The sequence below is a fragment of the Anastrepha obliqua genome, chromosome 3, assembly GCF_027943255.1.
Source record: "Anastrepha obliqua isolate idAnaObli1 chromosome 3, idAnaObli1_1.0, whole genome shotgun sequence".
Lineage (NCBI taxonomy): Eukaryota > Metazoa > Arthropoda > Insecta > Diptera > Tephritidae > Anastrepha > Anastrepha obliqua.
In genome coordinates, this window is record NC_072894.1 from 69,174,273 (window position 1) to 69,418,065 (window position 243,793).

At 36.5% G+C, this 243,793-nt stretch overlaps 1 protein-coding gene across 1 annotated transcript; it reads left to right on the forward strand.

The window, feature by feature from the left end:
• Positions 1 to 120,588: 120,588 nt before the first annotated feature.
• LOC129241596 (uncharacterized) lies at positions 120,589 to 243,213 on the forward strand. Its single transcript, XM_054878020.1, has 5 exons — positions 120,589 to 120,671; positions 172,329 to 172,431; positions 208,841 to 208,866; positions 239,783 to 240,105; positions 242,446 to 243,213. Exons 1-5 carry the CDS (start codon positions 120,629 to 120,631, stop codon positions 242,794 to 242,796), a joined length of 846 nt encoding a protein of 281 aa, XP_054733995.1. The 5' UTR covers positions 120,589 to 120,628; the 3' UTR covers positions 242,797 to 243,213.
• The last annotated feature ends 580 nt before the right edge of the window (positions 243,214 to 243,793 follow it).

Sequence of the window (243,793 nt, forward strand, 5' to 3'; positions counted from 1 at the left end):
TTCACATCTCTCGTGACTGTTGTTTCATTGAAATTTGATTGCCTTTTTCTTTCACATCCATCAACGCTGCTTTCGGTATAAAAATTAATTAATAAAAAGATGCGTACATTTCTGTTAAATATTTGGGTGAGATCATCCTTCCGCCATATAACTTTACGGAATTAAAAATGCTATAAAAAAGAAACTACTCAATATTTTTCCAAACTGTTTTAATTTTTTTTTTTGAAGTACAATCCTTCCGGTTAATGATGGAACACAACTTCATTCATATGGCTGCCTCGGCTAGCCATGCACCATCCCATACGATCGGTCCAATTTTTCAACACATTTTCGATTGTATGCGGCTGTATTTCAGCTATGACATCGCGTATGTTGGTCTTAAGTGCATCAATTGTTGCTGGTTTGTTGGCATAACACTGGTCTTTGACGGCGCACGGTTTTTGGTCGGTCACGCGTTGATTTGTCAATAAGCAACCCAGTTTCTCTTACTTTTTTCGCAAAGTAACGCACATACGCTTCATTCGGTGCTTTTCTTCTTCCCATTGCCGTACGTAATTTTCGTACACATTCTGCAACATTACCATGATTTTCAAAGTAATGTCGCAATATTTGGCGGGCCCTGTATTTGTGGCGTGCATTTTGATGTTGTTCGACAAATGGGTGGCCTACAGTTTTACGCCACCTCCGAACAGCAAATGGTTTTTATGAGGAGCTTTTTCATAACAGAAATACATTCGAAGGTTGGCCTTTGCCTGCCTAGGGCGACCGCTATTAGAAAACACTTTTTCTCTCATTTGCTGTTTCAAGCGCGTAAGCTCGTACCACTACACTTCCGAATGGTAGTCACATCTTTGGTATAATGAACTCTATTTCAAGTTAGAATAAATATGCTATAAATACTCAAATTTATAGAACCTTATGAGAACGGAATTTCTTCTCAAATTCTTTAGCTTTTGATTTATTTTCATCAAAGTCTTATTTCATAATATTCTGAAGTGAATTTTACAATTATTTAAACTGCACACATTCAATCTGTTAAGTTACTTCCATTTCTTAATTATGAAAGAATAATATTTAATAATAAATTAACTATTCTTACGTAGGACTTAAGTAAATTAATAAATACTTCAACAAATTTCTTTTGTTCTTCTATAAAATTATTTATCATCTGTGGCAATCCGTGGGCTGCTGGTTATGTAAATATTGCACAATAATTTCATAAAAAAAGTCTTTATTTCCCGTTCAATATTTTCATTAATGAATGCCAATCTAATCAAGACTTCCATGCACTTGTCTATGGCCCACTCTTTCCATTTAAAATCTGCGCCACTTGTACCATTCCACTTATCTCACTACGTTTGTGATTAACATCGCCTACCACACGTTAAACAAATCGCACAATGACGGATATGGTGGACCAGTTAGAGTGAATTACAGCAACCGATACCTCTTTGAATGGCTTAAACCAGCCTCCAACATGCGCACACTACGGCTAACTAGTCAACATTCGCGCGGCCAATTAAAATAAAACTAACGTTGAGGTACTCATTCAATTAGCAATAAATTTTCCAATAGCAAAAATTACTTGGCTATTTTAAATTTATGACACTATTTATGGATTTTATCGCCAAATCAAATTGTTACTACTACAATTATAGTAAATGCCGCAGCAAATACCAGTGTACGAATGTATGTATGTTAATAATATTCTACGCGTACGTATGCGATTTTATGTTTGAATATTTTCGTATTTACATACATACTTACACAGGCGAAATGTGGTTTAGCGTACACTTAGTCATAATTGGTAGAGCTTAGTTGAAAAGTTCTCTAAGAGCCTGCGAAAGTAGATGGAAAATGTAATTATTGAAGGCGAAAAAATGAGCCAAAGTACAAAAACCAGAATACAATAACAGAAAGTAGAACAGCCATATACATACACGCTCACACACTAGGGCATATACGCAAAGGGATGCTGGTCCAACGTCGAAACGACCTACAAAGGACGTGCGATAAATTATGAGGCAGTGTCGAGTGGCGGCCACCCGGTCGTCGGGCACCTTTGGCCTGTAATGTGCCACAATCGCACATGACTTTTGTGGCAGGCAAAACTTGCAAATCGTGTTTGTTCCAGCTATTGCATACATACATACTTACAAACATATATTTATGCATATATGCCTACACACCGCTATTAAACACTCCATAAACAGAAAACGAAAAGGAATGGCGGAATGCAGCATCAGCAGGACAAGGAGGAGCAGAAACAACAAAAAACAAAAGGAATCCATGCCAAGCAATCACTGAAAATATCATCAAAAGTGAGATAATCGGCGGACTAAGCATAACCACAAGGCGCTGAGTCCAAAAGAACCGAAAACAAAACAACAAAAAATCAGCGCAAACAAGTCAGTAGGCACAGCAATAGGCTGACGCAAAGCTGGCATTCATGCCACATATAATCGTAGGTGCATACATATTTTGCTGCTGCTTCAGCTGAAGCAATAAAAATTCAAAAGACAATCAGCCAACAAAATGAGCAATTTTCTGTAAACAAAAAAAATATTGTTTCGTTGTTGCTGTTTTTATTACAGCAACGGATGAGCAGCAATTGGTTGCGCTGCGCGCGCACAATTTGATGCGGTACAATAGCGGCAAAAGCAATTGCAACATACAATACATAACGTCGAATTGCCACCATCATCGTTGTTGCATTGATGTGCAAGGATTTGCTTATTCTCCGAAGTGCCCGTCCGCTGCTATAGACAAGTAATGCCAATTCGTATACTCACGTATGTATGTAAGTACGAGTGTATATATGTCAGCACATGTAAGGAGCTTTGTCTGCATTTCTGACACATTCTGACACAATCAACGCTGAGCTTTTATTGCCAACACCGCGCAGCAAAGGCCAACAGATCATAATGCACAGGCTGGCGCATACATATGTATGTATAAACATTTGCACATATGCTACTAGCTGCATATGGATAAGGTATAACTGCTAGTAGGTAGTACTCGGACTGTGTGATACGAGCATGAAAATGAAATTGAAAACCAACGCCAACTTAACCACTTATGATGAAGACGTGATCACGATCACTGCAGGATAAAAAACCAAAAACCTCTTGAAATAATGCCTTCAATCGATTTGGGTTAAGCGTAAATCGATCGTTCTTAGAGAAAACAAGATAGAAGTATGAAAAAGATCAAAAGAATAAAAAATTAGTTGATCAGTACTGAGAATTGCATTCTTTTTGAAGCAACTTTTGTACTTAGGCTGGGATCATTGTTCCACACGCGGCATAACTCCATATTGTATATACTTAATTATTAAAGAAGGTAAATTTTGTTTCCTTTTTTTAGCCCTGTACATATGCCTGTAGAGGAACCATAGGCACGAAGTGGAGACTGAGCCCAAGCACTAGATCTGTGTTAGATCTGTACAGTGGTCGTTAGATTACTGTCCTGTACAGAGTAGGCCGCCGTGAGTAGGATGACGAACTAAAGAACTAAGAAGGACGACGAACACTAAAAACTAAAGTGCAGGCATATGCGCTATCTTAAACATCCTGCTTCTAAGAAATCAGATAATAAATGAAATAAACTCTGTTTAACACACAGCTCACTTTCAATGCACATCACGAGAGAGCCACTGACGTGAAAGACGGCGAAATGTTTGTGTATCAAAATTTTATTTCAATAATGTGCGTAGTCAACAAAAATATTTAAACTTTATTGTGTAAACTCAGTTACGATCGTACCACATCGATCAAGAAGTTGCCGGAATATATATTACAATATTCAGAAAATTTAAAATACCACTCAAAAGTGATATTATATCCTTTAAAGTACGTCCCATCAGCTGCAATAACCTTTCTGGAACTTTATTTTCGGTGTGGCCACTAGAACCGTCTTCGATTTTTCCACTACCTTCTTTCGGTTGTTAAAGCGCATTCCCCGTAGTGTTTTTTTCACTCGATTAAGAAGAAAAAAATTACAGGGACCCATTTGAGGACATTGCAGAAAAAACTACCTCTGCTCGAACCGCAATCAGATTGAGGCGTTCGGGGCATAATCTAGACTTAAGCTACGGACACTCTAGCATTCTTAAAAACATTGAGTAAATCTCCATGGTATTGTATTATTGTATTAAGCTAGGACCGAGCTTAACTTTTTCCACTCATATTTCCTCAAGGGATGAGTGAGCAGGGTGCAACATTTGGAGGCAGGGCTCGAAGTTGGACGGAAGAGTTGGTGGGGAAGTATTCTGCGAGAAGTATTCAAGCTTAAATTTAGACTTCCGAACCACTGTAGTGTGCTTCTAGCGGAGGTAGCCACAATTAAGAAAGTAGCGGACGGTTGCTCACTTCGGTAATTACTATAAAGGATTTAAATATTTACCCCGGCAGACAAGTGGCAATTAGGGCCTTCGGTTCATGGATTTTGCGTTCGAAATTAGTCGGGAAATGTCTGGTGTTTCTCTCAATTGCATTCGAATACTTCGATCAGGCTCATTTGGGTTTCCGGTCACAGCGGCATAGAGGGAAACTGCTGGACTGATGCTCTGACTAGACAAGGAACCCTGGAGATGGTTTAATCGCAAAATGAGAAGATTGGGACTCCTTTGAGCACCTGCGGTCTGCTTCTGGAAAAATGGACCTCACGTCAACTCAGCGACCGTTGGACTATTGCGCAATCGGACAAAGTCGCGAGACCCTTCGGTCCGCAAATAGATCGGAGGCGCTCGATGGAACTTCTAAGGCTAACAAAGATGCAGCTCTCAAATTTGGTGGGTGTCCTTACTGGATATTATTCGTCAGATGTCCATGTAGTGAGATTTGTAATTGTCTCAAGTCCGTTCTGCAGAAGCTTTCTGGAAGACGAGGTGGAATCATCTCAGCACCTTCTTCTCAGCAGCACTGCTCTCGTCGGGCAAAGACTTAGACATCTGGGCTATTACTTTTTCTCTACACCTGTGGATATTACGAGTTGAAATATCACACATCTGGTGAAGTTCATCAGTTGCTTGAAGCGGGTAATTACGAATGTAAATTAGACACCGTCGGTGGTGCATGGCCGTCATCCTCTAACCTCAAGTCCCCTTCGTCCCTTCCCTCCCCTTTCCACTGTATGGTATCACAACGGACGAATTTTGAATATTTGAGAACAATTGGCAAAATATGTTATATTCGTGCGAAAAAATAACTCTCGAAAAAAACTAGTTTTACTTCTGATCAAAAAAACATAATTTGATATACGATTGTATTATCTGGGCGATTAATATGATTAATATGATGATCCATTACCTCGATTTTTCAAATCGGATTAATATACAGCGTAAAAAAATATGCGCATATGTACATATGTATATATTTTAATTTGTTTCACTATTTTTTTTTTTTGTGATTTTAAAAGTAGTCTGTAATCATTAATCCAACACTTTTACTATTATTTCAAGAAGAAAGACACTTCAATCAAATATTCAAATTTCGAAGGTCTATAATCGATTTTCCACCAAAAGCTAAAAATGAGCACTTGAGAGTGGTAACCAGAGCCTTGGTTTGCCAGCGTTGTTCATAAAATTCAAATGAACGCAATCAGCTGTCATCAAGCATCGTATACTTCAAATGCATGACTTCATTCGAATATAATAACACCATTTAATAAAGGAAAATTGAAAAGGCCAGTAGAGCGTACTCAGCCTCTAAATGTCAAATAAACCGCCGACAACAAGCAGCCAAATCGCGGCAATGCAGATTGAAGAAACGTGGGCGTGTACAAGCAAAATACTTCCATAAACTTGTCTATAAAGTAGTGGTTAGCTTTCATCAGTCACACGCCTGTGTTGAGAAGTGCAACAACAGGTACGAAAATAAGAATAATAACGTCACTGCTGCTGCAATCACCATTGCAGAAAACGTCGACAACAGCGCTACAAAAATGCCAATTTTAATTAAGACTTTAACAAAAAAATTAAAAATAACCTGTACAACTTTTTTTTGTTGCTTATGACCAAAATAATCGGCAACATTAGTAGCAACAAGACAAGGCAGCCGGCCAATCAGCCGCACCAAAAGTTATTTGCGCGAAGGGTGGAGGGAGGTGAATGCAAAATAGTTACCACCAAACAGTAGATATCAGCAACAATAACAATAAGTGGTATGTGATTTTTATGCCGACAAACAGCAACTATATATGATTGTGTGACGTGCAACATGACTGAATTTGCCTGCATTGGAACTGCTCAGGCAACTAGCTCACTCACGGTCTGGCGCACCGCTTGTCTGCCTAGCTGAACCGTCAGTTGGCTCTTTTAGTCGGCCATACATATATCAACAGGTTATATTAAAATGACGTTAATGAAGCTTGTTAACAAGATTTTGGCCAATGATTGCTGCGGTCGCACAACAGCAGCAACGGCAGCAGCTGCAAAAATATGAGCCAACAAATGTATGCTAAAATTTGTGATTCTTTGAACATTTCGTATGAATGAAAAACATAAAGGGTAGCTCAAAACTACGCACTTTATTCATTTTTTACCTTAATGGAGTTGCCAAATTTTCCAGATTTGGAATTCGCCAATCATAACGTTGTCAGTGGCTCTTAACTAATCCTGAGGACAAAATGTAGTTTTACTACGATAGTCGATTTATTTTCCTTTTACAGCCGATGGCTATCCAAGTAGAATGAACTCATAAGCACAAAAGCATTAAAGTTTAAAGTTGCGCAATCTCAGATTCTTCACCCGGTTTTATTGCGTTCCATCTCAGGTATTATTTTGAAAGGGACGCCGGTAAATTTTTTAAATTTGTTGGAGTTACTAGTATAAATAGGATGAAAATATATATACCAAATCAAATTAATCTCCATACAAAATGTGCCCTGTAATTTTTTTAAATATTTTTAATCCATAATGACTGTGTCAATTCAACAACTAGGCATTCATCATTTTCAAAATGCCAAGTTTTCTTCTTTGAAAACGATTCGCTTGAGAGCCACTGGGAAAGTGGGCAGAGCAACGTGCAGAACTTTAAGCCTGAATACCTTCGTGCGATTCAGATAGCAAATTTGCAGGAGAGCTTTTAACAAAAAATGTTATACTAAAAATTAATGTATTTGGACACCCTGTATACATTATTTTTTAAATGCGCGCATATAATGCAAATTTTTTCTTTTTACTGTGAAAATTACCGAGCCCAAATGAGCTGCTATCAAATTTTGAATATTGAGAATTTATGCCCCCCAATCAGGTCATACGCAATGCCAGCTCATTAGGTCAATTAGTGATCACTCTACAAAACGATAGCAATCAAGCCAAATTACACGCAACGCACCAAAACCATCTAAGCCATAAAAAATATTACAAAATTATGAATATTATTCAAATACATATATATGTATGTAGGCATGTATGTATGTACATAAATATGCTTACAAAGTTGCTATGTGAAAGTGAACGCTTTCGTGCTATTAAAGTTGGAAAAAATACCCAATAACATTCCTGTTTTGAATCATTAAGACAGCGAATTTGATCGCACCAGCGACCGACCACAAGAATAACTGGTTCAAGACAATTACAGCGCAAAAAAACGCGATAACAACAAAAACAATGCTCAAATCATTTATCATAATCATTGTGATTGATTCGTCTTAAAAAATTATTGTATAAATCAGGAATTGTGGGGAAATAAACACATAAAACTTCAGCAACCGAATAGAATGGGGTCGGACTGGAATGAGAAATGTGTGTACTCGTATAAATTATGAGGAATGAATATTGGCTGTAAATAAAAACCGATTTGTTCTGCTCATAAAACACTGAAGTGCTATGTGATGGAGTGATGGATCGATGGAGTGAGTACCGGCATTAAGTTGAAGTAAGTAACCACAAAATATGGAGAGAAAAAATAAATTGAGAAAATCGAATTTTTACGCTTTGATTCAACCACATTCATTGCAATGATTCGCACAATTATTAGCCGCTATTTGTGATATAATACTCGAAATACTAGTAAACGGAAAGGTGTGCAGGGAAACGATTGAGATCGGGTGGAGGCAGGCGAGTGCCGCAATTCGCGGCTATTAACGCCATTGACCGCAGAACGAGACCAAAGCACTCGAACGTAAAATCTGTGGCAAATAATAAAGGGGCAGAGAAAAGTTGGTGTACGTGCTGCGAAAAGTGACGGAACGTGAAGCAGTGTAAGCAGAAGTGAAACAGAAATCTAAAAATTTATATTTATTTATTTATTTAAAAAATTAATAAAGTAATATAAATATATATTATAAAAATAATCATAATAGGTCTATGAATAAGTACGGTTTTTTTTCGAAATTTGAATTTCGGATCATTCCCATGGCTTTTAAACGTTTGGAAATGGTTGATTGATCAACTCCCAAAGTTTTTGCAACCTCTTCTTGCGTTTGAGCCGGATCTTGATCGAGCAATTCCTCCAATTCGGTATCCATGAACTTTGGCGGCGCGGCCAAAATCACCACTTTTAAAGCGTGCAAACCACTTCTGGCACGTTCGCTCAGCTAGAGCATGCTCACCATAAACTTCCACCAAGATACGATGACTTTCGGCTGCTTTTTTCTTCATATTAAAAAATTCCCCGCAAAAACACATTATTTGGCACGAAATTCGACATTTTCAAGTGTGGTAAAAATATTGTTGTTTACGCTTCAAATAAAAAACTTATACTGACGTTTGTGCCTTACGACAGTAGCTCTCCAATGAATGTTTGGAAATGTGGATCGATGGAATAATAATCAAGTTACGCCATCTGTTGTAAAACCGCAAGGAACTTATTCATAGTCCATTAAATAATTAATTATAAAAATTACAATAAATTATAAATAATTATATTACATCCGGAAATACACAGTCGATAGTGTATACAATCGCTGGTAAATACATTAACGGGGGACTAACAAAAGTTCGGTAAATTAAATTGAAAAACGGATGCATTTAATTTTTTTTTTTTATCTTCATTACTTTTTGTCTTCTTCACATAATCACCATTAATTTCAATACATTTTTTATCAGTAAAATCACTCTTCAAAACAGGCTCAAACGCTCGTTTTTGCAGCTTCTTATGTTCAGGATTAACCACATTTAGGTATTATATCTACCAAAGACTCTTTCTCCCATTTTTTTTTTTTTTAATTTTTGGAAATAGCCAGATTTGGAGAGTATGGCGATGCACGATTTGTTTCAGTAACATTTTTTTCATGTCACTTGTCGTTTCAGCAGTCTGAGCTGGCGTATTATCGTGAGATAAGAAGTAATGGCACAGTTCCTCATTTTTCATATTTTCCAGTAAATTTTCGCTCAAAGGCCACATTTTTCTTGTCCGTCAACGATTTTCGTCGTCCTTTGCGAGGCTTATTCTCCACAAAAAAATTTCCCGCCTGGAATCTTTGGTATCACTTGGAACTCATTGAAAATGTCTCCAGGCTTTAGTTGACTTCGAAAGCCGTACTTTACTTCCAGAAATGAATTTGAAATTTCTCCAAAGTAAAAAAAGCATTGACTTACCGAACTTTTGTTAATCGCCCCGTATATTTAACTTCCATGTGGATTTGAAGGCTCTCATGCCGCTTCCGTCCAATCGATTTATAATATAGTAAGATAAATGTTTTTCTGCTTTGTCAATTTTGGTACGAAGGTTTTCGTCGAATTACTAAATCTAATCTTATGCGCTCTTGGCTGGTTTCAGCTTAAGAATTGTTTTCTAACTGCCTATTAATGTGCAAGCTACTCAACAGACAGATCAAATTGTCGATGCGATAAATTCGATTTCGTTTTCTCCACAGCAGGGCAAAATATGGAAAACAAATAAATCTGCATAATTTTATATTGAGCAAAAAGTTTTAAAATTTTTAGGTGCGAAAGCAGAGTTAAACTTGTACTGAAATACCAGTCATTACTTTCAAAGAAAAATTAGTTGAAGAGTGCATAGGAATTCCATCACAACTCTATGTATCGAAATGCCATCAATGAAATTTTTTGTGAGCTTGTCAATCAGTCGTTTTGTGTTTGTAAACCAAGCAAATGTCACTATTGTAGCGATAAATTGGAGCCGAGAAAACGAAAATGTGTTTGAAGGATACGTTTTAACTGGATGTTGAGTCAGTAGCTCTTACCTCACATGCAACATATCGAACACTGTGCCCAAAAATGGCGTAAACGCCAGAAACAGAATTTTACAGGTGAACGAGTTTTTGTTTTTGTAATTTTTTACATATTAGATCCAATTTTCAATTAATTCCAATTTCATGTGTGCAACATAATTCTTGTCGCTTTTTCGCAATCACAATATCAAGCTACTTTTTGATGCTGTGGCAGTTAGGTTCTTCTTCTTCTTAATTGGCGCTATAACCGCATACGCGATTTTGGCCGAGTTTAACAAAGCGCGCCAGTCGTTTCTTTCTCGTGCTAACCGGCACCAGTTGGACACACCAAGTGAAGCCAAGTCCTTCTCCACCTGATCTTTCCAACGCAGAGGAGGCCGCCCTCTTCCTCTGCTACCACCAGCTGGTACCGCATCGAATACTTTCAAAGCCGGAGCGTTTGTATCCATTCGGACGACATGACCCAGCCAACGTAGCCGCTGGGTCTTTATTCGCTGCACTATGTCTATGTCGTCGTAAAGCTCATACAGCTCATCGTTCCATCGTCTGCGATATTCGCCGTTGCCAACGTGCAAAGGTCTAAAAATCTTACGCAGAATCTTTCTCTCGAACACTCCAAGCGTCACTTCATCGGATGTTGTCATCGTCCAAGCTTCTGCGCCATACGTTAGGACGGGCATGATGAGAGTCTTGTAGAGTGTTAGTTTTGTTCAACGAGAGAGGACTTTACTGCTCAGTTGCCTACTTAGCCCAAAGTAGCACTTGTTGGCAAGAGAGATTCTACGTTGGATTTCAAGGCTGACATTGTTATCGGTGTTAATGCTGGTTCCTAAATAGACGAAATCTTTTACAACCTCGAAATTATAACTGTCTACAGTGACGTGGGTGCCGATACGCGAGTGCGCCGACTGTTTGTTTGAAGACAGGAGGTACTTCGTTTTGTCCTCGTTCACCACCAGACCCATTCGCTTTGCCTCTTTATCCAGTGGCAGTTAGGTTACAAACTATTTTTATTAAAACAAAATTTTGTTATTTTTATTATTTCTACTTATATAAGTAAAACTTAAATTTTTAAGAATACATTTATTGGCTCTCGCAAAAAAATTAATGTAAATTCAACATTTTTTTCGCGAGGTATATTAATTAAAATTATTTGGATATATAGTTTTCATCCAAAATTGTTGACATACTTTGAGATTACTATTACATCATTATACCTGGCTTGTTATTTATCACCTCATCTACGTCTACACTATTGCACGGAAGTAACCAGCCTTTTTGCCTTACTTTGGTGCCAGTGCCCCAAAAATGTTTATTTACCGTACTGAGTCAGAGAACTTTTAGCTACACATATTTTATTTGCACAAGGAATTATGAAACCTTGTGTACATAAAGAGATAGAGTGTTTGTTGATTCTATTGCACCTTTTCAAATTACAGATGGCTTATGTAAACCAATTCTGAAGACCAATTTCACATACCTCAAGCCACCGAAGTGGCTTTGGGAAGCTCCATCTAGGTGGCCTTTTTTTCAGTAGGCATGAGCTCTTCCTCAGATATCCACGTAATCTCACACATTAACCGCTTTCTGTGTGCGATTTTGCTGTAAAAAGCAAAGCGCGATGAGAAACCTATGCTAGGTCTATCCCTATTGCATGCGCAATTACTTACTAGTTATATTTTATAAAAATGTTTCGAAAAATAAAATAATAAATATTGGATGCATATTTGCAATGACATAAAAATATATCTATACATATGTATACATTCATATTGCCAATACCCTTCCTAACTCAAGTCTACTATTTTCAGATCCAACCACTACAACTGCAGCACTTACATAAACATCGTCTAAGACAAAAATTAAACACTGCACCGCCATCAACCGCCAACAGCCAATTGCCATCCACCAACAAGTGACAGCTACTGCCAAAGTAATCCGCTTGGCAACAGCTGTTACAACAGTTCAACTCAGTACAGAAAATGTTTCCCCGCCTGCCCGGTCCAATTGGAGCGGATATCTTTCTCGGAGCCACTACCACTGTGCGAACGGTGTTTCCCAACTCGCGGCTTGATTCGCTGTCTGGCGCCCAGAACGCTCATCACCATCACCTCAATCACCAACAACAGTCAAACGATGGCTCTGCCACTCCATCGCCAGCTTTTGGTAATCAGCTACTTTCGCCATTCGACTCGACTATCACCAGAGATTTTGCAGCTACGGCGACGTTACATACAGACGCTGGTGATGGCAGCAGTAGTTTCAGTCCGCTAGATGATGGCGCATCGAGTAATAATTATCTGCCTGAAAACGATGCAGATTGGTGGTCGAATGCCATCGAAGAGGACACTTTTGAATCGCCGCTCGCGTTCGATGCCAGCGAAAATGGTCTGTGGAATGGGCGTTTTGTACCGCCACCACCACGCCCACCTTTTCTGGATGACAGCGTCGCAGCGGACGGACTTACCACCTGTGATTTATGTACGTGGGCATGGCAGCGTAATGCCTACTCGCTAGATGGATCGATTGGTGAGTAATCAGCTGAAAGCTAACTACTTACATACAATGAGTGTGTATATACAAAGTATAATAGCATCGCTACATATCAAAATAAGAATAACAATAGCATTGTGCAAGTGGGCAGAGTCCACACTCCTGGCGTTGGATGGGTTTCGCATTTTCGCTGTCATAGTAGCAATTTATTGTGAGATGAGGATTTATGAGAGCAGCATATCGGCGCTAGCAGAGCTTTTGAATAGGCAGGCTTCCAGTTAAAGCAAGCTCTTCTTAGACTCTTTGATCAGCTGAAGAGTCTAACTGGCCATTTTATTGCTTTACCTGTCGATTGTGTGGCTGATATTTCATCCCTTTTTTTTGCGCATTGGTTGCACTTCTCTTTTCAATTAAAAACAGCACATTTTTCCTACTAACTTTGGGCGGTTTCTCTATTTTTATTTATTTTATTTTGCTTTGCTTCCCTTGGACCGTGGTTTCGATATCCAATGCAGCAACGATCGATATCGCTATAACTTATCGCTACAATCGCGTCTAGCGATTTAATAACTTTTTTACCTGCACAAAATATTACATATTAGTATTGTATATACATATGTACATGCATAAATATGTATATACAATACTTATTTATATGTTTTGGAGTTGGTTTGTGCGGATGCTATTGCAAAAATGTATATTGAAAATTGATCGTGGCGATTAGTGGAGGCCACCGAGTGTTCGCGTTACTCATTTTTCTGATTTCGCAGAGGAACTTTTGTAAAAAAATCTCAGAGTCATACTTGTATTTAAGATAATATTGATATATAATATAACTAAACGTCCTTTTATTTCAGTACATACATATATATAGACATATATTACTTACGTACTGTTTTTTAGTAGAAAAATTGTTTTCACTTACCTCTATTACAAAGGACAAAAAACCTATAAATTGTTTAATCCTTACCATCAGCAAAGGAAGGTAGAGGGCCAAGAATTGAGAGAAGAAAATGTGCAGTATAGTAGATATTGATACATATATGAGTGGTTACTTTTTAGTTCTATCCCTATGGATTTAAACCTGAGATGGCGCATGAGGCCGATGTTGCCGGAGAACTAAAAACTAAGAACTGAGAACTACGAAGAAGACTGATTTTGTTACGAAACGATACTTTTACTTTTGAATAACGATATTTTTTGCGCGATAGTTTTAAGCCGACATTTATTGGAATTAAGCACTTGAACCCCAGCATGGTATCGAATTTTAGAAAAAAAAGTAATACAAATTTGGAGCTCCAATTTCTGGTTTACCTCTTTGTGTTATTAATTTTTGTGTATTTTTGTGACTGTCGTTAAGCGACCACTGCTACAAAAGAAGAGTGAATAAATAGTTATTATTTAAAACTCCATACATGGAGTGTTTTTTACCTGCATGAGAACTATCGATATCGATAACTATAGTTTAACTGCTGAGAATGGAAAGCTGTGTTGACATTTCTGTTCAGTAAGGCTTGGCAAATCATCATTACTCGTTTAACACAAGAACGACGCTTTTAAATTGTGGAAATTTACTTTGAAAAAAAAACAAAACATCGTTCACCAAATTCATAGAGCAGTGGTGGCATCACCAGTCTCTATTTCTTTTAAAATGAGGAAGTCGCTGCCGCTACGGTGAATGGCGAGCGCTATCGAACCATGCTGACTGAATTTTTGTTTCATCAACATTTCCTCAACATCGACGACATTTGGCTCCAACAATCGATTTATTGCTAAGCCAATAGTTAAGTCAATAGTTTATGCCGACAACTTGAAGCAGGTCGTGAAGCCAAAATTCAAGTAACCATTAGGACATTGGAAGCATTTAGGGCAGAAAAATAAAAGTCCAAATATTTCTATTACGAAAAGCAGAAAAAATATATTATTTGTCATAGAAAGACTTTTCTGTGAAGCTTTCTGCTTCAGTTTATTTTTCAGTACATACATTTTCTATTTGTTGCTAGAGAAAGGATGATAACAAATACATATAAGCTTTTTGGTGACCTGATGCTTAGTTGGGTCACCAAAAATTACATAACATTTCATTTATTTGTGTTTGATATCTTCACAGGCCCGGACAAGTACTTCGTTCAGCGTCAGTGAGGTAGATAGATACGAAACCCGGACATTTACAGAGAAAATGCTCTACAGTCTCCTTCTCTGAAAGATCTTCATAGCTTCTGCAATGGGGGTTAAATGGTAACCCTGGCCTTTCTGCGTGTGTGCCGATCACCAGTGACCGGTAAACACAGCTACGAGTTTGGAAATTGAATGGCGAGGAATCCAAAGAACTTTCTGAGTCCTTCGTATAGTATATCGTATTAGGGACAAAGGGTTTTCGAAATAGCACCATCATTTCTGCGCTTTCCTGAGAGACAATTTGCGCAGTTCCCCTTAAACAACTGTCAACGGGATTCCGATGACCGGGTAGGAGGTCTCTGAGGCCAATTTAGTCCCTTTCCTGGCAAGCTCATCCGCAATTTCATTTCCCTCTATGTTTCTATGCCCTGGAACCCATATCAGAGAAATGTTACCTGCACACCCAAGAGATTTGATCTCTTCTTTACATGAGTTTACTAATTTCGTTCTGCACCATGTTGTCGTCAGAGCCTTAATCGCGGCTTGACTATTGGAGAAAATAGTAATAATCTCCCTCGCTCCCGTGTTCCTTAAGCATTTTCCATGCCGGCAAGATCACAAAGTCTTCTGCTTGAAAAACACTAGCAGTGTTCGGCAGTTGAAAGAAGATAGATAAATTAGCTAATTTAGAGAAAACCCCTGCTCCGACTCCCGATTCCATCTTGGAACCGTCAGTGAAGACAGAAGTGCAAGCTTCGGTGCAGATTGTCCCCTCGATCCAAACCTGCCTATTTGGAAAGATTGCTCTAGCAAGACCCTCAAACTCTAGTTTGCGGATATAGAGATCTGTGCGAAGTTCGGAGAAATACGGTGTTAACTGCCCGAAAATGCTACCATGTCCTTTGAGAGATTGTCTCCAGAGGCCAATCTCCTTTAACCTGATTGCACTTTGAGCTGCGGTGGAAATGACGGAAAAGTCGATGGGAAGTAAGTGCAAAAGGACATTAAGTGCAGCACGGGGTAAGTTTTACATGCTCCGGTAATGCCAATGCATGCAGTCCTTTGCACCCTCCCCAGTTTAGTGATATTATAGCCCTTCCGAAGAGCTTCCCACCAAACCAGGAATCCGTACGTTAAAATTGGCAAAACCACTGCGTTGTACATTTACAGCACGACCTGTGGCTTGAGTCTCCATTTTTTACCGAACATAGATTTGCAGGGGTAGAAGGCTCTACTGGCCTTCTTTACCCGAATGTGTAGCTTTCAAGTCATCGGCGTATGATACTACCTTAACCACACCCTTATTTAGCATTATCAGAGCTTCGTCAATTACATCTAACCAAAGTAGGGGCGAAAGGACAACTCTCTGCGGCGTCCCCCTGTAAACGAATTTAGTGACTTTAGCCCCTCTTGCGACCGCATTAATTTCCCTGCAGCCAGTGATAATTGACTCCGCTCTGATGTTATTAAAAGGGCCTTCTATATCTATGAAGGCCGCCAAAGTGAATTGTTTGCCTTCTAGAGATTTTGCACAGTCCCTACGACCTCGCGTGATTCCGTGGATTTCCCTCTCAGGTAAGCGTATTCTTCTTCTTCTTAATTGGCGCGATAACCGCTTACGCGATTTTGGCCGAGCTTAATAAAGCGCGCCAGTCGTTTCTTTCTCGTGCTAACCGGCGCCAATTGGACACACCAAGTGAAGCGAAGTCCTTCTCCACCTGATCTTTCCAACGCAGAGGAGGCCGCCCTCTTCCTCTGCTACCACCAGCTGGTACCGCATCGAATACTTTCAAAGCCGGAGCGTTTGTATCCATTCGGACGACATGACCCAGCCAACGAAGCCGCTGGATCTTTATTCGCTGCGCTATGTCTATGTCGTCGTAAAGCTCATACAGCTCATCGTTCCATCGTCTGCGATATTCGCCGTTGCCAACGTGCAAAGGTCCAAAAATCTTACGCAGAATCTTTCTCTCGAACACTCCAAGCGTCGCTTCATCGGATGTTGTCATCGTCCAAGCTTCTGCGCCATACGTCAGGACGGGCATGATGAGTGTCTTGTAGAGTGTTAGTTTTGTTCGTCGAGAGAGGACTTTACTGCTCAGTTGCCTACTTAGTCCAAAGTAGCACTTGTTGGCAAGAGAGATTCTACGTTGGATTTCAAGGCTGACATTGTTATAGGTGTTAATGCTGGTTCCCAAATACACGAAGTCTTTTACAACCTCAAAATTATAACTGTCTACAGTGACGTGGGTGCCGATACGCGAGTGCGCCGACTGTTTGTTTGAAGACAGGAGGTACTTCGTTTTGTCCTCGTTCACCACCAGACCCATTCGCTTTGCCTCTTTATCCAGTTTGGAGAAGGCAGAACTAACAGCGCGGTTGTTAAGGCCGATGATATCGATATCATCGGCATACGCCAACAATTGTACGCTCTTATAAAATATTGTGCCTGAGCGATTAAGCAGGTAAGCGTATTGCGCTGGAGATAATTTGGATTCGATGTGCTCTCAGATATGATAATCAATCAATATTTCAAACACTTTTAGGATAAATGAGGTAAGACTTATAGGCCTAAAATCCTTGGTCGAGTCGTGACCTCTGCTCCCTGTTGTGTGTGAAAACAATCCTCGTTTTCTTCCAGTTGGCGAAAACGTGATTAAGAGCAATACACGCCAAATAGATTTCTTGCAGAACAGGAACCACCGAGGTACTTGTTTTCTGAAGCATCGCAAGCAAGATATCGTCAGAACCAGGAGATTTAAAAGGAGAAACCCCATTTATTGTCCACGTGATTCTGTCAACTGAAATAATAGATTCCAGGGAGTTCCTACCTGTCGACTCGTATCAGTGAGACTCTGCAGACATTTAAATACTCAAAAATGCATGTTTATGATATGTTGCATAAATCTTATAAGGATTAGTTCCATTACTATATCAATTAAATAGCTCCCCTCGGATAGTTTAGATATTCCCGGGCGCTGGTCCGATGCAGCTTGATTTACTGGCCTTGCTCGCTTTGCTTTGTTTAACTTTGAAAAATTCTGGGGCCAAATTATAACTTTGAACTCTATCAAAATCTCGACATAAGTTGGCCACACCATCACACCGTTAACCGACTCTCAGCGAATTGAGGGAATCAGCTGATGTACTGACGTAATATAGAAGGTGACAGCGATTTGTTGTTTTAGTGATATACAAAAAGCATAAACCCAGCCACTGCCCAACGACTGATTGTATTTAACTAACCTCACTTTAGTCGACTTTGGAGAAAAGTCGTGCAGCAGTAATGGCGTACATTGTAGCATTTCTAAGCTTCAGGGCTGTCCAACATTAATTATAATAAATAAACATAATAATACTTACACACACGCGTATTATTATCTTCACATCACCATCAACACCCTAATGGCTCAGAGGTATTTTAGTTAACAGCTGCAATTTTATTTGAAAACGAATGGTTTAACAAAATAATCCTCATATTTTATTCGCACTCATTTATCGCAGTTAAAAAAATAGCTCAGCCTTTTAATGCAAAAACAAAAAAAAAAAACAGAAACCGTAGTCATAAACTTCGCGCCAGCAACCCTACAAAAACTGTTGACGCCTCCCAATCCCTTACTAACTTCCAACAAATAATATTAATTTTATATATCCCTCCTCCGTCACCCATGATATTTGCTAGAGCATTAATGCATACGCGAGTATGTGTGTGTGCATACGTGTTAATCACACTCGAACTGATTACATGGAAATCCGTCCAGCAACGCCTTGTCTGAGCTGGGCCACCGCTGACGCCACGACACTGCTACACACACTCACTCACCGTGATCAAGAATTCCACGTAAATGCTACTTAATGAGTGAATGCTACTTGGATGGTTAGTTGCTTGATTGCAGGCTGTTGGTTGATTGTTGCCGGTGTTGCACGTCGCATGGGACAGCGAAGCTAAATTGAGTCATTATGTGTTTACAAATTTCACTACAAGCACACCCACTACACTACATGCACACGACTCTGCTCTAACCCTTTCCAAGTGCCAACACAGCGTATCGAGTGCGTGTCAGGGAATATTTTTCGTAGTCGTTTCCATATTTGATTCCTAATGACGAATTCAAATGAATTCGGTTGGCGCCCCTACTACGGTGTATGAGTGGTGCCATTCTGCTATTAGTGCTGCTGTTGATGTTACTGCTGCTGCAACACTGTCGCGTATGTCGTGTGCCGTTATCGTTAATCTGTTTATGGCATTCATTGTTATGCGAAATGTCGATTTGGTTGGTTAGTTATTGTTGTTGTCATGTGTGTTAAACTGGACATTCGCATGCCACATCCATATTTAGCATTTAAAGTTGGAATGGTGTCAACCAATTTGCAAATTGCACTCACACAGTCAAGCAAATAAATATATATTTTTACGCCGCCTCCCTCATATGTTGATCATAATGGCGCACAGGAGTGCGTCTGCACCTTCCTCGTAGGGAAATGAACTTGCTAAAACTAATTGTGCTATCTGTGGCAAGCAGTTACAATGATTCATATAATTGGTACGTTCTATAGAACATTCCTTGAATTATTACAAGAGCAAATCAAGTCAAATATCACGTCTACTGATTCACATAACGTTTACCTGCATTGCCTCAGCCAGGTGCTTTGAAATATGTGAACTTCCTGTTAAAATTTATCTGCTACTTAAAAGCGCCTTCGCTTTCACGACTGCCTGTTTTGAGTAGGTATGTCATCGAGAAATGTTAGCCGGCAGTTTATGTGTTAAGTAGCATGTCAAACATTTACACAAAACAGCTCATTGAAGGCCTTCTTTCTGACTCTGTGCCATCGAATCGGATTTCTATTTTTCAAGAACTTCTTGCCGATATTAAACTAAGACTTTTTCCTTACCTCTGACGTTTCTGCTTACTTTATTTTCTTCCATCTATTTTTTTGTTTGTTTTGAAAGTAAACAAACGGTTTGTATTTAATTATTCTTAACCAGCTGTTTTTAAGTTTTTACTGCGATGCTGTCATATCTTCTCTGTTATAAAATAAAAGTTGGCGCAAAATTAATCACCCTATCGGAACATTTATAATTGGAAAGCTGACCTAGAACAACACACTAGTAGTTAAAAGGGCTTATCTCGTATTTTTCGCAAAAGATACCTCGGTGGTACCCGACCAACTTACGTGCATGGCAAATGCAATGTAATTTTAGACAACGGCACTGAGGTCTAGTTCCCACACCAATCAATTCAGTAAATCTTTAAACGGCCTTAAATTAGGGAGCAGTTCCTTCAAGCGACTGTCTGCGCTTGGAATAACCTACAGTAATCTGAAAGGCTAAATGAAAGTTAATAGAGAGATCCTGTTCAAAATTCCTTTATCGAATTCTTAATTCATCATTGAATTCAGAGTCGTTTGTCAAAATGCATTATTTAATAGAGTTAAGCAAAACTAATGGAATACAAACCTGTCTGCAGTTCACTACTGCTAGCTTATTTATGTGCAGGTATCGACGTAAGCTCGCCTTCTTAGGTATGGATAGACACCACAGGCAGTGAACAACTTTTCAAAATAAAGCAAAGAGCATTGACACTTTCTTTTCTATAAATAAAAGATTTTTCAGCAAATCACCCAAAAGTTTTCAAGTAAGCCTTTCCGTACAGAACTTTCTCGTTATCATCTCTTCTATTCAGTTTATGAATTTACAGCCAATGAAATTTGACATCGAGCGGCAACTTTTAGGGTAAAATGTTTGAATGGGATTGGCAGTGTAGAAAATAGTCGTGAAATTATTTTGAAAAAAAAGTGCAGAGCAATTTACCACTATAAATATTTTTAATGAGTCATGCAGTTAGTTATAAATTTTTTTAGTTCCTACAGGGCTTATTAATACATATTTATAAATACCAAAAATACATAAGTGGTATGGGTATGTATTCAGAGTACATATACATACATATACATATGCGGATTTAAATAAAACTTTCGTCATAAAAAAGCAACGTTACGGGGATGTCCTGCTGTTTTCAACTCGCTTCTTCTCCTCATATTTGCAAAGTGGTCGCTGCGATTTAGTCTAAATGGTAAACAAAAATATTAACAAGCCAGAAAAAAAACAGTTCGAAACGAATTGAAATGACTGGGCGTTGTTTAGCTGTCGGCCATATTAACTGACATCATAACAAATGTCTTAATTTTCTGTTTGAATTTTGAATTCGTTCACCATTTCCTTTTTACTTCAGACATGTGATTACTTTTGCTTATACCTGTATTTCAAATATGTACGGGTATATACATATACTTGTATAAGTATAAGTGCATTTATCACTCATAAGAATACATACCGAACTTCTTTGATCGGCATCGCTAGATCCATTTAAAAACCGGACTAAAATGTATGTATTATTAATTCAAAAAAATATATTTACTCTTGTTTTAGTTGCCTGACAATATTTCGTGAGTTCAATTTCGTACGAAAATTATTAAACATTTTTTTTTTTTCAAAAAATATATACACATATGTTTATATAGTATAAGTATTTCGTATGTTCTCTCCTTACGTAGTGAAGGCTGAAATGTTTTTAACAAAACCAAGTAAAATGGTTTATGGCATCCCACAAGAGAGCTTTGAATCTATTCAAAAAACGGTTGCTAAACTTGGGAGCTGCTTATGATAACATATCTATCTGTGCCAATTTAGAGGAAAACTGTTGATCGATTATGAAACAATACTTCTGATATCACCTATCTAATGAATTAGGCACTTAAAGTATGAAATTATTTCGATACCCTACTTCCTAATTGCACAAGAAGCCAAATTTTAATCATATATTTATTTCTCAATTCTTGACGGTAACGAATATATATGTATATACATATGTAGTCCTTATACAGGTCGTGACGCTGTGATTTTTTTTTTTTATTTATTTCATGCATATTTCCTCATAACCTTCACCACCCTCCTCTATGATCTGTCCGAGTCATAATTGTTCGAAAAAGTGGCAGAAGTACTTTTCTGACAGCAGCTTCAGGACATGTGCCTATTTCTCTTTCACAACATGAAGGGATATTTTATTTCTTTTAAGATAAATTTCACTTTAGAAAATAGCGCGCAGCGCCGGATTAGACGAATGAGACCGATGGTCTGTCTCTGGGATGCTGCATTTGGAACCTCTAGACCGACAACGCGCAATGGGACTACGATTGCTTTTGGTCGGGAATGCATCAACTTTTTCTATTATGCACAGAACCCGTGCACTTCAGAATGGTAGTAACGCCGCAGCCCATTCGGCTACGCCAGCCGCGTTAATTCTTATATATGTAACTCAGTTGTATCACCACGTCACCAAAAGTCTTAATTTGTTCGTAGTCGTGGATGTAGCTATTATAATAATCCTTAGTTACTTCTGCGTAGTATTTGTAAACAAATCTTTGCATCTCAGTTTTGTTCAGTAAATATTGCGAAAAAATGAGTGATATCGAATTTCACCATTTCATCAGCTATTTCGTTTCCCAAAATAACAAACATGCTCTGGGGTCCATATTATTTTCAGTTTACGAGGATGTTGCATGAGTACGTTTTTTATTTTTTTAATATGCATGTACATATGTACATATGTATATGTAATTATATTTCAAATGCGTGAAATGGAAATATGCACCATTACCAGTTGTTTCGTATATGCCAGCGTTTTCTGTATATGTCATTTGCTACAAATTGATTGCATGACAAATGAATGACAAACTGTGATTTTGCATGGAATGGACTATAAACAAAGAGTTAAGATATTCGCAATATTAAAGTGTATTATTTTAAAAACTTAATTAATAGGATATTAATAATATAAAATAAAATGAATGATAACTTAAACCTAAGTTGAATGAACATAAATGAACTTAAGGCACAAAATGAAATCGGAATATTTTTGGTAAATGCGTCGTACGGCAATCATATCTGACACACGTACATATTTGAACTAATTTTTTTTTAATTTAATAAAAAAGTTATTCAAGAACAAAATTGGAGGATTATAGTTATTTGGGCCCTTTCATACATCGCCTATAATCGTCTGCAGGAGCATTCCATGAAAAAGTGGAACTCTGAACTGTTTTACAAATATGCATTTTTTATATATAATATTATTGCACGTGCATAGTGAGATTATGTTCTCATCTAAAATAATTTACAAAAGTTGTAGTGAGTATGTCTCATTTTTTGTAAATACCGTTATTTATTGAGAGTACCAACAAGTCGGATTATTTCATTAGTCTTTAAGCAACTTTTTGCGAGGTCGCTGCCGCTATTGTTTATCAGATAGAAACTGGATTTCTGTTCTTAGTTATAGTGTATAGTCCGCTGTATTTAACTGCATACTCATTTTTTTGGTTAAGTGTTTTTTTGATAAGAAATTAATCATAACGGATTGGTAAGTTTCGATAAAAAACATGTCGACTATACAAATTGAATTTTTCTGTTAACAGCTAACTTTTAGCGGTCTAAAAACTGGTGAAACAATTTTATTTGAAATCGCTTTGCTTACAATATATTCTTGGTGATAATAAAGTGTCTGTACGTGATGCCGAAGAATAAGTTATCTGACATCTTCAACTTTTACTGGCGTTTGTAATAAACAAAGCCCTTTTTTGTACTGCAAATCTCAAAAACGCAAAAATGAGCGACCAGCAACCATCAACCAGTGCTAGCCGCATGCGAAAATTTCGAGAAAAGCAAAAAGAGAAAGATCCAAACTTTACCGGTAATGATACTAAAAGAAAAGCAGAAAATCTTTCTGAAGGTGAGTTAAAAGCAATTTCACTTAAGGAAAGGGATAAGAGGAGATTGCTAAGGGCAAAAAAGCGGGTTGAACTTAAAAATTCTACTGATTCTTCTGTAAGTACTGAATCTCCGTACAAGTCGAAACAGACTTTATCTAAAGCTGTTCAAAAGTCTCTAAAAGCACTGCCTCAATCACCAAGAAAGAAAAAAGCGGTTGGTACAGAACTAGCGCGTAAAATGAACATTGCTCTAGCAGCCCAGGCGCAAATGATTTCATCCTTGTTTGGGAAAACGGCATTAAGAAGAAGTGTCAAAAGCATTATTTGACTTTGTACCTACGAGAAGCCTTTTTCATTTTTAAAGAATTTTTTCCTAATATCGAAATTGGATTTTCAAAAAAAAAACGTTTTGCTAATGAAAGACCAGTGCAAATATTTAACTCATGAAAATTTTATATTCAAATTGAAAGGTTTGAAACAAAATTATTGTAACGACTGGTGGACTATGACTTTATGTGATCCTTCTTTGGATTCGAAGTGCTGCAAAAATGAATGTGATACTTGTTCTGATGGCAAAAAAATATTAATTTCTATGGATTTAAGTACAATCTGTGTATGGAAAGAATGGGAAAAAAACTCAGAAAATAAACTACGTTTAGTAAACCACGAAACAAGTTCAGGTGAACTTAAAGAAAAATTTATTGATTCTATCCATATTATGATGAAGCATGTTAATTTAAAACGAGTTCAAGCCGGTGAATTTCAAAAATACCAACGCAATGAAAATGTGCGAATCCTTCAAGTTGATTTTGCGATGTCTTTTGGCTGTGAATACCAGAATGAAGTTCAAAGCGCACTCTGGTCACGAACAAGTATTCTTTTATTTACTGCTGCAAGTTTTTACAAAGGCAATTGCCAAACATATCTTATATGCTCAGATGCAAATTCGAAAGACAAGGATACAGTTTTTGTTTTCATCAATAAGTTGTTTGACTTGATGCATAAAGAAAATGAAGACTTACTTTCAGCGGAAATTATTTGGAGTGACGGCCCTTCATCGGACTTTAAGAACCGTTATATGGTTAAACTAACATCAATGTTGAGTGAAAAGAACAAAAAGGCCCTTTTATTGGAAATATTTTGCTACATCGCATGGAAAAGGTGTGATAGACGGAGTTGGCAGAAATATCAAAAGACTGGTAAGAAAGAAAATGATGAGCCAAAATGAACATGTTGTTGTCCAATCGCCAAGGATTTAGCTTCTCAATTAGTCACAAAAACCCGGGTGATTTATGTGCCATCCTCTGAAATTTATGAAAGGATTAAAAGTGCATCGCCGTGGGACAATGCCAAAGCGATAACTGGAGTTTCCAACTTAAATTTTATTAAAACTGAGGAGAAAGTTGTGGAGTGCAGAAAACATTGCCTTTCCCAAGACAAAACTGTATTTACCTATTGATTTTTACATATATTATAGATTTAAGTTGAACTATGTCCCGTACGTGACGCGACTTGTCTGTACGTGACAAATATAAAAAAATGTTTTTGAATTATAAATATGTGTTTTAATAAATATTTTTTTTCGCTAGTAGCAAGCTTGATTCTTAGTTATAATTTCCTTCGAAGACACTTTTTATGCACCTGTAATATATTCGCTGAAATCTGAATAAAACTATAACGATTTCGAATGTTGGTTGACTTGATGTGTCCCGTACGTGACGTGGGTTGTTTGCATTTTTCTTCAGTATTTCATGACTTTTTTTAAATGTTTCTTCGCACTATTAAAGACTAGTATATCTATTAAAGACTAGTATAGACTAGTATAATCTATTAAATTAGAGAAAAAAAAATATATCTGATAAAACAATTAAGTGCTATATGTAATAATATATAAACCGTAAAATTAGTTGAACTTGTCTGTACGTTACAGTGGAATGCACCTGCAATGAAATGTAGTTCAGAGGCTACTATCGCAGTTGCTGTATTCTTCTACATCCGACCGACAAAAATAATATTCAAAATTGGTTATAATTATATTACGTCACTGCAGTTGCTCCACTCTGTTTCGTTTCATTTAAGTATCCAGCAGTTAGACGTTTCGGTTTATTCAAAGTGAATCCATACAAAGTGATAGCAGTAGTATAAAACCAAAATCTGCATTTTTTATCACGTATTTTTTTTTTTCAATTTATTTGTTTGTGTGTCAAAATTTCAATCAAAATGTAAACAAACAATCAAAATGACAGGAAAAAGGCAGATACTTCTGTGAACGAAACCACCAAATCGTAAAAAAAACAACTTAACAATTCTACTACTATCACCTGGTATGACTGCACCTCTGTTTATATGTTTTAATCCAGAGGTTTGACGTTTAGCTAGAATTTCCCAAGTACTTTCTGGCGGTCCATAATATCAGAGAAATAATCAAAGTTAGCAGCCATTTTAGTAGTTGTAGCATCACTCATAAGCTAAAGATCGACCATAAAACAAGTTTAAACCATTTGCGCAAAAATTTTACGCATACATAATGGATTTCTATTTCCCCAAACTAATATACATATTTTTTACTTTACAACGCTGCTAATCAAGTTGCATAAAATTATACGTGATTCTCTAAATTTCCTGGTATTCTTTAATTATTTATTTATTCTATTTTAGTTATTCAAAAGTTCTTTCTGACTACTAACTTAGTGTTTATTAAGAAAATAACAAGCAAAATGAATTAAAACTAAAATACAACTTCATCAGCACAATAATAGTTAAATAATTAAATACAGGGTGGCTGATGAAAGCCGCTACCAAAAAAAAAATTGAATAACTTTTTTTCTTTTTAAGTTATCTGTTCCATTTTTGTTTTAATTTGCAGATTGATCTTTAAAATTTATTAAAATGGATAACTGGGACACGCAAACAAGAATTTGGATAGTCCGCCGCTATCACGCACTGGAGTCCGTACTTTTGGTACAGAGAGAGTACAGGCGGATGTTTGGCGGCGATCCCCCGAGCAGATGGACCATAATGAGACTGGTGAATAATTTTGCTGAGCAAGGAACAGTCGCAAGAAGGCCTTATCATCGAAACCCACCAGTTCGGACGGAGGAAACGATCGCTGCTGTAGCTGCAGCTATACAAAGCAATCCAAGGGTTTCAACAAGAAGCTTATCTGCTCAACTTGGTGTCAGCCGACAGTCTTTGCAAACAATAATGCACAAAGAGTTAGACTTATTTCCCTACAAAATTCAAATGGTTAACAAACTGAATGCAGCAGACTTGCCGATTCGCTTGGAATTTTGCCAGAAGATCCTGCAAATGGTAGAAGAAGACCAAAACATGTTAAACTGCCTTTTCATGTCTGATGAGGCCCATTTCGATTTAAACGGCAATGTGAACAAACAAAATTGTCGAATATGGAGTACTTCTAACCCACAGATACTCCACGAGACGGAATTGCATCCTCTTCGCGTGACAGTGTGGTGTGCGGTTTCTTCACGCTGTATTGTCGGGCCTTATTTTTTTGAAGAAAATGGTCACACCGTTACGGTTACTGGAGACCGTTATTTGAAAATGCTGAAAGAATTTTTCTATCCAGAACTACGCCGAAAGAGAATTCCTTTCAACTCTGTGTGGTTTCAACAAGATGGGGCAACGTCTCACATAGCCCAGACTGTATGACAGAGTTGCGACGAAAATTTCCCAATAAACTGATTTCAAGAAACTCCGAATTTCGTTGGCCACCCAGGTCGCCTGACCTTACTGCACCTGACTTTTTCTTGTGGGGTTTATGTAAACAAGAAGTTTATAAAACAAAGCCAACAAATTTGGATGAACTAAAACAATCCATTCGGGCAACAATTGCGGCTATTCCTGTCGCAACTCTCAAAGCAGCAATGAACAACTTTTTACTAAGATGCCGCACTTGTGTCAACGAGCATGGGGGGCATTTAAATTCAATTATTTTTAAAACTAGTTAAGCTACATTTAATAAAATTTAATGACCTTCAACTTGAAAAAAAAAAATAAATGAATTCCATACACTAAAAAAAAGTTATTTGAGTTTCTTAATGTAGCAAAATTCATCAGCCACCCGGTATTATACAATAAAAATAAATAATAAATAAATCAAATACATTTAACAAAAAAGAGAATCAATTTTTAGTAATTGTGAAATACAACGAGATGGAACTCTAGATCTTCTAGAAGTTCTGTTAGTGAGGTAGTGTGACGAGAAGTTGTCAAATACGAAAAACTGCAGACGTGCGTAGCCTATTAAGCGAATGTTGAGTGATCCAAGGTTAATGCGTTAATTCAATAGCAACACACAACCAAAACAACAAAAACAGCGATAGAAGCGATCTTTAATCGAACGTTCCCACGACAGTCAGTTCTACGTTACCGAAACGACTCAGCGACTGTACCTAGGACAAATTTAAGAAACATCTTTTGTATTGTATCTAATCTTGTGATAGCAAATTCGTATAAATATTTCATCATAATCCAAGCTAAACCAAAACAACACGGTAAACTGTAATTTATTTATGTAAGGCTACGAGAAGTTTGGACTATTACATCGAACAATGGCCGAGATCGAATACGATTTTGAGATAATAAGCTTGATATAACTTGAGAAAATTAGAATAAAAAATTACTCCAAGTTCTTTGATCTCATCCATAGATTAGAGGGTATTATTAGAAATATTATATGATTGTAGGATATCACCAGATTTATAATGACTTGAAAACATTGCTGATCCAATGCAAAAAGATTACAGCTAATACGAGGTGTGTTCAAAAAATAAGCTGAGTTTTTCAATTTCGCGTCCCACGTACATTTGACTTTCGATTATTATTATTTTTTTTATGTTGGTATACTCGTCTAGTCTGTTTGTGAGAGGCATAAATAAGACAAGTGTTTTGCGTGTGCGGCGATTTTTTGCTACCGAAAAAATACATCAAAGAAGTTTTGTATCAAATTTTGTGTAAAAAATGGAGTTAAGTGCTCAAAAACACTTGAAATGTTGACAGTGGCATACGGTGAGAGTACTCTGAGTCAAAAAAATGCTTACAAGTAGTACAAGCTTTTCGCAGAAGGTCGAGAAGATATAAATGGCGTCGCTCGTTCTGGACACCCCAGCACTTCAGCAACCGATGAAAATGTTGAGAAAGTGAAGAAAATTGTTATGAAGAATCGTCGAATCACAATTAGCGAAGTTGCTGAGGATGTCAACATCTCGTTAGGCTCATGCCATGCAATGTTCTCGAAAATTTTAAGCATGAAGCATGTGGCAGCGATGTTCGTTCCAAAATTGCTGAATTTTTTACGAAAAACAACGTCGCATCAGCATCGCTGAATGGCGTCAGCGATGATCCAGGTTTGCTTAAAATGGCATAACATGGCGTTTTGCAACGATTGAGGACATAAAAACTGAATCGCTGAGAGAGCTCCATATCAGAAATGTTTGAGGATTGGAAAGAACGCTGGCACAAGTGCATTATTCTGAGAGGGACTACTTTGAAGGAGATAAAATAGAAATTGATGAGTAAATAAATATTTCTTGGGAAAAATTAAAATTCAACTTTTCTTTTAACACACCTCGTATTGCGATAAATGTGTGCTGATTGTTTATAACTGTTGAGCTTATGCAACACAATTTTAGATAATATTATAATGTGAACTTATTGTGTAAAACGTCATACTTTTATATCATTTAGCAATAATTTTGATTTAAAAACAACTTGTATGTGAATAATGCAATTTGAATGCGACGTAGTGCAGTTACATGACCAGCAATGGATCATCAATCATAATGCATTCGCATGATAATATGCTGCACGCGCATGCAACATCATGTGGTGCACAAGAAACAAGGCAGCAGGGCAGGCAGTTTCCCATCCAACCAAAATATACATTCATGTATGTATGTGTGAACGTAAGCGTATATAACCTGCAAGGAAAAGCCGAAGTAATATGGAATCATTATAGTTCAAATACTGGTATATAATTCACTTTATATGGTATCCACGCATCAGAAGTCAATAAATTAGAGGAACGGATTCGGTCGTTTCTGCTCGCCAAGCGTTAGCAACTGCTATACATTCTGCCAAAAAAGTATCGGGAATTCTTCAACAAAACGCAAAATAATTGTTTAATAATCAAAATTTATTTTACCGCCTTCAACATAAGCTCCATTCGATGCAATACTCATATGCCAGCGAAGCACCTTTTTACGCGCTTGAAAAGATCTTCTTCAGCTCCTTCAGCGAATTCTCCTTAATGGCATCTATCGACTCAAAGCGGGGTCCACAGAGTGGCAACTTAAGTTTTGGGAAAAGGAAAAAGTCACACGGGACTAAATCCGGTGAATACGGTGGTTATTCCCGAAATTTGTCGAGTGTTTTGTGAAAGAAGTGTTCACAATATGAGCCTTGTGAGACGGTGCGTTATCATGGTGCAAGATCCATGAGTAGCGCCGTTTCCTACACATTCTCTCTCAAACGTCGCATAACTTCCAAATAATATTCTTCATTTATCGTTAACCGTGGAACGAATTGGGACGAATTCCGAGATTCCGAGTGCACAACGCCATGATAATCAAAGAAAACGGGTGGCGTGACTTTCAATTCTGACCGACTTTGACGTGGTTTTTTGGGTCTCGGCTCATGTGGATAGCTCCATTCAGCCACCTGTTGACTGGTTTTCATGTCAAACTCATATACCCACGTGTCCTCACCTGTTATGTTGCGCTGAATAAACGTTGGGTACGAATTCACTTACTAAAGCATGTCTTCAGCCACCTTCTTCCGATGAATTTTTTGAAAGAAATTCAACTCTCTTGGAACGAGTCGAGCAGCCACGCGTCCCATGCCCAACTGGTGGTGTAAAATGTTGTGAATTGATTCGAGAGACACGCTAAGGTCACGAACTACCTCCCTCCAACTTAAATTATAGTTTTCCAGCACCATTTCCTTGACTTTGTCGACGCTTCTCATCCCTTGAAGACGTTGATGGGCGACCAGATCGGGGCAAATCTTCCACGACTTCTCGGTCCTCCGTTCAAAACACAAAATTTAAGACAAATTCTTTGTTCGATATTTTTATCCATAGTGAAAATAGCAGAGCACACCAAGCTAACTGACAGATCAGGCTCAAACTCTGCGACACTATTGAGGACAGTTGCACCAAAATTCCAGCAAAAAAAAGACATATTTGTAATGCGCGCTTTTCAAATTATTCCCGATATTTTTTGACAGAATGTAAATGAATAAATCTTGGCCACGCTGGAATAGAACTGCCTAAAATTACATTTGCTTGTAAAATAGTGAATTATACCAGTTTGTTGAGGTATAGCCATACTCCCTACTGGCAATCTTACTCAATAATTTTATTGTTAATTTCTCGTGCACATTTTTCGGCAACTTAATTGAGCAGAGATGTAGTGAATAGAAGATGCCTATTATTACACTAGCTCAGTTCAAGCTTTAAAACGTCAAAAGAAATAATTAATATAATACCGGCAGTACCGGCGCTGGCAGAGAAAACAATAATTACAGAAAAATTTGTCCGGCAAGATTTTACGCAATGGTCGATTAAATCTTGTTTTCCTCTGAACTCTACAGAAGGTTAAATAATATAAATGAAGACGTGGAAACGGAAAACCGTACAATGGTGGTGTGTATTATATTCGCTTACAAAAAAAAATAATACAAAGTGTAAAGTATTTATTAACTTTATCTTTGACAGATTTATGCAATAAGGAGTCTTTTTTAGCATTATGTCAGCAAAAATCTTAAAATAACGTTTAGCATCGATATAATAATGGAGTACAATAACGGGGCATACGGGAATAATGGGTAATTAATGCAGAAAATAATTCCACTAGTTTCAGCTGGTATTTTGCTGATGCATAACCCGACAATTGACATTTCGTAGGACCTCGCCGTGTTAAATATACCACATTCTAACGTAGAAAAATTATAAAACACAAACTGCTCGAACTGAAAAGTCAACTGATAGTATTCGAGTTCCCAACTGGTATATTTCCCTGCAGGGTTGCTATTTGATTCGCATGGCCATTCAACAATGAAATTGCATTTTAATTGCTTGTATTATGAGTCGGAAAGCTGTTTGTTGCTTAAGCCAGCCAGAAGGTGACAGATTGCATACCACCAAGCAAGACCAGTAACAACAAAACATGCAAGCAAACGGTTGTTGATAAGAAATATTCATCGGAGTATGTTTGCAAAACATTGCTCTTATGTAAAGGGTATTTCAAAAGTGACGCCTAGATGTCAATAGGGAATAATTCTATACGGTACTTTTTTTACCTTATCTTTGACATTTCTCAAGTAGACAGAAGTATAACTTTACACGATTTAGGCAGCGCATTAAAATTATTGAAAAACTTATTAAGAAAATGGTCGGTCTTTAAGAACAACATATCGAAAAATTCGTGATTTGTTGGTGTAAATAATCGTACAAATAAATATGTAAGAAGAAAAATAAACTGGTTCTATCGAGTATATAAAAAGGACTGACCGACCAAAAACTGGTTTCATAAATTAGCCAGCAAGATCATGCGATCTAACTCCACCAGACTACTGTTTGTGGAGTTTTTTGAAAAGCAAAAACTATGTGAATAAACCAACAACTATTCCAAAGCTGAAACACAACATTGGGATTCAGATTGCTGAGCTCAAGGCGATATAGTGTGAGCGAGTACTTGAAGATTTTAATTCTCGTATGGCAGTCCGTAGACCTGCTTACAGCGGTCATTTAAATGAAGTAATTTTTCATATATAAAATTAGTGGAACCGGAAAGAATCAAAATTTTTACATGTTTTATTTCCTTCGCGTCTTTTGAAATGCCCTTTATATTCCGGTATTTTATTAACAGCTGCCCCGCTTCTGATAGCGAAGGCGCTGAACAATGCAAATTCGCGGTTGCTGGTTTGTTAATCTCACCTTAAGACTAATGAGTAATTTCAAATTAAAGTTTAAACAATGATATCTATAATTCAGTTCATACTTTGTATACGAAGAGCAAGAAAGAATACTGTGCTGGTTCAAAACCGCGAAATTCGGAACACATACAGACCTACCAACCAACAAAATTTAATTCTAGAATACTGAAGGCGGACGTGATACTACTTTTTCTCTAATTTTGATCACGTATTTTGTAAATTTTCTTTGAAATTGTATGTATATATGACTGATATACATATTTCAAATTGGTTTCAATGTAAGTTGATCAAAAATATATTCTTTTGCAAGAATCATATTCCACAGAAGATATGTATTTCAGAGCATATGTAATGATGTATTCGTAATATATGTGTGTGTAAACATATGTAGACTTAAATTAAGCTCTTTTAGGCACTTATCTAAGCTCATGAGTTTCTCATGTCCCATGTAAAATTGTCTACTTAAAATTTTACTGCTGAACTCCACTCTAAATGGAAGTCTGAGCACAAAAATTTTATTCGAAATCGTTTCATAACTAATATTTTCTAATTAACACGTTCGCGGACGTGAATGCTACAGCATTCAAATTTTAAAGCCAAGTTTTGTTCATTTAATTTCATGTAACTTTAAGTTTTTGTAATTAATATACATTTCAAAGTAATGACCACTTGATACATTAACTACTTTCATATAACAGTTAAAATACTATGTTCTGACCACTCTTATAAAACCTATATGTATAATCAGATTTTGAATATTACAACTTGTTTCAAAAATAATTGCCTGTCTATTTTTGCAGCTCCCTGAAATTTTTAGTGTCCGCGAATTAATTGTTAATTGCACATTCGGCCAAATGTTAAAACTTTAACCCCGCGGTGAAGAAAAAATACCAAACTAGTAGTGTCTTCGGCGACGTTTTTCTGGGAGGCATTCTTGTTGTTGTGTCGTGTTGAGTTTGTAAGATTGTTGGACTGTGTTATTAACCGAATCTATTGGTTTACATAAACCATTCAATTTTGAGGGAACCCCCCTTTGACAATAAGCTCACAAACAAAACCAGAAAGCCAAGGGATCAGCCAAATTGAGGAAATTTTTTTATAGTGAAATTCTCAGCGAATATCTTCACTGCGAATCGACTCCCTTTAAAGGATAAATTCGATGCTGGAGTCACTCCATATTCGAGAATTTTGCTTGAAGGGCACCGGTGGTCTAGAGCTCGAAAATTTAGGGTATTTTCAGGAATCTTTTCTACAATAAAAAATAAAAAACGAAACTTAAATTTTTTAGGCTTTTTATTTAACTTCTTTTACATACAAAAAAAAAACATTTTTTAAATTTTAATAATTTAAATTTTAATAATTTAAAAGATGGCGCTGAAGTAGTCCCTCCCGGACCTGGACGGTGTTGTCCATTTTGGTTCTTCTATTTATCTGAAACACAAAACCCAAAAACAATATTAATCGGTATGACTGTCGCTATGTTCCGCACTAGAATGAAAAAAAAAATGACAAAATGGCGCTGTTTTGAATTTGGCACTCTAAAACTCGTGTTTCCCCAGTTTTTTAATCATACAAATACGAAATAATTGAAATAATAATATGATTGGCACTGAAGGCCCTAGTAGCCAGTGTGCTAATTAAGTTAGGGCTATATTGTATATATCTCCTATAAATAATAATAATAATATGATTCTATTTAGTACGGGCCATAGTCATTGATGTTGTGAATAACACACATATTAAAATTTCAGACAATTCGGTTGAATATATATATATTTTTTTTTTACAACACCAGGCCGAAGAAAGTAGTTTTAAGATAATTGAGTTTAAAGTTTTGAGACTAGATATTTTCCATTGATGCCGTCGCGTAACGAATCTGACTATACTTGCTAAAATGGCTGTAGAATCGAAAATACTAGAAATATGCCTCCAAAACTTTGGAAATATAAAAAAATCGATTTTTTTGAGATTTCTAGACCACCGGGTCCCCTTAATGTATGTATATTTGGTAGCACGTTTTCTCAGCAAATCTATATATTTACTGTGCGGTATTTTTTTTTTCAGTTTGCCAAATACAATTTGTGTTTCATTGCCACACATCTCAGCTATGTATACAAATTTTTGCAACACAATCTTACTTTTAGGTGTACATATTTATGTACATATGTACATACATAGATAGCTGAAACCGAAGGCATATGCGTGCAACACATACATACGTTTCTATACAATTCCACACTACGAGCGATTTTAGAAACAAATGAAATTGCAAAAGAAATCCCTTTTGTAAATAAAAGCACTAAAAATAAAAAGCTGTGTTGTGGGTGATAAAACACCTCAAAAAATACATATAAACATTTCAACATTAACAAAAACGGCGTTGTATTGAGGCCTGCACATTGCTGCCACCTTCGCAACCTGCGTCCATTTGGTGCATAGTAAATGTCTAAATTATGAGGCCACAATAACAGCAGCCACACAAACGTGTCTAATCTGCACAACAGCAATAACACCTTCCGCAACTAACACACTGGCAATAGTATGCGGCATGCAACATCGATGCCTCAAACAATACACCGGTTGGCTGTCGGTTGCACTGTGCCGCCATCACTTATTTGCGCGGCAGTTGTTCGTTATTGCTGTTGTTGCGCTTACCAAGCATAAGTGGAAAAAGTGCTGCTGCTGCCCGCGCAAAGGCCGATTGTTCCAGTGTTGATTTTAATGCCGGCCCCGGAACGAATTTGAATTTGAATGTGAATGCGAGTATGTGAAGTCATAAAAAAATGCTCTTATTGTTGTTGTTTTCGGTTGTTGTTGCGCCAGCCTAAATTGCGCTTTATGGCAAATTAAGTTCTCAAACGATCCTTTCGACACTCGAAACACTTTTTTCAATGCTCTCACATCACACACTTCATACATTTGTACATTTGTGTATGTATTGGGCGTCGCAAGTGGTCCTCAACTATGCCACACACTTCTTGCCAATTCTTCATTTGTTGGCCATTTTGCAGGCGTGCTATACGTCACTAAAAAAGAAAGGCTACTAAAACCAAAACAAAAACGAAAAGAGAAGCAAAAATAAGGAACCACAGGTTGTACAACGACGACGCCGGTATTTTGCATATGTTGCAGATACTTCAATAAAAAAATGACTAATAACAACTACAAAGGCAATAAAAAGCATAAAAGAACATTAAAGGTATTCATATTCTTGTACATAAATATAAATACACTCGTAAATATGTATGCGTATTTACAACTACGAAACCCAAGGGGTGGCCCATTTCCCTGAGCACTTACCAAGCATAAATATTATATATGTATGTATGCATTCATTGACGAAATGACTGACTAGCTGACTATCTGTTTCTCTGACATAGTATTGGGGTTGCTTGTGTTCGGTTTTGATCGTTATGACGACTTGGCTCATACCACAAGAGTAGTAGTCCTTCCAGCACAAGAAGGATTATTGACTTTGAGTGATGTGCGTTTTTATTGCACGAAAATTATGGCAGGAAGCAAAAATGGTATTGCTGTTACAACAACAAAATATACTACTACTCCATTTGAACCCCATCACATAGGGAGAATTGTGGACAACAGCTGTGCACCATGCGGATGCTGTTGAGTGCGGGTTGGCCTTTACGCTGCTCAACTGTGAATTTGGGATAAATAAGTACATATGCACATATGAATTGCCAATTGGAGGAATTTACAAAAGTTCGGCGGTCGCCGTAGCCGAATGGATTGGTGTGTGACTACCATTCGGAATTGAGAGAGAACGTAGGTTCGAATCTCGGTAAAACACCAAAATTAAGAAAAAGTTTTTTTTCTAATAGCGGTCGCCCCTCGGCAGGCAATGGCAAACCTACGAATGTATATCTGTCATGAAAAAGCTCCACATAAAAAAATATCTGCCGTTCGGAGTCGCTTTCAAACTGTAGCTCCCTCCATTTGTGGAACAACATCAAGACGCACGCCAAAAATAGAAGGAGGAGCTCAGCCAAACACACAAACAAATCACTGAAAATTAATTGAGCGGAAAGGTACGAGAAAAAATTAATAAAATAATAAGATAGGAATCACTAGTCAGAAAGTATTTCTATTCTGCTGTGGTACATTGGCTGACCAGGGCTTCAAAAGCAGTTTGGCGCGCTAATCTTACCAATACATCAAATCATCTTAGATATCTTCAATAAAAATTCCATATTTAGAACCAACGACAAAATTTTAACCTCAAGGATCGTCAAAAATTCCGATCGGAAGTTCCCATACTTTTTGATTTTCTCTGTAAACGTGTAACCGACTTTGGTTGAACTAAAATCGACGGCAGCCGTAGCTGAATGAGTTGGTGCATGACTATCATTTCGAAGTGCACAGGCTAGAAATCTCAGCCACGGAACACCAATTGATAAAAAAATTGGTGTTGAAATAGTTGTTTCTAATAGCAGGCACCCCTCGCCAGGTAATGGCAAAGTATCAAGTGTATTTCTGGCATGATAATAAAATCATCCGCATAAAAAAAGCATTGCTGTCAAAGCTCTACCCACAATTCAAGAACAATAAATTAGACTAATCCTAAAAGCGATACGCCTATGTACATATGTACACCTATGTACACCTCCCTCAATTTTGTCCACCTACCGACAATGACGTGACACGAACCTAGCGAACTTTTATTGGTTGCCCCATATTACACATTCATGTATAAACATTTCTATATTCCGCAGACAATTGCCTTTTACCGCAAATAAAAATATGCATAAAAGAGTAGTTGAATTCGGTGCGGACGGAACTTTATATACCCACGCACATTTTAGTAGTCACTTCGTCCAAGCACATCAAAAGTGCGCGTGTTTTTTATCCGACAATAATATTTAAGGGAGTATTCTAGTCTAGAGGCCCGAATTTCGAGCATTTTTTGACGATGAATAAAAAAAAAGCTATTGATATTTTTACGATACATTTTTTTATCATTTATTTATTCATATATTAGGAGCACACAAAATAAATTTGAAAAAAAAAATGAATTTTCATGGAGTTATGCGTCCTTGAAGTGGAAGGGGGGAAAAAGGCAGTGTCCCCGTCGTCACTATTTCTACCCTTGTGATCATCTGAAAAAAAAATACAAATTCTTAATTAATATGAATGTCATTATCGTATGAACCAGAAAAAACGGAAAAAAAAATTTTTCCATAAAATGGCGACTACTTTAAACTTTCTCGAATTGTTTACACATATTAAAAAATTGAAATTTCCAGTTTTTCGAGCTTCATACGATAGAGATATATTTAAGGAATATTCATGACAAATTTCAAGCAAATCGGTTGATTAGAACTTGAGATATCGTGCCGACCGTATCGAACGAAGTAGTTTCGAGAAAAACACGTTTAAAGTTCGCCGTCCGCTCAAACCAGTCTAGCTGCCGCGTCACTAAAATAGTTGTAACTTCGAAAATAATTCCAATTTTGAAAAATCCTTTTAGGGAGATATTTTTGAATAGTTAAACTATCAAATTTTGAAAAAAAAATTTTTCGATTTTTTCAAATTTCTAGACTAGAATACCCCCTTAAGTCAAATATAAATGAGATGAATAGCAATACATGCACCAAGTTTGGTAGAGTTTTAGAGTGACGTTATCGAGATACACGCATTTACCCCAAAGTAAACGTGGCACTGTCCTTTTTCCAATTATTTTCGTTAAATTATTTCGTTTGTGGAGTTTATCCCTTTTGCTAAATTTGAGTAATTTTGCTTGATTTATAGCAGAGATATCACGTTTCTTTCTTTATTTAAAATTACTGTTATATGGAATATGGGCATGGTTATTGAGCGATTTCACATTTTTCAAAACATAATTATTTGGACAAAGAGACAAAATAGGTCGTTTGCAAATTTTCATTAAAATATTTTAATTTTTTCTGGAGTTAACATGCGCACTTATGGAAGACATGGTTAAATCGACTATTCTCATACATTTTGGTATATATGAAAAGAAACATAAGTCCTTATGTCCGATTCGTTTATACCGTTGCACGCAAACGTTATATGAACAAAATTATAAGCCCTTGTGCAAAGTGCGCGCGGGTATAAAAATCTACAAAAATCGCAATATTCGAATAAAAATCACAAGGAAACCAGCTGCGATAAAGTGTAATAAAAATAAATTTTGCAAATTGGCTTCGCGTTAATATTCCCGCAATGGCAGTTTCATTTCCCTTTTCATACCTTCGTGTTTTCTCATACACCAATTTTCAAGCACTGCAGTACTTTCTCGTATATTTATATGTGATTGTGTATGAGTGGTAAATACATATTCAACTGTTTTTGCGATTATAATGCCGCCCGCGTTTGATGAGCAAACTTCACCTTCTTATGCGCACATGTACCTGCCTAAAGGATTTGCGAGATGGTTTTGATTTTTTGAAGGCTTTAAAGATTTCGGTATTTTGTTGTGCGAACATTGAGTTTAGTGCACGAATTCGATTAATTCGAAACTGTAAAGTGTTTTTGAGCCAATCGTTACAATAAAACAGACATGTAACTGATTTGATTGCAAATTTGGGAATATTAGTCTGTCATACTAAGTTATACGTAGCAGTACATTATTGGGTATGATCGATGAAAAACTTAATTGTATTACTATACATATATAATTGGCGCTTACACCCTTTTTGGGTGTTTGACCGAGCTCCTCCTCCTATTTGTGGCGTGCATCTTGATCTTGTTCCACAAATAGAAGGGCCTACAGTTTCAAGCAGACTCCGAATGGCAAATATTTTTTTATGAGGAGCTTTTTCATAGCCGAAATACACTCAAAGGTTTACCACTGCCTGCGGAAGGTCGATCAGTATTAGAACAAACTTTTTCCATCATTTGATGTTTGTTGCACGGAGTTTCGAACCTACGCACTTCCGAATGGTAGTCACGAACCAACCCATTCGGCTACCCCGGTCGAATACATATATGAATACTATAAATATTTTGCGAAAAATAATGAAAGCAACCGATTTGCATTTCATTTGCCGTTGTCATGATACTTTGAACTTGGTCTTGATATAAGATAGAGTGCATTTATTTTTTAATGTTTTACAAAACTCGATAAGAGGTCTCACCTTAAAAAAATTTTTTTTAAAGAAATATTTAGATTTATTTCCTTCCATGGAACGCTTGGTATTAGGTGTTTGTACATATATTACAATATATGGGTGAAACCAGTCAACACCCTTCCAAACAAAGATCCTTTTCATATTGAAAAAAATATATACTTATATATTTCAGTTAGTACTGATGGAAAATTGCATGCAATTTTAATAGATGATGGCTTTAGTGATAGAGAGACATGTACTGAATGTGCACAAAATTAATCATCCAATTTTATTTTTGAACAATTTTTTACTAAATAAAAAGATGATTGAATGAGGGAAATCTTTATTTTATACCTTTACATATTTTTCTCTTAAGTTTTATATAAAAACTATGATATCCGTTAAGTGGTTGCCGCCAGTGTTGATACGCATTTGTGTCCGTTTTGCCGAATTTTCCATAACTTTCCGTAAAACTTCCTGTGATTACTGGTGGCATTACAACCTAATAATCTTCTTAAAGGTTGTGAATGTCTGGGGTTTGTTGATTTTCAGTGCTACAAAAATGAAGATTTTGCTTATTGAGTAGTAGAAATGTGCCTCGCCGCTCATGATGATTTTTGGCATAACATCTTCCTTCCCGTTGTTGAGATTGAAAATCTTCTTGATTGGCGCAATAACCTTTTACGAGATTTTGGCCGTATTTAACAAAGCGCGCCAGTAATTTCTTACTAACGTGCTTGCTCGTGCTAACAGGCGGCAAATGAAGCCAAGTCCTTCTCTATCTGCACTTTCCAACGCAGTGGAGGCCTTTCTCTTGCTCTGCTACCATCAGCTGGTACCGCATCGAGAGCCGGAGCGTTTGTCTCCATTCGAACGACATAACCCAGCAAACGAATCCGCCAGAAATCTTCTTTTTCTCAAGCATTCTTAGAAACGGATCGCATATTGTCATCGTCCAAGCTTCTATGTTAGGATGGGCATGTTGAGTTAGGATGGGCATGATGAGAGCCTTATAGAGTGTTAGTTTTGTTCGTCGAAAGAGGACTACTCAATTGCCTACTTAGTCCACAGTAGCCCTTCTTGGCTAGAGATATTATCCGTGCTGTTTTTTAGAACAAAGTCTCTTACAATCTTCGAAATCAAATTTGTCAACAGTGACGTTGGTGCTGATACGCGAGTGCCCGTGCGGCCTGCACGATCTTTTTTAGCATCAGCTTAAAGAAGTCACACATCAGTGAGTCACCCTGTCTGAAACCTCGTTTGGTATTAAACGTAATTTTTCATAGCCTATTAGTGTATCGATTCTTCTTTCATTCATATTTTCCAAGACTTGGCTAGTGTGAATAGATGAGGTTGAGCATGACTTGACAGTAATTCACAGGCGACTCAAGGTCAACTGGCATTAACTGATACACTTTGTGCGAAAGCATGTGCATAAGTAAGTCTTTCAATAAAATGCAATGTAGAACCAACAACTGTGTGGCCCGTCATCTGGTTGAAACCCGATATTCTCGAACCCTGCAGGGTCTCGTACGGTTTCAGTTTATTCGAGGCGAGCAACTCAGCGCCGGAATGCTTGCTTGGTTGGGGTGACACGATTATGAAATCGACGTCGATAATCACGCTGCGCCTCTAACACGGAGCGAGTATTGGTAAACAAAATTGGCATAATTATTCTACACTCTTGCATAGTATATCGCTCATTTGCTTATCTGTGTATCCGGCTGTCTGTATCCGGGTGTGGCACTGCCCACTTTGAAATACGTGCTATACAAATAAGTAGTCGGATTGGAGTAGATCTCGTTATTAAAAAGAAATGCCTCTAAGGATTTTAAAGCATTTAGACTCCAATATAAAAGACCAAGCCCTAAAAATATTTTTAAGCACTTTCAAGCACTTTTTTCCTACATCATTTCACGTATTTCAAATAAAACCAAACGAATTGATTTCTTTGTTGATACGTTTTCGTATATAAAAATATAATTGGCGCGTACTCCCTTTTTGGGTGTTTGGTCGAGCTCCTTCTCCTATTTGTGGCAGATATTTTTTATGAGAACCTTTTTCTTTACAGAAATACACTCGGAGGTTTGCCATTGCCTGCCTGCCAACTTTTTTCTTCATGTTGGTGTTTCACCGAGATTCGAACCTACGTTCTCTCTCTCAAAGCCGAATGGTAGTCACGCACCAACCCATTCCGCTACTGCGGCTGCCGTAAGTTTTCGTATACTTCGGGGCTTATCACATTTTCGGTGAGCATTTTGTTTTAAAATTGCTTATCACTGAGTAAAAGCGGTTAGAAAATATATATATATTTTTCTAGATTAATTTCATTAAAATAGGTGTTTTGGTTTTTTTAGAAAAAGTGAACTTAGCAATTTTTCACCCCAATGATATCTATGATTCTTATATGATGAAGAATTTTATGCTAATGATCCACTTAAGCAATGCGCCGAGTATGTAAAATTCGCTTCCGCCCGAACTTAGGCTCTGTTTGCTATTAACCAACTTAATATCGTTAACAAATGTGAACATACTTGGCTTTCACTTGTCAATTATGCAACATCTCATTTACAAAATTGTCCCGACATTACCTTTCAATGAATAATTTTTATTTATTCTCTATTACCACAAATATAATATTCGATCGTTTTGCATACCAATTAGTGGTCATTGGATACGAATTTTCCGTATAGATAGATATATTGAAAAAAAAACTCGTTTATGGTAATTATCATCGATTTTTAAACTCATTGGCAATTGAATTCTTTTTAAGCAAATTACCAAAGCACCTTGAAAACGGCCACCAAGCCGGATGAAGCTTGCCAACACAACGTTGCCCACAAGATGTGGCAGCTTGACAAGCAGATGCCACAAGAGGCAGAGCTGTCAATTGCGATTCAGCATCTTAAGTAGTGATTGGGGTGAGAGTAGCTACTGATGATTGTGTGCCTGCCTGCCTGCCCGCCTGCCTGACTCTCTGATTGCTGGTTTGTCTGCCTGAATGGCTTGCTGGCTGCCTGAGTCTTGGTGCATTGACGTTGCCTGCCATTCAATTAATTAACGCGATTGCCAAAATTAACGCGCCTCATTAAAATGCCATTGCGGAACGGAGCTAGTCGCGAGAATGTCTTCTGCAATTTCTGCTATGTATAGCACGTTTGGATGTATAATAATATATAATATAGGTATATGTACCTATATACACAGATATATGCTGGCATGATAAACTCCCTGCAGTAAAAGCCACTAGTTCCGAAGTACAGTGTTCAAGTAATTTGTATTGCTTTCCCCCTCTTTTTCTCAATGGTAAGCAAAGTCAATAGTTAGCCTATTCATTCAGCCTTATACCAGTTAATGAACTATTTTGTGATTTACACAAACAATTCTAGTCCAATTTAAAAAAAAAAAACCAACAGTTTTACTCGAATTATTCGCATGGAATTCATTTAAAAAATCATTCATTAAATTTAAATATAACTTTTGTTATTCGATTACACTGCAACTTTTATTTAAATATTCTATTATCTTATAGTTTGTTCTTCAACAGATTTCACGAACAATCTTTGAAATAATGATAAGTTAAAGTTTTTAAGATTCACTACACCGATGGAGCCAGTTATCAATATTTAGTCTGTGCGTCTCTACCATTCGGTAGGTCGCCTTTTCGAAAACCTCTGGGTCTGTAATTACACAGAATCAGATGCCAACCGCCCCTTGGTAAGCAATGCCAAATATACGCGGATTCGCGTCTGGTTCGGAACGTTGTTTTTAGTCATTATTGTTCACTCAATCTGAAACATTCATTGCCTGCTCTGGAGTGTCCCAGGGAAGTGTTTTAAGTCCGCTACTCTTTGTGTTATCCATCAATGCCATTAGCAATTACTTGACATTGGCTAATTTTCTGTTATATGCTGACGACTTGCAAATATTTTCAGTTATAAATTTTCAGTTCTTAATACTGACATATGTAGGCTACAGATAAATTTGTTATGTGGTGTCAAAAATCTCAACTTTCTTTAAATATCAAATAGTCCTATCATTTTTCCAAAATCCCTATTGCTGTTAATACTTCTTGCAGCATATCGAATAGTATACTTCAATCTGCTAGGTGTAATTTTTTACAGTCGTTCTTCATTTAATAAAAACAATATAAAAAAATAATTGACGCGTACACTTCTATGTATTAGGTGTTTGCCGAACTCTTCCTCCTATTTGTGGTGTGCGTCTTAATTGTGTTCCACAAAAGGAACATTTAATAGTGTATTAATTACATCTTATCAAAATTATATTCTGTCTTGGGATTCAACCTAAGAATAGCTTAAATTTTATGGACCCTTATACCCTGAAATCGCTGTTTACTGGATTCATTTGCTCTAAATTGGATATACCTACGCTGACTTTATTTGGAGTTTTTAATCGGCAAGATCGAATGTGTACAAAAGGTGTCTCTGAAATTTATACTAGGATCAGTAAAATTTTCTGATCCTATCCGATTCCATCTTGCACATCACCTTTGCTGTTGATGAACTTAAAGTCTTTAGAAAGGAGACGATTGTTTCTTCCACTCTCGTTAGTTTTCAAAGGTTTATTAAAGGTGACATTGATTGCGCATTTCCGCCTCAAAGTAGTATTTTTTCATGCCTCCCAGAATTCTTCGTAACGCGCTTCTATTTAAATAAGTTCTATACAAATTATGCTTGTAATACTCCTATTGAATGTTCCCTTTGTTCTTTTAACGAGATCTCCAATTCTAACTTTCTTGATTTATCAGTTTCTGTATTATTGAACTCTATATTTTACTTCAGTTAGAAGTTTGAAATAATGTTTTCTTGACTTTTTAAAAATAATTAAAATAAAAATAAAGGCTTTTAAAAGCCTTTGATTAGAATATTTTTAATGCAATATTTTTGTTGCCTAGAAGTTGAAATTAGATTGAGGAAAAATGGATGTAGTTTTTATAAGATACCAGCTCGATCGTTTTCGAATCAACCGCTCTGAACTGTTATTAATATTCCTACCAAAATTTTCCCGCCATAGCTTCTATCACGTGTTTAAAAAAAAATTCAATAGTGCGAAAACCTTAGGAATGTTGGAAAACTTTTTCGGTAGTGATACTCTAAAAAAAACAGCCGTTTAGGAGTGTCATGAATGTTCAGAAGAAATTGTGAGTAGAAAGTGAAAGAAAGATTTTGCGGTTATTGATGAAAATTAATCAGAGAGCGGGCGAATGTCTTGCGCATTGCTTTTGGATCCGTTTGGGTTTGGGCCATGTTGCTGCTGAATTTCATGCAAACAAGACTGAATCCGACCTAACGAGACTTTATTCGTTCGACACCCAATCCGGATATCAGGCGCGTGAGTGGAGAGCTCCGAATGAACCAAGACCAAAAAACCCACGCCGACTTCAGTCAGAAAAGAAAGCGATGTTTGCAGTTTTTGTGGTACCGTTGTAATTGTACACCACTAGACATTTAACAACACCAGCGACTCGCAAAAAACAAAAGGATTTAGGGATTCGTTTGATCGAGTCAAAAAACCACTACGCGGAACGCGTTTTAACAGCGAAAAGGAAATAATGGAAAAAGCGATGTCGGCTCAGAGGGCTATTCTGAAAATAAAGTTCCAAAAATGTTTTGAGATTTGGATAAAATGCTGGCATACTATAAATGTGTTGCAGTATTGCAAATGAGGAGTACTTTGAAGGTGAAAATATCACTTTTGAGGAATAAACTTACATTCTGAAAATTCTGAATATGTTCCGGAAACTTTTTGATCAAGGTGATATTGTTAAAATTTTAGTTTAATCGCACAGGTATTTGAACTAAACAGATATTTGAACTAAGCTCGCAAAAAAATAGTGTTAAAGTTTAGCTGATATTGGCCGCTGCGCAACTATCCGGATTTGCGTGTCCGATACTGTATATATGCATATATATATATATAATATATATATATATATATATATATAAATATATACATAGATACATAGTTATATTCCTTATCATCACTTCGCAACTAGTGCAATTGTAGCTACGCTCGAACTAGTATGAATTCTCCCATCAGATACCAAATCATGACCTAGAACGTTTGCTAAGCAGTTTGGTTTTTCACTGCAGGGCTTAAATGCCTGAAGTGCATAGACATAATAGCTTTTTCTGTCCACGTAAACATTTACTCGTACATACAAACATGTATTGTAATATCTGCACTCAGAGGTATTTTTATTTTGTCTCTTTCATTAGACGAACGCTTTTTTAAACATTTTCTTATTATTTTTATACATACATACATACATATTAACTAGAAAAACGCGATGAGCCGTTGGAAGAAATACTAATTTTGGCCAAATTTTCCACCAAACTTTTCTCGTTTTTCGCTGCTCGAGCTGAAATGAGTACCCTATTCATTTGTTAGTTGTTATTCTTGTTGTGCCCGTCTTTTGCCTTCATTCATGTGGCATTGTTCGTTTTTGTATTTATTGTTGTCGCCAAGTGCGTGAATGTTACTGGCAGCTGTCCCACAAATTTTTCGCCTCAATGCAAATAGCAATGGCAAAAGTTTTACTCAATTTAAAAAAAAAATGCTCTTCATGCTTCTTACGCTGTAGTGGAACCACCCACTTTAAGTTCCCTGGCACCGTTATACCAAAATGCTTATGCCATATGCTGTCTGCCGATTTATATCGCATCTCCTTACCTTCGAACGTCTACCTCCGTTCACGTACTGTCTTTGCGGAGTTTGTTGCACGTTGCCGCTAATGAGCTGCTGCCACATTCGAAATGCTTTTCCAGTTGCTGCGGTCGATTTTGCACAAAATCACGCTGAAACAGCAAAAGACTGAAAAGAAAAAAGTATTAGACGTCAATAAAAGAAAACTAAGAGGAAAGTAAATAATGAAATTGCGAAAGAAAATTGTAAATTAAGAGAAACTTTTTAAATTGATTTTTAATTTTTTAACCACCACAATCTTCCTGCCAATGAAGAAGCGCCGTAACATGCGGCATAGCACCACTTCGCTCCACTATTCGGTCTGCGCGACTATTTTTAGTTTACGTGCGACTAGAATTTCCCTTTGATGCTGAGTTGCCAATGCCTGTCGGTCTGTCTGTTTGTCTATACTTCGCCTTGGCGCTCCATCAAAAATAAAAATATTTCACATTTTCTTGAGCTGTTGCCACCGCATGCCACATGAACTGTCATTGATGAGGAGGCGCACTGTGGAGCGACAATTTGAAGAAATTAGTTAAAAATTATGTCAAGGCGGTGTGCTGTCCCCACTCCTATGGGTGCTGACACTAAACTCATTGCTAAAGAGCCTAGAGGAGAGAGGACAACACGTCGTAGCATATGCGGACGATGTTGCAATGGTAGTAAGAGGGAAATTTCCCAATACACTTAGAGAAGTCATGCAAGATTTAAGACAACCCCAATAAAACTGAACTCATCCTATTTACCAGGAAACACAAAATTCCAAATATAGCTCCTCAGACTCTAGGTGGAACGGCACTGTCATTTAGTGAGGAGGCCCGCTACTTAGGTCTAATACTAGACCGAAAGCTAACTTGGAAGGCAAATGTCGAAGATAGAGTAAAAAGGGCGACAATAGCACTATACTCTTGTAAACAGCTGATAGGACTAAGTTGGGGTCTCTCCCCATCTATCGTATACTGGCTTTACACGGCAATTGTCAGACCAATCCTAACATACGGCATATTAGTATGGTGGCCAGCTCTAGATAAATTGTACATTAAAAGAACCATGGCACACGTACAAAGAATGGCCAGTCTTTGCATCTGCGGGGCCCTCAGAACCACACCCACAGATGCACTAAATATTATGCTTAACATTTTACCAATAGAGCGATACGTTAAGCAAACAACTGCCAAAGCAACTCTCAGGCTAAGAGAAATCGGCCTAGTCAGAACGAACCAAAGAGGACACTCCTCAATTTTAGAACAATTCCCTGCATTCCCAGCACATCGGATTTCTGTAGGACCAAGGACATCAATTTCAATAAATCCTTTGTCACAGTATTTCCTTCCAAAGAGGAATGGGATAACGGGCTCATTGTTAAGATAAATAACTTAAACATATACACAGATGGCTCAAAACTGGACAACAAAGTAGGTGGAGGGGTCTACTCCGACAAACTCGGAGTATGCCAATCATTTCGCTTACCTGATCATTGCAGTGTATTTCAGGCGGAAGTCACTGCCATAAAAGAGGGACTTAAAGAAATAAAAACAAGAGTATTTTCCACAAATGAAGTCTTCATTTACTCGGACAGTCAAGGAGCAATAAAAGCGCTGGAATCAAAAACGCACTCGTCAAAAACAGTTCTAGAATGTTTTAAACTATATACTAGATGACGTATCTAAGTGCTACAAGGTGCAGCTTATCTGGGTACCAGGCGACAGGAACATTGCAGGAAACTGTAAGGCGGATGAACTTGCAAGAACCGGTACAACGCTCGATCTCGAAACGGATAAGGCGCTGATACCCTTGCCCATAGCCACTTGTAAATTACTTATAGACAGGGAAACCATCAAAAAGGTAAATACAAGCTGGCAAAACCTCACAACATGCGAACTAAGCAGACAGACATGGCCGAACTGGAACAGCGGTCGATCAAAGATCTTGCTAAGATTCAACAGAGAATCTATAAGAAAAATGATAGGTGTATTAACTGGTCATTGTTTAATAGGCAGCCACGCTAGAAGGTTAGGACTCCCGTACTTCGATTTCTGTAGAAGCTGTCTTAATACAGCAGAAGAGGAAACAGTCAGACACCTCTAGGTGAGTGAAAGCCTAGCTATGAGAAGGCTGTGCACTCTTGATACAGCATTTCTAACCGATGTAGCGGATATAGCCCATCTAAAACTAACGAAGCTCTGCTCGTTTATTAAAGCAACCGGATGGTTTGAAAAGGAACACGTAGAGTAAGGATAAGCTCCAGTGGTATCACAATGGACCTGCGAAAGGTCTAAGTGTGTCTTATGACAACCACCCTACCTACCTACCTACAGCCATAGAGCGCTGTTGATGTACTGAAGGAGAGAAAAAGAATCTACATATGGAGAACTGCCTCAGGTTATCTCCGAAAGGCACACTAAGGAACCTAGCCTAGCCGATTCCTAAGCATTTTGCATGCCTGCAGCATAAGACCTGTACTTAAAAAACACTACTACTTTGCGGCAGTTTAAAGGAGACTGAAATATTGGCTAATTTAGAGTAAAATCATGATACTGTCTAGAAATAATATAATACTTGTTTTTTTGCACCCATCGCTTTGGCATGTAAACTTTTAGGCAGAAAATCCGTTAGCCGAAAGCAATCCTCAACCTCTTTGCACTCACACAAACTCTCGTCTCGTGAATGCCACATTCGGAACTAACCACCACCCAATGCAGACAAAGTGCTGGGTTTGTCACCTAAAATCCGCGTAACATTTATACAACTACGTTCTGGATATTGCAGCAGGTTGTAAAGTTCTATTTACCCAGCATGAAATCTGGCATAGCAAACAGACTGTCTAAGAATAGCCGTACGATGCAACCTAATACTTTTTTACATGCCTAATTCAACTAATTCATCTGAAATCGCTCTACCTTGAATCTAACCCCTGGGGAATAGCACGATTTCTTGGTTTACCGTTAGATAACTTCAATGACCATAATAATGATTGTATAAATACGACACATTAAAATATCTAGACCCCTTTTTTGAGCATACCATTCACCAGATTGAGAGCCGAAATATTAATCTTGATATAAGTACTACATAGGGAGCATGCTGACATATGCATAGATGAAAATGTGAAAACCAATATAGCTCCAATATATAAAACCAGGAACTGAAACTTGGCACACAAGTGCTCATGATAAAAAGTGCCGTTAACGCTGTATATATTTTATACCTATGGTATATAAGTATAGTTCAGTTGAATTTGAATAAAATTACTATTTATTACTTATAGTGAGAATTATTATTGGCCGAATGCCAGCCAGGACCAATACTAGTAATATTATTTATTCAGGTTAATAAGGTTGCCACAACGGCAACCACATCCAGTTTCAGTTATGCATTTATTACTATTATTATTATTTTTTTTGAAGTGAAAACTTCTTTAGAATCGTTGGGAGTGATTTGGGAAAAAGTGAAACGAAAAAAGCGACCAACTTGGCTACGAAGCGTTATATTATATGTTGATATAAACGTAGCGACGAACTAAATAAAAATAACTTTTATTTTTTCTTGTGATTCGAACCAAGGATTTTGGATCGGAAGCTCACATTGCTAGTCGCTCGGCTACCGCGTCATGCTGTAGGTGCTGGCCTAAAAGTTATTTAGTTACGAAGCGTTATATTATATGTTGATATAAACGTAGCGACGAACTAAATAACTTTTAGGCCAGCGCCGACAGCATGGCGCGGTAGCCGAGCGACTAGCAATGTGAGCTTCCGATCCAAAATCCTTGGTTCGAATCAAAAGAAAAAAATTTTTTTTAAACAGATATTTTATTTTATTTTATGATATGTTTATGAGGAGATTTTTTTCATGGCAGAAATACACTCGGTGTTTTGCCATTGCCTGCTGAGGGGTGAGCGCTATTAGAAAAATAGTTTTCCTTAATTTTGGTGTTTTCACCGAGATTCGAACTGACGTTCTCTCTGTGAATTCTGAATAGTAGTCACGCACCAACCCATTCGGCTACGGCGTTTGTTTAATTTTACTGATGCAAAAATGAGGGAAAATATTTGAATAAAGTTTGCTTACTGTTTACACATTTTCCAAAGGTGACGGAGAACCAAAAAAAAAAGTCGATTTTCAAACAAATACGAGTGCATATGTGTAATTGTGTTAGAGTTTCGGTCACGCCCCAGCAAAACCTGCGTGCATATGTGTTTGTAACATTCAAAAAAATGTAATTGTGTTAGAGTTTCGGTCACGCAGGTTTTGCTGGGGACGCTCATAATAGCAACCGCGTGTGTATTTTTATATTCGTAAATATTTTCATTTTTAAATATTTACCGCAATTATGCCGAAAAACAATGCAGAAAAGTGTCGTGAATATCAACAGAAAAAAAAATCAATAAATAGCATCACGGAATTCATTCACGAAAATTTAATAAAGTATACACCAGAAGTATCGCGGATACTTAGAAAAGATTACGATAAAGTTCCAATGATTTTAAGTGGCGATTTTAACGTAAATTTTGCATTGGACACAGCGGTTCCTTCAATTGACTTTCTCAATACAACATTCAATTTAAAAATGTGTAACAATCGCACTGAATCGACAACACGATCAAAAACAACAATTGACGCGGTATTTCAAAGATATGTTGACAACATCGAAACCAAAGCATTTGTATCATATTTTAGCTATCATAAGCCACTCGTATCATTTGTTGAAATTGAAAACATTGAGGATGAATAATAATAAAATGAAGAAAATAAAATATGAACTTTATAGCAATATTATAATGAACCTATAATTATCCCGCCCCTAATGCTGCTTTCGTCTCATTCTCTCTCAGTTTGTCTTACGGAAGGTTTCACTTCTATCCCGTCTAACCGTTAGACTGGTATTTTTTTTTTTTGAGCTGAACCTCACACTGCTACTGACAGAAGTTTGATAAACTTGTTCATCGAGAGTTCACCCCATGGTTATCGAGCGCGGGTATCGAGTATTTTGTAACGAACCAGTTTGTTGTAAAATCTGATTTGGGAGTCGGAGTTAACTTAAAACAAATGGCGTAGGCTTAGACAAAATAAACAAGAGAAGATTTTTTTTAATGTTGGTGCGCTTTACTTGAAGGACTAACAGCAAATCAGTGAGTTGTCATATCAGATGTCTATTTTGACATAGTCTGAAATCGTTAAATGAAGATAATTCAAATACATTCGGCGTACAAGCCAAGCGTAAACCCACTTTGATTACATTTGCAGCATACGTTCACTTGCGATGTGATGCACGGAATTGAATTACATATTTGTGAATTTGATAATTCAGATGCTGCGTGACGGAACATGGCAAAATAAGTGGCATTTACATGCATTTCGTTTTTGTAATTTCTTGTACTGAATGTCAAATTTCTATGAGAATGTAAAAACAAACAAGGCAACAACAAAGGTGCGGGCCACTTTGACAATCAAAACACAAAGTAGGCAAACGGCCGTCAACAATTGTGTACTTACCGGCGAGAAAATTAATTCAACTTAAAAAACACTCCACTTTTCAAATTAGATGCACAAAAAATTAGTATGTTAGCCCACTGTACACTTTGATGCACTGTTGGCATCACTGGACGCCGCTGTCTTCTTGTCTAAATATTTATTTTTCACTACTTTCATTAGTTGATTTACTATGCCACAAAAGTCTACTTCAAGCTGCTTTGATCTTTTGTAGTTTTTTTTTAAAATTGGAAACAAATCCAAATATGACAACAAATTAGGTGGCGATGGAACTGGAGCTAAAGCTGAGCCTTAATCTGGAGCTGCATGCAAAACAAAAGTGTGTTCATTAAGCGGTTACGAGCAGAATGAAGGAGAAAAACTAAGTATATTGAGCGATACGGTTGCATTGTTTATTTATAATTTATTTTAAGTTGATTTTTTATTGAAAGAAAAAATGAGGGAAATATGCAAACAATTGCCAACGCAATAAGGCTACAGTGGCAATCGCACGGTGTGTGGTCTTCTTAGGGGGCATTGCTCGGTATTCTCCCCTTGCACTTTTCATTTGCAACAAGGAGTAAGTGTGCAACTTGACTACTCATTGTTTTGCAACAGCAAACTGCTAAATTTTCCTAACAGAAAAATGCCAGCTAATTCAATTTCGCATTTAATAACACATTTTCCGTTGCCTGACTGACGCAACCTACAGCATTTTGATGCCATAACTTGAGCGCATATTGTAATAAGATGCAGCGAAAAAAATTCCGACTGCTCGCTAAAAATACGCACATAAGCATGTATTTATACAGTGGAACCTCTCCTAACGAACAGCTCTATTATGAGGCTGTCACAATGGGTACTAGATTCCGCATTTGACTAACGTGACGTGTAAAGAGTACCGTGGTGCCACAATGAAAGTATTGCCGCATATAAACAGAAAAACAACAGATGTTCTTGTCGTAAAAGTAAATATCATATTTTGTTGTGTATAAACAAGTTTTTGTTAGACGCACATTCATTTTTCAGGTCAACTTGGTTAAGCCTAACCCTTTCTCCACTCTTTCGAACTTTTATCGAAAAGATAAGGGTGCATTTGCGTTGACTCAATCAATTTAAATTCGATTTTCTGCATTTTGATATAGTAAAAATCACCATTGTTAAAAATTGTTCTTCTTTAAACAGCTGTCTATTTCGCCGCGCTTGCCGTACGGCAAAAATAGAAAGTTGCCGGATTTTGTGCATTCCGACACGTGTTAGTCAAAATTGACGCCGCAACGAACGGAATGGACCCGTTGTGACGAGCTTAACAAGCGGGCATCTCCCTTGGGCGGCACTTAGTTTTTTTTTTTGCACTATACAAAGTATTAAGTATACATTTCGGAACAAATTACTAATATCTCCGTTGACACTCACTTCGCAGGACTCGGACAGTTAGTTTTATAAAATTGACACAAAAACCTCTATTGAGCGGACGTGAACCTCCTAGGAAAAGACATTAAAGCCTCTGTTGATCGGACGTGAACGCGATGGAAAAAATATAAAAAATACGAGTAAGCAATTTGTGCTTACACCCTCCTTAGGTGGTCATCCTTTTAATAACGCGACTTTCTGGATAAAGTGTGATATTTTTTCATGTATTTAGTTTGGCTTGTGCAGTGATTTGATATTATTATTTCTAGACAACTCAGCATCTCACTCTCGTGATATACATTTAAAGAATATTAAAATAACTTTTAACTTCTAGGTAATACAACTTCAGTTTGGCAGTCTTTAAATCAAGGAGTGAATCGAAATTTTAAAATTTGTTATCGAGTTATTATTGTTATCGAAGTTAAGCATATTTTGATAAGCTTAAATACTGGCTTGACTAAAAAAAATATAAATGACTAAGAGGCAAGACATTTCGTAAAAGCCTGGGAAAAAGTTCAAGCGGAAACCATAAAAACTGTTTCCACAAAAAGGGGTTTGACAGAAATAGAAATGTGACAGAAATAATCTTGAAGATTACTTGCAGCTATCTATCCTTGTGGAATCTAATTCAAATCCTGATGAATTTATAAACATAGATAATAATACATGGACCGAAAACGAAGATTTACTGAAGAAAACATGGAAAGTATTAATGACAATCGTACTGGCACTGAGAATATTACCGACGAATCTAATGAAATTTTTTCTGACGAAACGGCTTTGAATGCAGTTTCAAGCGCCAAGGGATTTTGCAGCAACAAATTTGCAGTTGAAACTTGAAATTTGACTGAAATGTATTTAGTATTTATTTTTATTTTCGTTATTGCTTTATATGCGCTCACGCACATAAATGAAACACGCACATTTGAAAAAAATACATACAGACACATTTTTGTTTGACTGATGTCAATATCAATATTTTCTATTCAAATAAGAAATAATATTTAATTAATTAAAAAATTAATTGGACGAACAAAAATTGACTGACGGTAAGTGTCCGTCCAAGGGCGGTTTCACTGTATATACATATATTTTCTTGCTTTAATAAACAGTGCCATTGTCGTTGTTCTCTTTCACTTTTTAAATTTTTCTTTTTTTTTATTTTTTTATTCAACAGTTAAGTAAAATTTCTTTTGTTTATAAAATGTGCCACTAACCAGACCACAAAATAGGCCAGCACAGAAAAAATTCAGCAGCATAGGCAATTCATTGTTTTATGGCTGAAAAATTTAGTACCGCTGAGTTGCTTTGGTATTGAGTATTGAGCATTCTAATAACATAGTCATTATAGCACATTGCACGCCTTTTGGATAAATGAAATTCTAGCGAAGAAATATTTGTCTGATTCCAGTATTTTCCGCCTTCAATTATCTGTATGCACGTCTATTTGTTCATGCGTGCATACTCAAATATGTTTATGAGTGTTTGTATGTGTACGTATACTTTTCTCCTCTACTTCCGTTTTGCCTCAGTACGCCAATTGCCCTGCTAGACAGTAAGAATTATGAAAACACATTGGAGTTTACTAAAAAGAATTCTTCCGAAACTCCGCATTCGATTAATACATTCGGATTTTCTTGAGAACAAAGCGTAAATATTTTTATGGAAAAGCAATAAACTTAAAGGCATACAAATTAAAGAAAATATAATGAGAAGTTTCCGTTAAAAATTGATGAAAGCTTAAAAGCAATTAGAAAGTCGGAACAAATACAAAAAAATTTTGATTATAAAAACAGAAGATTCGTAGGAAATTTTTTTATTGGAAGTGGCCAAATTTACAATTCGCAGAAAAGTCCACTTTCAGAAGAACGTTGTCTGCAGAGAAGTCCACTTTTCAGCTCAACTTATTCGTGTTTTAAATCTTTCCCATGTTTGAATTTGGTATTTTAAAAAAAAATACTACGAAATGTCAATTGTGCGGCCGTGCATCGGCAAAATATCTGTTAAGGGGACAAATACCTATAAACGGCCATATTTTCCCTGATTTTCATTAAAATTATTCAAAATGAAAAAGTCAATATATTTTTTTCAAAATTGGCATACATTTTATTTATACATTAAAATAATATAATATAATATTTTTTTTTTATTTTAATCATTTAAAATGGCAGATGTACACTCAATTCTTCCAGGAAGGTTGCAGCGGGGCTTGTCAATCGGCGGGCATTGTAGCATCGGCGTCAGTGATCTGTATACAAAAATCCAAATATTTTTTTGTTCATTAATATCATAATTTCTATATGGATTAAAAACAAACGGAAAAAAAATAAAATGCTTCAAAAAACGTTCTTTACGTAATGTTCTAAATGTTATTTTGACTTATTCTGAAAGGATTATATTAACATTTTATGAAAAAAAAAATTTTTTTCGGAATTTTACAGGTATCTGTCCTCTGTCCTCATCAGCTCATACAAACTAACTCCAATCGAATATGTTTCTATAATAACCAACTTTAGACCATTTAAAATATAAAAAAGTGTGTACAAAATGTTTAATTTTTTTAATTGATTAAATATTCAAAAATTTATTATCCTATAAATATGCAAATCCTTAAAAAACCAAACAAATACCTTCAAATAACTATTAAAGAAATAGAATTTACTGTAGCAATCGATCTGGAGAAGGCTTTCGACCGAATCGGAGTGCATATCATTTTCAAACAATTAACTAAGTTGAGGGTTGCTTCCAAAATTATAAACTTTGTTCGAAGTTTACTCACTAACAGAAAATGCAGAGTGAGAATCAATGGATTTACCTCAACCAATGTAAATCTAGATTATGGAATGCCACAGGGATCACCACTCTCCGCACTTCTTTTTTTCTTCGATGAAATTGCCAAACTGTCGGCGAACTATTCCATTATAGAATGTCAGTTGAACGCCGACGATGTTATCTAAAAAATCTTCTTTTAGTCTAGCGTATTTTCGAAAGCATTCTCCCGGACATAATGCCATGTTCCTCAACCTCAAACACACCAATTTCTATCGAAAAATCTTAAACCTTGCATATTTGCAAAAAATCTAGTTGCTCTGTGTTGCCTACACAATGTTTTTGCCAGTAAAAAAGAACAAATTCAAGCTGTAATTATAGATTCTAAGTATAAGTTTGAAAACCATTGTAAATACATAAAAGATTGTATTATGACACGGTTAAACATAATTAAGTACCTCTTTTCTAAGAAATCTTTTGTACATCCGTCTTCACTTGCTCATGCATGCAGAGCGGTCACCCTAACAAAAACCGGTTACGGCCTTCCTATACAGGGAAGCGCAGATAAACGCTCACTTAGAAGCATTATATCGAAGACAGCAATCATAAACTTTTACCAAAACTACTTTTCACGCGCAATGTCAATCTTATTAAAGATTTCAAAAACGCATCTTCAAGAAAAATATATCCGAAAATTACGTTCATTGTAGCCAAATGTCTGAACTTGCAAAGAAGACTTGAACTGCCGTGTATCACTCGCCACCGCACAGCTGAAGCGCAACCTCCTCGGATGATACGTAATATTTCATTTGCTTCAATACGCTGCAGCGACCAAACGAACATACAGAAGGAGATTTACCAAGCGCTGTATACATCCAAACAGAGATGGAAATTTATATTTACAAATGGCTCAAAAACCCAAACCTCAACATCTTTTGCTGTCGCAAAGGAAAACGGGGACACGATGAAACATGGTTTTTTGCAAGACGCGGCAAGAAGTATATTTCTAATCTACCGTCAATGCTTCATAAATGCTACTCTAAAAATGACATCCTTCTAGAGATTACAAAACAACATCGCATTTATCTGTTAGATAACTGGAAAAACTACTACCGCCTCTACGCTTTCATAAATCCATCTAGATCAAAAGTATCACTTCCTTCCGAACTTCCATTAAAAGTGCTCAAACCATACTCGCGCCTATGTCTGGGCCACACAATTTCACACGCGCACACCTCCTCCAACGTACGCAGCCAGCCGATTGCCCCTTTTGTGACGAAACCGCAACCTTAGATCACATTCTACAATCTTGTCGAAATCTGTACACCTCCAGACAACAATTCTTTGGACCCTCTCACGCACTTGATTTTCTTAAAGGGCCATCTGCAAATGATATAATTACTGTCTACAAATTTATAAAAGCCAACGACTTGTTAAAACGGATCTAAAATTTTAGCTTATATTTACCTCTGCTTAGTTTAGTTATAAGCATTTATATAATTACTTAACGTTAGACCTTATTGAAAGTACCTACATTAACATTTTTTGTTATCAGACAGCCGATGGCCCATGCTGCTAATGCTGCTGCCTCCTTACATTTGTATAATTTTTTATTATATATACAAAATTTAATAATAATAATAGTAATATATTAAAAGTTTGATATTTTAAGTATCCGGTTGCTCGAGGAATTTTCTAAATACTACTACTTATTCAAAATAAATGTAAAAATTTTAATAAATACTCATTCTAGTATTAAGAAAAAAAAAATATTTATAATAATTTAAGGTCAGTTGCATGAGCCGTCTGTCGATTTATTTTTCATGCAAAAATTATCCGGTTTGCGGTTTTTAAAACCAGATGCAAATTTTTATTAAGTAAGCTCTGTCGCCCTCGGCAGGCAATGGCAAACCTCCGAGTGTATTTCTGCCATGAAAAAGCTCCTCATAAAAATATCTGCCGTTCGGAGTCGGCTTGAAACTGTAGGTCCCTCCATTTGTGGAACAACATCAAGACGATCACCATAAATAGGAGGAGGAGCTCGGCCAAACACCCAAAAAAGGGTGTACGAGCCATTTATATATATATTATATAAGCTCTGTATTCAAAGGTTTAGCAAATAAAACACAAAAGTTAATCAGTTGTAAATTATTTATTGTATATTAAATTTTCTGAAAAAGACTTTTCTATATTCTGTTAATATTGGAGATGACATATGTTTTAAGCCCCCCTAAATTACACAGTGAGCAAGTTTTATTTTCTGTCCTCTATCCCTCATTATCCTCATACTCGATTCTAAATCATACTTTTTTAAATAAACCAGACCTTTTGACCCGTCTAATTCCTTATATATCCTACTAGTACATAAGGCTTTTTGTATATACATTTTCACCCTTGCCGGGTTTCGCTTTGTTAAAAGCAATTTTCAATCTTTTAGCCAACTTTCTTACTGTATTTTGTCTATTCGCCAGATGACATCATTTTTACTAAATAAGTTCTTTACGTTAAATCTCTTATCCAGAAGGCTTCTTTTTCTATAACAATTTTTGAGAGATAATGTGGCAGCTGATTTTCTGAGTACATAAACAAATGCTGTGCATATACTTAAGGAAAATTTCTAAAGAATAATTTTCTTAGATACCGGTTCCGAAAAGTATGTATGTAGGCTTAAGTGACGGGATCTTCAGAATTCGCTTTACAAAATATTTTTGCAGTATACCAGCTGCTTCAAACAAACCAAAACCCCAAAACCCAACACCTCTGCTGCGTATGACTGTATCGAACAACAAACTGGGAGAAAAAAACCCATTTGCTTCAATTTAGATATCTCTTTTTTTAAAGGCAAGACCACGAGGTATTAATACCATTTTTTGCTGCAACTGTTCTGTTTTCAACATGTTTTTTTTTTTTGAAAATGCATCTCAGGTGTTATTTCCAATCTTAATTAGGTATATCGAGACACAGTCTGTATGAGTATATCTTCCTTATTAGTTGCAGTAACTTTCAAGGTTATTAATAATCTCTTGTAGTTTGCCTAGGTGATACGCTGACAAAATGATATCTATCATCCGCATACATTAAAAGTCAAATTCTTTTCCTTCTATGTTCAATCCTCCTTCTAAGCTTTCATGTAAATCGGCAATTAGCATCCCTGTTTGACACCTGAGTTTGTTTTGAATGTATCCGAAATTTCTGAGCCACTCCATACAACTGTTTTTTTTTATCGCTGTATATCTATCTATATATATAAATGTGAAAATCTGTCCCTATATTCGCTTAAAACTCGCGAACGGCTGAACGGATTTATCTTATCTTGGTCTTGAATTATTCGTGGAGGTCTAGGGAAGGTTTAAAAGGTGAGAAAAATTCGAATAATTGCCGGGAAAATGGTCAAAACGTGGACCCGGGTAACCTTTGGTTGTGTGTGTACAATATGGGTATCAAATGAAAGCTGTTGATAAGTACTTTAATACGGGGTCATTTTCATACCTATTGATCACTAAGGTCTCGAAATATATGCCAAAACGTGGACCCGCCGTGTCTTTGCACCGAATTAAACCAAACTTACACACATTGTTAAGGAGGTATTGAAGATGGTTTCCGTATAGTTTGGATACCTATTGGTAGATACGGTCTCGAGATATAGGTCAAAACGTGGACCCGGGTAACCTGGGGATGTGTATGTACAATATGGGTATCAAATGGAAGCTGTTGGTGAATGCTTTAGTTCAGAGTATTTCCATCCGCTCCGTGACTAGGGTCTCGAGATGGAGCCTAGAATGCGTTTGTACAATAGGTATATCAAATGGAAGCTGTTGGTGAATGCTTTAGTACAGAGTATTTTTCATGCCGCTCCGTGACTGGGGTCTCGAGATAGAGGTCAAAACGTGGACCCGGGTAACCTTTGGTCGTGTGATGTATAATATGGGTATCAAATGATAGCTGTTGATAAGTGCTTTAATACGGGGTAACTTGACTGATTTTCAATTTATATTTTATATTTACTCAAAAACAAATAGAAAAACAAAAACTATTGTTTATGCCAAAGCGCTTGAATAAAGAATAAAGAAATAAATAATATGAAACCCATATATATATTATTATTTTCTGTTCTAAACCATATCTATTCTATTTTAGTGTGCCCAGCGAAGCGGGCCGGGTTTGCTAGTATTCTCTATGAACTTCACTAGTTTGGCTGCAAGGCCGATATGGTGCAGCTTATATATAAGTATCAAAGCGTTTCTTGATACTCAATCAAACGCCGCTTTAAAGTCGACAAAATACGGTAAACTTTCGCATGTAAGTAGAGAATAAAATTGCTTAGAGTGCTTGCAAACATACCCTAGCAGTGGCAAATATAATGAATTTTATATTGCTGTACAAGTGTATTGAAACAATTCATGCATGAATGGTGTGAATTATTTATTTATTTTGACGTTTTAAAGCTTAAACTGAGCTAGTGTAACATATAACATTGTTCCGTTCCCTTAATCTTACTGGCTTGTGATGGGAGGCTACATATAAGCTGAACAAATTCCACGCAGACTATTTATTAATTATTAATTTATTTCATAGGCTTGGATATATTCTTTTTCAAATAAATATATTTATCAGTATCTACCTTTTCATCAAGAAAACAACTAATTTCCAGGAAAATGAATAATTCTATTGTCTTTCTGACGTTTGTGTTTTGTATCTAGCAGCGAGAAGTTTAGAGTTCTTCACTGACCTCGTGGGATCTGAACTGAAGAAGCTTATCCAAGGACATGGAGTAGATTGAGTCAGAAAGCTAAGAAACGTTGTATGTTGCTTAGATCCCGAGAACATAACGAGTAATATTATTAAAAAATACTTGTGCCTATACAAATAACCACAATTTACAAAGATTTCACAACCATATAAAAACGATGGCATAACATATGTTTAAAGAATTAGAATGGGAGACTAAAGTGTGGAGGAGTAAAGTGTTGCGTAGTCCAAAGCGTGCGAAGCATTCAGAACGACTTTCCTACAACTAAATTTACGTCACTATCCCAAATTAATCTTTGGCTGCAAATGATTCCGAGCTTTTTAGTCGTATGCACATAATTGATAGCAATGCCGTCATGTAAGATTTTAAGAAAAGTCAAAGTGTCGAGAGGCTGGAAATAACAAACACGTGAAACTCTTAGCTATTCGCGTTGAGTCCTTTCTTGGGTTAGAAACTCTACCACTAGAGTAATCATTTTTATTTTATATTGTATCATTTTGAGAATTGAGTTTATGAATATACAAGGAGGCGCAAATCACCCCATCGGAATGTTTATAATTTTTGCAAATAGCGTCCATCGTCAATGCTCTTGGTCACTTGTGCTTTCTAGCTCACAGTATAAACTATAAGCATGCAGTATATGAACAGGCAAGTACTGAGGCGTATAAAGGTCGAAATAAAGATTTCCATCACTCAAAATATTATTATTTTTATTTAATAAAAAAGTTATTCAAAAACAAATTTATGTACGTAATTCATTAATTTTGCGCCGCTTTGTATAAACCTTAACGACAAAGAGTATTAAGATTCAAGCACTAAACCAAAATATGTCTTGAGACCTTTTAAACAGCCAGAAGTAAAAAGTGTGCTTAATCAGGTGTATATAATGATAGTGGAACTAATCATGGGAGTCGAGCTTTTGGCGAAATAGTCATGAACAATAAATACATTTACAAAGAGAGCATTATTCTCTAGCAAAAACCAAAAGTTCTTTCCTCGATTTTTTGCGTCACGCAATTAACGTTTACCACGGTGATACTACCAATCCATTGATAATGGTAATGGTTCGACGGATTAGGCTAAGACCTTTACGCATTGCGACCAGATTGATCTATTGCGCGCCCTTTATAACTAAATTTGAATTAATTAGTATTGCGAGGAATTGAACCAGCTCCTCGAATCATCAAGCAAAGGATAAGCTTCAAAGGATTCCAGTATGGCACCCAATCAAAACACAAATAATTTTCCAAATCGATGGGCCTGCGACGTTTAAAATCACCTTCTTTCAACATAACTTGCTATCAAACTTCGCTAAGTGAAGTGCTCACTTTTGCCAGCTAAGCATTCTAATTAGAACAGTGCTCTTATTCAAGAAATATAATATTATATATAAAATGCTTAGAAAAAAAATAACATTTTGTATAAATACATAGAAATACAAACTGAACAAAGTTTAAATTATTGTACCGAGTATCAAAATTATATACTTTGTATTTCACATAAAAAGGTTTTTGCCAATGAAATTTCTAAAATACTTCAAACTTTAACTGCACCTGGAAGTTTTCTGGCCTACCACTAAAATTCTCAAGTTTTCTATTACGAAAAATCGACATATATTTTTTGTTGTCTATTTTCACCTCTCTCATGAAATTCGTATCACCTGAACTTTGTTGTTGTAATTTCATCATATTAAAATGTTCAAGCTTTTCAACAATTAGATGGAAAACTTTTAAACTTCCATGGCTTGGGAAAAATACATACAACTTTGTAACAGTACAACAAAGCATCAACAATTTTTGTTATTGCATTCATACACAAGTACAATTAGAAGCATGACACGCTCAATATCACCTAAAATTTTGTTGAAAGAGTTTCATCGAAATCCTACGGGCACATTTACCAGCTGCAAAATTAAACTTTAAACTTGACAAGAAGTGCTGGCTGGTACAATCCGTTTGTTGCTAACAATGTGGCAAATATATACTTATACCTAGAAATTCGTGCAAAAAGTGTTGCCAATTCACAAATTTTTGGGGTGTTAAATTAAAAGCTTTTCAATTTTTAAGTTCCACAGCTGAGCATAAAAACTTTTCTTTAGTAAGTGGCACAAGAAAACTATTGATAAAATGGGGAAAAGATATTGAAAATTACGTATTGCAGCTGCTTCTTGTGGAGAATTTTCTCAAATTTAAATATGGCATTGTTTCTTTTGAGATATGGCATTCGTTTTATATTTATATTTTCAGAAATTATTTTCGAAGTGCATTAACAAAGTTTTGTGTAAAATTGAGTCTGTATCTACTTTAAATGTTCCATGCATGTCTACTTATGTGCTTGAATGTGGTGCAAATCCTGCAAGAAATATTAATTCTTACATTTCCTTTTAACCTTTATTTTTCTTTTCTTTGCTTCGTTGAACGAAATTTCAGTTAATTTTTGGAAGCTGCCAAATGTCTATCTGAACTTCATCCTCCTACACTTTTCTAAAATACCTTCAGCTTCAACGATTTTTCATTTTTCACTTTATCATAAGAAAAAAGCACAGCTAGTAAAGAACGTAGCGTAGAAGAAAGCAACAGTCAAATGCAATACGCTTGCTGCTTGCGCTAGTCCACCTAAGCCAGTGTTCGGCAACTGGCGGGCCGCGGATTAGAGCCGAATCGTGGCCGTTCTACATTTGGACCGCGTAAAGTTTGTCTTTCCTTTCTTTTTAAATCGCATTTCATTAGCTTAAGTAGGCAGCGTTTTTACATACACCTGTCACACGGCAAGAACTCTCAATAAAGTTATGAAATATTTTAAACACGCACCGAGTGCTTATTAATTAAGCTACTGCAGTCATCTTGTGCCACTTGGTGTCTGAAACTTACAAATACAATAATTTACTACAAATGCTGATAACTACAGTTATATCGAAGCTTACAGAGAGTGTCGCTATAAAGTATACTGTAGCAATACCGCATTAGATATCACGTAAGGAACTCAGTAAAGTTTAAAGCCATGCCACATCCTTAACCCTCAGATAGCTAATTTTTCTACTGTGCTCAAAAAATTATTTTGGACTAATTTTTTATCAAAATTAACGAATTTGAGGTCCTGTTTTTATTAGACTCTGACTTCACCTTGTACAAGTAACCATACCTACCACGCATGTGCTCAATCTATCTCGATATTTTCTTCTTCTAGTCACTTTTTGCGATTGAGTATCTGTTTTTCAAGTCAAGAATTGTTGAATACTAACGTAAGGGGATACCAAACGCACTAATTTTTTGTCGCGCCATTCACATTAGAGATGTGAACACCGAAAGCTGTACCTACAAACTCTTCAAACGCAAAGCATTTTTTGTGGCAAGTGCAGCATAAGAAAACGACTTACAGTTTGGCACACGATTAACTCGCACTGTCCCCAAACTGTAGATGCCGCGGCTCCGAAGGTAGACAACCAAGCCAAGTGAAGTTATCAAAACAGATAATATGGTAGACGTTGTCTGGAACTTTTTGAAAAAGTCTTACAGCGACATTTGAGGCAGCGCCAAGGTCAGGAGTATTTTCAAATATGACGTTATGTGACCTCATTTGTGAGGTTTAGCTGGCATATATTGGCAGTTCGGGTTGCCTTGCATTTTAGTCGATTTACTCAACGACATACAGCCTTTGAAGCATGGGACCAGCTTAAAACCTTTCATTTAAATCATCAATCATAACTAGGCTGATATTTATGAATGGCGGACGAAGCGGATCTGGTGGTAAACGAGGACAAAACGAAGTACCTCCTCTCTTCAAACAAACAGTCGGCGCACTTGCGTATCGGCACCCACGTCACTGTTGACAGTTATGATTTCGAGGTTGTAAAGGACTTCGTATACTTAGGAACCAGCATTAACACCTAAAACAATGTCAGCCTTGAAATCCAACGTAGAATCTCTTTTGCCAACAAGTGCTACTTTGAACTAAGTAGGCAACTGAGCAGTAAAGTCCTCTCTCGACGAACAAAACTAACACTCTATAAGGCTCTCATCATGCCCGTCCTAATGTATGGCGCAGAAGCTTGGACGATGACAACATCCGATGAAGTGACGCTTGGAGTGTTTGAGAGAAAGATTCTGTGTAAGATTTTTGGACCTTTGCACGTTGGCAGCGGCGAATATCGCAGGCGATAGAACGACGACATAGACTTAGCACAGCGAATAAAGATCCAGCAGCTACGTTGGCAGGGTCATGTCGTCCGAATGGATACAAACGCTCCGTCTCTGAAAGTATTGAATGCGGTACCAGCTGGTGGTAGCAGAGGTAGAGGAAGGTCTCCTCTGCGTTGGAAAGATCAGGTGGAGAAGGACTTGACTTCACTTGGTGTGTCCAACTGGCGCCGGTTAGCACGAGAAAGAAACGACTGGTGCATTTGTTAAACTCGGCCAAAATCGCGTAAGCGGTTATCGCGTCAATTAAGAAGATGAAGGACGAATTATAGTTAAAATGAAGTTCCATCCATCTGTTACAAACCGCATTTCGACATCATTATGACGAGCATATAAATTCATTTGCTCAGCCAAAGAATAATATTATATATAAAATTTTCAAGTAAGTGAGGGATTACTAAGCTACCCATACATTTAGAAACTCATCTTTCAAGAAATATTTGCAGCAATCAAGAGGCGTATTCAATACTTTGAATTCTGCTGACATTTCCTTGTGTCCTTGGAACACGAGCTCATTGGCATGTAGTGGCAAATGCAAAAAGAGTGGCAGTTGAAGTTGCATGTGCTTCGAAATCATTTAGGATACTCAAATTTATTGCACTAATTAATGCATCTGTCGAGTTGAGACATTCGCTGATGTCATTATCAACAATTGGGTCAAGTGCAGCCTCTTCATCAACAACAGGTTAGGTTATGTGAGATAGTGATGGTTGCCCAGAGAGTGGGCCCACTTTGTTCATCCTTGGTTATACCATTACAAGAGTGGAAAAAGAGGTGAAGGAAAAAAGGACGAAAGGGAAAGGGATGGGGAGGGTTGAGTGTCTGTGGACTACGAACGGTAACTAGTCTGCGGTTGTGTTAACCTCTTTATGCTGCTGATGAAGTTCATCAGATTTTTGTTATCAAGAAAAGAAGTGAGAACCAAGATGGTTGAATCTTAGTCCGCGAGAGCTGGGCAGCTGAGGAGCAGGTGCTGAGGTGATTTCACCTGCTGACGCAAAAAGGACTCGAAGTAATTCCGAGTCTTACGGCATGCCCACGAAATTTGAGAGATGAGATTTTGTCATCCTTAGAATATCAATCGAGTGCAAAGCCCATCCTTCCAGGAGTAGAGCGCAGGTTTTCAAGGCTATCTCGATCCTTTCCTTTCGCGGGAACATTACCTCACAGGTCCCTTGTATGGCCAGCTCGTCGGCTTCGCAGTTTCCAGTAAAGTCGCTATGACCAGGTACCCAGATTATCTTTATATCGAAGAATTCTGATGAAATCGAGATGGAGACCAGGCATTCCCTGACCAGTTTCAAATGCACCATAAGAGAGCCTAAGGTCCTAATTGCCGCTTGGCTATCGGAGTAAATATTTACCTTCATAACAGTTAATACGCAAATAAGTAGCCAGTCAACTGCTCCTTTAATTGCGGCCACATCTGCTTGGAACACACTGCAGTGATCCGGTAGCCTGAATTTGAGTTTGATGGAGAGCTCTTTGCAGAATACTCCTCTTCCAACGCTACCGTCCAGCTTCGAACCATCCGTAAACAGGTTAACTAGGCCCTGCCCCCAAGTGTTGCCCCCGGTCCATCGACAACAACAAAACGTAAAAAAAGCACAAAATTTTGGCATCACTAATACAATTTGCAAATGCTATAGTAACCGGACTTCATAGCAAAATATTTGCCAACCGCTGACTTATATAAAGCTACATACATATATATCTGTCTTCAACCGGTATCTTCTCCTCCACCCACATACACCTACCGACTCTCTTTCCCTCTTTCCTCTTCCCTGTTATCCATAGTATCAGTTCTTCAAAACTTCGCAGCCAGCTTCAATTTTAACTCTCACCAGTCGACTTTTTTGCAATTTCGCCCATTTTTACTCTAACATGCGGCGCTTTTCATTTACCCAGAAAAACTTTGACAGTTAGCCCGAAATGACAAATGAAACAACATGGCATCCAACCCTGGGTAAATCATAGTAAAATGGAAATGGAAGGGGAAAGGTAGAGCCGAGCAAAATACTGTACATACATACTCGCAAAGGTGGTGAGAAGCTGAGAAGTGCTCGCTCGCAGACAGGCACGAATGAAGTATTTATTTATTACTTAGCCAAAAGTTTTACAAAAGTGAAATTAACAAAAGCAAATATGTATAAAAACAACAACAACAAAAAGCAAAAAAGCAGAACGCAACGCCAGCACAATGATACAATAAACGAATGTTGCAACGGGCATACTCGCAAGAATGACAAGAAAACGCTGAGCTTCTAATGTAGCTGTATAAAAGATTGCGCTCGAGCAGAGGAGTTTGTGCCTGAAAATATGGGTGAAAAAGTTTTGGTGCGCTGTACATTTCGTTGCCTGCCGTTCATTATTTCTTTTCTATGCTTAATTAATTACCTTCTGGGTTTCATTTAATGATAGACAAGCTGTTTGTGCCGACGGCAAGAAAATTGTAGTACATTTAGCGGGTGCGGCTGGGAGTATCCAGAAACAGATGACAACAACATGAATAGCGCCAAAGTTTTCGCCAACTTATATACAGGTACGACTATATGGTTGAAATCCAAGCAGCAGATCGCCGAAAGTTTGTGCGTTGGATAGTCACTGCAACTGCTATAATATGTATCTGCGCACATACAAGGAGCACTCCAAAGCGAACAGAGGATTTTAAAATGAAATATAATTTTTAATTTAAGGTTAACAACACAAGTGTTTTAAGTGGATTAAGTGTTTGCAAGGTGGCCAAGACTACGTTGAAGACGATTCACGTCGGATCGCCCTTCTGCGGCCAAACCAGATAGTAATATCGAAGAATTGGAAATCTGACGATCGCGAATATAATTTTCAGTGCTTTTATGGGCAGTGAAAGATTCGCATAGAGCTTTGTAAGGAGAGAGGAGAAGTGTCCACTGAAAAAATTAGTGTACTGAGAAAAAACACCTGAGAGCAAATTAAAGATTTGGTGCTCAAAAATGGTCTATTGAGTGACCCATTTCACATTGTTGACATATCATATGAATAATTCATAATGATGTGGTCATTATAGTTAGTGATGCGGCATGGAACAACTGACGCACATTCTGACGCATTCGGATCCATTTGATGCGGAAAAAGGTGCGCCAAAGTCTTTCAAAAATCAAGGTCACGTGGTCAAACTCTTAACAAACATTCGGCAAAAAAACTTAGCTCAGTTTCGGTTCCGGTTCAGCAAAAAACAATATTTCCTTAAACTTTGTTTATATAACTTTTAGTTCATGCAATTTAAAACTGATGGCCTAACCGCTAATGCTTTTTGTGATTGTAATTCATTACTTTTCCAATTTTTAAATAAAAACAAAAAAAAAAAAAAAAAAAAAAGTGCTTGCAAAATTTTTTGTCGCCAAAAAAAAAATTATTTTGAAATAATAGGACTATGGTTAAGTTCGTGCGGTTTTTTTTCGAAATTTGAAACTTTATTGACGTAAAATGGTTACAAATTTAATATTCAAAGTATTGTCCATCGCTTACTACTACTTTTTCCCATCTTTCTGGCAATTCACGGATTCCCTTTGTGAAAAATTCGGTCGATTTTGCCGCAATCCACGAATCGATCCATTTTTTGACTTCATCGTAATTACGGAAGTGCTGGTCAGCCAGGCCATGTTGCATCGATCGGAAGAGATAGTAATCGGATGGCGCAAGGTCTGGACTATACGGCGGGTGGGGTAGGACATCCCATTTGAGCGTTTCTAAGTATGTTTTGACCACTTGTGCAACATGTGGCCGAGCATTGTCATGTTGCAAAATAACTTTGTCGTGTCTATCGGCGTATTGCGGCCGTTTTTCTCGCAGTGCTCGGCTCAAACGCATCAATTGTCGTCGGTAGACATCCCCCGTAATCGTTTCATTCGGTTTCAGTAGCTCATAATACACAACACCCAGCTGGTCCCACCAGATACACAGCATAACTTTCAGGCCATGAATATTCTGCGCCGACGTCGATGTTGAAGCATGGCCAGGGTATCCATACGTTGCCCGACGTTTTGGATTGTCGTAATGGACCCACTTTTCATCGCCAGTCACAATTCGATGCAAAAAACCCTTTCTTTTGTGCCGTTGAAGCAGTTGTTCGCATGCCATAAAACGGCGTTCAACGTCTCTTGGCTTCAATTCATACGGCACCCAATGGCCTACCTTTCGGATCATTCCCATGGCTTTTAAACGTTTGGAAATGGTTGATTGATCAACTCCCAAAGTTTTTGCAACCTCTTCTTGCGTTTGAGCCGGATCTTGATCGAGCAATTCCTCCAATTCGGTATCCATGAACTTTGGCGGCGCACCCTCGCGTTCTTCGTCTTCCAAGCCAAAATCACCACTTTTAAAGCGTGCAAACCACTTCTGGCACGTTCGCTCAGCTAGAGCATGCTCACCATAAACTTCCACCAAGACACGATGACTTTCGGCTGCTTTTTTCTTCATATTAAAAAATTCCCCGCAAAAACACATTATTTGGCACGAAATTCGACATTTTCAAGTGTGGTAAAAATATTGTTGTTTACGCTTCAAATAAAAAACTTATACTGACGTTTGTGCCTTACGACAGTAGCTCTCCAATGAATGTTTGGAAATGTGGATCGATGGAATAATAATCAAGTTACGCCATCTGTTGTAAAACCGCAAGGAACTTATTCATAGTCCTATTATATATCTGCTCATACATCGAATGTAGGTAGTGGCCAATTGGTGCTAGTCAGCCGTATATCGCTAGACGGCAACTAAGTTCCCGTGTGTGCTAATCGATTCTAACATAACCTAAAAGTCATGCACCAAGCTTAGGTATATGGTAAATAAACTGCTTCGACACATTAGTGATTTTGTTTTGGTATCATATACTTTTGGTTGTGTGAAAATGTCTGATTTTGTGCCGAAAAATCGTCATTTGCGGGAAGTGTTGATTTCCCTCTTTCATTCGAAAAACCGCTGCTGAAGCGCATCGAGAGCTACAAAAAGTTTATGGAGATGCTGCTTTAGGTGAAACAACGTGCCAAGATTAGTTCCGTCGCTTCAAAGATGGTGATTTTTATGTTAACGACCGTCCACGTGAAGGAAGGCCAAAAATCTTCGAAAACGCTAAATTGGAGGCATTGCTCAATGAGGATCCGTATCAAACGCGTCAAACGAAAGAAGAGCTTGCTTCAGTATTAGGAGTTACCCGCCAATCGCGATTGCATGCTTTGGGAATGATTCCAAAACAGGGTACTTGGGTTGCTTATGAGTTAAAACCAAGGGATGTTGAACGTCGTTTTTTCGCCTGTGAACAACTGCTTCAGCGGCAAAAGAAGGAAGGGTTTTCTTCATCGCATCGTGACAGGTGATGAAAAATGGATTCATTACAGCAATCCAAAGAAAGGAAAGTCATGGGGACTGCCCGGTCATGCTTCTACGTCATCGCCTCGGCCGAATATTCACGCTTCACGAGAAGCGCCAGCAATATGCGGAGAGGCATGAAAAAGTGATTATACGTTGCCAAACCCGTTAAAACCTATCTCCAGATATTGCGCCGCCCGATTATCACCTGTTCCGATCGATGGCACGTGGTCTAGCTGACCAGCAGTTCCATTCATATGAAGACATCAAAAAATGGCTTGATCCGTGGATAGCCTCAAAAGATGAACAGTTTTACCGCGACGGTATTCGAGATCTACCGGAAAGATGGGAAAAAGTAGTAGCCAGCGATGGGCAATACTTCTAATGATTCACTTGAAACCATTTTTTCAGAATAAAGTTGTATTTTCATCAAAAAACAGCGAGAACTTAGAATAGTAGTGTTGCGTTTTTTAAAAATTCATTGCTTATTTATTATTTGAGTCCTTAGCACTACATTGCCTGAGGACGTCATTTTGACTGCTTTTCAATTTCAATTAGAAACACAATTATAAAATCCCTATACATAATATACTTAACAACTCAGCTCCCTATAATTGTAGGTACCTTCCCCTCTTTCGTTTCCGGTATATACATATATGTGTTATACCTGTATTGCCTAAAATCAGTCATTTTGATTACTTGAAAATGAAAGCGCGTGAAAACTGGTTTAAAAGTGTGTTAGGAATTTGCAGTGGCGAAAATGCAGCGATCGTTGGAGCAACGTTACTCGATCAAATTTTGCGTAAAGCCAACAAAAACCAGTACCGAAACCATTGGGCTACTCAAGGAGACTTACGGGGATCAATCTCTGTCCAATGCCCAGGTAAAACGGAGGCACAAGTCGTTCAAGGAAGGCCGGGAGGACGTCGAAGACGAACAGCGCTCTGGAAGGCCTTCGACGACGCAAACAGACGAAGATGTGAACCGGATTCGTGAATTTTTGAACAATGACCGTCGTGCTAGTCTACGCGAGATCAGTGAAGAGTTAAATTTAACTTATTACAATGTGCGAGAAATCCGCGCGACCTCGTCAACAATTAGACCCTTCATCACGACAATGCGCCGGCGCACACCGCCTTCCCCTGCTCCTCTGCATTGGCCAAGATGGGGGTTCCGGTGCTTCCCTTCCCTCCCTACAGCCCAACCTGTCCCCTCCGGACTTCTTCTTGTTCTCGCGCCTGAAATGAAAGCTGAAGGGGAAGCGTTTCGACTCCATCGAGGCGATCCAAAAAACTGTGACAGCCGAATTGAACGCAATTCCGGCGGATGAGTTTAAAAAATGTTTCCTGCAGTAGAAGGACCGCTACCAGCGGTGTATTCACGCCCAGGGGTCCTATTTTGAAGAATATTAGGTTTATTAAAACTGCTTAAAAAAATAAGACTCATTACTTATCAATCAAATCCTGTATGTCGTTGTTACGCTAATTGAACCAATAACTACCGTACTAATGTGAGCCATCTAGGTTGATTTTTGTTTTTTCATCGGAGGACACTACAATGTCCCACTCAGTTTCCAACTGCATATGTTTTTGAGCGATGTCTAAGCGCGTTTGTCTGTGGTGCGTTTTCAACAACCACGAAACTTGAATTTTGCATGCAAGCTGAATTCCCGTTAGTTTTACAACCAATATGAGTTAGAAGATGTTGTGAGCTATGCATTGAGAAAAGAGAGAAAAAGTAGTACAGCTAAGGCCAGGCCTACCCACGTACCTCGTTCCCCTTCAATGCGCTATAACGTAGTTCAGGGCGGAAAGAGGATGAATGATGTTTAGGATCACATACTGTAATCGATAAGCTTTGAAATAGTGAGAGAACCGCGAGCTGAGCACGTACCGACTTTGGCCGAAGAGTTCAAGCCAATCCTACGATTTACTCGTTTTGATAAAAGAACCGAAAGAAGTAGACGTCTCCAAAAAAATAAATGTATCCTTTTTCGAAAATATCGGTCAATCTTGCTCTCAACCAGGGCCAAAATATAACAGTTGTCGAGGAATTATATCCGACAAAAGCGAGGTATATATGCCTAATAAACCCAACAAATTTGGCATCCAATTATGGCTTGCATCATGCAAATGTCATGCAATTTTAGCAGTACTGTATAGAAAGATCTACCGAAGCATGTAATGGGTGATTAGAAATTTCCAATGTTCATTTAACAAAAAAACTATCTTTTACTTGGGAAATCACCCTGTATATCTTACTTATATATATTGTTAATAAACTACTTGGTCAAATGAACCTTTAACTCAACGCTTCAGTTGCGAGTATTCTAGTCAGACAAAGTGTATAGTAAATAAGTAAAGTTTTTGGAAAGAAATAAATAACATCCACATTAAAAATTATAATGCATTTATTTAACCGACACTGATTAAAAAGTGTGATAAAAAATTTTTTCACTAAACTGAGAGCAGATGCAGCCTGGAGGTGGCATTCATAAATTATAACACGTGAAAAATATATTAAAGCAAAAAACAGCACAAAATAAACACAAAAAGAAGAAAACGAAAAATTTAACGGAAAAGAAATCGTGAAGACAACATTTCAATTTAAAATCTACTATTTGGAAACTGTTGACAGCGGCCATCGGTTGTTCAACATCAATATTAAATAGACCCAGCCACGAGGCGCAAAATCCAAACGCGCCTCCATACAAACATATAGCGCACTTACAAGTGCAACCACAGCAGAAAGCATACGGACAATCGAGAATCAACAGCGCTTGTGCACACATACAAAAGTAGGCACTTCAACACATCTTCATAACTTTCAGTGGCTGCTGGCCTATGGACTATGTAGTGTTGACAGTTGCTTTTGGGGATTTCAATAGCTCAATAGCGCAATGGAAGCATCCTCACACATTCATTGCGTTGCAACAATTCAAATTTTTAACGCTTTGGACACCTGTGGTGACGTAAATGGCTAATTTATGCTACGAAGCCTTAACTACGCATTCTGCTACAATAATCTCTTAAGATATTTAGATATGCTCGTACCTCCATGCATACGAATTTCATATTTTACTGCTTCATTAAACCAGATTTAAGCAAAAAAAGAAAGCCAAACATTTAAATATGGATTTGTATTAGTATAACTGGTAGGAAATATATAAATTCCCTCTTTTGTGTTGTAAGCGACAACTTGACCGTGTTTAAATAATGAAGTGACAATGTCAACGCTGACGATCAATTTGGGAAGATAGCCATCTTCACTGCTTTTTATGCTACTCAAAAAGCGTACAATTATAGATGCATACCTTTGACATTTGATATAAAATATAGATGTACCTTTTTTTTAGTTGTCCTATATTTTGTGAACCAACCTAAACTTCTTAAATAAACATATAAATAACTCAGAAAACATTGATTTAAAAGTCAAACTTATCGTAACAAGATCACGAAATTTGATAGTGAAAAATATTTTACAGACTTGAAATATGCAAAATAGCGAACATCTCTATCGATATGGAAACTACTCTAGCCTCGTATGGTTACTTATGTGTGTGTAGCTGTGCGCTTATTATTGTTACTATTGTTATAAATTTCAGAATCAACATAAACAAGAGATATATTATGCAAAATATGCTGAGGTACTCCATATTTTCAGCCTTTTTAAAAATTTTTACCCATTCTGGGGTTTGTTGTTACATAATTTATATGGATTTACGGCTATACTACCAAGGTGCTGAAGCCGTTTTTTGACTAGTGCAAGCCATTTACAAACAATGTATCCTGAATTTTCAGTGTCCATTTCACAGAAATCGCAGATGATGGCCTCAGAGAGGCCAATTTTGTTTAAGTGGTATCTGAAGTTGCAGTGCACTATAAGGCAACCAGTTCAAATTCTTAAATCTACCCTGTTGAGGGGTATATGGCTTATCAGAAATTCCTCTGTCCGGCGTTAGGATTTGTTTCGCTTTTCACTGACCGATAGAATTTCGCCAGTGTTCAATGGATTTCTTCTCCTCCCACCTCCTGAGAAACTCGTTAATGTGGCCCTTTCTAAGTCCACAAAAAGGCGCAGAACCAATTAAAAGCATGTTTGTTCCTTTTTAGCTAGAACGGCCGCTATTTCATTTCTCTTATGTCCCACATGTCCAGGAATCCAACTTAATAATACTGTATTGAAGTTCCCTAACATGTCGATAAGATTCACGCAGTCATATACCATTTTTAAGGTGGTTTTAGTGGATAGAAGGGATTTCAAAGCCGCCTGACTATCCGAAAGTTAGTAGATGGTAGAATAGGGATGAGAATCAATGAGCCTATATTCAAAAAATCGATTCCCATGGGTTTCACCCAACAATCTCCCAATCAAAAATATATGCCGCTGAGATATGTGTGAGGGAATATCTCCGTAGAAAAATGTAACACTGCACTGCAATTGGCAAATATTTTATATTTTTAGTTGTGATGTGATACTGAAAACGCGCTGATTGTAAAAGCATTGATTGAAAAGCGACCTATTTTGAATTTTTATTTTCTTTTTAAAATTGTATTTGACTTACTTTACGACCTTGAATATCAACAAAAGACTCATAACTAAAAATATTCAATAAAAAATGCATGAAAATTTTACAAACAATAATTCCGTTTTTCCTACAAGTTTAAAAAAAAATATTCATTACCTTTTTTCATATGATTTTTAAAGATGTTTTTCTGCCAATAATCAACGTTTAACGAATTTTTTTTCGAAAGGGCATCTAAATTTTAACATTTTCTTAACCGGTGAATAGCCTATGGATCGTAGATGCTTTGTGTTTAACGGCGATTTTAGAGGAGGGTAAAATATAGTCATAAGTATTTTGGCGAAGATATCTATGCAAGTAGTACTAAGTACGATTAATTCCAAAAACAATTGTTCTTTACAGCGTTGCCACTTAAATTTGAATGCAAAAATAATAAATTATCTCAATTTTCACTTGAATATTGTGATAAAGGTATAGATATTTGGTACCTATTTATCAAACACTATAAACATATTTTTAGCTCGTGTTGTCACCTATTTTTTGAAAATTACAAAATTTATTTCGAAAATATATTGGGTATGGGAATAAGTTTCCGCCCTCATAAAAAATGTGTTGCAGCTATTTTTTGTGTTTGCTCTCGTAATATACACACTGGTGATTTTAAGGTGTATAAGTGAGGTCTTAATCGCAGTAGTTGACATTCGTTTGAAGCGTAAAGATTCGTTTTTATCTGACGTCAAAAATGTCTACGTTCGTTCCGAAAAAACAGCATTTGCGGAAAGTCATACTTCATTATTACTTTTTAAAGAAAACTGCAATATTTACGGCAATCACGCTCCGTCAAATACAACTTGTAAAAAGTGGTTTCGATGCTTCCAAAGTGGCAATTGCGACGTGAGTAATAAAGATCGCACAGGGGCACCGAAAAAATTGGACGATACTCAGCTACAACAATTATTGGATGAAGACGCATATCAAACTCTCGAACAGATCAACCGTCGGCAGGTTTTCTGCATCGCATCGTCACTGGCGATGAAAAATAGATTATTATGATAACCTTAAGCGAAAATGTTGGAACCTGCCAGATGAACCAGGTTCAGTGATAGCGAAAAAAATATTCATGCTTCAAAGGTTATGTTGAGCATCTGGTGGGATCACCTAATATGACTCCTTAAACCATCTGAATCCATCACTGCAGCTAATGCATTTGAATCGAGCTATCAAAGAAAGAAAGAAAGAAAAGCAGCCGGAATGAGACGGTAGACTTTGCTACACGACAAAGCCAGGCCACACGTTGCTAAATCGGATCAGACATATTTAGAGGGGCTGAATTGGGAAATCTTGCCCCCGGACAAAATCTGTTCTCCAGACTTTGCACCTACTGATTACCATCTGTTCCGATCAATGCAGTCAACCTTTATTGGAGAGCGGTTCCCTTGTTACGAGAGCACCGCACACTGGCTCAGTGAATGGATCAAGTCAAAAGAACTAAAATTTTTCGTCAGAGGAATCTGGATGCTGCCTGAAAGATGGAGTAAAGTTTCCAATGGCAGATACTTCACATAATATCATGTATTATTAGTTTAAATAATTCGTAACTTTGGATGGAAAGGATGGAAACTTATTCTCATACCCAAAAATAATTGTAAAAAGTTATGTAGCATTGCAAAAACTGGCGAAAAAAGGACCTAAATTAACCAAAGTTTAATTAGTGGTTGAAATATTGGTATAAAATAAATTGTGTTCAAAAGTATGAATAAAGTTTTCTTTAATTAAAATTAAAGTAAAACAGCAGAGTATGTCATTGCCACCTAATAATATCGGGTGTTTTTTAGCTGCATGAAAACTATCGAAGTCGATATCTGGGGTTTGACAATTGAGAATTGCAAATTGTGTTGACATTTCTGTCCAGTAAGGTTTGCCAAGTTATCAAATCATTTAACACTAGAACAACGTTAGAACAATTGAGGAAAATTACTTTGAAAAAAAAACATCTGTTCTTGAAATTCATAGAGCGAATAGTTGAAGAAGACGCCGAAATGTCGATTCGTCGTTACCCTCAACTTGTTGGCATTTGTCCTTCGACTACGTAATATTTTATTTAAGGATCTCAGATTTCGTGCCAATAAAATACAGCGCATGCAAGATTTGAAGCTTGCGTCGCATTTTTGGTGATTCGTTTACATTTATTATTCAGACTTATTGGAAAAAGTAGTCAAATATTTGACTGATCGAATGGACCATGTCACTCGTAACCGCGGCCGGCATGTGCCGAACATCATATTCGAAAAATAAATGCCATGAAATTATCTACCAGATTATAATAGAAGAAATGCATTCCAACAACAATTCTGTTTTGTATTATCATTTTGAGTTTTCAAACCACTGGTTCGCTCTATGTGATTTAATCTAACTGAAAGAGTTATGGGAATCCCACTATGAAACTTTCAAGGGTTCCTGGACTTAGCCTCAGCTACTAATAACACTGGTTTACAGCCAAAATGCACCAGAGACGCCGTTATGAAATTCCTATGTAAAATCACCGTCTGATTCCGAAAATCAAGGTTATTTTTTATTCTATGGTAACGTTTTTGAGATATTTACGAATTACCGTTATTTCAAAAAAACAAAAAAATTGGGCCCACTTAATCATATATATCTCGAAAACGAATTGAGCGATTCCAAAACCGTTTAAAGCTTTTAAAAGGTAATAAAATTTCCTATAAACTATGTGTAAAACACTTTTTGCTAGGCCCTGCAGATTCAAAGATAACGAACTATCATAACGGATTTTTTAAATTTTTTTAGTAAAAATATAAAAAAAATTGTACTTTGAGAGAAAGGATCTCGAAAACTTTTTACTTTTTCGTGTATTTTTTGTTTTCACTCTAAGCTCTGTTTTATTACAAAAAAAATAAACTTTGATTAAATAAAATCGATGAACTAATACAAAAGTTACAAGCATTCAAGTAAATATATCCATATAGTAAAACTTAAGTATCCTACAAATAATAGCATATGTACTGTATGTATTCTGTCTTAACTCTATGATCTTATTTTATAATTGAAAAAGTTATGTGTCTTGTTTTGACGCTTATTTATATAAGGATCGGTTTCTCTTATGAGAAACCAACAGTAGTCACCCATCATAGCGACATCCCAGAATCCTTGATACCGACTTTCAATCATTTTCATTTGCTGGTGAAACCTTTCGCCATGCTCGTCACTTTCGTCGCCAAGATTTTGCGGGAAAAAATTTAAATGGGAGTGCATAAAATGAATTTTTAAAGACATATTTACTCCTGAAAGAAAATTAAAAAAGGAATTAGATAAATACGTAAGTGACACATTAGCATATAATTTTCTTAGGCTGGGTTAATCTTCCAATTCAGAACAAATTTTGGTCGTTCTTGTTTGTTCGGAGCAGGGCAATAAATTTAGATTAAGAGCTATATATTCTCATGTAAATTTAAAAATTTGCTTTAAAATTTTTTGTTTAGTTTTAAAGTTAACTGAGAAAACGGTCTTATATACATATATATATATATTGTATATATAACGGTCTTATATGTGTTTTTTATTTACCCATTTCCGCATTGTTTTTGATTAAATCGTTCTCTATCAGCTCGAAGGACTTTTGTGTTTGCCTAAAAAAGAAGTAACGACCTTTTCAAAAGAGTCCCACGCCGCTGCCTCCACTGGTGACAATAGTTCTTTGAAATGGGTATTGACCATTATTTTCCTTATTTGCGGCCCCACAAAAATCCCTTCCTTTATTTTTGCTTCTGAAATCTGTGGAAAGATTGTTTTCAAATAATGAAAAGTTTCGCCTTCTTTGTCCAAAGCCTTGACAAAGTTTTTGATAAGGCCGAGCTTGATGTGGAGCGGAGTATGAGTATTTTATGTTATGCACCCCAACTTGAAACGCGATTCGTTCTGGCCAATCCTTTATGATGTAGTGGTCTTGACGTGCTCGGCTATCTCATTTGCATAGAAAGCAACAGTATTTTGTGTATCCAGGTTGTAGACCACATAGCTTTCCAACGACTTTTAGATCGGTACATATTTTCCAATCATGTTCTTCGTATTTAATTAATTCAAGCAATTTTTGCATTGTCTCATATGTTTCCTTCGCATTTACTGCATGCGCGATCGGGATAGATGGCTTTTGATTGCCAATATGCAATAATACGGCCTTTAAACTTAATTAATTGCCGTCTATGAACAATCGCCACTCTTTTGAATCATATGGTTCACCAAACTGTTTAAATAGACCAGCAATGTTTTTGCAATAACAAACACTGTCCTTCTTCGTATAGTACTGGGAGAATTGTTCGTGACGAGTCATATAATATGTTACCTTAACACCGGATGAAACAAATTTAAATTGTTGCATACGAGAGGCGTGTAGTTTGGCCTTTTCTTTTGACAATTCCAAATCCCTTATCCAATCATTGAGTTGTGCTTGTGACAAAGGGTTTCTTTCGTTTTCCGTTTGCAATTCAGTACAACATGATGCCGCGTAATCAGATACTGCTGTTGACAATGAAACTGGAGCCGAAACTAAAGTTAAATTTGATTCTGGCAATGTAGCTTCCGTTGAATTTAGTTCTGGTAATGACACTGTAGATACGCTCGCATAGGTTACTTTTCTTGACTTTCCAACCCCAAATACTTTTGTAGTACAAATATAGCAGTCCGTTGAATGGCAAGTTGGTTCCCTCCTCTTCATTGGTGTAATAAATTTCATATGTCGCCTAAATAGATAGTTTAAGAATCATATGTACATATGACAGAATCATATGTACATATGCTACTATTTGTAGGGTACTTAAGTTTTACTATATGGATATATTTACTTGAATGCTTGTAACTTTTGTATTAGTTCATCGAATTTGTTTAATCAAAGTTTATTTTGTTTGTAATAAAACAGAGCTTAGAGTGAAAACAAAAAATACACGAAAAAGTAAAAAGTTTTCGAGATCCTTTCTCTCAAAGTACAAATTTTTTTATATTTTTACTAAAAAAATTTAAAAAATCCGTTATGATAGTTCGTTATCTTTGAATCTGCAGGGCCTAGCAAAAAGTGTTTTACACATAGTTTATAGGAAATTTTATTACCTTTTAAAAGCTTTAAACGGTTTTGGAATCGCTCAATTCGTTTTCGAGATATATATGATTAAGTGGGCCCAATTTTTTTTTTTTTTTGAAATAACGGTAATTCGTAAATATCTCAAAAACGTTACCATAGAATAAAAAATAACCTTGATTTTCGGAATCAAACGGTGATTTTACATAGGAATTTCATAACGGCGTCTCTGGTGCAGAAAAAAAGTTGAAATTTGTGATCCAGTGTAATTTGAGAGGGAAGTGTTTATAACAAATGGCAAAAAAAGTTTTACTCAAACTTTATTAAATTAGATATATTTTTTTTTCTGAAAAATAAATAATATTATAGAAGAGTTATATAGAACCAAAACTACATAATTTTTTTTTCAGTTTACTTTTTATTACACTCAAAACCTACAAATAAACCAATTTTCAGAAAAATTTAAGACAATGCCCAAAATACTTGGATCACTTGACATCAAATAGCTCATGGGCCTTGTTTACTGCTGGGAATTGCACTATATAATACACTTCTTCCGGGGTTTGTCTTCGTGAAGTTGCATCAACTCTTTTTATATAAATTTCCAACTTTTTTTTGGCCAAAAGTCTTGTTCTTTTATTTGTGTCGCCACGAAATGGATTTCATTGTACCTTCCATTCCCTCTTCGTCTACTCAGCAGATCATAGATCACTATTTAGGAAGATCTTTAATAGTTCATTAAATTTAAATTAGAAATCCCCTCAAGCCACTGCTACTTGAACGCATAAAAAATGACACTAAAATTCTTCTGTTGAATTTATTTGCCGTTTTCTGTCAGGGTTTGATATTTGTTGTTGCCACTGCTTAGCCTTCTGAATTTTGTTTGTTTTTTATAGTTATTAATGTCACGGTGCAATGGCGGCAGATATAAAACACTTTTGGATTTCAGTCCGTTTTTTTGTTAAATTTTCTTTTTTTTTTCAATTTATCATGATAAAAATATGTTGTCAACATGCGTGACAACAACGCAATATTAATAAATACCACAGCGGCATTTTAACTAATTTTATGATTAACATGGCAATGCAACAACAACATTATATGGCAACAGCAGCAGCAGGAAAATAAAATACTTAGTAGCTTGATAATCGGGAATTCCTTTTGTTTTGCTGTAATGAAATTTTTCAAATAGTTTTTTTTTTGTTTTTTATGCATAGAGATGACAAGCGACCGGTTGGGAATGTTGTTAACAACTTATGATTGCTCTTGTTGTTGTAAGTCGAGTTGGGGATAAAAAAAAAGAGAAAAATAGATGAAAAGGTATGCGTGCGTTGGAGTGTGTGAGTATTTTGATTGGAGGCAGTTTATTTTTGCTTTAAACTAATTAATTTTTTTTTGTTGCTTTTTTTGGAAACCAACATTTGTGTCTTTAAGTGAGCCAAACGAATGAGGCCAAAGTGATTAGGCGTGGCTAGACGCAGGGTGCGCTGCGTGATAGGTGTTTGTACTTACATACACACGTACATCTGTATGTGCGTCGTGTTCGTGCGCTTAGGAATGTTTGTATGTATATGCATCTGTTTGTATATATGCAACTGTGTTGCGTGGTAGTTAAAACATTTGGCTGCCGTCTGTGGAAATTAAATTTAAGAGCGGCACGTCAATGCGGCTGGGAGTGGGTTAATGCAACGCTTATCATGTGGCACATAAACTATTTCCGAACAGCAGGCAGCATAAAATATGTAAACGAATTTGATGCACTTTATAATTCTCTAGGCATTTAAATTTGTATCCCCAACTCCGGTGGGAGCAGAATGGGGGCCAGCATTTGCTTGCGCCTACGCTATGTACGAATATTTTATATAATCCTCTGTTTAACAACAACCTGACTTTTTAATTATGTCTGTCCGTTGTTCTATGTGCACATATATATTTTTTATTTTTTATTTTAATTCTACCCCTGCTGTTAGTTTTTGTTTACGCTCGAAATGTTGTTTTCATTCCATTGAATGTTTCAATTAATTTGAGCTTTTATTATTTGTTTATGTATACGAAATAAATAGAATAGGAATGGCCCCTAATGCTTAAGCTACAGTGAAACACTGAAGAAACAACAACGTCAACAATTTAGCCATTATAATAACAAGGCTACAACTGCAACCAATATCTGCCCACAGTAGGCCCACTAAGCAGCAGATTGGCACCTTTATTGATTTGGCCTCATCATGTCTGACTATTTGCAATTTCCGGCGACCTACGCATAACCGCATTTGGATGTATGTATGTAAGCAAATCCGCGTATGTGCACATGCCCACTGCGGTCTGCTATCCCAATTTAAGGAAACACTATCCACGAATTTGGTGGTTACTGCACCAATTAAGAAGAAGCAAAGGCCTATTCACAATACGCCAATTCTTGAACACGACCCTTGAAAAGAAAATAGACACACAACATCTTTTTGTTGATTTTAAAGTAATATTCAAAAGGAATTACCTCGATCTCTGACATTGACATCTAAACTAAAACGGCTATACAAAATGACCAGCAGCGCCGTCAGAATTGGGAGCCGTTTTATACCAAACGAGACTTCAGACAGGGTGACTCACTGTCATGTGACTTCTTTGACCTGATGCTGAAAAAGATGGTGCGAGTCGCAGAACTTAATCACTCAGGCATAATATTTTATAAGAGCGTACAATTGCTGGCGCATGCCGATGAAATTAACATCAACGCCTTAACAATCGCACTGTTAGTTCTGCCTTTTCCAAGCTGGATAAAAAAGCAAAGCGAATGGATCTCTTGGGTAACGAGGACAAATCGAAGTACCTCCTGTCAACCAACTCACGTATAGGCACCAACGTCAGTTAAGAGTTGACAGTTTTGATTACGAGGTTGTAAAGGACTTCGTGTACTTAGGAACCAGCATTAACGAAGATAACAATGTCAGCCTTGAAATCCAACGTAGAGTCTCTCTTGCCAATAAGTGCTACTTTGGACTAGGTAGGCAATTGAGTTGGCAATCGACGAACAAAACTAACCGTCTGCCATCATGCTCGTCCTAAGGTATGGCGCAGAAACGTGGACGATGACAACATCCGATGAGTCGTCGCATGGAGTATTTGAGAGAAATATTGTACGAAAGATTTTTGGACAGTTGCACATTGGCGATGGCGAGTATTGTGGAGCAATGAGGTGAATGAGCTTTAAGAGGACATAAACAGTGCAGCGCATAAAGATCCAGCGGCTACGTTGGCTGGGTCATATTGTCTGAAGAGGAAGGCTTCCTCTGCGTTGGAAAGATCAGGCGGAGAAGGACTTGGCTTTTCACTTGGTGTGCCCAACTGGTTCCGGTTAGCACAAGAAAGAAATGACTGGCGCGCTTTATTAAACTCGGCTAAAATAGCGCGGCGGCCGCCGTAGCCGAATGGGTTGGTGAGTGACTACCATTCGCAATTCACAGAGAGAACGTCGGTTCGAATCTCGGTGAAATACCAAAATTAATAAAAACATTTTTCTAATAGCGGTCGCCCCTCGGCAGGCAATGGCAAACCTCCGAGTGTATTTCTGCCATGAAAAAGCTCCACATAAAAATATCTGCCGTTCGGAGACGCCTTGAAACTGTAGGTCCCTCCATTTGTGGAACAACATCAAGACGCACACCACAAATAGGAGGAGGAGCTCGGCCACACGCCCAAAAAGGGTGTACGCGCCAATTATATATATATATATAAAATAGCACAGCCGGTTATCGGACCAATCAGGAAGAAGGAGAAGGAAGACCTTTGTCTCTCATTATTTGTCTCTCATGTATAAATCTGAAGTTTTTTTAAACGTATATATGTATGTTTGCTCATATGTAAAATGATTTAAGTTTCAGAAATTTATTGGTTCCTTATGCCTTAAACATTCCCTGAAACGTTTTTAATTGCATTTACATATAGGTATACATATACATAGGTACTAATATAATAAGTGCTAAACCTTTTTTATTTAAAACACTTTTGTAACTTCTATTTTAAATTTATATTTTCAGGTATGTAGCTGAAATTCTAATGAAATCTATTTCTGTAAGTAATTGATATTTATACTAAAATATGGATCAGTTTGAGCCCTCCACGGTTCATGCGTCTCATGAATATAAGTAACTTTTTTTACAATTATTTATAGTTGTATAAAACCTGAATACTCTATGGCAGCTGCTATGAAGCCTGAGTCGCGATTTGGTTAGTCTTGATTATTCAATATTGTACGTGGTAACAGATTTCAATACTAAAGTATCTGTCCTTGCGTATATTTTGATTTACTTTACTTAATTATGATTTAAGTTAAGTTATAAGTTTCATTGAAAATTTCTACTTTATGTTAGGTGTGGATATGACACCAATAGTGCTATATAGAATTAACACCAGCGACCGCGAGCTATGTATTTAAGCCAACTCCCTTTCTCATATTAGGCAAGTTTCATTAGACTGTGTTTAGACACGGCAACTTTTGTTGTGGTAGTTCGCAACTTTTAGTAGAGTGGTCCACGATGAAGGGAGAGCGGCACCGAGTTGATCGTTCTCGGACAACACACTTTATGTTGTCCTTTAAAACAAAAACAAGTGCAGACAAATCAATCAGCCGTGTCTGAACGCAGCCTTACTAAAACTCATCAAGTGCTTCCTAACAAAAGTTATTTTTGGGAGCACTGGAAAAGAGCTGTTTATTTAGTTATGCCAGCTAACGCCGTTAGGTTATGTATGCCACACACTAATAGATGGCCAATCGAAGAGAGCTATTCTCTATCGAATGTAGGAGGTGCCGCTTCTGTAAAAAAAAAGAAGTATACCTGTAACCATTACTTTCATTCGTATTTGACTCGCTATTTCAGATAAAGGATGGATGGCATTGTCGATAATACTTATACTTTGATAAAAGTCATATAACTCGGTAAGATTTTTTCTGATTGTTTTGAAATTTTTGCACAGTATTTATGAAACATTAGGCGTTCGAAGAAAGTAAAAAGCCCATATTCAATATTTTGAAAATAAGTCCAGAATATTCGTTTAAACTTTCCTATATTTCAAGATTCCGCTACTCGTCCACGTTCTTAATGAATTCTTCAAAGGAAATAAGAAATCAAATCTCCATTTCCTGTCCAGAGGTTTCTAGCCAAGCACCGTTTTAAATAAAAAAGTTAAATGTAAAAAACGTCGATGTTGCAGCAGTTCTACGGCAAGTGATCCAAGTATTTCAGAAATTGTCGTCAGTTATTCTAAAAATTGTTTTTTTTTTTTTGTAGGCTTGAGTATAGTAAAATGTAAAGTGCAAAAGAATTTATTCATTTTAGATTTACTCAATGTTGAAAATTTTGGTATAGAGCTTTTTGAAGTAAAATATTTTTGGTAATTTCTCAACACTTCTAATATTTTTTTTACATTTTTGGAAAAAAGTTAAATTTTTTTACTAATAATTTATGGAAGATTTTTAGTGTTCAAAAAAAAAATTGTCTTTGTCTTCATACTGTGTGAAAACTCGTGACTATGGCTATTGGCAGTATTTTATTAAAATGGGTGCTTAGTTTTACTTGGAGAGCATCACAAATTAAGAATTTTGAAGCAGTTTTTCTAATTTCTTTTTTGTGAGTTATAGTTTTCTCCTAGCAAGCGTGTTATGTGAACACTAGAGCATGAAAATGTTTTTTGTTTTGCTAAAACATAGGTATGTATATCATGCCCTAAGATCCGCCTGTAAATGCCACAGATATGACGAAAAATATAAAAAATCAACTCTACCTTCGGCCAAACAAAATCTAAATTACTTTTGAAACGAAAAACGTGCAAAGCGAAAATTTAATGTCTTTTGGCGATATTTAATTTACTCTCATTAAGTGGGTAGCACATGTCATTTGGTGGGTAAGAACTAGAAAGGGGTAAATGAGCCCAATGAATTTTGAAACAAAACTAATATATGTGAAAAAAACGCTGAAGTGTCACGCCTTAATATCCGACTATAAATGCTGAAGATATTAAGAAAACGTGAAAAGTCAAGTTTTAAATAAAAAATTAATAAATAAATAATTGGCTCGTACTCTTCTGTTGGTATTTGGCCGAGCTCCTCCTGCTATTTGTGGTGTGCATCTTGATGGAAAGGACCTACCGTTTTAAGCCGACTCCGAACGGCAAATGACGCTTCTATGTGAAGCTTTTTCATGGCAGAAATACTCTAGGAAATTTGCTATTGCCTGCCGTTTGCTTTTAAAAAACTTTTTGTATTATTTATAAAGGGTGGTGAAGTCTTAAGAGCCGGTGTTGATTTTGAATAAAATACATTTTTTTTAGGAAATTATCGTCATTTCTCTTTATTATGATAATATTGATATGGCTCAATTACGTATAGAATAAAATATTGGCCAAATGGCCGCCGCGGACTCGGCAGCACACCTCCATACGATGGTCCAAATTTTCGATGACGCTGAGGCATCATCCTTTAGCTCTTGAATTGTTGCTGGCTTATCGACGTACACCTTTTCTTTCAAATAACCCCACAGAAAGAAGTCCAACGATGTCTTTGACGTTTAGGTGTTGTTCACATTCAACATCGGCCCTTGAAATTTAACCACCCTTTATTATTCATGTCCGGAGATTCGAACCAACATATTCCCGAATGGTAGCCACGCAACAACCCATTCGGATATGGTGGCTGCTTTTAAATTACCTTTTAAAAATACTTCAGATTCGGAGAAGTGGGCGTCAAACATTTTTTCGGTACGGTCTTATGGCCATGCTTATGCCCAGAACAACTTTCTTCAGTCAGTGATGAAAAAAATTCAATTCGCAAGTCACACTTTTATGTATAAAGTTCGATAAAAACTAAAAAATTAAACTGATCATAAAAAATTTAATTTAGCTTCATCTTTTTATTAATTAATAAAGTAAATATGTTTCTCCAGTGTAGCAACTACATACTTATATTATATAGATTCTGAGAATACTCTGTGCGTGTGTGATGTTTTCAATGACATTAAAACCCTTCTTCCATATCTTTCTAAAATACGCGATACCTAAGCCAGCAAAAATAAATATTGCTTTACTGTAGTTTATCAAGTACGCAACATTTTTCCTCCGATTTATTTAGAAAATTTACGTCAGTGTCCTGCTTTAACCTGTCAAGCATTTCTTGGTATCTTTGCTATCAGTGGCAGTAACTTTAATGCGCATGTAAATAAATGCACTTTTGTGCGGCGAAAAGTAAGCGTTGGTCACTTAATTGCCACACATTGACACCGAAACGTGAACGCAGGCAACACTCCAATAATTCTGGCGCTTATAGTTGCGCGCGAATTGCCAACTTAAAGTATGGATGAGTGGTTAAAATGTATTTTATGTGTCGGTAGCGCAGTGTTGCTGCCACAAAAGCACAGGCAATAATTTATAGTAACTGTAAAATAAAACATATGGCCGCAGCAGTCGAAGAATGCCAAACAAAAACATGTGCAAAAAATAAAATGAACTGAAGCACAAAACTAAATAATACAAAAAAACCCAAACGTATAGTAAAATACAGGAACCACCGAAAATTGGTTTCAAACAGGAAGCTCCCAATTCGCCGAAATACAAAACGGCTGTCCATGTAATTGTAGCTTCAACTGCAATTTTAGTTAGCAAGCAAAGTTCAACGGCGCTGATGCCCACGGAGGAATCGCTAAAAGGCCATGCACATACGTATGCACTTATACATTTACATATACATATTTATATATATGTAGGTGCATATATCCAAACAAACGCAAACGTACGAGTATATGCACATGCACACTTTTGCAACAATTTTCGGCGCAGCGGCAAGTCACGGTCAAAATGTGCCACAGTAATAGACCCAAAAGTCGACCCAAGCCAACTAACAAATAAATATGCACACATATGCAGTTGTGTATAAGTTATATAGATATAAAAATAACCACGCTAAAGGCTGAAAATTTTCACATTAGGTGCAAATTTATCGCCCGCGCAAAAAATGTTGGACCGCCGACAGTAGTTGGTTTTGCGGCTTTTTATTTGTGTTTGTGTTTGTGCTTTGCTTTCATTGAGCAACCGAATTGGGCCAACAGCACACATGCTCGTAAATCCTTTGGCCCCAAATTGTATATGTATACGTGCATACATGCATCCACACGTACATGTATGTATGTATAATTTTTATTCTCATTTTTGTTGACTGTAAGTCAACCAGGGTTTTATTGTTTTTGTTTGCTTGTTTGGTGGTTTTATTAAATTTTCGGATGAAAATATTATAATCATTTTTTTCTTTTTTTTTATCACTTTTGGTTTGCTGAAGCAAAATTCTGCTTTCGTAGCATATTTTAAGCCATTGTAATCGCTTTGTAATCTGATACTTTGAGAGATTTTGTTCGCAATCGAAAATATTTTATTGGTTGACTTTTAGCTGACATTATGCGATTTTTCATGCATACCGTTGTTTATTGGCGGTGGGTAGAAAAAATTTCAATTTAAGCGGAGATGCATTTATAATTTGTGGACTGCTTTACTCTGTAGAATAAAAAGAAAAAAGTGCAAGTCATGGGCTTCACATACGTTTAATGGGTCTTTCAAAAGCGACGCCTAGATTTCAAGAGTGAATCATTCCTAGATGGTAACTTTTCGTATGTCATCTTTGCGATTGATTTTTTAGGCAGACATATTGTACAATTTTATAGGATAGAACAACGCGTTTATTGAAAACTATTATGGAAATGGGCGACCTTCATTTATATATTGGGTTGGGAACTAAGTAAATGCGGATTTCTCTCATAGATGGATTCAGTTGAATTTTAAGTTTGCAGACTTAGTACAAATGTAAAACACATTTTCCTATTTGATAGTTGGCAATTCAGCTGTCAATCAGTAAAATCAGTTTTTTGATCGATTGCATAGTTTTCGTTTGTCGTCCGTTGAAAAATGGAAAATCAAGAGGAATATTTTCGTTGATTTTTTATTTCCGGGAAACCACATCGCAAGCTCATAAAAAGTGATGTGCTGCTTATGGTGACGAAGCCTTAAAAGAACGGCAGTGTCAAAATTGGTTTACCAAATTTCGTTCTGGTGATTTTTCGCTCAAAGATGAAAAACGGTCGCCTCTGGTCGTCCAGTTGAAGTTGATAAGGCCCTAATCGAAGCAATAATCGATTCGGATCGTCACAGTACAACACGTGAGATTGCAGAGAAACTTCATGTATCACATACATGCACTGAAAATCACTTAACACAACTTGGCTATGTTCAAAAACTCGATACATGGGTTCCTCGCGAACTAAAAGAAACGCATTTAACGCAACGCATTAAGAGCTGCGATTTGCTAAAGAAACGTAATGAAAATGGTCCATTTTTACGACTGATAACTGGCGATGAAAAATGGGTTGTTTACAACAAAAACGTGGATATTCATCAATTGAGGGTTTTGTTATCAGTTTGGTGGGATTACAATGGAATTGTATACTTTGAACTTTTACCACCCAACCGAACGCTCATTTCTGATGTCTACATTGAACAACTAGCGAAATTAAACAATGCAGTTGAAGAAAAGCGGCCCGAACTGACAAATTGAAAAAGTATTGTATTCCATTATGACAATGCAAGGCCGCACACATCTTTGTCCAGTCGGTAACAATTATTGGAGCTTGGTTGAGATGTTTGCCACATCCACCACATAGTTCTAACCTTGTACCATCTGATTACTTTTTGTTTCGATCTTTACAAAACTTCTTGAATGGTAAAAATTTCAATAATAATGATGATGTCAAATCGTACCTGATTCAGTTTTTTGCTAATAAAAACCAGAAGTTTTATGAACGTGGGATTATGATGCTGCCTGAAAGATGGCAAAAAGTAATTGATCAAAATGGGTAATATATTACAGAATAACGTTATTCAGCTCCATGAAAAAATTGTCTTTGATTTTCTAAAAAAAATTCGCAATTACTTAGTTGTCAACCCAATATTAAAATTTAAAATAAATAAAAATACAGTGCGCTTAATAACTATAACACATGTACATATTTGTTTCTCATTTAATTTTAATAATTTTTATAGGAAAATATCGTGCATTCTCTTACAAAGCAACCTAAAAATTAGAAGCATGAATTTGTGCAAATTAATTAAAAAAAAGTTCAGAAAATGTCTCTCAAAATCTCAAACTGAGTTATAGCCCATTCAATTTTGCTACAAAAAAGTGCATGTTTAAGTGGTTCAAAAACCGTATTGATTTATAACATTTTTTTTTTTGTTTTTTGCTGGTGGTCTTGTGAATTGTCTCCATATAACGAATATTCCAGTTTTTTTCTTTTAGCACGAGTATCGGCGTCGTAAACGGCATGGTAAACAAATGAATTGCTCTAAAAAAATGTGTGCTGAATCGCTATTCAGCAACTTTACATCGCGTTGTAAATTTAAGTATGTGTGAGAATACTTCTCTTCTTCTTAATTGGCGCGATAACGGCTTACGCGATTTTGGCCGAGTTCAACACGTCTTTTGTAGTGTGAGAATATTAGCTTTTGTTAAAACATCAGCCATATATGTAAATGTGTTTGCTATAAAGTGCTTCATTTAAAATTATCATCTGTGTAGCATTTTTGGGTAGGCGACTTTGTTTTTGGTAGGCCCAAGATTGGAAAAGCAACTACCGTAAATTTTAAATTGCTAGTATTGCCGTCGGTCCAAAATTCGACCAATAACAATTCGCTAAGACGTATAAGTTATCGAGTATAAATAAATAAACGAATAAAAAACCCGACGGTGGCAGCACAGGCAAAGAGATGGGAATAACGACAAATGTTTGGAAGCACTTAATGAGTTTTAGCAGAACTGCGTTCAGACGCAACTAACTGAGTTGCTTGCCATTGTTTTAGTTTTTAGTCTACAGCCAACAACAAACATTGAGAAGAACAAGAACACAAAACGTGTTGGCCGAGCACGAACAACTCTTTGTCACTCTCCTTTCCTCGTCTCCCCGTCTTCTACAAGATACGAGTTGATGCAACAAAAGTTAACCAGTGTGAACGTAGTCTAAAGGGACTTGCTTAATATCAGAAAAGAGAGTTGGCAGCATTGAATATAGAAATTTATACCAGTTTTATAGAGTAAAAACATACTCGCTGGTGGTGAATTTTGCTAGACAATTTTTTGTGCTTTCACATGCCAATTTTTCGTCAAGTGAGCAGAGCCCAAATATAACGAGCACCCGATTTTAATGTGATCCTTTTTTTTATTACTCTCCTTATCTACATATTCACCTTTATCGTAATCCTTGTATTAATCTTAAATACCTCCGAGTGTATTTCTGCCATGGAAAAGCTCCTCCTTTAAAATATCTGCCTTCGTAGTCGGCTTAGAAGTGTAGGTCCCTGCATTTGTGGAACAATATCGAGACTCACGCCGCAAATAGGATGTGAAGCTCGGTGAAACGCCCAAAAAAGGTGTAAGCGCCACTATATATACCCTGTGATCAGAAAGTACCGGGAATTTTTAAATAAAACAAAACAGAAACAAATTTCAGGCAAATTTATTTTATCTCCTTCAAAATATGACCCGTCTAAAGTAACACATGTGCCACCGTTTAACCTAGTCCTCCATGCAGCCCTGGTAGGCCGACGAAGGGATGGCCTTCAGCTCCTTCGTCGCATTCTCTTTGATCTCCTCTACCGACTGAAATCTCCTTCCACGAAGTAGTAACTTAAACATCGGAGACCTAAAGAAGTCACATGGGGCCATATCAGGTGAATACGGAGCTTGCACGATGTTATTTACTTGGAGTTTGGTCAAATAATTCAGCACAATTTGGGCTCGGTGCGATGATACGTTATCATCATGCAAAATCCAAGAATTGTTTGCCCACCTTTCCGGAGGTTTCCGACGTACAGCATCTCACAAACGCTTCTAAACGGATAAATAATATTCTTTATTGACTGTCTGGCCCGATAGAAGGTACTCATGGTGCACTAAGCCTTGGCAATCGTAGATTCAACAGTCAACATCACATTCCCAGTACGTTTTGATAATAGGGTATATGTATAATTAATTAATTATAATAATTATTTAGACTACTTAAATGTTTTAATTCGATCTATTAGATAAATAGATATTTTTGCCATGCACTCGGCTGCTTCCTTATTGTTATTCAGAACGCTACGTAATATCAGTTACTCAGCACAGATTCAGTGCCTTCCACGGTGTCCGCGCTTTTGCTTCCAATGAAATGATTTTGAAGTACTAAATGTCAGAACTCCTGTTGATGGGCATACAATTATACGTAGAAATTTAAAGACATTAATACTCACCAAACTCACTAAATTGTCCTCATAGTTGCATAGATTTTCACTTAGAAATCACCTCTAAACCGAAAGGTTCACTGGTAGAAGAAGCGACATCACGTGCCGATATCAAATGAACGGAACTTGAGTCCCAGAAGCAATGTAGTTCCTTTAGTACTTTGTGCTTCGCTCGCTGCTCATTTGGACCCAACATGTGCGATTTCAAAACGAAAATATCCATCAAGCAGACCACATTCGAAGCATTCTAAATTGCATCGATTTCGGACTGGAAATCACAATGGATTCGTTTCCCTCTAAAAAGCGAACAGATCTGTAAGAAGTACCAAATAGCTACTGACGTTAAAATGCACACTGGAGCTTAAACCAATGTCGGCTTACGAGATCCTTGATAAGCACAGTTTCTTTGATAGTCACTCATTCCATTGAAAATACGAGTACATGAGAATTGAGCAATGGACGATTATGTTTACCATCAACCCACAATACCACGTTATCACTACTGTCGGGTCTACGTACCCGGATTTATTTCCAGCCAAGGACTATCATTCCAGCAGCTCTCTTCAAGCATGTACATATGTTTACGCTGCTACAACAAAAACTAGAACCGAATTTGACAACAATTCTGCGAACATCGAATGCGAACAGCCCAGTGTTATAGACCGCGAAGATAGACCGTAAAATACTTCAACATTATAAAAAAATGTAATAATAAAGTAATTACTAAATAGATCCAATGTCTTTAAAATCAAAATGTATCTTTTTTTTTTGATCAAAGAAGTGGGGATATTTGGCAGACATCAAAGATTTTAAATTATCGCCTCAGCCATCAAACTTCATTTATTTGAATGAACATTCAACATTGCCAAGGCCTTCAATAAAGGCAATACAAATCTGTTGGGTTTTTCGCAATAAAGATTTTTTGATTCTAAGAATAAAAATCAAAAGCGCTCGGATAATAAAAACGTGTGCCACAGAAACCCAAAAAGAAAGCGAATTAGAGTAATAAAAAACAATGTTTATCACCGCAACGCAATCGTATGATGGAAAAATTAAATTGTTGTCTCAACAAAATGGAAAATCAACAAGAAGAAGTACACAAACAAACCACATGTACAACAACAACGAGCAAACATCCCCGAAATTGGAAAATGGGAAAAGTGTAAAAGTAATTCAACAGCTAATCAGAAAAGTTTGGTGAGCCGTCCAGAGCCACAAGGCCAATAAAATAATATTTTAACGAATAAAAGGTTCTGAACAAACAAACTCCAATGTCCATTAGGGCGCGTCGGTTTGTGTGGGGACGAAACTATGCATATGATTATAATAATAATAAAAATTTACTAAAATAAATAAATAGTAACAGATTTAGAATTAAAAACCTGTTTTCGTGATATTTAAAAATCCAAAGCAGATAGATAAAAATACATTTACATTCACATCTTCCACTCAATTGCGAATTTTAGGCTTTGTAATTGTGAGACAATGTTAGAAGCAGTAATTGAACTGCAAATCGAATAGCTGCTAGGTTTTCAGATATCAGTGCACTTTTTTCAATTCTGTTATTTTTTACAATCATTAGCATCTACAACTACGTAAAAAAATGTTTGTATTAATACGAATCGTATCGATTTTTTCGTACATCACCAACATAATCGCAGTATTTTCGCAAACAAACCGCCGTCATGAGCCCGGTTACTTTAACCAATCAGCTGGTTTCTTCAAATTCGGTGAGAGCCAGCTAACGGTCTGATCATGGACAGAGCTCTAACATCTTTTAATGAATACGAGTCAGTGATGAGGAGGATGCATATAAAAACATGCATCTAAGCGCTGATTGGCTCATGCTAAAACTTTCAAAAGTGAGCTCTTTAACAGGTCATCATTATTCTGCTCTGAGCATATTCGACAGAATCAGATGATGGGCTAACGTTACTTGTGGCGAGGTATGAAAAAAGTCAACCAATGACACTTCGTTGAAGTGTGAGAAACGACTGATTGGACGAGTGTGTGAATACATGCGAAATGATGACTGTCGAAAGCTCAAGCGACGAGGCAGCCAAAGTTTCTCTCACAATTTTTTTCGACCGCATTTCGAAAAGAATATGCCTGGTGGGTTTCTGGTCAGATAATCAAATGGTTTTCTATTTACTCGTTCCTATTATTTCATTCCTTTTCAATATTATGAGAAGCCAACTCAAAATAACCTATTAATTAGCCAAATCCTGCAAACAGACCTCAAAAGTATTAGAGTATTATGAGTTTTATTTCTTTTAAAACCTATTCAGGCCTAGTTGCATGGCGAATACTTTGCAGTTATCAATAAAAATCGAACCGGAAAATGTCGCATACAGTTTCGACTCTTTTTATAAGACCTCAGCTTAAGGGGCTCAACCAGTGTGACTGACAAAAAAACAGGTGGTTTTTGAAAATTTATTTTTAAAAAAGTTTTACATTGATTGTTTTAAAACTTTGTAAGTATATTAATATATAATTAAACTTCAAGTACAAATTTTTTCAAAGGAAAATCTGGACTTTTCTTCTAATAATAGGGCATCTCTCGAAGGTCCAAAAAAAAAAGTTTCCCCACTGCTGCCTTTGTTACGGTCTTCAGAGTGCCTGAAATAAAAAAAACAAAAAAGTCATTAAAGGTGATGGTATCACGCGTTGATTAACGCAGGATTGTGGTGAAAAAACGAAATCCAAAAAAATCCCGCAGTTTTGAAAAAAGTATAAAAATTTAGCTTGAAAATGTGATAGTATTTCACATCGCAAATTTACAATTTTTATTAGATTGAAATATCGGAGGGTCATTCAATGTAAAAATGAATACTTAAAATGAGGAAACAAGATTCAAGTCGATCGTATAATTAGTTTTTAAGTTACAGTGGCAGCAAATTAAGAAAACGCTATTTTGAGAAAAACGTTTTTAAAGAAAAAATACCGATCTCACATTTATAAAACGATAAATATCATACCTAATCCTAATCTGCTATTCCAGGTCCATATAATTCACCTTCTTCTTCTTCAAAAAGTTGCTGCTTGCTTGCTGAAAAATATGAAAAACATTTTTTTGAATTTTTCAAAGTTTCACACTGGTTGAGCCCCTTAAAGCTGATTTTCCCAGTATACATTTTTGGCGTTTCTCTTCTGCTGCACATACGCGTTTTGTCTTTTATATCTTTCGCTTTTGCAACACTACATCTGATGAACTGTAAGTTGATATTTTTGTCGAAAAGTTTGGTATTTTGTAGTATAAAATTGCAAATAACGTTTTCGCTTACCAGCTTTATTTGTTCTCTTTTTAGTGAGTTGAAAAATTCATCTCGCCCAAAACATTGAATTAACTCGTGAAAATTCCGTGAAATTATTTATTCCGATTTTCAACTTAATTCGACGTTAGGCATTGTGAAACACTGATACAACGAAGGCAGTAAAAAAACGATTGTTGTGCGAGAAACGATCGAAGTTGTGGGTCAATTAATAAAGCAAGATCGTCATATGACATATCGCGAGAGAGAGAAATCCTTGGGTATTAATTTATGATTTGTTCTCGTGGGATACCGCATAATTTGATCATAGCTCAAAACCGGACTCGTGTCCATGGGTGTAAAGAAATGTTGAAGAAATTCAGCCGCAGAGGTTCACAGCACGTCTATGATATTGTAACAAGTAACGAATCTTCGATCCATTCATATGAGCCTGAAACGAAACAGTAATCAACAGTATGGGTGTTCCAACAAAAGGGGTTCGTGGAAGAGGCCCCTCAAAGCAAATGTTCTCTTGTTACTTTTAGAAAACTCAGAAATCTTGTCGCAACTGTACGAGTACCGCTAGAGAAACTAATCAAATCAGTCAATTATGAGTGGTACATAATCATTTCTTAGCCAAAATTTGAATTTTCGAAGAATCAAAGGAAAGCAACTGAAGACCGCCGAAGACGAATCATCCTTCACCAAGTTATTGCCGTCCCTCATTTATCGTCTCACACAAGAGAGTTTTTAAACACTCAAAAGAGCGAATTATTAGGATGTCAGCGTTTTTCATCGTCTGCAGAAGCTGTTGAAGCCATTCAACAGTTCACTTTGGAGTTATCCACTTCTGAATGGTAAAAGTGCTTGGAGAATTTATTCTAGCGAATGCAGAGGTGTATTGACTTCCAAGGAGAATAACAATAAAGCCATGAAGAACAATAAAGCCAATTTTCTTATTATTTTACCCTGTTTTCATTATTGTACGCAAAAGATAAAAGGCAACCCTCGTACAAGCATACAAACATATGTATGCTTACACAGATATTTTGTATAACTTACGATTGGGGCATCAAAACAATCACTACACCCTAGTAGCCACACACTCACATGCGCACGTGTATTTGTTTATCTTTATTTGAACAAATATGCGCAAGGTAAAAATCAAATAAGGAAAAATACCAAATCCAAAAGTAATATGATTTTTAAAGCTTATTTGCAGAAGCAGTTCAAGTGGGATTATCAAAATTTTCAATGTGTATGCGATTGTGTACGTGATTGGAAAAAGGGGATCTGTTGCTGTATTTTTCGGGTTTTGAGGTGCGTGCAGCCGTATTTATTTATTTTAACATAGCGCGTGCAATGAGCTGAAAGGATACAACGCTTTTTTTTGCTACTTTTCTACTTCTACTCTGTCCTCCGCACACCTTCACAACTTTGTAATAGCCAACTTTGCATCTTTTCCATCCCTTCTGTTCTATGGATTAAGCCTTCAAAGGGTCAACCAGTGATGTATGTTTGTGTGCGCGAAAATCAATATCTACATGCGAAATATGGCAGTAGGGCAGTGCTGCAAACATATTTTACTTATGCAGGGTACTGCTATGTCAAATGATTTAGCGTTCATTGGCGTAGTCGTCAAAGAGCCATCAGAGTTCTTAGTTGGTTGTACTAAGTCGTATGCTTTCAAATTTATGCGTGTGTGTGTGTGTAAATGAATATACCTTTGTTATGTATTGATGATGAAAATGAACATCGTGGTTGAAAAGTATTTAAAAACTCATTTATTTCCACCTTTTTATTTCAACTACATAGTATTTTTTGCCTTACCCAACCACCAGACTTGTGACAAAAGTTGCGCTCGAACGCTTCAATGAGCAACTGCTGCCCCGCAGTAATATAATAATAATGAAGTCATCATATCTGATAAATGATGATACTCACACAAAAGAAGCGATACTCACCCGAGGGCATGGAATTGGGGTGCAGGAAAGAAAAAGCGGAAGACAACAAAAAAGTGCCCGAAAAGTAGACCCAATCTGAAATGTGAATAGAGGTGTCACTTACTACCTGCTGACGTAGGTGACATTGCCTTCTGTCAGCACAGACCTTTTACTGTCATCCACAATACGAGTACAAACATATACACACATACAAAATATGTTGCGTACGCGTCATGCTTAGTATGGATATAAATAAACTGATACATATGAAAAGAGATGAAAAAAACAAACGATATAAAAGGTTACCCTTTTCCGGTCTATGGCTACTCAACTCAACTTGGCTTACAATAGAGCTGATAACGTCTAAAAAACTGTCGCCTTTGCTGGTGCTGATACGTTTAGTGTCCAAACATATACACATATGTATGTATGTATATTCAGTGACAACTTTATTTACTATTCACGCGGGTGCTACTATGCACAACATCTTTATTTACTTAATTCTTGGGGTTTCACTTTTGTTTACACGCTTTTCTTTATCTGCATGCACCTTAATTTAAAATTGAGTTTTTTATGACCCTCTACCGTTTTCCAAAAGCTGTTATGTATAATATTTGTATGTTACTGTTTGCCTAGCTAAATTTCTATTTACCCATTTTATTATTTACTTTGCTCGCCACTCACCTTTACCGATGGCTAATCGAATGAATAAACAATGGCATGGTAGCATGTGTGACGGGTACAATGGCTTGTGGTTAAGCTTGTGCCTCAAAAAGAAAAATTGCTCAATTACTTTATATTTCCACTCGCTTCACAACTCTTCCCATTCGAATCACTCATTTCTCAAATTTGTTTCATTCTCACCTCGTTCACATGAATTTTTTGTTTTTGTCTGTTTTTAGTGTTCACTTCTCCCACGCTCGCCTCTCTTGAGCAATACTCGTTGTGTGCACTGACGTTTTCTCAAACTCATTACAAGAACAAAAAAATTGAAAAATTCCAACATTTTTATTACATTTTCGTTTATTTCTCTTTTTCGCTACTCACTTATTTATGTTTTTTCACTGCCACATTATGTGGCAAAGATTTAAGTGAATTTTTTCAAGTGGTTAAATGTGTGCATGTAGTTGTTAGCAAATTGTATTTTTCTTTTCATTACTTTTATGAAGTTTTAGAAATAGCAGAAAAAAATATTTTCACTCAAAATGTTGGTGCAAGAAAAAAAATCGTATTCCGCACAAATTGAATTGAGTTGTGAAAGGACAAGTTAAAAATGACAAAGAGCAAGAAATTGAATTATGCTCAGACTGCGTTAGAATTTTTCCCTCAAGATACGAACATGGTAAGGTTTTCATAGCATGCACCTATGTACGTAAATAAAAATAATAAGTAAAAGGTGGGCCATCGGCTGATTTGTTTTGAAAATGCTTACCGCCATACATTTTTCAATAATTTTGCTTAAAGTAATTCGAATTTGCTTTTAAAAGGAATAATTTGGAAATGCCAGGTGCGAAACCCGGGTGAAGCATCATTTGATAGAACAATTTTTGGTCTAAAAATGTGTCTAAGAAGCGACCGCTTCCTCGGCAGACAATGATAAACCTCCGAGTGTATTTGTGCCAAGAAAAAAGGTCCTTATAAAAAATCATCTGCAACTCGGAGATTGCGTAAAATTGCAGGTCCCCCGAGACGCATACCACAAATAGGAGGGGGAGCTCGGTCATTCACCCAACAAAGGGTGTATACAAGTATATATATGGAGTATACCTTTCATTTAATTATATTACATCTGCAATCACATGGCTGCCTCGATTGGTCAACCCCATTTTGCAGTTTATTTCAATTAGTTTCATACTCATTCCATAAGAAATAATTGCTTGAACCACTTCTAGATGGTCAGCGTAAAACAAAAACACTTCTCACAATGTCAAATCGTAGCCCGACAGGAATTGTGCAGCACGCAGTGCCATCTGGCTGAAACCAGGGCTCGCTTACATCTCTCAATGTATATACATATATTTATACACTTATAAAGGGCCCGCCATCTATCGTTATGGATTTGAACTAGGTATTATTTGAAGAATGGTAACACTTAGCTGTCATCTGATTTGACAGAAAATTATTTTTATTCTTCCGCTGAACGAAAATGGTTATGTATACGCTCAAAGAACGCTGGGAAATATTGCGACAATACTTTGAAAATCATGGTACACCCGAAAATATTGCTGCTGTGGCCGAGAGTGTTCGTGAATCACCAGGAACATCAGTTCACCGTCGTTCTCAACAATTAGACATTTCGGAGACATCATTGAGACGAAAATGTGTTGAAAAATTGGACCGATCGTATGGGATGGTGCATGGCTAGCCGAGACAGCCATATGAATGAAGTTATGTTCCATCATTAACCGGAAGGATTGTAATTCAAAATAAAAAAAACAGTTTGGAAAAATAATAAGTAGTTTCTTTTTTATAGCATTTTTAATTCCGTAAAGTTATATGGCGGACCCTGTATATAATTGGCCCCCAGTTTTATACCGCCTCCGAAAGGCGGTTTTTATGAGGAGCTTTTTCGTAGCAGAAATACACTCAGAGGCTTATCAATGCCTACCGCGGCCAAACGCTATCAGAAAAAATCATATCTATTGCAATATTTTGCTGTTTCGTGACCATAGCCGACTTCATACGACCGCACTAACGTACAGTAGTTAAGCACCAACCTATTTGGATGCGGCAACCACTCTCAATAAGCTACCAGAAAAAAAAATTAGCACACTTATATACTCGTATATGTATGTACATATATCTGTTATCGTAAGCCGTAACTTTGTTGTGGTTCTTTATTTTCGAAGAAAAATTGGTCATCACAGCTGTTGAAACCACAACAAACAAGCTCAGAAGCCGCCAAGACGAAAAGGCACCTCATCCTGAAAGATAATGGTTAAAGCATAAACATATGTTATTTTCCAGCTTTCCAGAGTCCGTATTGAAAAGTGATTATCTTACCATCAATTACTGAATCAGCTGAAGTTTATAGGCGAGTTGCTGATAAGTACGATTTTTTTTTCTAAAATTAGCAATTTTCCTTTTCGTACCGCGGAAATACCATATGGAGTTTTCTTAGCTCGAAATAGCTACCAGAGTTAATACATATAAAACGCACATTAAAAAGAAACCGGCCGAAGGCCCAACCTGTTCATACTTAGTTGAGAGTGGGTGGCGTTTCGTATGGGATGAATTTGATTTGACACAAAATACCTACACGCATGACTTAATTTTTAAAGTACTTTTGATGTTAAATGAAGATTAAAAGATAAAAGACTGCCTACCTATAAAATGCTATTTACCTTGATTTCCCTTCTTTTGGTTTACTGAGCACATTTTTAATATTGTGGCGGCCATTAAAATTAAGAAATATTTCTTTGTTGTTAGCAGTGGTGAGGCTTGCCGCGCTCTCATTTTATATGTTTGCTTAAAATAGCAAAAAAGGGCAAGTATATTTATTATAGGTGTTTTGTGATGTCTCAACTGCGCTCATTTCCTGTTGATTAGGTAGAATGAAAGGTATGATATTTCATTGTCTCTTAATTTTGAGCCGATTTATTATTAAAAATCCGGCAATATGTGGAGGCAAAAATTTAATTATTTCGGTAAATTATTCTATCCTTTGTGCTTGAGTAAAGAACTGGTGTGCCAGTACCAGAAGTGTAGGATTGTTTTGCGAGACTTCTGGTTCAACTAAACTACAAATTACTAGAGTTCACCCGCTTTGAGTTCAAGCAGATCTTATTCGTATGGTTCGAAGTGGGACGGAAAGGTTAGCGGAGAAGTATTCGATGCGTAGGTCTTATTACACTTAAATTTATGTTTTCGTATCACTACAGTGCTTTTCAATCGGAAAGAGCTGTATCGAAAAAGCAGTATATTGGCGTAAACCAGGGCTATATCGAGGCTCGCAATTGGTATACTCGAAATTTGTCGAAAAATGCTTGACTTCATTTCGGCCGTATCCTAATACTTCGCTATATGGCATATATGGGCACCAGATCACCAGATCACCTGAAACTATCTCCCTATTCAGCTGGTTAGACGGGGCGGCTTGAAGGAGTATCACCGTGTAAAGAGCGGAATGATGTTTCCTCGAGGTAGCTTAGGGAGTGCTCAACTAGACTACTTACTATATCGTGAGGATCTTCTGGTGCGAATGATGCGAGTCTTAATCGTATATGTACAAGGGGACTAGCAATAGTTCGGTAAATTGTATTGAAAAAAGGATATCATTTTTTCATTATTTATTTCATATATTTATTTTTAAAGGAGGCACAGCTCCTCGTTTTTCCTTTTGAAGTACATTTTGAACACTTTTGGTAAGCAGTTTTCAGTATACCATTTGGCAGTTACTGTCCGAGAAGAAACTAACCGAATAGTAGCAACAATTTTTGCACTGGTGAAGTAAACCGAGATCATCACTTTTGCTGCTCATTTTTGCCACTTGGTTTTCACAGACGGATTTGCGCCTTTCCGCCTCCATATCATGAACTGCTGTTTGTTTTCCAGGTCATACTCAAAAAACCAACAAAGCCGCAACGAAGCATATGTATTAAAGTTGCTAGACTTTCCGTTTTCTAATTTTCTTAAAAAATTGAGCAAAATTTAATCTAGCTCCTTCACTCTCTTTCATAGTTCGTTGAACCCATCGAGCAGATTTTTTTGGGTATTGCAAATAATTATGCAATATTCGCGATACTGCCATAACATTCAAGCCCAATTCATTGCATATCATTAGTGTCATTCTGTGCCATTAGTGGGTCTTCGTAAATTTTTCGATTCATCAGGGCCACATTTATCTCGTCGGTCGACAATTTTGGCCGTCCTTCTTGAGGCTTGTTCTCCTTCGAAAAATTACAAATCTGAAATCTTTCATACCACTTACAGTCTTAAGAGATGAGTTAACCATTTTATATGCAGTTTTGGAAGTCATTGAAAATTCCCACAGGCTTGAGTTGAGTAACAAATTTCTTGCTGCGTCGCCGATGGAATTTCTACTGACATTGCATCAATTAATTTATTTCTGAAATTTTAAATTTTTCAAAAAAATAAAAATACTCATAAAAATTCTGTTGACTTTTGAAGGCCCGGATTTCAGTGTTCGCTTCTGTAAACGTTGTTCAAAATGTATGTTAATACTAGCTGTACCCGGCGCGCGTTGCTACGCCAACAACTAAAATAAATTTAAAGAAAAATCAGTACACAAATATTCAATTGATTCTAAACAATTTTATTGATTTTGTTTATTTTGAAAAAATCAGTTGAACGGGGCAGAAGTTGCTACTCTGCAGCGCCACCTGGTGGCAAGTGGCAGCAATGATCATATTCTACAAACCTTCCCCGTGGAAAAATACATACTAATTTTTATAATAATCGGTACAGTAGTTTTTGAGTTCATCGAGGACATACAGACAAACATTTATTTTTATAGATAAAGATTAAAAATCGTTAGCCCATCATCAAAACTATTCTAGACCCTGAATTTAGTGCGTTGTTTCAAAATGAAGTGGCAAATTGTATAATGTTTAAATTCATGTAGAAATACATGAACACAAAAACACATAATAATACAAAGCTACATATGTACATGCAAATATTTCAGTTATACATTTCTTCTGGTAAAAAAAAGCCACATACACTTAAATTATTACATGTCATTCATAAGTTAATTTGTCTGAACGTATTGTTATGTTAAATAAGACAGCTGGAAGCCCGACTGTGAGCGGCAGCCGCCGACTAAGTTAAAAGGGAAACCGAGCAAAGAAGAAGTATTTATATGCAGGCATAAAACAAGATGTACGTAGGCAGTTAGTTGTAGGAGAAGAGTTGTAGGAGAAGAGTTGTAGAAGTAAGTAAGTGGAAATGAGTAGAAATGAGCCGTGATTAAGTGACAGGCAAAAGTGGTAAGCAACGCGTGGAACTGGCTGCCAGTCAGACAGACTGAATGGAAACAGTTGTTAGGTGGCTATCACTTCACGGATGTTTCATTGTGGAGCCCAAAAGCTTGTTCGCTTCATAATTAAGACGTTAACTTTGCATATTAAAGCATTTATGCAAATTAGAGTAGAAGCAAGAAGAATGCGTCCCAAACTGAAATACAGATACACATACAAAAAGTCGCCTATATAAATTTACACTTAAATTTGAGATAAAACCGCGACCGTCAGCTGTGCTTAAGTTCTTAAAAGGAGTCTTTGAATTTTAATTAGGCTGCATAAGATTTGTAGTTTCAACATGCGGGATACTCAATGTGAAATGAAGCAATACTTGCACATATACACATATATGTATGAATATATGTATATTACATTAAGGTGGAGCGATAGTATATAGAATTTTGTTTATTTCCTATTAGTATTTGTTTTTTTTTTTTTTTGAGATGAAATATCAATGAAATCCCACCGTTACAAGGGCTAGTAAAAATCACGAAACGTTACTTTCTTAAGATAACGTTTTGAGATGCCCCAGCCTAGTCTAATTTTTAAAAATTACACAGCTATTGATAAGCTCCATATATTTAAAAAATCACATTTTATATTTGGAACTTGATTTTAATTAAAATAATAATAATATTAATAATATTAGAAATTTAAATAATAATTAATAAATAATAAAAACCGACACAACTCATCATCTACAATACAAGCTCTTCGCTGAGAGCATTTGACGTCACAAAATACAACAATAAGACCAAACCGCCTTACAGGCTACCTTAGAAGGCCATACAAACAATTTGAAATCTATCTACCATTGAAAAGTGACACCTAGATGTCTTTAGTCAATTATTCCTAGATGCCACCTTTTTTATGTCATATTTGACATTTGTTAAGTAGACAAAAGAATAATTTGGCACGATTTTAGCAACGCGTTAAAATTATTGATACATACTTAGTTCTGCCATAAGTTCTGTTACAAGTTAAGTCCATTATAGATAAGAAATTATAACAAATTTTTTAATGAAGTTAGTTTTATTTAATTATGTAAATATTAAAAAAAAATTAAAAACAAATGGTCACCATTTGCTTTTAAGTAAATCGTTGAACGATTAGGCCATTTAGCTATTGCAGCACGCACAGATTCCATGGTTATTACCCTCGCTGTCCGACCTAAGATGGTTTGAGACTCTACAAATTTCTATGAGGTTTTCGACAGGCCATGTTCTCCAATTCTAACCACAAACTGTAGTCGAATGGATTCAGATCTGGGGTTAACCTTTTTCGCAGAAATGAAGAGACACTCCCCACCAAACCATTACGGAGGCTGAATGGTGGCCACGCTGAACCCTTCGAACAACATTTTTTTCGTCTTTAGAAGTTTTTGCATAGATTTTGTGGTTTTGCTTATTAAAAACTTCTTCATCAGTGAAAAATAATCTGTGAAAAGAAAATTTTCATGGTCGGTGTCCGCATGCGACCGAAAGAGCCGCTTGCACCTGTCGAGTCTAATTTTCTTCAAGCGCGTTGTCAAAAGATGGCCAGTTGAGCGACGGAAGACTTTCGTAAAGAAATCATCTCTAATTAGTCTTGACATGGACCTGGTCGCCACATTCATTTCTCTGGACATGATTTTCTGCTTTCTAAGGGAATTTCTGCGAATTCTTTCTCGAACGACGTTTATGGCTGCACTGATTCGAAATACGCGAGGGCAACCACTTCTTCTTCTGTCTGTCACCTTAGACCTTTGGGAAAAACGATTGATCGTGCGGGTAACAAACATTCCTGAAATATTAAGTTTTTTCAAGGATTCACAATCTCCCTTGCACTTTTACCACACTTCTGTAATGCAATCACTGCAATGCGAATTTCCTTAGCTTCCGTTTGCCACGGAATTTATGAGTAGGCAATGCATATGAACAGAAGAAAAAATAACGGACTTTTTTCTGCGAATTTGTTCTCGCCGTATGCCTTGTAAAATTTGTCACAGAATGAATGGCAATACTAAGTATATATAATTGTTAAGAGCCGTATTTCGTATAAAATTTGTGAAACTGAAAGAATCTAAATTTGTACAAGTTTTATTTTACAACAGCATCTAGGCAGTCTTTTGAAAAACTTTTTATTTTTGAACCATTTTTTTATATGGCTAAAATCAAAAAGTAGTTTTATTCGCAGTCTTATTGTATTGTATTAAATCTCATCAAAATATATATTTAAGCTGCAAAAATGTGAAGGTAGAATCTTCGAAATTTATTTAATCTCGTCGGACCATATTGATCCCGCTAAAAAGGTATACATTAAGTTTGTTAGGCGAATCAGGTGGCTGTTTGTTTAAGGAGAGCAAAGGTTGGATGTAGAGAGAAGAAGCGATAAACTCAATCAAAAAGCTCTTAGGTATGCACGTTTTTATTTATTGAGCTCTGAATTTCCAAAATAAACGAGTATGTATTAATTTATGTAATCTCAAGAAATTAAGTCTTCTGATCATTTGAGGTACTGAAACTAGTCCGATTGGACTCTGCATATCCTAAGTTAGTTACTTATTAAAAAGTCTTATTCTTAGGAATATACTAAACGCTACTTCTTACCAACTACAAGTGATAGTCAAGTCCTTTGATAAACCAGATAAGAATTGTAAATTTTAAAACAACAGCAATGGTATACATCTTTTATTAATAAAACGTGATCTTATTGCCTCCCGAACTCTTACAACCTTAAGGTTTTTGGGCCGGACTCCTCCCTTCCAATTCTGTTGTGCGTCTTTGATGTTGTCGCACAAACGGAGCGACAAAAAGTTGTTAGTCGACTCCGAACGGCAAATGGTTTTTATGAGGAGCTTTTTCGAGGCAGAAATACGCTGCTGTTAGAAAAAATCTTTTTAATCATTTTGGTGTTTCATGTGCACGCAGATACGAATTTACGCACTTCCGAATAATAGTCACGCACATGAAGGCGGCGGCCGCTTATGGCCATAATTAAGTAAATTTAAAACTAAAACTAAATTGAAGCATACAGAACTACAGCCAAATCTTTTGTACCGCTTTCAGTTAAGCAACGGGATTCCTGAAGGGAATACGTTTGAATATAGGGTGTCTAAATTATTAGCTATAGCAATGGTACTTGGCCGAATCGTTTTTCTAATTTTGCTAAACAGGTATTGCCAAACCACTACAGCATATGATTCACGTATTTTTAAAACACAAATTCTTGAAAGAAAAGCAGGTAACGTTCAAGTTAAACGTTGAAGAGTTTGCTTTCAAGTAGATCATACCATTGTCAAAATAATTTGAATTGACGGCGATAACGTAGGCTGCAAACAACTTAATAGTCAATTTTATTTTAAAGATGCCTTTGTCAAAATTCAATTGATCTCCTCACTGAAAGTGCTGCTGGAAATAAAGAATTATAATTTAATGGAAAGAGACAAAAAAAAAATTAGAATTTAATAGAAAAGCGGAAGGTTGTATGAAAATGTTTATTAGTGGCAATTTTTGTCAGTAGACTTTCAGGTTTTTTAGGATACAACACGATTTGACGACTTCTAAAGGACTTCAGAACTCTTAATTAACGAAATTTGGCAAATGAATATTTAACTTGACCATCAAGTTTAATTATGTCTTGAACGGAAAAGTTTAATTTAACTTAATATTCCATTTCAAAAGTGTGAGTGTATTTATTAATTGAAAGGCAAATTAAATAAAAACTCAAAGTAAATATTTTTAATCTCACACTCGATACCCATCTGAGTGCTTGCATGACGGACTTGAGTACAAAAAGTACTCAGTACTTGTATGGAGTTACTTGTTACTTTACTCGTAGTTACTTCTACCCGAAAAACACTACTTCTAAGAGAGTGCGTGACGTAGCGTTTTTCCGAGTTGTGCAGTATTGTCAACCATTTGCTCTTCACAATAAATTTAATGCTTTTTTATACCGAGAATGCGAAAATTTTGAAGTTTCGTGTTTGTTTATTGTTTTTTAATTTAAAGCTACCGAAACTTTAAGTTAAAAAAAACTGTATTATTATACAAAAAAAAGTTAAAAAAGGCCACTCTGAGAAGATTTTAGTGCTAATGAAAATTAGTTGGTTCTTATAAAATTTGATATTTTGAAAGTATGAATTTAATTTTTTCTCCTTTTAAGGTTAGGCAAGAATATCAAATGTTCCTCTCTTAAGGTTGAAAACCATTTTACACATTTTAAAAGGCGTTTGGGGGACATACGGCATCAAAAGGTGTATTCATTGTAAAAATAAGCCACAAAATACCAGAAAATACTAAAGAAACCATACGGACATTTGTACAAAAAGCGTGCCTTATCTATTGTAGTTACATAACCTCAAATATAGCAAATACATCGTTCCCATAACAAAAGAGTCTCGCTTAACAAAAAAAAACTCATAAATTAAATTGTACATAAGCACATTTATTTACAAAAACGCACACTCTAAAGACAATTTCTCACGCATACAAAGTTCTTTAAGTGATTCAATAAAAATTTGGTGTTTTATTTTCTTAAAATGAGCATTTTAGTGTGTGTTTTTATATCCAAAGCTAGGCAACACTGCAGTAGCGAGAGAGAGATTTGACTGCCGAAAGCAGAAGAACAGCAACAACACCTGCAATCGCGGGCAATGCCACCAGATGTTAAAAAAAAAGTAAAGATAAATGAAACTGAGTGAATTATTTAACTAATTATTAAACAATGTATAACTTACAAAATTATAAACATTACTTCTCAGCCATCTCATTATTTTTTCCATTATGACTTCTAGCGGAGGTTATACTCGTATGCACAATATTCTCATCCGAAAGTAAGATTAAATGAAAATTCAAAAACACATAAATATCTGGAAAGCTTGACCAAAAATGTGTTGTTTATTATTAAATTTCATTTATTATAAATTAATTTACAATAAATATTAAAACGCACGAGCGACTAAGGTTGTCGGCTTACCAAAAATTCAAAAGTTAATGCCATTTTAAAATTTAGCGCTCCGTTGCTCATAACTAATTTACATATACAGACGTACACACACATAAATATAACAAATTCAATTATTTCTTGTTATTTTTGCTCTTATTACTTGTTTGTTGTTGTGCTCCAAGCACAACATTTTTGACAAATGACATCTCATACGAATATATTCTGCTCCCAACCCAACGCTCTCATTCATAACATGTTTCCCTCGGTTAGCACATACACATGAATACATACGTACACATGCGTATGCACACAAGCACTTAATCACCCACAAACTCAATTAACAACGCGTTAATTGAATTTTTTATAAGAGTGTAGAAATGTTATTATTAAAAAGAAAACAAGCTTGAAAATTCTCTTGTCACAGCGCCGTGCCATCTTTAATGTTTAATGAGCGCGTGAATTTTTTTCCTAAAAACACACAAAAAAATAATTAAAAATCATATTTTAAGATGCTTATCCGCTTGTAACGCTTAATTTATGCTATAGCAGCGCTCTTTGTAAGCTTTATTTATTATTACTTATTCTGTTTTTTATTAGTACACCCAATTTAGTGTACCTCACTTGTCTTTGTACCTTTTGTGTAAGTAATAGCTTTCACTAATGCCTTTTCTAATTTTATATGCAAATTAAAAATATTTTCTCTCTTATTTGTTGCTTCAATTTTCAAGCACGTGCAAAGCTGCTTTTTATGAACTGCAAAATGCATGGCAAAAACAACCCTTCAAGGTTGATTCTTAAAATATATTCTATCTTTAGTTTTATGAGTCTTTAGCCGACTACCCAAAAGTGAGAGGTTCTAAATTTGTTCTTTTTTTCCCCCTTCTTACACAAGAGTATGCCATTTAAGAGCGCTCTTGCCCATTTTTACAATTTTAACTATCATTTTTCAACTGTTTTCCCCCAATTAATTCCACTGTAACATTTGTAAGTACTTACCCCGCAGGGAAAGCAAAACTAGTATGGAAATATTCTAGTTTCTCTGGTATTTAATAGAGAAACTCATACTACTTCGTCATTGACAAGGTTCAGGCCAGTAGCAGTAAAATGATAAATTTGTCAGTAAATTGGTTGAGATTTTTTAAATAAGGAAATTTAAACTCGTCTATGGTCGCACCAATGATCGCGAGTTAAATAGTTATGCTGATGAGCACAAAGTAGTTTTCAAAAGTGGAGGCTAAATGTCAGTAGTGAATAATTCCTCGACGGTATCTTTTTTATGTCATCTTTAACATTTATGAAATAAAGAGAAGTACAATTTTAATCAAGCGTACCTACACGACAGAACAACGCATTAAAATTTTTGAAATTCATTATGAAAATGGTCGATCTTTAAGAACAACTTATCGCAAAGTTCGCGATTTTTTAACGAAAATAATCGTTCGGATGAGTCGGCAATTCAAAGGTTGGTGAAAGAATTTAAAGGACCTGATTCTGTCAATGATAGAAAACGGACTAGCAGGCCAAAGACTAGACATTCTGTTGAGAATATTACTGCCGTAGCACAAAGTATTTCTGAACAACTTTCATCATCGATAACTCAATGTTCTCAACAATTAGGCATTCATAAATCGACTGTTTGGTGGATTTTACATAAGGATTTACATAAGGATTTTACATAAGGATGTTTGTCTTCTTGCAAAATTCCATTAACACAAGAATTGTAGCGAACTGAACTGTTTATTCGTACATGGTATTTAGTGAAGAAGCTCATGTCGCACTGAATGGATTCATCCACAAACAGAGTTGTGTTGCCTGGGGAGAAGGAAACCCCCATGTAATTTCAGAAAAACCATTGCATCTATTTAAATTTTTAACTGAATGAAGGCGTTTTATAATGCCATTTTTAACAGTATATGCAGCTCTGCTAGAAGCCACGGCGTAGACCGGGTGCTAGAGAATTGGATTCGTTCGATGCTGGCCCAAAGAATCGTCTCGGTGCGAGCAGAGGAAGATCTGCTGGTGTCATCCGGGGTTAATAGAGGTTGCCCCCAAGGCGGCACTTGGTGCTGTGTGAAAGGAGTCACAATAAAGCTATCCGCGGAAATTAAATATCTTGGAGTAATCCTCGATAGTAAACTCCTCTGGAAATCAATCATACGTTGAAACAAAGACATCCAAAGCACTGACAGCCTTCTGGCAATGCAAGGGTGTTCTTGGAAAAACGTGGGATATTTCTCCTAGCAAGGTGCTATGGATCTACACCTATGCATCAGTGATCTGGATGAGGAGATTCTCTCTCGGGGGAGCCAGGAGGACTACAACGCACCGTGGTCATCTGTTGCACCGGAGCTTTTCCGATTACTTCAGGCCAGGCATTGGATGCTCTGGTTAGTCCACCACCACTTGCTGTTTTCATCCAAGAAGAGGCCTTGAAGGCTGAAACACAATGGGAATTGTTACGGCCCCTGTCCGGCATTGGACAACAGAGTAGGCATTCCCCTTGATTCCATGTCATCAGGAGTCGTACTTGAAAAGAGATACAGTGTGGTGCTGCCAGAGGCTCAGTTGTTGTCAAACTCTGAAAATGAGCCCGGCAAACACTGTTTTCTCATTTTCACCAGCACGGATTCGGCTCTGGGGCCTACGTGAAATCCAGCAGGACAAAACTGCACTTTGCTCTTGGAATGCATGCATCTGTGCTTCAAGCGGAGATGTATGCAGTTCAAGAAGCGATGAACTTTGTTGTGGAAAAACGATGGAGAGGCAGATGGGTCTGCAGCGACGGCCAAGCTGCGTTCATGGTCTTAGACAGCCGCCCAACCACTTCAAGGGTAGTCGAGTCCTGTAAATCCAGGCTAAACTATGTCGGTAGACATAATAGCCTGATGCTAACATGGGTCCCGGGACAGGTGGGTATCGCGGGTAACGAGATCTCTGACTCTTTGGCCAGACCGTTCTGTCACTCCCTTCTGCAGACATCAAAGTCACGGTTAGCAAACGGGTTACTCTAACTCACAAGTGAGCTTGGCAGGCTGAGAGAAGCTGCAGATGGACAAAACTGAACGGACTGAAGATATCTTGTGGCATGAGCTTAAAGGAATAGTAATAGACGATTGTTTTTTTGAGCAGGGTGGAGCCACAAGTCACACAATACGGGAAAACATTGCTTTATTGCAATCTAATTTCCCCAGTCGATTAATTTAATTAAGACATTTTGTGGGTTTTTTTGAAAAGTAAAGTCTGTATGAATAAGCCAACAAGGATTTCAGAGCTATATATGGGCGAGTATTTGAAAATTTTAATTCTCGTATTACAGTCTGAGCATTTCATGGTGGACATTTAAATGGTGTAATTTTTCTCATATAATTGCTAAGAGAGAATCTAAATTTTTTTTATTTTTTTAATTTTATTTTGAAACAATATCTTGGTGCGTCTTTTGAAAGACTCTTTTTTATTTGACACACACTATCCCCTATCATTTCTACATAATATAATTCAATAATACCAGTGGCGTAGATAGCTTTTTGTGATGGGGGGGGGATATAATTTGACAATATCTTTTTTTTACATTCAATATATAACATTTTTATCGGTTTTCTTTTTCCATAATCATGGGAATCACTTACCATACTCTATATAAACAAAAAAAAAAATTACGGATAAATTTTTTCACTTGGATGCCCTCAATATGCAAAAAATTCTTGCATCAATTAAAGAAGAAAATCAAGTTTTCGGGATTTTTTCGATAACTCATCTATGACTTCATCAGCTGTGATTGGAATATCATGATGAATAGCTAGAGCAGTCAATCCGTTCAAGCGATCAACGATCCAATGAGTTTCCAGGTTTGATATCACCTTTACGAATTAAATATCTCTTCCAAACTTTTAATTCGACAAGAACAGCATGTAGCCCCGCAGTGAGAAATTCCTGGTAAAACCAGACTGTTTTGATGAATTTATCAGCTACTTTGTCGATTTCGTTCAAATCATGCTTGAATAGGGCCGAAAATCCTTCTAATATATTTTCATGTTTGGTAAATCTTTCTCCAAGATCCATGATGTAAAAATCTAAAAAAGGACTGAATGCTGTCACACGAAAATAATCTTCCGTGCTTTGAACTTCAGGATTTGCTCGATTTTTTTGTCTGCGCGCTATTCTTTTGTGTTTGATCTCAATGTCAAGATTTTCAGCAATTTTTTTCGAAGCTTCGTAAATTGCAGAAAAAGCGTCTTCTTTTGCGCAAATCTTTTTTACTTCCTGGCGCAAATCTTTGGCGAGATCCATGGCTTAGACCAAATCTAAATTAACCTTTTGCAATTCACGACTCAAAGGCAACGAAAGTTGAAAAATTACATTGATAATATGTAAACATATATTATTAAAAATTCGAAGTCCATGGCGTTTTTTAGATTTTTGGCGTTTTTTTCCGAGGTTCTCATTGCATCTAGAGTTTCGTAAACAAACGGGAATAACTCAAAAAAGTCGTTGACGGCCTCATATTTCGAAACCCATCGAGTCAGATTCAATCTTTTCAAAGATTTCGTTCTTAGAGTTTCATCAGATTCTTCAATCGTGTTTTCCAAAATGGCTTTTCTTTTAAGGGTATGCAAGAAATTGTAGACATTTTCGAGGGTACCGAGGCAATCTCTAATGGCTGGTATGTTGCTAGTGATGGATATAGCAAGATTCAAAGAATGTGCGGCACAATGAACGTATGTATATAGCATGAGGCGCATAATTATTACGTATAATTGCCTGAGTACCTTTATAATGACCGGACATATTACTTGCCCCGTCAAATCCTTGGCCCATCAAGAAAGAAATATCCAATTCAAAATTTTGAAGATTTTCTACCACTAGCAAGAGCAGCACCTGTAAATTTGAACATCATATAATTAATGACATAAATATATACTATATATAAACCTCCAAAGTAGCATACACTTGGATCTGGCCAAAATCTTTGACTGTATTTTCACTGCCTGACGCTTCACAACGAAGTTTCTTCGCAGTCGTTTCAGCAGATAATTCTGCATTTTCTTCATTTTCGCTATTCTTAGCAAAGGGTGTTCTTGCCACTAAAAATCTTTTCATCATGAGATGATAAACAAATAACAATGCAAACGTGATTATGGAATAGGTTATAAATCCGCAATATTGACTCTATGTTCGATTATCGAACTTCAATACATCCTTATCGTCGATAAGTTATCGATGACAGCGCCATTTCATGCCTTTCAATTGGTAAGCCCGTTTAGGTGCGGGAATTCCATTGTGTTCAAATTTAAAACTATTATAAAAAGATTTTTTCTTTCTCATTGTAAAGTGGTTTAAATGATGTCATACTGCAAAAAGGTTGAAGGCATTTCGAGAAATGGACGCATATACCTACATGTATAAGTACAATTTTTCAAAAATTTTTTTTTCAATTTCTCATGGGGGGGGATTGATCCCCTTGATCCCCCCCCTATCTACGCCACTGAATAATACGTATTCGATTCGCCAAGTCTTAGCGAGTGGCGAATAGATGAAGCAACTGGCATAAATAAACAAATGCTGGCAGTACTGGGAAAGAGCTGCCAAAGTTTACATTCGTTTATAAAAATTGAAGGATTTAGTAAGATCGCGTTCATACAGAGAAACATTTGTTGTTTCAATTTGTTACTCTGTAATAAGCAGGTGCTGTGTAAAACCCTTTGTGTTCCCGTTTTTCCTCGATATTGTTTTTGGCTTTCGACTAAAAACGCACAAATGCAAGGTGCAGGAACTCGTCGAGCAACACCAAAAGAGAATTCAAAAAGTTGAAGCAACAACATTTTCTCCGTAAGCATGAAGTCTAGTGAGAATTTCCAAACATAAAAAGAGAGATGTAGCAGCATTGAATATAGAAAGTTATACCAGTTTGATGAGATATTCGCTAGCGGCGAATTTTTCTCTATAACTTTGTAGTTGCTTTCACAAGAAAATTTTCGTCAACGGAGTAGAGCCCAAGCATAGAAAGCAAAGAAGTAGCGAATCGAAAGCCCCTAGGCTTGGTTAGGTTAGCCAAGCTGCTTGCCTGAGACAAGATATGTGGTGACCCTAAGGCCCATTATAATACCTGTATTTGATTTCCTTCCCCTAACTAAGTTGCTTAAGTGGCTCTTTTTAAGAAGGCAACTAGTTCATCAGTGAGACCCTCTAGGTCTTCAAAGAAATAATCGCCAAGATATTTGGCACGACTTCTTGGAGTATGCAATACATTCACAGAGGAGGTGTTGTACCGACTCAAAATCTTCTTCATCTCCACAGTTCCAGTTCCTGCAGAAGTCACTGTGAAGTACACCCATTCTACTGGCTATGGTGCCAATAGTGACCCGTTATAACATCGCGCGCTGGTAGTTGATGTGTTGAATCCAAGCAAACATTTTGTCCTTTTAAGATTCAATTTTGAGCAGAGCGTATTGGTGGCCCTGCAATGAGTAGTCAGAGACCACCTTCTATTGATTTCAGTGAATTCGCTCAAGTCAATCACAGTGTATAGTTCGGTTAGAGGAATGTTTATTCCTATAGAGGAATGTTTATGTCCTATACCACTCCCTAAAGGTCAAGGTCAGAGCATTTCCTTGCACATTCATTCGCTCTTTCATTTCCCTCCATTCAAGAGAGGCCGGGAACCCAACATCTTAATTTAATGCGCGAGAGTTCAGGGCCTTGATCGCTGCTTGACTATCAACAAAAATGGTAAAGTTTGCTGGATGTAAGTCCATCAGTCTTATCGTGTTTGCGGCTTTCTCTATAGCGTAGATGTCAGCTTCGAACACGCTACACCAGTTTTGGGGGTGTAAAGGAATAATTTAATGATAAGTGTTCTGAGTACACTCCCAATCCAAGCTTAACGAGCAGAGAAGTGGCGAAGCGAAGACGCCCAATACTTATATGAAATTTATTCACTTTATATGTAGCCCTGCATGACAAGTCAGTAAGATTAGAGGAACGGATTTATAATATTCTTACACTAGCACAGTTGAAGCTTTAAAACGTCAAAGAAATAGCCTCCAGATTTCAATCAACTTGGGCATACTTAGGTTGAAGGAGCGAACGCAATGCTTTGTTATTGTAAGTTAAGAATTTAGCATAGAAACCAAGTTCACCTTGGGAATAATACTAGTGAGAGCTGTTACAGCAAACCTTTGAAGTCAGTGACTTAACCAACTAAGGCGGATTTAAAAGCAAAAAGAGGTAGCAAAACAATGGGCTTGAGCAAGAGGCAAATTTATTGTTATTGATCCCTTGAATGGATTTAATGAGTACTTTACTGCAATATTGGCATCAATATTTATGCTAATCAATATGATTTTGTGCACATGTATGTGTGTATGTATTATTAAAATTAATTAAAAAAAGTAAAAAAGTAGCAAACAAAAGTCGGTTAATATTACATACATTTACACCCAGCTATTAAGTGTGTGTTTGTGTGTACATGCGTGCCTGTATGCAAATGTTATGTATCGTAACGCCTACTTGCCACACCATTCAAACGTTTATTTATTTAGCAGGGTGTCGCAAGTAAATATAGGTGTATGTACCTATAACAGCTGGTTGGCCACCCTTTTTATGTTCGACTTACACAAATATTTGTAAGGTATGTATTTTCTTTTCTTTCTTCTATGCATCATTTCAATATTTCTTCTTGTGTTACCACACTAATTGTTTTAAGTAATAAATCAACATTTATGTCTATTCTATTGTGGGAAAGAAAGCTGCACACACAAATCCCCTCGTTTATTAGATTTATGAACATCGATAAGCACGTGAAAGCTTGAAAATTTGTTTCAAAAATACATATGTACATATCTACATATGTTACGTGTACATATTTACATTTATAATTAAAATATTTTTAATGTACATTTTGTTTTTTTTTCGTTTTTTCATCACAAAAGAAAAAGTGTGACGAATTCGTTTAAATTTAGTGACAAATGGCACGAAATGAAGTCATTTGTGTTTAGAGCCATGTAATTTTTCTAACTGAACCAGGAACCTTATGTTGATAGCTTCCGAATATAGAACGGCACAGCAGGTGGGTGGGTAAATTGTTTCTGCGTAGAATGCCACAAGCGTACAATTTGTATTAAGTTATGTTATTAAAATAAAATGAGCATGAAACAAAACGCATTTTCACACTAAAATATATAGATGTATATACACATACCTATTAGGGCGGCCCTTTTCTGCAGGCGAACAATTTCTCTACAGAATTTTTTTAGTTTCCCGCCAGTAGAAATTTTTGAAAACATAGGAGAATTGGGTGGGAGTGTGTAATGGAATTTTGAATCTTCGATTTGGATTAAGAACTTTTTACGTTTATATTTTTGCCGCCGTAGCCGAATGGATTGGTGCGTGACTACCATTCGAAATTCAGAGAGAACGTATGTAATGATAGGTTCGAGTCTCGGTGAAACACCAAAATTAAGAAAAAGTTTTTTCTAATAGCGGTCGCTCTTCGGCAGCCAATGGCAAACCTTCGAGCGTATTTCTGCCTTGAAAAAGTTCCTCACAAAAAAATATCTGCCGTTCGGAGTCGGCTTAAAACTGTAGGTCGCTTCTTTTGTGGAACAACATCAAAACGCACGCTGCAAATAGGAAGAGGAGCGCGACCAAACACCCAAAATAGGGTGTAAGCGCCAGTTATAAATATAATACAATATATGTCTATATACATACATATAGTCGAGCGACTAAGGAAAAAGAATTAAAAAAAAAAACAAATAATTATTAAAATTAATTAAAAACAAACAATTTTTTTATATTTTTTCTAGTTTCTCGCCAATAGAAATTTGTGTAAATACAGCAGTATTTGTAGACAGTGCGTAAGGGGGATTTCGAATCTTCGCTTTGGCTTAAGCACTTCTAAAGTTATTCTCTAGCCGCCGTAATCGAGTAGCTAGGGAATAAAATTTCTTTTAAAATTGTCTCTTGACTGTTAATGGAGCACTTTTCCATCAAGGTTGAATGATTTGAAATGATTTCAGACCTTACTTTTCGGTTTACAAAGTTGCCACGTCTTTTGTATTGTACATACATTTTATTTATACTAAATTCTGACCTTAAATCATAGCGACTACTTTTCAATTGCTTGAGGAAGGCGCATTTGATCATCAACTCTCACTCCCATAGCTATAAATCATATTTAGAAAATATACAATTAATTTCCCAATTTTTTTTAAGGAAGAATCACTGGAGCTTATTTATATATGAGATTAAATCCACAAACAGGGCTACAAATGCAAGTATAACAGACGTATTATACCGCATTACTCCAACAAAAGTTCGCTTCTATTCGCCACTTCTCTGCTTGCTATCTCTCTACTTGGCTCACAACAACAACAAATAGTAAATATTTGTCGCTAGCGAGTATGGTTATTCTTCATAAAACTGGTATAACTCACTATTTTACAAACAAATGTAATTCTAAGCAGCTCTGTTACAGCATTGCCAAGTTACTTCAACTATCCCCTACTTACTAATGCTAGGCGAAAGGAAGAGGCCTAAAATATGATACACTGGATAGCTGAATCTACGAATCTTACGAATAATGACATTTTAAGTGCAAAAACGGAGTGCAATCTTTGATTTTCTAGAATAAAATGAGAAACACAATTATCAAAATGACTAGATCTCAACGCAACCTAGAGAGCCCAAACTAATTAACAAACCTGCACAATAAAGTTAAAATGTCATCGATCATCAATTCGTTTTTAGAACTACGAGTATGCGAGTTGTTGATATTAAGAATCAATGTGGAAGAAGTACGCATGCGTCAAACGCCAGCGACCGCAACTGTTTAACATTTAGCCTTCTCTTTCGCACGAAGCACCTCTGGTTTCTGTAAATGAATCAGTATAGCCATAGCCTCGAGCATATTTTGATTTAGTTTTATTCGCTTCATAAGAAACTTGAAAAAAACGCCTCGAGACTTATGATTTATTTTAAACAAAAATGTATGGCACTGAATGATTATCGCATGCACGTGTTTTAGAGTGGTTAGTTAGAATTTGGGCTCACAGAATCCTTCCACTCGCAATCACGTAATATGTAAAGAACAATAGGTCTTTCAGGTCGTAATAATAATAATAATAAAGACAGTTTAGTTCAAGTAACTTTGTTTCAACCTCTTAGCTCTCAAGAGACATGCTTAGACCACCGCTGTCTTATTCTTGGATTCTAAGGGATATTTTTTTTATTATTTTTTCTTAACAAATTTCATTGGCCATTGTCGACTCGTGTTATATATTTTCAGATATGATTTCATTTGTTTGTAACGATTTGTTTCGTTCACAACGAGCATAAACTTTACATTGTTTGATCGATGCTTAACGAGATATCGGTCACTACAGCCATCTACCGAGAAAATAATGGATTTCTTTTTCCCTAAACTAATACACGGCGGCCGTCGTGGCCGAATGAGTTGGTGCGTGACTACCATTCGGAATTCAGAGAGAGAACGTAAGTTCGAATATCGGTGAAAGATCAAAGTTAAGAAAAAGTTTTTTTCTAATAGCGGACGCTCCTTGGCAGGCAAAGGCAAACCTCCGAGTATATTTCTGCCATGAAAAAGTTGACGTTCGGAGTTGGCTAGAAACAGTAAGTCCCTCCATTTGTGGAACAACATATAGGAGGAGGAGCTCGGTCAAACACCCAAAGAGGGTGTACGCGCCAATTATATTATATATATATATATATATATATATCTACAATTATATTATATATATATATATATATATATATATATATATATCTACAATTATATTATATATATATATATATATATCTATTGAACATAAGCCGCAATTTAGCATTAGCGAAAGAAAAAGAGTACAATTCCGTGAATTTCCTCTCAATATTTAACAGGACTTTTTTTAGATTCTATTGGTACTATTTCCATCGGATGGAAGCCCCTAATACTTACACATATACTATACTTAGTGCACACATACACAGTTTGTGTGTGACACAACTATCATTAGCAGTTGGCCGAGTGCGCACCTGTATCCGTTGCTACTGTAGCCCAACCACTCCAAATAGGATGGCTTCACAATTATAAATGAATACTGGCAACCACACATAATTGAGTTGCAACATGTAGCACCTTTCAGCGCTGTTGCTCTATTTGCTTTTGCAGCATTTTTCCAATTTCTACCTACTCCTTTCGTAGAATAGAATTTACTGCCATCAGGGTCGCCCGCCTCGATTGCATATGTAATTATTTATAGTTGAAAACCACTGAAGTACAAAATATAATTACCAGCGGCATTTGAAATGGAATAGAAAACCACAATAAGGGCATTCAAATAGAAACTCGTGCGAAGAAAGCGCCAGCCTTCATAAAGAATAAAAATCCGCAGGGTGTTTATATGCGTACATTTGTTTGCTTGTTTGTTACCGTCAGTTGATTTACTTCCTGTCTCTTCGGCTGTTTGCCCGCTTCGGGCCTTACAAGCGCTCGCGGAATCCACCACTAACGTAATTTCCAATGCCCCCCACTACAATTCATTTGTCCAATTGCACCGCTAGTCAACGCTTACTCACTTATATGTATGTGTGTATGTATATATGTAGTTCCTTTATGTGGCCAACTACAAATTAAACAAAGCAATGATCTCCTTTATAACCTTTATTTACAAATAAACATGTATAGTATACCTAAAAATATATATGTATGTATATATAAGCGCTACTTAATTAGTCTAATTAGAAATTAGAATAGCTTACAATTTTGAAATAAAGTTATTTTACTGCTTACTAGCCGAGCAAGGGCCATACTTGCATATTATAGTTATAGTCTCAGTCGAATGCGCGTTCCACACTTAAATATGTATGAGTAAGTAACTACATATGTGTATAAATGAGCTTAAAAGCACACATATTATACTCAAGAGGCTTGTGCATAAACAATAGGCAAATGAGATTTTATTCGCCCATGCATACATACTCGTACATAATTACGCCTCTGCACTTGCACTCTCTCCACGTACACCTACATACGAGTATTTTCGTATTCACATCGTAGTCCCGTATCATGCAGTGTTTGCTGCTTGTTGTTGCTGCATTGTAATCAAATGGTATTTAGTCCACGTAATGAGTACACAGTACTCACAGTAGCTTAAAAAAATGTACGCGCATGCCAGTTTGTGCCACATACTATATGTATAAATATGTATATGCGTCTACATATTTGTATTTGTGTTGTATGAGTGCTAATTGATTCATTATAAGTAGATGTGCAATTATGTTTTATTCAGGTTAATAACTTTACTATGATTGGCGAGTGCATTGTATCTACAATGAAATGCAAAGGCAAAATACTATGTCGGTTTGTGCTGCAGGATGTACTTTTAAAGCTGAATGTATGATTTGAACATTCGAAATTTCTGTGCTGAATATATTGGTTAGTAGTAAATGTGATGGTATATAACAAATTTTTGGAAAATCAACAACTTTATTTTATTTTAGTATACCGAAAGGCTCAAATTTATTAGCGAAGTCCATTTAGCCATGTCGACCCATCCGCCCATACGCACAATTACTCTAGCAATAATTAAAATTGGTATGCTGGGTGATGCACATATTCCAGTCGACTCTCGTTAATTCGAAATTCGAGAGACTCTTAAAATATTACGAATTATCGAGTGTTTGAAATATTTAATGATTCGAAATTTGGAGAGAAAATAAACAAAACTTCGAATTATCAAGTGTTTTTATTTAACTGCTAATATTTTACATATTCATAATGTGAATTAATTAATCTTTGAAAAGGACTCATTTATACGGGTCTGCTTCGAAGCACAATGCCGCTGCTCAGAATTTTCAATCATTTGTTTAAGCAGAAATAGTGCCTGATATTCTGTTGCATCAGTTCTGTTTTGTATACAAAAGCTTGGTAAGTCATCGAATGAGGCTCTTGCTACCTTAACTGACACCTCTGCCAAAGGTTCTGATGTATCGTCTTCATCGTTGCCATTTTCATTCATATCTATCGCAGATAAAATTTCGCCATCGGTTAGTTATCCTGTGACAGCAATATCTTCATCGACTTGAACATAGTCAGAAAAACTCACACCGCTGATGTCAACTACTGGTACCATTGATGGTTCTTCATCATCCATAATTATTTGCGAATTGTCCTGATCTTCTTTTACGACGCTCGATTTTTTGAATTTCTTCTTTTTAGCAATCGCCAAACATTTATACTTTTAATGACTCATATTTAATACGAATTTTTAATCTGTATACCAACGAAGCTATTCGTGCGGAATGTGCCTATGTTTTATGCGTAATACACAACCACCCACAGTAAAGGTATTTTCAGGAGAGTCCTAAGAAATTTTGCAAATTTGAATTGGCAAGTGTTTGACTATATGAGTTCGAGTTACGGCGTCGTATCAATAATTTTTTCGTTCAAATTACCGAGTACATAAAAATGTATGGATTTAATTCGAAATATAGGGTTATTCAATAGGTGCACTTCAACTTTTTTCCGATAGGGAGGGCGAACGACGCAATATTTTTTATTTTTCGCTTGTCACTTGTAAACTTCATTAGTATACATTTCATCATGGAATGCTACACACTTGAGCAACGATTGCAAACCGTGCAAATTTTTTATGAAAATAATCGTTCTGTTGCTGCTACTTTAAGAGCATTACGGCCATTTTACGGTCCATTTAACAAGCCGTCCCGTTTTGGGGTTATGTGAAGTCATTGGTCTACAGTAACAAGCCGGCGACGATTTGTGAGCTCAGAGCCAATATTGAATGCGAAATTGCTGGAATTTCGGCCGATTTATGCAAAAGAGTGGTCGAAAATTGGGTTCAACGATTGGACTTCGTAAAACGTGCACGCGGTGGTCATGCAAAAGAAATCGAATTTCATACTTAAAATGTATATGTTCAAACTCGATAATAAAAAAAAATTAGTTAAAAAAGTCAAACCGTTTGTGTTTTATTCAAAAAAGTTCAAAAGTTGAAGCGCTCTTACTGAAAAACCCATTATAAAGAGAGGGTTGGGTTAGGTAGTAATGGTTGCCCAGAGAGTGGGCCCACTTGGACGAAAGAAGTTTGGTTCATCCTTTGTGATACCATTGCAAGAGGGAAAAAGAGGTGAAGGAAAAAACGATAGGACGAAAAGGAGAGGGGTGGGGAGGGTTGAGTATATGTGGACTATGAACGGTGACTAATTTGCGGTTGTGTTAGCCTGTTTATGCTGCTGATGAAGTTCATCAGATTTTTTATGTCAAGACCTGCTATATCAGCAGGTGCAGAAAAGAAGTGAGAACCAAGGTGCTTGAATCTTAGCCCCGCGAGAACTGAGCAGCTAAGGAGCAGGTGCTGAGATAATTCCACCTCATCCTCCATACAGCTGACGCAAAAAGGACTCCAAATAATTCCCCGCGGATAGTGCCCCGAGAGGATGCCCAGGAAATTTGAGAGATGAGATATTGTCATCCTCAGAATGTCCCTCGAACGCCTCCTATCCAAACGTGGCCAGAAGGACTTCGCGACCATACACGTTCGTGTACTAGCTCAGCGCATTCGCTGACTTGGCGCGCTCGCTGAGTTGGTGCAAAGCCCATTCTTCCAGGAGGAGCGCGCAGGTTGTCAAGGGGATCCCGAACCTTTCCTTTCGCGGGCGCACTGCCCCACAGGTCCCTTGTCTGGCCAGCTCGTCAGCTTCGCAGTTTCCAGCAATATCACTATGACCAGGTAAAAAGAGACGGGCACTCGTGATAACTTTGAATTAATTAGCTGTTCAAAATATCGCAGATTTAAATTAACGAGAGTCGACTGTATGTCTTTATCAAGCTGTCTTGGAAGGGAAAACAAGCTTACCTGTTTATACTTGATTTTATTTTATTCCATTTCATTTTATTTTGTTTTATTTTACCTGATTTTTTTGTTATTCCATTTTTAATCTTATTTGAGTTAGTTTTAAGTTATTTAACTTTATTTAATTTCACCTTATTTTATTCTACTTTTTCATATCGCTTTATTTAATTCTATTTTATTCTAAGTTATTTAATTTCATTATATTACCTATTTGATTTTATTTATTTTATTTTCCTGATTTATTATTTTTTTCATATTTCATCTTTTTATTTTATTCTAGTTTGTTTTATTTGATTTTAAGTTATTTTTTCCTATTTTGTTTATTATCTTAGTTTATTTTACTTTAAGTTGTGTATTTTAATTATATTCTATTATATTTTATTTTATTTTACTCCATTTTATTTTATTTTATTTTTTTATTTATTTATTTACTTATACCTATATCCCATTTTTAATCTTATTTTAGTTTATTTTAACTTATTTAATTTTATTTAATTTAACCTTATTTTTTTATTTTGTTCCTTTTTTAACTTATTTTATTTAATTCCATTTTATTTTAGAATATTTTGTTCTATTATTTCATTTTTTTATTTATATTGAGTAATTTTTTCGTTCTAACTAGATTGTATAACAACTTTTTATTTATATTGTGTAATTTTGTTTTTGTTTTGTTATATTCCATTTTTTATCTCATTATATTTATTTTATTTGATTTGAAGTTATTTTATTTAAATATTTTTTAAATATTAAGTTATTTCTTTTCCATTTATTTATCTTATTTTAGTTTATTTTTAGTTCTTCTTTAATCTTATTTTAAACTATTTTATTCTGAAGTTATTTTATTCTTAATTCTATATTTAATTAATTAATAATCTTATTGTATTTATGATTATTTTTAATCTTAATGGACTTTATTTAATTTTATTCAATTTTACCTTATTTTCTTTTAATACATTCAGATTTTTCATCGTATTTTATTTCAATCCACTTTATTTTCAGTTATTTAATTTTAATCTATTATTTCATTTTTTTAATTTATTTAAGTTATCCATTTTTTTATATTCCATTTATTATCTTATTCTATTTTATTATACTTTTTTAATTTTAATTTATTTTAAGTAATTTTTCCACTTTTTCATTTTATTTTATTTTTCTTACATTTAAAATTTATTTCATTTAAATTTACTCCGTTTTAATATATTTATTTATAAATTTTTAATTTTATTCTGATTTATTTTATCTTAAGTTAATTAATTTTTTTTTATTTTATTTATCTGATTTTTTTTTTTAATTGAGCTTAAGTTATTTTTTTATTACATTTTTAATTTATATACGGTTTTTTTATTCCAATTTTTCATCTGATTTTATTTAATTCTATTTAAGTTTAAGTTATTCAATTTTATTCTATTATTTGTTTTATTTTGTTACTTTAGTTAGTTTATTTGAATTTAATTTATTGAATTCTATAGAACCAGACAAGCGCCATCTTAATCTACGTTACATTGACATTTATTGGGTGGAGCTATTATTACTTAGTGGGACGGACTTCTGCGATTTCTGAGCATAAAACTGATTAAATACATTTACGGGCACCTTTAAAAACATCATATGAATTAAAAATATTTTTCACGTTCCAAAATAAATATCAGTTTGAGGATGAAAATTTAACCTTGTATGTTGGAAGCATCAAAAATTCTCCACCAAATTCTCATAACCTCTGGCGCGTCATCGTAGCTGTGTATGTGAATATGTCTTAGCGTTGTGATGATGGAGCACAACGCCTGTTTTGTATTTTAATTCTGGGAGTTTGAATGGAATTTCATGTTTCACTCAAAAAACCCGTAAAAGCAGAAGAAAGCAGTCGATGAGCTCCAAATATTCACTACACAAAAAGTAAATCAATTGGAGCCGCTTTCTCTCAATAAATATTGATTTGTTTCTAAAGCTAAATAGTTCAAAACAAAAAACCCACTTCAGTCAACAGTAGCAGTCACTTTAAAAAGATTTAACGCGATTTCGTTCCGTTTTAGCAACGATCTTCAAATGGTTAAAACTATTTGGTAAGTGAAACTTAATCATGGCTTCTAATATGCCTCGACCTTGCCTCGATTTCAATCACTTTTTCAATGATTATGCGACTAGAGTGAGGTTTGTATTTAATTTATATAGACATTTCTGCCGAGAAATCAACACCGTCTTTGTATATAGGGCTGCCTTGAAGCACTGAATAATTGTTCATTAGCCACACTCGATGGCTTCACAGATAACAATTTTAAAATAATTTTTTATTACAAAATGTTGACATTGATACCAGTTTTCGAAAAATGTTGCAGACACTTTAGGTTTATAAAATTTTTATTAAAACACCAAATTCCAACCAGGTAGCCTCTCACTGGTAATTGAGTACCTTAGCAAGATTAAAGCATTTGGCTTTATCAATCAAATTTAGGTACTATGGGCTGATAAGCTCTCAAAGAAGACGGCATCAACTGTTCTTATAGATTCAGAGCCCTTTTGGGAACAAAGAAGAGTAAAAGCCTCATATGGAATCATACTGGGCAACCTGCTAGGTTTGGGGTATTTCCAGAGCACTTTTATACTATTTTAACTGAAAACGTTTTAAGGTTGGCAATGAACCAATTTAAGAATTATGGAAATCACAGAATTCTAATCATCATCTGGCTGAACTGTGAATTTATTCGGGTGAAATCTGTAGGTTCTGCTGAAACTATAAGGCACATACCGTTCACTGATGCGCAATCGCAGAAGAATCTCGGTAGATCATCTGATAATGGGCCAAGGTTCATACGAAAATTGCTTTGAGAAGCAGGACGAAAAGACATTCGCCAAAGCATTGAAGAGAGCAGCCCTTTTCTTAAATAAAATGTTTCAACAATCTAGAAGCGGTGCTTAATAATTCATAAAAAACGTAAATAGCCGTAAAAACGTTCTAAGCCGAACTAAATTATATGAATTCAGTATAACGCCCGTGAACAAAATCTGAAACCGCTATGGCCTTCTGATACTTCACTTCTGCATGAAATCGGCGCTCCTTTCTTTCTGGTTTGGATTAATTGACGTTGCTGTCGAAATTAATGTATCATTGACATGCAGTAAAAAATGGAAACAAAAAGCAAAAGTTGCACTAGAAATATGATAAGAATGCAATAATCCCTTGGGTATTGGCCTACATTACCACCAACCAACCAAGCAAGCAAGCAACATTAATTGCAACTGTCAACGGCGGGAAAACGCTTAAATAAGCCAAACTAAAAAAGCAGAAAAACACGCTAATGATACCACAAATTGACCACTAATTATTACAACTTTTGTGCAACGAACAGAACAATTTGGTGGAGCAACAGGGAAAATAATGGCGAATAACCGAACAGGGCGAATGGCTTAGGCCCACAAAAACAAAAGATCGCACAAATTGGGTTATCAAAAGCGTTGAAATGCCGCTGTGCTATGCAACGAGAAGAGAACGGTCAACAACAACAATCAATGCAAAGCGATGAGGCGATGAAAGTACGAAGGGCCAAAAGCAGTTGACTTTGTTTGCCAATATACCGAATTTCTCGCAGCACTTTTGCTTCATTAAATTGTCTTCATTTGCTAAAAATGTCGAAATATGTAGCTGGTAAAAAATGCTCAAATATATACATACATACATACATACATACATACATTTAGCAAAAAAATATAAAGATGCCAACGTTCGTCAGTGCGCAAAACGCGGAAAAGAACGAAAATGTCAACAGCAATAACAACAAAAATAACTACTCCAACACCACTATCACAACTACCACAATGGCAGTCGCATGTTGCAACAACTAAGTCGCATCGCCATATCAGTGTCATTCATTAGCGTTGCTGGTTGCGCTTTACCACCACACCCTGCCGACCCGTCGTCCGCGCATCTTCTGATCTCACTATATCGCACCGCGGCAGTTTGCGTTCGTTGCGCATGCGCTTAAGTATGTCGCCACAATCTGTCAACGCATATGTGCAACAATTGTTGGCCACCTCCTTGTCGTGGTTATTACTTTACTGCTGTTGTTGCGCCACTTGCACGCTTTATTGGCGGCTTTCTTTTTTTTGTTGTTGGATTTCGCAGCGGCTGGCGATCGGGTTGCATGCTGGCGCCCTTTTGGGGGGTCCGCATATTTGCTGGCATTCCTTTGCTGCGCGCAATTGCATTGAAATTTCTGTCAACGAGTTTTTTCGGCATAGCTTTTAATTTTATGCCTTGCTTGCAATCTTTTGCCTTTTTGCATTTCTCCAAAAATACGCTTGCGCACATAAATTACGTTTGCGGCCATCATTTATTTCCTTGCAACGCTGACACATTGATTTCTTATTCAATTTATTCACTTCTTTCATTTTCGTTCACTATCTTTGCTGCTGTGCCACTCGTATTTTTCTCTTGCGCTCATTTGATTATCGCCAAATGCGTTTGTGTGATTGTGAGTGCGCAAGCGCAGTCAGCCACAAGCGCGATCGCATCGATGTTCGCGCGGACTTCGAAGACGTTTCTCTTTATCTCGCCGGTGTCGCCGCCACGACAGCATCCAATGACACTTGCAGCTGCCATAACAACAAAAAAGCAGTCGCATTGCATCTGTTGCCATTGTCAGTGCTTTGTAAGAGTATAATTTGTCATTGTTACTGTTTTTGTTTTTTACTTCCATACATATCTATGGAACGTCACCATTGTTGGCGAATGTGCTCATGCGCAGCCTCAAAATTATGTGTAGGTATTATCCCTTAATCGCATTCAAGCAGCTATTTTATTTTTTGTTGAATTCAACACAAATTTTATTTGCCCTCGTTCGTCGTCAGGTCACCACGTCCAAATTAACAAATTTCGGCAACATGTTGCAACGCTTCCACTTATGTTTGTATTTCGACTTTTTTCTCAATTCTGATTTTTCCGCTATTGGCAGCCAAATTACCACCAACTCAGTGGCACGTAAATGATTTTTGACCTTAATGTAGAAGGAAAGGAACCATACAAAATTAAACGGTTGGAAAAATTTTAAGAATTTCAAATGACAAGGTAAATGTGCAGCTTGGAATACGCGACACTGGCGCCAGTTAACGATTCCGTTAAGTATTTTAAACGTTTTCTTTTATGGAGATTCGAAACGTTTTGAAACAGATATTAATGTGGTCAATTCGAATGAAATATTTTAATATTATAAAGGAGCAGCATCTGGCGGCCTTGCTGGCTACAATAGACGACCAAAATTCACAAAAAAAAGGAAAATAGTACAATAATACTCAAAGCTGCTCATTTTCGATTGGCGCTATAATCATCTAACTGTTTTTTCTTTAAATCGGCAGTCAGTTTTAATTTTGTATTCGTTAAACTCTGCTCAAGATGGTGTTGCTGAAAGTGTTGCCATTGCGGTAATCGAACCGTAGACTCAAGAAATGTGCTATTCAGATGATCGGACCATAGCGAGAGAGATACATATTAATTGAGTTGAGAGGAGATAAGAAAATGTGGTTAATATCGTGCGATGTTCTTTCCCATATAGCCATGCGTTTGGTACGACGATAACTTTCCTGGTTAGATTTACTTATTTATTTTGACTGAACCTGCTAACCAGCTACAAAACTTATAATCCAGGTGTGCCAGTGTTACGTGTCTCCCATAAGTCACCTCAAGTTCTTCGCTTGTGATCTGTGAGCGTTGAACTGCGATTTAAGCATTTATATGTCGAGAATTTGTGAAATTGATAATTAACTCTCTAAATGTCATTGATTGTCTGCCGATAATTCGCCTATAATTTTTATAAATATTGCCTAACTTCCTCTTTTGTCTCAAAGATGTGACGTCTGATATACTTAGAATGTTGATCAACTATCGGTAATAACGCAAGTGAAACTCCTTGTATTAATTTATTTTATTTATTTATTTATATGTAAGAGTAATAGTTATAAATAACCAATACACTAAAATTTAACAAGAACTCTGACTACTAAGGCCTTCGGCTCGTTGTATTAATTTTTTATTCTTTAAAGGGAAGCATAACTGCTTTATGGGGATTTAGTGTTAGAGTTATCAAACTTGGCAACGAAGGACTACCCACCGATAACTAAAGAATAGTACGAGTTGGCGAGGTCAACAAGAAGCAACGCTACGTTGACAAATTAACCTCAAAATTTCCACAAGGCGCTACAATAGAGAGCGATATGTTGTTGGTGTTCGGTTACGTTGGTGGGGTCTACAGCTGGGTTAATTTATTTGGGATGTTGACACTAAGGCCATTAGCGTTCTACAGCTTGGCCTGCATTTCTCTAATCTTAGTCTGCGCCAGTGCAACTCAGCAGAGGTGCTCGTATTATCTAAGAATTCTTGGTAGTAAGAAAAAAGTTTTGCGGACTAAAATCTGACATTTATCAGATGGTGGGAATACTTGCCATAAGTAGGGCCAGATCTTATATTTTTATTAAGAACGAATTTTCTAGTTTTCTGACCTTTCGTGACAACCAAAATTTCGGCTTGTTAGACTGGAAGACCTGTTCTCCACAAATGACTACTGTAGCGTTTTTCAGGTAAAGTTGATAAGCCTATAAATGGGGTATAATAGAGCTATTCTTAATGGGCTGTATGAGCTGATATAGAAACATCTCAGGAAATTGCATCACGGTTGAACTGGCTAGAAGGGAAACTGATTTTAAATCAATCAATACGTCCCAATATATGGGCATCCCTTTATCTTAACACAAGCTGGGGATCAGGCTGTTCTACATCTCGCAAGCCAACAGTAGATCGTCCACGGATTGTGAAATAACTAGATAGATTTGGTCTAGAAGAAGTGAGCACAGAACTGGGTCCATCATCAATCTAAACCGTTGAGAATTTCCTCTGCCACGCTCTTATCAGAACGCGGTCTCGCTATCTAAATTCTTTGCAGTCTTGGAATCGGCAGTAATCCGATAGGAGAAATAGTTCCACCACATTGGGAATTAAAGGGAACTTTGGTCGAAACTAGTAGCATCACAATGAGCGTACATCTAACTGGACCATCTTCACACCCTTTTAGAGAGGGGGAACCACTCCACGCTTAACTAACCTCTAGAGAGAGGGTTAGAGATAAAGAAATAGAGACGATGATAAAGATAAAACTCGGATTGAATAAAGACAATTAATTACATTAGAATTGTTATACGATACTAGTAGAAGTAAATAAACGAGGGCTATGCACGTTCGTTTGTACGAAATGATTTCAAAATTCTGTAAGCTCTCGCTAGAATTTCAATTTAGGTGCATAAATTTGCTTTCGCCGTTCATCCATAGATAGTGGCAGTGATTAGCGACAGTGGAAATATACTAATATAAAATATTTTACGATAATTCTGAAACGCTCAACCCACAAATATTTGTGTTTTTTGTGTAAATTTACTCAAATGTCAAATTGGCGTCATTTGTCGAAGATTTTGATTTTCGACTTTTATTTGAAAGAAACTGCAGCTGAGGCACATCGAATACTCTCGAATACCTGCAACGAACTGTAATTTACGAAATCATGCGTCGTAAGTTGTATGGAGACATCGAGTTGAAGGTTTGACATTTTCTAAACTATTGAAACTGAGTGAAACAATCTCGGCGGACCTGCATCGAATGTAATTAATACGCTTGAGTGGATCACTGAAACAGAACGGCCACAGCATCAAGAGAGACGCTTCCCTTACCGGCTATGTTTTCCTGGCATAGCTTCTTCCAAGTATAATGTATTTCGATCAATAGCATATGTTCTGACTGATCGCCATTTCACTCTCAATAAAGGGGCCGAATCATGGATCGCCTTAAAATTTGAACAGTTCTCCTAGTGCGGAGTTCATGCGTTATCTGAAAGCTGGGAAAACAGTAGTTGCAAGTGGCACAGTAATCCGCGAAGTAAAATATTCTCACTTTGTTTAAATAACGTCTTGAAAAAAATGAAAGCAAATTTGTACACTGAGACTTAAGAGAAACATATCTGCATGAATTTATGATGTAGAAATATATTAGAGGATCTGGGTTCAAGCCCTAAGTACCGTTGTGAATCATATTCAATCTCATCCTCTGGAAAATATATCTTACAGACTTTAAGGGGTTAGAGGTAGTCAGAATTTTCAAAAAATTGGATTTTTTTCATTTTCTTAAAGTATAATATCTTAAAAATATTGTGTGAAAATTTTAAGTGAACCGACCAAATACTTTTCGAGTTATTCAACCATTTATAAAGGGGGCTCGGGTGCTACGGAGCGTTCGAGAGCAAGTGGCAGCTAAAACCGCTTGGTAGATTTCAAGAAAATGTATACTGCTTTTGAAAAACATACAAAACTCGTGCCTGATCGAAGGATTTTTTTTTTCAAAACTTTCGATTTTTTTTAACAATTAACCATATCGTTAATTTTGAAATTCAATTTAAATTTCGATCAGGCAAGATTATCTATTAATAAAACTAATTTCTCTTGCCCGATTGATTTTAAATGAATCTCCAAGAACTTGTGATGTTCCCCGCAAGGGACTTCTTTCTTCTCCACACAAACAGCAATAACTTTTACGACTATAAACTTTTTTTTTTATATTTTGCTAAAGTCTAGTCGAAACATGATTAGTTAGTGCTATGTTTTTTGTTTTTTTTTTGTAAAATAAAGCAATTGACTAGCCAAAAAAATTATTGAAAATCATCATTTTTCAGGCCTCTGACTACCCCTAACCCCTTAACGGATCCGTCCAGCTGGTGCCCAAAGCAGATAATGAAATGCTTTCTCCAAATCCCATGCCTACGCTGAAAGTGTTGTAAAACTAAAACAAAAAAATTTAATGCAACCTCTTGCAAATTTACAAATCCAAAAACAAAAACATTCTCTAGTATTCACTGCCCACTTAAAATCATAAATTTCCAATGCAACCTCCACATTACAAATAACACTATCTTCTTTATATTAAAACGGGCCTTGTTACATTATTATTGTTATTACTTTATTATCGCGAATATTAAGCCATTTTTGAGGGAAAATTTAATTAAGCTCGAACGCGTAGCGATAAGTAACAGCGCAAGCGCGCTGAACGCCAACAGGTCAGACCGGCTTAATTAAACATCAATGAGACGAGACGCCATGGCGGTGGCAGTCATCACTTAATGCGCCCTTTAGCACCTTCAAAAGACAGGCGCCCAGACGTGGGTAAGACAGCTTCTTCTCCTTTCAAGTCTGCTGATTTACGTCGAATGCCATTGTGACAGCAACAGTGCAACGCCTGGCGCATACGCAAAGGGTGTTTGTTCGGTAGGTCCGTGTGCAGTGGGGCAGCGCAGGTGAAGATAAAGTGATTAAAAAAAGGTGTGCCGACGGCAGTGTCATATGTAATTTTTGTCGCTTTATGCAAATTGTGCGCAAAATTACAGAATCAACAACTGTGCAAGCAGTGCAGCCAGCAGGTAAGTGCGCCGAAAGCAGCGGCAGCCCCAGCGGCGAACAGGTTTGTGATCGTAAACCCACTGCTTGACTATTGGCTGTATGGCCAGTTGCTCGGCTGCCCAGCTACTTGCTGGGCTAGTTGGCTGGGGATCCGGCGTACCAGCAATCCGGAGGTGGCTTGGCTGCGCCTGCGTATCTAAATGCAACAATCAATTTTTACGTTTATCGGCCGTCGAATGCGCTCACTAACTCAGCCTGCGGCCAGCCTTTCGTAAATTTGCAGTGTTGCTTGATCTTCCGTACTTTTGTATTACTTGAGTGTGACTGCTATTTCACATTTAGCTGCATAACTATTGCAACAGCAACACTTTCCATTTTCCGTTTTGAGACGTGACAAAGTGCAATTTTTACGCTTGAGAAGTGTGCAGCACACAAAGTGCCGGAAAATCTGACTGAACACTTAAAACACTCACACATGCACGAACGACCATTTGCGCTGACACGGAGGTGCAGTGCTGCATTAGCGCACACTTTCAGATTCACTTACCATACTGTAATGCATTTTTTTGCACAAATGTGTATGTACTTATGTACTTATGTGGCAGTGACGGCACCGTAGCATGTGACATTTCATTTGCCAGTGATGTGTTTTCCTGCTCATTGTTGTTGTTTAACTGTTTTTCATTTGTTTTCTATTGTATGTCGCCAGTAGAAATTGGCAAGAAATTTAATTGAGTTATTAACGAGTTGCAAGCAATTTTTAATGCGCAATTTCACTGTTAGCCGCTGCCGCTGTGTCAGCTGTCCCGTCTCAACTGTTCACCTGGTTGTTGCTTGCCTTTGGCTTACCTCGTATGCAACCACAAATGCCAGTTGTCTGCTTTTCATTTGTGGCACGTTGCAGTATGTGGCAAGTTGCTTGGCTTAGGTTCAGCGGCATGTGTGTGTATGTATGTATTTACAATTAGCTGGCATAATAAACTTACCCGACGGCCTGTTCAGTTTCACTATTTGCTATGTGCGCGATTATGAATATTTTTCGTATGTGTTTTTTTCTTTTTTTTTTTTTGTAATTCGCTTATTTCGTAATTTTATTGCTTTTTATTGCTTGCGACTTGTTGTCAGGTTAATAAAGTCATTTTGCAAAAATCTCCACTATGTTTGACGTTTAAATGAGTTAATGACTGTAATTAACATTGTTGTAGTCGCAACATGAACTTTAATTGACTGCATTTGCCATTTGCCAACGTGTGTAGATGGATGCGAACATTTGAAAGATAATTGAAAAAATGTAGCCGAAATTGTCAACAATTTTGCTTAATGGCAGGCAGCTTTTAACCGCTCAACATACTTTGCTCCGAAGTAAGCAACCGAAATAGTCGAAAATTTTGGTGATCATGAGAGCGACGTGCAGCAGTTTCCATATATATAAGTACACAGTTGACTTAAGTTTCTTAAAAAGAACAGAAATAGAAAAGCTCTCAGAAAGTACCCAATGTTTTAGAAGAATAGTCAAGTCCAAAGGAGGGATGATAAGTACTTATAAGCTGTATGCCCCCACGTGAGTTGCTACTTACTTTTTTCCCGCCATAAGGAGCTAATAATCAGTATCAGATAAACGTTTTTTTAAGTTTCAGCACTCAACAATAAATCCCTGCGCATGGGAAGTTTATTCTAAGAAACTGGAAAATTTATATCTTTTGTGCGCTTCGGTGGATTTGCGCAAGAAATGATATATTCTCGATGCGGCTATATAAAGGGTGTTTTTTTAGAGGTTAGGTTTTCAAGTTGGCACTACTTTTTTCGTAGATGGTATTTTTAACAGCTGTCATTGATTTATGCTCAGTTTGGTTTGCCATTTCATATTGAATAGACTTACACCTGAACAACGTTTGCAAATCGTGCAAATTTATTACGAAAATAATGGTTCGGTTCGCGCGACGCATCGCGCGCTGCGTCCAATATTCGGTCGACATAATCGTCCATCAGAGTCACTAATTCGATTAACCATGGATCGGTTTCGCACCACGTTTGCTCTAGTGGATAATACGCATCCTCAGAGACGTCGTACAGTGCGCACCGAAGACGCTATTGCTGCTGTGGAGCAGAGTATCGAAGAAGACCCGAATGAGTCCATCCGCCATCGCGCGCAGCAATTGGAGATGTGCCCATCCACTTTATAGAAGATTTTGCGGAAGGATCTTGGTTTGGCTTACAAAATCCAACTCGTGCAAGAATTGAAGCCGAACGACCATCAAGCGCGTCGCACGTTCGGTGAATGGGCCCAAAACGAGATGACCACCGGTCCCGATTTTCACAAGAAAATTTTGTTCAGCGATGAAGCTTACTTTTGGTTGAATGGGTATGTCAATAAGCAAAATTGTCGCATTTGGAGTGAACATAATCCACAAGCCATTGCTGAGACGCCGTTACATCCTCAAAAAGTCACTGTTTGGTGTGCTCTATGGGCAGAATCATTGGTCCATATTTCTTTAAAAATGAAGCCGGCCATAATGTTACAGTCAATGGAGAGCGCTATAGAGCCATGATTAATGCCTTTTTCGTGCCTGAATTGGACGATGTTGATGTGGACGACCTTTGGTTCCAACAAGACGGCGCTACATGCCATACAGCCAACGCAACAATCGATTTATTGAAGGAAACTTTTAGTGAGCGCATTATCTCGCGCCGTGGACCTGTGGCGTGGCCTCCAAGATCGTGCGATATAACACCGCTGGACAATTTCTTGTGGGGCTATGTGAAGTTGCTTGTCTACGCAGATAAGCCCGAGACGATTGACGTCTTGGAAGAGAATATTCGGCGCGTTATTGCTGACATACGGCCCCAATTGCTGCAAAAAGTGGTCGAAAATTGGGCCTCTCGGCTGGAATTTATTCGAACCAGCCGCGGCGGCCACTTGCCCGAAATCATTTTTAAAACATAATGGCAAACCCTTATCTTTATAATAAAGCTAAATTCTTGGCCATAACATTAAATTATATACGTTTTATTTCATCTTGAAAACCTAACCTCTAAAAAAAACACCCTTTATGTATTCAACGGTCTTCCAAAAGGCGCTTCTAGATGCTGTTTAAAAAACACATGTAAAAATGTAGAACGTTTCAGATTTCGCTACTTATATTCAAAATATTATACCATTATATGAGAAAAAATGGCAGGCTGTTATACGAAAATTAAAAGACTCGCTCACACACTATCGCATTGAGATTAACAATCTCGATTTGAATATTGTGCTCCAGCACTGGAATCGTTGTTGGCTTATTCGCATGCACTTTACTTTTCAAAAAACCTCACAAAAAGTAGTCTAGTAGAGTTAGATCGCATGACCTTAGCGTCCAGTTTATGTCACCATTTTGTGAAATTAATCGACCGGAAAACTTAGATCGCACTAATGCAACTAAATTCCCTTGTTGTGTGCCATGTGGATCCATCCTATTGATATATTGATATCGTCTATATCTATTCATTGAAGCAAATATAAATCCTTATGTGAAATCCTCCAAACATTCGATTCATAAATGACTAATTGTTCAGAATGTCGATATATCGATGTTGAAAGTGGTTTAGTAGCTCTTTACGCTACAGCCGCTATATTCTCAACAGAACGCCTAAATTTTTGTCTGCCGGTCCCTTTTCTATCCTCAACAGATCCAGCAATGTTCTCAACAATCACAGCATTCATGAATTTACTTTTTGGTGGACGTGCCGTGCTCATGGCGTTGTTAAAAGCCGTATTTTGAATGAAAATAGTGAAACCTGAAATAATATAAATTTTTGCATGTTTTAATAAAAAAATATCTGGGTGCGTATTTTAAAGGCCTTTATTATTAACAAAACATAAAATTCCAATTTTATTAAACAGAGTTTTAGTATCAGCAACAGAGAGTTGTAATATTTTTCTATGTAGCATCAATTAAAGATAAAAAGCGCAAAGAGGGTCGGCAGTATTGTAGTACGATTAGAATGCGCACTGAGATGAAAAACGAAAAGATGGTATCTCGTTATCAGTACCTTAACCCACATACTACGATATAACTTCTACATTTTCAGGTCTCTTGCTGTACCGCACTATTTGCTTCATAAAACAAGGCACAGCAACATTACAAAATACGTGGAAATATTATTTTCTATAACATGTGTTTAGCTAATTTAAAATCAAGATATGTATAACACAGGGTCCAGCACTCGAAGTGTAACCAACTTCAGATCGCCCACGCAGCTGATGCACGCGCTTCAGCTGTCTGTTAGTTGGCTAAATGACAGTCCAAAGTATTATTTACAAGCGCGCGGAAGCATTTTGCCGAGTGTTAACGCGAAAAAAGAAAATCAGTAATGTATTTCGAACGTAATAGGGTGACTGCGTTATATTTGGTTGGAAAATCACAACCAGCGATTGTTCGTGAGCTCGACTTCTTTAAAGTATGTAACTAAAGTTTTTGTTTATCGCACTATTACTCGTTACAATGATACTGGTAGCATCGCGAAACGTCATGGAGGTGGTCATCAAAAAACTCAAAAAACGTCACGTGAAATGGTTCAAAAAGTGAAGAAGCGACTTGAGTGAAATCCCCGACGAAGTGCCAATCAAATGGCGAAAGAACTGAAAATATCTGACCGTAGCATTCGCCGCATACTGAAAAATTATCTCAAAGTCAATCCCTACAAGATCCAAAAGGCGCGCGATCTCACACCAAAGCAGCAACAAGTCAGACTTGAGAGAGCGAAGAAGTTGCCTCATTTGTATTTCCTGACCGGAAAATGCAAAATAGGTTGCTTTGAAGCCGTGTGCTGACCAACAGAACTCGGCACTGGCTCACAAAGCTCGCGTGAACCAAGAATGGCTAAAAACCAACGTTCCGAAATTCATAACGTCTACACAATGACTCTCAAATTCACCAGACACGAATCCGATGGATTATTCTCTTTGGGTCAATTTGGAGAGCAAGGCCCGAACAAAAGTATTCACCAGTCTCGCGGCGCTGAAACACGCCATTGTGCGCGAGTGGTCCAAAAAACCTGCAACTCACATTCAGGCAGCTTACGATTCGTTTCAGGAATGTCTCAAAGCCATTGTCAAGACATAAGGTGATCTTATCGAGCAAAAGTAAATTGATTCTTAATTTTGTATTAATTTCACATACTTTGAATTGAATAAAAGTACTTTTAAAAACTAAATTTCTGGCCTTTTTAATTGGTTACACTTCGATTGCCGGGCCCTGTATAAATATACACCGAGTAACATATCATACTTGCGAAAGCATAGACAACCGTAATTAAAAATTCACCAGAGAATAAATTCTCCTCACACCCCAAGGTTCAATTAATGTTCTATCCAACTAATTCTTCTCCAAGTCATTCACTTGTTCACTCTGTTCCTTAAAATTTAATTAAAGTTTTATCGTGAAAACATAAATATGCCATAATTAAATAATTGTGTGCCCTTGAGGCATACAAGTGCTAACTCAAGTCCACACTTGCCACATAACATCTTCCTCATCCGGCCGTGGGTCGCACGCAACTGCTGTTGCAAATGATTTTACAAATATTTTGTTGAGATTGTAGAGCAATTGAAAACATGACATGTGCTGCACACCGACTATACATATGATTGCAACAACAGTAATAAATGCATTAAAATTAAAGAAAAAAACCTACAAATCCGGCCAACACAAAATGGCCTGTGATAACTGAAAAATAAACGGAAGGAAAAACGCATTAAATGTTGAAATGAAAGCAAATGGATGTCTGACATGTCCATTTTGTTGCGAGTGACACACGAGTTGTTGAAATGAAAATGTAATTGCTTTACAATTTTGCGTTGTATGATATAAACTAAAAGAATATCTTATTTTTCGCGTGCGGCATTTCAGTAATTATTAAGTGGTGAATTTATGAGGATGTCGCTATTAAAGAGGCGAGAAAATTCATGTATGTAAGTACAAATAAGTAAAAATTGTAGATATTAAATGGAAAAGTAGGTAAAAAGTCACTTGACATAATATGGTTATGATTTTATAAAAGAGCGCTCGGGCTACTAGGCGTATGAGTAACCTCGTGAAAGAACTCTGATCGATTTCCGATTGATTTTGCCCCTCCATGATCGACAGTACTTCTGCATAACATATCAGCTGTTATGCAAAAAAATGTGAGTTCAAAACTTTTCTACGGTACTCAACATTAAAATGAATGTTCAATTTTTGTATCTACATTATAGTAGACGCGTTGCCCTAGAATATTAGAAACGTCCTAATGGGCAGTTTTATAGTTATCTTACAGTTTACCTATGTCCCAAAATACTGTTTCTAGCGTTTAATTTTTCTCTGTTGTTGTTAAAGATGTACGTGTTCTCAACAACGCTCTGAGTCTGAAACTTTAATATCCATGCCGTAATTCAGTTCACATCTTGTCTTTATACCTTCCACTTGTATTGTTAAATTTAAAGATAGTAAGTCAAATAATTCTAAAACTAACAGGTGCACTCATTTGTAGTCCGTTAATGACGTAATATAAGATATTTGGTATCACCTGCACTCTTTTATTTATCGATACCATATCCCTACGCCCAATAGCCGAGACACCATCAAACTTCCTTATAAATGCTAAGAGGAATTTAGTAGGCGGTTTCCTAAAAATCAGCGACAGTAATTATTTGGTCAAGAAATATCAATCTGTTTGTACATAAAATATAAGAAGATCCTCTATATATAGTCTGCATTCTGTCTTATAGTAGACAATACCCTACTCAATCCGCTCTTAATGTACACATTCGTTTATTGGCGTCATAGGCACAGAGCAGCCAATATCACAAAGTGGTTTCAGCACCAGTGGAACAGTGTCCTCCTTTCTTGGAATTCCACAGTGACCGGGTATCCAACTTAAAATGAATGTATTTTAACTTGCCAGAAGCTGAATAATGTCATAACATTCCTTTCTTAGCATGCTTGTGATAATCCCATCGGATAAAGTCTTAACATCCGCTTGGTTATCTCAAAGAAAAATTTATGCAGTTATAGGTTGAGGCAACCTCAGCCTGAAAAGCAACGGACCAAACTTCAATTTCAATACAAAGGTTGGTAATAGGTCCATGTGCACTTGTTCTGTTCGTTCGCCCTAATTATTTTAGCTCAGTCTTATTGAAAGTTTCTATGTACTCGCAAGAATTTTGGTCTTATGTTCTTCATTCGCTTACGTAAAATATAAGCATAATAAAAAAGGGTGTAAGTATTGATAAAAGGCTGTTGAAGTATTTATTAAGTTCACAATAGTTGTATACATATATATACATTACATATCTATACAAAAAAAATAGAAATGCGAAAACGCATTATATTTTAGGATATGCACCAAAATATTCTGAAAAGCTATTAAGATTAACGTGAGCTGGGACAATTTGAAAATCGCTTTTTTTTATAGAATAAAATATGTTTATGCATAATATATATATATATATATATAGGGTTTTCCAATAACAGGTGTTACAGGTGAATGGATTACGCTATCGAGAGATGATTAATATTTAATTTTTTATGGCCGAAAAGGGATGGTATTGATCTGGACAACGTTTATTTTCAACAAGACGGCGCTACCAGCCACACAAGCAACGAAACCATTGATCTTTTACGGGAAAAGTTTCCGGACCGTGTTATCTCTCGAAGAGGTGATCACAATCGGCCACCGAGATCTTGTGATTTAACACCTTTTGACTTTTTTCTTTGGGACCACGTGAAAAAAAAGGTCTACGCCAACAGCCCAGGTTTGATTCAAAACCTCAAAGATGGAATTCGTGAGGCCATCGAGGACATAGGGCTGCCACTTTACAATTCAGTTATGGAAAATTTCATGAAAAGAATATTGTGCTGTATGTGTGGTCGTGGTGGTTATTTGCCTGATGTTATTTTCCACTGCTAACGGCATAGCATATATATATAATTGGCGCTTACACCCTTTTTGGGTGTTTGACCGAGCTCCTGTTCCTATTTGCAGCGTGCGTTTTGATGTTGTTGCTCAAATGGAGGGACCTGCAATTTCAAGCCGACTCCGAAAGGCAGATATTTCTTATGAGGAGCTTTTTCATGGGAGAAATACACTCGGAGGTTTGCCATTGCCTGCCGAGGGGCGACAGCTATTAGAAAAATGTTTTTCTTCATTTTGGTGTTTCACCAAGCCTCGAACCTATGTTCACTCTGAATTCCGAATGGTAGTCACGCACCAACCCATTCGACTATGGCGGCCTTCGTTCTATTAATTAATCTCAGATGATAGAAATGCCGACGTAGCCGAATGGGTTGGTCCGTGACTACCATTCGAAAGTGCAGAGGTTCAAATTTTCGGTCGTGAAAAACCAACCAAGTTTTTTCTGATTGCGGTCGCTCCATACTTTGAATAGTCACAAACAAGATATGAACTACTCTATTCCTGGAAGCATATTCGACAGACTCTTCAAGACGAGCATACCGTCAAGAAGAGAGTAAAAACCACCAAGGTTATGGAGAAGGGGGGAATTACATTTCTATACAGATGGTTCCAAACTAGACGATAGAGTTGGCTGTGGAGTATTCTCAAAGGAATTAGGACTGGAACTATCCGTTCGAGTACCATGCTATGGAAGTGCTTATCAGTTGTAACTATAAAAGAAGTGGCTATAGATTTAAAATACGTATGCCGTAACAAAAACTACAATAAATATAATATAATATATTATTTGATAGTCATGCGGTCATTAAATCAATGACCAATTTTTGTTTTGTTTTTGCAAATGCCCACTTCCGTTCCGTTGATAAAATGTTTAAACATTTTTATGCAGACCTTATAACCTTAAACTCTTTTAACTATGAGCTGATTTCATGGAAAAATATTTTTGCAATTTTGCAAAATTATTTATTTTATTTAAAAACACTCGAGTTTTGGAGGTATTTTCCAATCAGTCCAGCTCAGGTTAATTTTTATATTTTTGCAAATTACTCGTATTTTGTCGAAAGTCTTATAATAAAGGGTTTTTCAATAAGGGCGGGTAGATGTTGAAATGGAATCAAATGGCGTTTGCTGTGTAGCGCCGTCCTGCTGGAACCACATGTCGTCTAGGTCCATATGGTTCAATATGGGCCATAAGAAATTGGAAGGGCCACCACGTCTACCGAAAAATGAGCGTAATGCGCGCAACGTTTGCGTTAATGAACACTCATTTTGATAATAAAGTTTTATCATTTGAACGTGCCGTTCAATCGTGTAACTTGCCATGATGATTTGGCATAAACAACTGAATAATAAACAAAAGATTTGACAGATGTCACCAAAACAAAATGGCTGCCACAGGGCGCCAAAATCGACCCGCGCCAATTGAAAAACCCTTTATAATAAATTTTATGATGTCTGTGCACAAATGGTACTTTTTGATAAAGCATCCTAATGGAGCTATTATCGTGTAAAGTACAAAACCGCCAATGAAAATAATGCCATTTTTTCCAAACTTTACCGGAGAGAATAAAAACTGTCTTATTTCAAAGAGTTTCTCTCATTTATAAAGCCATGCCATTTCAGACTAGTTTTGTATGTAACCGTCAATGCGAGTATCAAAAAGGAATAGAAGAATTACCGATATATCCATTACATTTTTATTTTGTTGCACTCAAACTGTTTGCATTCTTTTTTTCTAATTTATTTCGCTTTTCATTCGTATAATTGTGGTATGCCGCTAATCCTAATTGAATGAGTAATAAAGGCGTGCGAGTGAGTTTGAAAAACTTTGGAAAAGTTGTAACACAAAGTAGCCTCAGGCAATGGCAGCATTTGTGGCATGCCACACGCATTTTTCTATGTAAATATAGTCGCAATTGTATGAATATAGTTCCCTATTTGAAAGCGCATGGAAATGAATCACGCGTCTTTATTTTTTGCATTTGAGTAGCGTTTGACTAGAACAACTGCCACACAACACGGCGTTGGCATGCAACATATTATATGTAGGTACATATAGCTACACAATCGCGGTCAGTTTTGCTACACTTCTGTTTGGCTGCCGGAAAATGAGATAACGTCGCTTTTGTTGCTGCTCTAAATATCTATGTATGTATGTATGTGTGTACTTTTTGTTGTCTATTTTCAATTTTGTTTTAATTTAATTGAGTTGCACTGTCGGGGGCAAGTGTGCTAAATATACATATCTTTTTTCATTTTACCGAAAGAGTGTTTTGTCAATGTTGCTTTTGGTGTTGTTGTTGCTCAGTGTACCTATGCTGCATACGCGTATTGAACCAGTTCAACCAGGCAGCTAACCAACCGGTGGCTGTGGTGATCAGCCATCAGATAAAAGTGTCACAGTGGCTTTAATGCAGCAACGCTATTTCAAATCCAATTGCAATCACTAATATAGTCTATTGCAATTGTTGTAGCAGCAATTTTATCGCCTTTACGCGACACCGCGATTTGCTGCTTATCCACTTTGGTGCGATAATGTGCTACCACTTTGGCCGCGATCAGCAGCCGATGACCAAAGTGTCGCGCAATTTAACGAATTTCTAAAAAAGCTTTACTCATTGTTACTGCCAAAATGCCGGTGAGCGTGTGTGTGTGTGTGGCAGAAATGTGTTGCTAATGATTAACAACATGTTTTTGGCAGCAGGTGGCTGCATAGCGCGTACAGATATATTCTGTAGTTGCCACCGTCGCAGATTTCATTTCCATTCAAATATTTTATTTACTTATTTACAAAATTTTTGGTTTCACATAAATATGTATGCATATACATCTGTTCATATTTTCCACATAATATTTTATTTTTGTTTTTGCCAGTTTCGCAATTCCTAGTTGCAGCCATTTAAGCCGTAATTGCAGTTCGATGTGACAAAATTAACATAGAAATGCAATCAAGCGACGCTAGCGGAATGGCCAAAAAGCCAACAGGCAGCTGGCTGGCTGGCTGGCAGGCCAGCAATTGATGTGACAACTATTACTTGAGCGTATGTTTGTATGTATGCATGCGCGTTTGTATGGGTGCTAGTGTGTGAGTGCTGGTGCATTAGCTTGGAATTTCAAGCCTCAGAGGAATTTCAATTTAAGTTTTATAGGAATGATTACAATCGATTTAAAATTTGCAAATGTGCGGTTAAATATTTATTATGTAAATATGTACGCTGCCTTTTTTTGTTATTTGTATCATATTTAATATATATAGGAATTGCAAATGGCACTTTAATGACCTGCAGCAAACGAGTAAATATTTACATACATAAGTACATAGTTGTGTAAATGTAATGGCACGATGTGACTGGAAAAAAATCTCGGCTTAATGATGACTAATGGCAGATAAATAGAAATCGGATAAAAATTAAAATGAAATTGTTTTTATTAACAAAGAATTGGTTCACATAAAATGAGTAAAAAATTAATTTATGATCAAAGTTAAGCATATAATCTGCCTTTTTTGGATAAAAGGGATGATTTAACTAAAGGAGAGTGCTGGGTCGGTTATAGACTGCAGAAAGGAGTGTACAGTACAGCAAGTTATTGAATTAAATTAGAATTAGGATTGGCGGGTAGGATATATATTTAAAATAGTTGAACTAAGTGGGGTGGCAACTCTAAAACCAATATCTCCAGAGCATTAGTATGGGATAAGCAATGAGTAGGGCACTACTTTCATTGACCTATAAAGGGAAGTTTAAAGGAAATTAAAAAGCGGAAAGCATCTGGTGCTTACCCTTATAAAATCACTTTCAACCAATTTATTAGTGACGAAAATTTGGCCGGCTATAGCCATACAGTTGGCGGCCGCCGTAGCCAAATGGGTTGGTGCGTGATTACCATTCGGAGTTCACAGAGAGAACGTTGGTTCGAAATACACTTATGCTAACGATTTTTCCAATCCCCGAAACATGCCAAATAGTCCATTTCCGGTATAGCCATCAGCACCTTCTTCGATTCAGCTTTTATCTCTTCAATCGACTCAAAACGCGTTCCCCGGAGTAGTCCCTTGAGTTTTGGGAATAGCCAGAAGTCACACGGAGCCAAATCAGGCGAATACGGTGGTTGCGGAACGGTATGCGTTGAATTTTTGGCAAAATGGTCACGAAGAACGAGTGCAGTGTGAGACGGTGCATTATCGTGTTGCAAAAACCAAGAGTTGTTGGCCCATAATTCTGGTCTTTTTAGACCAATTCCTTCACGTAAACGACGCATAACGCTCAAATAATATTCCTTATTAACAGTTTGGCCAGGTGGAAGGAATTCATAGTGCACCACACCACGAAAATCGAAAAAAATTGTCATCATGACCTTTATTTTTGAACGACTTTGACGTGCTCTTTTCGGTCTGGCCTCGCCTTTAGCACGATATTCGCTTGATTGGTCGGTTGTTACAGGGTCGTAAGCATAAATCTAAGTCTCATCTCCCGTAATGATGCATTTGCGCTTGTCCTGATAGTCTGAAAGCATTGTTTCACACACATCAACGCGACGACTTTTTTCCAAGAAATTGAGAGTTTTCGGTACCAAACAAGATTTGACTTTTCGTAGGCCCAAATGGTTTTTCAAAATGGTTTTCACAGATCCTTCTGATATACTGATCATATAAGTAAGGTCTTTAACAGTCAACCGACGATTTTTGAGCACTAACTCCTTCACTTTATTGACGTGTTGGTCATCTGTTGACGTCGATGGTCGTCCGGAGCGCTCCAAGTCATCAACACGTTCTCGACCCTCTTTGAAGTCTTTGTACCACTTATAAACATTTTTCTGCGACATGGTCGAATCACCAAATGCCTTCTGCATGCTAAATGTTTCCGCAGCCGAAATTTCATTCCGCAAACAAAATTTGATGGCACTTCTCTGCTCAATCAAATCAGACATTGTAAAAATCGAAAAATGCACTCTTGCTCGTTTGGTAAACACAAGCGTAAATATATTACTGATAATGACATTCACATGAAAGTTGGCACTGATGTTATTGACAGTGCTACCAACTCATGAAAAAAATAACTAGAGCAAAATTTTAATCCCGCGAAGTTTGACAAACAAATTTACCTTACTATATAGCCACACATTTAGAGAAATGAAAAGATAAATTTATTGAGAATCTATATTTCATAAAAATATTTGTATATATTATATGTAAGATTCCAGCGTGTACGCGTTTTACAAATTTTTATTTATTTATTTTTTTTTATTTGTGGGATAGTTCTTAGCTATTGAGATAATTTTGTAATTATACATATGTATCATATATGAGTAAATCGGAAATGAAAACGAAATTATTATTGAAAATTATATGATGATGAATGCTGTTAGTCCATTAAATTAAACAAACAAGCAACTTTAACTTGTTTTACTTTATTTTGATATTAAAATTTAAAGACGTTACAATATTTTTGAATATTTCAAAATTTTGATATCCGGTATTTTCGTTATCGCTTTCATTGTCAGTAGAAGTTTTCAATTTGTTGGTGTACTCAGATGTCACATATATTACTTTAGGTTTTTTTAATGGCAATAACTTTCAAGGGAACGTAACCTAAGAAATCAAGAGACAAATCTAAAGAAATCAAATTTTTTGCTATCTTGAAGCCAGTAAACTTTATAACGCTCAACGCGTGAATGTAAGATGATTGTGCAAGCTTTGAACTCCGAAACAGTTGGCGTAATTTTGACAAACAGAACTTGAGTCGTGAAAAGTTTTATATCGAATACATTTGGTTTTGTATAGCTCGAGCCTGTGATGTGCTTAGTACGCAGTTTTTCCAAAATACGCTTAAGTCTATCCATTCGAATATTTTGCAATGCCAGTTTATTCTCGAATTCAGTGAATTTTGTAGACTATTTGCGCAAATCATCGAAAAACCTTCGAATATTTCCTTAAACCACTCAAGACTTTCCGCGTGCCAATTATACTGAACAGCTGGCAACGGGTTAGTTTGGTGCCGTTGTTCGGTGAGCAATTTATCTCTCGTCTCGTATGTAAAGTCTAAATACTTTGTGGATAAATCAGTTTCGATTAAGGCATTGCAAGCCAACATTACTAAAGTTATTCACGAGATACTGACCCAAGTCCTCCAGCCCGTCATTCAAAATTGGTGCTTACGGATGGCCGAATTACGGTGCAGTTGCGGCCAACATTTGAAAGGCATTATGGTTCTACGCAAAAATAATAAAGATTGCCGAAGCAATTTGAATTTTGGCTTTTTATTTCAATTTAAAATCCGACACCTCTAAATTGATCACCCTTTATTATAAGTTATTTGCTAACTTTAACGCGTATCTGTGTAGATTTTGCATGTAGAGATGCATGTCTTTCAAATACGATATTTGCTTTTATTATTAGCTGTTGTTTCATGTATTTGTTTTGCCTGTTTGTAATTACTTAAACACCAATGCCGTTTTGTTAATCTGTAGTTTTGTTGTTGTTTTTCTTGTTTTAGACAGTCAGAGTTATTTGTTGCCACAATTACGTTGTTAAGCGTTTTCAATCAATTTGTTTGTTTACATTGTATTTGTTTTTGCTGTTGCTGTTGTTGTCGCTGTCAGCCTTTTTCTTGCTGCCTTCAACATTTGACAATTTCTTCCTTCCAGCTCTCAGCATGGGGCTGCAATTTTCTACGAAAATCAGCGATTTTCGCCGACGATTTGGTTTTTTAAGTACACAGTTGTCATGTTTGGAAATCGCTGTTTGATGTACAAAGACAACAACTACAACAGCAAAGTTAGTCGAAGCATAACAGCAAGCGAGTGTTTGCAATTTAGTGCCGAACTGCAACTCCCCACCTTTGCCTCTCCCACTTCCAACTTTTCTACCACACATCACTGAATTTTCTACTCCAGCGTACTTTGTGTTCATTCCTTGCAATGGTCTATCGCGCTATTGTTTTAACAATCTGTACTTGTTGTTGCTTTTGTTGTTGTTGTTGTTGTTGTTGTTGTTGTTGTTGTTCTCAATAGGCGCTTGCTGCATGGTATCTTTAAAATTGCCAACATAGTACAACTGATTTATTTGTTTTTTCGTAAAAAATTCTGCCCATGCAACACAAATATCGTAACTCAAAATCAGACGTCATCTGTGGATTTTCACTACGTCTACCTACCTACCAATCAACCGCGACATTCTGCGCGCCAACATCCACTCACTCATTCACTTACTCACTCACTCTCTCATCTAATTCTCTGTTGCACTGCCAGGCAGGAGGCCGTCAAGGCAAACAGTCAGTCAAGAGTTGTGATCTAACGCGTCCAACAGCCCAAATACCCATCCATCCGACTAACCATTCATTGCATGAGCTGATGCGCTGGCGATTTGGCCTTTTTTAAGCCATCACGCCCCGCAGAATGTCCGATTTCTCCTGATATTGAGCCGATCAACAACCACCTTCTAAGAAGAAACTCCATAGTAAGCTGTTTTCGCAGAAGCAACCATACTCCCGTTAACCTTGCTTGAGCCATCCACAATTTAAGCCATCAATCCGTCTGCCCATCTGTTTGTTCCTTCTTCATACATTTCAGCCTATTCACTATACATATGTATGTATAATTTTATGTGTTGTTGCCCGTTCTGTTGCAGTCACTTTGCCTTGCGGCCCCCCAATCCAGCCATTTGTCAGTTTGTTTGCATTATTAGTTGGAATCTCACGTTTGGAAAGACAAATGGCTGCGCTATCAGCAACTGGAGTAATCGATGTTCAATGATGATTGATTAGCAACAATTTCGCTGTTACGCTGCGCGCCTCACAACAACAGCAACAAACACAAAAGGCGCACAACAACTAGCACTCAGCATTCATCGTCAAGTTGACTTGCTTTCGTTTCGTTTCAACTGTCGGACAGACGCTTGACGTTGGACTGCCGTCGTAGTCATTTCACCCGCTGCCATTGGCGTAAATGATTTTACACGGCCGCCAACCGCCAGCCATCGACATTTGATTTGTGGAGCTCTCGTCGTTCTCAATGCTTCAATGGCTTCGATGTCGCAATGGCGCGCATGATGATACTTCTGTGGCGTTTCTTTGCTTATCTCTGTGGCATTTTTAATGTATTCGATTTTTCGCCGTTACTATGCCCCAAAGAGACTAAGCCTAAATGGTTACACAATCGCTAGGGGCCGTAATGTGTTGGAATACATAGCATTTTTTCTTTGCAAATTGATGTACTTTTGCATTGTTGGGTTCGAGATAATGAGCTATAAAATTGAGTTGTTTTCGTTGATTTTCTTTTTTTGTTTCGCATCAGCGCATTTCCATTAGTTGGTATCGATTTTTGAAATATACTTAATTTGCAAAAGTTTTAAGAAGAAAAAATTTCACACATACACCTGTGTGCACAATAATAGCAACACGACAAATTACAAAGTTTTAACTATTTAATTATTTTTTATTCAATTTTCTCTTATTCTTTATATAAATGGAGTTCCCTCTAGAACGAAAACTGTACCTATAACTCAATGTTTCAAACTTTATACAAAGTTTAAAACGTTAAACTAATTTTCATCGAAATTTCAATTTTTCTAATTAGAATCTTTATGAAATATGTTGGGCACGCATTGTATAGCACATGGACTTTTTTAATTTTTAATTTTTTCCCGTTTTTTAATTAAACTTGACTACTAATTTTCTAATCTGTCTCTACTTATAATTAAAAGAAGACTTTTTAAAAATATTTGAATTTTAATATAATTTCCTATAACATTTTTTCAGTAAACATTTTTAAAATTTTATAAACAGCCCTTAGGTGTTTCTTACTTTTCAACCTTAAAAAGATACCCAATTGTGTCATAAGAATAAAGTCCAGTTTACTTGGATATCATTGAAGGCGATCTCGGAATTTGCTTAGAGTTTTTATATCCTCTTTTACTAAAGAAACTTTTAAGTCCCGACGAATTTGGGCATTCGTCACGTACCAGGGAGGGATCAAGTTACGTTTACCAGGGAGCGTACGGTCTTGGACTGAAAACATTGCAGAATCTCCAAGTTTGAATTTGATGTAATTGGTTTGACCACAGATTTATAAAGGATAAGCTCGTTGGTCATTGAGAGGGAGGATTTACGGTTTAACAGCCAATCCATGTTTCGAAATATTACCTGAAAGGCTTCCCTTGTTGCAATTTGCATCTAATACTATGCGAGTTTAGATTTCTTTTAATTGACGGTGTTGTGCATTTTTTCCATTTAACGAAAGCTCGAAATATTTTTTATATAACGAAAAGGCTCAAGACCGCCAGCAAAAAAATTGTCAAGAGTCAAATCGATTTTTGAGCTGCTTCAAAGTTGTATAATATTTTACTTAAATTCAATGGACTATAAAACTGCAAACTCGAAATTTTTCTAAAGGACTGATTAAAAAGTTTGAACATTTGTTAAAAGTTTAAAGATTTAAGCTATATAGTTTCCATACTTTTATAAAAAGATAAAAAACTTAAATGAGAAATAAATAAATAGTCAAAACCTTGCAATATATCGCGCTGCTATTATTGTGATCACAAGTGTACATATATTCTAATGTTCTCTAAGTAGGTCTCTGAAACTATAATCAGAAAAACATTTCTTCATATAAAACTTATTTTCTCTTAAACAGTGAAAGTATAGGGTGACCATATAAGAACAATAGCAGAAAAATTGTTGGTAATATAACAACATAGTAAGATATTGAGTTGATTGTGGATACATTCACCCGGATTCAATTCTTATGTCAGCACTATACAATGTTATAAGCTGGGTTGCCCCCCTAATTGACGCACAGTCGACGTTTCTAGGAATTTTTCATTACAATTATCTAATTGGTTGACGGCTTAGGGTTCGAAGGAGTACATCCACGCTCAAACTTCTCTTCTGTGCGACGAATGGCATGTGCACTGTAGTCATAATGCCGACCAGCCTCACGACAAAATCACGCTGCGTTTTGAAACTGAAATTTGCGATGTGTATGGAGAAGGTGTAATAGGCGAGTATACACCACGGATATGGTTTGCAAAGTTTAAAAATGGTGACTTTGACATCGATGACACGTCTCACAGTGGAAGGTCTTCTGAGTTCCCATCTTCATCCAAAGAAGATCATGATATCTGTTTGGTGGGACTTGGAGGGCATGGTGCACTGGGAAATGCGCGAAAAGAATGTCACGGTCAACAAAGGGCTCTACATTGCCCAGCTACACTGCGCGAATGGGGCTATTCAACTGAAAATACCTGATCGACATGGTCAAAACGTACTCCTTCACGACAGCGCCAGGCCCCATGTTGCACAAGTCGTCAAAGCCGCACTCCAAGAGCTCGAATGGGAGGCTCTTCAGCATCCGCCGTATTTTCCGGACTTTCGCACCGCCCAATTAACATCTTTTCTGCTCCTGTCAAACCATAAGAAGGGCGTTACCTTCGATAACAAAGAGGCTCAATAACTTCTTTGACTCCAGCCCAGGTGATTTTTGGCAAAACGACATCAACAAATTGATCAAGAGGTGAGAAGTTTTTGTAAACAGCAACGGCGAATATATTATTGATTAACTTATTGATATAATTATTATTTTTGTGTAAACAAAAGTCTTCGGTAAAAATGCTACGAACTTATTCCCCAACCCAATATATATTTTGATAACTGGATGTTATTGATGACTTTCATAGCAGCTGAAACATAGCAAACGCTGTCATTATAATACCCTTTCTAAAATTACCTTTTATTGGGAGACATAAGTACATGTCTTCTACTAAAGATATGCTTAAGAATTATAACTGTAAACTGTGTCGAAGTCGCCTAAAGATTAATTTGCGCATAGTCGGTTTAATAAAATGAGATACTTCGCGCTGTTCTTCAAACTCATTTACTTCTTTTCTTTACCCAATTTAGGAAGAGCAAAGCTAATAAAGCGGCTGTTGATGACTAGAATGGAGCCACTCCCGTTCATCAGCAGATATAGCTTCATGCGAATAACTCACTTAAAGCTCACTCGCTATAAAAACTTGTTCTTTAAAAGAAGTGAAAAATAGTTGTACGCTGAACTTTAGATCCACGACATGAAAAGACCTTCCAACTAAAGCCAAAGCTGTTGCTACCGCCCAAGGTATTGCTCCTTTTACACCCTTTATAATTTAATACAATATAATCGTTATACTTTTGTAAAGCTCTTGTTTTTCATATCAAAAACACAAAAATTTTCGTGAAGTCTTACAAAATTTCAGTTTGGGAAGTTTAACGCAATTTACAAAGCTATTTGCATAAATACCTATTATGCATTACATTTCATAGGAAAAAATTAATACATACTCGTATATAAAACATTATCTTTCCGGAACGTTTACGGAATTAACGATTTATGCTATGATGCAGTGACTTAAATTTTACGACGCAAGTACATACATAATTATCAGCAGTGTCAAAAACACACATCAAATTTTCTATAATACACTAGCATTAGTACGAGTAAAGCATGTGCGTTTATGCAGGAACAATATACTAAATTTATTTAATTTTCTTTGAAGTGTCTCGTTTACTTAGTAACAAGACCATCAGCCAACGACTTCGCCAACGCCACACACACTTATTCTCACACATGATTTATGTTATTATTTTTGCACAGAGTTCTCTATAATCAAAGAACATCAATCGCTATTGTAATGCTCAATTATGAACACAAATTCTTACATACTTGATTCACAAGTACATACATATTCACTTACACCCATACAAAGCCATACATATTTATTGAATTTATGAACTTTTAATGCAATAACAACCAAATCAGCCTTTGCAGATATCTTACTTTTTATGCTTCGATGCCTTGTAGACAACGCAAAAACAAATCGTTAATGTATATTTTCCACATTCAATTCCGAAATTGTTAACAAATGCTAAAATTGTAAATCAGCAACATCCGACGCCCACTTTGTTTGTTTCTTCAAAATTATTAGATAGAAACGATTCTGAATTGAAGTCTTTATTTGCGCGCATTAACCAACGTAGGATGATGAGGCCAGCGTTGCTTACACATTTATGTGCTTGAATGTGTACACTTCGCTTCGAGTAGAATTGAACTTAAATGCATTCAATTATTTGTTGAAGAGGCTGCCTGCTTGGCTGCCACTTTCTAAGCGTGTGGGTGACTGCGAAAAATGTAAAGATGCTTATCAAAATCAGATACAGGGTCTTTTAAATACCGGTTTAAATTCTCTCTTAAATTCAAATTTAGCACACACCTATGAATTTAATCAGAAATTCATATACTGTATTTGGTAGCAAGACATGAGGGTCACAAAGGACACGAGAAGACAGACTTTTATGCCAAAAAAGAGGCGAAAGGGCCATTTATTGGACCAATCTCATTTTTCGCCTTTAATTAAAACAACCGCAAAAAGAAAATCAAAAAATGGGTCCAAAAAAATCTAAGAAATACTGGAACGGCAAAAGCGGCCTTAATAAGTCCAAAAAAGTTCCTAAACTTTAATGCCAACAGAGCAAAATCTACTCTAACCCTAGACAAAAATGTCTAAAGATTACTCTGTGAAGCACCGGCCACTTTGCTTACAATAAACCCACCCTTCAATGCAATAGGACTATCTAGCACTAGTTTATGCAGGTTCTGCTGTGGAGAAGAGTAGTCCAAGGAACACTTAATTACCAACTGTGAAGCATTAGGCCACAGGAGACACGGAATCCTGGGATCGTACCTACTAGAGGATGAAGACTTACAACTGCTCCCCCTAAGTAGCTAGTTCTATTCCTCGCAATACTAAATAATTATAATTAAGGGCAGAATAGATCATTCAGGTTGAAGTGCATAAAAGCCTTAACCGAATTCGTACAACCATTACCATTCATATGTTGAAAAGGATATGAATAATAAGTGATATTTTTCAAATGTATCCCGTATTCTCGCTATAGACATGGATTCTTTTAGTTAAATTTTCAAAGACATAATTGCGGCTCGATCTCGTCAATTTCGGACCGCATGCTATATTTTAAAGGTCTCTGGTAAGTTCACATAAGCTATACCCTTGAGATGGTTCTACATAAAATAATCCAAAGGTTCCAAAGGACCCATCTTGATGTTCAAATTACTACAGTACTTGTTTATCGTGAAAAATTCTTCCCGGTATTTATTTTGCAAGAAATTGGCTCTGGCTTAGCGCATAATCAGCCAATGTTGCTGCTGGATCTTTATTCGCTGGGCTATGTCTATGTCGTCGTAAAGCTCATATAGCTCATCGCTCCATCGCCTGCGATACTCGCCGTTGCCAACGTGCAAAGGTTCAAAAATCTATCTTACGCAGAATCTTTCTCTCAAACACTCCAAGCGTCGCTTCATCGGATGTTGTCATCGTCCAAGCTTCTGCGCCATACGTTAGGACGGGCATGATGAGAGCCTTGTAGAGTGTTAGTTTTGTTCGTCGAGAGAGGACTTTACTACTCAATTGCCTACTTAGTCCAAAGTAGCACTTGTTGGCAAGAGAGATTCTAAGTTGGATTTCAAGGCTGATATTGTTATCGGTGTTAATGCTGGTACCTAAATACAGTCCTTTACAACCTCGAAATTATAACTGTCAACAGTGACGTGGGTGCCGATACGCGAGTGCGCCGACTGTTTGTTTGATGACAGAAGGTACTTTGTTTTGTCCTCGTTCCCCACCAGACCCATTCGCTTTGCCTCTTTATCCAGTTTGGAGAAGGCAGAACTAACAGCGCGGTTGTTAAGGCCGATGATGTCAATATCATCGGCATACGCCAACAATTTTACGCTCTTATAAAATATTGTGCCTGAGCGATTAAGCTCTGCGGCCTCTCCAACATCAGAATAAAGAAATCACACGACAGCGAGTCACCCTGTCTGAAACCTCCTTTGGTATCAAACGGCTCGGAGAGGTCCTTCCCAATTCTGACGGCGTTGCTGGTGTTGAGCAAAGTCATCTTGCATAGCATTAGTTTGGCGGGATACCAAATTCAGACATCGCGGCATACAAGTAACACCTTTCCGTACTGTCGAATGCAGCTTTGAAGTCGACGAAAAGATGGTGTGTGTCGATTCTCCTTTCATGGGTCTTTTCCAGGACTTGGCGTATTGTGAATATTTGGTCGATGATAGACTTTCCAGGTCTAAAGCCGCACTGATAAGGTCTAATCAGTTGGTTGACGGTGGGCTTCAGTCTTTCACACAATACGCTCGCTAGAACCTTATAGACGATATTTAGCAGACTAATCCCGCGATAATTGGCATAGATTGCAGGATCACCCGACAGTCCGTCGGCGCAGGCGGCTTTGATGTTCCTTAGTCACAATATCGCTATTCTCACCTCGTCAAGGCCGGGTAGCGGAACGACAGTTCCGTCGTCACCGATTGGGGTGTCGGGATCTTCACATTCTTTGTGGCATGCGCAGCTGACACTATTTAACAGGTTTGAGAAGTGTTCCCTCCATAAGTTAAGTATGCTGTGGATGTCAGTCACCAGATCACCGTCTTTGTCCTAACACTGAAATATGTACTTGTATAAAACAAAACTCTGCCAAAACAGAAGCTGACACTTTAAACACCCTTTACAAACATATATACCTTTAAATGTGAGTGGATATAAATGATGTTGCTTTGATTCTTTGAAAACTGGCTGTCAAAAATAACAATTTGTTGTCACCTCGTTCTAATTGGCCAAACAGTCGCTGCTAATTAGAAAACATAAACAATTCATTGTGGCGGTAAATACTTCCTAAATACTTCTCTTCCAACGAGCACTCTTATGAACACTTATCAACAATTTGTTTAGACAAATTCTGCTTAAGCGGTGAGGTAACGTAGTCTGAATGGGGGTCCGACAGAAATGTGTGCAAAGGGATATCAAACGAAGTGCAGGAATAGAAAGGATTTATGAGTCTTAATGGCAACATGAATACTTAAAAGTGAAGGCGCCGGAGTATCTGTGCATGGATGCACATAAATGTATATGTGGGGCATTAGACTTAAGAAAATTTCGGCTTAAATTTAGAATATTTCAAATGTTCCACACAAATACCTATAAGTTTAATTTATACTCCAAAAGTTGCATGTGAGATTTATTTTTAAAAAGTTGTCCTTCTCAACTACACGACTAGCTCGAATAGCACACAGCACAAATCTATATTGTATAAAATGAAAAGAATTTAAGACAAGCAAGCAGACACACAAGCCGATCTGAGTTTCCTTTTTTCTTAAGTTGAGGAGAACGCGAAATCACTAATTGGTCAAACTTCAATACGACCTTTCTCTTTGAGCTACAGCCCGCAAAAAACTATATCACCTTAGTATTTGGACCAGTTTGACGCTTTTTTTGTTTTTTTGAATGTTAATTATTTTTTCAAATCATTGTCTAACAAAAATCATATATACGAGGTCTATTCACAAAACAAGGTGAATTTTCAAATTTCGTGGCTACGTATATTTCAATTATTTTTTTTAAATTATTTTCTTTTTAATTATTTTTGTTTTTATGTTGGTACACCCACCTCCGAGATATGTTCATGGTTTTTTAAACACACCTTGTATGTACTTTGTCTTGCGGTGTTTTATTATGACAATTCACAGGCTTCCGCACATCCTGGCTGAGGAGACTGTACGTCTCGACGCTTTCGACATTTCTGGAATCTGCACGATTTGTATGCTAACTTAGCACTTGGAGATATCAAATATTTCAATGATGATTTTTTTTTATTTTTATTAATCACAATGGGTACTTATTGCATATATACAATCATATCTTTAAAATAAAGAACGTAACACGCATAGATACGTTTAAAAAAAAAAACAGAATTAAAAACAAAAAACCAAAGTTTTTTAAAAAACGATTTAAAAAAAGCTATTTAAAAATGTTTTTTAATAGATAAATACGTTTTTTACGATTTTTTTTTAATATTTTTTTTCACAAAGGGTTTTTTTATTTAATTATGAAAGTGCCAAAAATAACAACTGGATATGCTTCAGGACTCTATACCAAAATTTTCGATTTTGAATAAATCTCACATTTAACAGTTTTTTTTAATTTCTTTGGATTATTTGTATTAAAATTTGGCCAACAAATAAAACGAATTTTTCAGAAAAATGTACGACAATGTCCCAAATATTTGGACCACTTCTCATTTCTTGCCGATGAACCACAGCATGACAGAAAAATATTTTTTTTAATCACTGCATTTAAACAACGCCAGAGGAGGAACTGCAATTCTGGTTAAAAATAGTATATATATAAATAAATGTCGAAACGAACGAAATATGCTTAACTGCGGTATATAATCCTCCACGACACAATATCAAATCAGAGCAGTATAAACAACTACTTCAAAAGCATATGGGGAGACTCATAATAGAAGGAGATTTCAATGCAAAACACGTTCATTGGGACTCGAGACTCACAACAACTAAAGGTCGTGAACTCTATAAAGCTGCAAGAGAAACTGGCTGTGAATTTATCTCCACCGGCAAACCTACTTATTGGCCAAGAGACCAAAATAAAACTCCAGATCTAATTGACTTCTTCATTGCAAGAAAAGATTTGCAAAAAATCCTTGCTAGTATATGAAGGAACAGACCTGAATTCAGATCATTCACTCGTATATTTAAAACTAAGTGAAGGCATTGAACTTAAACAACAAGCGCCTACTCTGACCAACAAGTTTACTGATTGGGAGTATTTCAAATATACGCTTAATCAAAACATTGAAAAACAAAATACACTCTCGTCACATAATGAAATTGATGAAGAAGTATTATTGCTTACCCAACAAGTCCAAAATGCCGCATGGTATAGCACACCAACTCAAACAGAAAAACAAGCTGGACTTCGTTATCCAAATGAAATACTTTCCCTTATCGCCGAAAAAAAAAATTGAAGAAAAAAGTAGCAACGAACCCGACAACCATCGCTAAAAACTTTGTTAAATAAAATGACTCAACATTTAAGAGAAGAAATGAATAAACTGAAAAATGTATCCTTCAATCACTATATACAGGAACTAACAGCGGAAAAAAGTACTGACTAATCCTTATGGAAATCTACAAAATACCTCAAAAGGCCAACTATACAAAACCCTCCAATTAAAAAACCCCATGGCTTGTGGGCTAAGAGCGATATTGAAAAAAAAGTCTTTGCTGATCACTTAGAAAACACATTTAAGCCTCATGAAACACATCATGCACAATAGCTTACAGATATTCATCAAGTTGAAAACCAGTTCTGTTTGTCTTCGCCTGCAGAGATAAAGCGTGAAATAAATCTCCTGAAATCTAAGAAGGCACCCGGCTTCGATCTTATCACCGCTGAAACTTTAAATAATATCCCTCAAAAAACATTGATTAAGCTAACAAAAATTATAAATGCATGCCTTAAGCTAAAATATGTGCCAACGTACTGGAAAATTTCAGAGGTAATAATGATACCAAAACCTGGCAAAAGTCCTCACGAAGTGTCATCATACCATCCGATCTCCTTGCTACCTATAATGTCCAAACTACTCGAAAAAATAATTCTGCAGCGGTTAAAGCCTTTGATTGAAAAAAACGCCTTATTCCTACGCACCAGTTCGGATTTCGAGCAAAGTACTCAACAATCGAACAAGTGCATAGGATCACAAATATGATAGAAGAAGCAATCGAAAAAAAAAGTGTACTCTTTCATATTTCTCGATGTTGCTCAGGCCTTCGTCAAAGTATGGCATGACGGACTACTCCATAAAATTAAAATCTTGCTTCCAAGGGAGTTTTCGGACCTATTTACTTCGTATCTAAATAACAGACATTTCAGGATCAAGTGCGATAGCTCTTATTCACGTCTAAAGCGAATTAAAGCCGGGGTTCCACAAGGCAGTATCCTTGGCCCTATACTTTACGTGCTTTTCACATCTGACCTACCGGTCTCTGAGACTAGCACTATAGCTACCTTTGCTGACGATACGTACATTTTAGCAATTGGAGACGATGAGACACAGTCCACTCGCAAACTTCAGGAAGATGTTAACAAAATCACCGAATGGACTATAAAGTGGCGTATAAAACTTAATGAAGCCAAGTCACTTCATGTGGATTTTACAAACAAAAAAATTCAATATCATCCTGTATATTTTTCTGGCACGAAAATTCCTTACTCTATTACGGCGAAGTACTTAGGGATGACGCTTGATGCCAAACTATGCTGGAAAGAGCACGTTAAAATAAAACACGTGGAAGAAGGTCTCCTCTTTCCATACAAAACAAACTTTTAATTTATAAACAAGTATTTAAACCTGTGTGGACTTATGGTATACAGCTATGGGGCTGTGCCAAATAAACTCATATCGAAAAAATACAACGATTTCAAAACAAGTTTCTAAAGAACGCAGTAAACGCACCATGGTATGTGAGGAACATTGATTTACATCGTGACCTCAAGATGTCATTAGTATCAGAAGTTGTCAAACATTACGCTGTATCTCATGCCGAAAGGCTCGAAAAACATACTAACCCGGAGGCTCGGCGACTTGCCAATTTAGATGACCAATGCCGGAGACTTAAACGAAAAAAACCAAATGATCTTGTTCCAGAAATTTTGATGACTGAAATATATGTAAATTTCTGTCAGCTGTCTTCCAGTTATATACGTATTTCCTGTAAATACTGTCGAATTTAACAAAATAATATTACTCGATGGTTGTGTAATAGAATGAAATGTATTTAAATATTTATAACGTTTCAATACAAAAAAAAAAAATGCATTATTTGGGATAATTCTATGCACATAATGGTGGTCGCCGTAGCCGAATGAGTTGCTGCGTGACTACCATTCGAAATTCGAAGAACGTAGGTTCGAAAATCCGTGAAACACCAAAATGAAGAAAAAGTTGTGTTCTAATAGCGGCCCTTGGCAGGTAATGGCAAGTCTCCAAATGTTATTCTGACATGAAAAAGCTCCTGGTTTTCTGGCGTTGGAGTCGGCTTACAATTGGAGGTACCTCTATTTGTGAAACAACAGCCACATATAGGAGGAGGAGCTTGGCCAAGCAACCAAAAACGGTGTAATTATATATATATGTATGTGGAATAAGAAATATATATATATATATATATATATATCTATGGAATAAGAAAGCAGAAGAACAAATTCATATATTTTTTCACATACACATGTACACTACACTTCTATTATAGAAGCTCTATCTATATTACATATTTCTCGAAGCTATGCAAAATATTTGCGGTTTGGTGCTAGTATGCAGAGACTTTCTACCATAGGCCAACTTCCTGCTGGCACTCATTGCAGCACAAATTCACACCAACCACATATCGATTACTTTGCGCTAACGCCTACAATGATCACCACCAGTCGCCCATCATCCTTCGCTTTATCGAGTGCCCCACTATTTCCATTGTCTATTTGTTCTTATTGCGACTCGTAAAGTCCATTCATGGCTATGAAGTCACCAACCAACCAACCAACCAACAACAAACTAGAATCTTCATCAGCAGCAATCAGCGCATCGTAAGCAACTGACTGGCTAACAAACACACAAGCCGACAAACAAACACAAACACCCCATGTTAGTTACGAGTATACAATTGGCAATTTTATTGAAGCCGCAAAAATTGCATTTGGCCACGGCTGTGTGGCCGACTTTAATGGTGTTGCAAGTTGTAAGTTGCAATTGTTAACCGACGGCCTGCGCCTTTTCTTTTTGGCACTTTCCACCCGAACACTTGACTGCATCGGCCCTTAAATGAAATTGCTGGCAAATATTCGAGCAGCAGTAACAGCAAAAAAAGGGAAATTGTGGTAAAAGCTCGAATTAGAGCATGAAATTGCCACACGATGTGCTGTGCTGGCCATGAGGGTAAAACTGACACAACCACATGCATACCAAAACTTGTGCATACTACTATTAATGCGCTTACAAACTTTTAGAACATACTAGTACATTCATCTGTACATACATACACACATGTGTATGTATATGGAATGTAATCATGTGCTGTGATATTTCACACTTCACGTTCGTCCTTTGCCGTCTCATGGATGTTGCAATTTGCCATCCGAAAATCTATGAAAATAGAACTAAAATCAAATGAAACTAAAAGTTCAAATATGCGTCGCTGATTGGATTTGGCACAAATTTTAAATGAGATTTTTCACACCCCAGTAATTTATTTTTGCAACTTTATCAACTCTTTTTGTGCCAATTTCCAATATTTAATTGTTTAAATGTTCTTTTTATTTCCTTCTTTTTTCTTTTCATTACTTGTAGCACTGATTGCGCTTAATTGCTTTGATGGCTTATTCTAGCGCAGCAAAAAACTTTTATTTTTCATTCGATATTTTCGCTGTCTATTGTCAAAATGCGCGCTAAAAATATTTGCCTTCAAATTGCTTACCCACACAATATTTCGCTTGCTCAGAAGCGAGATAAGAAGTCAAATGGCAAAGGAGGTGCCTCATTCATTGTTCGTAATAATATCGTTCCATTTAGTTGTGGGCTTTTAAATGTTTGCATCTTATTTTCTGGGAAATGTATTTTGATGATAATTGCAACAGTAAACACTCATTTAATAGGTCAACTTAGCGAGCAGCAATTGAGCTCGGGATATCGTACAGTAGAGCCACGGTCAACTTTATTTATTGATTTTTTATTGCCGTATAGATAAACAGAGTTATTGTTTCTGGACACACAAACGTGATATATGAAATTCGAGATCTGATTATTCTTGGTAAATAAACGGACAATAAGAGCAAAGTTCTTATTGAGTTGCTCATGATAAAATTGATAGAAATGATATACCCTATGGTCAGAAAGTACCGGAAATATTTAAATAAAACAAAACAGAGTTAAATTTCGGGCAAATTTATTGTATCTCCTTCAAAATATGACCCGTCTAAAGCAGCACATGTGCCAATGTTTAACGCAGTCCTCCATGCACCCCTGGTAGGCGGGCGAAGGGATGGCCCTCAGATCCTTCGCCGCATTCTCTTTGATCTCCTCTACCGACTGAAATCTCCTTCCACGAAGTGGTAACTTCAACTCGGGAAACAAAAAGAAGTCGCACGGGGCCAAATCAGGTGAATACAGTGCTTGCACAATGGTAGGTACTTGGTGTTTGGTCGAATAATCCAGCACAATTTGGGCTCGGTGCAATGGCGCGTTATCATCATCCAAAATCCAGGAATTGTTTGCCCAAATTTCCGGCCGTTTGCGATGTACAGCATCTCTCAAATGTTTCAAAACGGATAAATAATATTCTTTATAGAATGCCTGGCCCAATGGGTACCTTCCATGGTGCACTATGTCTTGGCAATCGAAGAAAACAGTCAACATCACCTTCACTTTTGAGCGGCTTTGGCGCGATTTTTTCGGTTTCGGACTCAGACATTCAAACAACAGTTACTTGGTTTCCATGTAAAATTCATAGACCCATGTCTCGTCGCCAGTAATTTTCCATTTCATGAAGGTTGGATCACTTTGGGCTTCAAAAATCATCTCCTCAGCAACTGTATTTCGTTGGTGTTTTTGCACGAAATTCAGGTCCCCCGGAATGAGCCTGGCTGTAACACGTCTCATACCCAAAACATCAACCACAATTTGTTGTGGCGTTCGATATGAAATGCCAAGCTCACTAGAAATCTCTCTTAAGCTGGTATGACGACTGGCTGACGAGCTGGCACGATTCCTTTCACTTTCTTCACATTTTCATCTGTGTTCGACGTCGATGGGCATCCAGAACGAGGCAAATTTTCCACCGCTGTACGACCACTTTTAAAGTCTTTATACCACTCGTATGCTCTTGTTCTTGATAGAGCAGATTCGCCAAATGCTTTTTGCAATATTTTCAGTGCATCGGAATACGAAATTTCGTTCGCAACACAAAATTTCAAATTTGTTCAAAAAAATTATCCATGGTAAAATGCGACAAATTGAAAAAATTTGACTGAAGTAAACAAACGCCAGGCAGAACTAATGATCCGATGGCGCTAAAAAGTGACAGATGTGTGTCTTACAGTCCTACCAACATAAAAAAAAAATATGGACCGGTTCCCACGTGCGAGGTTCGTTTAAATTAAACATTCCCGGTACTTTTTGATCTTAGGGTATATATATTTTTTTTGCAAATACATTTTTTGTTTAATATTTTGACTTTGGTGTCATGTATGTAGTAGATCCAAGGAAATTTGTGAACATTCACACAATAACAGCGACATTTTCAGAGTCTACAGATAACAGGCACACACATACATGCATTCAACTTTATGTATATATATAGATTGATCCTCTTTCCTTGGCATCCAATTAATATTTCACTACCCTTTACCTTTGAGAGACCCTACTGGGTATTCAATTTCTTCATATCACTCTCATCCATCGTCTATTTGCGCCGCAGCGGTCGCATTACGAGTAATCTACACAGCTGTTCATCGCTGCTGGTATCAAAATTAAAAACTCCTGTGACCTACACTTAGGTGCACCCGCACTCGCGCTCGCATTCACTCCTTTATTTTCTTCATTTATCACAAAATGGAAATCTTGGGTACAGGGGGGTTAAAGGCGCGTGGTCATACATAAGCAAACAAATCCATACATAAATACACTGAGATGCACACATATAAATTGTAACTACTAAAGCAACAACACATCGGCAAAGGCACAGCCAACTTTAGACCTACTTACTTATCTACACGAAACTATAAATCGTCCAAAAACAATAAACATTTCAACCACTTGATGTTATCCTTTCGTTGGCTGCCCCACTCTACAGCAGTCTGACAACCCTGCTGCTGCTACCCTGCTGTTCCCGCTGAAAGAGCGCAAAGCGCGCTGCCAAAAGGCTTGAGGCTAACAAATGTTGGCTGTTGTCGGCTTAGTTGAAAAGTTTTCAATAAATAAATAAACCAAAAGCGAAACGAAACGAAAAGGACGAAGGGAAGGAAGTACAGCGCGCGAGAGATGAAATCGAATAAATTTGTCGGCGAAAGCAATGGCAGCAGCAGCATGGCATCCACCGAATGACCTCCTTTCCGTAAGAGCGGTGCACCTTTTTTTCTCCTCACCGACTGTTGTCTGCTGTCTGTGGTTTTGAATTCTGCCTTCTTACAACGCTTACTTCAAATATTTATGCGCTTTTAATGATACCAAAGTACCGACTGATTGTACATACATATTTATGTATGTGTGTATATATGCATGTATTTACACAGTAGACATTCGGCGACGGTCAGCTGCCACCGCATTTCTATATGTCACTAAAGGGTGTTTTGTTTTTTAGACACATACCACTTTTTTTACATAAAACAAAAACAAAAAACGATGAAATGGCTAACGCTTCCGCGTTTAGTGTTTATAAATAATTTCGGGCATAGCTGTTGAACTCCAAGTACCCCTATACAAAATATGGCAAAGGAGTCGAATTACTTGATCTAAATGACGAATTGGCAGGCGGGTTTTTACGATGCGCTGATCACCAAAAATTTAGCATTAAGCTATTTAATATGACGATGTCAAACCAATTGCAAACTACTTGCCTGCTGCGCTCAGCATTGATAGTAAATTTTGAAAAAGTATGGACCAGTGCTACCTCTGTCAACCACTTTTTTGAGCTGTAATACATATGATCTGGAGAACCTGAAATGAGCCTCATTAGTCTCAAGATTCCACATCAAGTAGGTTTACGGAAATAATAGTAAAACTGTCTTCGTAAAATCTTGCCCATAGTGTACGACCAGAGTTTAGGTTGTTGAATCAAAAAATCTGACTTCTACCACTGTGATGGCTTCTTCGGCACGCTCAGTATTAGCTCATATCAGATAAATACTAACCATAGGTGATTGTACTTTCGATCCCTCGTATTGCGAAAAGCTAGTCAGATACCAAATTAGGCATACCCTACCCTCTTTAAACTTAGTACACAAAATGTAATTTTTTTTATAATTTCCAGGATTTTAATATTTATTCTAGTTTAAATTGTTATGTGCCAGAGTACACTGTGCCAGTACCAAATTGGCAGATTCATTACTTTGACAGCTGGCATAAAAGATCCGTTCTTACGAAAAGTGCTGCGCATACCCAAAAAACAACACCCGCTACATATAAATTTATATATTCCTGGAAGTTCGGTATAATTTTGTTGGCGCTTAGAAACTTTGCGGAAAACAAAATGGCAGTGGAATGAGTGAACTCAAAGTTAAATTACGGGAGAAATAAGTAATTAAAATGCACACGCTCACAACAATGGCTGGCCATTAATGACTACAATAGCAACAACACACGGCAAATTTGTGGGGCGTTAAAACCGCAAATCATCTTAAGAGTCCGAAAGTGGAAATTAAATTTCAAGCCAGCAAGTAAATAATAAGCGCCTCCCTCTCGATTGGGTGTAAGTGGACAGGAAATGAGATAAAATCGCAAACGGAAGTTTGTTAACAAGAGCAAATGCAGCAGCAAGAATAGAATAGCAACACCAACATTGCTAAGCATACAACAAAAAGCGTCAGAAAATCTGTCTTTTGACGCAAATAAAAACGAAAGCTGTGAAAATTTGTATTCTTGCACGCCCACAAACGCACATTTATACACAAGAAAATATACATAAACATACACATTCATATATATGGAATAGACGTCCAAGTTAAGCAATTGAACAAATTAGCAGCAACTCAAACAATTTCCAAACAAACGTTAAATCAAAATGAATGCACGAACGAGTGCGTATGTATGTGGAAATAAATACTTGGAAATATGGCAGGTGGGGAAAAAGACCAATAGACTGAAAGGAAGTAGGCGTGTATCTTTGTGTATTTAAAATAGAAGCACACAAACCTTCATTATGTCCTAAATAACACGAAATTTATAGCAATGAAAGTGAATGGCAAGACGAATGCAAATAAGGTGTGTTTCATATATTGTATATAACCCACCCTCTTTTTAAGGGGAAAACTGAAATATAAGCCTAATCTTTTTGATAACAAGGAAAATACGCATGCAATGTGACAATTATACTATCAATACATTTTATATGCAACCCTTTTTTGGGTGTTTCTTCAGAGTTACCTTAGACGTTAATTTTTCTTCCTTTACCCTGTATGAATTTAAATGACTCTCTACGCCTAGAAGTTTAAATAAGAATGAATAAAGTTTAGCCAGTTGGAGTCAAGTCAGTGCGTTTATATCGGATTGAAATACGGGAAACTTGCTAGCCTCTCTCATATTTTGGTGTTAACTATTAGAAGCAATCCAGACTTATAACTTCACACTTGTATGAACATTCCCATATAACGCCATTATATTTTGTTTTATTTTTTAGTACTACCACCTCTTGCATTTATTTCTACACCTCAGAAGGCAGCAAGCTTTTTTTTTAAATTAACAATAAATTTAACACAGGAAACCAAAATAAAGCTAAAATTTAAATTTAAATCAAATTAAAATTAAAATTTCAAATAAAAATAAAAATTAATATTCAAATTAAACATGTAACATTGGAATAAGTTTTCGCCCTCGCAAAAGCGGTGTCGCTGCTGATACGATTTTTATATTCGCTCTAGTAATATACTGGTGCTAAATTCAATGTGATTTTTAGTCTGAGAGTTTTAGGAGCCACCAAATCTCTTGATGCTCCTTGACTCGACCTATTCAAAAAAAACATACTGGTGATTTGAAGGTGGATATGTGAGGTCTCGACCGCAGTAGTTGACATTCATTTGAAGCGTAAAGATCCTTTTTTATATACTTCATTATTAAATTTTAAACAAAAGTGCAGCTGAAACGTGTCGTATATTGATCAAAATTTACGGTAATCACGCTCCATCAAATGCAATTTGTAAAGATTGGTTTGGATGCTTCCAAAGTGGCAATTTCGATGTGAGCGATAAAGATCGCGAAGGGGTACCGAAAAAATTAACTACAACAATTATTGGAAGAATAGGCATGTCTTGATTATATGTCTAAAGAGTTGGATGTGGACATATCAACCGTCTGTAAACGTTAGGAATGGTCCACATCAATTGAAGGAGAAGAATATCGAAAGACATCTTGTGACGTGTGAGATGCTTCATCAACGGCAGAAAAGAAAATGTTTTCTGCATCGCTTCGTCACTAGCGATCTATTATGGTAAAATTGATCTATTATGATAACCATAAGCGTCGAAAATGTCGCCTGCCAGGTGAACCAGGTCCATCGACAGCGAAAAAAAATATTCATGCTTCAAAGGTTATGTTGTGTATCTGGTGGGATCAGAAGGATATCATCTATTATGAACTCCTTAAACCATCTCAAACCATCAATTTCGATCGTTACCGATTTATCGACTGCAGCTAATGCGTTTGAATCGAGCTTTAACGAAAAGCAGCCGGAATGGAACGGTAGACATGATAAACTGATTTTGCTGCATGACCACCCCAGGCCACACGTTACTAAATCGGTCCAGAAATATTTGGAGGGACTGCCTTGGGACTCTTGCGCCACCCGCCGTATTCCTCAAACATTGCACCTTCGGATTACCATCTGTTCCGATCAATACAATCAGCCCTTATTGGAGAGCGGTTCACTTCTTACGAGAGCATCGCAAAGTGGCTCAATGAATGGATCAAGTCAAAAGAACTCAAATTTTTCGTCAGAGGAATCTGGATGCTGCCTGAAAGATGGAGTAAAGTTGTAGCTTCCAGTGGCACACACTTAATTAATTAAAATTTAAAATAAAATTGAAAGTGAAATTAAAATTAACATTAAAATGAAAAATAAAAGTCAAATTAAATTCAAATACCAATTTAAATTAAAAAGTAAAATTGAAACTAAAATTGCAGCTATAATTTAAATTAACAATAAATTTAAAACTAAAAATTAAAATAAAATTTAAATTTAAATAAAATTAAAACTTAAACTTAAAGTTGAAGATAACAATCGAAATTAATATTAAAATTAGAAATAATAATAAAATTGATATAATAATTTTGTCAAAATCTAAATTAACGGTAAAGATATAACTAGAAATTAAAACTTAATCAAAATTCAAATAAAAAATTTTTAGCTAAAATTGAAATTGCATTGAAATTAAAATTTGCATGAAACATCAAATTTAAGTTAACATTAAAGTCAAAACTAAAAATTCAAATATATCTAAATTAAACTTAAAATTAACATTATAAGTGAAGTTGAAATTAAAATTAAAATTAAAATTAAAATTAAAATTAAAATTAAAATTAAAATTAAAATTAAAATTAAAATTAAAATTAAAATTAAAATTAAAATTAAAATTAAAATTAAAATTAAAACTAAAACTAAAACTAAACTTAAAATCAACATTAAAAGTGAAATTGAAATTAAAATTAAAACTAAAACTAAAACTAAAACTAAAACTAAAACTAAAACTAAAACTAAAACTAAAACTAAAATTTAAATTTAAAATTAAAATTAAAATTAAAATTAAAATTAAAATTAAAATTAAAATTAAAATTAAAATTAAAATTAAAATTAAAATTAAAATTAAAATTAAAATTAAAATTAAAATTAAAATTAAAATTAAAATTAAAATTAAAATTAAAATTAAAATTAAAATTAAAATTAAAATTAAAATTAAAATTAAAATTAAAATTAAAATTAAAATTAAAATTAAAATTAAAATTAAAATTAAAATTAAAATTAAAATTAAAATTAAAATTAAAATTAAAATTAAAATTAAAATTAAAATTAATATTAAAATTAAAATTAAAATTAAAATTAAAATTAAAATTAAAATTAAAATTAAAATTAAAATTAAAATTAAAATTAAAATTAAAATTAAAATTAAAATTAAAATTAAAATTAAAATTAAAATTAAAAATAAAAATTAAAATTAAAATTAAAATTAAAATTAAAATTAAAATTAAAATTAAAATTAAAATTAAAATTAAAATTAAAATTAAAATTAAAATTAAAATTAAAATTAAAATTAAAATTAAAATTAAAATTAAAATTAAAATTAAAATTAAAATTAAAATTAAAATTAAAATTAAAATTAAAATTAAAATTAAAATTAAAATTAAAATTAAAATTAAAATTAAAATTAAAATTAAAATTAAAATTAAAATTAAAATTAAAATTAAAATTAAAATAAAAATAAAAATAAAAATAAAAATAAAAATAAAAATAAAAATAAAAATAAAAATAAAAATAAAAATAAAAATAAAAATAAAAATAAAAATAAAAATAAAAATAAAAATAAAAATAAAAATAAAAATAAAAATAAAATTAAACTTAAACTTAAACTTAAACTTAAACTTAAAATTGAAATTAATATTAAATTAAATTTGAAATTAAACTTAAAATGAATATTAAAAGTGAAATTAGAACTAAAATTAAAATTAGCATGAATGGCAAAACTAAAAATTAAAACCAAAAGTTAAACTAAATTCAAATTCAGATTAGAACTAAAATTAGAAATAAAATAAAATTTAAATAAATATTAAAATTAAAAAGAATAGTAAAAGTAAAATTAAATTCAAATTCAAATTAAAACTGCAGTCAGGATTAAAATTAGAATTCATATTGAAACCAAAACTAAATTAGCATACATATAAACTAAAATGTAAAATAAAAGCTTTTAGTTAACTTCTCACCCCTTTTTGGAATAAAGAAATGTTTGCCTATTTTTAAGAAGATAATATTTTTAACAAAAAAAAATGTCTCTGTAACGTAAGAATGGCTTGTAAATTCATAAACGTATTGCTCGTGAATCAATTTAATATGTACAAAATGTACAAATATGTTTAATCTCTATTTCGGCGCAGCATAAAATTGGTCAGTAGCAGGTGTCTGCCGGTTAACTTTTTTTGCTTATGTAACATTCAGACGCTTCAAGCCAACACCGTTGTTGTCAGCTACTCATTATTTCACTCAAAATTACTATCTAATAATTTATGGGGAAATTCATATCAATTTCGTTTTTTTGTTGGCGCTAAATTACTTAATTTATAGGAAGCAACAAATCAACAAAGCCATTGGGTTTATTTCACAAGCTTTTGACTCGTTTTTCATCTATTCACTAATTGCGATGTCATGTTTCGTTGCGTATATTTAGCATAATAAATAGCTTTATTTGCGTATTAATGAAAATCATTTCTACTTAACTCGCTAAGTCATTTTGAATTACTACGAAATGGAATACTTAGTTGTGGCTTTTATTTTCTCACATAAGGTAATGCACGTTTTTTCAATGGAAATCTTTCGTGGGAATTCAAAAATTCACTTGTACACTAAACTGTGTCAAACACAAAGCTAACACCAAATGAGGAGAGCTGCTGTATGGAAAAAACATAGAAATTTTTTTGTAAAGTTTCATTCTAAAATTGGCAGCTGCATTTCACACATCTTATTGGGAAATACTACTTTCGTTAATTATAATTGTTCTAAACTTACTTATTTATGCTATCCTTAATTATACTGCGTTTTATGATTTCTTTAATTAATTTTACAAGAAGTAGTATTTTCTTTTTCTATTAATCCATGCTCGCCTTCGTTCATCCCAAATTCATCCCCATTTGCAATCCTTCTTTGAGTAACCTCGGGATTGTCGGTAGTATCAATATCATCAGTACACTGGTACATCAAAAATTGTAAACTCTTATAAAAAGCTATGTCCTGCCGATTTATTTCTGCAGCTTGAGCCATATTTCCTAAACCAGAGGAAAGAAGTTATACGATATGAAACCTCATCAACATCAGAAAGGCCTCGCCAGTTTTGATGATACTGCTCCAAGTTATTTAGCACAAATTAAGGCATGACTTTTAACCTTAAGCACTCTAAACCACAACATCTTAAGCTTTCCCCTTTTTCTGACCATTTATGCCGTAATGGACCCTGTGAGTTCCGAACTTGACTTAATAAAATATTTTCCAACACAAACGAAATACGACTTCGCATTCTAGAAACCGTATTACATACTCTACTGTTGAAGTTCCGACATAAACAATTATAACAGAAATTGCCATCTCTAGTGCAAGGCGCGCAATCAATCAGGGCTTTGGAATTTCAAGTATCGGTTTTTTTCTACAGAATAACATAAGTAATGGGTCAGAAAATGGCTCGTCGGAAGAGATGCTCTGAGAAAGCAGCTTGACACCATCGCGCCGAGCAAAATGCTCGAGCGCGAGAACAGCTGGAACTCGGCACAGAGATATATCGAGGACGTACTACGGATCAAAAGATAGACCTCCACAAGAAAACAACCCTATAGCATGAAAGCTGGCTACAAAAACGGTGGACTCAGACGTGACTGAATAAAATAGATGCCGTTCTGGGCCCTCCCGACGTAGGGCAGAAAGTTACCTCGGGAAAGTTGCCTCCACAGAAGGAAACGAGGGATTGTTTTAGTAGTCACCCCACTCAACGCAATAGATCACGGTCGCTGTAAGTGCGATAGCTTAGCTATTTACAAAATTGGTCTTCCTTCACTTAAATAGGATTGGGAAATATTGAATTTGAAGATTAAATTAAAGCGGTAATATCAGCTGATTGCCTCGAAGCTGCAATTTGATTCTATTGGAATATTTTTGTGAGGCACCGTTAATCATTAATATTACACCAATATCCAGAGACGATTCAAATTTGGAAACATGAAATCGGATTTGTCACTGAAAAGTTGAATTGGCAGAATAGGCTACAGTCAATCCAGCCGAATTAAATCAAATTTAATGAATTAATGTTCTTTTAAATTCTTCTTCTTCTTAATTGGCGCGATAACCGCTCACGCGATTTTGGCCGAGTTTAACAAAGCGCGCCAGCCGTTTCTTTCTCGTGCTAACCGGCGACAGTTGGACGCACCAAGTGAAGCCAAGTCCTTCTCCACCTGATCCACCTGGTACCGCATCAAATACTTTCAGAGCCGAAGCGTTTATATCCATTTGGACGATATGACCCAGCCAACGTAGCTGCTGGATCTTTATTCGCTGTGCTATGTATATGTCGTCGTAGAGCTCATACAGCTCATTGTTCCATCGCCTGCGATATTTCCCGTTGCCAACGTGCAAAGGTCCAAAAATCTATCTTACGCAGAATCTTTCTCTCAAACACTCCAAGCGTCGCTTCATCGGATGTTGTCATCGTCCAAGCTTCTGCGCCATACGTTAGGACGGGCATGATGAGAGTCTTGTAGAGTGTTAGTTTTGTTCGTCGAGAGAGGACTTTACTGCTCAGTTGCCTATTTAGTCCAAAGTAGCACTGTTGCCAAGAGAGATTCTACGTTGGATTTAAAGGCTGACATTGTTTTCGGTGTTAATGCTGGTTCCTAAATAAACGAAGTCTTTTACAACCTCGAAATTATAACTGTCAACAGTGACGTGGGTGCCGATACGCGAGTGTGCAGACTGTTTGTTTGAAGACAGGAGGTACTTCCTTTTGTCCTCGTTCACCACCAGACCCATTCGCTTTGCCTCTTTATCCAGTTTGGAGAAGGCAGAACTACCAGCGCGGTTGTTAAGGCCGATGATGTCCATATCATCGGCATACGCCAGCAATTGTACGCTCTTATAAAAAATTGTGCCTGAGCGATTAAGTTCTGCGGCTCTTTTAAATTAGTGTCCTAAAATTAGTAGGCTTTTTTATATATTAGGTGCAACTGAGCAACGCTACTAAAAATTTATAAGAGTCGTTAATAAAAAATAAATTAAAAAATGTGTATGAAAAATTTTAGTCTTTAGAAAAATAAAAATTCATTGTAGCCGAACTAAATAAAATTTCAAACGCCAGATGAACTGCTCTGTGCACTCATATCTACATACATACAAAATAACTTAAAAGATATACATTTTAAGACTATTAATTCATTAACCTCTAACCTAGTTTTTTAATAATTTTTCTTTCTTGTTCATATTTACAGATCACGCCGGTGAACTTGGTTGGGCGTTCACCTTAATCATAGTTTCAATCATATCAGCTCTTATAGGTGCTATTGTAATGGTCATAGTTCTAAGGTGTAGAAGGTGAGTGAGATATTCCCATAATAACCACACAAAACATATGTACATGTATATATAATATATGTATATTTCACTGAAAGCCATTGCCTACAAATACATACAAAAGATTTTTTAGTTGGAAACTCTTAACAAACATCAGCAATATTAGTTAATTGAGCCATAAAACGAAAAACTTAAGCGGCAAACTTGTCATCACCAGTCGGCACCAGTGCCTTTATACATCACCGGAAAAATGGTAGCCATATTATTCAATTAAAACAAATGAAAATAAATACATTGACAACCAAGCACTAAGTCAATTAGTCATCTAATATTATGGCTGGGTTAGCTCTCACAGCAAACCTGCATAATTCTGTACATACATATGTACATACGCGTATATGTAAATTTGAATATGCACCTGATTGTTTTGTCGCCTGCAGTTATGTGCTAATAATAGGAATGAAATTAACACTAGTGTTGCGCGCATCAGTGCGGCCGGTGAATGAGATGTTAATTGGTGCAGCGCGCATGACAGCCAAACAGCAATAAAAAAGCTGATGAATACTTGTTGAATTATGAATACGAAAAACAAATGAAACGAAGTGCGGAATGAGGGCGAGCGGAGTGCATTTTTATGATACAAAAGAATTTCGTGTTTGCGTTTGTAATTTGAGTTGGCGCTTAAGCACTTAAATAGAAATATTTACAGTTTTGTTTTTTATTAATCGCTTATAAGCTTTTATTGCGCGTTTACTTTATGTAGCTTTTTTGCTTTCCCCCTTTTTATTTTTGAATCGAATGCTGTCAAATTAAGTCACGACTATTTAAGGTAAAAGGGAATTATTTTCATAGCACTAATGGCTCGTTAAAATAATTCCAAAACCTCATAAATGAGTTTGAGGCATGCAACCTTTGAAAAAATCGTGCGCTTAACTAGGTTTATTGTCATTTTGATTCTGAATTCCCTCTATATTGTACACAATATGGGTTTAATTACAATATACTGATTTCCATATATTCAAAATTCAAAGCTATAATTCATTTGCGGTCATACGGTGTGAGTAGTCCATTCATCATTCATGGCTAAAGTCCATAAAACATTTGCTCCACTTGTATGTGGGTGGCACAATACCCCTTCACATTTTTGTAAGCACCGTCGCAGATTTTATATTTTAGTAATGATGCAATTATGGCTCAATTAAAATGTCTGTATGGGCATCAAAATACATTATAATACAACCCAAATTGATTTAAATTGCTTGAAGCTTGACAAATGGCGAGCTGCATGAAATCTGATTTTGGCTAGAGAAATAAAATTGGAAATAAATATACGAAGGCTACAAAAAAAATTAAATTGCAACATATTTTCAATACATCCAACGAGTATCAGCGAGTTACTTGCGAGTACGGAGCGCTAAGGTGTGCAAAATTAAGCGCATCTAATATGCAATAAAATTTTAAAACTTTTTTCGCAAATGCCAATAGTGCCAACAAGGAATGATAAACGTTAAGAGTAATTAAAGAACCAATCGCTTATTAAGGAGAGAAAAAATCAGTTTCACAATATTAATAGCCTGCCCAGCAGAGGCGTTACATAGGAGGATGGTTGTATTCGCAAGAACATACAATATTTCCAACCGAAACTTTATTTTATAATTACATTTCATTTCACTTTACTTCAATATGTATTATTATTAATGATTTTCAAACCAAAGTTTCTTAATCTAAATTTTATACCTGTTCATTAACGGATAAATCCAATATACGATATGTAACTTGACAATAATAATAAGATAGGTCTTCGATGGAGGGAAAAGAAAGGGTAGATTAAAAATAAAGAAAAAAGTTGTTATTAGATACTCAAGAGTAGAATTTCATGCGCTAATTCCATGCAATTAATCACTTTTACAGTAATCATAGATTTGTGCCTTGCAGTTAAATCTGTTAAGTACAGCCTTCACAGTGTAGTGGTAATGAGTTCCACATTCTAACAGCGTTAAAGAAAACTAATCTCACGGATGCCAGGTAATTAAGAGGGGAAGTCCATGTAGAAGCCCCAAAATCGGTCATTTTTTAAACATATTTTTAAAGGTGATAAAATAATTATATTAGTTTGAAGCTTTCACACAACTTTAATTAACCTTTCGAGTGTACAAAAAAAAAATTTTTTTTTTTTTTTTCCAAAATGTTGGGTCAGAATCATTTCTTGTCAGCGGGATACGGCCCGAGGTCCCAAACTGCTCTATTTATTACTCTTAATCTAACGATCTGAAACAAAAAAATGTTTTTGGTTTTTTATAACATATTAACGGAAAGGATGAACCAATAAAATTAAAAAACAAATATAAAATTAATTATAAAATAAGCCTTTGAAAAAAAATTCAGAATTTAGGGATATTTATAATTTATCAACGCGAAATATCTGAAATTTTAAGTTTATCCTTCCGATAGTAATGTACAGAAAGGCCTCACCAAACTTCAAACAAAGCGGTCGATAACTTTATGAGTTACAACACGAGCAGTTTTTAAAAATATAGTTTCGAGATAAATGAATTCAAAAGTTTGGTGTGCAGGAGCGCGCGGACCATTCTCTACATATTTAATGTGCTATAGAAGCTATAATATCAGAAATTTCTGCTTGAAAATTTCACAGTATATTCTTAAGATATTATACTTTCGAAATATCGAACAAAAAACGATTTTTTTTAATTTTATATGGACTCCCCCCTTAATTGTTGGAACAATGAAACTGTTGTGTCTCCAAGGCCTTACTGGTGTCAACTTGTCTAACAGATAGGCAGATAACTTGAATATCGTAAGTTTGCACATAAATACGCAATTTCTAGCTGGCAGATAATTTTCAAGACTGAAACCCAATTTCTTGAATTGCCAGGCAAGGTAATATAATATAACTCATTTTATCTTTATAGGGGGCGGTACATTTATTTAAATCTTTCAAATAGCAGGTAGACATCCATTCAGGGGCGAACACAACTGAGTGTAGGTATGTTGATTTTTTTTTTTCAATATTTTTTAATAATAAATTTTTTTTAGTATTTAACTATTGTACATTTCTTAACTAAAAGTATATAGGTAAAACTTTCAAACATTATACAAAATTTAGAAAAGTTCAAAAAATATTATCCAAATGTTGAACTTTTAAAGTTCAACTTTAAGTTTTTAGAAAAGTTTCGGGTATGCAGTTTTTTAGCTTTCTGAATTTTGATAAAATAAAGTGTAATTTTCAAGTGACTGCTGTTGCGGGTTTTTCATTCATAAAAACTGAAGTTGATTCTTTCTAACTATTTGTTGCAAATCATCTTGCGCATTTTCTTCCAGAAGAAATTAATTTTCATATGGAATAAAGTGAAAAATGCGGACAAAACAAAAAATGTTAAAAACCCAAGCAATTTTTTAGCCGCACTTATTTTACTAGAATTCAATGAGCCATGTTCACGCATTCCCGAAGATTTTCTCATCATATCTTTGTATATATACCTATACTCAATAAAAGTGACTCACGGGACAACGCCGCTTGCGCTTTAATACGACTCCGTTAAAACAACTCGTCTGCTAGAGTGCTGCGATGGCAGCACTTAATGGAACGCCGATCTGGGCAGTTTTGGGTAACGCTGTTATAAAAACAACAATCTACCCTGCTTAGTCAACTCATTCTTCTTATAACTTCCGATTTAAAAGCCCTCAACTATCAATAAGAAAAGATCTGCTTAAATAAAATAACATTCGCTAATATCAAATTGACATTTTTTTTCAGATAATTGAACCTTAAATTCATATATGACCGAAAAGAAGCTGAAAGACACCGCTGTAGTATTTGAGAACAATAGAAAATTCCTTTTTCAACTTATTACAGAATATGATTTTTAGCCTGATCGCAAACTTCTAGTCCTAGAGATGCTTTTACATATTAAATTATTTGTTAACTATTTATCATTTTTGAACTGCATTTCTTAAACAAAATCCGTCCCCCCTAAACAAATTTCTAAGTTCGCCCATGAAAATACATCCCAGCCTGTTCAAGCTTTTGGCAATTCCACAGCACGAAGTCAAATTGTGGTACTAGGCATCAAAGTTGATGGCAATGTTGCGCCGATTGAACAAGAATACTTGTATGTACATATGTGCACATAAACAACCGCAGCTTTAGCTCGAATCAAGAACCTACAACAAATTTTTCATGGATATTTTTATATGTAAAGCCATCAAACTGGCGCTGCAAATTATTACGACCTTGGGTTAGTAAGCGTGGGACGGCTATGATTGGTAATGTCATAGCAGAAAATTATCAAAATTGTATTGCAAAAAACACAGATTCTTGGGCATATTCTCATGCACTTCTACATGCAGTTTTTATAGAAAGGTTGTTTTTATTTATTTCAAATTGGCATATTTAAGACGTTAATTTAGCAGAAATTTTATAAAGCACATTCAGAAAAGCAATAAAATTACAACGAAATCAGGCTTGCAAGCCACAAGTCACTAAAGTTTGCTGCAGCAACTAATTCTTGTTAGTTTTTAAATTTTGCTCTACAGTCAAAGAATCGGAGGTTAGATTTAGTGATTATAAATTGGAAATCAGTTTTATGCGGAAAAGAGTGTATTGCGATATAAAATTGGAAGTGTTCTTAAATTATTTCTTTATAAAAATTCGTTTGCAACTGCCTCCAATTAGCAGCAAATTTATCTGCCCTCTCTCTTTCTTCCTGGCTTCTGCATTCCAATTGTGACCAAAATGTGAGGAAATATCTAAATAAAGTTAAGCATAAATGTTTGAAATAATCAACTCCGGCATATAACTCGGGATATGCGACTTCTGAATAAAAAGTTTTTTTAAAAAATGCGTCCTTCTCCTTTTAGCCAGTAAAACTTATTTATACTCGAATAACTTGAGACCAAATGAGAAATGTTGGGAGATTGGTTCTGCTTCTAGTTTCCGATTTAAAGGATTCACTGTCAACAAACATCTTTTAGAAAGTATAAAATGTTCGTCCGAGTTCCAGCAATCTAGTTTGAGTTTAGCGAATCTGTAACGGCAAGAAAAACACAGATTGCGTCGAACACTTGCTCCAGTATTGAAAAATCTCGTTCTTATAGATTCAGTTTTAGATTCAACAGCTTCCGCTCATTTAATCGCTATCTCAACTTGTCAATGTCGCCATTAATTATTTTTAAATTTTAACTAACTTTTATAACCAATGGTTGTACAAAATCTCTTCATTTCCTCTGGCATCCTTCTGGTGTTGCACTTTTAGCGATTTTTATTTCTTATCTAGAACTAGGCAGAATGTTCTGATTCAAGACGGTCCAAAAATATTTAATCTCATCGAAATATATTTTTATTCTGTTCAAAAAGTACCCGGATGACAATAAAACGAAAATGGCGCAATTGTTCATTGATATTTATTTAATTCTTATCAAAGTAATATCTATTGTTAACAATACGTATATTTGGAACATTTCTTCCTATCTCAAAAACACTTTTCATAGGCCAAATTTGAAATCGACTTCAGCTCCTTTTTCTTTTGTGTCGTCTCAATCTGCTCAAAATGTTCTCCACGAAATTATAACTTAAGTCGTGAGAACAGTAAACGTAAAGAGTCACATGGGACCAAGTCACAATTTCGTACTCAAGAGCTTGGATACGCACACTTAATGCTCCTTACGAGTATTTACTTTGTAGCTTCGGGAAAAGTAGATATTTGGATGAACGAAACCGCGTGAAAAATTCAGCAGTGCGACTTGCACTTCTACTAATAGCTTCCTGATGCTCACCCGATGGTCTTCAAATACAATTTACTTAAATTTGTCTATGTTTTCATGCACTCTTTATGTACTTTTGTTTATGTACTCACAGAGTTGGTCGAACGAAGCAAATGATAAGCCGCAATACGGCCCTTTTTAAACTCTTGCAGCACTCGTACTCGTATTCTTTGGTTTTTGATACTGTCGAGATTCCCGTAGCCTACTGATAACAACTCTTAATATGTTAGCGTTGACAGACGTTGACGTTATTCCGGATTATCGGGGCAGGTAATCTGATTAAAATTGTCGAGTGACAGACGGTTGTTACGCGGATTAGTGAAGAGATGTTTTGTTTGTTGGACAGTTTTATCAGGTGAAAAATAGGCTTCAGGCAACTAATACGGATATTACCTGCCCTGATACTAAAAAATAATTATTTATTTATCTTAAATTGCCAGTTCTGTTACGAAATACCAAAACATTTGATGTAATTTCGATCGTGTTAGTGCAAACTAGCATTGCATCTATACTAAGAACGTGAACGAGAAATCTGGAAAAGTTGACATTCATGAAGGACCGCAATGCCACATTTTGGGAGCATGACGTGGGTAGAATGGACGACGCTAGATTGAAAGAAACTTCCGCTTCATATAACTCCAGAATATTAATGCTATAATGATTGTTTCGGTCGTTCTTGTTCTTCTTTTTAAAAGTTTGATTATTGTTTCATTCGAAATAGATAATAACGGTCGTTTTTCGGCAGTGTTGTTATCGAAAACTCTCCTAATCCACTTAGACTATGGAATTTAAGCCTAGTTGATCCGAATTAGTTGCACTAAATTCCTGAGATAGTTCCGAATTAAATCGTTAATCCCGATTAACGCCACCATCTCTCTATGCTATAACGCGTTGGGAAACTATATTTTGTCACAAACGTAGATAGTTACAGCAAACCCTTCACTCAACTAAATTTACTCTCATTGTGTGAAGATCACAGCTGTATTTTCAACATTTCTTAACAAATATCTATTGTGAAGGTAGCGAACTTCCCATTTTCTCTCCTCAAGAAAAGAAATTGATCAAAAATATTTTCCAGTATATTTACATTTTTTTTTCTCGCCAGTAACTATCATATGCTTGTATGTATTCAGCACTCTGAAGTGTCGTTTGTGGTTTTAATTGCGAATAATGGCTAATAAAGTCGTCGTTTCCAAGCGTGAAGTGGTTTACACACCAGCATACAGACAACAGCAAGCATAAAGAAAAACACTGCTGGAATATTTTAAAGGGTGATGAATTGAGAGGTATCTGACTTAAATTGAAGTAAAATAACAAAAATTCAAATTGATTGGGCAGTCTTTATTATTTTTGTGTAGAGTCATTCATAACATTTATTTTTTAAAAATAATACCATTCAAAAGTTAGCTGCAACTGCATCGTAAACACCAATTTTGAATGACTGGATGCTGGACTTGGGTCGGTATCTCGTGAATTACTTTAGTAATATTGGCTACCAATACCTCAATCGAAGGTGGTTTATCCACAAAGCGTTTAGACTTTACATACCACCACCAATAAAAGTCCAAAGGTGTGATATCACACGATCTTGGTGACCAATCCACTGAGAGATAAATTGCTCACCGACACGACGACGTAGTAAATCCATGGTTTCAAGTGCTGTATGCCGTCGTGCTAGAACCAAATTTTGTGGAGATCACGGCGCGATTGCGCTCGACATTCACTGTTACACTGGCGCCAGTCTCGTCTTTGAAGAAAGCCAATAGGCCTCTAAAAATGGTTGTTTTCAATGGATGTAATGACTGTTCTTGAATGGCTTTGGACTGCTCTTTAGCCCAAATATGGAGGTAACCATTAAGTCAAAAATGGTCTTGATCGCTGAGCATTTATCGTTGACCTGAACGCACGACGAACACTGTTCACAGAGCGTCGATTTTCGTAATACATTTGCACGATTTGCAAACGTGGTTGAGGTGTAAGTTTTTGCATGATGCATGATCACCCTTTATTACCTTATTATTATTTATTATTACGGATCTCACCGTAACCAATGGTTTTGTGCCTATTGGTGATATAGGCTAATATTTCAAAAATCATGGATTCGATTACGAATTTTTCAAACAGGGAGAGCTATAAAGGAAGGATAATATCTGCAATAGAAAACAAATAAAAAAATATTACAATCTATTAGTTTTCACGCCAACCCCATTTAATAAGGTAGATGTCAGACTTTTAGTGAGTGGTTTTTGAAGTGAAACTTCTTAGCCGTCGATGGACGAGCGAGAATGGAGAGTAAAATTTCAAAGCCATGCAACGTTTTGGGCATTTTCGTTCCGCGAGAGAAAAAAAGGTATAACGTAGAGGAAAAGGAGAGAGAGAGCTATATCTTATATATATCTGAGATACACTTTAGGCTATTTTTCTTAAGTTTTTTCTTGTGGTTGCTAATTTCTAGTGAAAAATAACACTGCCTACTTTTTGGTGCTTGTTTGTTGGTGCAAACTTGTAGGAAACATATTATATTTTTGGTGCCTACTTTTTGGCGTTATATTTCCTGGTGCCTACTGGTGCGGCGTTTTTCTGGCCCAATTTTTTTTGGTGTTTTTTTTTATGCCTACTTTTTGGCGCTTATTTCCGTTTCCTGGCTAATGCTTGTGCGTACTATAAAGTGCTATCCATTCCGGCGTCGGATTTATTGATATTACCTTGCGGTAATTTGTGCCGTCGCACCGGTCCTGGAACCGCTGCGTTTGTACGGGTAATAAACGCTCGGATAGTGCGCGTTGTTGCCACGGTTTGTGTCCGGCGTTTACCTACACCAGTCGACCCTTCTCCGTTTTTGTAAATTTTGTCTATTTGTATTCTCTGCAAATGTTGTGAATTTATTTAGATATATATTCTCTCTATCTCTCATTTTCGCGGGTCTCTCCCTCTTTCTTTGTCTGCCTTGAAAGTTTCACTTCTGTTATGTGTACTACGCTACACGCACTTTTCATTGGGTTGTTTGTGTGTCAAGGGTGAATGTAGACTTATACTGTAATTCTGATGATCTCATTCAATGATAGCTTAGTGTTTTATTCCAGTCAATGCACAGATAAAAATATGTATATTCTATACATAGACATTTTTGTAATATACCTGCCATATTATTAAAAAAAAAGCATATGAATACCGGTCTGAGAACACTTGTAACCTCAAATTACGCGCATTTCCAACTGTATCTTGCAATACTTCTTGTCTACACAGTTAGAGTTACGAATATTTTATTGATGTTTTTTTAGATTTTTTAATGTTGCTATTTTTGTTGTTGCATGTAGTTCTAGACGCCAGCATGCAATAATCGTATGATATTTCAATGCTGTCGCAAAAATTGGAGTTTCAAATTGTGTTACTACTGGTTAAAAGTATTGTTGCCGCTAATAGCCAGTTGATGACGTTGGTGCTGCACTGCATATTTTTTACTGTCGTGTGACATGTTAAGCACCAAATTAGTCGCAATTACAATGCAATTTAAGTTTAAAAAATTTTCAAATATTTATAACATTTGCTCAGTTATATGTATGGTATGTGACTATATATGTATGCAAGTGTACATGTATGTATGTGTAAGAATATACACTTGCAGCAATATGCACTAGTGCCGAACTGGTTCCGTTATAGTGAATTTAGAACCATGACTAGTTCGCATTTCCTCTCGTCCCATTTAAGATATAAATCAATTTTTCGCAGCGAAGTGCCAACTGCTGCATTTGCATCATTTTTCCTACAGTTTAGAGTTATTACTGCAATCGGCAGAATAAATCTAATACATTTTACATCATTTTTCGGTAGTACCAAATCAGTGTTAAATTTGGCGACTTATACAAGTATAAGAGACTTTTTGCGTGTTCGAACCGCTGCCGCTTTAGGTTCACTTATTAATCCGAATGCAGAACTTTTTTGATATTTGATGGGTTGATAAACACAATCACGGCTCCACCCTCAATGTAGTGCAAAGGCGGTTCCGAGAGGAAGTCAGATGAAGAAGGAAGCATTGTTTTGGGGGGAGCATGCATCACATGTTTTTGAGATTTTATCCCACTCTTCGCAAACAACAAGAACAAAGAAAAACCAAGTCGTTTAGTCGTGATAGTCGTTTTATCATGGCTCCTGAGTTTATAAATGCTTAAGGATGTTGGCAATGAGCCCCCCAGTCTTGCTCGGCCAAGTATAGTTTAACCTTGCTTTATATTCTAATTTTATATAATAATAATATTTGCCCTGGATAAACGAGGCAGTGAGCTTTCCTTGTGTTCACTAGAATGATCAGATCCTGTCCAATAAAGGCATTGAACGATGCCACATGTCACCGACAAATCACTTTCTGAAAAAGATTGCTTATCAGAACGTTCAGAGCTTAAAGGAACTAAAATTTTGAAATGAGTGGACTTTACATCCATATAACGGTATTTTTTAGAGGAGTAGATAGGCACACTTACAACAGGTGTAAATATTTATTGAACGCTGCAGAGAATTTACATTTTTATCGAAAGACTTATACGATTATCAGACTCTATAAGGCTTGGAGAGGTTTATGAAGTAGTCTTAGCCGCGGAAGGTCCCCGAATTAGTACTGTTATTTTCAGATAGCACAGCAGCAACACTACTGATCGAGCCTTGTAAAGCAATGCAGGCATTAACTCCCAGACATACCTCAAAGGCACAGCATTGCCTTTCTTTGGGCAAAACTCGTGGTAACAAAGTGGCTAATAAACTGACCCGGCATGAATCGATATCTAATTGTCATATGCCGCAGCTTGAGTAAGAATATGCCATTACTGGTTGCATCTGGCTGTCGGTAGGTTCTGTATAGGCTGCATTGAAGGTTTTGCATGCTCTGCCAGAGCTTGTAGTGCAGCTGTAACTGTGTACGACTAGAATGTAGTACGTATTATATTTTGATATTTAACCTGGATTTGATGAAGTTTCTAAACTACACAGTTTGGTTGTAATGAAATTAAGAAATTTTGTTCCTTCCTTCATCTTTATATTATACCAGCTTTAACCCGCGGCCCCGCTCGCGTAGGAATATTTTTGAGGGATTTAGGATATGTATATAAAAGAATTACAAACAATAATTTCATAGAACAATAATTTCATAGAATTAGTGATGCATGGGAGTGGTGGTGAGGCCTGGGGGCAGTGGGAAGGGAGTTCCATCATAAAAACATGCCTATAACCTTCATTGGGTGAAAATATGAGTGTATAAAAATTTTTACGTCATTTGGTGTTGTCGTTCCGTAGTGATGCGCGGACAACGTACAGACATTCACCTTTATAGTATAGATTTCAGACTACAGTTATGAAACAGCCGGTCCTAAGTGTTAGTTTGAGTTCTAACGCTTGATAATTTTCCAACCAAGATTTTCATCTACCATTTCAGAGGTTATAAGTTCGTTTTCCTGTACTATTGTGCTTTGATATAAAACCTGGTACAAATTGTTCCATTTAGCATTAAATTTGCACCAGTTCGCAGTTAGCTTTTTAAAGGCTGGTCCAACTGTGACTATCGGAAATCTGCGTCGATAATACGCGCATATGCTCGTTTGGCGACATAAACATGCATTAAACTATGTATGTGTGTTTATGCGCGCATATCCGCATACGAGTAGGCACCACTTGTGTGTCAAGCCTCATTAATCAATTAATTACGAATATTTACCAAACAGTGACAGGACGAATAAAATGCAAATGCATTCACATAACCGCTACAAGCGACCACAACGACAATCGCTGCAACTGCAGATGAAATAAGAGCAACCAAAACAACAACAACAACAAAAATAGTTGCCTTATATTAAGGATAATTTCAACAACACAACCTCAACATGATTGATGTTTAAGCCGCATAGCTCCTGTTGTGACAACAGTCGACAACGAAAACAGAAACAACAACAATAATAATAAACTATCGATATTGCCTTACAGCTGTCAACTGTGAGTGCATTGACGTTTTATGTCACTAATTAACTTTCACTTACCACAACACTTATTTCTGTTTATTTATTTATTTTCATGTTTTCAAAAGCTTTTATTACAACACATATATAATATGTACTAAGTACGTCAACGCAGGGATTCGCTCATCACATGTGCACTCATGCATATTACCATTAACGCTTTTTACACTGGCTTACAGCCAAAAAACCCCAAGAACGAGACCAAGCAATTGCCATGTAAAATCAATCCTTGAATCTGAAAATTTACATGCTAGCCGAATGCTACCATTCGGAAGTATGCAGACTCAAAACCCCAGCTACAAAGCACCAATAACTATCCCAAACAAATTGAAGAGAACCTCATCAAAAATTCGGCTCTTCAAATAAATTATAGGAAATCGCCTGGTACAGACGCAGTAAGAAATGAAATGCTCAAATATGAAAAGGAGGAACTATTGTAACAACTAACATCATTGTCCAATGTTATCATACAGTTATCCGCAAAGCATCATGAATGGAAAACAAGCATTACTATCCAAATTTTCAAAAAAGGTAACAAATATTTCATATGGAGGTATCGACTGAAAAGACAAAGAGTTTAAAAAAAAATCTCATAGGGGGCAACTGAAAAGAGATCGAACTATTACTGTGGAGATCTCCAGTGGTCGCAGCATTATTAAGAAAGTGCGAGAAAGATGTGCTCAAAGGATTCTTTATGTGTGAAGATGCCTTAGAGACATAATATGGAGGAATAAGTACTTTAGGGGTCCCGGTGGTCTAGAGCTCGAAAACTTAGAGTATTTTCAGCAATTTTTTTTTTACAATAAAAAAAATGAAAAATGATATTTACATTTTTTTGGCTTTTTATTTAACTTCTTTTACATACAAAAATAAAAAAAAAATGTTCGACCTTAATTATTTAAAAAATGGCGCTAAAGTTGACCTTCCCGAAAAATTGGACCTGAACGGTGTTGCCCATTTTGGCTCTTCTATTTATTAATAAGTAAAGACTGTCGTATGATTGACTGACTAAGTCCCGCTACTACAACAAAGAAACCATTTGACAAAATAGCGCGGTTTTGAATTTTACATTCTAAAAATCTGATTTTTTTCAGTTTTCTTATCAAAAAAATACGAAATAATTGAAATAATAATATTATTCTAGTACGGGCGGTAGCCATTGAAGTTGTGAGCAACATATTGAAATTTCAGACGATTCGGTTGAATAGTTTTTTTTTTTTTTTTTTTTTTGACAACACCAGGCCGGAAAAAGTAATTTCGAGATAAATGAGTTTAAAATTTGATGTACGGGAGCGGGCGGACTGAATTTCCGCATGAAAATGTCACAGTATATTCTTAAGATACGATACTTTCGAAATATCGAAAAAACAAAAAATTGACCGGACCCCTTAAGAATGGAAAGTAAAATCCGAATATGCACTCTAACATATGGTGTAGAGGCACGAGCTAAAAATTCAAAAACAAAACAAATTCTACGTACTACAGAAATGCTATTTTTACGATCCATTGCAGGAAAAACTTGTCTAGATTGCATAAGATATGAAGTAATATGGAAGGAAGCGAAAGTTACTGACATTGTTAAACTTGTAAGGACTAAAAGACGAGATTGGAATGAACTCATAACAAGACGGGCGGTCTTGATCGAATAATAAGGATTGCTAGAGATTCTAAACCAAACGGAAGGCGTGCACTGGGAGGACCTCCAAGACGACGGAAGGAGAGCTTGATATCTACGTCAATTTAAGACACATACAATTCTGTTTATTATATGGTATATATATATATATTTTTTTTTTTTCATTATATTGGACTTTGAATTTTAATAAATTTTACGTTTACTCGTGTATTGAAATGCAATTTATATTGCTTGAAGAAAAGCAGGTAAAAAGCCTGTACCAAAAAGCAAAGAAGAAGAAGAAGAATTTTTGAGATATAACCAAATAACGCTTTTGGATTAAAGGAAAAAAATTTAAATCACACGAACCTCTAGTATTTAGATAATTCATTAAGCATTCAAAGCAGGAGATACATCAAATCAAAGACATTTATTGCTATCTTTCATTCATGCTTCATTTATAATAAAATTTAATCATTTCTAAGACATAAACAAAGTTAAGAAAATAAGATTTTCGAAGAAACAGCTTTTTACTAATTCTTAAACCCAACAAACCTAAAAAATGTTTAGATATAAATATAAATGTATAACTCTTAAATATTGCTATGATATTATAGGTAAAAATTATTCCCAATATTTTCGCATTGACGATACTTTAGTAAAGTTTAACTAGTGGTCAACACAGAATTAATTTTTGTGACATCATTAATTGATTTTTCCTGTAAAGGCTGAACTGCAAGGCAGTGAAATTTTGCCAGCTATATTATTCGGCCGCCGTAGCCGAATGAGTTGGTGCGTGATTACCATTCGGAATTCACAGAGAGGTCGTTGGTTCGAATCTCGGTGAAAGCAAAATTAATAAAAACATTTTTCTAATAGCGGTCGCCCCTCGGCAGGCAATGGCAAACTTCCGAGTGTATTTCTGCCATGAAAAAGCTCCTCATAAAAATATCTGCCGTTCGGAGTCGGCTTGAAACTGTAGGTCCCATTTGTGGAACAACAGCAAGACGACGCACACCACAAATAGAAGGAGGAGCACGGCCAAACACCTAACAGAAGTGTACGCGCCAATTATTTATTTTTTTTTATATTAATTTTCAGATAAGAAGAAACGTCAAAATGAAAATTGAACAAATTTATGAGCCTCGCCCCAGAAGCAAATGACAAATCTTGAAGAAAAGTGTTTAAAAAAAAGTGTTTAATGCTTTTCAACCTCCTCGTATGTTATTCTTTTAAAAAAGTTCTTTGCACAAGGTAAAGTCCAAAATAAACAATGCTGGTGTCATAAAAATCTTTTTGATGGCGCCATCTTTTTAATGAGTTAGTGCGTTGAAAGTTACATCCCTAGCAGATTTCCAGTGAAAGCTTGGTAACATTCTGCTCATTGGAAGCGAAGTTATTGCGTCTAAAGTCTCAGTATGTTTGTGTCATCGGTACAAAAATGAGTTTCAAACAAAGAGCTAATATCAAATTTTGTTCTAAAATCGGCAAAACATTTACCGAAACATTTGAATTGATGAAAAAAGTTTATGGCAATGACTGTATATCTCGTGCCAGAATTCATGAGTGGTTTACACGTTTCAGAGATGGTTGTGAGGACATAAATGACAATAATCCAATAATCCGCCCAAAATCACCAATCACCTAAAAATCCATCGAAATTGTTCGCAAATTTATCAAAAAAGAACCGAAATTATCGTTTAAATTCATGAAATTGGAGTTGAATATCTCCAAAACATCGATTTATCGCATTTTAACTGATCCTTTGAAAGACCTGCGCATGTTTCATTCTGCACAAGTTAGAACCAAAACTTACTCAGAATTCAAAATTCGAAAGACCTCATTAAAGATTCGAGAAAAGACGAGAACATCCTTTGCAACATTGTAACTGGTGATAAAACGGAGTGTTTCCAACATTAACCTGAAACTAAGCGTCAAAGGGCCGAATGGAAGGCCCTAGACGAGCGACCACCTAAAAAATCGCGTTTGGAGAAGTCAAAAATCAAGTCGATTCTCATTTGTTTTTGCGATTCCAAGGGAATTGTACACAAAGAGTTCATGCCAACAGGCCAAACCGTCAATGCACTTTTCTATCTTGGCGTTTTGAAACGTTGAATACCGCGAAGGAGGAAGCTGGCGCTTATTGCATGATAATGCACCATCTCATCGATCCACTCTTGTGATTGATTTTTTGACTAGAAATCGCATTTTAGCCATCAATCACTCACCGTATTCGGCTAATATGGTTCCCTGTGACTTCTACCTATTCGGAAAATTGCATTTGGCCATGAAAGAAATACGTTTTTCGTCCATAGAGGCCATCCAAAAGGCTTGTACCGGCATCCTGCAGGACATTCCGGCCAATGACCTGAAATACTCATCGCAAAAGGACTGTTAATTTTCGGTCATTTTTAAATGGCATATGCATATGTTTAAAAAATGAAATAATGTTGCTGGCATATTGGGGCTGGGGTGAACTAAGTTCTAATGAATTGCACATGAAATTTCATGTATATTTCTAGCAATGCGATTTGTATGGCTTTCGAACGCAAACTTAGTACTATGCTTAACAAATTAATTAAGGTAATAAATTAGATCTATAAAACTATATACTAATAAAATCGTTACAAAAAGGTTTGAGGTACATTTAAGATCAAACTAATAATATCCCTTAAAAGTTCCGGGAAGGACTATGAAAATTTATTTAAAGCTTTGTTCTAATTTAGTTATAAAATCTAATGCATTTTTTCAAAGATTCTTTCCATATTTTTTAATTTTATAAATATCTTATGTGCATTTTTGAACTCAGAAACCGATTTCACATTTGAATTGAATGGATTAAAAAATCGGTAAACTTAGTTAACAAGTGTAGCGCTTTTTCTTATATATTTGTATATTTGTACATATTTGTAATTTTATTTACTTCTTTATTGCACACAAAGGCAATAACCTTTTCAAATGTATGAAAAATAATGCCTGCATATATTTAATAATTGTAAGTTAATCCACATAATTTGCATTGCAGTTGCACTACAGCACTTCGATTTCATTTTTATTAAAAACTGATTCAGTATTATAATCATTAATACTTAACAAAAAAAGCTTTAATGGCATTATTAATGTACAAATATTAAATATTTCTTAATTAACTTATAGGCTTCATTTTTTAGTTAAAAACAAATATTCAATATGTTGAAAAATACCCCATAGTTAAATATTTACAGCTCACATGCGGCCACCGTAGCCGAATGGGTTTGAGTATGACCACCATTTCAGAGGACTCGAGTTCGAAGCCCTCAAATCAGGCATCAAATTATAGAAAAAATGTTGTTTAATAGCGTCGCTCCTCCGCAGACAATTGTAAAACTCCGAGTGCATTTCTGCATTGGAAAAAATAATTTCTGCATAAAAAACCATCTACCGTTTGACTGCGGCAAAAAAGTTCCTCCATTTGCGAAGGAGGAACTCGGCCAAATATCTAGCAAAGGATGTATGCCCCAATTATATTATATATATACATATACATATATAATATATTTATTATATTATATTATATTATATTATATTATATTATATTATATTATATTATATTATATTATATTATATTATATTATATTATATTATATTATATTATATTATATTATATTATATTATGTTATATTATATTATATTATATTATATTATATTATATTATATTATATTATATTATATTATATTATATTATATTATATTATATATTATATTATATTATATTATATTATATTATATTATATTATATTATATTATATTATATTATATTATATTATATTATATTATATTATATTATATTATATTATATTATATTATATTATATTATATTATATTATATTATATTATATTATATTATATTATATTATATTATATTATATTATATTATATTATATTATATTATATTATATTATATTATATTATATTATATTATATTATATTATATTATATTATATTATGTTATATTATATTATATTATATTATATTATATTATATTATATTATATTATATTATATTATATTATATTATATTATATTATATTATATATACTTGTAGGCCCTTTTCATTGAATAAATGGCCATGTAAAAAGACAAAAACAACTAGTTTACTTTAACTTGAAATAAAGTGGCCAATTATATAGACACTTTGTCGGAAATTTAGTAAATAGTAAATATTTTTTATCAACTCTGAGTATGTGCGCCTCTGAATTGTGTCTATCTATAACTGCCTCAGCCTCAAAACTATCCACTTATTACTGCATTATTCTCTCATACTTCTTCGCCATACTTCGCCTTGTCCTCGTTCACCACTAGACCCCATTGACTTCGCTCCTTTATGCAGCGCTTATTAAGGCCAAAGATGTCAATATCATCGGAATGCAATAGCAATTGCACGCTCTTATAATAAATGGTGCGTGAGCGATTACCTTCTGCTGTACTACATATGCTTATACTCGTATATCGACCAAGATATCTGGCTAGATTAAGTTTAGTGCCTTATCAGGCATACAAAACTTACTGGTACCCATTTCATACAATGGGTGGAGAGACAACCTTACGGTTTTTGATAGTTTTCCCAATTTCTGTGGAAACATCTACTCTTTGCAGAATACCTATAGCTTGAAGGCTACGAGAGGTTCAGACATATTTTAAATTTTATTTTATGTTTAAATCTGGCAAAATTTTATTTAAAGTATTGTATGTAAAAGCAAGATACAGTTAATACTGCAATCCAAGAGAATGTTATTTTTGTATTATTTTTTTAAGATAGTTTCTCTCGATTGATAACAATAAACTCTTACTTACTTTTTGAATTGCACAAGAACCGAATACGAAAAATGTCGATGAACCTTATCAGCTTAGTAATTATGTTTCGTCTACTTTTTACTTCGCCTTCCTCTTATATAAGATTAAATATTTTAGAGCAAAAAAAAACTATTTTTAGGCTAGGCTAAAAATGACAATAAGATCTAATTAAATAATTTCATACGAAGTATGGAATGTACTTTCGTACCTACATAAGGGTTCCTTCTACAAGAACTTTGTTTTTCGAAAAAAAATAAAACAAAGAATTAAGCTGAAATGTATTAAAATTTTATTGCATTAGAAAGGGGTTTTATAATTGAAAAAATAACTGACGGTTACAGATGTCGATTCATTCATAAAATGTTGTCGGCAAAATAGCGGGTCTATTTGTTAATGCTGCAATCGATTAATTTGATCCCGTAGAGACTCTGGCTTATAGTGATAGAGAAGTTGAAAAAAGGTTTTAATGATTAAAGATTTTATAATAATTTATAAATGGCACTTACAACCTTTTTTGGATGTTTGACTGAGCTTCTCGTCCTATTCGTAGCGTGTTCCTCAAATGGAGAGCCCTACAGCCCTATTTTTTTGTGAGGAGCTTTTTCATGGTAAAAATATGCCATTGCCTGTCGAGGGCGGACCGCTATTAGAAACAACTTTTTCTATCATTTGATATTTCATGCACGGATATTCCGTCCTATGCACTCCCGAATGCTAGTCGGGTCTTATAATAAATACCATTTTAACTCTTTTGTTGTCAACGCAAAATTTATTGTATCACAAAAATTTATCTAAAGCGCACTCAAAGCGTACCCTATTTTCGGTTTTATAAGAAGGAATAGCTCAAACTTTGCAGACTCTTATACTCTTAAGTTGCTATTTACTGCACTTGCCACTCCTGCACCTATGAAATGAGACTTTTTTTCAACCGTTCAAACGTTTATTAACAAAAAATGGTTACAAATTTAATCTTCAAAATAATAGCCATCGCTAGCGACACATTTTTCCCATCTCTCAGGCAATTTGTGGATGCCGCGCCAAAAAAATTGGCCGTCTTTGGCCGCAAGTCAATCATCGAGGCATTTTTTGGCTTCTTCGTGAGAATTGAGGCACTGCTCGGAAAGTGCGTGGCCCATCGATGCAAACAAATGGTAATCGGAAGACGCCAAGTCCGGTGAGTAAGCCGCATGCACCAGCGGTTCCCTCTTATTCGATGTGGTGGTGCATTGTCACATTGTCAGTTCATGCGGCACCCATCTTCCGACCTTTAAAATCATGCACATGTCTTTCAAACGTTTGGAAAGGGGTTTTTGGGTCACTCCCAACTGCTCTGCCATCATTTCTTGCGTTTGACCATCATCCAACAATGCTTGTAATTCGGCGTCCTCAAACTTTTTCGGTAGCCGGCAACAGTCCTCGTTCTCCACGCTAAAATCACCACTTCGGAATTTTTCAAACCACCTGAAGCACTGTGCTCTACTTCGAGCATGTCCACCATAAGCTTCTATAAGCATTTGATGAGGTTGAGAAGCGTTTTTCTTCAATTGATAACAGAAAATCAACGATGTCAACAAATCGTAGTTGGAAGGCACGAAATGCGTCATTTTTAAGGGCGACAAAAATGCATTGTTGTATGAAACGTAACAACCAATGAACTGAATATTGTTGACAGATGACAGACGAAAAAAACAAGACATTTGGGAAGGTTTAAAAATACTCCTAGCGATATCTATGGACCAATAGCTGAAAGTCTCACTTCATAGGTATATACCTGGTACATTAGAATATGCAGTGTTTATTTGGAGTCCTTACCAGCAATTCTCAATCGATAGAATTGAACGAGTTCAGAAAGTTTTTCTTCAGTATGCTTAAATTCTCTTTCCTGCATTTCTCTGAACTTATCCCATCAAATCCCATATAAATCCCGCTTACTTCTAATTAATCTTAAACAGCTGGAAAGTAGAAGATCGATTTGGTCGCTGTCTTTTTTATTTAATGTTGTCAGGGGAGACATTGGCTGTTTTTCTCTTCTAGAAATTATTAACTTTTCGATCCCTACCAGTTCGTTATGTAATAAATATCCGTTCCATTTGAATAGATGGAGAACAAATTAATCCTGCATTACTTCTTTTGCGCGTTCTCTTCATGAACTCAATGAGGTCTCGAATTCTTTTGAGTTCTATTTTACACTATTTAAGCTATCTGTTTCTCCTCAATTGAATTGCATATTGCAATTTAACTTTTTGATAACGATATTTTTGTGGTTACAATACTCTCTGTAGTCAGTAAGAACAAATGTTTAGTGATTTCAGAAGAAATAAATAAGCATGCAAAAGCTTCTCAACAATTGCTCTCGGAGAGCAATTTGGCCAGAGTTGGAGATTTCAGAGACCCAAATTTGGCGGCCAAATTCTTAATAGCTCTTCTCAGAAGAGCGATTATGTTGGCCGAAAATATCACGAATCTTAAGAAATGTAACTTTCACAGGTCCACCATTTCCATAGTAGATTTTTACTATTTTAATGCGATTTTCGGGCGAAATCGGATTCTTTGTAATAATAGCTAATACTTCTATTGTCTATGTCAAAAACTCAAGTGACAAAACTGTCATGAAAACCCTGTACTTGTATGAACTTCGTGTTTCCTCCCATATATTCCTACAAAATCTGTTACATCTTATTACTACAGATATTAAAATACAATTGTAACTAATCTCCACAATATTAGCCTACCACCTGAATGTCACATATATATACTTATTAACAAAAAACAACAACTATTCAAGTAACTAAAAATATTTTCAGTAAAAAGAACCTGATTTTTTTTTTCATATAGGCTAAAGCACAGTTTATTATAAAACTTAGAACGCTTGTAACGAGCTCAAGGCTGCCATAATTCAAAAGACTTGACTTGTGTAACTTGGCTATTCCACTCCGCCTCGTAGATAGCTAAAAAGGCAGGCATAGAGACAGACACAAACAATTCATTTTACTCACTTTAGGGTGCTGGTATGAAGGAATGCATTAATGTATGAATAAGTAAATATGTTTACATTGTTATGTACAGAGCAACACTTAAAAATCGCGTGCATGCAGCGATTAAAATTAAAATTACTAATCTGATTTCGCAATTTGATATGATTGCACTCGTACATACATAAATATAAAGATAGAGAACGTGCGCAAATGTGTACATACATACCTACATATGTTTTAATGTATAACTTGCATAGCAAAAGAACGGATTGCACAAATTTCATAAGCCAGCCATTGGGAAGGCGTGATGCAGTACTATAATTGGTAGCTGATCTTAATTGCCCGGCATTAATAAGATATTAAATGTGATTAATTAAAAATTTAATAATAAGTAATGGGAGATATATAGATAGAATTCTAAGAAATGTAAGCGTCATGTGTATGAGGTGCAGAAGTGAAATATAAAAACAAAATATATATGTATATGTTTGTATATATATCGCCCTATCGGAAGATTTATAATTTTGCAAATGGCGCCGTACTTCAATTATATTTGACACTTTTCAAGCAATGGTGCGCATAAAGGTCAAAATTCCGGGTCCGGCACTCGAAGTGTATCCAATTAAAAAGGTCAGAAATTTGGTTTTAAAATTACTTTTATTCAATTCAAATGTGAGAAAATAATACAAAATTAAGAATCAATTTACTTTTGCTCGATATGGCCACCTTTTGCTTTGACTATGAGATGGTCCAGAAACGAACCGCAAGCTGCCGGAACGTGACTTTCAAGTATTTTGGCCCACTCGCGGACAATGGCTTTTTTCAGCACTTCGAGACTGGTGAGCCTTTTAGTTCGGACCTTGCTCTCCAAAATGGCCCAAAGAGAATAATCCATTGGATTCGCGTCTGGTGAATTTCAGAGCCATTGTGTGGATGTTATGAAGTTCGGAACGTTAGCCAAGTAACTCCTTCGCTCGCTCAAGTCTGACTTGTTGCTTGGGTGTGAGGACATGAGCTTTTTGGATCTCGTAAGGATTGACTTCGAGATCATTTTTCAGTATGCGGCGGATGCTACGGTCAGATATTTTCAGTTCTTTCGCCATTTGATTGGCACTTCGTCGAGGATTTTGCTCAAATTGCTTCTTCACTTTTCGAACCATTTCACCAGTCTTTTAATGACCACCTCCATGACGTTTCGCGCAGATACCAGTATCATTGTAACGAGGAATGGTGCAATAAACAAAAACTTTATTTACTTTAAGGTGCTCGAGCTCACAAACAACCGCTGGTTTTGATTTTCTAGATAATCATAAGCAATCACACTATTACGTTTACATCCATTACTGATTTTCTTTTTTCGCGTTAACTCTCGAGAAAATGATTCCGCGCGCTTGTGAGCAATACTCTGGGCTGTCATTTAGCCAACTAACAGACCGCTGAAGCCGGTGTGAGTGGTCTAAAGTTGGTTGCACTTCGAGTGTCGGACCCTAATATTTCCATCACTCAAAATAATTGTTTTGTTTAGTAAAAAAGTTAATTGTGGAAGAATATTCATTTGCGGAAAACATCCATTTGTGGTTTTTGTCTCTATGACAGAAATGCTTTGTTTGAGGCGCGATAAATATTAAAAAGATACTAATCTCAACTGTGTTCGCACCTAAGACCTAAAATCGGTATGCCATTAAAAAACGGCCTACGTATAACTAAAGTAGAAAACAGATCATTGGAACTATTGGATTTGGTGGACCAAAAACCTAAAGTAGACTGATCAGTTGCACAAGTACAATATGTACCTTATATTTTTTATTTTGAGGAATATATAAAAAAAATACATACCATATATACATATAATAATAGGGACCGAAATTTTGTCTTCCACTCTCAAGGGTAAGAGGGAAATGAAGAAAAGTTAAACCACAAGTGGACAAAAGACATTCCTATTTTTTTATCACTTGGTGAAAATCCGGTTTTTTTACAGTTTTAAAAAAAGCTTAACACATCAGTTGTTTTTTAGCTGCATGAGAATTATCGATATGGGTAACTATGGTAACTGAGAATGGCAAACTGTGTTAACATTTCTCTTCAGTAAGGTTTGGCAAGTCATCATGAATCATTTAGCACAAGAACAAAGTTTCGAAATTGTGGAAATTTACTTCGAAAAAAATAAAAGTAAAGCTGTTCACGAAATTCATAGAGCACTGGCGGCATCATCGGTACTAATTTCTTTCATAATGAGGAAAGAGAGATATAATTGGCGTTTACAACCTTTTTGGGTGTTTAGCCGAGCTCCTCCTCCTATTTATGGTGTGCGTCTTGATTTTGTTTCACAAATGGAGGGGCCTATAGTTTTAAGCTGATTCCGAACGGCAAATAGTTTTTTATCAGGAGCTTTTTCATGGCAGAAATACACTCAGAGATTTGCCATTGTCTATCGAGGGACAGCAGACTTAGAAATTTCAACTTAATTGCTAGATTTTAACATTTTTTTTAAGTTGCTTTGGCAATATATACCTTAAAAACCATAAGTTTCCCGCAAAAAAGATACATTTCCCCATCTCATAAGGAGATATGTTAGTCCATGTGTGAATTTTTAATATTTCCTATATCATATCGAATGAATTGTTTTAGTTGAGTCTTCCAGCTTTTCAATCTGCCCCTCAGAAAATATTTGACTGACGTTGGATATGAATTTATACAGTTTCACAAATCGATCCTTAAGATGGGCCAATCCTTCTTCAGGTGTGCATCGAAAGAGCATCACTAGCCAACTTCGTGCTTTTCCGATCTGACCCGATCCTGAAATTCGTAGCGGAAAGTGATACACTCAAATTTGTTCGCCTGGTTTCAATGAAGTATGAATTCTTTTAGGACATGAACAAACTTAACGTCCTCTTTTGCCCACCTTTTGTGGCACAACAAAAGCAATATTGCCTTCTAACTTTTTTAGTAAAATCTTCATTTCTATGCCCTTGAGTACTTTTTCTTTAGAATTTATTCTGAAATAAAAAGTTGCTTTTCCAAGAAGATATCACTGATTTATTAAGTAACCCAAGATGGCGGATACAGGGTAAAAATTAGACATCTCCTTTACAACGCCTTTAATTACTGCTGCATGTTGAAGGCATACCCTATGATCAAAAAGTGCAGGGAAGGTGATGTTGACTGTTTTCTTCGGTTGCCAAAGCATAGTGCAACATAATTACCTTCCATCGGGCCAGACAGTCAATAACGATCCGTTTTATCCGTTTTGAAGCTTGTGGAAGATTCTGTACGGCGCAAACTGCCGGTAATGTGGGCAAACAATTTTTGGATTTTGCTTGATGATAACGCGCCATCGTAACGACCCCAAATTGTGCTGGATTATTTGACCAAACACCCGTATTCATCTGATATGGCCCCGTGCGACTTTTTTGGGTTTCCCAAGATGAAGTTACCACTTCGTGGAAGGAGATTTCAATCGATAGAGGAGATCAAACAGTATGCGACGAAGGAGCTGAAGGCCATTCTTCGGCCTTCCAGGAGGCATGGAGGACTAGGCTAAACGTTGACACATTTGTGTTACTTCAGATGGGCTATATTTTGAAGAAGATAAAATAAGCTTGCCTGAAATTTTACTTTGTTTTGTTTTATTTAAACATTCCCGGTACTTTCTGATCATAGGGTATGCCTTTACATTTTATATTCAGAAATGACGAACCCAAAAATGAAATATGACGCTGTGCCACACCCATTTTTGTGCAAATAGCTGTATCCCGATATGTAACGACTTTTTGAATCTAGCTAAAATATGCGCGGGTATAAAAAGCTCAGTTCGGACCGAATTTAGTACTACCTTACTGGTTTTTTAATTGCTTGATTGCAGCCAACCTTTAAAGTGTTCAATGAAATTGGGTTGTTTGACTATTTGCCTGTCTGTCTGACTGCCTGACTGGCAACATTTTTGCACGCTCACAACGCGTTGCACACTAAAAACTTTGGTAATTTGTTGCAAATACTTTACCACACACATAACCACTCGCATATATGCCCGCACTGTATACCATATACTTACATATCAACATGGCTTGCAACGCAAATCGGCACTTGCAACATAGTAAAAACGTGGCAAAAAGTTTAAGTAAAAAGTTTCAGATTTGGCGCAAATTTTGGTTTCTTTCTTTTTTATATGATATATAAAATACATATGTATAGACGTATGCACTGTATGATATACATACTTATGCTCGTATTTGTATTTGTATTCTTCAGCTGCACTTACAATGTTGAGCATGCAAGCGTATGCGTTGCACGTAGAACCACTAAGTTTGTGCTTGCTTATACACATGCATGTGTATGTAACTTGAATGGATGTTTATATGTATGTATGTTTGACATGTGTAAAATCACGTTTGCCCCAGAAACTCATTGACTTTGCGCTTTGCACTCATTTCATTTGAAAGCGTTTAATGCTTACAAAGACCATTTGGAATCAACGAAAAACTGCAGGCATTCAGTCAGTTCGCTCATTTTTAGACGAGTTGAAATGAATTTCACTTAAACTGAAGCGCAGATTATATATTTGCCAAAGCAAATGAATGTGGTGCACATTTCATTCAGTTCAAAGTTCAAGTATCCATGAACCTAAATAAGTGCAATTGAAAGAGCAAAAGTTTGAAAATTAAATAAAATTAAATGAATTGCGGTTAAGTTACTTTCATTTAACTAATTTTTAATTTTATTTTCCACTTGTTTACTGGCGTTGTTAATCAGTGTTTCGTTGTTCAATGTACTAAATATTGTTGCAGCAAGCACACATGAATGTATAACATAACGGCGTTGTCAACGTTAGGGATAATTTCCTATTCTGACATATTTTTAACATTAATATTTGTAGTTAATTAATATTAAAATAGTACTTCATTTATTTCAAAAACAAGTTAATATATTTACGAGGGCTGCTATTTATATTGCTGGCCTTGGGTATTTCTAGTGTTGTTAGGCGCCATCTGGCATTCTCATTGGAAAAATTTACATATTTTATCATAAACGCACTCAGAATGTTTCGATGTATAAGCCATTAGCGTTGTTTACAGCAGGTTTAAAAAATCATCTCGGCAAAAAAATATAATCCATGATCATTGGCGTGCGATTATATTTCACAATTTTCGCCGTGGGTTAAAAAAAAACAAAAAAAACAGCCCAAGGTGAGCTTTAGCTTCAAGATCGGTCAAGAGTTACCGTCTTCCAATTTTTTTACTTTAAGTTTCTTTAGGTATGTTTCGGTAATGTCTTGTAGTCATGCCAGCTTAGGTCTGTCTTTAGATTCGGCGATGATTGGATTATGTTCTATTATTTTCTGGGTCGCGATTCATCCATGCTCACTTCGTGTTGGGCCCAGCGCAGACGTTGAGCCCTAATAAACTTTACAATGTCCTCGCCTTTACACAGGTCAATCAGCTCGTTGTTATACCGTATCGTCGTATCATCGTATTTGATCAAAAAATGTTCCTAAGATAACGCGCTAAAAAGTCCGAAATCTTCTTCTTCTGCCAGTGGCATGGACCAAATCTCAGCATCTTATGTAAGTGCTGGCTTACAGAAAGGGATTCCGATTTGAGCAATTTTATGTATATTAGCTTAGTACGTACGATGCTGTTGGTTATTAACATCCCCTGGTAGTTTAGATTTGTCACACTTTCGAATTTGTAAGCGCTGATTCAAGTGTACAATTTTTTGGTGGAAATAAGTATGAGTCGGCCAGGTAAATTAGTAGAGGAACAGTCTAGCTACAGACGTCTAGTTACATCCCAATATGTCTAACCAACTCTGTGGGTAAGGTGCTCGAACGAATTTTATCCGATAGATTAAACTAGCGGAAGTACATGTAGTCTCTTCAGCAATCCAGCTGGCAACGAACGCAATCTGCTATAGCCGTAGGCTAAATGGGACCAAAAAGTACTACCTGATCGTCCCCCTAGACGTTAGAAAAACATTTAATTCTGCAAACTGGACCAAAATCTTAGACGCCTCTGAGTGATTTGGGGACTAAGCAGTCTCTATATCCAACTGAAAAAAGCCAGAAGAGTTCTCTTTTTGAATCGGAGACTTCAACACATCGACCGTTCCCGCAATCAAATACTAGGGAATAATAATAGATAAAAGGCTGTCTTTCAAATCACACCTCGAGTACGCCAACAAGAAAGCATCCACCACTACTAAGGCGCTGTCGAGGCTGATGTGAATCGTACGACGACCAAAACAAAATCGCCGTCAGCTTCTGAGCCAAAATTGTGGGTGATACACCAATTTGAGCGAACAAAACGCATCTTGAATCATACTTTCGAGGTCTATAGTCCACCTACCGCTTGTGTGTACTACGCGTATGTATGTAGCGCATTTAAAACGGTGTCCGATGATGCAGCCTTAGTAATATTTGGCATGTACCCGCTAGACTTGTATTAACAATGGAAGTTTACCTATATGCTTGTTATTATAGGCGCGTATTTTTTTAGGATCTTTACAAATGGAAAGCTTTGTTATTTGGATTCAAGATAATTTCATTACAAGAATGCTGTATTCAGAAATTCATATTATAATTCGGATTACTTGCCAGAAATGCTTAAAGAACTCTAGGGTCACGGAAATCTTGGATTGACATCCCTAATACATTCATACCTACAGCTTATGATATCTTTGTGTGTAGTGGATAAGGCGTTTGTCACAGTAAACACTTGTGCAACATAATTAAATCAGCAACGGTAACAAAGTGAGAAGCTCTGCAACATAATTTAGTTTCAGCTGGCAGGCATTTGGCGGCTGTTAACCACATTGCTCCTGTGGGCATCATCAAGAGTCACTCAGTCCCAGTTACGGTTGCAGCTTCTTTCCCTCTTTTCGCTCTATTTAACTGACATTTTTATTTGACTTGCCCCAATATGCTGGTTCCACCTGCTTCCATACACATATACACACGCACACATGCTTTTGTGCATGTACTCGTTCAAGACTTGTCCGCCGCAATTGTGGCCTAGCAGCCATAAATAGTGCAAATCTCATTTGCTCAGCAACATCAGCAGCGATCAGCAGCAGTCAGCAGCTGGCGACATTTTCTTTCACTTTGTTACTGGCACTTTTGTACGCCAGTTTTCTTTCCCCCCTTTCCTTTTTGGAAAATCGGTTTGCATTTTGCTAAAAGCAATTCCAACTTCCTTTCTACTCAAGACCGAAGTCTATCCAATTGCTTGACCGCGCCTTGCTTTCTCATGCCATAATATTATTGTTATAGTTAGTACTTGTTGCCACTGTATAGACGAGGGCAAATCGATAAGTACGGAGGCAAAGGCACATAAAGGTTGGGAAAAAACATCTATTTATGGAATTTTTTTATCAGGCATATAGAATAGTATTTTCCTGTTAGTTGTTGCAACATTGGGCTTACTCAAACCCCTAGCATCAATGTCCTCTTTTTGGGAAATGTTGCTGAAAATTTTGCTTAGATTGCATAGCAAATATTGCAGATTAGTACGCGCTGATATTGAGTATATTATCTCCGACGATCTTTAGTTTAATCGATATGGTGCACCATGGCCCATGGGAGATCAGCATATCTACTTTTTGCACACTAAATTCAGCAATGTTGCTATTACGCGCTTTGATGATGCCAATTGACTTTTTTTATATCTTTTCTATAAAAAAGTTCGTGCGGTTTTACAACAGATGGCGTAACTTGATTATTATTCCATCGATCCACATTTCCAAACATTCATTGGAGAGCTACTGTCGTAAGGCACAAACGTCAGTATAAGTTTTTTATTTGAAGCGTAAACAACAATATTTTTACCACACTTGAAAATGTCGAATTTCGTGCCAAATAATGTGTTTTTGCGGGGAATTCTTCTTCATTATTTTAATATGAAGAAAAAAGCAGCCGAAAGTCATCGTATCTTGGTGGAAGTTTATGGTGAGCATGCTCTAGCTGAGCGAACGTGCCAGAAGTGGTTTTCACGCTTTAAAAGTGGTGATTTTGGCCGCGCCGCCAAAGTTCATGGATACCGAATTGGAGGAATTGCTCGATCAAGATCCGACTCAAACGCAAGAAGAGGTTGCAAAAACTTTGGGAGTTGATCAATCAACCATTTCCAAACGTTTAAAAGCCATGGGAATGATCCGAAATTCAAATTTCGAAAAAAAAACCGCACGAACTTATTCATAGACCATTACATTTGCCTTTTCACGGGGATTTATTGAGATAGATCTTATGTGGGTAGTCTAGAGGGGCTCTAGACCTTTAAAGTGAATATCGTCCAATCCATTTGTAAGAAAAGCTCAGAAACCATCAATAAAGGATTGAAAAATGAAGCTGAGAATGACATTCAGTTTGTCATTTCAGTTTTAATAAGATATTTGAGTTGAAGCCTCCCTGAAGAGTGGTACTAAGCTGCGTTTCTTGAATTCCGTCAAGGACAAAGTTTTTCACAAACATCTGCGATCCCCACTTTACTGGATGTTATTTTTCAAATGGAGAGGCCTAGAATTTCATTCTGATTTTCCAAACTGCATATGGTTTTTTGCAGAGTCCGTAATCATTATGAGTCTTATCAAACAAATTAATATTTAATCACAGTTTTGAGATTTTAAAATTCCCGATCAGTAATAATAAAAAGTTTTTTTATATTTATTGATTTTCATTATACAGAAAAAATCATTTATCGTTATATTTATTATATAATATTAATTTGAACGAAAAAAAGAAAATAAAAATAATTTTTGGAGCGCCTTGTTTTCTTTCAGAAATAAAAATGAATATTTGAGTTCTAGTTTTTTTTTTTGTTTTTTTGACAGATCGCAATGCTCATGACTCAAACAACATAACTCACTGTATGATTGTATTCTGTGAACAATTAATTACAAATCGAAATGTTATTCTTTATAAAAATTTTTACAGATATCGTTCAACAATTTCCGAATCGTAAAAGAATCTCAAAGAGTACCAAAAATTGTGGGCGTACTCGTATGTACATTAGAAACTGTTCTACGAAAATTGAAAGATTTTTATTTTTTTGATGGAAAACTAAAAAAATTATGATTATTTGCGGTGCCCCGTTTTATACGAGAAGTTTTTTTTCGCAGAATAGGTTTGATGACCTCCTAATGTCTGCTAACTTTTTCTGTTATTCTATGTTTTTTTTTTTTTCAGAGTGGACTTCGAACCTTAGAAGGGCATCGTAGTACTTCCGACTCCAAATCCAACTCTCTAAAACTCATACAATCACTTTCACCATCTATTGGGCTGTAACTCTAGGCGTTTTTACACTTACCCATTCCAGGTCCGTAAGCTATGAGCATAAATAAGTAGCACTTCTGAGCTCGCATTGACCAGTGGTTTGTAAATGCACATTTTTCCGTAGGGCTATGGTCAATGTTTAGCCATACTTTCACCACTTCGGATACGAAATGGCCTTACGTCAGGGGCAAAATTTGTAGTAAGTTGTCACGTAATAACAAATAAATAAAAAATCAAAAATAAAAGTGTAATAAACACAAAAAAAGGATTTCAAGTATGTTACCAACTTCTAGAAAAATCTCGATGATATCCATTTGTTGAAAATGCAACTCTATTCACATATTCATGCAACTCTGCTTTTGGTTTTTGTTGAAACAACACTAATTTTCTATTACTGTACTTCACTTGTATTTTGACTTTCATTGAATAAACACCATATATATATTATATTCAAAAGTAACGATCAAGAAGAATAAGTTTACTACCAACACCATTTCACGCATCCTTCATCCTATATATGTGCACATGTATTATACTTATACATTCTCTTAGCATGTACATATTTCTCTAACTGTGGTAGTCGCACCTATCGAACTGGCCTCGCCTTGCAACGTCTTTGTGGATCACTCACCTCCTTGTCTAATTTATACCGCCATTCTGTATTTTTTTTCTTCTTTTTTATGTTTTGTAAATTTCCCACATCCGCAACCTGCCACAGGTACGTATTACAACCAAATCTCCTTTCGTAGTGCATTTTCTCAATTCAGTCACTTATTTCTTGGCCATTTCACAGTTTTTTGTTGCTATTTCGTCTCCTACAAAGCAATCACCTTAAATCGCCTCACATTAAGTGGTAAACAAAGTATTTTTGCGATTATTGGTGGCAAATGCAATTTTGTTGTTACGCAAATGGAAACGTCATAAATATTTCACTGCCGTACACTGCAATTGTTTGTTGGTTTTTTTTTTTTTTTGTATATCATTTACCTTCTTCTACTGTTTTGAGTTTTGCTTTTTTCTTGCTTACAATTTTTATATTGCTTTATCCTTTTTCATTGTGCAATTTCACAGCCAATCTAAGTTTGTAATTTGATGTCGTTTAGAGTTGGAAATGCTTATCCCATTTGATGGGTTTGTGACCACGATTTGCTATTTTCAATCCACGAATTTATTGGTTCGTTCCGTTTTTACGTAAAAGTTTCGTGCTTTTTAACTCGGCTGTCATAGCCTGGTGGGTTTGTGCGTAACTAATATTCGTTTGATTACTGTGGGCATGGAACATCAAGTGAGAAAGATGTTTTTTTCTAGTAGCACTCTTTCTTTGACTTGCAATGACGAGTTCCCGATGAGCACCTGAATTATTTAGGTTGAAGATGCAGTTCAGGCAACAGCTAGTTGCGTGAGTATTTGTGTATGTGTATGTTAGCTATATTACAAATATGTGAAGTCAAAAGGGAAAAGTTCTATGTTCTATGGAGTTATAAAAATTATTTCAACTTTTGGTACTTATTTGTCAATTGTGCAATTTAGAACAAGTTCTTTGACAAGAACAGAAAAACAAACTGTGAGTAGCGATGCAGGAGTAAAGTCAGATTAATAGGGTAAGAAAAAGTTTGAATAATAGAAAGTTTTTTTCGGTACGTCAGACTATTAGGTTTTTTTATTACAATTTCAGAAGGATTGCAGGAGAAGTAAAATGATATGCACATTAAACGCAAAAAGGAAGAATTGATAGGTGCAAAATATTCTTGACTCAAATTTTTTATTTCATTATTTTATTTTTTTATATTCTTATATTTATTACTCTTCTTATTGGTTTTTGTATTGCCCAATAAAGATATTTCCAAGAATAATTAGTTTTCGTTTCGTCTAAATTTCACTTAATTTTTTATTTTTGATTGATGCGTGAATACTATAAAAAAGTGTCCAGAACCAGTGACCATTTTTTTTTTCGAATAGGGGTCGCTCCTCGGGAAGCAATAGTAAACCTTCAAGTGTACTACTGCTTTGAAAAAGCTTCTCATAAAACACTATCTACCTGTCGGAGGCCGTCCAAACACTAGGCCTCTGTATTTGTCGAAAAACATCAAGACGCGCACTACAAATAGGAGGAGGAGCGCCAAATACCCAGTCAAAGGATGTACGCGCCACTCATACATACTTAGTCCTGTCATAAGTTGTGTTACAAAAAATTCAAGTTTAAAAATTTTATTTTTATTCGAAATGGTGACCATCTGCTTTTACCCAAGCCTTCAAACGATAAGGCTATTCACCTTTGTAGCACACCCGGCTTCCATGGAGATTGTCATCGCTGCTCAAACCAAAGTTTTTTGAGACTCTCCAAATTCCTGTGAGGTCTTCGACGGGACATGTTCTCCAATTCTGACCACAAACTGTAGTTCAATGGATTCAGATCTGGACTTCCACAGGGCCAATTTACTGCAGCTATGAACCCAGGAATATTGGTTTTTAATCATTTTTTCTTATAGCCTATCGAAGAGAGTACTGTTCAACTGCTTTTTCAGCAATTCGTAAATCTCATTTGCACTTTTACTACACTTATGTAATGCAATCACTGCAATTGTCACATAATTTATGACAAGACTAAGTATATTATATAATTCGAGGGTTGAGTTTTATATTTCTCGTCTTGGGCACTTCTAGTGTTGTCAAGTGTCATCTGGCATTCCCAATGAAGAATTTGACACATTTTACCACAAACGCAATCAGAATGTGTTGGTGTGTGAGCCTTATTAGTATTCTTTACAGTGGCTTTGAAAATTCATATTGGAAAAAAAATTGAAAGCAACCGTAAATATTTGCGATTATTTTTCACAAATTTAGCAGTGGTCAAAATAAAATTGTTATACAATGAGGAAACGCCTACCTTTGGCACCATAAAAAACTTATACAATGAATTTTCGTAGTTGGTGTCCGCTCACCAGCAAATTCAGGGAATGTCATCCAAAATCAGTTGTTGTGGCAGAAAAAACGAAAATATGTTCAATATAAATAGCAGTTCTCCTAATATTTATTTAAAAAAGAAACATTGAGTATTTAATTAAGTATCTAATTTTACGAATTATGTTCTGGCAAGTGCTTCGCCTGCCAACTTGCACCTTTTTTCAGTCAGCAAAAGTCACAAAGCGAGAATTATTCTTTGAAGTGGAACCCGGCACTGGGTGGTCATTATTAGCCAATTTTCTCAAAATTGCAGTAGATCGGCTTCTACGTTCACAGGTTTGAAACTATACATTTCAGCTATAGTTTCTAACAACCGGAAAAAAATCTAAAGAAAGAAAATAACTCTTATTAGGTAACGTAAAAACCAAAAAAAAAAGTTGTAAACATATTATTTAATATATTTAACGACCCTTCTTAGAAAAGAAAAAAACTTATTACTTATTAAAAATAATATTATATATTAGTATCTCACTTTAATAACTTAATTCCCTTGTACTTAGTACAGATATAAGGAAAACCAGTTAATGAAAAAGTTCCACCATACTAGTAAAAAAACTACCATTTTCACAAAAAAAACAAAAACTTGCCCTCAAATTTATGAAAAACAGAATTATATGTTTTCTCACAGAGGTAACAGAGGTATGAGAAACCGGATTTTCGAATTCTATCTAAAATAGGAAGCAAAAAGTACCTCGTTCTATTGAATATACCCTGGCTAAAGAAATCCGGCTTCTTTCGGCATTCAAAGCCGCAGATATGTCTTCGGGTGAAAGTTAGATATTCAAAGCCTTATATATTATATGTATATACGCCCTTCCACTCTAACTCAGCCCAATCTAACTTTTCGCCCTTTTGTTTGCATGCTTTACAGCATTTCTTACATCCACTATCGAACATTTTCTAATTTGGTCTCGAAAAAGAGTGACCTCACTAATGTTTTACTTCGTTTCAAATTTGACAAGCGATTTCTTGTTTCTCTTCAGCTTACCCATAGTGAAACAAAATCGTTAAAAAGGTGTATACTATTAGAAATACTCACCATAAGGCGATCATAAATACAAGTCTCTATTTCTTCTTCTGGATTACGCAAATTGATAAAAAACAAAGCAGCGTTTGAAAAACTGCCAGCATAACAGCAACAGCTTTAAAAAAACATGCTAGACTGTGCTGTAGTAGTTACTAGACGAAAGCAGTAATTTTAGTGAATATTATTTTGGCTTTGCTATGTTGCGCACGTATCAAAGCCCGAAGCATAGCACAAATAAGTTTTTCGTTCAGCTTTAATGTGCTATTTCGAACAGCTTAACCCCTAGCCGTGGCATTTAGCTCGACGAAACTCGGGCTCAAGTGTTACGCGTCAACGCGTGGTAAACAGATCAGAATAATATAAACTACTTTGTAGCAGCGATTATGAGACTCGTGACTAACTTTGGTGGCGTACAACATTCAATCACAACCCAGGCTCGTTTACGTTTGGCCCGAAGATCTATTCACGAGCGTGGCGTGTCATATTCATGTTTGGGCCAAAATTTCCATTACTAGCCAGACTCGTCAAAGCACGGCAAGGGGTTAATAACAGCACAATTTAAAACAGTATTATTATACTATGGTATTAGCTTCGGAAGAACGACAGCACAGCATAACAAAACTCAAAAAGATTTACTACCAACTCGACCTAAGCATGTGATCAACTTAAAATACAAAATCAAGATGAAAAATCAAGACAAAAGCAGGTACGATAGCAGCTCTGGCAGCCCTTACAACAGCAAATACGAAAGCAGTACATCAGCAATTACGACAGCACAACTCTCCCTTTTTCCTGCTATAACAATCTTACCAGCGAAGCAACAGCCCAACCTCCAGATTCTTCACTTTGTTATGCTTTCGAGATGACAATTTCTTTTGACAGAAGTTATTGAATTTTATATCAGATAGAGCAGATCGAATGATTTCTAACGATCGAATTTGCCAACGAATTTATATTGACACAAAGGCGGTGCCTTTAGCAGCATTCTGCAAAAACTTATAGGAAAATTCGTATGCCAATACAAAAATAACGCTTGTGAAAGTGTTCCCAATCTCATGGTATACATAGAACATAATTGGATCTGTTTGGCACTTTCGTTCTTTTTCAAAATACTCTGTTCAGAATTGACCTGCCTACATATATTTTATGATACAAGGGTTATATTATATTATTCGTTTTTTTTTCTGAAAATATAGACTTGCTCAATAAGCGTGAGTCGACGTTGAAACGATTGAATGACATTGTTCATGTAACCGTTGGTATACCGCAGACTAGAAGACTCCAACACAATTATCCTGCAGAAATTATTAGTGAATCCTTCGCAGTGCTTGATGTTCTCAGAAGAAGTATTCGTCTTTGGAACTCCTACACATTACAAATCGTCCAAGTGACTCATTATCACCTATTTTCATAAGGAGATTTATAACTTCTCTCCACTCAGTTTTTCATTCTCCGGTCGACCAGTAGACCTAAAAAGACCCCTCCATATACGATAATATGCTTCAGCTGCTGTGAGTAGTTACTCAAGCCTTTGAGTATTAGTGGTGCCAAACTAATCACCCTATCGGGAGATTAATAATTTTTGCAACTGGCGTTGTACGTCATGCAACCAGACAAGGAATGAAACTCTTAAAAGTTAAGATAAATATTTCCATCACTCGAAATTTTTTATTTTTTTGTTTAGTAATAAAGTAGTAAAGGCGGCCGCCGTAGCCGAATGAGTTGATGCGTGACTACCATTCGGAATTCATAGAGAACGTAGGTTCAAATCTCAGTGAAAGACCAAAAATAAAGAAGTTTTTTTCGCTTTGATTTACAAGTTTGCGACTTAAGTCTTTCGTTTTTAAGTATATAATGCTAAAGTAATAATAAAGCTAATTTACACAAAACTACGGAATTTATTTAACAATAAATCTTCTTCTTATCATTACTTGCAATAACTTATAATTTCTGTTATCTCTAATTCTTGTTGCAGAATAAAATCAGCTAATAACGGCAATGGTAAGTCTAAACATGCGACTTATTTGTATATGAATTATGGATTACAAATGTATGGATTATGAAAAAAATTAAATCAAAAAGTGCAATTATTATAAATTATGACAGGGTGTAAAAATATACCATTTACTTGTATATTAAAGCGCTTTTCGCAGCACGACGATTCTTATGCTGGCCGCTTGCCACCCAACGTTTTTAAACTGGTGCGTAATTTGTGTCCCATAAAGAATAAGTAATGAGTGAGTCGCAGCAATAACACGAAGTTGCCGCATTAAAAACTACTATTTGCGTATAACACGTAAAAATCTGTGACTAACCGTTAAAATTCCAACGCCGGTTAAGTGAAAAATGTGCGATAAAAATAGATTTTTCAACAGTAATTTGTAATTCTCTTACGAATTTCCTTAGTAATTTTAAGACTTACAGTGACTCACAAATCTAATCGAAGTCACAAACTACACATGCTTAAGAGGGGGCTTTTAAATTTTACGCCCAGTAATGAAGATTCAGTAAAACAATAATGAAGTGGATACTTCGAAACTAGCTGTTTAGCCGTTTAATGGCTTGAATAGCTTCTTCAGGCATTGAAAAACGTGGACCTCGCATTTCATCTTTATTAAAAAAATTGGTGTTATTCAATTCGATCTTTGGAGTAATCAAAAACTTTCTTGTATGAGCCAATAAGTTAGAGCTCATATTGAACAACTTTTGTTGGATTAAGCTCGTCTTCGAACACCCATACTGTCGTTTGCTATTTTGCTTTCAGCTCATATGCCTGATTTCCAGATTCGTCACTTGAAACGATGCCATAAACGTGCTTTGAGCCACCGCAACAGAATTTCTTCGACATTTCTTTACATCAACCGACACGAGTATTTTTTTTTTTGGCGATCTCGGGCAATTGTATGGCAACCAACGAGATTAAATATTCTTGAGGACTAAATTTTCATGGAATATTGAAAGTATATGTCTATGTATCTTTGTCGCGATATGTCACATGACAATCTTGCGTTATCAATTCACGCACAGTATGGATTATTTCTGGCACAACATCCGTTTTGGAACGGTCTTCACGAAATTTATTACGCAAGGATCGACACTCTCGTCCTACCAGCGTTCTAGAGTGGCTAGGCACTCGTTTCGATGCTAAAAGTCAAACTAAGTTGATCAATGCATTACTGTCTCGTAATCCATGTCGAAAATCGTAATAAATCATGGCACGAAAATTTTAAAAGACAACCAACGCATAAATATAATTAAAAAACAAAACGCTGATATTTTGTTGAACTTTTTCTTTCAGAATTAAATAATTAACAATCCTCCAATATTTAAATTTAACCCTCCGTTGGATAACTTTTTAAAACTATCGGTTGGACACCCGGGTTCGGCTTTTTTCATCCTGTTCGAGGATCCTTTTTAAAGGGTTATATCTATAAATTGATGAAATAAAATATTAAAAAGCTACCTAGAAGCTCAAGTCGTTAGCTATAATAGAAATAATTTAAATTCAAAAAACTTCTGGAATTGCTAATAAAACAGAAAACAAGTACATTTCACCACCTTCAAAGTAGGCCCTATCGAATTAATATACTTATGCCAATGAATATTCCTATTAATAATTTCCGCTTACCCCCATTGCTGATCGCACTTGTTGTTGCTGTTGAAATAGCTGAGTATTTCTACTGAAATAATCCTAATTAGCGACCAGCACCGTTTTAATACCATTGTTCTCGTGTGATGATGTCTTTTTTTTACTTACGTACTTACGCTCAAGCGTTGAATGCTTCTTCTGAATTTCTCGAGTGCAGTATTTAGGAAGCCATGTGCTTTGTTGTTCTTCTGTAAGCTATTCATACAGAACTATGTATTTAAATATTTTACCTTCTTCAAATTTGTTTTGAATGCTGATGATTTGAAAATCGGCTGTACTGTTAAAAATTGCTTTGACTCCGACAAGTCCCAATCAGATCACAATAGTGCGCCATCGTGGTATAGTAAAACTTATTTACGACTAAATATAATGTAATAAAACAGTTTTTAATTCACATTTCCTGATCCACCTTCCTAATTGCTATCACTTATTTCATTGATAGTTCTCGATTTACTACTCTTAACAAGATTTCCGATCTAGGTATAGTTTTCCACTCAACCCGTTTGTTTCATCACCATTTAGCTTGCAACTTGGCAAAGCTATACTCAATGCTGGCTATCGTTCACCTATTGTCCTTTCACAGCAACGAGCACAAGTTGCTCGTTAATGAACTAAAAATCACGAAAAAATCTAGAGTCAAAATTATGAAATACAGTAGGTTCTGTTTTTATACGGTAGATACGTTCCGCAAGAAACAGCATAAAAAAAGCTACTAGTTCTATAGTAAAACTATAGATACGTTTCAAAAGTGCTAAAACCGCATAAATCTGAAATAATGTAATAAAATCGCATAAAAAAGGGCACTAGTCCCATATTATAACTATAGATACGTTCCATAGACCGCATGAATCTGAAAGAATTAAATAAAATCGCATAAACAAAATATTGTATTTTTGAAAATTATATCTTTATTTAAGAAACGTCAGAATCGAGAAATAAATTTAAGTCAGAAATAAAATCAGACAATACCCACATGTTGCGCGTTCGTTTAGGATTTAGCATAAAATCACTTTCGTCACTTGAGGAAATGTACACGTCTGATCTAGATAGTTATGTAGGCGGTTCCATACTTGTAGGGTTAGCATTTCTGATGTAATCTGTAATGAGTTTTTGCTTAGCTGGCTTAGAACCTTGTTTATATGTACAATTCCCGATAGGTCGACATGAATTTTGTAATTAAAAAAAAACCGCACTATTTCAAAATCGCATAAAAAAAAGCCGCATAAAAACAGAACCTACTGTATAAGTTTTGCAGATTGAGGTGAAAAGAAGAGTATGACTTTGTCGTTGCTTAATTTTTGATGAGGAGTGTGAAAGTACCAAAAAGAAGAGGATGTTAGATAATGAAGATTCACAAACGAAAATGTAAAGTTGGATTATGTTGATGTAAATAAGGAAGGCACTTATCAGAAAAGCCAGCTCAACACTTCAACACTTTGCAAATCTACTGAGAGCCAAGATTCTCTTGTACGTGATATATGTAGAACTAGCTTTCTCTAGCCTTTATCTTCAGCATTTTACGAGTAAGTTGCGCGATTGGCACACCATTCTTTCTCAATCGCATTATTTTTCATATCCTTAAAAGAAATCGTGTTTTTCTAGAAAGAACTCTTTATTCTACACATTTATTCCTATTACTCCTATATTTAGAGCTTTGATAGCATTCCGCCTTCTCTCAAGTCCCTTAGTGAACATTTTTTCGTCTCAGCTCCATTTTAAATTATTTTTAAATAAATTGGTTTCATAGTAGTAGCTGTAGTATGTAAGAAGCTTTGGGAGCAATTCCGAAATTAAACCATCAAATGATAGAAAAGGTTTTTTGTAATAGTGCCCGCTTCTCGGCAGTCAATTTTAAACCCTCGAATGTATTTCTGCTATGAAAAAGCTCCTCATAAAAAACCATCTGCCGTTCTGAGGCGGTATAAAATTGTAAGTCCCTCCATTCTATCAGCGTAGAGACGCACATCGCAAATTGGAGAAGGAGCTCAGTGAAGCAGGAATGATTTTTTTATTATAATCTGATAGGTAATTTCATGCCATTTATAAGTATATTTTGAATATGATATCCGGCATAAGTCCACCGCGGCTACAAGTTACAGGGTCCATTCAATCCGTTCAATTTTTTTCTACTTTTCCAAACAAATGAATAATAAACCTAAATGAGCCCAATCAGCAAAAGCTCGACGCAAAAGATAGTAATTTCGCTTTTATTCGTTTACGAGTTGTATTTTATTGGCCCATAAGCTACGATCCTTAGGTAAATTTGTCTACGTAGTCAAAAGAGAACAAGTTGAGAACGACAACGAACGAACATTTCGACGTCTTCTTCAACACTTCGCTCTATGAACTTCTCGAACAAATTAAATTTTTTCAAAGTAAATTTCCACAATTTGAAAGAATTGTTCCGGCGTTAAACGATTCATGATGACTTCTCAAACTTTGCCGAACAGAAATGTTAACTTGTTCTCAGCTGTCAAGCCGTAATCTGACATCAAATTGCCTTCCAAATTAAACTGTGGGTATCAGGTCGTCTTTAGGTGCCAAAAACAATAAATACTGCTAGATAGCAATTTAAAGATTTCTCTGTGTCCCGAAGTTCCGTCTTCGTGCCAGAAACCATATTTATGGCGTCTTCACATTGAGTTTATTGCTTCCTGTTGTATCTTAAGATCCAAGGGGAGCAAATCAAGCATAGCATTTAGGGCATCACCAGAGGTTGTACTCATGGCACCCGTAATGCATAAACATACACTTCTTTGCAGCCTGTATAGTTCTCGGATTATGGACTTAACCATGCTCCGTCGCCACCAGACCACAGAGGCGTAAGTGATGATTGGTCTGGTAAGTGCTGTGTATATCCATAGGACCACAGCAGGGCATTGCTGAAAAATCCTTAATGCGCGATTCACCTTCAGTGAAACGGGTGTCTCCCAAGTCAGCTTCTTATCCAAGATTACTCCCTAGATATTTAACTTCATCGGAAAGACCAAGTGTCACACCTTTCAGTATTGGAAGACTGAGTCCATCCAATTTCCGTTTTCTCGTAATTAAGACTAGATAGTTTTGTTCGGATTAACGCAAAGACCTTGTCTTATGCACCCACCAGTCATCGATTTTGTCTAGAATCCTCTGCACTTTCGTGCAAAGCCTCCTTAGGGATTTATCCGATGTTAGCGCACAGACATTGTCCGCATATGCTTGGACATGAAAACCGAGTTCATGCATCTCCGCTAGTAGAAAGTGTACGACCAAGCACCACAGCAGCGGAGAAAGAACCCCCCCTTGGGGACATCCTTGCTTGGCCCTGACGGGGATTAGTTCATCACTGTTCTCACCAGAGGTTAACAGCCTCTCAGAGAGCATGGAATATATCCATTTTACAATGGTTTGATCAACTCCGTGTCGTTCGACAGAAGAACATATTGAGCCGAAAGTGGCATTATCAAAAGCCCCCTCAATGTGCATATACCATACTACACGTTTAGATTTGTGAACCACTGTATGAAAGGTAAAGCAAATAACAACTGGAATAGTAACTGTTGTGCAACATTAGCCTGTGGCCTGTATACGCGTCAATATCAGCGCTACCTGAACATTAACTTAGTAATCTGCCGCAGGCCCTTGTCTCCGCCTGCCTATCATTCAGTTTATCTGCGAGCCGCTTACAGAGCCGGTTGCGTCAAGCTCAAAACTAAGTTTAAGTGTCAATATTGTCGCTTCAAAACAACATAAAAAATTGCCAAATCTAAGTGCAACGACGCCTTGCCAAGTAATAACTTAAGGCGAACGTGCAAGCCGACAACAAATTGCCGCCGTGTAGTTCAGGGTGTGTAAGCGCGTTCACTTTACAATTAATTGATGCACTACGACGATAAAATTTTTTCCAACGCGAATTTGGCAATTTCAATTTCAAATTCAATTTGCATTTTAAAACGTAATATCGTTAATACGCCGGTGAAACGCAAAGCTGCGTGTAGGTGGGTTTGCATGCAACAAAGTTAGGTGAGCACAATAGAAGACAAAAATAAAATAAAAGGGGATAAATGAAAAAAAAAACCAAATTTAACAAATTGTGTTCAGGAAACCGCAAAATACTAAAACTTTTGCGAAAATACCACCGATAAGTTTTGCAAATGTGTGTGTGTCTATCTATATGTACATCACACGTGCATGCACTTAATGGCAATTGCAATTGTTCTTGTTGTTGTTGCTAGCAGCTTTAAAAAGCGTTGGCTGTCTACATCAGTTGCATAGTAACAGTGTTGCACGCATACATAAACACACACACAGATGCATATGTACACATCTACGAAAAAAGTATTTTTCAACCAATTTTAGACTCGTTGGCATCTTTTAATGCTGCGTGGCAAATAAAAGCAACAACAAAAATTGCAACTAGTAAAACTCGATAATTTAATGCCACCGCGACGCAACCGAATGCTGCTGTTGCATGACGTTGTGTACGCTTGTTGCATGCAACCATGCATAGCAAAGCATTCCCTCTACTCATAACTTAAATGAGCCAAAAACGCAGCAATAAAACAAAAATAGCAACAACAACAACAAGAACAATATACGCATACAATTACAACTTGCCACAATTCGCATCAAATGTGACATCAACGGCACAGAGGTGGAATAGCAACAATTTTTATTGTGCATCAACAACTGTGATGGACTATGTGGCAGAAGATATTCTTATATGAATTTACATGTAGGTATATACGTATAGGTATAAATGTGTATGCATTTGCAGTTCGGTATGACGGTGTGCGCGGCTGAAGCCTTGGCAATTTGCTGCTGCTTAAATGAGCAGTTCTGCGCCTAATTAAATGAAAGTACGTCGAGACATACGGAAAATATATGTACACGTGCGCCCTCGGTAGTCTAGCGTAAGTGTACTAGCCTGCCATTCCAGAGGTTGTGGGTTCGAGTCCCACAAAAAGCACTTTTCCCAACTTTCCTACTGTACTAGGTTCTATTAAAAAAAAAAATCATTCCTTAACCCGAACAACCTTATCCTTCCAATCCTTACTCCCGCACAAAAGTCAGCGCATTACTTCCATTGTGGCTGTTACAACAAGCAAAAAACAAAGAAAACAGACACAGCTACACATTGCATCAGTGGCGCCAGCAATCGCGTGAATAGCGCAGACACACTAAATTTAGCAAAGTCCCCAGACATCTGTGCGATCCTTCTGCCAGAAAAATGTGACATACAGATGGCGCTCCAAGCAGTAAGAAGGGGTTGCTCCTAAACAAGGACAGGTGGGGATTCCAACTACTTAGGACTGGTAGCGGTCAGCCAATCACCTACCCTGTCAGAAAGCAAATAGATTAACGAAACCGACGCAAGACCGAGCCTTGTCGAGGCCCTATGCTCCCGAGTGGAATGAACAAGGAATAAAAATGTACATACATTCTGACAAAAAACTATCGGAAATTGTGCATTTAAAAAGCGTTACACATTTGTCCTTTTTTTTTTTGTTTTTTGCTGGAATGTTGGTACAACGGGCTCCTATTGTGTCGCAGAGTTTGTGCGTGATCAGTCAATTAGTAGGTGTACTCTGCGATTTTCACTATGGATAAAATATCAAACAAAGAATTTGTCTTAAATTTTGTGTTTTGAGCGGGATTTCGTTGCAGAAAGCCTATGGCGTGTGTACTTTATCAAAAAAACACGGGTCTACGAGTGGACTTTTGCAAAGGGCCGAGAACTCGTGGAAGATTCGCCACGATCTGGTCGCCCATCAAAGTCTTCATCGGATAAAAACGCCTGCAAAGTCGAGGAAATGATGTTGGAAAACCATCATTTAAGTTTGAGGGAGGTAGCTCGTGACCTAAGCGTGTCTCACGAATCGATTCGCAACATTTTACACCATCAGTTGGGCATAAGACGCGTGGCTGCTCGACTCCTTCCAAGAGAGTTGAATTTCTTTCAAAAAATTCATCGAAAGAAAGTGGTTGAAGACATGCTTGAGCAAGTGAAATCGGACCCAACCTTTATCCAGCGCATCATAACAGGTGATGAGACGTTGGTATATGAGTTTGACATGCAAACTAGTCAACAGGCGGCTGAATGGCGCTATCCACACGAGCCGAGACCCAAAAAACCACGTCAAAGTCGGTCAACAGTGAAAGTTATGCTTATCGTTTTCTTTGATTATGATGGCGTTGTGCACTCGCAATTCATTCCAAATGAGTCTACGGTAAATAAAGAAGATTATTGGGAAGTTATGAGGCGTTTGGGAGAGAATGTACGCAAGAAACGGCCCAATTTGTGGAAAGAAAGATCTTGGATCTTGCACTATGATAAGGCACCGTCTTACAAAGCTCATATTGTGAATACTTTTTTGAGCAAAAGTTCTACAAATGTCATCGAAAAAGCACCATATTCACCGGATTTAGCCCCCCGTGCCTTTTCCTTTTCCCAAAACTTAAATTGCCATTCCGCGGACGCCGCCTTGAGTCAATAGAGGCCATTAAGGAGAATTCTCTGAAGAATTTTTTTAAATTTTATACAATGATCGAAACTTTTCTTTATGAGATTTTTATTGTAGTATCTACTATATTTTTATAAAAAATAGTCCACAGCGGCCGCCGTAGCCGAATGGGTTGGTGCACAACTTCTTCTTCTTAATTGGCGCGATAACCGCTTACGCGATTTTGGCCGAGTTTAACAAAGCGCGCCAGTCGTTTCTTTCTCGTGCTAACCGGCGCCAATTGGACACACCAAGTGAAGCCAAGTCCTTCTCCACCTGATCTTTCCAACGCAGAGGAGGCCTTCCTCTTCCTCTACTACCACCAGCTGGTACCGCATCGAATACTTTCAAAGCCGGAGCGTTTGTATCCATTCGGACGACATGACCCAGCCAACGTAGCCGCTGGATCTTTATTCGCTGCGCTATGTCTATGTCGTCGTAAAGCTCATACAGCTCATCGTTCCATCGTCTGCGATATTCGCCGTTGCCAACGTGCAAAGGTCCAAAAATCTTACGCAGAATCTTTCTCTCGAACACTCCAAGCGTCGCTTCATCGGATGTTGTCATCGTCCAAGCTTCTGCGCCATACGTCAGGACGGGCATGATGAGAGTCTTGTAGAGTGTTAGTTTTGTTCGTCGAGAGAGGACTTTACTGCTCAGTTGCCTACTTAGTCCGAAGTAGCACTTGTTGGCAAGAGAGATTCTACGTTGGATTTCAAGGCTGACATTGTTATCGGTGTTAATGCTGGTTCCTAAATAGACGAAGTCCTTTACAACCTCAAAATTATAACTGTCAACAGTGACGTGGGTGCCGATACGCGAGTGCGCCGACTGTTTGTTTGAAGACAGGAGGTACTTCGTTTTGTCCTCGTTCACCACCAGACCCATTCGCTTTGCCTCTTTATCCAGTTTGGAGAAGGCAGAACTAACAGCGCGGTTGTTAAGGCCAATGATGTCAATATCATCGGCATACGCCAACAATTGTACGCTCTTATAAAAAATTGTGCCTGAGCGATTAAGTTCTGCGGCTCGTACGATGCTCTCCAACATCAGGTTAAAGAAGTCACACGACAGCGAGTCACCCTGTCTGAAACCTCGTTTGGTATCAAACGGCTCGGAGAGGTCCTTCCCAATTCTGACGGCGCTGCTGGTGTTGAGCAACGTCATCTTACATAGCCGTATTAGTTTTGCGGGGATACCAAATTCAGACATCGCGGCATACAGGTAACTCCTTTCCGTACTGTCGAATGCAGCTTTGAAGTCGACGAAAAGGTGGTGTGTGTCGATTCTCCTTTCATGGGTCTTTTCCAAGATTTGGCGTATTGAGAATATTTGGTCGATGGTAGACTTTCCAGGTCTGAAGCCACACTGATAAGGTCCAATCAGTTGGTTGACGGTGGGCTTCAGCCTTTCACACAATACGCTCGCTAGAACCTTATAGGCGATATTTAGAAGACTAATCCCGCGGTAATTGGCACAAATTGCAGGATCACCCTTCTTATGGATTGGGCAGAGCACACTTAAATTCCAATCGGCAGGCATGCTTTCATCCGACCATATTATGCATAGGAGCTGATGCATGCACCTTACCAGCTCCTCGCCGCCATGTTTGAATAGCTCAGCCGGCAGTCCGTCGGCGCCCGCGGCTTTGTTGTTCTTTAGCCGTGATATTGCTATTCTCACCTCGTCATGGTCGGGTAACGGAACGACAATTCCGTCGTCAACGATTGGGGTATCGGGATCTTCACTTTCTCGGTGACATGCGCAGTTGTCACTGTTTAATAGGTTCGAGAAGTGTTCCCTCCATAATCTAAGATTGCTCTGTACGTCAGTCACCAGTTCGCCGTCTTTGTTCTTACAGGAAAACGCCCCGGTCTTGAAACCTTCTGTAAGCCGCCGAACTTTCTGGTAGAATTTTCGGGCGTTGTTCCTGTTGGCCAGCATCTCAAGCTCTTCGCACTCACGTATTTCGGCCTCTCGTTTCTTCTTTCGGATAATACGTCTCTCTTCCTTTTTCAGCTCTCTGTAGCGATCCCACATGGCTCGCGTTGCGCCCGATCGCAGCGTGGCTCTATAAGCGGCATCTTTTCTTTCTGCGGCAGCATGACATTCCTCGTCGTACCAATTGTTTTTTCGGGCTCGCCGGAATCCGATTTCTTCTTCGGCGGCGGTACGTAGGGAACGAGAAATGTTGCTCCATTGCTCGCGCATGCCGATTTGTTGGGCAGTGCTTTCGGAGAGCAGGAGTGAGAGTCGAGTGGCGAATCTTCTGGCTGTCTGTTGTGATTGCAGCTTTTCGATGTCGAACATTCTTTGCGTAGGTAGATGTACGTTTTTTGCTGCACAGAGGCGGGTGCGCAGCTTGGCTGCAACAAGGTAATGATCCGAGTCGATGTTGGGTCCTCGGATCGTGCGTACATCTAATACACTAGAAGCGTGTCTTCCATCTATCACAACATGATCGATCTGGTTTCGCGTTTTTCGATCAGGAGACAGCCAGGTAGCTTGGTGTATCTTTTTATGCTGGAATCTGGTGCTGCAGACTACCATGTTTCGGGCCCCGGCGAAGTCGATCAGCCTCTGTCCGTTACCGGATGTTTCGTTGTGCAGGCTGAATTTTCCGACTGTGGGACCAAAAATTCCCTCCTTGCCCACCCTGGCGTTGAAGTCGCCAAGCACGACTTTTATGTCGTGGCGGGGGCAGCGCTCATAGGAACGTTCCAGGCGCTCATAGAAGGAATCTTTGGTCGCATCGTCCTTCTCTTCCGTCGGGGCGTGGGCGCAAATTAGCGATATGTTGAAAAAACGGGCTTTGATGCGGATAGACGCTCGTCCACCGGAGTGAACGACAGTACTTGGCGACGAAGTCTCTCTCCCACAACAAATCCGACACCGAATTTGCGCTCCTTTGCATGGCAGCTGTAGTAGACGTCGCAAGGTCCTATGGTTTTCTTACCTTGCCCCGTCCATCGCATCTCTTGGATGGCAGTGATGTCAGCCTTTACTCTCACGAGGACATCAACCAGCCGGGCAGAGGCACCTTCCCCATTAAGGGACCGGACATTCCAGGTGCATGCCCTCAAATCATAATCCTTAGTTCGTTTGCAGGGGTCGTCATCAGTATAGGGAGGTCTCATCCGAGGCTTTTTTACACTTTTCATTGGGGGCGATTTTTAAGTGGCGGGTCCCAAACCCAACGCACAACCAGCTATGCTGGAATGTTTCGCCTTCTCACGTTAGCTCACTCCCGAACGGATGTTCGGAAGCTACCCAGAGGATACGTGGGCTAATCCCGGCCGTTGTGAGCTGCTTGAACCATATGCAGAAGAATCGTCCTGGCCATTCCCAAGTGAATGGCGATCAGTAACTTTCCCCACTTGCGTGGACTTCTACACATGGAACCATCCTCCTGGTGCACAACTACCACTCGGAATTCGCAGAGAGAACGTAGGTTCGAATCTCGGTGAAACACCAAAATGAAGAAACAACATTTTTCTAATAGCGGTCGCTCCTCGGCAGGTAATGGAAAACCTCCGAGTGTATTTCTGCCATGAAAAAGCTCCTCATAAAAAATATCTGCCGTTCGAAGTCGGCTTGAAATTGTAGGTCCCTCCATTTGAGGAATAATATCAAGACGCACGCCACAAATAGGAGTAGGAGCTCTGCCAAACATCCAAACTACAGAATTAATTATAAGTAGTTAAAGTGGGCAATCAGATGTCCCGTTGTAAGCAAGTATAATATTTGCTTTAAAAATATAGCATCAATTTACAGAGGCACTCCTTTTATGAATTGTATTGCGAAAATCATCATGGGTATCTTAAATGAAAGGCTTGTTAATTCTTTTGACGTTGACTATACATCCAAATGTCCAACCTTTTATTAAAAACTTATTTATTTACAATTTACCGGGTATGCTGTTTTATAGCCCACTCAATATTAGCATAACAAAGTGAAAGCTCCAAGTGGATCAAAATTCTCGCTGATTTTTGACGATTTTTTTCGTTGAGGTGTTGAGCTTTGTGTATATATGTAAAAGAAAATTCTCAGTATGGTATGTAAAAGAAATTTTGAAAAATCAACGCTATTTTTGAGCGACTTCAAACAACATAGTGTACTTAAATTTAATAAAAGTTAATGGGCTATAAAACAGCTTATCTTGAAGTTTTCTAAAGATTCACTTAAAAAGTGGAAAATTTTGATGGACATTTTTTGCAATTTTTTTAATTTTTTTTTGTAATTTGTACAAAATTTGGAGCTTTGAGTTGAGCTTAATTACTCTTTACTTTTATAAAACTCCATAAAATATGTAAATACAAAAAATATTTAAAATTTGGTAATGCGTCACGCTACTCGTATGACTTGTTGGGTGATCGATGCATCCTTGGTACTTATTTTTCCTTTTCTTGTTACGAGGATGAGGCATTGAAAGCCTTTGGCCCGTCAATGTTGGCCTTTTACTTGAACTAAGCAGCGTTCTGTGTAGGTACCAGTCCCCTCCCAGTACTACCGTTAAGTAAATCATTGGGCGGGGATTTGAGCATCAGGCTCTACGCCAGTTTTGTTCACATGCCGTGCATCAAAGAGTGCATGTAATTTAATCTTTTCACTGATTTGTTTATTTTCAGAAAACTCCTCAGTTGGGTCTGCCGTCCCATTGCAACAAATGTACTAGTCTCCTGTCGACTTCAAAAGTCCGTTTCTTTGCCTATGTAGTAGCGTCTTTTTAGCTGCCACTGACCTCGTAGACGAATACTTCACTCACTTCTGTGTGCTTAAATTCTTGTAGTACATCGCTGACTATTGACGAAATCTTATCTTATGGATCCTTTGAAGTCATCATGAGATCTACTAATTTTTTTGGTTCCATCGAATATTCTAATAGTGCGGCTAATAAAACAATTGTGAGGGATTCAGTACTTAAAATAAAAATAAGTAGTTCCATTATACCTGTACCTTATCAAAAAACACTCTTTGCTATTGGTAAAAAACTGAGACAGTCGATTTCCCCAAGCGAATTGTTCGTCCGCAAATTCATTCGCCATTAGCAGGGACAAGTAATCACTTGAATCAGATCCAGTACATAAGGTGTAAGCGTAAGAACCTTCCAGACAAGTTCCCAGAGCTTCACCATTGATATCTGTGTTTAAAACCAAATTTGACCATAAATCTTATGAAACTTCTGCTTAAAGATTTACTTATACAATCACTGTTAGTAATTAAGTCTTAAGCATTGCTTTGAGTCAATGGAAGGTTAAAGGTCTTAAAAGTACCGGATTTTTTATTAGACAATGAGAAACGTATCTAGAGATGCACATACATATATCCGCAAGGAGGCGTTTCTGATACATTTGAGAAATCTGTGAATCCGTTCATTCCGATAAAGGATATCCCACATGTGTGTGACTTTTGTTCCGGCAACATTCGAAAGACTAAAAATAAATTTTATTTTTATTTCCGTCCTCATTATTTTCTACCATTCCTACGATAGTCTCACTTCTCCATTTAAAACGCCAGCTAAGATATGTAAACTCGCAATTGAGCAACCCGCATTCGATGGGATGCTTTTCCCATACCAAGCAAAGATAAAAACAACAAAGCGTTGTTGGCCGCGTCAGGCTATCAACAGCAGCAATTGTTGTCGACATTGTCGCAGTGAAATTATTTTCGCTTTTGAAGAAACTTCTTACTCGATTAAGAGAACTGCTATTGTTGTTGCATTTGAATTTGCTGTTGCTTCTGACTGCTGCAGCAACAATTTAATTAAATGGCTCATGGTGGGTTGTTGGTTGCAAATAATTCATGCACTTGGCTCGAGCGCACACTATGGACCAGGTTTGGTTTTGTCTCATATGCATAAGAAGGAATATGCGCATGGAGAACTTAAGGAAAATTTCACGATTCAGTTGCATTGCACTTGGCTAACTGCCACATACACTTATGTCTGGTTGCTAAATCAACGCTCATTCAATGATCTCTCAGCAGCCGCCTTGAATTGTGCTGAAGTGTTTTTTGGTTTTTCTATTTGTACTTACAATATTATTACTTTTATATGTGTTCTTATGTTGTTGTTCTTCTCGTGGTACTGGCGCTCCCCTACTTTTGTTCGCGACCATTATCAAATGACGAGACGAAAATGCAATATTTTATTGCCACATTTTTTCTGCAGCCCCTTTCACCTTCTCCAACAGATTCTATGTACATATCTCGCTAAAGAATCGCTATTTTAACGCCCTTTGGCAATTTTTAATTTTAAATACATATGCGCACATTACATTCTTACAAGTAGTAGGTAGTACATATGTATGTAGGAAGATTGAAGTGTGTGTTTGTTCTTTTAGGTTGGGGACGTACTTACCGTAATGACAATTCCATTTCATTTATTCAGTCAGATATCTCCATCTGTGTATGGATTTTCTTTCGACAGTTGTGGCATGCCACGCTTGTGTGCAGGTGCATATGCTTGCGTATGTAAGTACATCCATTTAAGTATATGTCACCGTAAATCTTTACCATAAAGAATAGTCGTCCGCATACTGTCATGGCAGGTCGTGTTCACGCATAATTTAAATTTGTTAAAATAAATTTAACTCAATAAAGCGATAATAAAGTATTTCGAGAATAGATATTTCACTCAACTTATTTTATTTACAATTTTTCACATACCAAATTAAGGGCATATAAATAATAGAGTGACGCAGCTATTAAAGCAATACACCCCGTTTACGGGGAGTTAATATAACTCTGGCGTCGTAGCCCTTGAGTGAGACTATTACGCAGCAAAAAGCAGAACGAAATATATCCTAAAGTTACAAGAAAAAATCGGTTCTTTTCTTCTGACACAGACTGTATTTTCAATATATCCGATTTAAGGAAAAGTGATTACTGTCGATTTTTGGATATTACAAGGCTCAGATGTGCACTTTTACCACTTCTTTACCACAAGTTATTCTTCAAAATGTGGCTCACAATGAAGGAATTTGAACCGTCCGCTATTACACTACGGACTTTTCATTAGTATTCTAACAAATTAACGAAGTTGCGCAAAGTTACAAGGTTGTTATAAATTGTTTTTGGTTATACTGGCACACTCTTCATATGTATGAACGTATGTGATATTTCATTTCAATTTGTCAATTCATTCTTAGTTTAGTATCGACGTGTCACAGTTTTTTCTACAAAGCAAAAAAATCAAGCATCACGAAGTGATTGAATTTTTATTTTTGGAAGGTTTAAAAGCAAAGGAAATACATGAATGAATGCTAAAAGTGTATAAAGACTTTTCGTCATCAATTCGTACAGTAGAAATGTGGATTGCTGAATTTAAGCGTGGTCGTACAAACCTTGAAGCCGACCCACGCCAAGGACGTCCAAAAACAACAACAACACCAGAAATCATAGAAAAAATACTAGATATCATATTGGAAAACTGCAAAGTCACTGAAAGAGACTTAATAGAAGCCTTTTTTTTTGGTGGGTGAGGGAGGTAGGGATTAAAATGCCTTCGCACTTACAGCGACCATCGTATACTGCGTCGTGTGGTGTAGCCACTAAAACGATACCCTTCTCTCCTTTTGGGGAGACACTCTTCCCGGGACTACTTTCTATATTACTTCTGGAGAGCCCAGAACGACATCCATAAAGGACCCATTCTATTCACCGGCGTCTGGGTCCACCATATTTGTAGCCAACTTTCATGCTGTAGGGTCGTCTTCTTGTGTGTCTACCTGTGAGGCTTCGCTTTGTTGCACTGTGTCGAGGTCTATCTTTTTTTTCCGTAGTACGTCCTCGATATACCTCATTACCGCGTTCCAGCAGTCCTCACACTCGAGTATTTTGCTCATTATGTTGATTGGCGCGATGTCGCCAATCTGCTCCCTCAGAACATTTCTTTCCGCGAGCCATCCGTCACAACTAAAAAACGTGTATTCAGCGTCATCACCCAGCGCTTCGCAGTATATTCACTTAGAATCGCTTACCTTTCCCATGCGGCATAGGTATCTGTGGCCCGAGAGGAACTGAATTAGGAAGTAGTTCACTTCAGCGCAGTTCCTTTGGATCCATTTGTCAATTGATGGAATAAGTTTCGCCTTCCATCTACCACTCGGTTCAGTGTCCCATCGGCTTTGCCACCGCATCATGGTTTGGCATCTCCGTTCTGAAAAGCTAGTGATGACGTGTTTCTTCTTGGAGTCCCACGCATCCATTTGTTTCCGGACCATGAGGTCGACTGGTATCTACCCGCTGATCACGAGAATTACTGCGCCTGGGACAGTGCGGTAGGCTGAAGAAACTCTGAGTGCCGTTGTTCGTTGCACAGCTTTCAGTGCTTTGCGCTTGGCCCTGCAGTTTAGCACAGCTCCCCATACTTCGCTGCCGTACAGGAGAATTGAGTTTGTGGCCGCCATTATTAGCTTTCTCTTGCTCTGTATTGACCCACCGATGTTTGCCATTAATCTGCATAGCATTCCCGGAACTTTTGCTGCTTTGGTAGCCGCATGCCATATCAGGACCCAGAAAGCAAGCCTGCAGTCAAGGTGAATACCTAGGTATTTCACTACGTTTTGGATCAGTAAGAACATGTCGCCTATTTGCATGTTGACCTCGAGTGGCATGTGACCTCGTATCATAAGAATAACTTCGGTCTTATATTTGGCGAGTTCCAGGCCGTGGTCCTCAAGCCATATTTACGTACTTATCATAACTTGGTTTAGCTTCCTTCCAGCGTCCTCAGTGTCCCGACTGCCGTGGTATCCCACTAGATATGTATCTTCTGGCATTTTTATGCTCAATATCTCGTCGCAGCTCAAATTCCAGAGATCGGGGCCGAGAACAGATCCTTGAGCTGCGTCAGACGTTACCGCTGTTGTTTTCTGGCCATCTGGTGTGTCGTACAGCAGTTCACGCTCACTCAGGTAGCTCTGGTGAAACTTTAGCAGCCCTTGAACTCTCGTTGGGTAGTGTAAGCAATATTTTGACTGAAGTATTGGGTTTCAAAAAGCTGTGTGCATACTGGGTGCCGTATTCCCTAACAGTGCAATAAAAGCACATTCCAATACGACTTTTTGAGTAACATTTTGAGCGTTTTCGAAAGGATAAAATGGATTTTGTGTATCGATTCATCACTATGGATGAGACCATGATTCTGAATCAAAACAATATGCTAAAGAGTGGTGCGAATCTGGTTCTTCGGCTCCGAAGATTTAGCATCAGTTTCTTGGGAAGAAAAAATACTCAGAAAAGAAAACAATTTTTTTCATCCACACAATGCACTGTCTCACAAGAGCATTTTGAAATTACTAAAATCCATGTATTAAAGTTCGTATTAATCAGATTTAGCCTCTAGTGGCTTCCTTCTGTTTCCAAACCTGGAAAACGTTTTTCATCAAATGATGAGATCATAACAGCTATGGAAGCTTATTTTGCAGCGCTTCCAGATTCTCACTTTAGGATGGGAATTTCGTTGGAACAATTATTAACGTTCAGGACGCCTATATTGAATAATAAAGAAATTTTCAAACCATGAAATTGTGTTTGTAAAGAGTTTTCCAATAAGAGGTGTTATTCCTGTAAAAGATCAATGGGTTCGTTGCTTGCGGGGACGTAGCGACGTCTTGTTGAAAATAAACGTTGTCCAGATCAATACCATTCAATTCCGGCCATAAAAAATTGTTAATCATTTCTCGATAGCATTCACCGTAATTGTTGCTCCAGCTTCATTTTCGAAAAAGTAAGGACCATAAACTGCACCAAACACTCACATGTTGAGGATGGAGAGACTTTTGAACAATAACTCTTGGATTTTCTGAGCCCCAGATCCGACAATTTTGTTTGTTGACGAAGCCACCGAGGTGGGAATGGGCCTCATCACTCAGTATGATTTTTCGATGGAATTCCGGAACATTTTCATGCATTTCAACGACCCAATCGGCAAAGACAAGATGTTGTTGATGATCGGCCAGCTTGAGTTCTTGTGTTAACTGGACTTTATAAGGCTTAAGACCCGAATATTTATGCAAAATACGGTGTAATGACGTTTGTGGAATGCCTAATTTCAAAGAACGACGAGGAATGGACAAACCTGGGTTTTCTTCAACACTTTCGACTACAACAGCAATATTCTCGGCACGGGTTTTATTCTTCACACCACTAACATGTCCCAACAGCTCGAATTTTTTCACCAATTTCTGTATTGCGGTCCGACAAGGTGCTTCACGATGACCCAAAAATGTTCGAATTTTATGAACCGTCTCTGCTAAATTTTCACAATTTTTATAGTGAATAATTTCAATAATTTGAATAATAGTTTGAATAATTTCAATGCGTTGTTTAAGCATGTATCGTTCCAGTTTTATTAATGGCATAGTTTCTACATATCAAATATCAAAAAATTACAGCTTCAAAAGTGCCAAATAAGTCCCACGGGGCAGAAAAAGTGTGTCGAGTTCGGTTTAACGGCATTTTCGAACTTCAAGTGAGTTCTTTGAGCAGCTTTTCATGATTTTCTGAGTGCATTAGAAGATCGCTTTATGTCACAATTAGAAAAAAGTATTTTTATGATTTTTGATTTATCTCATCCTTGAAGTTTAGATGGATCCCCAGTATTTGGTTAAGCAAGCGTAGTCAGCTATGGCAGCTCAGCTCTTCTGGGGTTTAAAAATGTCAAACAAAGAATGGACAACTTAAAAGTCTGAGCATCTATGGCTGTAATGAATTTGAAAATGGAAAGGTTTTCTTGATGAATCGATACCGTTTCTTCTTACTAAAATGTTGAATAAATAATTGTGTGAAATAGCAGAGAGTTTCAAACGCCTCATAAATCAAGATAGCGTTCGGATATGTGTAACACATAAATTTTAATAACAATAACGCTTAATTCACACTAGTCTAAGCCAACTGGCTAACTCGGCAATGAGCGTGTCATAGCAGTTTTATTTATTTTCATTAAAGGGTAAAAGCTTTAGTTCAAAGAACTAGTTTTCACATGCAAAGTCTGAATAAAAGGTCATATCGTTTGTGTATCGCTGTCAAGAAACAAATACGAGTACGATTTACAAATCTCTGGACCAACTTGCTAACTCTTGGAATGTGAGCGTGCCTGCAGCTGTGCGCGTACTGACTCTTAATACATTCATTATTTTATTCAATATAAAATCTTTTTTTTCTCTTCAAAATAACGGTCACACACGAAAACAAACACTTCAGTGCAACTATAAATTATTTATGCACAATTGACATGTACCAAATGACTGTGCACCACTGCCAGTGGAATGAAAACTGCAACCAACGGTAAGTAGCTCACACTGGAGCTACCTACTCGTAATTTAATAATCAGCGCTTACTACTTGAATAGCTAAAAAGGTGCACTTGCGCGGCCAATAATCAAGCAGCCAGCCACTAAAAGATAAGTCTGCGTTGATAAGACGTAAATGCGAAGTTAATGTGCCGCCGCATGTAACGGTTATGCAGCATGCAACGCTATGCGAAAGCATAATAGGCATTTAACAAGTTTGCAGCGTCCGGCAGTAACTAGATTTAGTAACGTCCAGCTTATACGAATGCATGCACATGTACATCCGTATTAGGATGGTCTTACTGCATAGTGGAATACTTGATTTAAAAAAATTTACGAATCTTATTAAAAGGGCACTTTTATAAATCGCTGCCTTAAAGCTATTTTGGGTATTTGGTGGCCTTATAACTTGACATCGAATGACGAGCTCCTTACTCGATGTGTCCAAAGACCAATGGAAATTGAAATTTATGAACAAAAAATGGCAAAAGATTGATGACACAATCCGTAAACCTGATACTGATATCGGCAGAATATCGTTGGACTGGCACCCGCAAGGCTCTCCTCGTAGAGGACGACCAAAAGAAGCATAGAGGCAAAGCCTCTGTAATGAAATGACTGTTGGCGAATCCACGTGGGCACAGATAATCGACCAGAATGGAACTTATTTGTTGGAGCACTTTGCGCCTACGGCCGGTGCGCTAGCAAATAAAAATAATAATAGTAATTTAAGGGACAGAAAAGTTATTATTTATTATATCATCAAAATTTTTCAAAACAAAAACATTTAATGTAAAACAATCTCGCAACTGTTGTTTGCATTTCTCCAAAGAAATGTTTCCTCATTATATGTCGGCATTGCGAAAATATTGTCATACGCCCTATGTAAATGTTACGTATTTCTTATGAGCAAAGAATAAAAAAAATTTAACAATTCCACAAATTACATATTGAATATAATATCACTAATCACTTTTCTAACTTATTTTTACTTTTATAATAACCGCAAAAATAGTGGACCACCCTTAAGCATATTCCACACACTTTCCTTACTATGGACCTATTTTTACGTGATAGAATATTTAAATATTTTAAAATTGAAGGTTAGACACTGGGTTAGGGGCCAACTTTTAAATATGCCTATTAGCATACTCACACACTCAATATGTGTATTTAAATTTTCTTCTGCTTTTCCGACGATCACACTTCCCGGTTGTTGTCGTTTTCTTTCTGGAAATCCGATTTTCCGATTGAGGCCACACGCAAATGCGGGTCAGCGATGTCGCGTAATTGCAGCGCCTGCGTTCGTGTCCGATTGTCCACCAGTTTTTACACAAAACTCTGCTATGTAAACTGCTATTCCACCTACATACCCGCGATTGCAGCTTCTTATAATCTGTTCACAAATCTCAAAAGGAAAAAAAATCACATACCATACGTAAGAAGTGTGGCCAAGGATAAGTGACATAACTTCCGCAAAAAATCACTGTGGAACGCACTAGCCAGTTGAGCGCCGCTTCGCCTGATCGCTGACCTTTGTGTGCGCGCCCATCAACGACGCCGAAACCGCGGTGTTGTTTGTCGTGCGTGCATGCACTATGTTGCCATCCCCTGGCGCACTTATACTTTCTGTTAACACCAGCGTGAACGAAGCGCCTTTGAGCTCAAATCGATTTGTGTTTGCTTGTATGTTTTTTTTTATTTTTCAGTACGAGTATTTGGAGGTTGAGCCCCTTAGGCGTGGAAATAAAAGTACAAACGTTTAATTGCCAGTTTACATATCGGCAAAAGAAGAAAACAAGCACAAGAGATGCATTTACTGCTGTGGCATTATTTCCGCAACTTCAGCATAGTGCAGATTTTTTGTTTCAACACTGTGCTTGACAATTTTTACGTTTTATTGTACCCTTTCAACCGTTTGCTGCGCTTCACGTTTTCCACCTTTTTATTTATTGTATCTTTTTTTGATGGTCAATACAAAGAATTTCCTGCGCGTGTCGTTTCATTCGCAACAAATCGGTAATCTGTTGGTATGTTACAATTTGTAGCAAACTTTTTACTCGCTAATGGTTGCACTTTTCCAATTAGACGAATCAAACGATTCTCTGTTTTTTTTTATTTATTTCTTCTTTTTGACAATATCATCGCATACTTCTTATACCTTTCACGGAAATTTCATGCTATTTCAAGTACGTAAGCTCAATATTTGTAATTAGCTGTTACATAACCAACCTGAATTGTCATGAGATGGGGCTCCAAATTGAAGTGAACAGTTATAATCATAGTTGGGCGTGAATTTGCGCGCGAGATATCGCAGGGAGACGAAGAGTTGTCTCAATCCGCAAAAAAAAAAGCATCCAAAAATATAGGCTTTACGAAAAACAGCGACTCGAATTGCTATCTCCTCCGTGGCTAATGTACCCAGACATCTCCGTGCAAAAAACAATGCACAAAGGGCGCATAGAAATTGTCTCTTTGGTAATTTACACTCAAGATAAATTTAAAATATCCAGTTAATTCAATATTCAAATCTAGCCATAGACGCTAAATATACCCCCCATCCTGGAGATGTTACAGTGCAGTGGAGCGATGTCAAAGCAATAACAGCAATGTAGTCGAAAAATATATGAACGTTCTAGTAAAATCTGTCAGTTAGGGGTAAGCTTACTGTGTAATGATTTCATATGAAACAAAAGGAGAAAGTCGAGACAATTGAGCCCAAGTCTTACATTAAAATTTTTCTGAAGAAAAAAGTGGCAGAAAATTAAGTTTTAAAATGTATTCCTAAATATCCTTGAAAAAACCCCAATATTTCTGCTCATAAAAAATGCATTTTAATAGTAGGAATTTTTTCTCTCCAACCATCAACAATCCAGTCAAAACCTAGAACAGTAAAATAGAAGATTTATAGGAAAAAAATCGAAAGCCAATAAGAAGTAGTACAGAAACTTTCTCTATTGTTTTTTTCTTTTAATAAGACAGCCCGCAGATAAGTTTTCTAACCCACTCACACTCCTTCAAGGATAACAAAAATACAAGGTGAAGTCCAAAATAAACAAGTCTGGCGTCATAAAAATGTTTTTGATGGCACCATCTTTTTAATGAGTTAGTGCGTTGGAAGTTATATCCCTAGCTGACTTCCAGTGAAAGCTTGGTGACATTCGGTTCAGTGGAAGCGAAGTTTTTGCGTCTGTTTTTGCGAATGTAATTCGAACAAAATATATAATATTAAATTTTGTTTTAAAATAGGTAAAACGTTTACCGAAACATTTGACTTGGAGAAAAAAGTTTATGGCGATGATTGTCTATCTCGTGCCAGAATTCAAGAGTGCTTTACACGTTTCAGAGATAGTTGTGAGGGCATAAATGAAAATGAACATACGGGCCGCCCAAAATCAGTAATCATCGAAAACTGCATTGAAATTGATGGTAAATTTATCAAAAATTAACCGAAATCATCGTCGAAATTCATGGAATCGGAGTTGAATGTCTCCAAAACATCGCTTTATCGCATTTTAACTGATCATTTGGGCTTACGAATGGTCAGTGGTCGATTCATTCCGCACAAGTTAACTGAGGACCAAAAATTACTCAGAATTCAACATTCGAACGACTTCATTAAAGAGGCGAGCAAAGACGAGAACTTCCTTTGCAACATTGTAACTGGTGATGAAACGTGCTGTTTCCAGCATGAACCTGAAACTAAGCGTCAAAGTGCCGAATGAAAGGCCCCAGACGAGCCACCCCCAAAAAATCGCGTTTGGAGAAGTCAAAAATCAAGTCGATGCGCATTTGTTTTTACGATTCCAAGGGAATTGTCCACAAGGAATTCGTGCCAACGGGCCAAACCGTCTATGCAATTTTCTAACTTTTGCGCGTTTTTGCATCAAACTCGCCTTAATACCGCGAAAGAGGAAGCTGGCGCTCATTGCATGATTATGCACCATCTCATCGGTCGACTCCTGTGATTGATTTTTTGACTAAAAATCGCATTTTAACCATCAATCACTCACCGTATTCCTCCATAGAGGCCATCCAAAACGCTTGTACCGACATCCTGAAGGATACTGTAGTCAATGACCTGAAACACTCTTTCGAAAAGCTTTTAGAATGCGCCAAACAGCGTACCAAAGCCAGAGGGGACTATTTTCAATAAATAAACTCGAAGTTATCAAAAAAAAGCATCTGCCGTTTCTATTTTAGCTCAGTCTTGCTTATTTTAGACTTAACCTTGTATATAGGTATATTCTAAATCCCTGTGACTTCATTTATATCACTTCGAAGGGGTAAAAAAACTTGTTAATTTGAGCACCAATGTCCGGCTACATATCACACAGGGATTAGCTCTATCCAGTAGATGATACTTGAACGGCGGAAAATAAAGGGTTTTGTGCATCGCATCGTCACTGGCGATGAAAAATGGATCTATTATGATAACAGGGTGAACCAAGTCCATCGACAGCGAAAATAAAATGCGTGCTTCAAAAGTTATGTTATGCATCTGGGGAGATCAGAAGGGTGTCATCTATTAAGAACTGCTTAAGCCATATGAAACCATACTGGCGATCGTTACCGACTGCAGCTAATGCGTTTGAATCGAGTTCTCAAAGAAAAGTGGCCGTAATGGGACGGTAGACATGACAAACTGATTTGGCTGCATGTCGAAGCCAGGCCCCACGTTGCTGAATCGGTCCAGAAATATTTAGAGGGACTGAATTGAGAAATCTTGCTCCACCCGCCATATTTCCCAGACATTGCACGTTCGGATTACCATCTGCTCCGATCAATGTAGTCAGTCTTTATTGGAGAGCGGTTCACTGGTTACGAGAGCATCGTAAACTGGCTCAGTTAATGGATCAAGTCAAAAGATCTCGAATTTTTCGTCAAAGGAATCCGTATGCTGCCTGAAAGATGGAGTAAAGTTGTAGCTTTCAATGGCACAAAAAAGCCATTTTTATCACGGCTACAAAAATTAGAAAATATTTAAATAGATTTAAAAATATTTGAAGTTTTAAGCTTTAATTTGGAGTTATTTTATCCGATATCCAGCGACATTTGATCTTAAGACAAAGTTCAGCAAAATCCGTACATACGAAGCCGACTCGGCTTATTTTTGTCTTTCTTTTTTTGTTATTTTATATTTCTTATTTAAAGAAGAAAAATTGTAAATTCGCTTGACAACTTAACGATTTGTTGTGCTACAAAGTGTTTTATTTTGTATACGTTTTCTCCTGCACGCATTGAAACACATTGTCGTTGTTGTACCAAAATGATTAGCCTATCTACAAACAACAATACACAGAATGCACGAGAAACAACTTTTTTCAGAGATAGGATTTTTTCGTTAGTGTTGTTATTATTTTTTTTTTTAGTTTCGTTGTCGCTACTGTTTTTCGATGTTTTTATCAGTGTTGGTTTTGTTATTTTCTTCATTGTTATTTAAGGTTTGTTTGGTTTTTCTCCATGTACTGTAGCTTGCGACTAACTGTTCTTCCTACAGTAAAGTAAAAACAGTAAAACAATGCCAACGAAAAACGTATTGCCAAATTCCTCAGCTCAACGTTGGACATCGACAAAAGCTAATTGGCTTTTCAATTGTCTTTTTTTTTGTTGTATATTTTTTGTTGTCTTTTATGCAAGAATGCTAATGGCCAACGGTCAACGTCAGCGATTTGTCATTGCAGTAATTCAGATCTGCTTAACAGCTACTTTGCATGCGAGTTTGAAAATACAGGACCCATTTTTTGGAGTAATGCAAGTTTTAATAACAGTTCCTCCGAAACCGGTCCCGTACTGACAAATGAGCTAAAATTATATAATTTTTTTTCCTTATAGTTTATTCTTTTTATACCCGCGTACACTTGCGCCGAAGCTTTTTTTTAATTTTGTTTACATAAAGGTTGTATGTAACAACATAAAAGGATTGAAATAGACGTACATAGACATATTATTGTAAAGGGTGGTTAAATTTCAAGGGAATGTGAACCACACCTAAAGGTCAAGTTTTTTTCTGCATTTATTTGACATTTTTCAATTTCAGATTAACTCAATTTGAACCATGGAAAGATACACAATCGAGCAACGCGTTAAAGTTATTCGGGCTTATTATGAAAACGGGCATTCAAATCAAAATGTATATAGCGCACTTCGTGAAGAAAATCATCTTCAGTGATGAGGCACATTTTCACCTCAGTGTCTTCGTCAATAAGCAGAATTGCCGCATTTGGGCGAATGATAATCCAAGAGTGATTGCCGAAAAACCAATGCACCCACAAAGAGTGGGGCCGTATTTTTCCCCAATGAGCCGGTCAGGCAGTTACTGTGAATAGTGTTCGCTATTTTGAGATGATAATGAACTTTTTATGGCCCGAATTGGAAGATATGGATATGCACGATATGTGGTTTCATCAGGACGGTGCCACTTGTCACACAGCTAACGAAACAATGGATATTTTACGCGAAAAATTTGATCCCAGATCATGTGATTTGACACCGTTGGACTTCTTTCTTTGGGGTTATTTGAAAGGAAAGGTGTACGTCGATAAGCCAGCAACAATTCAGGTGCTAAAGGATGAGATAATTCGGCTCATTAACGGCATAGAACCTCAATTATGTCTCAGCGTCATCGAAAATTCGGACCATCGGATGGAGGTGTGCCGCCGATGCCGCGGCAGCCATTTGGCCGATATTTTGTTCTATGCGTAATTGAGCCATACTAATATTATCATAATAAAGAGAAATTACAATAATTTCTTAAAAAAATTGTATTTTATTCAAAATCAACACCGGCCCTTAAAACTTAACCACCCTTTATATAAACTGAAAAGCTCAGCATGATGAGAGTAGCCGGATTAGCCATGTCTGTCCATGCGTCTGCCCGTGAGCACAATTACTCGAGTAAATGGACCAAGTCAGTAAATAACCACGCCCACTTGTCATTAATTAATCATCCAATTTTGTTTTTGAATAGCATTTTTGCTAAATCATTAAACTCAGCTCTTCGGAAATAGTTTTTTCATGACGCTACCAACATCCAATACTGCTTGCATTCGCTACGATAATAAATAAAAGTCAAGGAAAATCACATAATAAAAACAAAAAATAAAAAATAATAATATATAATATATGCATACCCCGGTTTTTACTCAGATCCTTGCGAAGACGTCAAAATATTAGTAGAAGAAAATGTCTTGTAGAAAATCTTACCAAATACTCGGCTTTACCAAATATATTTTTTTGGGAAATATGCTAATATAAAGAAATATCTCTATTTTAAATAAGCACAAAAAATATTAACCATGTAATTCATATTATTTAATGATAATAAAGAAAGTAATGTAACGTATATGAATATGGTAGTATGTATGTATGTATGTAAATTTTAACACACTAAACGCCAACTCAAAACTGAAACATTTTTAGAAGAGGGTAACAGTTGGCGATCGCCGTAGCCGAACGGTTCTAAGCCTTTGGCATGAAAATGCCCGTCATAAAAAACCAATTGCCTTTCGCAAGTGGCATAAGACTGTAGGTATCTTCATTTGGGGAATAACGTCAAGACGCTCACCACAAACTGGAGGAGAAGCTCAACCAAACATTCGGCAAAGATGCACGCACTAGATATGCATGCATACATCTATGTAATAGCTCCTGGTGACGCTCAAGCATGCATGTCCTGCAGCTTATATGTGTGCGAGTCGAGTGCATGACGCTAATATCTAAAATTTTTGATTTGATTATGCAAAAGCCGACAACACGTATGTGTGACACGAAGCAAGTTCGTGTGTCACCCGACACGCACACATATAAGCTGCAGGACATGCATGCTTGAGCGTCACCGGGAGCTATAAGAGCTCACTTGGGCAAAAAATCAAATTTGTCCGTTGTGATACCATATACAGGAAAACATAGAAGGAGAAACAGAAAAGGAAAAAAGAGAGAGGTGGCTTGGGTTTAGAGGAGAATGAGCATTAACCCCTTCAAGCTACTGATGAAATTCACCAAGTGTGTAATAAATAAGCCTGCTATCTAACACCGCTGGTGTAGCAAAAACGAGATAGTCAAGATCTCTGAATCTTAACCCGGCGAGATCAGGACTGCTGAGGAGACAGAATTTAACATTTGTTGATGGAAAAAATGGGTGAATTACTAATTTTATGGAACATTTTGAATTGCAGCCGCCGTAGCCGAGTGGCTTGGGGCGTGACTACCATTCGGAATTCAGAGAGGACTTAGGTTCTAATCTCGGTGAAAGACCAAAATGAAGAAAAAAAACATTTTTCTAATAGCGGTCGCCCCTTGGCAGACCATGACAAACATCGGAATGTATTTCTGCCATGAAAAAGCTTCTCATAAAAAATATCTGCCATTTGGAGTCAGTTTGAAACTCACACAACATCAAAAGGTATACCACAAATAGGAAGAGGAGCTCGGCCAAACATCCAAAAAGGCTGTACATAACAGATTTAATTTATATACTTGAATTGGTGCAAAAACCATTCTCGGAGTTTTAAAATTTGTCTGCATATTATCTGGATTTAAGCATTTTAAGACCATATTTGGTCATTTTTATTTGGAAAAGCATACAAATAATAAAGAAATATGGGAAAGATAATATAAAAAGTTGTACTAATTTAGGTCACTAATTTTTGAGAACTTGTCATTATAGAATATTTTCACCAATAACTTTAATATTCGATATTTTACTGCAAGATCTTCAATGCTAATTTAATTTATTTGAATATTCATTTGCGCTTATACATGAATCAACTGGCTGACTCATTCACCTTATTAATTGCTAACGACTGTTAAGTGAAAGTTAAATTAACCTAAAGTGGCATACAAACATACACAGAGAGAGATAATTATCAAATATTTACAATCATTTTAGATATGAATAACGAGCCGGCATTTATTATATGTATGTATAAGTTAGTGTGTAGAAACATATTCAAGCAATTGCTTTTGAACGAATAAATAGTTCATTAATAATTGAATATGTAATCGCATACGAACTCTATGTAAGCTGGCAAGCAAACAAACATCTCGGGATGTAGATTGTCAGCCACACATGACACCAGTTAAAAACACACCCCCAACTGCTGACTGTCAGCGAAGTCATTCATAACTATAACAGCAATAAATTTTGGTATTCCACTGCAAACAGTAAAACTCCCCTCACAAGCATCTTATGTCTAATGCAAATACATATATACATACATATGTGCATTTATGCTTTAGCGCGAAGGCGAATATGTAAGGCAACAAGTTGTGGTGGAGCAAAGGAATTGTGCACATAAACATACATACATATATGGTTGTGAGTACAATGTACACATACATACAAGTATATTACTAACAGTTTCCTTTGATCGTAAAGAGCGCTATTAATGATATGCCGCGATAAAAGTCAGCTCCAATTTGTATAGTGACATGTTAGTGCCCAGCAATCTATGCTGTAAGATATACCAAATGTGCTTGTACATACGCATGAACGTATGCATATACATACGTATACATATACATATGCATACATCACAACCCACCATAAATAAACGTACATTAAACTGCGTACATTACTCATACGCTTCGTTGTGCCGCAAACGTTTTAAGCAAATAAGCTGCATAATCGAACTGTGCGCTTGTCGCAACTCGACCCATGTGCTGTGAATTTAATTGAGAAAATGTGAATAATATGATCATTCATATACACATTTGTAGGCAACAAAAATATTAAAAAAATGAAGTCATGACAGCGTTGCTGCCGACAGAAAGCAAGAAATTATAAAGGAATTACATTTTGTTGGCGACGCCTCGAAAAATCACTCATCCCATTTTATATGCAGATTTGATATATACTGCACTACATATATGTATGCATTGAAATATAGAAAACTGAAAAAAACATCATTAATACGCATGAGCAACAAGAACTGCAGTTGATTTAAATGGTGTTGTCGTTTGAGTGCCAAGTGTATACTTTTGCTTATTGATTTATGTATGTAAATATGTACAGAAAACTCAAATGTTATGTTTATATTTTTACATATTTATCAAGCATGAAAGGAATCTTGTTAAGGTAGATGTGGAAAGTATTGAACTCCGATGCCAAAAACGCTGGTAGTTTAAAAATGGATCAGGAAATCTGAATATAAATTTTTGGGGGCGTACACTTTTATTTAAACTTTTTCTCCGTTTTTCCGTTCTAACTTTAAATGAATGCATAAAATCTCGAAAATATTAACTCAAAATTTCAAGTTGGACGGTGCAAGATTGATGAAGCTATAAGCATTTGAGTGCCCGTTCTCGAGACGAAGAGCTGTCTGACTTTTAGGCGATTTTCTGAAACCTAAAATCCGTATGCGGCACAACTACAGAAACAACAGTTGATAAAATTTTGTATAATGAATCTTCATATAATTCCCTAGGTACTAAACTTAGCCGACTTTTTTTTAGCAAAAATCGGGTTTTTTATTTGCAAATGGTAGAAAAAATTTAAAAATCGAAAAGAATACTCGAGAAACATCTTCATTAACAAATGCATTTTGATTTTTCAAATGAGTTTTAAGATATTTTGTTGCGAGTTATGATGTACACCACAAAACAACCTTTTTCGAGATGCCTTCGGAGATTCACTCTTACTCGCGCAATTTTCAATATTTAAATTTAGGAAAATACTAGATAATACCCAGCGTGCGCTGCTATGCCTCAATAAATAAAGTAAAAACAATAAATTTGAAAAAATATTCAATAAAATTGTTTTTATTATTTTTTTATTTCAACCCAGCGGATAAAAGGCATTTTTGGCTTTCCCATTTAGGGCCTAGATGAACAATTTATCAGGCGTAACAAGTCTAGAGTAGACTATAAAACGTTAGCCATAGAAAAACACAAAAATTCTTTAAGTTCAATACATACAACTTTATTTACAGATTTGTCTTGAACTTTATTTTTTATCGATAGATGTAATTGGAAACTCGGTGTCAGCGCATTTTCTCCTTTCCAAAAAAAATAATATAAAAACACATGTTTATGCTACGTATGTAGAATGATAATTCTGTGTTTCTATGTTCAAAATTCTGATTAAAGGAAATTGAGTGCTGCAATACGTCTACGTTTTCCATGAAACCTATTAAATTATGGCATGTTAAAATATTTGCCCCGTCGTTTACCGTAGCCCTCGCTACTTTACCTCTATTAGACAAATTATATTTCCGATTTCCTCCTGTATGGAATATTTTCGATCTATGTGGTATCACAAAGGATCTAACCCGAATTTACGCGACCTCTCGGAATTTTCAGCATTAACTCAACATAACCAGCCTACATGAAAATTCGCAAACCTTCCATGAGAAAAGCAAATAATTCCAAGTTTGAAATTAAAATATGTCGTGTCAATTTTCAAATACTTATGTAGTACATCTGCATTGCACATAACCAAAAATATTTTTACAAAACGACATTTTTAATTTTCCCCTTTCGCACTCTTTTCAGCTGGTCGCACGCAACCCTGGTGGTGTCGTAACAATCGCAATGGTGGCTCCAACGGACGTTCAACCCTGTCAATCAAGCATCCCGCCGATAGCATACGAAGGCGTCCGAATAGCAACTCTGGAGTTTGGTCCTGGAGTCGTCGCTCTTCAGCCAGTCCCGATCAGATCGGTCCACCATCCTCGTCGCCCGCCGAAAATCATTACACACACATGGATGATGCATATAGTCCGGTTAATGAGGCATTGTACGCAGAATTGGATCGGGAATCGGTACGTTCAGGAAATCCGTCATATCAAAATACGGCCTACAGTCAGTGTGGTGAGGTGAGTTAAGGGAAATGGAAAAATTTACAGGTCTCATTTTTGCATAGCGGCAGGTTATTATTATTATTATAATGGGGTGTTTGGGGGCACGGTCGCCGTAGCCGAATGAGTTAGTGCGTGAATACCATTTGGATATATGGGTAGCGTAGGTTCGAATCTCCTTGCATGAAACACCAAAATGATAAGGAAAGATTTATCTAGTAGCGGTCGCCTCTAGGCAGGCAATGGCAAACCTCCGGGTATATTTCTGCCATGAAAAAGCTCTTCACATAACACATTGGCTGTACGGACCCGACTTAAAACAATTTGTTGAACAACGTCAAGACGCACGTCACAAAAAGAAAGAGGAGCTCGCCCAAACACCAAAAAAAGGTGTAAATGCCAATAGTCTATGTATATACATATATACTGCGATCCCTTCATGGATACAGAGTATTTTTCTGAGCCCAGCTTCCTCTATAAATGTTAGTATTTGCCCTATTTTATTGAGCTTTATTTCCCCTCTGGTAAAATATGTCTACCCAGGTGCTTTTACCGCTTATGCCTCAGAGCTGGGTTCGATGCCAGCTCATGTTTGGCAGTCTCATCTTCCTCCCTATAAATCTGATGGGCAGGCTATTCCAAATTGTGTGTGTGTGTTTAAGGACCACCTCACCCAGTCAAGTACACATATCTAGTCCTTGATAAATGTACGCAAGCCCAACCACCAATCGTCAAGGTTTAGGTACCAAGAAAGGTTAGGGACAGGTTAAAGGGTGCGCACGCTCTCCATGTCAGGTGACTGTGTATCACCATGTGTAAGCTCAAATTTGTCTTTAAATAAAATTAAAGATAGTATAAATAAATGTTCATTCCTAGTTGGGCTTAATGGATGGGGAAAATCAAATTCAAATTTACCAGCTGTATGGCATGTGGCTCTATCTACATGTATAGAACCATATTTCTATAAATCAAGTTTATTCAATTCTGCCCAAAAATATTCTTCCAACATGGCATAGTAGTAAATTCCATTGCCCGTGTCATGGCAATCATTTTCATAGACGAAAAAATATAGACAATCACACCTCCTGTCATGAAATCCACACTACACGCCCCTTTTTTGTGAATGCAAGTAAGACTCTTCAAGCACATAGAGGCTTATTGCTTTCCAATAACAAGTCCATATGTGACCTGGTTATGAAAAGGTACCTTACGTGTCAAAAAATCATTTTTCACTTTTTTGTTGATTCGAATAGTGTGTGAAAGGCTCTTTAAAATGTTGAAAACCAGAAAGTCATAATTTGTTTAAAAGTTTGTTAAAAGTAAAAAAAGAAAAGTACAAATACGAAAAGGACTGATTTTTTTGTCATGATACAAATTAGAATAACGAAGACAATAATTTGTGCAAATTAAAAACTGAACCATTCCTGGACAGTCTGAGGTGTAATGAATACGATACTGATGTCTGTTTTCAAAAAATTTTTGTCACCGGGTCTTATAAGTTTTTTTTGGCATGGATGTCGGTACAAAAGCTAACTTATTTTTTAAAACGATTTCTGCGATTTGCATTAACTTTATATATATGTATAAAAAAAAATGTTTTTCACTGCTTCTGTGATTTTATTGATACTGTGATCTATGCTGAAGAAAATAAGCCAAATCGGATTGAAAAATATTAATATTATAATATATTTAAAAAAGTTACAAGGGTTTTTAGAAGTTTAAACTTTAACTGCAGTTTTCTCGAAAACTTGTTTTCGCACGTAAGGTACCTTTTCGTAGACCAGGTCACATATCATAAAACCGAAAATGAGCTTCTTCACTGAAAATAATTACTCGATGAAATTCAACATTTTCTTCAATCTTATGTGTATGTAGTACACAATCTGAGAAGTTTAGGAGCAGAATTTACTCTTGATTTAATTTAATTTTTGCCAAGACCTTTAAGCAAAATTTATAATGTAGAATGAAAGATTTTCATATGCCGGGCGCGGAACCGACTGGTTCGACACATTAAGAATTGAAGCATTTACGTCTGCGCATTTCGGTGCTTGAATTGTTGATTGGTCTCACTTGTTTGATTAGCTTTTATTACGACCGATTTATCCATCATAAGAAATGGTGGCGATTGGCTTGATTTGCAAGACTTTCATATAGGCACATACAAATAATATATAATATTTACATATATATTATTATACGGCATTTGCTTTCCTTTAGCCTTCTTATCTGAAAATTAAATTTTCCTAACTAAAGGGATTGCGACAACTCCATACTTCTTGCCTCAACAACGACAATTAGAACAAACATATTATGCTAACCATCTCTTGAATATATTCATTTTTCACTTCTATATTACAGAAATACAATTTCCAACAACATGAACAGGACATACCGATGGTAGTCTCATCAGCGCCCAGTAGCGCTTATTATTCTGACCTCTCAGTGACCGCCGTGCCAGGTGGCGGCAACGAGCGTGCCTATGAAATTGTCGGTTTAACAGTTATGTCACAGCCATTACCCAATTGGGATGGCAGCAGTGGTGGTGGCAGCGGCAGTGGTGTTGTAGGTATGGGTGTTGGCGGCACTCTTGGTGTACTTGGCAGCGGGGGACCCAATGAAGCTTCGCAGCGACGTATACCACGTTTAGCAGCCATAAATGAGACGAGCACAACAACTGTAGCAGCGTCAGTGCCCTCTGATTATGTATGAAATTTGGAGGATGAGAGGCGCAGTGAGGAAGCGGTATAGCGATTTTAAAATGCTATTATTTAATACTTATATGCAAGTTTATATATGTACATGCATACGTATGTAGTTATGTACATGTGCATGTACATACATACATACAAATATTTTATAGCAATAGTTGTTAAGGAAGATAGCGAGCGAAAGTGGCTGTTGGTAGTGATTATTCGATACTTTTTCTTGCAGGTATCGATACTCCTTCCCCGAAACAAGTATTTTTTTTACTCGATACTTTTTTCATGTTTGGTACTTGGTATCGATATTCTTTTTGCATTATTTGCTTAATGGCAGCACTATAACTATACACACAAATGTTAATTTGCCATTCTTTTTTCGTGTTTACTTTTCTTGTATATTTTGTGTGTAATTGATTTTGAAAAGTTGATATTTGCAAAGTATGACATTTGAGAGAAACACTAAGAACTTTTCTTTTCTAGACAACTCCAACAAGGTTAATCGTAATATTGATTAAGAAAGTCGCTACCTGAATTGCGAAATACCTAATTTGAAAGTAAATCATTTACATAATTTTGAAAAAATTAAATTTTTCCCGCCCTTTTATGAAATTTCAAAAATGTATTTAGTATTCGTGGCATCCTTTCTCCTTGCAAAAGACTTTTCTCGAAAGCAGGAATAGAATTACACAGACAAGAAACCGCCTGTCATGTATATATTTTAAGAAATTGGTTTTTTTGTACTATTTTTTATTAAAATGTTATTCTGATTTTTGTGCATTTCGCTTTGAAAAATTCAAGCAAAACGTGAAAAAATACTTATTTTAATAATTTAAATTATTTATTCAGTACTTGAACATACACCATACTCTTTGTCGATATTTGTTCATTACTTGATACTTTGTTTCGATACCAGAAGCAATTGAAAGTATCGATGCCAAGGTGGTATCGTACAATCACTAGTTGTTGGCAGCACTTCCAGCAAAAAATAAACAATAACAACTTTA

What these genes read in the sequence shown, in the direction of transcription:
- LOC129241596 (XM_054878020.1), top strand. Translation starts at nt 120,629, where the DNA reads ATGTATGATTTGAACATTCGAAATTTCTGTGCTGAATATATTG. An exon ending in TTTCTGTGCTGAATATATTG is followed by an intron (nt 120,672 to 172,328) that starts GTTAGTAGTAAA and finishes TCATATTTACAG; the next exon opens with ATCACGCCGGTGAACTTGGT. An exon ending in ATAGTTCTAAGGTGTAGAAG is followed by an intron (nt 172,432 to 208,840) that starts GTGAGTGAGATA and finishes TTCTTGTTGCAG; the next exon opens with AATAAAATCAGCTAATAACG.